The sequence below is a fragment of the Pseudophryne corroboree genome, chromosome 10 (assembly GCF_028390025.1).
Source record: "Pseudophryne corroboree isolate aPseCor3 chromosome 10, aPseCor3.hap2, whole genome shotgun sequence".
NCBI classification, from domain to species: Eukaryota; Metazoa; Chordata; class Amphibia; order Anura; family Myobatrachidae; genus Pseudophryne; species Pseudophryne corroboree.
Genome location: NC_086453.1, coordinates 49281791 through 49528448, shown reverse-complemented (window position 1 = coordinate 49528448; position 246658 = coordinate 49281791). Strand labels below are relative to the sequence as shown.

The following is a 246658-nucleotide window of genomic DNA, read 5'->3' as shown; positions in this document are numbered from 1 at the left end:
CGAGTCAGATTTCCTGGCTCCAGCCGTCCTGGAAACATATATTTTCAGGCCCTGACAACGTCTAGCAACTTGGAGTCCTCCAAGTCCCTAGTAGCCGCAGGCACCACAATAGGTTGGTTCAGGTGAAAACGCTGAAACCACCTTAGGGAGAAACTGAGGACGAGTCCTCAATTCCGCCCTGTCCGAATGGAAAATCAGATAAGGGCTTTTACAGGATAAAGCCGCCAATTCTGACACGCGCCTGGCCCAGGCCAGGGCCAACAGCATGACCACTTTCCATGTGAGATATTTTAACTCCACAGATTTAAGTGGTTCAAACCAATGTGACTTTTGGAACCCAAAAACTACATTGAGATCCCAAAGTGCCACTGGAGGCACAAAAGGAGGCTGTATATGCAGTACCCCTTTTACAAACGTCTGAACTTCAGGGACTGAAGCTAGTTCTTTTTGGAAGAAAATTGACAGAGCCGAAATTTGAACCTTAATGGACCCCAATTTCAGGCCCATAGACACTCCTGTTTGCAGGAAATGTAGGAATCGACCCAGTTGAATTTCCTCCGTCGGGCCTTACTGGCCTCGCACCACGCAACATATTTTCGCCAAATGCGGTGATAATGTTTTGCGGTTACATCCTTCCTGGCTTTGATCAGGATAGGGATGACTTCATCCGGAATGCCTTTTTTCCTTCAGGATCCGGCGTTCAACCGCCATGCCGTCAAACGCAGCCGCGGTAAGTCTTGGAACAGACAGGGTCCTTGCTGGAGCAGGTCCCTTCTTAGAGGTAGAGGCCACGGATCCTCCGTGAGCATCTCTTGAAGTTCCGGTTACCAAGTCCTTCTTGGCCAATCCGGAGCCACGAATATAGTGCTTACTCCTCTCCATCTTATCAATCTCAGTACCTTGGGTATGAGAGGCAGAGGAGGGAACACATACACTGACTGGTACACCCACGGTGTTACCAGAGCATCTACAGCTATTGCCTGAGGGTCCCTTGACCTGGCGCAATACCTGTCGAGTTTTTCCCAACGGTTTATAATCATGTGGAAGACTTCTGGGTGAAGTCCCCACTCTCCCGGGTGGAGGTCGTGCTGAGGAAGTCTGCTTCCCAGTTGTCCACTCCCGGAATGAATACTGCTGACAGTGCTATCACATGATTTTCCGCCCAGCGAAAAATCCTTGCAGCTTCTGCCATTGCCCTCCTGCTTCTTGTGCCACCCTGTCTGTTTACGTGGGTGACTGCCGTGATGTTGTCCGACTGGATCAACACCGGCTGACCTTGAAGCAGAGGTCTTGCTAAGCTTAGAGCATTGTAAATGGCCCTTAGCTTCAGGATATTTATGTGAAGTGATGTCTCCAGGCTTGACCATAAGCCCTGGATATTCCTTCCCTGTGTGACTGCTCCCCAGCCTCGCAGGCTGGCGTCCGTGGTCACCAGGACCCAGTCCTGAATGCCGAATCTGCGGCCCTCTAGAAGATGAGCACTCTGCAACCACCACAGGAGGGATACCCTTGTCCTTGGTGACAGGGTTATCCGCTGATGCATCTGAAGATGCGACCCGGACCATTTGTCCAGCAGGTCCCACTGGAAAGTTCTTGCGTGGAATCTGCAGAATGGGATTGCTTCGTAGGAAGCCACCATTTTACCCAGAACCCTTGTGCATTGATGCACTGAGACTTGGCTCGGTTTTAGGAGGTTCCTGACTAGCTCGGATAACTCCCTGGCTTTCTCCTCCGGGAGAAACACCTTTTTCTGGACTGTGTCCAGGATCATCCCTAGGAACAGAAGACAAGTCGTCGGAACCAGCTGCGATTTTGGAATATTGAGAATCCAATCGTGCTGCCGCAACACTACCTGAGATAGTGCTACACCGACCTCCAAATGTTCCCTGGATCTTACCCTTATCAGGGAATCGTCCAAGTAAGGTAACTAAAATTCCCTTCCTTCGAAGGAATATCATAATTTCGGTCATTACCTTGGTAAAGACCCGGGGTGCCGTGGACCATCCATACGGCAGCGTCTGAACTGATAGTGACAGTTCTGTACCATAAACCTGAGGTACCCTTGGTGAGAAGGGTAAATTTTGACATGAAGGTAAGCATCCTTGATGTCCCGAGACATCATGTAGTCCCCTTCTTCCAGGTTCGCAATCACTGCTCTGAGTGACTCAATCTTGAATTTGAACCTCTGTATGTAAGTGTTCAAAGATTTTAGATTTAGAATCGGTCTCACCGAGCCGTCTGGCTTCGGTACCACAACAGTGTGGAATAATACCCCGTTCCCTGTTGCAGGAGGGGTACCTTGATTATCACCTGCTGGGAATACAGCTTGTGAATGGCTTCCAAAACTGTCTCCGTGTCAGAAGGAGACATCGGTAAAGCCGACTTTAGGAAACGGCGAGGGGGAGACGTCTCGAATTCTAATTTGTACCCCTGAGATATCACCTGAAGGATCCAGGGGTCTACTTGCGAGTGAGCCCACTGCGTGCTGAAATTCATTGAGACGGGCCCCCCACCGTGCATGATTCTGCTTGTAAAGCCCCAGCGTCATACTGAGGGCTTGGCAGAGGCGGGAGAGGGTTTCTGTTCCTGGGAACTGGCTGATTTCTGCAGCCTTTTTCCTCTCCCTCTGTCACGGGGCAGAAATGAGGAACCTTTTGCCCCTTGTCCACGAAAAGACTGCGCCTGATAATACGGCGTCTTCTCATGTTGAGAGGCGACCTGGGGTACAAACGTGGATTTCCCAGCTTTTGCCGTGGCCACCAGGTCTGAAAGACCGACCCCAAATAACTCCTCCCCTTAATAAGGCAATACTTCCAAATGCCGTTTGGAATACGCATCACCTGACCACTGACGTGTCCATAACCCTCTACTGGTAGAAATGGACAACGCACTTAGACTTTATGCCAGTCGGCAAATATTCCGCTGTGCATCACGAATATATAGAAATGCATCTTTTAAATGCTCTATAGGCAAATTATCAGTTGTTATCGGGGGAAAACCACGCATCATCACACACCTCATTTAATTTCTCAGATTCAGGAAAACTACAGGTAGTTTTTCCTCACCGAACATAATACCCCTTTTTGGTGGTACTCGTATTATCAGAAATGTGTAAAACATTTTTCATTGCCTCAATCATGTAACGTGTGGCCCTACTGGAAGTCACATTTGTCTCTTCACCGTCGACACTGGAGTCAGTATCCATGTCGGCGTCTATATCTGCCATCTGAGGTAACGGGCGCTTTAGAGCCCCTGACGGCCTATGAGACGTCTGGACAGGCACAAGCTGAGTAGCCGGCTGTCCAACAGTTCATCCACTCAGGTGTCGACCCCCTAGGGGGTGACATCACTATTACAGGCAATCTGCTCCGTCTCCACATCATTTTTCTCCTCATACATGTCGACACAAACGTACCGACATACAGCACACACACAGGGAATGCTCTGATAGAGGACAGGACCCCACTAGCCCTTTGGGGAGACAGAGGGAGAGTTTGCCAGCACACACCAGAGCGCTATATATATATACAGGGATAACCTTACATAAGTGTTTTTCCCCTTATAGCTGCTGTATCTTTAATACTGCGCGTAATTTAGTGCCCCCCCCCCTCTCTTTTTTAACCCTTTCTGTAGTGTAGTGACTGCAGGGGAAAGACAGGGAGCTTCCCTCCAACGGAGCTGTGAGGGAAAATGGCGCCAGTGTGCTGAGGAGATAGGCTCCGCCCCCTTATCGGCGGCCTTATCTCCCGTTTTTCTATGTATTCTGGCAGGGGTTAAATGCATCCATATAGCCCAGGAGCTATATGTGATGCATTTTTTGCCATCCAAGGTGTTTTTTTATTGCGTCTCAGGGCGCCCCCCCCCCCCCCCCCAGCGCCCTGCACCCTCAGTGACCGAAGTGTGAAGTGTGCTGAGAGCAATGGCGCACAGCTGCAGTGCTGTGCGCTACCTTGTTGAAGACAGACGTCTTCTGCCGCCGATTTTCCGGACCTCTTCTGCCTTCTGGCTCTGTAAGGGGGCCGGCGGCGCGGCTCTGGGACCCATCCAGGCTGGGCCTGTGATCGTCCCTCTGGAGCTAATGTCCAGTAGCCTAAGAAGCCCAATCCACTCTGCACGCAGGTGAGTTCGCTTCTTCTCCCCTTAGTCCCTCGATGCAGTGAGCCTGTTGCCAGCAGGTCTCACTGAAAATAAAAAACCTAAACTAAAACTTTCACTAAGAAGCTCAGGAGAGCCCCTAGTGTGCACCCTTCTCGTTCGGGCACAGAGATCTAACTGAGGCTTGGAGGAGGGTCATAGGGGGAGGAGCCAGTGCACACCAGATAGTCCTAAAGCTTTCTTTAGATGTGCCCAGTCTCCTGCGGAGCCGCTATTCCCCATGGTCCTTACGGAGTCCCCAGCATCCACTTAGGACGTTAGAGAAATATGAGAGATATGATAAATGAGATAGCGATATAGATAGATAGATAGATAGATAGATAGATAGATAGATAGATATTAGATAGAAAGATATGAGAGATTATATAAATGAGATAGAGATAGATAGATAGATAGATAGATAGATAGATAGATAGATAGATAGATAGATAGATAGATATTAGATAGATAGACATTAGATAGAAATATATGAGAGATATGATAAATGAGATAGCGATCGATAGATAGATAGATAGATAGATAGATAGATAGATAGATAGATAGATAGATAGATAATGAGAGATTAGATAAATGAGAGATAGATAGATAGATAGATAGATAGATAGATAGATAGATAGATAGATAGATAGATATGAGTTAGACATTAGAGAACATTAGAGAAATATACACACTGACATAGCCTATAGTATATACCTCTCTGCTTCTCCAAGTGGTAACATTGTAAAAACTCTACAAATCACATATGCTGGAAGTCATTAATGCTATTATATTGGATAAAATAAAAAAGCAATAATGGGTTTATGGGCTTGGGGGCAAAAGTGGAATTCAGTAGTAAGGTATGATATAAAATACACACTATATATATATATATATATATATATATATATATATATATATATATATTTCACACACACACACACACACACACACACACACACACACACACACACACACTATACTACTACTCAAGCACCCACAGCCATAGGTTACAGTGTCTTTATAGCCCACACCCCTAACCACATTGTTCTACAGTTGTACGGATGAAGCCACATTCTCTGCACCATCACATACAGATTACATGTGTGTACTGTCGGAGAGCTCCGTCCCCGGGACACCGGTCCTAAATGCCCCCAGCAGCCATAGGACAGGGACTCGGCGCAAGCAGCCAGACGCACAAGGACGCATTATGCAGAGAGCGCCGCCGCTTAATATGCAGAGTTATTCTGGGAGGGGGAGGAGGACATTACCGGTTCCTTCCATCGGTGGGCGCATCTCATTCCCAGCTCAGTAGCCGCTGTGGTGAATGCAGGGCGGGGGCGCTGCACACACAGACCCTCACTCCCATGCTCTGCACACACGCTGCATGCTGTGTCATATGTCATTATTAGCAGGATATCATACTGTTATTCTGTACCACTGTGACTAGCCCCATGGAGGAGGGAGTCTCCGTGTCCTGCTGACAAGGTGTGCTGGGACTTGTAGTCTAAACTGAATAGCCTCCCACACCCCAAACCATACTTGTAGGTTAATTGGCTTTTAGCAAAAAATGAACAGCTATGTACAGTATATGTGTGTATGTGATAGGGAATATAGAGTGTAAGCTCCAGGAATACTGTACCTGTAAAGCGCTACGGAATACGTGTGCACTATACACATGACTGTTGACAACTAGCCGTTCTTTAAATGAATAAATAATTATGTTTTATACTTAGTCCAGATAACTATACACACCTTCCCCTCACTAATTGCCTCACCGGAGACATGGTGTAAAAGACTTACCTCACAGGTATCCTCTGTCACATTCTTGCTGAGAATAATGGCCAGCTGCTGAAAAACTTGTATCTATGGTGCAATCCTGTGCCTAGCGGCTCATTGCCACTCCACTACTGTACTTTGGGCACGACCCTCACAAATACACTGGCAGACTGCCGGCTTAATATATACTGATGGTGAACAACATCTGGCCTGTGAGCCATAGTTAGGCCTCCCAGCACACTTACTAAGGGTTTAAATCAGGGGTGGGGAACCCTTTTTCTACAAAGGGCCATTTGGATATTTATAAAATCCTTCGGGGGCCCTACAAAAATTATCAACTTAAAAATGAGCCTGCCCCGGTAGATATGCCCCCAGTAGATATGCCCCCAGTCAGTACTTATGCCCCCAGTAGATATACCCCCAGTCAGTTGTTATGTCCCAGTAGATATACCCCCAGTAAGTATGCCCCCAGTCACTTGTTATGCCCCATTAGATATGTCCCGTCACTTATTATGCCCCATTAGATATACCACCAGTTAGTTGTTATGCCCCATTAGATATACCACCAGTTAGTTGTTATGCCCCATTAGATATGCCCCCTAGTATCGACGCTTACACACACACATTAAAAGAAAAAAAAAACTACAATACTCACCAGCCCCGCTCCTGCTTCCAGACCGTTGCCCTCCGCCTGGCCGCTTGCTCCTCAGAACTATGGGAGAGAAGTCATGACATTTCTCCCCTAACACCGCTCAGCAGCACACTGCCAGAGCCGGAAGCTGGAGCTCAGGAGTGAGCTCCTGCCTCCGGCTGCTACTGAGGGTAAGAAGCCAGGCGCCCACTAGTAACAAAATCTCAGCGGGCGCCCGGCTAGGTGAGCCGGGCCGGATCAAGTGGCTCTGCGGGCCTTATACGGCTTTTCGGGCCTGAGGTTCCCCACCCCTGGTTTAAATACATGGGTCCTTTGACATGTTCCTATTTTCCTTATCACCTTGAGTTGCCTAAATGGTAGTTTGAATGGCTGATAAAATAGGGTTCATTTAACCCTTTGTAAAAGAGCACTCCCCATGTGGCGCACACTTGAGTGACGGGTCAGTTGTCTGACCAATTTTGGTAAGCATACACACTTAACAATCGGCAGCACCACAGGTCTGGCCAGAAGAATCAGCTGTGGTGTCATTGTCGCTGGTTCCTGTTCCCCACATATGGGTTGGTCGTGTAAACACAAGTAGATGTGAACGATTTATCTTTGGCGATACACGATCGGATGCACTGAACGATATATTGTCCAGTGAGTACCCAGCATTGCACCGTGACAATGTTCTTGTAAACACTTGACTGGCCATGACTGAATCTTGTTTCAGTGGATCTCAACCGGACGTGACCAATAGCAGATGTGAGGCTTCTTCTGGTCTCTCACCAGATAAACAGGGCTGTTTATAGACAATTTGGCTCCCATTGCGAGCATTACAAAAATCAGACCCCCCCCCCCCCCCCCCCCCCCCCCAGACATGAAAAAATTATTTTGTGCGAGCTCCCAGTGTGGGGGCCTGTCCTCACTAAAATGGGCATGGCCTCACAGGAAGAGACTACCTTACACCCCAGTTATTGACCCTGCAACAACAGACCTCAGCCACCACAGGAAAAAAAACAAAAACATTCCATCACATTAAGCCCCACACAGTAATGCCCCTTGCACCATACTAAGCCCCCTACACCATATTATGCTATACGCCGCAATGCTTCGAATTACTTTTAAATTAGCTGCTCGTTGCCAGTGGTTTCATGCGCTGGGTGTCATGCTCATTGCCAGGAGTTTCATGTGCTAGGTGTCATGCTCGTTGCCAGGGGTTTCATGCGCTGGGTGTCATGCTCGTTGCCAGGGGTTTCATGCGCTGGGTGTCATGCTCATTGCCAGGAGTTTCATGTGCTAGGTGTCATGCTCGTTGCCAGGGGTTTCATGCGCTGGGTGTCATGCTCTCTGCCAGGTGTTTCATGTGCTAGGTGTCATGCTCGTTGCCAGGGGTTTCATGCGCTGGGTGTCATGCTCATTGCCAGGAGTTTCATGTGCTAGGTGTCATGCTCATTGCCAGGAATCGGGACCCATGCACCGGCCACTTAACCGTTTCTCCCCTGTCCAGGTACAAACAAATCCTGACAGTAGTTCTAGGCTGGGGGCAGGGGCAGTTATAAGCTGGTGATAGTGGCAGTTTCACCTGGTAAGAGGATCAGATATAGACTGGTGACAGGTGCAGTAATGGGCTGGTGACATGGCTGGTAGTTAAGGGCTGGTGAAATCATGACTCAAGACAACATTTTATTTGTTTTTATATATCCTTATTTTTGAACGGCTTATGTTTATATTGCAATAAGTTCCTTATTAGAAAAAGTGCTACATTACATAGAGTACTGATATGAACAATCAGGCAATTGTGATAAAGACGTATGTGCACATCTCAGATACATTTAAATGTTCCGTTGGTTGCGAGCAGGTGTAAATACATACTGATGATCGGGACAGTTACAAGCAATACCTCACTGCTTCTGATTTGCTAATAGTAAACTCGGTGGTTTGTTCAGGATTTATGAGATGAGTTCTTCTTTGATGATGGAAGGGAATATGCCAGTGAAAAAACCCAAGGTGAAGAGGTCTTCTAATAGTTGGCAAATACTGTGGGGAAGGGGGGGATCTGGTCTGGGAAGGGGGGGGGGGGGGGTATCTTGAAGTAGATGGGATGGAACAGGACCAGCAGCACAGTTTAAGTGAAGAAATATTTAGGAATGTGAAATCCTCACCTTCAGTAACAGTAGATAAAGAATGGAGGGTGGGTACATGAGTGGTAAAAATGGTTGTGGGGTGATGGAGCAAGTGAGTGGTGATTTCCTTGAAGGGTGGTGTTGATTTGCCTTTGACGTAGTAGCAAAGTCAGAAAGCGAGTTGCTTGTGACTAAAATACAATGCAGGTTGGCCAAGTGCATAGATATTAGTGATCTAAAGTAAAAATGCAGGGTGGGAGTGAGGGCAGTGTAGTAAAAAGGAGGATGTCTGCATTGGAACAAGATGGTCTCCACTGGTGCCCATTCTACAAGCGGTGGGTCTTTTTGAGGCCAGATTTGGTCTTTGGATCATCTGAGGCAGTGTGTGGCGTTATATTCCTGATTTTATAATCCTAATTTCAGCTTGAATTCCACCTCTGTTCAGTGTCCAGTAAACCTGTGATGAAATCCACCAAACCCAACATGAATTCTACTAGAGCTGCCACAGTTTATTCAGTGTTTGCAGTCACAGCTGTTGAAAACACGGGCTCAACCTGTACATTTTTCATCCCAGATTTACAGCTGACATCTTTGATAATCCTCATAGATAAGACACATCTGAGCAGTCCCTTTTCCATCCTGGGCCAGGATCAGCAATCAGCGATAGAGGTCACTGTTCAATTTCATCAATGCATACACAACATGGAATGGAACAGTGCTGCCTGACAATATCTGTTTCCAAAAGAGCTAAGTGACAAAGATGTGCTGGCTTGTATGGATGCTCCAAAGAATTAGGAATTATTTTGTTCATAGCCTACGCTACAACAATTGATCCTCATCTAATGCAGCAGAGACTACCGGGAAACTACCAATGCTGCTATAATTCCCCAGAAGGCCTATTCGCAGAGGACTCAGAAACTACACAAATAGGGAGTGTCCAGGGTCAGGTAACAGCTCAGTAATATATTCAGAGGACTAACCACATGTGCATCACCTATGCCAGTACTTTTGTAGGAGGTCCCTTTAAAGGATGGGACAAGAAAACCAGCGTTTATTGGTGGACGTTATGATTGCTAATGTGCTTACCAAGTGAACATTCCTATAATCCCTGAGATGGTTTTAATTCCATCACACTACTAACTGTTTCCAGGCCTATTGCTACTGAAACCTGCCCATAACTCGGCCACTAGAAGTTAGTATAACCAACTTACTGTATTAACTGGTGTTGTGTAGTACCCATATTTTCCAGTTGTACTGGGACTCCTATTGTTGGCCCAACATAAACATTGGGTTGAGCAGCATATTGTGTTATTTTCTTTTTACTGATCCACTGAATGTCTGGTGACTCAAAGTTCTGCTGTTATTGGTTTGCAGTAACGCCTTCAAAACCTCTCAGGTGTCCAAGTCTCCTGACCTTGGCCCTCATTCCGAGTTGTTCGCTCGCAAGCTGCTTTTAGCAGCATTGCACACGCTAAGCCGCCACCTACTGGGAGTGAATCTTAGCTTAGCAAAATTGCGAACGAAAGATTCTCAAAATTGCGAATAGAAATTTCTAGGCAGTTTCTGAGTAGCTCGACACTTACTCTGCCACTGCGATCAGTTCAGTCAGTTTCATTCCTGGTTTGACGTCACAAACACACCCAGCGTTCGCCCAGACACTCCCCCGTTTCTCCAGCCACTCCCGCGTTTTTCCCAGAAACCGCAGCGTTTTTTCACACACTCCCATAAAACGGCCAGTTTCCGCCCAGAAACACCCACTTCCTGTCAATCACACAACGATCACCAGAACGAAGAAAAAACTTTGTAATGCCGTGAGTAAAATACCAAACTTCTTAAAAAATTTACTTGGCGCAGTCGCAGTGCGAACATTGCGCATGCGCAATTAGCAGAAAATCGCTGCGATGCGAAGAAAATTACCGAGCGAACAACTCGGAATGAGGGCCCATGGCCCTCATTCCGAGTTGTTCGCTCGTTAGTTTTTTTCGCAAGGAGCGATTTGTCGCAAACTGCGCATGCGCAATGTTCGCAGTGCGTCTGCGCCAAGTAAATTTGCTAAAAAGTTTGGTATTTTACTCACGGCTTAACGAAGAAATTTCTTCGTTCTGGTGATCGGAGTGTGATTGACAGGAAGTGGGTGTTTCTGGGCGGAAACTCGCCGTTTTCTGGGAGTGTGCGAAAAAACTCTGGCGTTTCTGGGAAAAACGCGGGATTGTCTGAAGAAATGGGGGAGTGTCTGGGCGAACGCTGGGTGTGTTTGTGACGTCAAACCAGGAAGGAAACTGACTGAATTGATCGCAATGGCTGAGTAAGTCTGGAGCTACTCAGAAACTGCTAAGAAATTTCTATTCGCAATTCTGCGAATCTTTCGTTCGCAATTCTGCTATGCTAAGATACACTCCCAGAGGGCGGCGGCTTAGCGTGTGCAATGCTGCTAAAAGCAGCTAGCGAGCGAACAACTCGGAATGAGGGCCAATAAACAGACATGAATACTACCACCACACAGGCCCTACAAATGTCCATATTATTTCAAACCAAAGGCTCTACATTTCATTTGATTGAATTTACTTTCAAAACGGTAGTTAAAACACCTTAAGGAATGACTGAAATCCAAACTGTTGCCTTATAAACAACTAAATTAACCTGCCACATGATTTATTTAAAATGAGTTAGATAAGACAAAATTTAACTGCTTAATGCATATTAAAAAAAGAAGTTATATTGCAAAACAGTTCTTAAAGCAAGCAGAAATAAAATAAAAACCCATAAACTCACATACTTTCATGTGGCTGTATCAGGGAAAGCTGAACCATGAGCAGATCTTCAATAACAGATTAACCCCCAAGAAATGACAATCCGACTAGCACATTGTACAATTATAATAATATATTAAATCGACAGCAGTTTCTGCTGCACAAATACATATGATACATCATTATGAAATATAAATTCCTTAGGAAGATACGTTATTCCTGTGTGCTCTCCCTGATGCTGGCAGTTACGGAATACATATTTCATGTGGTTCGGGATCCGGATTATGAATATTCGGAAGTCCTCTCAGATATGGTTTAGAAAAGGAAGTGCTTGGATGTATCTTTCCTGCAAGAAATATTATCTCACATTGTCCATTATAGACATAGTATCTGGAGAGTGCCATAAAACCTCATTTGACTTTGCTGCTCTTCTGTCAAGTTCCTGGAGCTGGTTCCTAGGCCTCAATAAATCTAAATGACCCTGCAATGGAGAGATTGATTAGACCAAGTCCATAGCTCTGAATCTGACAGCGCCTGCTCCTATGATTGGTCTACAACATGCATTCATTTTTGCCTGGCATCCCACCCATCCTAAGTACCTGGGTTATGATCTCAGGGACCCCTTCACACCCCGTCCAACTAAATTTTGCTGCAATCCTGAAGTCTCCATGCACAGACTAAAGACCAAAAAGCTATCTTGGATTGGGAGGATAAATGTGGTGCAAACAAACACGCCCCCAAAAGTTTTATATATATATATATATATATATATATATATATATATATATATATATATATATATTTCTAGAATAAGAATGAGAAAGGGCGCCTCATAGTGCATCAACCAGTTTCAAGCAAGATTTATTTCCATTTCTTTACACACAATTGGTTTAAAAGTGACGTACCAAATGCGGCGGTCTCAACCACCGTAGGTATAATCATAAAGTAACAAATATTTAGTGGATATACCACAAGCAGTAACGATCAGCAGGCTCACCACCGCCGTCTGCTCCTTCACGCCAGGCCAACGTGACGAAACGCGTAGGGATGTGGCCTGGCGTGAAGGAGCAGACGGCGGTGGTGAGCCTGCTGATCGTTACTGCTTGTGGTATATCCACTAAATATTTGTTACTTTATGATTATACCTACGGTGGTTGAGACCGCCGCATTTGGTACGTCACTTTTAAACCGATTGTGTGTAAAGAAATGGATATAAATCTTGCTTGAAACTGGTTGATGCACTATGAGGCGCCCTTTCTCATTCTTATTCTAGAAATCACTTTCTGCTGGTAGTGGATACTGGTTTAAAGGAGACGCCGATCTCAAGGATTAAAAGTGCTATGTAGACCTTATTTATACCATAGAACACACCTGGTTGGTCTTGGAATTGTATCTCTGAAGCTGGGACTTGTGGTTCCACGGACTGGAAAATAGACTTGCGCACTGACTTTTTTGTACCTCATATAGATAGATAGATAGATAGATAGATAGATAGATAGATAGATAGATAGATAGATAGATAGATAGAATTCCATGCCTAACAATTGAAATTTCACCCATATGCTTCTAAGCAATCCAAGGAATCGTTAATAACTTTGCTTGGGGGGGAAAGTGCCCCAGTTCCAACAAGACGTCTTGCTACACTGGAAACTTCAGCTCCCTCATATTGCTAGCTATTTCCAAACCATACACTTATATCCTAGAAAATCCTAGAGTGGACTCAGGTAAAACATAGCAAACATTGCGCTTTAATAGAGGAACAATGGAAACGCCTCCCCACTTTATCTCTCTAGGACCACCCGATCATAAGAAGTTGGATTATTGTGGACTCAATTAAACATCTCCTCCCCACTGTCTTCTTTCTATATAGTGGGGACTCCACCACCCCCACACCTCCCCCTGGACGGCAACCATTCACATTCACTAACTGTCTCGCTCATTGGGGGTCTGTCCCATCTCAGACCTCCACCTACACTGGGACCTACCACACTCAGTATTCTGGAAATCTTACAAGTGCGCCATTATTTGAATGCCTTTGTAAATCTTAGTGGCAAGTGTACAGACCTTATGTTTGAGTACCTGTGTGTAGCCCTTCCAAACAGACACACCATTTCAGTACTATATACCTTAACCATAGAAAATCTTTTTCATTCAACTCATCACTTTATGACTGCTTTGGTGAGAGCTCGGGGGGAAGGACTTCTCAGCAGCAGACTGGAAGAAAATATTCTAACTCATGTGGCTATAGTGGAGACTGTATAAAAGTCTTATCCTGAGGGCACAGACACCAAAGTCTCTTGCATGGAATGCTTCCTGAGTCTCTGGAACCTGTTGGAAGTGTGATGCAGCTAGGGCAGTTTCCTGCATATTTTGTGGGATTGCACCAAAGTTCTTCCCTTTTGGACTCAATTATACAATGCTGTAAAACTATGTTGGGAGATGATGTTGTAGAAGGCCTGGAAGACTACGGCTTCTGGCTGCTCAGCCTAACCAAATCTCCCACCAGGGTGTGGTATTGAAAGTCGACCACACTTAAGTCGACCACTATTGGTTGACAGTAACTAGGTCGACATGGTCTAGGTCGACAGGTCAAAAGGTCGACGTGAGTTTTGTTTATCTTTTTTGGTGTCGTTTTCGACGAACAGTGACCGGGAACCCCAATTAGTGCACCATGTCCCCTTGCATGGCTCGCGAGGCAGGTTACCATTCCCAATCGTAGTCTACGTGGATTGTAAAGTATGAAAAAGTTCAAAAAAAGAAAAACAATGTGAAAAACTCATGTCGACCTTTTTACCTGTTGACCTAGAACATGTCAACCTAGAGACCTTGTCGACCTAGAAACCCTGTCAACCTAGTTACTGTCGACCAATAGTGGTCAACCTAGACACTGTCGACTTAAGTCTTGTCGACCTAGAGACCGGATACCCTCCCACCAGTGGCTATACAAATAATCACAACTTTTTAATTTAAAAAATGCTACAAAGGCAGTGAAGTTTCATTGGAGGTTCTCTTTTTTCCATATCTTGAAGACTTGGGGGTAATTCCAAGTTGATCGCAGCAGGAATTTGGTTAGCAGTTGGGCAAAACCATGTGCACTGCAGGGGAGGCAGATATAACATGTGCAGAGAGAGTTAGATTTGGGTGTGGTGTGTTCAATCTGCAATCTAATTTGCAGTGTAAAAATAAAGCAGCCAGTATATACCCTGCACAGAAACAAAATAACCCACCCAAATTTAACTCTCTCTGCACATGTTATATCTGCCTCCCCTGCAGTGCACATGGTTTTGCCCAACTGCTAAAAAAATTCCTGCTGCGATCAACTTGGAATTACCCCCTTGGTTCTCAAAATTAGACTTCTGAATGGACATGGATGATTTAATAAAAAGTCAGCCAAGGATAAATAGACAGACGTCTGTTCCACCTAGTTGTGTGGTTAGAATTAAAGGAGTCTAACACTTATGTCACTCACCTCTCTGCATAGTTAGCCATACAATCCTCTCTGTCACAGACATCCCTCAGAGACTCCTCTCTGGTTTAAAAGCTGTGCAGTGCTTTTGTCAACTATTACATTTAATTTGTCAATAACTTTTGGAACGTCATTGCCATGGGTGTAGCTACCATAGGTGCAGGGGATGCGGCTGCTATGGGGCCCGAGTTGTCTCTGGGGCCCGAGCCTTCCCCTGCACCTTGTTGCTGAGCCCCGGCGGCGACGCTGGCAGCTTTTACCTTCAGTAGGTGTGGCTGCTACATTGCAGCCACAACTGCTCACTCGGCCGGCTCCGCCTCTCCTGAACTAACTGTGCTAACTAATGCTGGGAGGAGGCGTGGCTGAATCTGCAGGGACATCTCTGGACAATGGCCACGCCTCCTCCCAGCGTCTGTGAGGAGACACAAGACGGAGTCAGGCCGGCCGGGATAGATGCGGGAAGTTCACTGGGGAAGGGGAATTTTGAGTAATTCATGGGGGTGAGGGTAGGGTGGGGCGGGGTGGAGGGGGGGGCATTCAAGGCGGCGGCCGGGAGCATAATTTTATGCTATGGGGCCCCGACTGACATAGCTGCGCCCCTGGTCATTGCCCAACTATGGTCTGACATACGACGATGTTACATCTTTGTAGGTCTTCAAGAGCACAATTGACATTAAACTCCTTAAAGACCATGTTTTCCATGATCCCTGTTCTCTCTCACCACACCTTTATCACCCTTTTCATGTGGAAGCAGACACTTCAAACTCAACTAGAGGGACATTGTTATCCCAGGAGTGGGAGAAAAGATGTTCGTGAATCCCTGGGCCCTCTTTTTCAAAATAACTTCTGTCTCACATATGAGCAAAACTATTTTATCAGGAATTAGGAACTGTTAGCAATTCATTCAAGGAATGGAGACACCCAATCAAGGAGGTCCAGGTCCTAATCCGTTTTTTGTTTTTTTTAATCATTGTAACCTACAGTGTCTATAAAGAGATCACAGGTTGAGCTCCAAGATTTTATTTTTGTTGAATTTAATTTTGTATTCAAAGTCCTTGAAATATTAAAGCAATGCTAAAACAGATGCTGTATCCCGGCTGCGTGGAACTCCAGAGGCCTGTTCCTTAGAACCAGAACTGATTTTACCTCCAGGCCAAGTCATAGCTTTCATTAATCACCCTCTGATCCAGAGAGGCTTTGATTATCAAATAGATAAACTGTGTTCCCAAGCTCCAGAAGCAAGATCCAGATCTAATCCTACAGAATGTTGGAAGCCTCCTCTTATGATGCTCTTATCTATTCATTCAAACAAAAAATATAGAAAGTGAGGTTATCTGTCTTCATCCCAACACAATAATTCCAGGGGATGGAGGTGTTCAAAAGACTATAGACCTAAGCAATAAAGAGATCATTAGTTGTGTGGTATCACACATTTTATCAAGCATTGAATATTTGCCTACAACATCTTGTCACTGTTCAGCAGGCTTCCTTAACCAGTCTGACTTTATCACTGAGCTTCCTTTGTCCAAAGGCCATGGAAAGTAGATTGGTATGCTAATACCACTTTCATGAAGAGGCAAGGACTCAGGAAAGACCCAGGTCATGTGTTGTGAACGGTTCAACCCGTGTTATGTGACCCTGGTCATGACCAGGGTTTTTCAGCCTGATGAGTAGCTATAAGGAAAGGTGCTCCCTGATTACTCTACCCAGATTTTGATTAAAAAAACATCATTAGTGGATCGGAAGCTCTTAGTGATGTAGCTTCTTGATTAGCCTGTTCTGCAGGATAGATCCCGGCTTGAAGTGTGAAGGCGATGACCCTGGATTTACCTGGGACTAAAATTTGATGTGAATAGATGCAACATGGGTTGAACCCGTGTTCATTATCCCATCTCAGACCCATGATTTGTGTGTGAAAGGTATATAAGATGACCATTTTATACTATTAATACATCTATCATCTGCCTTTGCAAGGCTGTCCAAGGGAAATAACCTTTGGTTGCGATTCCCAACTCAAGGCTCTGAAAGTAATTTTATAATATGCTTTAAGTCAAACTCTACCGTTCTACAGCTCATTATCCACAGACCAGTCTGAATGGATGAAACAAATTTTTGCACAACACATAACGTTGGTTAATTTAAATGAAACACAAAATAAACATTAATATATTGTGTTTAAAAGTTACTAAAATGTCACTCTCTAAAAACGAATATTTGGTGGAATTCAAAGTCTATATAAGGTTTCAGTGTAAATCAAGTGGAGATACTTTGACATATTTTATATATATATATATATATATACACACACACCGCAATTTTAGCGTCGGCAATGCTAATAGTAACTACAACCATTCTATTGCACATTTATGCTAATATTATGTTAGCATTGATGATCCGAAGATTGAAAATGCACCCAAGGCATTATATTGAGGAGTGTCAAAGAACCACCACTATGCAATATATAACACCCCTGCTGGAGCCGAAACACTGTATTGATTAAGTCTAGATTTATTTTACATTGAACTGGAACGTGTATGTAAATATGCATTTTATGACTCTAAGCCTAGTGGGATTTTTGGGTCTGTTTAGGTATGCATAGGGATTTGGAGTCTGGAATAACATTAGAAAGGTGAAGTCGTAAGTCTGGTTCAGCATTAAGTCTATTCTGATATTTAGCTTTTAAAAGAAAAAGTCTGAAACCGCTTTCACATAAATATTTTTTTTTAAACAGGTAGAACACACATAACAGATTATGGAGAAAGCAGACGATATTCATCTTTGAATTCAGATGTAAAAATTTGATAACGGATCATTCTTGAAAGATTTTTTAAGTTCAAAATGAGCAGCACTTTCAAATAATCACTTTTGGATCACCTCAATTAATTGTGATTCTGATAAAGATGTTTGTCTCATTAACAAGCTGACCAGTTCAATTATTATCTTTAGACATGACTAAAGGGATTTCCTGAATGTGTGACAAAGTTTTTGGAGATAAATTTCACCTCTTTGTTAAGTGGTAGTTAGTTTTCCATCACAAAATTGTGAAGATTGTTGAAGAGTTCAAATTATTATTATATTTAAATGTTGCACCCAAACTGTAATTTTTGAGGAATTTTGTTTACATAAAATGAAGGTTTTTTTTGTAAATTAACAACTGTTGTAATAGGACTGTCAAAGAACAAATCAAATTAGTTAATTAAAAATATCTGCTAAATAGACTTTGGAAATATATAGGAGGGAATTCAAATGTTTGAAAATTCAGTTGGGTGTCTGTTTTTTTCCTGTGTATTAGATAGGAAAAAACAGACACCCAACTGACTTTTCAAACATTTGAATATCCCGCATAGAATCTTCCATTAAGCCTAGAAGTAAGAGCTGTGATTTAATAAAAAGTTTAGTGCCTCAGATAAAGTCAAACAGACACCCAAGGGCATTGTCTCATGAGAGCCTCTTTATTTCAGTATGTAGCCGCAGACTGGGAACATTGTGAGGGTCTGAGTTTGAAAAATACGGGATTTTTTAAAATGTATTTATTAACAGTTTCTTATATAACGCAGTATATGGTGTTGCACTTTACAATTGGAGCAACAGTAAAAGAACAAAACTGGGAAATAACAGACATAGAGGTAGGAAGGCCCTGCTTGCAAGCTTACAATCTATAAGGAAATAGGCAATGATACACAAGGATAGGTGCTATCTATTGAATAATGGTCCAGCCAGATTGAAGAACTTCTTGGTGGGCTGTATGATATAATCACACAGTAATGTTGACCAGAGGATAAGAGGACGTCAAATTAAAGAAAAAGAAAATACTGTATGTGGGGATGTGTGGACTGTACAGAGGGGATGTAATTAGGAATGGATATTTATGGTTGTGTGGGCAGTTCTGGAATTTTAGAAGATTGCCTGAAGAGGTGAGTTTTCATGGAATGCTTGAAGGTTTGGAGACTAGAGGAGAGTCTTATTGTGCATGAGAGGACATTCCATAAAGTAGGTACAGCCCGAGGGAAGTCCTGCAATCGTGAATGGGAGTGAGTAATGCATGTGGATGAGAGACGCAGTTCTTGTGCAGAGCGGAGAGGTCAACCTGGGATATATTTTGAGATAAGCGAACAGATGTATGTTGGTGTAGTTTGGTTAATAGCATTTTATACTAGGTGCTTCATCGCAGCCTACGGGCGCTCTTCAAACCGTCGCAAGGGGCTATGCCCCCTTAACCCTTGCACGCCTTTCTGGGGTTCAATATTTGTATTATATGGAGTATTACCTGCATTCCTTTGTTAGTGGTTAAAATATTGCACAATGAAAGGGCGTGCAATGGTGAAGAAGGCGCAGCCCCTTGCGATAGCGTGAACAGCGCCTGCAGGGCACGATGTACAGAATGTAGCGGGTGCGTGGGGGACTGCGGATGGGGGAGGGTGTCTGTAGATGCTGCGGGTGGAGGGGGGGGGCGGATGCAGGGGTGGGGCCCCGGATGGAGAAGGGTCGGGAGGTGCTGTGGGTGGGGGAGGGGCAGAGGAGTGGGGGCTACAGATGGGGGAGGGGTCCGGAGGCACTGCAGGAGGGGGAGGGGCAGGTGCGGGGATGTGCAGATGTTGTGGATGGGTGAAGGGTACCGGAGGTGCTGTGGGATGGGAAGGGGCAGGGGTGCCGGGGGTGGGGTAGGGGATGTACAGAATGTAGCGGGTGCGGGGGGGACTGCGGATGGGGGAGGGTGTCTGTAGATGCTGCGGGTGGGGGGGAGGGGTGGATGCAGGGGGGGGGGCCCGGATGGGGAAGGGTCGGGAGGTGCTGTGGGTGGGGTAGGGGGTCCGGAGGCGCGGCAGGTGCGGGTGGTGCGGCGGATGCGGAAGGGGGTCCGGAGGTGCTGCAGGTGGTGGAGGGGCTGGTGCGGGGGTGCCGTGGGTGGGGGGGGGGGACACGGCGGATGGGGGAGGGTGTTTGCAGATGCTGCGGGTGGAGGGGGGGCAGGTGTGGGGGGAGATATATATGGGGGGTAGATGGTGGAGGGGGTCTGGAGGTGCTGTGGGTGGTGGAGGGGCGGGGGAGTGGGAGCCACGGGTAGGGGGTCTGGAGGCACAGCGTGTGGGGGAGGGGTGGGGTGCCACATGTGGTGGAGGGGAAGGTGCGGTGCATTGGGGAAGGGTCTGGAGGCGCTGCGGGTACTGTACCTGTCAAAAAGGTAGTTGGAGGGTATGCAGTAACAGGGTCAGAAAAGGGGTGAAAGGGCCAGGACAGGGGTGACGGGTCCAGGACAGGGGTGACGGGGCAAGGACAGGGGTGACGGGGCAAGGACAGGGGCGACGGGGCCAAGATAGGGGCGACGGGGCCAGGACAGAAATTACAGGGACAGGATAGGGGTGACAGGGCAAGCAGAGGGGTGACAGGGCCAGGATAGGGTGACAGGGCCAGGATAAGGGTGACAGGGCAAGGCCAGGGGTGGCAGGGCAAAGCCAGGGGTGACAGGGACATGACAGAACACAGGGCACGGGAGAGATTGGTATTAGGGACAAAACAGTGGTGACAGACAGATGTGTCTTACCGGAGTCACTGCTGCTGGCTGCTGCTGTTCCACTCCAACCTGTTGGGATCTGCTGCTGCTGGAGACTTAGCATGGCTGACTCTCTCAGGCTGGAGTCTTGCTTCCTCTGCCCGCCCGCATCCTTCCCCCCACTCCTCAGTCAAACACCGCGGACCTCGCGCTGCTGCAGGGCACTGTGGTAAAGGGAGACTGGGAGCGACTGGTTAGCCCCCAGGAGACGCTGTGGCTGGAGGGAGGAGGGGGTCATAGCATGCACGGTGCGCGGGCCTCGCGGCTGCCGGGCACTGTGGAAAGGGGAGACTGGGAGTGACTGGTTAGCCCCCAGGAGACGCTGCGGCTGGAGGGAGGAGGGGGTCGGAGCCTGCAAGCAGTGCGGACTTCTGCAGTGCTGCCATCCAGCTTAAGTGTGAGACGGAGCTGGGCGCACCTCACTGCGGGCGGCAGCGCTGCAGCTAGCGGTGGGGTTGCTGGGGCTGGAGATAACAGAGGCAGAACGGAACCTGCACAGCGGCAGGTGCCCCACAAAACTGCAGCTAAGAAGCGTGGAGTGTGCTAGAAAGTGATGCTCCTCCGCGCTAGAGAGCTCCTGCTGAGTATGCTGATGTGGGGAGGGGGGAGGTCAAGCACACAGTGTGCCGATGCCCGTCTGTCTGTACGGCATACCCCCTCACACACGTTTTTTTGGGTCTGTCCCGCTGTCCCACCCTCAGGCCGCAGTGTCCTGCGGTGGGGAAGGGGGGGGGGGGCAGGTGGGAAGCTCCTGTACTCGCTGATCTGCTAATCATCTATTTAGTGGAGACAGGAGGATAGGGGGCATGCCAGCAGCTCACAGAGCGCTGGTCATGCCCCCTCAGTGACGAAAATGGGGGCGTGGTTCGTGATTGCGGGTCCTCCGCAAAGCCATGCCCCCTTTTCGTTGGGCACACCCCCTTTACGCTGTGCGTGTGTCCTGAAGAAAGCTGTGCCTGACGAAAGTTGGGAGGTATGCACCCCTGCCTGTTCAATGCCCATACCATCTGCTTCTGCTCCTAGTCTCCTATAGATTTGCCCAGATCTGTGACTCATTTGACTAACTCCACCCAGCACTGTGACTCCACCCAGCATTAGAAAATGAGGCACAAAGTCACAGATCTGGGCTAATATATAGGAGATTGAATATGGTAGAATACAGGCAGCCAATGGAAGGACTAAAAGTGCAGATCAGAGGATGCTGAAAGTCTAGATCAGAGGATGATGAAAGTCTAGCGAAGATTAGCCTCACAGCTGCATTCAGAATGGATTGTAGTGGTGAGACCCGTTTTTTGGTAAGACCAGTAAGGAGACTACTGCAATAATCAATGCGGGAGATAATGAGAGCATGGATTAGAGTTTTTGCAGTATCTTGTGTATGCTAAGGTCTTATTTTGGATATGTTTTTAAGATGTATGTAACATGATTTAGAAACATTGAATGTGGGGAGTAAAGGACAGTTCAGAGTCAAAGGTGATACCTAGGCAGCGAGCTTGTGGAGTAAAGTTGATTGTCAAGTTATCAACAGTGATAGGGATATCAGGTTGGTAACTACTGCTAAAATCATGCGAGTTTCAACTCATTGGGGTAAATTTACTAAGATTCGTATTTTCCCGTTTGAGGTCAAAGTTCAATCACGAATGACATCGAAAGTGTAAATATTAGGGATGTGCACTTGAAATTTTTCGGGTTTTGTGTTTTGGGTTCGGTTCCGCGGCCGTGTTTTGGGTTCGACCGCGTTTTGGCAAAACCTCACCGAATTTTTTTTGTCGGATTCGGGTGTGTTTTGGATTCGGGTATTTTTTTCAAAAAACCCTAAAAAACAGCTTAAATCATAGAATTTGGGGGTCATTTTGATCCCAAAGTATTATTAACCTCAAAAACCATAATTTCCACTCATTTTCAGTCTATTCTGAATACCTCACAATATTATTTTTAGTCCTAAAATTTGCACCGAGGTCGCTGGATGACTAAGCTAAGCGACCCTAGTGGCCGACACAAACACCTGGCCCATCTAGGAGTGGCACTGCAGTGTCACGCAGGATGGCCCTTCCAAAAAACACTCCCCAAACAGCACATGACGCAAAGAAGAAAAAAAGAGGCGCAATGAGGTAGCTGTGTGAGTAAGCTAAGCGACCCTAGTGGCCGACACAAACACCTGGCCCATCTAGGAGTGGCACTGCAGTGTCACGCAGGATGGCCCTTCCAAAAAACACTCCCCAAACAGCACATGACGCAAAGAAGAAAAAAAGAGGCGCAATGAGGTAGCTGTGTGAGTAAGCTAAGCGACCCTAGTGGCCGACACAAACACCTGGCCCATCTAGGAGTGGCACTGCAGTGTCACGCAGGATGGCCCTTCCAAAAAACACTCCCCAAACAGCACATGACGCAAAGAAGAAAAAAAGAGGCGCAATGAGGTAGCTGTGTGAGTAAGCTAAGCAACCCTAGTGGCCGACACAAACACCTGGCCCATCTAGGAGTGGCACTGCAGTGTCACGCAGGATGGCCCTTCCAAAAAACACTCCCCAAACAGCACATGACGCAAAGAAGAAAAAAAGAGGCGCAATGAGGTAGCTGTGTGAGTAAGATAAGCGACCCTAGTGGCCGACACAAACACCTGGCCCATCTAGGAGTGGCACTGCAGTGTCACGCAGGATGGCCCTTCCAAAAAACACTCCCCAAACAGCACATGACGAAAAGAAGAAAAAAAGAGGCGCAATGAGGTAGCTGTGTGAGTAAGATAAGCGACCCTAGTGGCCGACACAAACACCTGGCCCATCTAGGAGTGGCACTGCAGTGTCACGCAGGATGGCCCTTCCAAAAAACACTCCCCAAACAGCACATGACGCAAAGAAGAAAAAAAGAGGCGCAATGAGGTAGCTGTGTGAGTAAGCTAAGCGACCCTAGTGGCCGACACAAACACCTGGCCCATCTAGGAGTGGCACTGCAGTGTCACGCAGGATGGCCCTTCCAAAAAACACTCCCCAAACAGCACATGACGCAAAGAAGAAAAAAAGAGGCGCAATGAGGTAGCTGTGTGAGTAAGCTAAGCGACCCTAGTGGCCGACACAAACACCTGGCCCATCTAGGAGTGGCACTGCAGTGTCACGCAGGATGGCCCTTCCAAAAAACACTCCCCAAACAGCACATGACGCAAAGAAGAAAAAAAGAGGCGCAATGAGGTAGCTGTGTGAGTAAGATAAGCGACCCTAGTGGCCGACACAAACACCTGGCCCATCTAGGAGTGGCACTGCAGTGTCACGCAAGATGGCCCTTCCAAAAAACACTCCCCAAACAGCACATGACGCAAAGAAAAATGAAAGAAAAAAGAGGTGCAAGATGGAATTGTCCTTGGGCCCTCCCACCCACCCTTATGTTGTATAAACAGGACATGCACACTTTAACCAACCCATCATTTCAGTGACAGGGTCTGCCACACGACTGTGACTGAAATGACGGGTTGGTTTGGACCCCCACCGAAAAAGAAGCAATTAATCTCTCCTTGCACAAACTGGCTCTACAGAGGCAAGATGTCCACCTCATCATCATCCTCCAATATATCACCGTGTACATCCCGCTCCTCACAGATTATCAATTCGTCCCCACTGGAATCCACCATCTCAGCTCCCTGTGTACTTTGTGGAGGCAATTGCTGCTGGTCAATGTCTCCACGGAGGAATTGATTATAATTCATTTTAATGAACATCATCTTCTCCACATTTTCTGGAAGTAACCTCGTACGCAGATTGCTGACAAGGTGAGCGGCGGCACTAAACACTCTTTCGGAGTACACACTTGTGGGAGGGCAACTTAGGTAGAATAAAGCCAGTTTGTGCAAGGGCCTCCAAATTGCCTCTTTTTCCTGCCAGTATAAGTACGGACTGTCTGACGTGCCTACTTGGATGCGGTCACTCATATAATCCTCCACCATTCTTTCAATGGTGAGAGAATCATATGCAGTGACAGTAGACGACATGTCCGTAATCGTTGTCAGGTCCTTCAGTCCGGACCAGATGTCAGCATCAGCAGTCACTCCAGACTGCCCTGCATCACCGCCAGCGGGTGGGCTCGGAATTCTGAGCCTTTTCCTCGCACCCCCAGTTGCGGGAGAATGTGAAGGAGGAGATGTTGACAGGTCGCGTTCCGCTTGACTTGACAATTTTGTCACCAGCAGGTCTTTGAACCTTAGCAGACTTGTGTCTGCCGGAAAGAGAGATCCAAGGTAGGTTTTAAATCTAGGATCGAGCACGGTGGCCAAAATGTAGTGCTCTGATTTCAACAGATTGACCACCCGTGAATCCTTGTTAAGCGAATTAAGGGCTCCATCCACAAGTCCCACATGCCTAGCGGAATCGCTCCCTTTTAGCTCCTCCTTTAATGCCTCCAGCTTCTTCTGCAAAAGCCTGATGAGGGGAATGACCTGACTCAGGCTGGCAGTGTCTGAACTGACTTCACGTGTGGCAAGTTCAAAAGGTTGCAGAACCTTGCACAACGTTGAAATCATTCTCCACTGCGCTTGAGACAGGTACATTCCACCTCCTATATCGTGCTCGATTGTATAGGCTTGAATGGCCTTTTGCTGCTCCTCCAACCTCTGAAGCATATAGAGGGTTGAATTCCACCTCGTTACCACTTCTTGCTTCAGATGATGGCAGGGCAGGTTCAGGCGTTTTTGGTGGTGCTCCAGTCTTCTGTACGTGGTGCCTGTACGCCGAAAGTGTCCCGCAATTCTTCTGGCCACCGACAGCATCTCTTGCACGCCCCTGTCGTTTTTTAAAAAATTCTGCACCACCAAATTCAAGGTATGTGCAAAACATGGGACGTGCTGGAATTTGCCCATATTTAATGCACACACAATATTGCTGGCATTGTCCGATGCCACAAATCCACAGGAGAGTCCAATTGGGGTAAGCCATTCCGCGATGATCTTCCTCAGTTGCCGTAAGAGGTTTTCAGCTGTGTGCGTATTCTGGAAACCGGTGATACAAAGCGTAGCCTGCCTAGGAAAGAGTTGGAGTTTGCGAGATGCTGCTACTGGTGCCGCCGCTGCTGTTCTTGCGGCGGGAGTCCATACATCTACCCAGTGGGCTGTCACAGTCATATAGTCCTGACCCTGCCCTGATCCACTTGTCCACATGTCCGTGGTTAAGTGGACATTGGGTACAACTGCATTTTTTAGGACACTGGTGAGTCTTTTTCTGACATCCGTGTACATTCTCGGTATCGCCTGCCTAGAGAAGTGGAACCTAGATGGTATTTGGTAACGGGGGCACACTACCTCAAGAAATTGTCTAGTTCCCTGTGAACTAACGGCGGATACCGGACGCACGTCTAACACCAACATAGTTGTCAAGGCCTCAGTTATCCGCTTTGCAACAGGATGACTGCTGTGATATTTCATCTTCCTCGCAAAGGACTGTTGGACAGTCAATTGCTTGGTGGAAGTAGTAAAAGTGGGCTTACGACTTCCCCTCTGGGATGACCATCGACTCCCAGCAGCAACAACAGCAGCGCCAGCAGCAGTAGGCGTTACACGCAAGGATGCATCGGAGGAATCCCAGGCAGGAGAGGACTCGTCAGAATTGCCAGTGACATGGCCTGCAGGACTATTGGCATTCCTGGGGAAGGAGGAAATTGACACTGAGGGAGTTGGTGGGGTGGTTTGCGTGAGCTTGGTTATAAGAGGAAGGGATTTACTGGTCAGTGGACTGCTTCCGCTGTCGCCCAAAGTTTTTGAACTTGTCACTGACTTATTATGAATGCGCTGCAGGTGACGTATAAGGGAGGATGTTCCGAGGTGGTTTTAGTCCTTACCCCTACTTATTACAGCTTGACAAAGGCAACACACGGCTTGACAAATGTTGTCCGCATTTCTGGTGAAATACTTCCACACCGAAGAGCTGATTTTTTTGGTATTTTCACCAGGCATGTCAACGGCCCTATTCCTCCCACGGACAACAGGTGTCTCCCCGGGTGCCTGACTTAAACAAACCACCTCACCATCAGAATCCTCCTTGTCAATTTCCTCCCCAGCGCCAGCAACACCCATATCCTCCTCATCCTGGTGTACTTCAACACTGACATCTTCAATCTGACTATCAGGAACTGGACTGCGGGTGCTCCTTCCAGCACTTGCAGGGGGCGTGCAAATGGTGGAAGGCGCATGCTCTTCACGTCCAGTGTTGGGAAGGTCAGGTATCGCAACCGACACAATAGGACTCTCCTTGTGGATTTGGGATTTCGAAGAACGCACAGTTCTTTGCGGTGCTTTTGCCAGCTTGAGTCTTTTCAGTTTTCTAGCGAGAGGCTGAGTGCTTCCATCCTCATGTGAAGCTGAACCACTAGCCATGAACATAGGCCAGGGCCTCAGCCGTTCCTTGCCACTCCGTGTGGTAAATGGCATATTGGCAAGTTTACGCTTCTCCTCCGACAATTTTATTTTAGATTTTGGAGTCCTTTTTTTACTGATATTTGGTGTTTTGGATTTTACATGCTCTGTACTATGTGTCACGATCCGGGTATCTGGACGCCATTTCTTACCCATCAGATGCCTCCTAAGGCTGGCTCAGCGCTCCAGGACCGGATCCCATCTGTTATCCTGATGTGTACATTCCTGTATCCTCTCCTGTCACTCTGGGACGCTGTCACAGTAAACGCCATATTACACCTGGCATGGCGTCTCCCGCGGCCTCCGCCGCCATCCCTGAACTTCTGCATGCAGAGTGTCTGAGTGGCGATTACGTCAGCCGCGGCCTCCGCTGTGTCCGCGTGGTTGGATGTGCATCTGTCAGTCTGGCGCCTCCTGTCTCCGGTGGCCGGCGCCGCCATTACTGTTTTCATTACCACATGGATTACAAACCAAACTTCCCTCCAAGTGTCTGCATGGGCGCAGCCATCTTGGATTCTGTCAGCTGATCATTTCCACCAATCTGTTCTCAGTATTGATAATCTGCATAATTGCCTAGCCAATCCCTTCCTTGCTGCAGGTATAAATACACTGTGCCTGAGCAAGGAAGGCGTCAGTGCTTTGGTTGTCAAACCTAGTTCCTGTTTGTCTCTCTCCTGTGATTGTCTTCCAGGTTCCAGCTCCTGTCTCAAGACTTCCACCATAGAGACCCGCACCAGCATTCCACCTGCGGTGTAGCCTGACTCTCCAATCCATTGTGGATTCATCTGTTTCCAGCTACAACTTTACCTGCTTCCAGCTCAGCTTCCAGCAGAGTACAGCTTCTCTTAAAGGGCCGGTGTCCTTTCTACACTTTACCACTCTCCACCGGTATTATTATTTCTCCGCTCTCAAGTTCTACATTTCAGTTCATATTTCATCGCTCCCAAGTTCATTTATTATTTAACTGGTTCCAGCCAGTATCCACTCCGTGCTAACAACAGTCTGGTTCCAGCCAGTATCCACAGCAGCCGTTTTATCTTCAGCAACCCAGCTTTTCCTGGAACACCAGCTGGCACAATCCTGGGTTATCTCCATTGCTACAGTCGGGCCTGGTAAGGACTTTCCATCTAGAAGATTATAAGAACTATCTCACACTACCAGTGCCCTGTGGCTCCTGCCATCCTGTAGTACCCAGGAACTGTATTTATTCTTTGCTGACTTTTACGTTTTCTTTTACTGCTGCTGTGTTGCGGAGTTGTCATAATAAACATCATTGACTTTTATCCAAGTTGTCGTGGTCACGCCTTCGGGCAGTTATTATTCATGTTATTTACATGTCCAGGGGTCTGATACAACCTCCCAGGTTCCGGTACATCTCAGCCCCTACAACTGAGGCTGCCTCCCGTCAGCTCAGGCCCTCAGTTGTGACAGTAAGCACTGAACTAATGAATCCAGCCGGAGACCAGAATCAAGCGGCCAGGCCGATGCAAGAACTGGCAGCCCGACTAGAACATCAGGAGGCTGCACAGGGCCACATCATCCGCTGTCTCCAGGATCTCTCTACTCGGCTGGATGGGATTCAGACAACTCTCCGTGGATCAGGCGCGTCTGGTGCGTCAACCACAGTGACTCCAGCTATAACCCCACCCACCTTACCCATTTCTGCTCCACGTCTTCATCTTCCAACGCCAGCAAAATTTGACGGATCTCCAAGATTCTGCAGGGGATTTCTCAACCAGTGTGAGATTCAGTTTGAGCTACAACCTGGCAATTTTCCCAGTGACCGTACAAAAATTGCCTACATTATTTCTCTTCTCAGTGGCTCAGCCCTTGATTGGGCATCACCGTTATGGGAGAGGTCCGACACCCTGCTATCTTCCTACACTGCCTTCGTGTCAACATTCAGGCGCATCTTCGACGAGCCAGGCCGGGTAACCTCAGCTTCATCCGAGATTCTCCGTTTACGCCAGGGGTCACGTACTGTAGGACAATATCTGATACAGTTCCAGATCCTGGCATCCGAACTGGCATGGAACGACGAGGCCCTGTATGCTGCATTCTGGCATGGCTTATCTGAGCGTATTAAAGATGAGTTAGCTACCAGAGACTTACCTTCTAAGTTAGATGAGCTAATCTCACTCTGCACGAAAGTTGATTTACGTTTCAGAGAGAGAGCAACTGAGTGTGGAAGATCATCTGCTCCAAAATCTTCTGCTCCTCCTCCTCCTCGTCAACTGTCACCATCTAAAGATAAGCCCATGCAACTTGGCCGTTCCCGTTTAACTCCTGCTGAGCGCCGAAGACGTCTCTCCGAGTCTCTCTGTCTCTATTGTGCAGCTCCGTCTCACACCATTAATGCCTGTCCCAAACGTCCGGGAAACTCCAAATCCTAGCTCGCCAAGGAGAGGGCCGGCTAGGAGTAATGATCTCCTCTCCATCTCCTCAAGATTGTAATCTCCCAGTCTCGCTTCAAGTTGCTCAACGTTATCGGAACGTCATTGCCCTCCTTGATTCCGGAGCAGCTGGGAACTTTATTACCGAAGCCTATGTTAAACGGTGGTCCCTACCCACCGAGAGACTTCCTTCGTCCATTTCTTTAACTGCCGTGGATGGCAGCAAAATTTTTGATGCAGTTATTTCTTTAAGGACTCTACCAGTTCGTCTGAGAGTGGGAGTTCTTCATTCCGAACTTATTTCTTTTTTAGTGATTCCAAGAGCCACACATCCTGTGGTCCTGGGCCTTCCATGGCTCCGTCTTCACAATCCTACAATTGATTGGACGACTACGCAAATCCTGGCATGGGGTTCCTCCTGTGCTGAGACATGTTTGTTTAAAGTATTGCCTGTCTGTTCTTCCTCCCCCAGGTCGTCTGATGTTCCACCTCCTCCATATCAAGATTTCACGGATGTGTTCAGTAAAGCTTCTGCTGATATCCTTCCTCCTCATAGAGAATGGGACTGCCCGATTGATCTCGTTCCAGGGAAGGTTCCACCTCGAGGCCGAACTTATCCGTTGTCTCTGCCTGAGACGCATTCTATGGAGGAATATATTAAAGAGAACCTAGCAAAGGGGTTCATTCGACCTTCTTCTTCTCCAGCCGGCGCAGGCTTCTTTTTTGTAAAAAAGAAAGATGGTGGTCTGCGGCCGTGCATCGACTACAGAGGTTTGAACGACATTACCATCAAGAACCGTTATCCTTTACCCCTGATTACTGAGCTCTTTGACAGAGTTAGCGGAGCTACCATCTTTACAAAGCTGGACTTGAGAGGTGCATACAATCTCATCCGGATCCGTGAGGGTGACGAGTGGAAGACCGCCTTTAACACCCGTGACGGACATTATGAGTACCTCGTCATGCCCTTCGGATTGAGCAATGCTCCAGCTGTCTTCCAGCATTTTGTCAATGAGATCTTCAGAGACATTCTATACCGTCATGTCGTGGTCTATCTAGACGATATCCTCATTTTTGCCAACGATTTAGAGGAACATCGTTTTTGGGTTAAAGAGGTTCTGTCCTGTCTCCGTGTCAATCATCTCTATTGCAAATTAGAAAAATGCGTCTTTGAAGTCAAGTCCATTCCGTTTCTAGGGTACATTGTGTCCGGTTCCGGACTAGAGATGGATCCTGAGAAACTACAAGCAATCCAAAATTGGCCGGTACCCTTAACCCTCAAAGGGGTCCAGAGGTTCTTAGGGTTCGCCAACTATTACCGAAAGTTTATACGAGACTTTTCCACCATTGTGGCGCCTATTACTGCTTTCACTAAGAAGGGTGCTAACCCGTCCAAGTGGTCTGAAGAAACCATGCAAGCATTTCATCTTTTAAAACAAAGGTTCATCTCTGCGCCTGTTCTGAAACAGCCTGACATCGACTCTCCTTTCATCTTAGAGGTGGATGCCTCCTCCGTTGGAGTAGGAGCGGTGTTATCTCAGAGGGCTAAAGATGGCCATTTACACCCTTGCAGTTTCTTCTCCCGGAAGTTCTCCCCAGCTGAGCGCAACTATGCCATTGGCGACCAGGAGTTGCTAGCCATCAAGCTCGCTCTAGAAGAGTGGAGGTATCTGTTGGAGGGAGCTTCTCATTCAATCACCATACTTACAGACCACAAGAACCTTTTATATCTGAAAGGCGCACAATGTCTCAACCCTCGTCAGGCCAGATGGGCACTTTTCTTTTCCAGGTTCGACTTTAAACTCCAGTTCTGTCCGGGCTCTCAGAATCGCAAGGCCGATGCCCTTTCCCGCTCATGGGAGCAAGAAAATGAGTCAGAGTCTTCAGACAAGCATCCTATTATAAATCCGTTGGCATTCTCCACGGTAGGGATGGACTCTACGCCCCCATCAGGGAAAAGTGTTGTGAAACCGATGCTAAGGAAGAAGCTCATGCATTGGGCCCATGCTTCCCGTTTTGCCGGACATACAGGTATCCAAAAAACCCTGGAGTTTATCTCTAGGTCCTATTGGTGGCCAACTCTGAAAAAGGACGTCTTGGAGTTTATTGCATCTTGCCCAAAGTGTGCTCAACATAAGGTATCCCGCCAGTCGCCTGCGGGGCAACTGGTTCCACTATCTGTTCCCCGTCGACCTTGGACCCATTTGTCGATGGATTTTATTACAGATTTACCCATGTGCAACAAGTTCAATACCATCTGGGTGGTAGTTGACCGGTTCACCAAGATGGCACACTTCATTCCTCTCACCGGTCTTCCGTCAGCTTCCAAGTTGGCTCAAGTATTCATACAAGAGATCTTCCGACTCCACGGTCTTCCTGGAGAAATTATCTCAGATCGAGGAGTTCAATTCACAGCCAAATTCTGGCGAAGTTTATGTCAAGTCCTCCAAGTCAAGCTAAAGTTTTCCACGGCTTACCATCCTCAGACCAATGGTCAAACCGAGAGGGTGAATCAGGACTTGGAGGCCTTCCTCCGCATCTATGTGTCCTCCTCTCAAGATGACTGGGTTCAATTACTTCCCTGGGCCGAGTTCTGTCATAACAACCAGTATCATTCTTCATCTGCTTCAACACCATTCTTCACTAACTTTGGATTCCACCCTAAAGTCCCTGAGTTCCAACCGCTTCCAGCAACTTCTGTTCCCGCAGTGGATATCACCTTGCATCAGTTTGCCAATATCTGGAAGAGCGTACGATCAGCTCTGCTCAAGGCATCGTTCAGGTACAAGAAGTTTGCGGATAAGAAGCGTCGAGCAGTTCCTGCTCTCAAGGTGGGTGATCGGGTATGGTTATCCACGAAGAATTTGAGGTTAAGAGTTCCCAGTATGAAGTTTGCACCTCGTTATATCGGTCCTTTCAAGATTGAACAAGTCATCAATCCTGTTGCTTACAGACTCCAGTTGCCTCCCTTCTTAAAAATACCCAGGACATTCCATGTTTCCCTGTTGAAACCGCTGATCTTGAATCGGTTTCATTCCTCACTTCCTCCAACTCCGAAAGTCCAAACTCAACGAGGCGTTGAGTATGAAGTGGCCAAGATCCAGGACTCACGTCACCGTTACGGTCAACTACAATATCTTATTGACTGGAAGGGTTATGGTCCTGAGGAACGTTCATGGACCAATGCTTCTGATGTCCATGCTCCTGCCTTGGTCCGGAGATTCCATTCCAAGTTTCCTCAAAAGCCAAAGAAGTGTCCTGGGGCCACTCCTAAAGGGGGGGGGTGCTGTCACGATCCGGGTATCTGGACGCCATTTCTTACCCATCAGATGCCTCCTAAGGCTGGCTCAGCGCTCCAGGACCGGATCCCATCTGTTATCCTGATGTGTACATTCCTGTATCCTCTCCTGTCACTCTGGGACGCTGTCACAGTAAACGCCATATTACACCTGGCATGGCGTCTCCCGCGGCCTCCGCCGCCGTCCCTGAACTTCTGCATGCAGAGTGTCTGAGTGGCGATTACGTCAGCCGCGGCCTCCGCTGTGTCCGCGTGGTTGGATGTGCATCTGTCAGTCTGGCGCCTCCTGTCTCCGGTGGCCGGCGCCGCCATTACTGTTTTCATTACCACATGGATTACAAACCAAACTTCCCTCCAAGTGTCTGCATGGGCGCAGCCATCTTGGATTCTGTCAGCTGATCATTTCCACCAATCTGTTCTCAGTATTGATAATCTGCATAATTGCCTAGCCAATCCCTTCCTTGCTGCAGGTATAAATACACTGTGCCTGAGCAAGGAAGGCGTCAGTGCTTTGGTTGTCAAACCTAGTTCCTGTTTGTCTCTCTCCTGTGATTGTCTTCCAGGTTCCAGCTCCTGTCTCAAGACTTCCACCATAGAGACCCGCACCAGCATTCCACCTGCGGTGTAGCCTGACTCTCCAATCCATTGTGGATTCATCTGTTTCCAGCTACAACTTTACCTGCTTCCAGCTCAGCTTCCAGCAGAGTACAGCTTCTCTTAAAGGGCCGGTGTCCTTTCTACACTTTACCACTCTCCACCGGTATTATTATTTCTCCGCTCTCAAGTTCTACATTTCAGTTCATATTTCATCGCTCCCAAGTTCATTTATTATTTAACTGGTTCCAGCCAGTATCCACTCCGTGCTAACAACAGTCTGGTTCCAGCCAGTATCCACAGCAGCCGTTTTATCTTCAGCAACCCAGCTTTTCCTGGAACACCAGCTGGCACAATCCTGGGTTATCTCCATTGCTACAGTCGGGCCTGGTAAGGACTTTCCATCTAGAAGATTATAAGAACTATCTCACACTACCAGTGCCCTGTGGCTCCTGCCATCCTGTAGTACCCAGGAACTGTATTTATTCTTTGCTGACTTTTACGTTTTCTTTTACTGCTGCTGTGTTGCGGAGTTGTCATAATAAACATCATTGACTTTTATCCAAGTTGTCGTGGTCACGCCTTCGGGCAGTTATTATTCATGTTACTTACATGTCCAGGGGTCTGATACAACCTCCCAGGTTCCGGTACATCTCAGCCCCTACAACTGAGGCTGCCTCCCGTCAGCTCAGGCCCTCAGTTGTGACACTATGACATTGGGCATCGGCCTTGGCAGACGACGTTGCTGGCATTTCATCGTCTCGGCCATGACTAGTGGCAGCAGCTTCAGCACGAGGTGGAAGTGGATCTTTCCCTAATTTTGGAACCTCAACATTTTTGTTCTCCATATTTTAATAGGCACAACTAAAAGACACAGAGGTAGCTACAGCCGTGGACTACCGTACTGTGTCTGCTGCTAATATAGACTGGATGATAATGAGATGAAATCAATATATATTATATCACACTAGTACTGCAGCCGGACAGGTAGATATATTTATTATGTAATGACTGATGACGGACCTGCTGGACACTGTCAGCTCAGCAGCACCGCAGACTGCTACAGTAAGCTACTATAGTAGTATGTATAAAGAAGAAAGAAAAAAAAAACCACGGGTAGGTGGTATACAATTATGGATGGACGAGCGACTGCCGACACAGAGGTAGCTACAGCCGTGGACTACCGTACTGTGTCTGCTGCTAATATAGACTGGATGATAATGAGATGAAATCAATATATATTATATCACACTAGTACTGCAGCCGGACAGGTAGATATATTTATTATGTAATGACTGATGACGGACCTGCTGGACACTGTCAGCTCAGCAGCACCGCAGACTGCTACAGTAAGCTACTATAGTAGTATGTATAAAGAAGAAAGAAAGAAAAAAAACCACGGGTAGGTGGTATACAATTATGGATGGACGAGCGACTGCCGACACAGAGGTAGCTACAGCCGTGGACTACCGTACTGTGTCTGCTGCTAATATAGACCTGATGATAATGAGATGAAATCAATATATATTATATCACACTAGTACTGCAGCCGGACAGGTAGATATATTTATTATGTAATGACTGATGACGGACCTGCTGGACACTGTCAGCTCAGCAGCACCGCAGACTGCTACAGTAAGCTACTATAGTAGTATGTATAAAGAAGAAAAAAAAAACCCACGGGTAGGTGGTATACAATTATGGATGGACGAGCGACTGCCGACACAGAGGTAGCTACAGCCGTGGACTACCGTACTGTGTCTGCTGCTAATATAGACTGGATGATAATGAGATGAAATCAATATATATATATATATATATAATATCACTAGTACTGCAGCCGGACAGGTATATATATTTATTATGTAATGACTGATGACGGACCTGCTGGACACTGTCAGCTCAGCAGCACCGCAGACTGCTACAGTAAGCTACTATAGTAGTATGTATAAAGAAGAAAGAAAAAAAAAACCACGGGTAGGTGGTATACAATATTATATATATATTATATACAATTATATATATATATATATATATATATATATATATATATATATATATATATATATATACAGAAGAAAGTCCTGTACTCGCATCCAATTTTTCAGGGTGGGTGCTATCCCAACAGAACGAAGTCCGCTGAATATATTGGTGTCCACACAAGTGGCGGGTGCACTCTCACAAACGTACTCAAATTCTGTAGTAGATATCAGTTGTTCTTTATTGTAGCCTCATACATCGACGTTTCGACCCTTCCACAAGGTCTTTTTCAAGAAAGGCAGTACGATATCTTTATTATTTCATGATGTACAAAGTATAAACAATGCACATAGTCTTAAAAACGGGATCGCAATGTCCAGAACCTGTAGATTGCCAACATTGCATGTGGTCCTATGGCAGCTATAGCAATAGCTATGAAGATATGAAGCATCCTGGGGTCATATTTTTCACTGCGGCAACTCAGACAAACCGTGTACTGGAGCCTGCCATGTGTTCCCAGGACGCTTGCTAGGACCTGTCTGACCACGGAGGTACCTCCGTGGTCAGACAGGTCCTAGCAAGCGTCCTGGGAACACATGGCAGGCTCCAGTACACGGTTTGTCTGAGTTGCCGCAGTGAAAAATATGACCCCAGGATGCTTCATATCTTCATAGCTATTGCTATAGCTGCCATAGGACCACATGCAATGTTGGCAATCTACAGGTTCTGGACATTGCGATCCCGTTTTTAAGACTATGTGCATTGTTTATACTTTGTACATCATGAAATAATAAAGATATCGTACTGCCTTTCTTGAAAAAGACCTTGTGGAAGGGTCGAAACGTCGATGTATGAGGCTACAATAAAGAACAACTGATATCTACTACAGAATTTGAGTACGTTTGTGAGAGTGCACCCGCCACTTGTGTGGACACCAATATATATATATATATATATATATATATATATATATTAAACTCACTGGTGGTGATTATTAAACTGGTGGTCAGGTCACTGGTCACACTATCAGCAACTTGCAAGTAGTACTCCTAAGCAGACAATCACAATATATATTATACTGGTGGTCAGTGTGGTCACAATGGCAGTGTGGCACTCTGGCAGCAAAAGTGTGCACTGTACGTTATATGTACTCCTGAGTCCTGCTCTCAGACTCTAACTGCTCCCCACTGTCAGTGTCTCCCCCACAAGTCAGATAATACAGTCACACTATCTATCACTTCAGCAAGTAACTACTAGTACTCCTCCTAATGCTCCCCAAAATTACTACTGTGTCTCTCTCTACTGTCTCACTCTCTTCTCTATAAAACGGAGAGGACGCCAGCCACGTCCTCTCCCTATGAATCTCAATGCACGTGTGAAAATGGCGGCGATGCGCGGCTCCTTATATAGAATCCGAGTCTCGCGATAGAATCCGAGCCTCGCAAGAATCCGACAGCGGGATGATGACGTTCGGGCGCGCTCGGGTTAACCGAGCAAGGCGGGAAGATCCGAGTCGCTCGGCCCCGTGTAAAAAAAACTGAAGTTCGGGCGGGTTCGGATTCCGAGGAACCGAACCCGCTCATCCCTAGTAAATATGCAACTTTTTGAATTGATTACGACTAATTTACTAAGCTGCTGTATTCTGCATTTTCGGGTTTTCCGATGTCGATGTCATTCGTTTTTTTTGGCAGTGTTTTACGTGAGTGACTTGTAAAACACTGCCGACTTTAATACAATGAATCTCGGCCGGATCTGAGAGATCCGTGCTGGGCTTCATTGTGCAGCTTGTAAAAAAAAATAAAAAATGTTTAAATGTAAAAAAAAAATTGCGTGGGGTCCCCCCTCCTAAGGCAAACCAGCCTCGGGCTCTTTGAGCCGATCCTGGTTGCAGAAATATGGGGAAAAAATGGACAGGGGATCCCCCATATTTAAGCAACCAGCATCGGGCTCTGCGCCTGGTCCTGGTTCCAAAAATACGGGGAACAAAAAGAGTAGGGGTCCCCCGTATTTTTGAAACCAGCACCGGGCTCCACTAGCTGGACAGATAATGCCACAGCCGGGGGTCACTTTTATACAGTGCCTTGCAGCCGTGGCATCAAATATCCAACTAGTCACCCCTGGCCGCGGTACCCTGGGGGAGTGGGGACCCCTTCAATCAAGGGGTCCCCCCCCCCAGCCACCCAAGGGCCAGGGGTGAAGCCCGAGGCTGTCCCCCCCATCCAATGGGCTGCGGATGGGGGGCTGATAGCCTTTGTGAAAAGTGATTGATATTGTTTTTAGTAGCAGTACTACAAGGCCCAGCAAGCCTCCCCCGCAAGCTGGTACTTGGAGAACCACAAGTACCAGCATGCGGCGGAAAAACGGGCCCGCTGGTACCTGTAGTACTACTACTAAAAAAATACCCCAATAAAGACAACACACACACACCTTGAAAGTATAACTTTAATACATCCATCCACACCTCCATATACACATACTTACCTTATGTTCACACGCAGGTCGGTCCTTTTCTCCAGTAGAATCCATGGTGTACCTGTAGAAATAATTATACTCACATAATCCAGTGTTTTCGGCTCCTCGGTAAATCCTTTTGTAATCCACGTACTTGAAAAAATAAAAAAACGGATACCCGACCACGAACTGAAAGGGGACCCATGTTTTCACATGGGCCCCCTTTCCCCGAATGCCAGAAACCCACTCTGACTGATGTCTAAGTGGGTTTCTTCAGCCAATCAGGGAGCGCCACGTTGTGGCACCCTCCTGATCGGCTGTGTGCTCCTCTACTGTATGACAGGCGGCACACGGCAGTGTTACAATGTAGCACCTATGCGCTCCATTGTAACCAATGGTGGGAACTTTCAGGTCAGCGGTTGACCGAAAGTGACCTCACCGCTGATCTGAAAGTTCCCACCATTGGTTACAATGGAGCGCATAGGCGCTACATTGTAACCGCCGTGTGCTGCCTGACAGACACTACAGGAGCACACAGCCAATCAGGAGGGTGCCACGACGTGGCGCTCCCTGATTGGCTGAAGGAACCCTCTTAGACAGAAGTCAGGGGGGGTTCCTGGCAGTCAGGGAAAGGGGTCCCATGTGAAAACATTGGGCCCCTTTCAGTGCGTGGTCGGGTGTCCGTTTTTTTATTTTGCAAAGTACGTGGATTACAAAAAGAACAGAAGAGGACCGATCTACACTGGATTATGAGAGTATAATTTTTCCCACAGGTACCCCATGGATTCTACATGGAGAAGAGGACCGACCCTCGTGTGAACATAGGTAAGTATGTATGTTTGGAGGTGTGGATGTATGTAATAGAGATGAGCGGGTTCGGTTTCTCTGAATCCGAACCCGCCAGAACTTCATGTTTTTTTTCACGGGTCCGAGCGACTCGGATCTTCCCGCCTTGCTCGGTTAACCCGAGCGCGCCCGAACGTCATCATGACGCTGTCGGATTCTCGCGAGGCTCGGATTCTATCGCGAGACTCGGATTCTATATAAGGAGCCGCGCGTCGCCGCCATTTTCACACGTGCATTGAGATTGATAGGGAGAGGACGTGGCTGGCGTCCTCTCCGTTTAGAATAGATTAGAGAGACACTTGATTTACTAATTTTGGGGAGCATTAGGAGTACTCAGTACAGTGCAGAGTTTTGCTGATAGTGACCAGTGACCACCAGTTTTATTTATAATCCGTTCTCTGCCTGAAAAAAGCGATACACAGCACACAGTGACTCAGTCACATACCATATCTGTGTGCACTGCTCAGGCTCAGGCCAGTGTGCTGCATCATCTATTATCTATATATAAATAATATTATATATATCTGTCTGACTGCTCAGCTCACACAGCTTATAATTGTGGGGGAGACTGGGGAGCACTACTGCAGTGCCAGTTATAGGTTATAGCAGGAGCCAGGAGTACATAATATATTATATAGTGAGTGACCACCAGACACACAGTGCAGTTTATTTAATATATCCGTTCTCTGCCTGAAAAAAGCGATACACACAGTGACTCAGTCAGTCACATACCATATCTGTGTGCACTGCTCAGGCTCAGGCCAGTGTGCTGCATCATCTATATATATTATATATCTGTCTGACTGCTCAGCTCACACAGCTTATAATTGTGGGGGAGACTGGGGAGCACTACTGCAGTGCCAGTTATAGGTTATAGCAGGAGCCAGGAGTACATAATATTATATTAAAATTAAACAGTGCACACTTTTGCTGCAGGAGTGCCACTGCCAGTGTGACTAGTGACCAGTGACCTGACCACCAGTATATATAATATTAGTAGTATACTATCTCTTTATCAACCAGTCTATATTAGCAGCAGACACAGTACAGTGCGGTAGTTCACGGCTGTGGCTACCTCTGTGTCGGCACTCGGCAGCCCGTCCATAATTGTATATACCACCTAACCGTGGTTTTTTTTTCTTTCTTTATACATACATACTAGTTACGAGTATACTATCTCTTTATCAACCAGTCTATATATTAGCAGCAGACACAGTACAGTGCGGTAGTTCACGGCTGTGGCTACCTCTGTGTCGGCACTCGGCAGCCCGTCCATAATTTTATATACCACCTAACCGTGGTTTTTTTTTCTTTCTTTATACATACATACATACTAGTTACGAGTATACTATCTCTTTATCAACCAGTCTATATATTAGCAGCAGACACAGTACAGTGCGGTAGTTCACGGCTGTGGCTACCTCTGTGTCGGCACTCGGCAGCCCGTCCATAATTGTATATACCACCTAACCGTGGTTTTTTTTTCTTTCTTTATACATACATACTAGTTACGAGTATACTATCTCTTTATCAACCAGTCTATATATTAGCAGCAGACACAGTACAGTGCGGTAGTTCACGGCTGTGGCTACCTCTGTGTCGGCACTCGGCAGCCCGTCCATAATTGTATATACCACCTAACCGTGGTTTTTTTTTCTTTCTTTATACATACATACTAGTTACGAGTATACTATCTCTTTATCAACCAGTCTATATATTAGCAGCAGACACAGTACAGTGCGGTAGTTCACGGCTGTGGCTACCTCTGTGTCGGCACTCGGCAGCCCGTCCATAATTGTATATACCACCTAACCGTGGTTTTTTTTTCTTTCTTTATACATACATACTAGTTACGAGTATACTATCTCTTTATCAACCAGTCTATATATTAGCAGCAGACACAATACAGTGCGGTAGTTCACGGCTGTGGCTACCTCTGTGTCGGCACTCGGCAGCCCGTCCATAATTGTATATACCACCTAACCGTGGTTTTTTTTTCTTTCTTTATACATACATACTAGTTACGAGTATACTATCTCTTTATCAACCAGTCTATATATTAGCAGCAGACACAGTACAGTGCGGTAGTTCACGGCTGTGGCTACCTCTGTGTCGGCACTCGGCAGCCCGTCCATAATTGTATATACCACCTAACCGTGGTTTTTTTTTCTTTCTTTATACATACATACTAGTTACGAGTATACTATCTCTTTATCAACCAGTCTATATATTAGCAGCAGACACAGTACAGTGCGGTAGTTCACGGCTGTGGCTACCTCTGTGTCGGCACTCGGCAGCCCGTCCATAATTGTATACTAGTATCCAATCCATCCATCTCCATTGTTTACCTGAGGTGCCTTTTAGTTGTGCCTATTAAAATATGGAGAACAAAAATGTTGAGGTTCCAAAATTAGGGAAAGATCAAGATCCACTTCCACCTCGTGCTGAAGCTGCTGCCACTAGTCATGGCCGAGACGATGAAATGCCAGCAACGTCGTCTGCCAAGGCCGATGCCCAATGTCATAGTACAGAGCATGTCAAATCCAAAACACCAAATATCAGTAAAAAAAGGACTCCAAAACCTAAAATAAAATTGTCGGAGGAGAAGCGTAAACTTGCCAATATGCCATTTACCACACGGAGTGGCAAGGAACGGCTGAGGCCCTGGCCTATGTTCATGGCTAGTGGTTCAGCTTCACATGAGGATGGAAGCACTCAGCCTCTCGCTAGAAAAATGAAAAGACTCAAGCTGGCAAAAGCAGCACAGCAAAGAACTGTGCATTCTTCGAAATCCCAAATCCACAAGGAGAGTCCAATTGTGTCGGTTGCGATGCCTGACCTTCCCAACACTGGACGTGAAGAGCATGCGCCTTCCACCATTTGCACGCCCCCTGCAAGTGCTGGAAGGAGCACCCGCAGTCCAGTTCCTGATAGTCAGATTGAAGATGTCAGTGTTGAAGTACACCAGGATGAGGAGGATATGGGTGTTGCTGGCGCTGGGGAGGAAATTGACCAGGAGGATTCTGATGGTGAGGTGGTTTGTTTAAGTCAGGCACCCGGGGAGACACCTGTTGTCCGTGGGAGGAATATGGCCGTTGACATGCCAGGTGAAAATACCAAAAAAATCAGCTCTTCGGTGTGGAGGTATTTCACCAGAAATGCGGACAACAGGTGTCAAGCCGCGTGTTCCCTTTGTCAAGCTGTAATAAGTAGGGGTAAGGACGTTAACCACCTCGGAACATCCTCCCTTATACGTCACCTGCAGCGCATTCATAATAAGTCAGTGACAAGTTCAAAAACTTTGGGTGACAGCGGAAGCAGTCCACTGACCAGTAAATCCCTTCCTCTTGTAACCAAGCTCACGCAAACCACCCCACCAACTCCCTCAGTGTCAATTTCCTCCTTCCCCAGGAATGCCAATAGTCCTGCAGGCCATGTCACTGGCAATTCTGACGAGTCCTCTCCTGCCTGGGATTCCTCCGATGCATCCTTGCGTGTAACGCCTACTGCTGCTGGCGCTGCTGTTGTTGCCGCTGGGAGTCGATGGTCATCCCAGAGGGGAAGTCGTAAGACCACTTTTACTACTTCCACCAAGCAATTGACTGTCCAACAGTCCTTTGCGAGGAAGATGAAATATCACAGCAGTCATCCTACTGCAAAGCGGATAACTGAGGCCTTGGCATCCTGGGTGGTGAGAAACGTGGTTCCGGTATCCATCATTACTGCAGAGCCAACTAGAGACTTGTTGGAGGTACTGTGTCCCCGGTACCAAATACCATCTAGGTTCCATTTCTCTAGGCAGGCGATACCGAAAATGTACACAGACCTCAGAAAAAGAGTCACCAGTGTCCTAAAAAATGCAGCTGTACCCAATGTCCACTTAACCACGGACATGTGGACAAGTGGAGCAGGGCAGGGTCAGGACTATATGACTGTGACAGCCCACTGGGTAGATGTATGGACTCCCGCCGCAAGAACAGCAGCGGCGGCACCAGTAGCAGCATCTCGCAAACGCCAACTCTTTCCTAGGCAGGCTACGCTTTGTATCACCGGTTTCCAGAATACGCACACAGCTGAAAACCTCTTACGGCAACTGAGGAAGATCATCGCGGAATGGCTTACCCCAATTGGACTCTCCTGTGGATTTGTGGCATCGGACAACGCCAGCAATATTGTGTGTGCATTAAATATGGGCAAATTCCAGCACGTCCCATGTTTTGCACATACCTTGAATTTGGTGGTGCAGAATTTTTTAAAAAACGACAGGGGCGTGCAAGAGATGCTGTCGGTGGCCAGAAAAATTGCGGGACACTTTCGGCGTACAGGCACCACGTACAGAAGACTGGAGCACCACCAAAAACTACTGAACCTGCCCTGCCATCATCTGAAGCAAGAAGTGGTAACGAGGTGGAATTCAACCCTCTATATGCTTCAGAGGTTGGAGGAGCAGCAAAAGGCCATTCAAGCCTATACAATTGAGCACGATATAGTAGGTGGAATGCACCTGTCTCAAGTGCAGTGGAGAATGATTTCAACGTTGTGCAAGGTTCTGATGCCCTTTGAACTTGCCACACGTGAAGTCAGTTCAGACACTGCCAGCCTGAGTCAGGTCATTCCCCTCATCAGGCTTTTGCAGAAGAAGCTGGAGGCATTGAAGAAGGAGCTAAAAGGGAGCGATTCCGCTAGGCATGTGGGACTTGTGGATGCAGCCCTTAATTCGCTTAACAAGGATTCACGGGTGGTCAATCTGTTGAAATCAGAGCACTACATTTTGGCCACCGTGCTCGATCCTAGATTTAAAGCCTACCTTGGATCTCTCTTTCCGGCAGACACAGGTCTGCTGGGGTTGAAAGACCTGCTGGTGACAAAATTGTCAAGTCAAGCGGAACGCGACCTGTCAACATCTCCTCCTTCACATTCTCCCGCAACTGGGGGTGCGAGGAAAAGGCTCAGAATTCCGAGCCCACCCGCTGGCGGTGATGCAGGGCAGTCTGGAGCGACTGCTGATGCTGACATCTGGTCCGGACTGAAGGACCTGACAACGATTACGGACATGTCGTCTACTGTCACTGCATATGATTCTCTCAACATTGATAGAATGGTGGAGGATTATATGAGTGACCGCATCCAAGTAGGCACGTCACACAGTCCGTACTTATACTGGCAGGAAAAAGAGGCAATTTGGAGGCCCTTGCACAAACTGGCTTTATTCTACCTAAGTTGCCCTCCCACAAGTGTGTACTCCGAAAGAGTGTTTAGTGCCGCCGCTCACCTTGTCAGCAATCGGCGTACGAGGTTACATCCAGAAAATGTGGAGAAGATGATGTTCATTAAAATGAATTATAATCAATTCCTCCGCGGAGACATTGACCAGCAGCAATTGCCTCCACAAAGTACACAGGGAGCTGAGATGGTGGATTCCAGTGGGGACGAATTAATAATCTGTGAGGAGGGGGATGTACACGGTGATATATCGGAGGGTGAAGATGAGGTGGACATCTTGCCTCTGTAGAGCCAGTTTGTGCAAGGAGAGATTAATTGCTTCTTTTTTGGGGGGGGTCCAAACCAACCCGTCATATCAGTCACAGTCGTGTGGCAGACCCTGTCACTGAAATGATGGGTTGGTTAAAGTGTGCATGTCCTGTTTTGTTTATACAACATAAGGGTGGGTGGGAGGGCCCAAGGACAATTCCATCTTGCACCTCTTTTTTCTTTTCTTTTTCTTTGCATCATGTGCTGATTGGGGAGGGTTTTTTGGAAGGGACATCCTGCGTGACACTGCAGTGCCACTCCTAGATGGGCCCGGTGTTTGTGTCGGCCACTAGGGTCGCTAATCTTACTCACACAGTCAGCTACCTCATTGCGCCTCTTTTTTTCTTTGCGTCATGTGCTGTTTGGGGAGGGTTTTTTGGAAGGGACATCCTGCGTGACACTGCAGTGCCACTCCTAGATGGGCCCGGTGTTTGTGTCGGCCACTAGGGTCGCTAATCTTACTCACACAGCTACCTCATTGCGCCTCTTTTTTTCTTTGCGTCATGTGCTGTTTGGGGAGGGTTTTTTGGAAGGGACATCCTGCGTGACACTGCAGTGCCACTCCTAGATGGGCCCGGTGTTTGTGTCGGCCACTAGGGTCGCTAATCTTACTCACACAGCTACCTCATTGCGCCTCTTTTTTTCTTTGCGTCATGTGCTGTTTGGGGAGGGTTTTTTGGAAGGGCCATCCTGCGTGACACTGCAGTGCCACTCCTAGATGGGCCCGGTGTTTGTGTCGGCCACTAGGGTCGCTAATCTTACTCACACAGCTACCTCATTGCGCCTCTTTTTTTCTTTGCGTCATGTGCTGTTTGGGGAGGGTTTTTTGGAAGGGACATCCTGCGTGACACTGCAGTGCCACTCCTAGATGGGCCCGGTGTTTGTGTCGGCCACTAGGGTCGCTTATCTTACTCACACAGCGACCTCGGTGCAAATTTTAGGACTAAAAATAATATTGTGAGGTGTGAGGTATTCAGAATAGACTGAAAATGAGTGTAAATTATGGTTTTTGAGGTTAATAATACTTTGGGATCAAAATGACCCCCAAATTCTATGATTTAAGCTGTTTTTTAGTGTTTTTTGAAAAAAACACCCGAATCCAAAACACACCCGAATCCGACAAAAAAAATTCGGTGAGGTTTTGCCAAAACGCGTTCGAACCCAAAACACGGCCGCGGAACCGAACCCAAAACCAAAACACAAAACCCGAAAAATTTCAGGCGCTCATCTCTAGTATGTAATAAACTTTTACTTTCAAGGTGTGTGTCTCCTGTTTTTATTGGGGTATTTTTTTAGTAGTAGTACTACAGGTACCAGCGGGCCCGGTTTTCCTCCGCATGCTGGTACTTGTGGTTCTCCAAGTACCAGCTTGCGGGGTAGGCTTGCTGGGACTTGTAGTACTGCTACTAAAAACAATATTCACATTTTGACAAAAAGGCTATCAGCCCCCCATCCGCCGCCCTTGGATGGGGGGGGGGGGGGGGAGACAGCCTCGGGCTTCACCCCTGGCCCTTGGGTGGCTGGAGGGGGGGACCCCTTGATTTAAGGGGTTCCCACTCCTCCAGGGTACCCCGGACAGGGGTGGCTAGTTGGGTATGTAATGCCAGGGCCGCAGGGACCAATATAAAAAAGTGTCCCCCGGCTGTGGCATTATGTACCTGGCTAGTGGAGCCCGGTGCTGGTTTAAAAAAAAAAAGGGGGACCCCTACGCTTTTTGTCTCCCGTATTTTTGGAACCAGGACCAGGCACAGAGCCCGGTGCTGGTTGATTAAATATGGGGGAACCACTGTCATTTTCCCCCCCATATTTTTTCAACCAGGACCGGCTCAAAGAGCCCGAGGCTGGTTTTGCTTAGGAGGGGGGACCCTACGCATTTTTTTTCAACAAATTTAACACTTTCCCACCCCTTCCCACTGATAAACATGCACGTATCTCATGGATCCGTGCATGCCTATCAGAACACGGTAAAAAAAAAAGCAGGTCTGTTTTATTTTAGCACTTTTTTACGATTTGTATTTTTTCACGGCAGTGTTTGGCTGTTGCCGGCAGTGTTTGTGAATTACACTTTTTAGTAAATTACCGAGTTCTACCAAATTACAGGCGTATTTGACCGATGGTGTATTCATTCGTAATTTTTTTCTATGAGTTCCAAAAAAATACGAATGCCCTCATCACTGCCGTGATTTGAGTTTAGTAAATTCCCGAGATGACACTTTTAAGAAAAAACACCATCTCGGTCAAAATCGGGAGCTTAGTAAATTTCCCTAAGTGTCTCTTATTCACGTTATGCCACACAGTAGTACACCTATAAGAAACACTGTCTATAGATATGGGGAATGCGAATAGATAATGGAAATGTGGACCAGTGCTAGTAAATATATTTCTATTTTTATAAAGGGAATGCGGTCAAACCGCATTCAGAGATGCGACTGCAATATCCCGGTTTTCAGCACCCCGCCCTGCGCATGTGCGACCGCCGTATGTGATTGGATCACATACTGATCTGATTGACAGGCAGAGGCATCCTCGGGGTGGGCAGGGGGTGGTGGTCACTGTTGCAGGGGCGGCGTGGGGAAAATGGGGTTGGCTTGTCTGCATTTTCAGGGCAGCTGAGTGACATCAGTAGTGTAGTTGATGTTGAATCTGATAACAAGTGAGGTGCGGGGCGCTGCTGCCTGACACTGTCACCGGCAATATCACACATTCACCAAGTCTGACAGTACTACTGGATTCTACCCCCTGGCCATGGATGGCACTGCCAGACGGCGTCCCCTCCTTCCCTGGCACCCCTGGCAAGTGCCATCCTGGCCAATGGGTAGATACGCCCCTGAGTGGGCACTCAGCTTTAAAGATGCTCTGGGCAGTCTTACAGGCAGCAGGAGGCCTTCCCTGGTGCATGTCAAATGGCGGCGCCATGAGGCAGCAGCGGAGCCGCTTCCTAGGTCGTTGGCAGCAGCTCATCTCTACATCCCTGTTACTGTGCTCCTGTATTCCCCACCTGCATTTTTCAAAGCTGGCCATTTACTGTGTCATGACATTGCTTTTTTAGTAATTTTATTAATGGTTCTTTGGATTCAGTATGATTTTCTGATGGACGGGATGCCGGCGGTCAGAATACAGACAGCGGCATCCCATCCATCAGAATCCCGACAGGCTCCCAGTAAGCCCCCTAACTCTCACCTCTTCCCAACCCTAACCATCCCTTCCCCGCTGCCTAAACCTAACCTTCACTGCTTGGTGCCTAACCCTAACCTCCCCTGCTAAGTGCTTTACCTTCCCTCCCCCGGTATCTAACCCTAACCTCCCCTGCTAAGTGCCTTACCTTCCCTCACCCGGTGTCTAACCCTAACCTCCCCTGCTAAGTGCTTTACCTTCCCTCCCCCGGTACCTAACCCTAACCTCCCCTGCTAAGTGCCGTACCTTCTCTCCCCCGGTATCTAACCCTAACCTCCCCTGCTAAGAGCTTTACCTTCCCTCCCCTGGTACCTAACCCTAACCTCCCCTCCTAAGTGCTTTACCTTCCCTCCCCTGGTACCTAACCCTAACCTCCCCTGCTAAGTGCTTTACCTTCCCTCCCCCGGTACCTAACCTCCCCTGCTAAGTGCCTTACCTTCCCTCCTCTGGTATCTAACCGTAACCTCCCCTGCTAAGTGCCTTACCTTCCCTCCCCCGGTACCTAACCCTAACCTCCCCTCCTAAGTGCTTTACCTTCCCTCCCCCGGTACCTAACCCTCCCCTCCCCTGCTAAGTGCTTTACCTTCCCTCCCCCCGGTACCTAACCCTAACCTCCCCTGCTAAGTGCCTTCCCTTCCCTCCCCCGGTATCTAACCGTAACCTCCCCTGCTAAGTGCCTTACCTTCCCTCCCCCGGTACCTAACCCTAACCTCCCCTGCTAAGTGCTTTACCTTCCCTCCCCCGGTACCGAACCCTAACCTCCCCTGCTAAGTGCTTTACCTTCCCTCCCCCGGTACCTAACCCTCACCTCCCCTGCTAAGTGCTTTACCTTCCCCTCCCCCGGTACCTAAACCTCATCTCCCCTGCTAAGTGCTTAACCTTCCCTCCCCCGGTACCTAACCCTAACCTCCCCTGCTAAGTGCTTTACCTTCCCTCCCCCGGTATCTAACCCTAACCTCCCCTGCTAAGTGCTTTACCTTCCCTCCCCCGGTACCTAACCGTAACCTCCCCTGCTATGTGCCTTACCTTCCCGCCCCCAGTACCTAACCCTAACCTCCCCTGCTAAGTGCTTTACCTTCACTCCCCCGTTACCTAACCATAACCTCCCCTGCTAAGTGCTTTACCTTCCCTCCCCCGGTACCTAACCCGAACCTCCCCTGCTAAGTGCCTTACCTTCCCTCCCCCGGTACCTAACCGTAACCTCCCCTGCTAAGTGCCTTACCTTCCCTCCCCCGGTACCTAACCGTAACCTCCCCTGCTAAGTGCTTTACCTTCCCTCCCCCGGTACCTAACCCTAACCTCCCCTGCTAAGTGCTTTACCTTCCCTCCCCCGGTACCTAACCGTAACCTCCCCTGCTAAGTGCTTTACCTTCCCTCCCCCGGTACCTAGCCCTAACCTCCCCTGCTAAGTGCCTTACCTTCCCTCCCCCGGTACCTAACCGTAACCTCCCCTGCTAAGTGCTTTACCTTCCCTCCCCCGTTACCTAACCGTAACCTCCCCTGCTAAGTGCTTTACCTTCCCTCCCCCGGTACCTAACCCTAACCTCCCCTGCTAAGTGCTTTATCTTCCCTCCCCCGGTACCTAACCGTAACCTCCCCTGCTAAGTGCTTTACCTTCCCTCCCCCGGTATCTAACCCTAACCTCCCCTGCTAAGTGCTTTACCTTCCCTCCCCCGGTACCTAACCCTCATCTCCCCTGCTAAGTGCTTTACCTTCCCTCCTCCGGTACCTAACCCTAACCTCCCCTGCTAAGTGCTTTACCTTCCCTCCCCCGGTATCTAACCCTAACCTCCCCTGCTAAGTGCTTTACCTTCCCTCCCCCGATACCTAACCGTAACCTCCCCTGCTAAGTGCTTTACCTTCCCTCCCCCGGTATCTAACCCTAACCTCCCCTGCTAAGTGCTTTACCTTCCCTCCCCCGGTACCTAACCCTCACCTCCCCTGCTAAGTGCTTTACCTTCCCTCCCCCGGTACCTAACCCTCATCTCCCCTGCTAAGTGCTTTACCTTCCCTCCCCCGGTACCTAACCCTAACCTCCCCTGCTAAGTGCTTTACCTTCCCTCCCCCGGTATCTAACCCTAACCTCCCCTGCTAAGTGCTTTACCTTCCCTCCCCCGGTACCTAACCGTAACCTCCCCTGCTAAGTGCTTTACCTTCCCTCCCCCGGTATCTAACCCTAACCTCCCCTGCTAAGTGCTTTACCTTCCCTCCCCCGGTACCTAACCCTCACCTCCCCTGCTAAGTGCTTTACCTTCCCTCCCCCGGTACCTAACCCTAACCTCCCCTGCTAAGTGCTTTACCTTCCCTCCCCCGGTATCTAACCCTAACCTCCCCTGCTAAGTGCTTTACCTTCCCTCCCCCGGTACCTAACCCTAACCTCCCCTGCTAAGTGCTTTACCTTCCCTCCCCCGGTACCTAACCGTAACCTCCCCTGCTAAGTGCTTTACCTTCCCTCCCCCGGTACCTAACCCTAACCTCCCCTGCTAAGTGCTTTACCTTCCCTCCCCCGGTACCTAACCGTAACCTCCCCTGCTAAGTGCTTTACCTTCCCTCCTCCGGTACCTAACCCTAACCTCCCCTGCTAAGTGCCTTACCTTCCCTCCCCCGGTACCTAACCCTAACCTCCCCTCCTAAGTGCTTTACCTTCCCTCCCCCAGTACCTAACCGTAACCTCCCCTGCTAAGTGCTTTACCTTCCCTCCCCCGGTACCTAACCGTAACCTCCCCTGCTAAGTGCCTTACCTTCCCTCCCTCGGTACCTAACCCTAACCTTCCCATCCCTGAACCCTAACCCCCTTCTAATGGCTAAACCTAACCCCCCCCCCCCCCCCCAGCCTGACGCGAGCACGTCCCGCTGAAAGAAGAATTGGGATTCCGTCCGTCGGTATTTAGATGCCAGGATCCCGAGTCCTGTCGGGAAACTGACTGCTTCTCGGTTCTTTATATGTAGTGCACACCTATTCCGCAGCACTTTACAGAGACTGTTTCAGTCATTCGCAAGTCTATTTTCATATCGTATGTACACACACACATACACACTAGGGTTAATTTATAAATTCCACAGAGTTAAGGCCTGCTTGGGAAAGACATCAGTGCTGTGAGGTGGCAATGCTAGCCACTACACCAGTTGTGCTGCTCCTTCCGATTGGCCCTTTGATCATATATTCCTGATACAGACTGTGGCCTGATTCCCGATTTATGAACCTAAACCTCAGTCTTCATATCTCTGCCTTTATAGTATACTAGAATCAGAAGTCCTCTGCTAGGGCCCAGTGTCCTGACTAAAACTCCTGAGACTGCAGCTCGGTAGCCAGCCCTGCTGGTCTTGAAGTGGGTGAGTGCTGTCATTGGTTACTAGTGAAGTAGGCTATAGTATCATGACTGCGTAGGTGGCTGCAGAAGTGTATAAATAGCGTGGTGTAATACTGGTAAATAAAACAAAGGCATGTTCTGTATACAGTGTTATAGCTAAGTGGGAAAGCACTGAGAGAGGTCCAACAAAAAACAGTGTGCGTGACGCTGTGGTTTCCTGCAGGGTGAGACTACTAAGATTAGTAGCACAATGCATCAAGGTCCACATTTTCCAGCCCTTGTACATGTCAGTACACAGGGGACCAGTGGTCACTGCTTTCAAAATGACAGTACATCTAAACAGAAGGTAGGTAGAATGTGACGGCAGATAAGAACCACTTTGCCCATCTAGTCTGCCCCTTATATCCACGGCATGATTTACCAGGCTGTTTATGTAGAGTGGAAACTATATGGAAATCAGCGTATTAATAATATCAGTTACCAGATCTGTCTCTTGCATTATTTACATCACATTTATCTGGAATAGTAGAAGGGTCCGCAGCAGACTGCTGTAACGTGCTGTTATTCCATATTGTGTCTGATTATCCCAGAAACATATTCCACACAGGCAATTCCGTGTCCCACATATTACACTCTTGTTCCAACATTACTGGTGCTGCTGTTATTTATTCTAGTTATCTCACTATATAGCCCATAATCCCCCTGTTGGTTTGAATCAGTGTGTTTTGTCATTTTGTGTAATTTTACCTGTTCTCTCTACACACTGATCCTCCTTTATTTCTTTCAAATTCAGACAATCCCCCGGGAGATGAAAGAACTCTTCCAGGTTTGTGTTTTATTGACTGCTGTTTACAGACTATATATTGTGTACGTGATCCTGTCCAGAGGTGTAGCTAGGTGCCATGGTGCCCGGAGCAAGGGTATGTTTCGGCGCCCACTCTCCTGTACTGACTTGGGTGCATGTTACATTTGGAAAAGAAAAAATATTTGAAAAATCCTAAAATCGATGACAGGGCCGGTTCTAGACCTTGTAGATCACAGGGTGAAGGTTTCCTTTGGGCGCCCCCAATGTATAAAATAGGGGCGCGCAGCAAAAATATAGGGGCATGGCTTCATGGGGAAGAGGCGTGGTCACAGCATAGTACCAATTCAGATGACACCTTACTGTATTGTCCGCTATTCACATTACACCGCACAGTATTGTCCGTTATTCACATTACACCACAGTAGTGTCCGTTATTAACACTACACCAATCAGTGGTACCCCTTATACACTTTACGGCACGCAGTGGAGCCCCGTATACAAATTACACAACACAGTAGAGCCACTTACACATGTTATGCAGCAGTACAGCCGCTTATACATGTTACTCTGCAGCTTATAATGCAGAGAGAGGTGCTGCAGCAGCTGGGACAGAGAGAGGTGCTGCAGCAGCTGGGTCAGAGAGAGGTGCTGCAGCAGCAACTGGGACAGAGAGAGGTGCTGCAGCAGCAACTGGGACAGAGAGAGGTGCTACTGCAGCAGCCGGGGCAGAGAGAGGTGCTGCTGCAGCAGCTGGGACAGAGAGAGGTGCTGCAGCAGCTGGGACAGAGAGAGGTGCTGCAGCAGCTGGGACAGAGAGAGGTGCTGCAGCAGCAACTGGGACAGAGAGAGGTGCTGCTGCAGCAGCAGCTGGGACAGAGAGAGGTGCTGCTGCAGCAGCTGGGACAGAGAGAGGTGCTGCTGCAGCAGCTGGGACAGAGAGAGGTGCTGCTGCAGCAGCTGGGACAGAGAGAGGTGCTGCAGCAGCAACTGGGACAGAAAGAGTTGCTGCTGCAGCAGCTGGGACAGAGAGAGGTGCTGCAGCAGCAACTGGGACAGAGAGAGGTGCTGCAGCAGCTGGGACAGAGAGAGGTGCTGCTGCAGCAGCTGGGACAGAGAGAGGTGCTGCTGCAGCAGCTGGGACAGAGAGAGGTGCTGCTGCAGCAGCAGCTGGGGCAGAAAGAGGTGCTGCTGCAGCAGCTGGGACAGAGAGAGGTGCTGCTGCAGCAGCTGGGACAGAGAGAGGTGCTGCTGCAGCAGCTGGGACAGAGAGGTGCTGCTGCAGCAACTGGGACAGAGAGAGGTGCTGCAGCAGCAACTGGGACAGAGAGAGGTGCTGCTGCAGCAGCTGGGACAGAGAGGTGCTGCTGCAGCAACTGGGACAGAGAGAGGTGCTGCAGCAGCAACTGGGACAGAGAGAGGTGCTGCAGCAGCAACTGGGACAGAGAGGTGCTGCAGCAGCAACTGGGACAGAGAGGTGCTGCAGCAGCAACTGGGACAGAGAGAGGTGCTGCAGCAGCAACTGGGACAGAGAGAGGTGCTGCTGCAGCAGCTGGGACAGAGAGAGGTGCTGCTGCAGCAGCTGGGACAGAGGTGCTGCTGCAGCAGCTGGGACAGAGAGAGGTGCTGCTGCAGCAGCTGGGACAGAGAGAGGTGCTGCAGCAGCAACTGGGACAGAGAGAGGTGCTGCTGCAGCAGCTGGGACAGAGAGAGGTGCTGCTGCAGCAGCTGGGACAGAGAGAGGTGCTGCTGCAGCAGCTGGGACAGAGAGAGGTGCTGCAGCAGCAACTGGGACAGAGAGAGGTGCTGCTGCAGCAGCTGGGACAGAGAGAGGTGCTGCTGCAGCAGCTGGGACAGAGAGGTGCTGCTGCAGCAGCTGGGACAGAGAGAGTTGCTGCTGCAGCAGCTGGGACAGAGAGAGGTGCTGCAGCAGCAACTGGGACAGAAAGAGTTGCTGCTGCAGCAGCTGGGACAGAGAGAGGTGCTGCAGCAGCAACTGGGACAGAGAGAGGTGCTGCTGCAGCAGCTGGAACAGAGAGAGGTGCTGCTGCAGCAGCTGGAACAGAGAGAGGTGCTGCTGCAGCAGCTGGAACAGAGAGAGGTGCTGCTGCAGCAGCTGGGACAGGGAGAGGTGCTGCTGCAGCAGCTGGGACAGAGAGAGGTGCTGCAGCAGCAGCTGGGACAGAGAGAGGTGCTGCTGCAGCAGCTGGAACAGAGAGAGGTGCTGCAGCAGCAACTGGGACAGAGAGAGGTGCTGCAGCAGCAGCTGGGACAGAGAGAGGTGCTGCTGCAGCAGCTGGAACAGAGAGAGGTGCTGCAGCAGCAACTGGGACAGAAAGAGTTGCTGCTGCAGCAGCTGGAACAGAGAGAGGTGCTGCTGCAGCAGCTGGAACAGAGAGAGGTGCTGCTGCAGCAGCTGGAACAGAGAGAGGTGCTGCTGCAGCAGCTGGGACAGAGAGAGGTTCTGCAGCAGCAACTGGGACAGAGAGAGTTGCTGCTGCAGCAGCTGGGACAGAGAGAGGTGCTGCTGCAGCAGCCGGGGCAGAAAGAGGTGCTGCTGCAGCAGCTGGAACAGAGAGAGTTGCTGCTGCAGCAGCTGGGACAGAGAGAGGCGCTGCAGCAGCCGGGGCAGAAAGAGGTGCTGCAGCCGAGGGGACAGAGAGTGATGTAGCAGGATAGTAGTAACCCTGCTGCACAGCTACAAGCAGACAGTGAGACATATAAAGAGGGTGGGCAGAGCTCCGGCGTGTGCCGGCTGTCAGTGTCACCTGCTGTCGCCTCTGGCCTGTCCTGTTCCCTACCTAGTGTCAGAGTCTGAGTCAGTGTGTGCCCCCCTGCTTTTCCTCCTCCTGCTATGCGGCTGCCTCTACAGCGGTCTGCGGTATATTGGGCAGAGAGAGGGGAGGCAGGTGGTGGCGCGCCCGGAGCTCGAGCTCCACTGGAGCCACCCTCGCTACACCCCTGATCCTGTCGCCATATGTACATTGTACATGGGATACAGCTGATATTGTTCCTCTAGATAGGTGTTTCTCAATCATTTTCCTCCTAGGCAACACCTAGGGTTACCTCCTCATCCATTTATTTCTGGACACATTAATTACACAGGTTCCGTGGCTGATTAAAACCAGGTGAAATGGAGTCTTGAAGTCAGTCAGCCACAGAACCTGTGTAATTAATATGTGTCCAGAATTAAAGAGAGGAGGTGGTAACCCTAGTACCACCTGGTAGTCTATTTGCAACCACACAATCTGCTGTGCAATACCTTTGTAATTAATATAATTACTATTAGATAAAATGTTTGTCCACGTTACAGTTTCTGGAAAAATATATATAAAATTGACAATAAAACTATAGTCCACATCTTTCTTTTACAGGGATAGACTTTTCCATTTTGTTATCAGGGTCCTACTGTGATGTATAAGGGGATGTAGTTGTGTGACTTGTGGTCACAATACAGACGCTGGGGTCCCACCCCATAACAATCCCGATAGCTGGCTAACAGGGACTATTCCCACGACACCCACAGAGTGGGAATAGAACCTGCCACGGAGCCCGCAAGGGGCTTCGCTGCACTCACACACCTCCCCCCTCCCTCCACCGGACATCTCGGCATTCTCCTGACTGCCGTTCACATATACTCAACCCGTATAGGGCTAGAGCTCCCTGAGACACTTTGCTATGTATCCAGCTATCCCCTGGATTTACTGCCCCAGTATTACAGAATTTTTTAAATGTACCTCTCTATATATACCCCTGGTTGAGAACAAGGTTTCAGAACTTTATTTAAATATTTTTTGTTACACAACTGCTGCTACTAACGGTTACTGTGTAATTCATTGAACTTGTACGGTAGTTTGAAGTACAAAGGGCAAAAGGTAAAATTTATCTGTTTGATTTGGACTGCTGGTCTAATGCAACACATTATATATATATATCTTAACCAAAATGCCATTATCTTGTGCTGTTCGGAGATGGCAGCTGCACCTCTAAAAGGACCCTCTGTTATAGGCCCTAAACACTCGGCGATGTGCCGCCGAGCTGCCCGACCGCCGATACGGGCGACGGGCGACCCGGCGGCGGGGGGGGCAGTGACGGGGGGAGTGAAGTTTCTTCACTCCCCCCGTCACCCGGCTCCGTAGACTTGCAGGCAAATATGGACGATCTCGTCCATATTGGCCTGCATGCACAGCCGACATGGCCCCAGCGATGAACGAGCGCGGGGCCGCGCATCGTTCATCGCTGGAGCCTCCACACTGCACGATATGAACGTTATCTCGTTCATTAATGAACGAGATCGTTCATATCGTGCAGTGATATCGGCATGTGTGTAGGGCACATTAGAGTCCAAACACCTAACACTACAAAAACAGATTTAGAGGAAACTAGATTAAAGTGATAGTATATGTGATACTCTACAAAAGTAGTGGTAGCAATATGGGAATATCATTAACACAAAAGGTCATCCAGAAATAACCGTATCCTTAATACATAAGAGCATTCAATACAATTCCCTTAAAATCTTTGATTTATTTTTCCTAAAATAATGAATATCTTAGAGAGGTACAACATTTGTACATATTCAGTATACATGTCCACAATAAACGCTGGAGTAAAAGTTGTTGCTCAGATCAATCTTTTTGAAGACCGATATTGTAGATGATCAATAAATCCAGCTGAATGCGTAAACAATGTAATTCACTCTCCACACTTATGCACCAATCGCAGCCTGGAGGAAATGGAGAAAACGCTACAGCAACCCTAATAATCTCATTCACATCTCTCCCACATACTCATATCCTGTGCCTGAAATGCTAGATCTGTTTGTAACCAACTGGTCCCCACTCATGACCTTTTCATCTCCAACTCCCTGCATCTACTAGCCATTACAGAAACCTGGATTAATCCTTCTGACACTACTTCTCCTGCCACTCTCTCTGCTGGGGCCTCACATTCACACACACCCAGGCCTGGGGATCGCCATGGTGGTAGCATTGGGGTCCTTTTACCCTCTAGTTGCTCCTACCAACTCATACCCCCAGAACTGTCCCTTACATTCTCTACATTTGAGGACCATGCTATACGCCTCTTACAAAGTGTCCATCTTAGAGTAGCTGTCATTTACCGCCCCTCTGGCATTGCCTCCAAATTCCTCAACAAATTTGCTTCCTGGCTTTCTCACTTCCTCTCATCTGACATTCCCTCCATTATCCTAGGCAATTTCAGCATCCCTATCAATATCCCCTGCTTCTATACTCCTTAACCTCACATCTTCACTTGGTCTCTACCAGTAGACCTCCTCACTCTCCCATGTGAATGGGAGCTCAATGGATCTGTTCTTCACTCACCGTTGTGATATTTCTGATTTACCACCACCTGCTCTCCTTTAACTTATTACTCTCTGCTTCCCCATCTCTACCTCCTAAGGCTACCATCACTAAGCTTAACATTGAGGCTATTGACACCACATCCCTATCCTCCCTGTTTGACTCACTTCTCTCTCCTATTCTCTCTCTCTCTCATGCTCTGAACAAGTCACTTCCCTATACAATGCATCCCTTACTTCTGCTCTTGACTCTGCAAAAATGCTCATGTACTGCTGAGCGACACTGGAGGAAATCACGCTAAGGCAGATTTCCTCCATTTCAAACTTATTTTCTCATCCTTCAGTGCTGCTCTTTGGCTCGCTAAAAAGTCATACCTCAAGAACCTCATCTCCTCCCAGTCTTCAAACCCCCGGCGCCTCTTTGCCACACTCAACTCACTCCTCTGCCCACCTCCACCTCACCACACTCTCTGCTTTTGACTTTGTCACTTACTTCACATCCAAAATTTACTCCATATGTCAGAACATCACATCACACTAGACCATCAACAACCAGCCACCTCCTATCCCTTACCACCCCCTCACCATCCATCTCACCAACTCTGACATCCTTCTACCATGTTTCTGGTGAGGAAGTCATGGCCCTCATCTGTTCCTCCCCCTCCACCACCTCCCCACTTGACCCTAACCCCTCACGCCTCCTTTGCTACCTCTCTCCTTCTGCCTGTTCCCATCTTGTCCACCATCTCAAGGTCTCCCTCTCATCAGGCACTGTCCACTCTGCCTTCAAACATGCACTCGTCTCTCCTATTCTTAAGAACCTACCCTTGATCCAAACACTCTCTCCAACTACCAACCCATCTCTCTCCTCCCTTTTGCCTTCAAACTCCTTGAGCATACTGTTTACAACCGCCTTACTTTTTTACCTCACACTCACTGCTTGACCCAATCCAGTCTGGTTTCCGTCCTTTCCACTCCACCGAAACTGCCCTCATAAAAGTCTGCAGTGACCTCCAGGGTGCCAAATCTAAAGGACACTACTCTCTGCTTATTGTTCTTGACCTCTCTGCTGCTTTTGACACTGTGGACTACCCTCTCCTGCAAATCCTTCACTCCATTGGTCTGTGTGATACTGCCCTCTCTAGGCTGTCTTCCTACCTCTATGACCGTTCCTTCTCTGTCTCCTCTCGTGCCTCCACCCCCCCTTCCCACACTAACTGTAGGTGTCCCCCAAGGTTTTCTTCTTGGTCCTCTCCTTTTCTCTCTCTCTATATGTTCTCTTTAGGTGAACTAGTTCTTTTGATGTCCAATATCATCTCTATGCTGATGATACTCAAATCTACCTTTCCTCCCCGAAACTCTCACCAGTTCTCCTCATTCGTATCTCCAACTGTCTCTCTATCTCTTCCTAGATGTCCCAGTGCTTTCTTAAACTTAACAAGTCCAAGACTAAGCTGATCATCTTCCCACCCTCCCGCCCAACCTCACCTCCCATAGTTTCATTATCTATTGATAGCACAACTATCTCCTCTAGCCCCCAAATACGCTGTCTTGGAGTAATCCTTGACTACTCCCTCTCCTTCAAACCACACATTCAGCAGCTCTCACCAACCTGCCGTTTTCATATAAAAAATATTTCCAGGATCAGACCCTTTATGATTTAGGATGCTACTAAGACCCTTATCCACTAACTGGTTATCTCCAGACTAGACTACTGTAATATCCTCCTGACTGGAATCCCTGACACATTCCTCTCTCCACTCCAATTTATCTTTAATGCTGCAGCTCGCCTCATCTTCCTCACCAAATGCACCACGTCCACCTCCCCTCTCCTACAAGCCCGTCACTGGCTTCCTTTCCCTTTCAGAATCCAATTCAAGCTACTCACACTCACTTACAAAGCACTCACCCACTCCTCTCCCATTTACATCTCTGACCTGATCTCCCTTTACACTCCCACTACGAGGGACTAAGGGGAGAGAAGCAAACCTACCTGCTTGCAGCTAGCTTGTGCTTCTAAGGCTACTGGACACCATTAGCTCCAGAGGGATCGAACACAGGGCCCGACCTCGATCGTCCGTTCCCAGAGCCGTGCCGCCGTCCCCCTTGCAGAGCCAGAAGACGGAAGAACTCGGAGAAAATCGGCGGCTGAAGACTCCGGTCTTCAATAAGGTAGCGCACAGCACCATTTTCTCTTCACAGCTCCGCTGGAAGGACGCTCCCCAGGCTCTCCCCTGCAGTATACACTACGAGAAGGGTAAAAAAGAGAGGGGGGGCACATAAATTTAGGCGCAAAAGGTGATATAAGCTGTATAGCTATTGGGGGAAAATTCACTTTCTGTTAGTGTAAATCCCTCTGTTATATAGCGCTCTGGTGTGTGCTGGCATACTCTCTCTCTGTCTCCCCAAAGGACTTTGTGGGGTCCTGTCCTCAGTCAGAGCATTCCCTGTGTGTGTGTGCGGTGTGTCGGTACGGCTGTGTCGACATGTTTGAGGAGGACGCTTACGTGGAGGCGGAGCAGGTGCCGATAAGTGTGATGTCGCCCCCTGCGGGGCCGACACCAGAGTGGATGGATATGTGGAAGGTATTAACCGACAGTGTCAACTCCTTGCATAAAAGGTTCGATGACGCAGCTTTGGGACAGCCGGCATCTCAGCCCGCGCCTACCCAGGCATCTCAGAGACCATCAGGGGCTCAAAAACGCCCGCTACCTCAGATAGCAGACACAGATGTCGACACGGAGTCTGACTCCAGTGTAGACGAGGATGAGACAAATGTACAGTCCACAAGGGCCATCCGATGCATGATTACGGCAATGAAAAATGTGTTGCACATTTCTGACATTAACCCAGTTATCACAAAAAAGGGTATTATGTTTGGGGAGAAAAAGCAGCCAGTGACTTTTCCCCCATCTGATGAGTTAAATGAATTGTGTGAAGAAGCGTGGTGCTCCCCAGATAAGAAATTAGTGATTTCAAAGAGGTTACTGATGGCGTATCCTTTCCCGCCAACGGACAGGCTACGTTGGGAAACATCCCCTAGGGTGGACAAGGCGCTCACACGCTTATCAAAAAAGGTGGCACTGCCGTCTCAGGATACGGCCGCCTTAAAGGAGCCTGCAGATAGAAAGCAGGAGGCTATCCTGAAGTCTGTATATACACACTCAGGTACTATACTGCGACCTGCAATTGCTTCGGCATGGATGTGTAGTGCTGCAGCTGCTTGGTCTGATTCCCTGTCAGATAACATTGATTCCCTTGACAGGGATACTATTTTGCTAACCATAGAGCATATTAAAGACGTCGTCTTATATATGAGGGATGCACAGAGGGACATTTGCCGGCTGGCATCTAGAATTAATGCAATGTCCATTTCTGCCAGGAGAGTATTATGGACTCGGCAGTGGACAGGTGATGCTGATTCTAAAAGGCACATGGAGATTTTGCCTTATAAGGGTGAGGAATTGTTTGGGGACGGTCTCTCGGACCTTGTATCCACAGCAACAGCTGGGAAGTCGACTTTTTTACCTCAGGTTCCCTCACAGCCTAAGAAAGCACCGTATTATCAAGTACAGTCCTTTCGGCCTCAGAAAGGCAAGCGGGTCAGAGGCGCGTCCTTTCTGCCCAGAGGCAGGGGTAGAGGGAAAAAGCTGCACCAGACAGCCAGTTCCCAGGAACAAAAATCCTCCCCTGCTTCCTCTAAGTCCACCGCATGACGCTGGGGCTCCACAGGTGGAGCCAGGTGCGGTGGGGGCGCGTCTCCGAAACTTCAGCGACCAGTGGGTTCGCTCACAGGTGGATCTCTGGGTTCTACAAGTGGTATCTCAGGGATACAAGCTGGAGTTCGAGGCGTCTCCCCCTCGCCGTTACCTCAAATCAGCCTTGCCAGCTGCTCCAAAGGAAAGGGAGGTAGTACTGGCGGCAATTCACAAGCTGTACCTTCAGCAGGTGATAATCAAAGTTCCCCTCCTTCAACAGGGACGGGGTTACTATTCCACAATGTTTGTGGTACCGAAACCAGACGGTTCGGTGAGACCCATTCTAAATTTGAAATCCTTGAACACTTATATAAGGAAGTTCAAGTTCAAAATGGAATTGCTCAGGGCGGTTATTGCAAGCCTGGAAGAGGGGGATTTTATGGTGTCACTGGACATCAAGGATGCTTACCTGCATGTCCCCATTTACCCCCCTCACCAGGAGTACCTCAGGTTTGTGGTACAGGACTGTCATTACCAATTCCAGACGTTGCCGTTGGGTCTATCTACGGTACCGAGGGTATTTACCAAGGTAATGGCCGAAATGATGATACTCCTTCGAAAGAAGGGAGTTATCATTATCCCATACTTGGACGATCTCCTTATAAAGGCGAGGTCCAAGGAGCAGTTGTTAGTCGGAGTAGCACTATCTCAGGAAGTGCTACAACAGCACGGCTGGATTCTGAATATCCTAAAGTCGCAGCTGATTCCTACGACGCGTCTGCTGTTCTTGGGCATGATTCTGGACACAGAACAGAAGAAGGTGTTTCTCCCGGAGGAGAAGGCCCAGGAATTGTCATCTCTGGTCAGGGACCTCCTGAAACCAAAACAGGTGTCGGTGCATCACTGCACGCGAGTCCTGGGAAAGATGGTAGCTTCTTACGAAGCAATTCCCTTCGGCAGGTTCCATGCAAGGATCTTTCAGTGGGATCTGTTAGACAAGTGATCCGGATCGCATCTTCAGATGCATCGGTTGATCAGCCTGTCCCCGAGGGCCAGGGTGTCTCTGCTGTGGTGGCTGCAGAGTGCTCATCTTCTCGAGGGCCGCAGATTCGGCATTTAGGACTGGGTCCTGGTGACCACGGATGCAAGCCTCCGAGGTTGGGGGGCAGTCACTCAGGGAAGAAACTTCCAAGGACAGTGGTCGAGTCAGGAGACTTCCCTACACATAAATATTCTGGAACTAAGGGCCATTTACAATGCCCTGAGTCAAGCAGTAACCCTGCTTCAAAACCAGCCGGTGCTGATTCAGTCAGACAACATCACGGCGGTCGCCCATGTAAACCGACAGGGCGGCACAAGAAGCTGGATGGCGATGGCAGAAGCGACAAGGATTCTTCGATGGGCGGAGAATCACGTGCTAGCACTGTCAGCAGTGTTCATTCCGGGAGTGGACAACTGGGAAGCAGACTTCCTCAGCAGGCACGACCTCCACCCAGGAGAGTGGGGACTTCATCCAGAAGTCTTCAAGCTGATTGTAAATCGTTGGGAAAGGACACAGGTGGACATGATGGCGTCCCGCCTCAACAAAAAGCTAAAAAGATATTGCGCCAGGTCAAGGGACCCTCAGGCGATAGCTGTGGACGCTCTAGTGACACCGTGGGTGTAACAGTCGGTTTATGTGTTCCCTCCTCTTCCTCTCATACCAAAGGTACTGAGGATAATAAGAAAGAGAGGAGTAAGAACTATACTCATCGTTCCGGATTGGCCAAGAAGAACTTGGTACCCGGAACTACAAGAAATGATCTCAGAGGACCCTTGGCCTCTGCCGCTCCGACAGGACCTGCTACAGCAGGGGCCCTGTCTGTTCCAAGACTTACCGCGGCTGCGTTTGACGGCATGGCGGTTGAACGCCGGATCCGAATGGAAAAGGGCATTCCAGATGAAGTCATTCCTACGCTGATTAAAGCTAGGAAGGATGTGACAGCAAAACATTATCACCGCATATGGCGAAAATATGTTGCTTGGTGTTAGGCCAGGAAGGCCCCAACAGAGGAATTTCAGCTGGGTCGATTTCTGCACTTCCTACAGTCAGGAGTGACTATGGGCCTAAAATTGGGATCCATTAAAGTCCAGATTTCGGCCCTGTCTATTTTCTTTCAAAAAGAACTGGCTTCACTGCCTGAAGTTCAGACGTTTGTTAAGGGAGTGCTGCATATTCAGCCCCCTTTTGTGCCTCCAGTGGCACCGTGGGATCTTAACGTTGTGTTGGATTTCCTGAAATCCCACTGGTTTGAGCCACTTAAGACCGTGGAGCTAAAGTATCTCACGTGGAAAGTGGTCATGTTATTGGCCTTAGCTTCGGCTAGGCGTGTGTCAGAATTGGCGGCTTTGTCCTGTAAAAGCCCATATCTGATTTTCCATATGGACAGGGCAGAATTGAGGACTCGTCCCCAATTTCTCCCTAAGGTGGTATCAGCGTTTCATGTGAACCAACCTATTGTGGTGCCTGCGGCTACTCGGGACTTGGAGGATTCCAAGTTGCTGGACGTAGTCCGGGCCCTGAAAATCTATGTTTCCAGGACGGCTAGAGTCAGGAAAACCGACTCGCTGTTTATCCTGCATGCACCCAACAAGCTGGGTGCTCCTGCTTCTAAGCAGACTATTGCTCGCTGGATCTGTAGCACGATTCAGCAGGCTCATTCTGCGGCTGGACAGCCGCATCCTAAATCTGTAAAGGCCCATTCCACGAGGAAGGTGGGCTCTTCTTGGGCGGCTGCCCGAGGGGTCTCGGCTTTACAACTTTGCCGAGCTGCTACTTGGTCGGGATCAAACACTTTCGCAAAATTCTACAAGTTTGATACCCTGGCTGAGGAGGACCTTGAGTTTGCTCATTCGGTGCTGCAGAGTCATCCGCACTCTCCCGCCCGTTTGGGAGCTTTGGTATAATCCCCATGGTCCTTACGGAGTACCCAGCATCCACTAGGACGTCAGAGAAAATAAGAATTTACTCACCGGTAATTCTATTTCTCGTAGTCCGTAGTGGATGCTGGGAGCCCGTCCCAAGTGCGCACTTTCTGCAATACATGTATATAGTTATTGCTTAACTATAGGGTTTTGTTATGAGCCATCTGTTCAATGAGGCTCAGTTGTTGTTCATACTGTTAACTGGGTATAGTTATCACAAGTTGTACAGTGCGATTGGTGTGGCTGGTATGAGTCTTACCCTGGATTCCAAATCCTTTCCTTGTAGTGTCAGCTCTTCCGGGCACAGTTTCCCTAACTGAGGTCTGGAGGAGGGGCATAGAGGGAGGAGCCAGTGCACACCAGATGTAGTACCTAATCTTTCTTTTAAGAGTGCCCAGTCTCCTGCGGAGCCCGTATATTCCCCATGGTCCTTACGGATTACTCAGCATCCACTACGGACTACGAGAAATAGAATTACCGGTGAGTAAATTCTTATTTTTTCACATGCTGCTCCCTCTCCCTGGAATTCTCTACCTCTCCCCCTTAGACTCTCCACCCACTGGCTTATATATAGGCTTATATATAATGGGTGCAGTGTGTGTGGTGCACACGGGCCCCTGAGTCCAGAGGGGGCCCACACCGCACACATTTCTTCTATACTTACCTTTCCGGCGTCCATCGATGACTGTGTGTGGGCCCCCTCCTCTCCCATAGCTGTCACCGCCGCTGCTAGTGCACTGAGCGCTAGAGACTCTGGCACAGTGCCAGAGTCTACGGCGCATGCGCAGGACTCCAGAAATATCGCGTGGCGGCCATTTTTCGGAGTCCTGCGCTGTAGACTCTGGCACTGTGCCAGAGTCTCAGCGCTGACAGCGGCGGTGGCGGTTACAGAAGAGGAGGGGGCCCACACATGGAGTCTGCACACGGGTCTCCTCCTCTCTAGAAACGCTGCTGTCTCCACCACTCTACAAAACTTCAAATGGGCTCTCAAGACACATTTCTTCACCAAACCCGCCAAATCTCAGCCTAACCCTCTGTTCCACGCTCTCTGTCTACCCGATTTGTGCCACCCCTGTCTGTCTGCCCCTCCCCTGTAGAATGTAAGCTCTGATGAGCAGGGCCCTCTTCCCTCAAGTTCTTATGATTTTCTTACGTTAATAATCTTCAACTGCACCAACTACTGCGGTTTTCTGCCACCTGATACTTATTCCAGTGTCATCTGCTGATGTAGCTATGTTTATTAACCCTGTACTTGTCCTATATGGTCTTCAACTGTAAATCGCTGTTTTCCTGTTTTGATTATTTATGTACTCTGTAATTGGGCGCTGCGGAACCTTTGTGGGGCCATATAAATAAATAATAATAATAATAATAATAAATATTATTATTATCATTATAATAAAGTGAGGTCAAACCCCAGGGAGGTAAAAATAGAGAGAAAGGGCAGACCCAATCCACTTGCTGCATTGGAGAAATCACTGGTGGACGCAGGCTCCATACACATATTGTTGTAAGTATTGAAGCAGTTTATGACCACTCCTGCACCTCTTGTTTAGTTTTGTATAATTGTATATTAGCTGCATTGTTATTTCTAGTTGATGCAGGCTCCATATACATATTATCTAAATGCAGTTTATAAACATTTCTGCATCCTTATCTAACTCTGTATAGGGGGGTACACACGGAGAGATCCGTACTTAAAATCTAAGCAATCTTGCTAGATTGCTTAGATTTTAAGCACGGATCTGCCGTGTGTATGCCCTCCAGCGATAGCGATGCGCGGCCCCGCGCATCGCTATCGCCGATGCTAGATTGAGCTGCATGCAGGCTCAATTTAGCGGGTCGCTCACTTCACCGTTGTGTGAAGTGAGCGGCCCCCCCGTCGGCTTTCCCCCTCGCTCAGCACATCGCGCTGTGCTGAGCGGGATGAGAGATGTGTGCTGAGCGGTCTGTGTTAAGATCGCTCAGCACACATCTCTCCCGTGAGTACCCCCCTTATGGCTAGTTGCACAGAAAAAACATGTTTAGCTTCAACTAGGATTTTTTACTACAGAAACTGTTGGCAGTTTGTGAACTGCTTAAATGGCAATATAACAAATTAGTATGAGCGCGCGAATGCAATTGACATAAAATCTTTAATTACCATTAAGAAGCAATTAAAAATATAACATATACAAATTAGACAATGATATAATTAGGTAGGTTGCATATCACACCCTCGTTGGAGGCTATACCTCAGTTTGTTAATAATACATACATGACCTTATTCAGAGATATATGCAGCCAGACCTGTCTTCATCTCCTCGCATGCTGGGGGCCACCCAAGACAGGTGAGGCCACCTCCTGATGTATACGCAATTAGATTTCGGACACATCGGAAATAAGGTTGACCCCCGGCAGTGCAGTCTGGCTGAATGTGAACAAATGCTGTACCTCTTTTTAAGATGTACTTCATTTTATAACAGATAAATCCAAAATTTTAAGGGAATTTTATTGGATGCTCTTACGTATTATGGATCCGATTATTTCTAGATGACCTTATGTGTTAATGATATTCCTATATGGCTACCACTGCTTTGGTAGAGTATCACATACATACTTTGGGGGATATCCAACTAGCCCCGGTTTTTTTACCGGGGCTAATTGTCCCGCCGGGGGCTATCTAATTAGCCCCGATAAGCCGCGGCACGCGCCGGCTTATCGGGGATTTTGTTTTCGGGAGAAATTTTTTTTTTTTTTACACATGATTTAACAGGATAGCCTGTAAAAAAAAAAACGGTGAAACATCGGAAAAAAAGGCCGATAAACGCCCATTTTTCGGACCAGGTGTTTTAACGGGGATAATTGGATATCCCACTTTAAGTCACAAATACCACTGGCACCGAACATGTATGAGTGCTGTGGGTTCTAGCCTATTGTTTATATAAAATGTTTGTGGTCACACTGCTTCTTGCACCCCTATTGTCCATATGTAAATTAAATGTTAAGAAATTCCCCAGGTGTTTATTAATTGATATGCTTGGGTGTGGTTCCTGTCTCTTTAAAAGAGTGAGACAGGGCCAAAACCCATGATAGAGGCATATTGTGTATTTAAAATCCAAAAGATGCCTTAGAGCAATGCTCAGATTTTTGTAAATCAGTGTAGGGACTGACCAAATGGGAATGGCCATGAAGTGGCCTTTCAGCTTAACAAACTATTGCAATACTTTAAAACTAACATTCCCTGAATTCAGATGAATTACAGTTTGAAGTGTTAATATTAGGTGAGTGCTGAATTTGTATGATTATTTTATTTAAATGGTGTGGTCACAATACAACTGGCACCGCGGATGTATGAGTGCTGTGGGTTCTAGCCTATTTTATATATATATATATATTATGAATTTCAGATACCTGGCACTCCAATGTACTGTATATCGGTGGGGTATACTTGCCCGGGTGCCCCATTAGGTAATAGCCTCCAATATATGAGATGTGATGGCGGCAGTCTGAGGCTATGTAGCCTTAAATAGTATGCTTTATTTCAAAGTTTCGGGAATGTACCCATTCTCGGAACCGTGACAAGAGGTACATTCCCAAAACGTTGAAGCAAAGCATATTCTTTAAGGCTACATAGTCTCAGAGTGCTGCCATCATGTCACATATAATAGGATTTTAATTACCTACCGGTAAATCCTTTTCTCGTAGTCCGTAGAGGATGCTGGGGTTCCATTTAGTACCATGGGGTACAGACGGGTCCCTTGGGAGCCATGGGTACTTTAAGAGCTTAACAGTGTGGGCTGGCTCCTCCCTCTATGCCCGTCCTACCAGACTCAGTCTAGAAACTGTGCCCAAGGAGATGGACATACTTTGAGAGAAGGAAATACACAGATAGTGGTGAGATTCACACCAGCTCACACCGAATTGAAAAACCATGCTGACCAGTATGCAACATGGAGAAACCATGCCAACCAGCATGCAACATGGAGAAACCATGTTAACCAGCATGAAACATGAAGAAAACATGCTAACCAGCATGCAACTAACCCGCAGGAACTAGAAGAAACCCTGCTAACCAGCATAAAATAGGAACAGCAACAGCTGAACCAATACTTTACCAAGCAACAATGCAGGAAAACGAAGCACTGGGCGGGTGCCCAGCATCCTCTACGGACGAGAAAAGGATTTACTGGTAGGTAATTAAAATCCTATTTTCTCTTACGTCCTGGAGATTTAGTACCATGGGGATGTACCAAAGCTCCCAGTACGGGAGAGAAAGTGCTGAGGCAACTGCAGAACAGATTAACCAAACTTTCCTCAGAGGCCAAAGTGTCGAACTTGTAGAACTTAGCAAACGTGTTCGACCCTGACAAAGTAGCTGCTCGGCAAAGCTGTAAAGCCGAGATACCCCGAGCAGCCGCCCAGGAAGAACCCACTTTACGAGTAGAGTGGGCCTTAACAGACTTTAGACACGGCAAGCCTGCCGTAGAATAAGCATGCTGGATAGAAAACCCGATCCAGCGAGAAATTGTCTGCTCAGAAGCAGGACACCTAACCTTGTTGGGATCATAAAGGACAAACAGAGCGTCCGACTTTCTGTGACGAGAAGTTCTATTCACATATGTTTTCAAAGCCCTCACAACATCCAAGGACTTTGAGTAATCGAGGTGTCAGTAGCCACTGACACCACAATAGGTTGATATGAAAAGCCGACACAACCTTTGGAAGAAATCGCTGACGCATTCTGTGCTCCGCTCTATCCTCATGGAGAATCAAGTAGGGGCTCTTGTGCGACAATGTCCCCAATCCTGACACACGTCTCGCAGATGCCAATGCCAACAGTGTGACAGCCATCCAAGTAAGAAACTTTCCGTCCACCTCCTGCAAAGGTTCGAACCAATCTGATTTCAGGGACTGCAACACCACATTAAGATCCCAAGGTGCCGTAGGTGGCACAAAGGGTGGTTGGACGTGCAGAACTCCTATCAAGAATGTCTGAACCTCAGGGAGGGCAGCCAATTGTTTCTGCAAGAAAATGGACAAGGCCAAAATCTTTTGACGTTACTTCCTTCCTAGCCTGTAGGAATGACCTTTTTCGGAATGCCTTTTCGAACTAAGATCTGGCGTTCAATCTCCATGCTGTCAAACGTAGCCGCGGTAAGTCTTGATAAGCGAACGGCCCCTGTTGAGGAAGGTCCTCGCGAAGAGGAAGAGGCCTCGGATCCTCCAAGAGTAATCCCAGAAGATCCGCGTACCAAGTCCTTCTAGGCCAGTCTGGAGCAAAGAGGATCGCCTGAACTCTTGTTCTTTTTATTAGTTTGAGAATCCTTGGGATGAGTGGAAGTGGAGGGAACACATACACTGACTGGGACACCCACGGACTTACCAGGGTGTCCACCGCCACTGCCTGTGGGTCTCTTGACCTGGAACAGTACCTCCGAAGCTTCTTGTTGAGACGAGAGGCCATCATGTCTATCTGAGGTACAACCCCTTCGGCTTGTTACCTCTGCGAATACCTCCGGATAGAGGCCCCATTCTCGTGGATAGAGATTGCGTCTGCTGAGGAAGTCTGCTTCCCAGTTGTCCACTCCCGGAATAAAGATTGCTGACAGCGCCAGCACGTGTTTTTCTGCCCAGAGGAGGATTCTCGTCACCTCTGACATTGCAGCTCTGCTCTTCGTTCCGCCTTGCCTGTTTATGTAAGGCACCGCCCTGACATTGCCTGACTGAACTTGAATGGCTTGATCTTTCAGAAGATGTGCCGCTTGTAGAAGGCTGTTGTATATGGCCCTTAGTTTCAGAATGTTTACCGGAAGGAGAGCTTCCTGACTTGACCAGTCTTCCCCTTGGGTGACTGCTCCCCAACCTCTGAGACTTGCATCCGTGGTTAGAAGAATCCAATTCTGAATCTCAAAAACTGCAGCCCACGTGTAGGTGAGAAGTTTGCTGCCACCATAGGAGTGAATTTCTGGCTTTTGGCGACAGGCGTATCCGCTGGTGCATGTGAAGATGTGATCCCGACCATTTGTCCAGGAGAGCCATTTAGAAGAACCGTGCATGGAATCTTCCATACTGTAAAGCCTCGTAGGAGGCTACGATCTTCCCCAGAAGGCGAATGCACTGACGAACCGATACCCGGGCTGGCGTTAGGACATCCCGGACCATTGATTGGATCACCAACGCTTTCTGTTGGCTCCAAATGTGACTTTGGAAGGTTCAGAATCCACCCAAGATCCTGGAGTAGGCGAGTTGAGAGAGCAAAACTCTGTAACAGCCTCTCCCTGGAAGATGCTTTTAGCAGCAGATCGTCCAGATATGGAACTATGTTCACTCCCTGTCTGCCGAGGAGTAGCATCATCTCTGCCATGACCTAGGAGAACACCTCAGTGCTGTGGAGAGGCCAAATGGCAGTGTCTGGAACTGATAGTGACAGCCCAGCAGCTCAAATCTGAGATAAGACTGGTGAGGCGGCCAGATCGAAATGTGAAGGTACGCATCCTTGATATCCAGGGATACTAGGAATTCCCCCTCCACCAGACCTGAGATCACCGATCTCAGAAACTCCATCTTGAATTTGAATTCCCTCAAGTAGGGTTCAATGTTTTTAGGTCTTAGATTGGCCTTACCGAACCGTCCGGTTTCGGTACCACAAACAGGTTTGAGTAATAACCCTTGTGTTGTAGGGGAGGTGGAACTGGAACAATGACATTTGTTTGGCAAATGTTTGCATAGCTTCTAGCAGTAGTGTACTTCTTGTCCGAGAAGCTAGTAATATAATCTGTGAGGCGGGAGTACAAGAAACTCCAGTTTGCACCCCTGAGCAACCTAACCATTTCCAGAGGTCTAGGCAGGATATCGCCCAGATGTTTAACTGAAATCTCTTTAGTCTCCCTCCCACCTGTCTGATCCCCAGGCAGTGAGGTCCACCGACAAACCAAAGGGTTTGAGAAGGCAGAATCTGAAATCCGTCCCTGGGAACCTGGCAGTGCAGGTTTTATGGATTTTCCCCAACATCCTCTAAAGGAAGTGGAGGAACCCTTGGACTCATGCTTAAACCTTGCGGTTCGAATAGATTGCAGTGTAGGTGTAGGATATAATTTCCTGACCTGTGCAGCTGCGGAAGGAAGATATGTTGACTTATCCGCAGCTGGCATGGACATTCACGTATCCAGTGCGTCCCAACAGGGCCTCACCTGTGAAGGGCGGACCCGCCATACCTCTCTTGGATTCTGTATCTGCAGTCCATTGGTGTAGCCACCGTCCCCTGCTTGTCTAAACTGCCAGAGTAGTGGCCCCTGCGTGACGCAGGCCAATCTCCTTCATGGCCTCCAGCCGTGAAGCTTGTAGAATCGGGTAAGTGACATAGAAACAAGCAAATGTCACTCCTATACATACAATCTAAAACATCAAGTAAGGAGCCTGACCACGTAACTATAGCCCCAGAGAACTCCGCAAGCGAGAGTCTCTGAAGCACACCTGTAGCAGTGCACAGTATTAGAGTGTAGTCTCAATCTGCGATCAGTCTAATCCTTTATGGAGGTTGTACCAGGGACAGGTAACACAACCTTCTTTGACAATTTAGACAGTCTTTAGGGATGTGGATTATATCTCTGGGTGTACTCAGGTTTTCACAAATAGGGAGTTTAACGCTCTAAATAGTGTGAAGGCAATATATATATATATATATATATATATATATATATTTCAAAGTGTTCAGGTGTTGCGCAACAGGAACTGTTGTGAATCAGAGTTTATGATATCACAAAGAGTGCAGCTTCAGATCCCCTCCAAGCCACTGGAGTAAAGGTAAAGACTGTCGAAAAATGGAGAGCGCACTCTTGATTATATAAGAAGTAACAACTTTTACTTTGTAGCATTTGATTACATACATTAAAGGTTAAAATTCATCAGCATGGTGTTTCCACCGCAACTTAGCCGGTATATCTCCCGAACCACAGCTCGTCTAATCTCCGGCTCTGAATCCGGAGGATGACGTCACGGCGTCTACGTCACTTAGCCACGCCCAACGCGTTTCGTACGTCAGGTACTTCATCAGGGGGTGTGGTTCATTAACAACTTGATCTCCTTATATACCCGTTCTAGGTATTGTTCTCAATGAATTAATTACAACATGATTTCACTTAAAAATACAAATAGACAATTCATACAGCTTATGAACCATTGGCATTTTACAACTACTTCACAAAAGATAATCTCAAATTATCCATATTTTCAATATCGATTATCAAAGACTAATAATAACCTTACACGGTTTCACATCAATAAATCTATTAATTAACATTACAGCTGGAGTCCATCTCATACATAAATGAACAGCAAATTAGTTCGTATGATCCATTCACGCAAAGGTCTGCATCCTATCCTATGTGTCATACTTTCATACCCTATTTCTCTTCTAGAAAATGCCAGTGGAGATTACTGAAAATCGTTCTGATTTTTAAAGAGTTAATGTGCTTATTCTCTTCAGTCATCCGCCGCATATATGCCATTCGAGAACACCAGTCGGGACGTAGCCCTCAACCAAGAATCCCTATTTTTTATAGTTTACCTAAAGTGCATAAAAGGCTACAGAAACCCCCGGGTCGCCCTATCATTTCAGGGATAGGTTCAGTAAGTTCAAAGATCTCTGAATTTGTTGATGCACATATTAAAGAATATGTTACTTCATTGAAATCCTATACAAAGGATTCAACACATATTCTAAATGAGCTAGATCATTTTCAATGGGATAATACGTTCTCATGGGTTACTATCGACATAGAAGCACTCTATACAAGTATACCCCATGTGGGAGGTCTTGCAGCGGTGAAATCATTCTTGGATATAGATGAGAGTGTTACTGATAATAGGAAATCATTCATCTTGGAATGTATTAAATATATCTTAGAGAATAATTATTTTAAATTTCAGGAAACATTTTTCAATCAAGAGTGCGGGGTAGCAATGGGTACGCCGTACGCACCAAGTCTAGCGAATCTATACTTGGGTAAATGGGAGGAACAAGTAATAGAAAATAACAACCCCTTCATGTCATCTATATGTTTTTATAAAAGATTTATAGATGACATTGTGATGGTGTGGTCTGGTAGTGAGATAATGTTTGATGAATTCATGACTTTTCTAAATAAGAATACATTTAATTTACGGTTTACTTCCAATTTTCAAAGAACCAAGATAGAATTTTTAGATCTGGTATTGGACAGTACGGATTGTGTGGATGGTGGAAAGGTTAAGATGTACACACATATTAAGAAAACAGACCGTAACAGTTACATACATTATCATAGCTGCCACTATAAGAAATGGGTAGACAATATACCTTATTCACCGTTTATTAGACTCCGTCGGAATTGTTCCGATTTATCTAAGTTTGAAGAGCAGGCTGATATATATAAAAAACGGTTTAGAAATAAAAAATACCCTGAACACGTTATTGAGGGTGCCTTTAATAGGGCGAAAGAAAGAAACAGATCTGAACTAGTAACGTACAAACAAAGAGAGCATGACCAGGAGAGATTCTCCATTCCATTTATAACTAAGTACAATACTAAAGGGAATGTTATCAAAAGGATCTTACAGAAACATTGGGATGTTTTACATCTAGATCCGATACTACAGAAAGTGATTCCAACACACCCACAGGTAGTGTTTAGAAGATCCTGTTCCCTTAAGAGTAAATTAGCCCCTAGCAATTTGAAGAATGTTACTGTACCACGAGTGGATAGATTGGAGGGATTCTATGCATGTACTAAATGTAAGGTATGCAAATATGTTAATAAGGATCATAAACAATTTTTTAATTCCAATAATACCAAATCATGGAAAATTAAGGGAAAATTAAGCTGTCTTAGTTCATATGTGATTTATCTTTTAGAGTGTAAGTGTGGGAAACGCTATGTAGGCAAAACTAAGCGAGTGCTTAAATTGAGGATTTTGGAGCACACACGTAATATCATTCACAAAGTTGAAAACCATAGTGTGCCACGACATTTTACAAATTGTTGTGATTCACAATTACAAGGTTTTTCATTTAAAGCTATTGAGCGGGTAGAGTTGGATGAGAGGAAAGGTAACATCCTCAATTTGCTTTCAAAGCGAGAAACCTTTTGGATCTCTACACTAAACACACTGGCTCCAGATGGTCTGAATGAAGGCTGTGATATTGTGCCGTTCTTGGAAGGCTGACTCTGTGTGCATGTATGTTAGAGTATACCAGTGGCAGCGGCTACGTCCCGACTGGTGTTCTCGAATGGCATATACGCGGCGGATGACTGAAGAGAATAAGCACATTAACTCTTTAAAAATCAGAACGATTTTCAGTAATCTCCACTGGCATTTTCTAGTAGAGAAATAGTGTATGAAAGTATGACACATAGGATAGGATGCAGACCTTTGCGTGAATGGATCATACGAACTAATTTGCTGTTCATTTATGTATGAGATGGACTCCAGCTGTAATGTTAATTAATAGATTTATTGATGTGAAACCGTGTAAGGTTATTATTAGTCTTTGATAATCGATATTGAAAATATGGATAATTTGAGCTTATCTTTTGTGAAGTAGTTGTAAAATGCCAATGGTTCATAAGCTGTATGAATTGTCTATTTGTATTTTTAAGTGAAATCATGTTGTAATTAATTCATTGAGAACAATACCTAGAACGGGTATATAAGGAGATCAAGTTGTTAATGAACCACACCCCCTGACGAAGTACCTGACGTACGAAACGCGTTGGGCGTGGCTAAGTGACGTAGACGCCGTGACGTCATCCTCCGGATTCAGAGCCGGAGATTAGACGAGCTGTGGTTCGGGAGATATACCGGCTAAGTTGCGGTGGAATTGCTGATGAATTTTAACCTTTAATGTATGTAATCAAATGCTACAAAGTAAAAGTTGTTACTTCTTATATAATCAAGAGTGCGCTCTCCATTTTTCGACAATATATATATATATATATATATGTATAAAATATTGCTCATCCCTACTAGCCTCAAACTATATGTTGCACCCCTCATATGTCAGTTGCATTATATGGCAAGTGTACGCTTTTCAGGGTACGTAGTTGGGGTGAGAGGCGTGGGATTTGATTCCCCAGACATCTCAAAACTGTGGCTTCTTCCCAGCATGGGACATATTTGAATATATGTGAAAGTACACTTTATGGAGGCCACCCCAGGGGGATCTGCCACCGGAGCCTGAGAATTTGTACAGTTTTGAGCATGGTATAGACTCCCCAGGAGAAGATATATATTCTGCATTACAGGATAAAGTCCCCCAAATATGGTACAGTGGGTTACACACACACATACACACACACACACACACACACACACACACACACAGGAAAATGTCAGTACAATTTCCCCCCTAGAATACCTTCAGAGAGTCACAGAGTACAAGGAGCGAGCCACACCGCGCCCTTATAGGCTTTTATTATAATAAAAAAAAAACCTCTGACTAGCTGAACCTTAACAGGGTAGTTAGTATCGAATGACACTCCCCCCATATCTATAACACAGTGTTACTTATGTGGAGGGCAGCGCTTCCTGCCAGCGTCTCTGCTGATGAACTGCAGGGAGAAAATGGCGCTGGTGAGAGCTGGATCCGCTCTGAGGAGAAGTCCCGCCCCCTGTAATGGCGCGCCTTCCCACACTTTTTATATTATACTGGCCTGAGGTATTTTTTTAGCTAACAGCGGGATTACCGCTGACCCAGGACGCCCCTCACAGCACCGTACACAGTGTGCCTCTGAGCCTTCTGGAGCGCAGCCTGTCAGGGCTGTGCTCCCACTCTTGTGCCGCCATTCCCACCGGTGACCAGCTCTCTGGGCCGCCGGCGCTGTACTCACCACTCTTCTTTCTTTTGGCTTTGTTAAGGGGTGGCGGCCGTGCTGCGATAGTGATCAGTCGCCTTGTGGGCTTGTGATCAGCATCCTCAGGAGCTCAGTGTCCTGTCAGCGGAGATAGAGAATCATTAACTTCTACAGTTGGTTCCTACTCCTCCCCTAAGTCCACGAAGCAGGGAGGCTGTTGCCAGCAGCCTGCCTGAACCTAACTAAACTCAGAAAATAATAAAACTAGAAAAACTCCTAAGAGCTCCCCTAGCTGTGACCGGCTCCTCCGGGCACATTTTCTAAACCGAGTCTGGTAGGAGGGGCATAGAGGGAGGTGCCAGCCCACACTGTTAAGCTCTTAAAGTTCCCATGGCTCCCAAGGGACCTGTCTATACCCCATGGTACTAAATGGAACCCCAGCATCCTCTAGGTGATAAGAGAAATATAATTATTATTTATTACCAGCTATTCATATAGCGCACACATATTCCGCAGCAAGAATATTTGGCCATTCACATCACTCCCTGTCCCAGTGGAGCTTACAATCCATATTCCCTACCACATGTACAAACACACACACATACACACTAAGGACAATATTTTTGTTGTAGGACAATTAACCTAATAGTATATTTTTGGATTGTGGGAGGAAACCGGAGCACCCAGAGCACTGCCACGCAAGCAGGGGGAGAATGTACAAACTCCACGCAGTCAAGACCGTGGTGGGAGTCGAATCCACAACCTTAGTGCTGTGAGGCAGTAATGCTAAAGGTATGCAATTACAATAGCAGCTGTCGGGATCACAGCATTCAGGAGACTGGCGCCGGAATCCCGACAGCCAGTAAAATACAGACGCCCAGAATCCCAAACACCTTCTCGTATTCCCATTCGGTTGGTGGGTCCATGCAACCAACGGAGTGAAAATATAACCTGTGGCGAGCGCAACGAGCCCACTTGGGGACTCGCTCCCGCAATTCCGGTATACTGACAGCCGGCATCCCTTCTGCCGGGATATCATATGTATTCCATGCTAACAACCTATGATACTGTATATACACAGGTTCTGTGGCTGATAAAATCCTGATAAAATGCAGGCTTGAATTGTAGCCAGCCATGGAAACGATAAATCATAAGTGTCCTGGATTAAAGAGCTAGTATGGCAAGTATCTGTATGTATATATATATTTGTTATAGTAAGAATATAATTGGTTCAATGCTTTTCGGCCTCCCAGCATGCAACAGGCCCGTCCATATATCCCCGCCTTTTGGCTCAGGAAAATCAGTTATATTCCAAAGCTCAAGGCAGGAGCATCATAGATAGCCCTAATAAGGCGAGAAGAACACACATATACACCCTTCCATACAAGAAGGAAGAGGTTAGTGAGTAAAGGGATCTTCAAACCAGGTGCTTCACGCTGCCTTACATATCTGTTCTGCTGAAGCACCACGTTGTGTTGCCCATGATGGACCTACCTTACGAGTAGAGTGAGATCAGCTTGAGAATATGCTTCTGAAATAGTCATCTGAAGCCACCTTGCCAGTGTCTGCTTATCAGCAGGCCATCCTTCTTGTGAAATCCATAAAGAGTGTAGAGAGAATCTGTCTTTCTGATGGCACTGGTATGATCCACGTAGATCCTTAAGGCACGGACCACGTCCAGCGATGCATCTCCCACAGAAAGGCCCGGTACATGGAAAGCTGGGACTACAATTTCTTCGTTAAGGTGGAATTTTGACACCACCTTGGGAAGATACCCAGATCTAGTTCTGAGAACTGCTTTATCTTTATCTGGATAAAAAAAAATCAGAAATCGGGAACGACATGACAATGCCCCTAAATCTGACACTCTTCTAGCTGACACCATGGCCAGTAGAAAGAGAACTTTAGCTGTCAACCATTTAAGATCCACTTTATTAAGTGGTTCAAATGGGGCAACTTGAAGGGCCTTTAGGACTAAATTTAAGTCCCAAGGCACTGTAGGAGGAACAAAAGGAGGTTGAATGCGCAGCATTCCCTGGAAAAAAGTACGCACATCCTGTAAATTGGCAATTTTCTTTTGGAATCATACAGTCAATGCTGATACATGCACTCTCAAGGAAGCCACCTTCAAACCTTTATCTATTCCTGCATGAAGGAATGCTAAGACCCTGGAAACTCTGAAGGACTTAGGGTCCATTTTCCGTTCACTGCACCAGTGAATATAGGTTTGCCATATTCTGTGATAAATACGAGCTGAGGAAGGTTTCCTTGCTCTGATCATTGTTTGAATTACCTGTTGTGAGAATCCTCTTGACTTCAGTATAGAGGTTTCATGAGCCCTGCCGTCAGACAGTCGATCCAGATGTCTGTGATAACAAGGACCCTGCATCAGTAGATCTGGACGTTGAGGGAGCAGAAATGGAGCATCCATCGACATTCTCTGCAGATCTGTGTACCAATGCCTTCTGGGCCAAGCCGGAGCTATTAGTATCACGGCACCCTTTCCTTGTTTTATCTTTGTCACCACCCTGGGTAATAGGGTGATTGGAGGAAACACATAAGCCAGATGAAAGTTCCATCTCACTGACAGGGCATCTACAAAGCTCGCTCTGGGATTCGTTGTTCTTGACCCGTATGCGAGAACTTTGTTGTTCTGATGGGATGCCATGACATCCATCTCTGGCAACCCCCACTTGTCTACTAGGATCTGGAAGACCTCTGGGTGTAGAGCCCATTAACATGCCTGAATGGCGTGTCGACTGAGAAAATCCGCTTCACAGTTTAGGACTCCCGGAATGAACACTGCGGACAAGGCTGGATGATGAAGTTCTGCCCACCTTAGTATGTGACTTACCTCCCTCATCGCTTTTTTCGGCTATTAGTTCCTCCCTGATGGTTGAGGTACTCTACTGCCGTGGCATTGTCCGAGTGGATCTGAACTGGTTTTTCCCGAAGAATGTCCTTTGCCTGAATCAGTCCGAAGTTCCAATATATTTATTGGCAAGCAACCTTCCTTGGTCCACTTCCCCTGGAAACACAACCTTCCTGACACTGCTACACAGCCCTGGAGACTGGCATCTGTTGTCAGAATTACCCAGTCAGATATCCAAAAGGGTCTCTCCTTGTCCAGATGGGATGTATGTAGCCACGAGGCTAATGACCTTCTTACTTCTATCGTAAGAACCATATTCTGCGTTTTTATCATCTGATGCAACCCATTCCATTTGGCAAGGATCAGATGCTGCAGAGGCCTCGAGTGGAACTGTGCATACTCCACCATGTTGAATGTTGACACCATTGCATTGCTGCATGAATGGATACCTTTTGACTGTGTAGTAAGTCCTGAATCCTTGACTGAACCTTGGATATCTTGCTCAGAGGTAAAATTACTCTCTGAAGACTTGAATCCAGTACAGCCCCCAAGTGAGTCATCCGCTGTGACGAAACCCGAGACGATTTTGACCAATTTATGAGCCACCCATGCCTTTGCAGACACCCATGCCACCCATGCCTTTGCACCCATGCCTTTGTCTGTTGCAGATGACATAGGAGCAATTCCTGTGACTGTGCCAGGATTAAAAGATCGTCGAGATATGGAAAAATTCTTATCCCCTGCTGGCGGAGATAAGCTGCCATTACCACCATAATCTTGGTAAATACTCTGGGAGCTGTGGCTAACCCAAAAGGTAGGGCCTGGAAATTAAAATGCTGTTGGAGGATAGCGAACCTGAGAAAGCACTGATGTGACAGTGCTATAGGAACATGTAAGTAAGCATCCTGTATGTCCAGGGATACCATATAATACCCTGGCTCCATAGCCAGAATGATGGAACATAAAGTTTCCATATGAAACCAAGGTACCCAAATGTACTTGTTCAGCACTTGAGATTGAGAATGGGCCAAAATGACCCATTTGGTTTCTGAACTAGAAACAAGTTGGAGTTAAAACCCTGTCCTCCTTGTGTAGGAGGAATGAGAATGACTACTCCTGACTGAAGCAATTTCTGAACTGCCTCTTGCAAAGCCCTGGCCTTAGTCTATACCCGAGACGGGCTGGTACAAAAAACCTTCGATGAGGGTGCGTCTTGAAGGTAAAAGCATAACCTAGAGATACCGCTTTCTGCACCCAGGCATCTGTTGTAGACTGCTGCCAGATCTGTGCAAACTAAAGAAGTTAGCCCCCCACCCTGGGATCCCCCAGGTGGAGGCCCACACCACCATCTGGCTGATGGCTTATTATTTGTTTTACCATCCGGTCCTCTGGTTGCCCAATGCTGTTTAGTTTTACCAGACTTGTTGTATTGGGACTGCCTGCCATCACTTTTTCCTTTAGCTTTTCCTTGAGACCGAAAAGGACGAAAAGCTGGAACTTTAGGTTTGAAATTGTATGTGGAAGGAAACTTTACCTTCTTGGAGTCTGCTTCTGACTCTAAAATATCTGTCAATTCTTTACCAAAAAGAATATCTCCAGAAAAAGGCAAAGATTCTAAAACCTTCTTAGAGTCTGAATCAGCTTTCCACGTACGTAGCCAAACTGCTCTACGAGCAGCTATTGTTGGAGCTGATGCCCTGGAGGCAAGCTGAAGCCATGGCTGGCCTTATGACTGCCCCAGACAGGGAAAAACGGTTTTTAAAAAACCATCCACTCTCCTATCCGTGACATCATTTAATGATGTTGAAGGCAAAGGTAATGTAGATTTTCGCACTAATTGAATCACATGCGTATCTACTTTAGGAGCCACCTCCCTTTTTAAACAAACCCCAGCTGGAAGAGGATCATTGGAATTCCATTTCTTAGGAACTCTAAACTCTTATTGGGCGTAGCCCAAGCCTCTTCCGTGATTTCCGTCAGCTGATCTGACCCTGGAAACTCAGTCTTAACTGTTTTGGGACGTTTAAACACAGGTGCCTTGGTTTTTAATACAGGCTTTGCATAATTCTCTAAGGAAAGAATGGCTTTCATTGCTTTAATTAACACAGCTATATCCACTGAGCTGAGACCTTCCTCCTCCTCATCGTATGCCGAAGCAGAGTTTATTGAGCTTTCATCCTTCAATAAATCCTCATCTGAAACATGTGTAGCCTGTGAGGATGAAGATTTACTTACCACTGGCTTATCAGCCTGTTTCTTTTGAGAGGCTGCTGCTGGAAGTGATAAACTGCAGGTGGGAAGCTGCATATAAGGGTTAATCGTGTAACCTATCCAGTACAGGAGTTGGAGGAATTATCCGTTCAGCTATACTAGATAATGTCTGCGCAAACATAGCCCAAGGTGGATCAACCTGCACTTGAATCTGCCTTGTATTTTTCAAGAGACCCTGGTGAAAGCTAAAACAATTTGCACACAAACCATCCAGAACCTTATCCTGAGAGGTTAACACAGCTTTGCAAGACAAACATGATATGAGTGTTGGTGTTGCTGTGAGTGTATCTTCCTCACCTTTGCCACTATTAGACATGATAAGTAATCAACACTTCCACAGTGTACTACACAATTTGTGACTAATCACTTTAAGCTTTTTAAAGTGACCTACAATCCAACCCTACCCATGCACCAGCATTGAGGATCGGAATAGAAAAAAACTGACAGAATATATAGTAAAGTCAGCAATCACACTAGCAGTCAGTCACATGTTATGCATTAGTATAATAAGCAATATGAGCACATCATCAACTACAACTACATTTCAAGTATGTAGGAGAACATATTACTGAATCATGTTTAAACAGATCTATCGTATTCATACGCATAGCGAACGCATAGTCGCCGCCCACTGGGGAGTGTATTATAGCTTTGCAAGTTTGCGAACGCCTGTGCAGCCGAGCAGTACAAAAACAGTTTGTGTTGTTTCTGAGTAGGTCTGAACTTACTCAGCCGCTGCGATCACTTCAGTGTCCGGTCCCGGAATTGACCTCAGACACCCGGCCCTGCAAACACTTGGACACGCCTGCATATTTCCAACCACTCCCTGAAAATGGTCAGTTGACACCCACATATGCCTTCTTACTGTCAATCTTTTTGCGATCAGCTGTGAGAATGGATTTTTCGTTAAATCCATCACCGAGCAATGATCTGCTTTGTACCTGTACAACGTGCCTGCGCATTGTGGTGCATACGCATGCACAGTAGTGACTTAATCACTGCGCTGCGGAAAATGGCAGCGTGCGATCAAGTCGGAATGACCCCCTTAGTGCTGTATTACCCGTACTCAGAGTGGGATACAGGGAGACTCACCTCGCTTCCAGGACCGATCAATACGTTAGCGAATGCTGAGTGGATTCAGACGCTACTAGTGTACACTGCCGCTCCATGAACCTATAGTGAACACAGACGCACCCGTCACACAGCCGCCTATGCTGCGACTGGGTCCCCTTCGTGTACAGCGTCTGAGATGGAAGCGGGAAACAGTTCATGGCTGGAGACTCAGAGGAAACTGGTCATGAACTGGGGGGAGGTTCGACCAGGAGAGCGTCTGACTCCCCACTGCTGACATCAACCCTAGGGATCGTGGCCTCATACTATTCCTGGAGCCTCTGATCCCTAAGGCCTAGCGCTAATGCACCCAAGGTGGCAGCCGCGTCAGTGACTGTTTTGTAGTTCCCTCTCAAAACAGTGCGGCTGTGTCCGTATTCCCCTTCTAAGTGGAACCGATGCCTTACCTTCTCCCCATGCTCCTGCCACAGCCTGGTAACGTCTGCTGGACCACTCAAGAAAAAATAGTAAAACTATAAAAATAACATAAGAAAGCTTAGGGCTGCTAAAAACCAGCAGCCCTCTGACCATGCTCCGGCTCCTGCCGCACCAAACAAAAAACTGATTTGCCTGAGCCAGTGGGCGGGGATATATGGGCGGCCCCGTTGCATGCTGGGAGCCTTAAAAGCTTTGACCGACTGGTGCAAATCTGCTGCAGCTTCATCATATCCCAATGTTATCCTGTGGATAACCTGTGGACCCTGCCATGGAAAAAGTTAATTTTGTGCCAAAATTCTAGCTTTATAAGCAGTGGTGGGTGGAGGTGAATGGGCATATCATATGGGGCACACAGTTGCACAGTTAGGGCATATTGTGACGGTCAAAATTAAAAAGACAACACTTTATAAGTGATTGTATAAGCATACCTCCCAATTGTCCTGCCTTTCTCATCGGCACTATTGTCCTGCAGATGGGGAGCCAAGTTCCATCACTGCTGCTCTGATGAACGCGTGTCGTCCACACACCTGCTGTGACCCCTTCTCTTGCGCATTTCTCCTGTCCCAGTCACTGTAAATGTTGAGAAGTATGGTAAGAGCCTAATCTATATGCTGCAGCTACAATACCCTACATGACTCACGATGAATTTACAGCTGCCAATTCAGCTTGTATAGTGGTCAAATTACCAGTTAATGAAATGTGTTGTGCTCTACATGATCAATTATAGAATACAGGGGGTAGATGTAAGACTAGTCGCTATGGGGAGAAGAGGTATCAGTGCGCTGATACTGTTTCTCCCCCATGTACGAAGGAGAAGGACGCAAGGTGACAGGAGCGCTATGCCCCTGTCATTATCTGCGCTGCTAACAGTGCCGGTTCTAGACCTTGTGGCGCCCAGGGCGAAAGTTTCCTTTGGTCCCCCCCCCCCTCCCTGACGGTGAAACAGGGTTAATGCGCGCCGCTGGCGTGTGTAAAAATAATGGGGGCGTGGCTTCATAGGGAAGGGGCGTGGTCAGTTTTGCTCCCTGTAGTTTTACCCCCGTAGAGTTGTGCACCCTGTAGAGCTGTGCCCACAGTAGCGGTTGTGCCCCCTCCAGCTGTTGTGCCCCCAGTAGCTGTTATGCCCCCTGCAACTGTGCCCCCAGTAGTTATGCCCCCTGCAGCTGTTGTGCCCCCTGCAGCTGTGCCCCCAGTAGCTGTTATGCCCCCTGCAGCTGTGCCCCCTTGAAGCTGTGACCCCAGTAGTTGTGCCCCCCTTAGTGTGCCCATCAGTAGCTTTACCACTAGTAAAAAAATACTTACCAGCCCCATTCCTGCTTCACGACCACTGCACTCCATCTCCGCCGCCGACTGCCACTCCTCTGATCTATGGGAGAGACGTCATGACGTCTCTCCCATAGCGCCGCACAGAAAGGGCCTCTCCGCGAAGTGAAACTAGATGCTGCCTCACTGCGCATCTAGATTCCCTTCGCGGAGAGGACCTTTTCCTAACCACCGCCATCCTAGTTAGTAGGGGCTCTTGCCACGGCGGCAGCGCCGCCCCGGGCAAAAGTCCTGCTTGCTCGTGGCAAGAGCCGCTACTGGCTGCTATCTGTAAAATAGCACTCCGATATGCAGGGCAATGTATGACACCTGCAGATATTGATTTAGACAGCTGCAGGTGTCATTCCCCATAATCACAGCAGGGATAGCGCTGTACCTGACTGGGGCAGCTGCCAGCTCCGGGCTGCATGTGAGATCTTGCGCATGCATAGAGGTGCCGGCCGGGGAAGAGAGACAGCGCATCGGCACTAAGCTGATGTGCTCTGTGCTCAGGTGGGGATTGCTGGAGGGGGAAGACTAATTGGCAGAAGAAAAATCCCTTCCCTATAATTACTGCCTGACTGATATATTTTATCAATGTAGCGAGGCCCTAGCTATGAGGCATGGTCATAGGGCACTGGAGGCAATCAGGTCTGCAGTGAGGTCAGCATAGAAACCAAGAGAGGAAGAGGAGTACTTAAAGGTGTCCAATACCCCCTTTTCTACCAAACTTATAACCCAGGTTATTGTCGGGGCAACCCAGGTCCAAGTTTGGTGGGAAAAGGGGTCAGAAAAATAACCCGGTTTGCGTTCCCAGGAATCTGACCATGGTAGCTACCAGTGTTGAACCCAGGTAATGGTGTGGTGTAGACGAGCAACCTGAGTTATCCAACCCATCTTCAAGCACCGGCAGGGGGTAGATCCGCCACCAACCTGAGCCCAGTCTGTAATGGGTATGGGGTTTCAAGCCGCTGTGACACAACTTGAACCCAGGTCGGACCAGGCAGGTTTTTTTGGGAGGGAGGAGGGGGGGTGGGGGGGGGGTGTTGGTGGAAAAGGGGTATAAATGTTCATGAGTTTACCAGAACGTCAGTGGAATAAAAAGACAAATGCACAGTAAATGCACGGAGCATGCTACATTATTGAAATCTTAAATCCAACATTTTATTTTTTTTATTGGAAAGGTGTGAAGTACAACGATGGAAGTAATCCGTTCTATTGCAAAGCACTTTTCAGCCATTAAAAGCACTTAGATGTGTAGGAGCACTGACTTTATAGAATGGACCTGGGGAAATCTATCTAATACGTACATATGCAGTATTTGCATTGGAGATTGAGTGCCCTCTTTTTAAACTAAACGTCTCAAATCAATTTGTGCAAATGTGATAAAATCTCTGGCTAAAATCCATGCATTGCCTCATGACTTTGTTTTATATTGTTGATAGCACTAGTATAATCCTAGCCTAAATTCATATTATCAGACTCGTGCACACATGACTACATAACAAGGATCCTGAATGAAACGCTTTGCCGTCCTCCACTATGCGGCACAATCAGATTATAGAATGACCAGCCAATCTCCAAGGAGTTGCTTATCAAGACTCATTTGAGACTTGAATCACACCTTCCCGATGTCTGCTGGAAAAGCATATGGCATGCGCCTGTATTTTGTGTTTTCCATCACTTTTCCAGTAAATAACATAAGATTTCAACTATGGTTCAAAAGGTAGGGTAGTAGGAAATACTACATGTTTTAAAAGCAATAAAGATTACGGTAACTTTTTCCCAGGGAACAAACTTCCCTTTAAGAGCGAGCCTCTCCTGCTGTGTCTTTCGGGGATGATAACCATCTCTAGTAGTCTTGTAGGGCAGTCTTATCACAGACTTTGCTGGTGAACTGCATGAGACCATGGTGCACCTTGCTACGGGGACAGGCTCAAACACCTCTCAGCCAAAACATTAATTAAAAAGCATTAATAAAGCGCAGAAAAGTCCCTAGTCTGTTCAATAAGCGGCCACCTGGTTATCCGGCCTAGCTGGCCGACTGGGAGACTCCCGCAGGGACACATCTCTGCCTTGCTGAAATGAAGAACGGCCTTATTAAACCCTGGGAGATTGCCTGCAAGCTTCACACATGTGGGACATCACATATTAACCCCTATGCCGTCAGACAATGCCGCATGCAACGGAGCTAGGCAAGGCGATCTCCCTCTTCATTTCACCTCCTACATGGGCAATGATTCACAAGTGACTATGGAAAAGCCATCAAAATAAGTTTACTCTAATTGAACATTGGAATTACTTTAAACAATAACAAAAAGGGCTAAATTCAAATTAAAAAAGCAACAACTTTTTGTAGTGTAAAATTGGACTTCAAAACTTACTGTTTACAGTTGGAGAAAGGGAAATACTTTTATATGGGTTTGTATTGCGCGACCGGCGGTGGGGCGAGCGCATCAAGCACCTTGCGGGCTCGGTGGCAACTTGCTGCCCCCATGGTTTCTATTCTTGTACTATGGGTGTCGTGGGAATAGTCCCTATTGGTCAGCATGCCGACCGTCGGGATTGTGAGGGTGCGGGATGTATGAGGAGGTAATGTGACAGGCGGTCTCCTGACTAATTGGGAAGGGGGTGGAATTCAGTTGGTTTTCCCTGCAGCTGCCACCAGCTGGCGCCCAATGGAGCAATTCAATTGTTGCTCCGTTTGGGTGTGAATAGCCATAGGCACACATGTGTTAGTGCAGAGCCTCCTGAGGTGGCGAGCTGAATGTGAGAAAAAGGCACTCACGCAGCACTTTTTTGCGTTGCGCCCATCCCTTTAGATGGGTTCAGCTGCTTTATGCGGCTAGAACTGGTCTATTTGGGCACGGTGTGCACCCAAAAAATTAGGGGAAAAATGTAATTTCCTCCTTAATGCTCAATGGGGTAACATTTTCAGAAATCATTTTGAAAAAAAAACACTTTTTTTGTTTAATGTGAAATTTATGCTATTTACAACCATGTTTGTGCATTTTATTCATTGTAAATTTTTATTTTATTTTAAATCAATAGTTATACTAAGCTTTAACAACAAGGTGTACAGGATTAAGAAAATTAAGGGTGGGGGGGCAAGGTAAGTAGTAAGTATTCAGAATGCAAACAGGGTGGCCACACTGCGTGCTCAGAAATAATTCAGATCTTCCAGCGTTTATACAGCCACAGCACCCCATCCACCCACTAAATCTGGTTCATGACAACCATCCAAAACCAGCAGGATCACAGTGTACACAAAACTTTGCTTTATCAGCAATTTGGGCTGCATGCTCACTACACAGCCTCAGAATGTTTAGCCTTCACGCAAGCACCCAGATATACCTGCAAGTGGAGGTGCAACCAAGATGAGTATGGGCTCTGAATCACTCATCGTTGCATACACTCAGCTCAGATGTATGCACAGTGTGCAAAAAAATAATAATCACAAGATCAATCTGCTAAACTTGCATGCAACAGCCTCTAAACACTCTCCGAAGGTCACTCTGCATGCTGATGGCTGTCAAGCTATTATTTTCTCTTGTATCTCATTCATTCTTTGTCCCCTATAATAATAATCGGCTATTGGTACCCTCAAATTGACTGCTGACAGTAGGAAAGTGTATCAAGCATACAATATATTAACTGTTCTCCTGCAGGCGCAATGAGATGCAAAGAGCAGCTATGGGGGAGCTATAAGCAGACATCCCTTCAAATGGGATGCGTACACTGGTCATCTTAAACCTAAGACAGACAAGATATAGGGCTATCAGACTATGAATGTAGGGTGATGCCAATGGGTGCCTAATCTCTGCAACCTTATTTTCAGTATGACCAGATGTTAAAGTGAGCCAGAACGGAGAAGACTGAACACAGTTTCGCCTTCTTCGGCCCACCGAACCCAATGTCAGTCCAGCGCGGCAGGGAGATGCCGGGCGCCCACTGAGATATTGTTACCAGCGGGCGCCGGGTCCTTCCCCTCAGCAGCAGTCGGAGGCAGAAGCTCACTCCTGAGCTCAGGCTTCCGGCAGTGTGCGGGCGGCTGTGCGGCGCTATGAGAGAGACATTATGATGTCTCTCCCATAGTTCTGAAGAGCAGGCAGCCAGGCGGAGGGCAGCGGTCTGGAAGCAGGAGTGGAGCTGGTGAGGATTGTGGGTTTGTGTGTGTGTGTAAGCGGCGCTACTAGAGGGGGGCATAACTACTGGGGGCAAACCAACTGGGGGCATATCTACTGGGGGCAAACCAACTGGGGACATAACTACAGCAGGCAAATCTACTGGGGGCATAACCACAGGGGGCATATCTACTGGGGACATAACTACATGGGGCATTACTACTGCGGGCACTGCATAGGGGCACTTAATAAGGGGTATCGCTCCTGGGGACATAAGGGGCACTGTATAAGGGGCACCAATACTATTGGCTCTACATAAGGGGCACTACCACTACAGTGGGCATTGTATAAGGGGCACTACTGCTGTGGGCATTATGTGTATTTGGGATGCTACTACTGTAGGCTTTGTGAATAAGGGACACTACTATGTGGTGTAATGTGAATAAGATTGTGCTACTGCGCGGCATAATTTGAATTGAAGATACTATTGGGTGAACACGCTCCTTTCTCTTTTGAGACCACGCCCCCTTTTTGCGGCACGTGCAATCCCTTTATTACACAAGCTTGGGGGTTGGTGGGGTGAGTTCTACCACCTCTCTAGGACCACTTTAAGCACTGAGTATGAGTATTTGGCATCAATGGTCAGACATCCAACTATCTCTGCTTAGATTTGGATTTCAAACAAAACAATATGGAAGATATGGGGGCTAATTCAATAGTGTACGCTGCAGTTAATTTTTGCTTACTGTGAGGTGGTGTTAAGCACCTTCTTCCCAAGATCCCCATGGACAGATTTCCATTAGATTGTGGACAACAGGCCCTGAGCACTAGGCCAGCAACTGTTCAAAGATACACTAGCAAATCTACTGTCAAAGGAAAGTTTAGGTCTATGTTGTGAAATTATCCTGGTGAGCTCCAACCAAGGCAAGTCTGCTAGTACTCAAGACCTAGCTTCCTGAGAAAGAATAGAGGTGATCAACATAACATCAGACATAGGACATCATCCTAACACAACAGATTGTCAGCCACTACACCACAAACACTGCTGATAAGAGATCAGCTGGTTACAATAAATTGGGCCTCAGACCAACTCAAAGGATTGATAAAGTCACCTACAGCGGACTAGGGTTAAACCTTACTTTTTTGGTTTTAACTTCAAACAGGTTTAATATAATTTCATCTGGCGAGTTGTTCCCGATTGTATGTTCAAAGTTTCCATTTCCTGACCTGAAGAAGCCAAGAAAACAGATCAGATTTATTGTAAACATAAGGACATATCATAAATCCTTTCCTCCAACATACGGTTATATAACTGGATAATATGAAAACGTATAATGGTTATCTTCCAGAGGTATTGTCGGTGATATAAAAATGTTATTCGTCCGAATGTTATGAAACAGAATAGCAGTTATAAGCGGAATCTAAAGCTCTTTGGGGGTCATTCTGACCCGATCACACGCTGCAGATTATCGCAGCAGTGCGATCGGGTTAGTACTGCGCATGCGCCGGTGCCGCAGTGCGCCGGCGCATGCCAGACGGCTGAAGGCAGTCATTGCCTAGCGATCGCCTCTGCCTGGGCGGGAGGGGGCTGGATGGCAGTGTTAAGCCGTCATTTAGGGGACGCGGTCCGCCCAACGCAGACTGTTGGGGGGCGGGCCACGGCAGCTGCGTGACGTCACACGCAGCCGCTGTGACCCAGGTAGCGAAGAGGTTCTCCTGGCCAGCCGCAGGAGCTGCGCTGGCCGGGAGGTACTCCCGAAATGCAAAAGCATCACCGCTGTGCGGTGCTTTTGCACTTCTGTGGGGGGGGGGAGGGGCAGCACTGACATGCAGGGCCGACTAGCCCTGTGCTGGGCCTGATCGTAGCTGTGTGCCCTATCGTAGCTGTGCTAAATGTAGCACAGCTACGATCAACTCGGAATGACCCCCTTTGTCAGGAGGCACGAGGTATGGATTTTATGGTGTGCCTCACATACAATAGCTCCAAGTACACATTTCAAGTTTGAAGTTTATAATAATCATTAGTATTATTATACTTTATTTATATGGCACCATAAGGGTTCCGCAGCGCCCAATTACAGAGTACATATGCACATAATCAAAACAGGAAAACAGTGACTTACAGTTGAAGACAATATAGGACAAGTAAAGGGGAACTAAGCATAACTACATCAGTAGACGACACTGAGATAAGTATCAAGGTGGCGGCGGAACCGCGGACCTACTGACCCTGCGATCACAGCTGGCGGTACTTGACAGGACGGCGCAGTGGGGGAGAGACGTGGAGATCTGCACTGGCGGTGGGATGGGAGCAACGTCGGCTGGAGCCACTGCACGCCGCGGCTCACTAATTACTCACTGGCTGGTCTTCCCGGGGTGGTCTGTGGCGTGGTCTGTGGCGTGCCCTGAATCCCCTACTCATGGACTGCTCTTCAGGTTATCGGTGGACAGGAGAAGAGGCACTACTGCCTTGGAAACAGTCCTAGCTGATAGCGGAGGGACTAATATCTCTGATCCTACCAGCAGCAGTGCTCCCACCCTCAACCCTCACTTAACTGGGACGTCTCCATCTCGGTTGTGTGACTGGTACACAGCCTGACTATCTGCTCCCTGGTTTGCCACCCCCTTCATCGCAGACAAGTACCTTTACACTACCGTGGATTCCCGTGTGCCAGTTTGGTCCTGTGGCTAGAAATGTACGAGAGGTGACCACTGATGGTGACACTGGGACCCCACGGGTCCATTAGCATTGGATCATCTCTCCCCACTAGGTACTAATATTGTCTGTTTTCCCCCTCTATTCTTTTAACTAATATTTCCACCCCTTACATCAACCTACCCGACTCTATTTACCTTCCCTTCTTGTGTGTCACCCATACCCTCCTTACCCCTCCTTCCCTACCGCATATCTCATTTTTACCACTGCTGCCTTCCCTGCTCCTTCATCCTAAAGTGATCATACCTGGACAGTCAGAGACCTAACTTAGGAGCTGCATGTCACTCTTGAAATTACTGCATTTTTTTTTCCTCAGGAAGGAGAAGAGGTGTCTTCCCTTATGGTGAACTTTTCTTCGCTCAGCTCTGAGGGAATTTTGTATGTTATACCAACTGCAGCTTCCTCCCTTTACTGAACGCAGTTAATTCTTCATTATACTGTTTTTCTGTGGTACAGGATAAATTATTTGTGACATTCAAGGTTCACCCTAATTCCCATCTCCCTTCCTGCTATAATTTAGAGTTATAGCTGATGGAGCAGCACCCTCCAGTGGCTCCCTAACTGATTGTTCATGTGACGTTTGTTATTTTTCTTCTATTGGAGGTGACTAGTCCCTTCTATGGACTTTCACGGGTCCCTATCCCCCATTGTTCTGCGATGGGGATATACTGAAGCTTCTTTTAAACTGTGTTGCCGTGGCCCCTGTTAAGGTGCCTACCACACCATACAGCGCTGCATAGCACCGGCCGGTGCTACATTGGGACGTCCAACCTCAGAGGAGGACTCTGTATAACTCTTGCAGGACTACCGAGTTTGAACTTTGCTTGCTGTACAAGCAATATTATTATACCTGGGAGTTAAGTTTGGGGTTGTACAGATTGCATGGCGCAACAGTTGAGGAATTGGTGCCACCTAGAGGCTCTTGGTTAAGAAACTCACAAAGTGATTGCATATTCACTCCGCGTCTCCTTGATCATTCTAGTTATATTTTCAGCTTTGCTGGCTCCTGACGCAGCCTATATGTACGGTTTGTTATTTTACTATCAAATGTGATATTTTCTGTCTTTTCCTCTTCTGGGAATATTTTGTGACGTTTGCTATTTTTCACACTCTCAGGGTTTCATGTGATATATTTCTATTCCTCCCCTGCTGAGTATTCTTTGTGATGTTTGTTATTTTGAAGATTAATGTACTCTAGTATGTTCTGAATAATTTGGTTGGTTTCGCACTTCCGCTCGAGCTCCAAACACAATTAATTTAGCTTAAATATCATTGCCTGTACCTGCGGGACCACTGCCCACAGGAGACGCTGATTATTCCATATCTCATTCCCTGGGGTATGGATAAATACCTCAACAAAGCCATGCCCCCGAAACAATCTGCCAATTCTTGTAAAGCGGGGAAGGGGAAGGACGCTCCCCCTAAGTAGGGACCACCCTCCCCAGCTGAACATAGGTCAGAATCCTTTAGTTCACCTAGTGATAAATCCTCTCCCCTGACAGCTAAAGAAATTTCCGATTTTCTCATGCCCTTGCTTGATAAACGATTTGACGACTTACAAGCCCGTTTGGACGCGGGCTTAGCTCGCATAGATTCCCATGCAACGCGCATAACCGCATTGGAGATGAGGTTGAGTGACACTGAAGACTTGGCTCAGTCTTGTCGGGAGGGGGTATCAGCCCAGGACAAATATATTCAACAATTGCAGGATAAGGTTGAGGACCTGGAAAATAGATCTCGTAGAAATAACCTCAGATTTATTGGGATTCCAGAGTCCTTGACGGGCTCAGCTCTTTCCTCCTATCTTAATGTAGACCTCCCGACCTCATTGGGAATCGTAGATGATATTGAAGTCCCATATATCGAAAGAGCACATAGGCTGGGAGCGATGCAGGACGGGGCGCGAAAGCGTTCTCGACCAGTCATCGCCCGTTACTTAGACTACAGGGCCAAGGAACAAATCCTCGCAGCTTACCGTAAAACAGAGAATTGTTGGTCAAGGGCCATAAGATCCTGATATTCCAAGATTTCTCAGCAGCTGTGGCTCAGAAAAGAAAGGAATTTTCTGAAGTCTGCTCCCACTTGCACAGTAAAAATATCCGGTTCGCCCTGCTCTACCCAGCTAAATTGCGGGTCTTAGAGAACGGAAATCAGATGTTTTATACCTACCCAGAGGTAGCGCAAGCTCACTTCCTGACTCACGGATCCCCGACAAGGTCATCTATTAGCTAGGAAAGCAGTCAGCAGGGCGCAAATTGAACGGTTCGGATACCACCGCCTCGGGCGGATATGTGTTAACCTGCCTTAAAAATTTTATTTTATTTTCTCTTTCTTATTTTAGTTGATTCTGTATTAACCTGAAAGTATATATTCTTACTAATTCAGTGATTATTTTTGATAGTGTTCAGTGTGCGCACCACTAGGCCTAGTTGGTGCCACCATGGTTTTGGTTGTTAGGAAAAGGTTAGAAAATAGAGGTACGAGATATTATGATACACAATTTAATTATCAAATGCTGGGACTGTGCATTGCATGTCATGTTATACTGATGTTACTGCTGTCGAAATATTTACTACCCTGGAGATCTTGGGTTAAGAGGGCAGCCGTCAATATATGCTAACTTATGTTGTTTATCCATCAGATAATACACTGCCCTGAGGGGATTGGGTAGCCATGCCGCCGACAGATTCTTCCTCATCTGAGGTAATACCCCCGAAGCCACTACAATTCATCTCTTGGAATGTGGGAGGACTTAATTCCCCAGTCAAGCGACGACGTGTGATCACGCACCTTAAACGCTCTCACCCGGATGTGATTTTCTTACAAGAAACACACTGGCTGACGGGTGAGAATGTATTGAAAGCCCCATGGCTTGGTTCTTGTATTGCTGCTCCTTTCCGTACGAAAACCAGAGGGGTTGCCATACTTTTTTGAAAAAATCTCCCCGTCACTGTTTTGACAGAAATCATTGACCCCGAAGGCAGATATATCATAATGGACATAGAGCTCTTTCATTCCAAATTTACCCTTGTCAATCTATACGGCCCGAATGTTAATACACACATATTCCTTCAAGACATCACTCACATTCTTCTAGGCAGAACTAATTATTCTTTAATAGTGAGTGGAGACTATAACATGGTAGATGACCCTACAGTTGACAGATCACCGACTATGCCAAGAACCACTGACTCCCAGAGCAGACATTTATTGACATTTAGAGATTCCCTGGACATCTCTGATCCATGGAGATTGCTACACCCAACCGACAAAACGCACACCCATTTGTCACTGGCACATGGAACGTTGTCCCGTATTGACAGGTTCTTAATTGGCGATAACTTAATGTCTCAGGTTGCCGGGGTGGACATACTTGACATTTTGATTTCTGATCATGCCCCTGTCACGTTGGCATTAACCTATCCCCATATGCACTCGACAGATCGTATCTGGAGATTCCCACAATACTTAGCAGACTCAGAGGATTTTAAATTGTATCTTACGTATCATTGGACCAATTATGTGTATGAAAATATAGATTACTGGGATAGACCTGACATTTTTTGGAACGCCTCCAAGGCAGTGATGAGGGGTCACATTATTAGTTATGTCACACGGAAAAAAAGGGAATCCAAACTGGAATACAGTGCGTTAAAAGCTGCAATGTCCACAGCCTTCCAAACATACACCTCTACTCCAACAGAGCTCACCCTTACTGAGTACAAGCAGGCTAGGCGCCTGCTTGAAACTTATTTAGCCACCCAGGCGAAACACTCCTTAGACTTTACCAAAAATAAATTTTATAGATGGGGCAATAAGGCTGGTCGGTTACTGGTGGCCATTTCCCGGCCTCCCAAAAAACGACACATTATAACTACTATACACCACCCCAGGTCTGGTCGTATTATCACCAACTCTCAAGAAATAGTGGAACAATTTGAATCCTATTGTCAATCCTTGTTTAGCTCGGCACACATAGATACTGATATACAATCACAACTGCTCACAGACGAGGTATTGCCAGCTCTGACTCGAGACCAGAGAGAAGCCCTTGTAGGGAAAATAACGACGGAGGAAATTAACACTGTTATTTCCAAATTACCTCATGGCAAGTCTTCGGGTCCAGATGGCCTGTCGGGAGATTACTACCGCATGTTACAGGCCCACATTGTCCCCACCCTATTGGAATTGTTTCAAGCTATACATGAAAAGAGCTCTCCATCTCCTTTCTTTAATGAGGCATTTATTACACTTATCCCCAAACCTGGTAGGGACGCCAACTTTCTCTCCCCATACAGACCAATTAGTCTACTAAATGTTGACTACAAACTATTGGCCAAGATAATGGCGATGCGGCTTCAATCTATTCTCCCTGATATACTTACTACAACACAAATGGGTTTTGTAACTGGTCGACATGCGGTTAAAGCAATCCGCATGGCGCTAGCGGCATCTCAGTCTCCGTGTATAGATTCGAATATGCTTCTCAGCCTCGATGCCAATAAGGCATTTGACATGGTCTTGTGGCCACATCTGTTTACTGTGTTGGAGAGAAGAGGCTTTGATACAGGCTTTATTAATTATGTCCGATACATCTACGACAATCCATCTGCCTCTTTATTAATAAATGGGATCAGGGGGCAACGATTCCTTTTGGAAAGGGGTACCCGTCAGGAATGCCCTCTGTCACCGCTGCTATTTAACCTGGCCCTCGACCTGTTGCTTAGGACACTGCAGGATTGGTCGGTTTTTCGGGGCATAAAAGTGGGTGGACAGGAAATCAAACTGTCCGCTTTCGCTGACGATATCCTTCTGTATATATCTGACCCTGAGCATACCCTTAATTTGATCCTAGACAAAATCCAATTATTTGGCCGCATTTCAGGTCTTAGTATCAATATGGATAAATCTAAAGCGCTACTGTTGTATGGTAATGTGACATGTCTGAGCTGGACCTCACACTTTCCCCTTCATTGGGTGTCCACTTATATTATCTATTTGGGGGTTATGGTGCCACGCTATATGTCTGAACTATACAAAATCAACGTAAGCAAGGCCATACTCACTCTAACTGATGATATTAAGAGATGGGAACGTCTTCCACTGTCATATCTAGGCAGGGCTAACCTGCTAAAAATGGTGGCTATACCGCGCATATTATATCCATTGCAAACACTTCCCATACTACTGACTAAACAGGACGTCCAAACGATCAACAAACTAATCAGAACCTTTATATGGAAGGGAGGCCGGGCACGTATTGCTATGCGTAAACTTGCCCAACCTAAGTTCAATGGAGGTATCAACTTTCCAGATGTAGTAGTTTAAACCCACGCTGCACTTCTGAGACACTTGAGAGATTGGCTACAAAATAGCTCTGTATATACGAATACATCCCTCGAACAGAATTTTTTAGCACATGTGGGTCTGACATGTTTTCAGGTCTAACCCACTTCTGTGGTCTACTAGAAAAATGTGGCACATACTGCGCCACAATGCGAAATTGAATCAATACTACTCCCTGCACTTGCCCTTAATTAAAAACCCAGAGTTTTTGGATGGCATGGCTGCCCATCCCTTCACGACATGGAGGGAGGCTGGTATAACATCAATTAGGTCATTAGTATCTGTGGAGGACCACCGTTTGCTTACCCTCTCAGAGGTTTCAACGAGACATGCTGTAGTCGTTTCGTCCCCCCTTCCATTCTTGCAAACGCAATTTTACGTTAGGCATATTCTTACACATTTTGCGGAGGGGGATTGGACTAATCCACTAGATAGCCTCTTACTGCACCCAGTACCGAGACACAAGGCCATATTCATACACTACACTTTGAGGACAAAATTAGACCATGCCACTGTGACAGGTGGCATGTCCAAATGGTTGGCTCACTTCCCTGGACTGACCATACCAACAATGGAAAAAGCACTACTATACTCTTGAAAGGTCCTCCCAGCAAGCATGTACACTGAATTATTTCTTAATGTGTATAATAACACTTATTTATCCCCGTTACGACGCTACCATATGGGATCGTCGGAAACACACTCTTGCCCAAGATGCCACCAGAGTGAGGCTGACACATATCATTGTTTGTGGGCATGCCCAATTGTACAGTATTTTTGGCATCTCATTAGGAGATATGCGGAGGCTAACTTAATAACTTATGTGCCCTTTACCCCCGAATGGGCAATCCTGGGTATTATTGATCCCACTCTTCGCATGCCATCGGAATGTAAAAAACTACTGATAGCCCTTACTGCGGCCGGGAAAAAAAATATTCTACAAGGGTTGATAGATGGCGCGCCACCACAGATACCATTATTTTTGAGTAAATTGCACCATATATTCAGGATGGACTGGGTGGAGGCTATTGTTGATAGAGGTAAACAAGTAGACAGGTTTTTCAATCTCTGGGAATCTTATATATCCACTTTGTCCCTCACTACACGGCTACACATTCATAACAGCCTCAAGAACACTACATGGTACTTAACTAGGCTAGCTGCACAGGACCAGCCTCTATCTTTGGTTTAAGAATGGACAATTATGACGGCTCCCCTTATAGATACGTCTATGATGTATAACACCATCAGTGTATCGACAGTTTACTCAATTATCATGCAAAAGTTTATATGGTTTGACATATGTGAATGCGTTGTACGACCCCTGGTTATAATCCTTGTATGTTACTATATCCTACATTATTTGTACATCTGTACTTTGTAATACAGTGTCAATGATGTCTCAATAAAAAGTTTATTTAAAAAAAAAAAAAAAAAGTATCAAGGTGGCCGAAAACTGCAGGTTTTGTGTGGAGGCGTGTTGGCCTCCATGGAGCTACACAGTTCACACAAGATTTGTCTTTTTGTGAAGTTTAGTTCCTAATTCTATTTTGTATTCTCTATTAATATTTTGTACATTGCATTGTATTTTTCTTAGTATAGTGCCCTATCTTCTTGAGTTTTCCTTACCATGCAGAATGACTATCAGAGCCCACACGCTTTTCTTTTCTTAGTGCAAACTTCAATATCAGAACCCTTAAGGAGACTTACATTTATTGTGGGCAAACTCAGACATAGCTCTTTAACAATAGCTTCAATATATAGTCTTAATGTAGGAAGATGCAGAATAAGGTTTCGCACAAGGCCAATTTTTGGAGGTAACATCATAGATACCCTCATCTGAATTGGTATCAATCCTCCCCTGCAAGCCAAAGATCGGATATGCTTAAGAATCTAACCTAAACCGCTTTATTGAGGTGCTTGTGATCTAGACCTAAGGAGGGTTCTACAACACTTCTCTCCACCATAAATTTTATACAAGAATAGAGGGGTTGAGGTATACAGCAGTGAAAAAGGAGATTTATGGTAGACTTAACATTGTTAAATCTCTTTCTGCGAGGTACACTGGATTCCACAGGGAATAACATCGGGTTGTAGAGTTGGATCTTGATCCGAAGCACCAACAGGCTAAAGCTTTGACTGTTCCCAGGATGCACTGCACCGCCTCTCTATAGCCCCGCCTCCAGGCACTGGAGCTTAGTTTCGTTAACCAGTCCAATGCAGTAGCAGGTAAGAGAGACGGTAGATGTTGGTAATAGACCCACATTCTCATGACAGGAGAAGGGACTAGTGGCTAATGCCATACAAACCCAAAGAAGCTAAGTGCGTCAGGGTGGGCGCCCTGTGGAATCCAGTGTACCTCGCAGAAAGATTTAACAATGGTAAGTCTACCATAAATCTCCTTTTCTGCAGCAGGGTACACTGGTATTCCACAGGGAATAACATCGGGGATGTCCTAAAGCTGTTCCTCATGGGAGGGGATGCACTGTAGCGGGCACAAGAACCCGGCTTCCAAAGGAAGCATCCTGGGAGGCGGAAGTATCCAAGGCATAGAACCTGATGAATGTGTTCACAATTGTTCTGCTGACGCGCCACGGCGGGCCGCACAAGCAGGTCCAACAGACCGAGTAGAATGGGCTTTGATAGCAGCAGGAGCTGGGAGCCCAGCCTGCGCATAGGCTTGTGCAATCACCATTCTAATTCATCTGTCCAAGGTCTGCTTATTTGCAGGCCAGCCACGTTTTTGAAAACCAAAAAGTACAAAAAGGGAATCTCACCTCCTGATAGAGGCAGTACTTTCCACATAAACACGGAGACTTTCTTTGGAGGACAAACCAGAAGAGCCAGAACCACAATCTCCTGGTTAAGGTGAAAAGATGATACCACCTTAGGCAAATAACCTGGGCGTGTTCGAAGAACTGCCCAGTCATGGTGAAAAATCAGAAAGGGTGGACGACAGGACAAAGCACCTAAGTCCGATACCCTCCTAGCAGAGGCAATAGCCAATAAAACTACAACCTTAAGCGTAAAGCATTTAAGGTCCACAGACTCAAGAGGTTCAAATTGAGACTCTTGTAGGGCATTCAGAACAACAGACAGATCCCATGGAGCCACAAGAGGGACATAGGGAGGTTGACTCCATAGAACACCCTGAGTGAAAGTGTGAACGTCAGGAAGAGACACAATTTTTCTCTGAAACCACACAGACAAGGCAGATATATGGACCTTGAGGGAGGCCAGACGAAGGCCCAAGTCTAGGCCTTGATGTAGAAAAGCCAGTAGCCTGAAAGTTCTGAAAGTATATGCATCATAATTCTTAGCAGCACACCAGGTGAAGTAAGAATTCCAGACCCTGTAATAAATCCGAGCCGAAGATGGTTTACGGACCTTCAACATAGTTTGAATGACCGCCTCAGTGAATCTTTTTGCTCTCAGGAGTGAATCTTCAAGAGCCACGCCGTTAAAGCCAGTCTGGCCAGGAACGGGCAGACACAAGGGCCCTGAGTGCGGAGGTCTGGGCGTTGAGGAAGTTGAAGAGGACGCCCTATTAAGAGACCCTGCAGGTCCGAGAACCAGTGCCGTCTGGGCCACCCTTGAGCGACTAGAAGTAGTATTCCTCCTTCTTGCTTGAACTTTCGTTCAAGCAAGAAGGAGGAATACTCGTTCGCAGGAGTGACACTGGAGGGAACACGTATGGCAGTCGAAAGTTCCATGGAATTGCCAGTGCGTCCACAAATGCTGCTTGAGGATCCCTTGTCCTTGTTACGAAGACCAGCACCTTGTGATTGTGTCGAGACGCCATCAGGTCTACATATGGTAGACCCCACTTGTCCACTAGGTGTTGAAAGAATTCTGGATGAAGACTCCACTCTCCGGCGTGCACGTCCTGATGACTGAGGAAGTCCGCTTCCCAGTTGAGGACTCCCGTAATAAACACTGGCTGGCAGATGGCGTTCCGCCCATTGGAGGATTTTTGACACGTCCATCATTGCCATGCGGCTTCGAGTGCCGCCTTGATGATTTATGTACGCCACCGTGGTGGCATTGTCTGATTGTACTTGAACAGGCCTGTTTTGTACCAGAGGCAGAGCCAGTGTCAACGCATTGAACACTGCCACATTACAGAATGTTTATCGGGAGGAGAGATTCCTCCCTGGTCCACCAACACTGAAGAGAGTGTTGCTCCAACACTGCGCCCCAACCTCGCAAACTGGTGTCCGTTGTCAGGAGGACCCAGTTGAAGATCCAGAAGGGACGGCCCCTGCTCAACTGTTGGTCCTGTAGCCACCAGCTCAGTAACAGACGAACCTCCAGAGTCAAGGAGATCATGCGAGACCTGAACCAATGAAGCAGGCCGTCCCACTTGGAAAGGATTAACCTCTGCAGAGGGCGGGAATGAAATTGATCGTACTCTACCATGTCGAAAGCCGACACCATGAGGCCTAGTACTTGCATCGCTGAGTGTAACGACACTCTTTGGTGAGAGAGGAAGTATCTGATCCTGTCCTGAAGATTCAGGACCTTCTCTTGAGACAGAAACAGTCTTTGGCTGTGTGTGTGTGTGTGTGTGTGTGTGTGTGTGTGTGTGTGTGTGTGTGTGTGTGTGTGTGTGTGTGTGTGTGTGTGTGTGTGTGTGTGTGTGTGTGTCCAGCAGCGCTCCCAGGTGCACCATGCTCCGAGCAGGGACAGCAAGAACTTTTTCCATTTGATGAGCCACCCGTGGGCTTGTAGGAATTGGACCGCCAGTTCCAGACGACTGAGGAGAACATCTTGGGAGTTCGCAAGGATCAGCAAGTCGTCCAGATACGGCAGGATCCTGATTCTCTGATGACAGAGATGGGCCGTTATCACAGCCATTACCTTGGTGAAGATCCGAGGGGCCGTGGTCAATCCAAATGGCAGGGCCTGGAATTAATAATGGAGGTTGCCAGTAGCAAAACGCAGATATTGCTGATGCGACATGGCAATAGGAATATGCAGGTAAGCATTCTGTATGTCCAGGGATACCATATAGTCCTTGGGTTCCATGGCCAGTACAATAGAGCACAGAGTTTGCATACGGAATTTGGACACTCTCACAAACATGTTCAATGATTTGAGGTTGAGGATAGGCCGGAAAAACCCATTTGGTTTCAATGACTAGAAACAGGGTTGAAAAGTTACCCCTGCCTCTCTGAGACAGGGGTACCGGCACTATCACTCCCGTTTCCAGGAGGGATTGTACAACCAGGTGAAGAGCTTGCGCTTTCAATGGATCCAAAGGGATAACTGTTGAACAGAACTGGCGAGGGGGACGACTCATGAAAGAGATTGCGTACCGTGAGAGTCAAATTCCCGCACCCAGGCGTCTGAAGTGGTCTTTAACCAGGCCTGGGTGAACTGCAGAAGTCGACCTCCCACCCTAGGTTCCACAGGGGAGGCCCGCCCCGTCTTGCAGCAGGCTCGTCTTGTTTGGCAGAAGGCTGACAGGTAGCCCAGGATTGTTTAGATTTAGGCTTAGTGGTTTTGGAAGCACGAGCCTGTCACAGATATGCTTGACCCTTTGTTTCCCTGGAGCTTGAAAGGAATGAAAGTTGGTGATTTTAGCCTTCGGAGCAGAAGGATTAGTATTTGGGAGACACGCAGTCTTGGCCATAGCCAAGTCAGTTGTGATCTTGTTCAGATCCTCCCCAATTAGGATGTCTCCCTTAAAAGGGAGCAACTCCAAGGTCTTTTTGGAGTCCAGGTCCACCTTCCAGGACCTCAACCACATAATTCGACGAGCCAGGATAGACATAGTAGAAGCCTTGGCCGCCATTACTCCTGGGTCAGAGGTCGCCTCTTGATTATAATGGGAGGCTGTGGTAATATAAGACAGATATTGTCTGGCAGTGACAGAAAAATCCTGAGGCAGCTCATTCTCAATTGCCTGAACCCAAGCTTCAGTTCCTTTTGCAGCCCAAGAGGCTGCCATAGTGGGTCTATGCACAGCACCGGTAAGAGTGTAAATAGACTACAGGCAACCCTCCACACGATTATCCATTGGTTCCTTCAGCGAGGTGACGGTGGTGACAGGCAGAGTCGAGGACACCACAAGACGGGTGACATGAGAGTCCTACCGGCGGTGGAGTCTCCCATTTGTTTCTCAACTCCGCAGGGATAGGGTAACGAGCTAGCATCTTCTTGGAAAGGGAAAACTTCTTTCCCGGAGACGCCCAGGATTCCTGACGTATGTTAATTAAATGGTAAGAGTGTGGTAAAAATAAGATTTTAAACCTACCGGTAAATCTATTTCTCCTAGTCCGTAGAGGATGCTGGGGACTCCGTAAGGACCATGGGGTATAGACGGGCTCCGCAGGAGATAGGGCACCTAAAAAGAACTTTGACTATGGGTGTGCACTGGCTCCTCCCTCTATGCCCCTCCTCCAGACCTCAATTAGAGAACTGTGCCCAGAGGAGATGGACAATACAAGGCAGGATTTAGAAATCCAAGGGCAAGATTCATACCAGCCCACACCAATCATACCATGTAACCTGGATCATACATAACCAGTTAACCGTATGAACAACAACAGTAACGGTCCAAGACCGATTTCAACTGTAACATAACCCTTATGTAAGCAACAACTATATACAAGTCTTGCAGAGTTTCTGCACTGGGACGGGCGCCCAGCATCCTCTACGGACTAGGAGAAATAGATTTACCGGTAGGTTTAAAATCTTATTTTCTCTTACGTCCTAGAGGATGCTGGGGACTCCGTAAAGGACCATGGGGTTTATACCAAAGCATCCAATCGGGCGGGAGAATGCGTATGACTCTGCAGCACCGACTGAGCAAACGCTAGGTCCTCATCAGCCAGGGTATCAAACTTGTAGAATTTAGCAAAAGTATTTGACCCCGACCAAGTCGCCGCTCGGCAAAGTTGTAATGCCGAGACGCCTCGGGCAGCCGCCCAAGAAGAGCCCACCTTCCTAGTGGAATGGGCCTTAACCGAATTTGGTACCGGCAATCCAGCCGTAGAGTGAGCCTGCTGAATCGTATTACAGATCCAGCGAGCAATAGTCTGCTTCAAAGCAGGTGCGCCAATCTTATTGGCCGCATACAGGACAAACAGAGCCTCTGTTTTCCTAATTCTAGCCGTCCTGGCTACATAAATCTTTAAGGCCCTGACTACGTCCAGGGATCTGGAATCCTCCAGGTCCCTTGTAGCCACAGGCACTACAATAGGTTGATTCACATGGAATGAAGAAACCACCTTAGCCAAAAATTGCGGACGTGTCCTCAATTCAGCTCGATCCACATGAAAAATCAAGTAGGGGCTTTTGTGTGACAAAGCCTCCAATTCTGATACTCGCCTTGCTGATGCCAAGGCCAACAACATGACCACCTTCCAAGTAAGAAATTTCAACTCAACCTTGTTAAGGGGTTCAAACCAGTGTGATTTTAGGAACTGCAACACCACGTTGAGGTCCCACGGTGCCACTGGAGGAACAAAAGGAGGCTGGATGTGTAGCACTCCCTTTACAAACGTCTGGACTTCTGGAAGAGAAGCCAATTCCTTCTGAAAAAAAAATCGAGAGGGCCGAAATCTGAACCTTAACAGAGCCTAATTTCAGGCCCATATCCACTCCTGTCTGTAGGAAGTGGAGAAAACGACCCAGATGAAAATCTTCCGTAGGTGCATTCTTAGTTTCACACCAAGACACATACTTTCACCAGATACGGTGATAATGCTTAACCGTCACCTCCTTCCTAGCCTTTATTAACGTAGGGATGACCTCTTCCGGAATCCCCTTTTTCGCTAGGATTCGGCGTTCAACCGCCATGCCGTCAAACGTAACCGTGGTAAGTCCTGAAATACACAGGGCCCCTGTTGCAACAGGTCTTCCCTCAGAGGAAGAGGCCAGGGATCTCCTGTGAGCATCTCTTGTAGATCTGAGTACCAGGCCCTTCGAGGCCAGTCTGGGACAACGAGTATCGTCTGTACTCTTCTTTGCCTTATGATCCTCAACACCTTTGTGATGAGAGGAAGAGGAGGAAAACACGTAGACCGATTTGAACACCCACAGTGTTATTAGAGCATCTACTGCCACTGCCTGAGGGTCCCGAGACCTGGCACAATACCTCCGAAGCTTTTTGTTGAGGCGTGACGCCGACGCCATCATGTCTATTTGAGGAGTTCCCCAAAGACGTGTTATGTCTGCAAAGACTTCTTGATGAAGTCCCCACTCTCCTGGATGGAGATCGTGTCTGCTGAGGAAGTCTGCTTCCCAGTTGTCCACTCCCGGAATGAAGACAGCCGACAGAGCGCTTACATGATTTTCCGCCCAGCGAAGAATCCTGGTGGCTTCCGCCATCGCGACTCTGCTTCTTGTCCCGCCTTGGCGGATCACATGAGCCACTGCTGTGACATTGTCTGATTGAATCAGAACCGGTAGGTTTCGAAGACTCTCCGCTTGTCGAAGGCCGTTGTAAATGGCCCTGAGTTCCAACACATTGATGTGTAGACAGGACTCCTGGTCTGACCATAGTCTCTGAAAATTTCTTCCTTGGGTGACTGCTCCCCATCCTCGGAGGCTCGCGTCCGTGGTTACCAGGATCCAGTCCTGAATACCGAACCGGCGACCCTCCAGCAGGTGAGCACTTTGCAACCACCACAGGAGAGACACTCTGGCCCCTGGGGACAGAGTTATTTTCCGATGTAAGTGCAGATGGGACCCGGACCACTTGTCCAGAAGGTCTCATTGAAAAGTCCTTGCATGGAACCTTCCGAAGGGAATGGCCTCGTAGGCCGCCACCATTTTTCCCAGAACTCGAGTGCATTGGTGAACTGACACCCTTTTCGGTTTTAGCAGGTCTCTGACCATGTTCTGGATGTCCTGGGCTTTCTCTATTGGGAGGAAGACCTTCATTTGTTCCGTATCCAGTATCATACCTAGGAACGGTAGTCGAGTTGTCGGAATCAACTGCGACTTCGGTAGATTTAAAATCCAACCGTGTTGCTGGAGCACTCTCAGAGAGAGCGCCACACTGCTCAGCAATTTCTCCCATGATCTAGCTTTTATCAGGAGATCGTCCAAGTATGGGATAATTGTGACTCCATGCTTGCGCAGGGCCACCATCATTTCCGCCATTATCTTGGTGAAAATCCTCGGGGCCGTGGAAAGTCCAAACGGCAACATGTGAAATTGGTAATGACAATCCTGTACAGCGAATCTCAGGTATTCCTGATGGGGGGCATATATGGGGACATGCAGGTACGCATCCTTTATGTCCAGAGACACCATAAACTCCCCCTCCTCCATGTTGGCTATTATCGCTCTGAGTGATTCCATTTTGAATTTGAATCTTTTTATGTACAGGTTCAGGGATTTCAGATTCAAAATAGGTCTGACCGAACCGTCCGGTTTCGGGACCACAAATAGGGTTGAGTAGTAACCTCTTCCCTGCTGGTGCAGGGGAACCTTGATTATCACTTAATGTATAGACAGCGTTTGAATTGCAGCTAACACTACATCCCTATCCGATGTGGAAGCTGGTAGGGCCGATTTGAAAAATCGGCGCGGGGGCACCTCCTCGAATTCCAGTTTGTACCCCTGGGAAACTATTTCCAACACCCAGGGATTCAGGTCTGATCTGACCCAGGTCTGACTGAAAAGTTGAAGACGTGCCCCCACCGGTGCGGACTCCCTCAGGGGAGCCCCAGCGTCATGCTGTGGGTTTTGGAGCAGCCGGGGAGGACTTTTGGTCCTGGGCACCTGCCGAAGCAGGTGCTCTTTGCCTCTGCCCTTACCTCTGGCGAGGAAAGAGGATCCCCGACCTCTTCTGGACTTGTGCGACCGAAAGGACTGCATCTGATAGGGTGTTACTTTCTTTTGCTGTTGGGGAATATATGGTAAAAAATTTGATTTACCTGCTGTAGCTGTGGAAACCAGGTCCGTCAGCCCATCCCCAAACAGTACCTCACCCTTATAGGGTAGTACTTCCATATGTTTTTTGGAATCCGCATCACCCGTCCATTGGCGAGTCCATAAGGATCTTCTCGCCGAGATAGACATGGCATTGGCCCTAGAAGCTAGCAGTCCAATGTCCCTTTGAGCATCCCTCATAAATAAGACTGCGTCTTTAATATGAGCTAGAGTTAAGAATATAGTATCCTTATCCATATTATCAAATTGATCTGTCAGCTCATCTGTCCAAGCTGCAATTGCGCTACACACCCATGCCGACGCAATTGTCGGTCTTAGCACATCTGCGGTCTCTTTTCCGGAGTCTCCCAAGCTTTTCCAAAGAAATCATTTAATTCATGAGATGTGGGAAAATTAATAATCTGTTTCTTTTCCTTAAACATGTGTACCCTTGTGTCGGGGACCGAGGGTTCATCCTCAATATGCAACACATCCCTTATTGCCACAATCATACACTGAATGGTTTTAGTCACCCTAGGGTGCAATTTTACTTCGTCATAGTCGACACTGGAATCAGAATCCGTGTCGGTAGTAGTGTCTTGTGTTAAGGGACGCTTTTGAGACCCCGACGGGCCCTGTGAGTCGGTCCAATCCGAGGATTGACCCCCTGATGTCCCCCCTAAGTCAGCCTTATCAAGCCTTTTATGTAAAGATGCCACACTTGCATTCAACATATGCCACATGTCCATCCATTCCGGAGTCAGCACAACCGACGGGAACACACCACTCATTTGCTCCACCTCCTCCCTGGAGAAGCCTTCCGCTTCAGACATGTCGACACCACGTACCGACACCCCACACACACAGGGATTAACCTCAAGGGGACAAAACCCCAACCAGGCCCTTAGGAGAGACAGAGAGAGAGTATGCCAGCACACACCCAGCGCTTAATAACACTGTGGAAAAATATGACCAGATAGCGCTTTTTTATATAATAATATTCCAATATTGGGCAGCCCTGATGCGTCCCTCTACCTAACGTAAAAGCAGACGAGTTTAGTCCATTTATAGTTAAATGTGCCTGGGGTGATTAAATCGCTTTTAAAAATATTTTGTGGCTCATAGTAGTATCTGTGTAGACTTGAGTAATGTCACAGTTTATATACTAGTGTACCAGCTGTTCCATCAACTGCTAAAATGAACATTATGTTGCATTGGATCCTTGCATAAGATTGTTCCACCTTCCCTTTCTCTCCCCACCAGTGTCAGTCCCGCATAGCGCATCCTGCTCCTCTGTGCCCCATCTTATCACAGGCAGCCGCTCTGCAGTACTCATGGAGGAGTCATAGAGGCACACATACTCTGGTCATGCTGCCCAGCGCTTTTGTCTTGTCTGGGGTCATTTGACACAGGCTGCATCATTTTACATCCTACAGTGCTGCTGCAAGGGCGTATCTATAATGGGTTCAGTGCAGCGTAGTGCACTGCACATGCGCCCCTGGATCCAGAGTGGCCCACACCCTGTACCCATGCATTATACTACCCTCACCACTGTCCAGCACCAGGAAGATGACAAGGTAGCCATTTTTTAGAAAGATTTGCACATGCTTAGTAGAGAAATCGTCAGGAACATGGCACAGGCACCATGTTTCCAGTGACCTGCACATGGCAAAGTACCAGAGTCTACTCTCCAACTGTGCCCCCTTCCAATCTTAAACCGCCCCAGTACTGCTGGGGGTCGTCCAGAGGGGAGATTGAGAAATCTTAGAATATAAACTCTGCAGATACTGTATAATCCTAGAAGCATCTTCAAAATTTTACGACAAAGTTCTAGTTATACCCCTGCATTTTTCCTTTTGTTCAAATACTCTCACATTGCACTATTAATATATTCCATGTGCAGACCACACATTCACAACACTGTTCACACCTCCCAAATCACTAGTCACATCCCCATGGTGCTGGTTACACCCCTTGCGGCAGCACACAATAGGCCTTTCACAATTGTCAGCTCCAGGCCCACGTTGACCTTTATCTGGCACTGGTCAGCGGTGTGTGCCTGAAGTCCGGTGTGCCTCCGCTGCAAGTACCCGGGAACCAGGCCGCGGGAGTATGCAGCGCTGCTGGGGGAGGTGATGGAACCGCAGCACAGTATGTCAAAATGACATATGAAGTGCTGCGGCCCTTGATGTCTTCTAAAAAAAGCTCTTTTCAGGGCTGCCTAGCGCAGCCCCACCTGTTAGCTGCCTGCACTGCAGGCACCAACTTACAAACTGAGCTCCAGTGCCTGGAGGCGGGGCTATAGAGGAGGTGGTGCAGTGCATCCTCAGAACAGTCAAAGCTTTAGCCTGTTGGTGCCTCAGATCAAGATTCAACTCTACAACCCGGTTTTTTTTACCCTGTGAAATCACAGTGTACCCCACTGCAGAAACAGCAGAGAAGTGGAACAGTGGAGATGTTGCCCATAGTAATCAAATCAGATTTGAGGTAGCATTTATCAGCTTATTAAAGAAGCTTATTGATTGCTATGGGCAACTTCACTTCTCTACTCTTTCACTACTTGATATATGTGTCACATTGCAGCACAGAAACAATTTGGAATCTGTGTTTTCCCAGTGTCCTGGTACAATGTGACAGTCCTCCTGGAGCTCAATGCCCTAATTATTTATTACCAGTTATTTATATAGCGCACACATATTCCGCAGCGCTTTTACAGAGAGTATTTGGCCATTCACATCAGTCCCTGCCCAAGTGGAGCTTACAATCTATATTCCCTACCACACGTACACATTCACGCTAAGATTAATTTGTAGGGAGCCAATTAACCTACCAGTATATTTTTGGATCTAATCTACCTCCACGGACTCAGTGGTGGCTTATTAAGCCACTACTATTTAAACCGGAAATAACAGAATAAAGCTTTGGTTGACTATTTTACTATGAACATCTGGTCTTATATTCCTACTTCAACAGTATAGGAAACCCATTAAGTCGGAATTAAAGTAGCTCCGATAAGCATAGTTTTGAAAAAAAAAAAAAAAACCATCTCAAAAATGTTCTTTTCAAAACTGACACTCAAATTCCAACTTAGTCCAAGCACTCCAAATATAATAAACCCTTCCTCTTAAGGGCCTACTAAACCCTTTGCACTCCTCAAAAATGCAGCTACATCTGTTGCTGCCAGCAGAAATTCTAAGAGTGGGATGACAAAGCAAATACTTTGTTAGCAAGTAACCTCAGGGAGAATCGTGCATGTAAAATGCAAACCATTAATGATCCATGTATAATTGCAAATCATTTCTGTGAATTCTATGCTTCCAGAGACTGACAAACTGAAGTCTAAAATTGAACATCATCTTCTTTCCCTCTACCCTTGATCTCAGGATCTAAAGGACTCATCATTAACAAGCACATGATGGCAGAGGAAATCTAAAGGAGTCGTCTGCAATGGGTCCGGATTATGGAACTCTATTCTAAAATAAAAATATGTAAGGAGGCACCCCTTTGTTAGTTGATAGACCACTTACACTGTACTGTATTCTACAAGAGGCTGAATTTGGTTTCGCCATCATACCAGTGGTTGGAGATGGTTATCCCTGATCGCGGTGTAGGTATCCTAAAATAGGATTTGAATTACCTACCGAAAATCCTTTTCTCTTAGTCCATAAGGAATATTGGGGAATTAGTACGATGGGTTATAAACAGGGTCCGAAGGATCTGGTGCACTTTAAATTTTTTCAACTGGGTGTGCTGGCTCCTCCCCTCTATGCCCCCTCCCACGGGCAGTTATAGGTAAAATAGTGCCCGAAGAAGAAAGGACACTCTTGAGAGAAGGAACATAACAATGATTGGGGAGATTCACACATCAACAACATAAAAACGACCAGCAACTGCTGGGAACAAAACAGCAACAGCTGAACCATATAAGAGACAACCTGCAGAAAAGTCAATGCACTGAGGCGGGCACCAAATATCCCTTATGGACTACAAGAAAAGGATTTACCGGTAGGTAATTAAAATTCTATTTTCTCTAGCATCTATGAGGGATATTGGGGAATTAGTATGATGGGGACGTCCCAATACTTCCAGAACCGGTGGGAATGTGCGGAGACGCCTGCAGCACCGCCTGCGCAAACTGGGTATCCTCTTTGGCCAGGGTACTAAACCTGTAGAACTTCACAAAGGTGTTCTTCCCCGACCAGGAAGCAGCTCGGCATAGTTGCAAGGCCGAGACTCCACGGGCAGCCGTCCAGGAAGACCCCAACAATCTTGTGGAGTGGGCCTTCAGAGACTACGGAACAGGTAAGGCTGCCGACACATAGGCCTGTTGGATAGTAAGCCTAAGCCAATGAGCAATGGACTGCTTTGAAGCAGGACAACCCTTTTTCTGCGCATCATATAGCGTGAACAAGGAATCCGTCTTTCTGATCCGAGCCGTTCTCTTGACATAGGTCTTCAAGGCTCGCACAGCATCCAATGCCTCCGGAGGAGCAGAAGTGCCAGGACTTGACGTCACCACAATAGGTTGATTCAAGTGGAACGCAGAGATGACCATCGGCTAGGAACTGCTGCCTAGTCCTGAGCTCCACTCTGTCCTCGTAAAAGACCAAGTAGGGACTTTTATACGATAAGGACCCCAATTCTGACACACGCCTAGCAGAAGCCATGGCCAATAACACCACCGTCTTCCACGTAAGATACTTGTCTTCTACCATCATCAAAGGTTCAGCCAGGAGGACTGTAGAAATCTCAACACTACATTCAAATCCCAGGGTGCCGTGGGCGGCACAAAAGGAGGTTGTATGTGAAGTACCCCTTGAAAGAAGGTCTGAACTTCTGGCAACACTGACAATTTCTTCTGGAAGAAAATTGAGAGAGATGAAATCTGGACCTTAATGGAACCAGATGTAAGCCCTTATCCACACTAGCCTGCAGGAAACGTCCCTAGTGGAACTCCACAGGCAGATACGTGCGATACTCGCACCAAGAGACATATCTTCTCCAGATATGATGATAATGGTTGACATCACAGGTTTCCTGGCCTGAACCGTGGTAGGAATAACCTATTTGGAAAGGCCCTTGTGAGCTAGGATGTTCCGCTCAACCTCCATTCCGTCAAACGAAGTCGCCGTAAATCCGTGTAGACGAACAGTCCTTATTGAAGAAGATCTCTTCTTAGTGGCAGAGGCCAAGGTGCTTCGACGGACATGACCGGAAGATCCGCGTACCACGCCCTCCGAGGCCAATTCGGGCAATCAGAATTGCCTGGACTCCTTGATTCCTGATTCGCATTAGCACCCTTGGGAGCAATGGAATCGGAGTAAACAGGTAGACCAGCCGGTAAGGCCAAGGCGACGTCAGTGCATCTATTGCCCTCGCCTGAGGGTCCCTGGTTCATGAGCAATACCAATGAAGCTTTTGTTGAGTCGAGAAGCCATCATGTCTATTTGTGAGCAGCCCCACCGGTCGAGGATCTACTAAAACACCTGACGGTGGAGCCCCCACTCTCCCAGGTGGAGATCGTGACGACTCAGGAAATCCACTTCCCAGCTGTCTACTCCCGGAATGAAGATTGCGGACATTGCTCTTACCTTTCTTTCTGTCCAGAGAAGTATCTTTGACACTTCTCGCATGCAGGCCCTGCTTTTTGTCCCTCCTTGCCGATTGATGTACACCACAGCCATGGTGTTGTCCAACTGAACTTGGATTGTGTGATCCCTGAGTAGAGGAAAGGCCTGAATCAGAGCATTGTAGATTGCCCAAAGTTCCAGAATGTTGATCGGAAGTAGGGCTTCGTGGGCTGACCACCTGCCCTGTAACTGAGCCCCCTGGGTGACAGATCCCCATCCTCTCAGACTCGCATCCGTCGTGAGGAGGATCCAATCCTGAATCCCGAAACTTCGACCTTCCAGTAGGTTGGTGGACTGCAGCCACCACATGAGGGAAATCCTGGCCTGAGGTGACAGCCGTATTATCCAGTGCATCTGAAGATGTGACCCGGACCACTTGCTCAGGCGTTCCAATTGAAATGTTCTGGCATACTCTCCATACTGGATCTCTTCGTATGAGGCTACCATTTCCCTTAACAATCTTATGCAATGATGGATGGATATTCGAGTAGGCCAGAGAACCATTTGGACAATCTCCTGAAATGTATCCAGCAACATTCCCAGGAACAGGAGCCGCTGAGTTGGCTGAGGATCCAACCATGGTGTGACAGAAGTTGGATAGTGCGGTCTATATGGAGCAATAAAAGCTCCCTGGATCTCGCTTTTATCAAGAGATCGTCCAGATAAGGGACAATATTGACCCCCTGAACCCGGAGTTGGAACATCATCTCCGCCATCACCTTCGTGAACACCCTCGGAGCTGTGGACAGGCTGAAGGGTAGTGCCTGGAACTCGTAGTGATCGTTCAGCAGGGCAAACCTCAGGTAAGCCTGGTGAGGTGGCCAAGTCGGGATATGGAGATAGGCATCCTTTATATCCAGGGAGACCATGAACTCCTGTTCTTCCAGGCCCGCAATCACTGCTTGCAAGGATTCCATCTTGAACTTGAAAACCTTTAGGTAAGGGTTCAAGGTTTTAGATTCAAAATGGGCCTTACCGAACCGTCTGGTTTCGGTACCACGAACAGGTTGGAGTAGTAACCCTTTCCCTGTTGTTGCAGTGGCACTGAAACAATGACTTGGGACTGGACCAACTTTAGGATGGCCTGTTGCAGCGTAACATGCGTATCCTCCAAAGCTGGTAAGCTTGATTTGAAAAATCGTTGGGGAGGAGCGCCGTCGAAATCCAGCTTGTAGCCCTGATAAATTAGATCCTTTACCCAGGTATCCTGGCAGGAGCTTTCCCAGATGCGGATGAAATGATGCAACCGAGCTCCCACCTCGAGATCCCCTTGGGGTGGGCACCGTCATGCTGAGGCCTTAGTGGAAGCTGAAATGGTGCTCTCCTGAGAACCTGCGATTGCTGGTTTTCTAGTTTTACCTCTGGTGCCTCTAGTTGCATTGGAGGCACCTCTGGTCCTAGATCTAGATCTGTTAGACCGAAAGGACCGGGTAGACATCCCTGGGAAGGAATGTCTAGCCTTCGGGGCCCCAGAGGGGAGAAACGTGGATTTTCCCGCAGTAACTTTAGAAATACACATATCCAATCCCACCCCGAAGAACCAATCCCCTGAAAAAGGGAGAGACTCTACACTGCACTTGGACTCTGCGTCCGCAATCCACTGACGCAACCACAAAGCCCTGTGCGACGACACTGCCATAGCAGTGGTCTTAGCATTAATATTGCCTATCTCCTTGAGAGAGTCACACAGGACACTTGCAGTGTCCTGAATGTGTTTTAGGAGTCTCACTGTACTGACCAAGGACATGCTAGGTCTGCAACAGCCTGCTGCCATTGTTGAGTTTTTTTTTAGTATTAGCAGTGAGCTGAGATGACATATCCGACATCATGGATTTTATGGCACCTAGCCAGGAAGGCTATTGACCCTCCCCCCGAGCCCCCTAACTGAGTTGTGAGGGCTTGCTGCATTGTTCACATGATATGGAACCAGATGTAGAGGGAGAGAATCTGGTGGGACATAAACTGCATAATTGGTGTTTTACCATGTTCACAGTAAACAACACTTATATACACATACACGCAGACAAGTAATACAATAGTAAGCCTGCACTTACTGTATGTGAGAGGGAGACTGAGAGAAGGGAACAGCACACCCAAGCTAAACAGGCCCAGTGAGACTGCAAGCTGTTATATCACGGTGTAGCACCGGAGTTTTTGCCCTTTTCAGGACACAGATTGTGTACAATAGCGGCTCTCCCCCTTTGCTACACCCCTGTACCAGTTTTCCTGCATATCCTGAGGGTCTGGAGGAGCTGTGTGTGCCTGATGCTGCAGCTGTAAGCAGAGGAAGGTGCCAAAACGCTGCTGGTCCCGCTCTGAGGAAGCTCCGTCCCCTGTAATGGCACCGGAGCTTCAGTGATATTTATACTGGCAAAGTCTCCATATAATTGTAAAACATCACAGCAAGTGTTAGTTTTCACTACCGCTGCCAGTGTACACAGGAGGGCTATAGCGGGTCCCCCCCCAGGTGGGTCCCATATGCTGCCCCTGCATCTTTGCCGCACCAAGAACCAGGGGACCCCCCTAGCGGGGCCCCCAGTTTGTACTCACCACTGTCGTCACCGTCAATGTTAGGGGTGTGCGGCGTGCTGGGATTGTGACCGCTAAGGTGCAGTGCCCCGCTGTACAACCTCCTCTCAGGACAGTGGTCCTGCAGTGGGGAAGCGGCTCTGACACCTTAGAGGCCAGTGACCGCGCCCCCTCCTCCCTAACTCCCACGGTGCAGGTATGCTGTTGCCCAAACAGCATACATAAAATAATAAAAGAAACTGAAAAAAACTCTCTGGAGCTCCAGAGTGTGCATCCTCTCCTGAGGGCACTTTTTCCTAAACTGCCTGTGAAAGTGTGCACAGAGGGGAGGAGCCAGCACACCCAGTTGAAGAAAATAAGATTTTACTTACCGGTAAATCTATTTCTCGTAGTCCGTAGTGGATGCTGGGGACTCCGTAAGGACCATGGGGAATAGACGGGCTCCGCAGGAGACAGGGCACTTTAAGAAAGAATTTGGATACTAGTGTGCTCTGGCTCCTCCCTCTATGTCCCTCCTCCAGACCTCAGTTAGAGAAACTGTGCCCGGAAGAGCTGACAGTACAAGGAAATGATTTTGGAATCCAGGGCAAGACTCATACCAGTCACACCAATCACACCGCGTTACTTGTGATAAACTTACCCAGTTAACAGTATGAACAACAATGGAGCATCAGATAAACCCTGATGCAACCAAACATAACCCTTATTTAAGCAATAACTATATACAAGTATTGCAGAAGAAGTCCGCACTTGGGACTGGCGCCCAGCATCCACTACGGACTATGAGAAATAGATTTACCGGTAAGTAAAATCTTATTTTCTCTAACGTCCTAGTGGATGCTGGGGACTCCGTAAGGACCATGGGGATTATACCAAAGCTCCCAAACGGGACCGAATGAGAAAACACAAGGTCCTCCTCAGCCAGGGTATCAAACTTATAAAACTTTGCAAAAGTGTTTGAACATGACCAAGTAGCCGCTCGGCAAAGCTGTAATGCCGAGACCCCTCGGGCAGCCGCCAAAGAAGAGCCCACCTTCCTTGTGGAGTGGGCTTTTACTGATTTGGAAGCGGCAATCCAGCCGCAGAATGAGCCTGCTGAATCGTGTTACAGATCCAGCGAGCAATAGTTTGCTTTGAAGCAGGAGCACCCAGCTTGTTGGGTGCATACAGGATAAACAACGACTCAGTTTTCCTGACTCTAGCCGTTCTGGCTACATAAACCTTCAAAGCCCTGACCACATATAGTAACTCGGAATCCTCCAAGTCACGAGTAGCCACAGGCACAATAGTTTGGTTCATATGAAAGGATGACACCACTTTTGGCAGAAATTGTGGACGAGTCCGCAATTCTTCCCTGTCCATATGGAAAACCAGAAAGGGGCTTTTATGTGACAAAGCCACTAATTCTGACACATGCCTAGCTGAAGCCAAGGCCAATAGCATGACCACCTTCCACGTGAGAAATTTTAACTCCACGGTTTTGAGTGGCTCAAACCAGTGTGACTTCAGGAAACTCAACACCACGTTAAGATCCCAAGGTGCCACAGGAGGCACAAAAGGAGGCTGAATATGCAGCACTCCCTTTCCAAACGTCTGGACTTCCGGAAGAGAAGCCAGTTCTTTTTGAAAGAAAATGGATAGGGCCGAAATCTGGACCTTAATGGAACCCAATTTTAGGCCCAAAGTCACTCCCGACTGTAGGAAGTGAAGGAAACGGCCCAGCTGGAATTCCTCCGTAGGAGCATTCCGGGCCTCACACCAAGCAACATATTTTCGCCATATACGGTGATAATGTTTAGCCGTCACGTCCTTCCTAGCCTTTATCAGCGTAGGAATAACCTCATCCGGAATGCCTTTTTCTGCTGGTATCCGGCGTTCAACCGCCATGCCGTCAAACGCAGCCGCGGTAAGTCTTGGAACAGACAGGGCCCCTGTTGCAACAGGTCCTGTCTTAGAGGCAGAGGCCATGGGTCCTCTGTGAGCATTTCTTGCAGCTCTGGATACCAAGTCCTTCTTGGCCAATCCGGAACAATGAGTATTGTTCTCACTCCTCTTTTTCTTATGATTCTCAGCACCTTGGGTATGAGAGGAAGAGGAGGAAATACATAAACCGACTGGAACACCCACGGTGTCATTAGTGCGTCTACAGCTATCGCCTGAGGGTCTCTTGACCTGGCGCAATACCTCTGTAGCTTTTTGTTGAGGCGGGATGCCATCATGTCCACCTGTGGCAGTTCCCACCGACTTGCAATCCAATCTGTGCGAAGACTTCTTGATGAAGTCCCCACTCTCCCGGGTGGAAGTCGTGCCTGCTGAGGAAGTCTGCTTCCTAGTTGTCCACTCCCGGAATGAACACTGCTGACAGTGCTCTTACGTGATTCTCTGCCCAGCGAAGAATTCTGGTGGCTTCCGCCATCGCCACCCTGCTCCTTGTGCCGCCTTGGCGGTTTACATGAACCACTGCGGTGATGTTGTCTGACTGAATCAGCACCGATTTGTCGCGAAGCAGGGTCTCCACTTGACTTAGGGCGTTGTATATGGCCCTTAGTTCGAGGATGTTGATGTGAAGGCAAGTCTCCTGACTTGACCACAGACCTTGGAAATTTCTTCCCTGTGTGACTGCCCCCCACCCTCGGAGGCTTGCATCCGTGGTCACCAGGACCCAGTCCTGAATGCCGAATCTGCAGCCCTCGAGAAGGTGAGCACTCTGCAGCCACCACAGAAGAGACACCCTGGCCCTGGGGGATAGGGTGATCAGCCGATGCATCTGTAGATGTGATCCGGACCACTTGTCCAACAGATCCAATTGAAAGGTCCTCGCATGGAACCTGCCGAAAGGAATGGCCTCGTATGATGCCACCATCTTTCCCAGGACTCGCGTGCAGTGATGCACCGACACCTGTTTTGGTTTTAATAGGTCTCTGACCAGTGTCATGAGCTCCTGAGCCTTCTCCATCGGGAGATAAACCCTCTTCTGGTCTGTGTCCAGAATCATGCCCAGGAAGGGCAGACGAGTCGTAGGAATCAACTGCGACTTTGGAATATTTAGAATCCAGCCGTGCTGTTGTAACACTTCCCGAGAGCGTGCTACGCTGATCAGCAACTGCTCTCTGAACCTCGCCTTTATGAGGAGATCGTCCAAGTATGGGATAATTGTGACTCCTTGCTTTCGCAGGAGCACCATCATTTCCGCCATTACCTTGGTAAATATTCTCTGTGCCGTGGACAGACCAAACGGCAACGTCTGGAATTGGTAATGACAATCCTGTACCACAAATCTGAGGTACGCCTGATGAGGTGGATAAATGGGGACATGAAGGTATGCATCCTTTATGTCCAGAGACACCATAAAATCCCCCCCTTCCAGGCTTGCGATGACCGCTCTGAGCGATTCCATCTTGAACTTGAACCTTTTCAGGTATATGTTCAGGGATTTTAAATTCAATATGGGTCTGACCGAACCGTCCGGTTTCGGTACCACAAACATGGTCGAATAATAACCCTTTCCTTGTTGAAGGAGGGGAACCTTGACCACCACCTGCTGAAGAAACAATTTGTGAATTGCAGCTAATACTATTTCCCTCTCTAAGGGGGAAGCTGGCAGGGCCGATTTGAGGTATCGGTGAGGGGGCATCTCTTCGAATTCCAGCTTGTATCCCTGAGACACAATCTCTATCGCCCAGGGATCCACCTGGAAGTGAACCCACTTGTAGCTGAAATTTCAAAGACGCGCCCCCACCGGGCCTAGCTCCGCCTGAGGAGCCCCAGCGTCATGCGGTGGATTTAGTGGAAGCCGGAGAGGACTTCTGTTCCTGGGAACTAGCTGTGTTATGCAGCCTCTTTCCTTTGCCCCTGCCTCTGGCAAGAAAGGACGCACCTCGGACTTTCTTGCTCTTTTGTGATCGAAAGGACTGCATTTGGTAATACGGTGCTTTCTTAGGTTGTGAGGGAACATACGGCAAAAAATTTGACTTTCCAGCAGCAGCTGTGGAGACCAGGTCCGAGACACCGTCCCCAAACAACTCCTCACCCTTGTAAGGTAAAACCTCCATGTGCCTCTTTGAGTCGGCATCGCCTGTCCATTGCCGAGTCCACAGGACCCTTCTGGCAGAAATAGACATTGCATTTATTCTAGAGCCCAGAAGGCTAATGTCTCTTTGAGCATCTCTCATATATAGGACAGCGTCTTTTATATGCCCCAGGGTCATTACTATAGTATCCTTGTCTAAGGTATCAAGTTCCTCTGATAAGGTATCCATCCATGCTGCTACAGCACTACACACCAAGGCCGACGCAATTGCCGGCCTTAGTAAGGTACCTGAATGTATAAATGGACTTCAGGGTACTCTCCTGCTTTCTATCCGCAGCATCTTTAAGGGTGGCCGTATCCTGCGACGGCAGGGCTACCCTCTTGGATAAGCGTGCCAGAGCTTTGTCCACCCTAGGGGAGGATTCCCAGCGTAACCTGTCCGATGGCGGGAAGGGATACGCCATAAGCATCCTCTTGGAAATCTGCAGTTTTTTATCTGGAGATTCCCAAGCCTTTTCACATAACTCATTTAGCTCATGTGAAGGGGGAAAGTTCACCTCCTGCCTTTTCTCCCCATACATATGAACCCTCTTGTCAGGGACTGGGGTTTCCTCTGTGATGTGCAACACATCCTTTATTGCTATAATCATATAACGGATGGCTTTAGCCAATTTAGGCTGTAACTTTGCATCATCGCCATCGACACTGGAGTCAGAATCCGTGTCGATATCTGTGTCAACAATTTGGGATAGTGGGCGCTTCTGAGACCCTGACGGCCTCTGCGACATAGGATCAGGCATGGGCTGAGACCCCGACTGTCCTAAGGTTTCAGCTTTATCCAACCTTTTATGCAAGGAATTAACATTATCATTTAAAACCTTCCACATATCCATCCAATCAGGTGTCGGCACCGTCGGCGGCGACCCCACATTCATTTGCTCCCGCTCTGCTTCCACATAGCCTTCCTCGTCAAACATGTCGACACAAGCGTACCGACACACCACACACACAGGGGATGCTCTTTTTGAAGACAGTTCCCCCGCAAGGCCCTTTGGAGAGACAGAGAGAGAGTATGCCAGCACACACCCCAGCGCTATATGTCCCAGGAATCACACAGTAATTTAGTGTTAACCCAGTAGCTGCTGTATATAAAGCTTTTGCGCCTAATTTATGTGCCCCCCCTCTCTTTTTACCCTATTCTACCGTGTTTCTGCAGGGGAGAGCCTGGGGAGCTTCCTCTCAACGGAGCTGTGGAGAGAAAATGGCGCTGGTGAGTGCTGAGGAAGAAGCGGCGGGCTTCTGTCCCGCGTTTCTGTGTAAAATAATGGCGGGGGCTCATGCATATATACAGTGCCCAACTGTATATATGCTCACTTTTTGCCAAGAGGTTCCTAATTGCTGCCCAGGGCGCCCCCCCCCCCCACCCCCTGCACCCTACAGTGACCGGAGTATGTGGGTGTAATGTGGGAACAATCTAGGCTTTGTAAATGTCTTTGCCCATGGTACAGCATGTATGCCATGAAAAAGCGATCCGCCAGGATTACATGGTGCAAACTGCGATGTAGGAGGGCGGGCACAAACAGAAAATAGGTTTTTGGTTACCTACCGGTAAATCCTTTCCTCGTAGCCCGTAGAGGATGCTGGGGTCCACATTAGTACCATGGGGTATAGACTGGTCCACTAGGAGCCATTGGCACTTTAAGGGTTTGAGAGTGTGGGCTGGCTCCTCCCTCTATGCCCCTCCTACCAGACTCAGTCTAGAAACTGTGCCTGAGGAGACGGAAATCTTCGAGAGAAGGATTAAACACACATAGTTGCAAGATTCACACCAGCTCACACATAAAAGGCAAAACAAGCTAACCAGCCTGAAACTCAGCAACCGCTGAAACATTACTTACCAAGTAACAATGCAGTACTCAACTAAAACGAAGTTGTACTGAACCAAATAATAAAAGCAGGAAGAATGAAGCACTGGGCGGGCGCCCAGCATCCTCTACGGACTATGAGAAAAGGATTTACCGGTAGGTAACCAAAATACTATTTTCTATTACGTCCTACAGGATGCTGGGGTTCACATTAGTGCCATGGGTATGTACCAAAGCTCCCAGAACTGGAGGGAAAGCGCGGAGGCTCCTGCAGAACTGATTGACTGAACTTCAGATCATCAGAGGCCAGAGTATCGAACTTGTAGAACTTTGCAAACGTGTTCGACCCAGACCAAGTTGCAGCTCGGCAAAGTTGTAACGCCGAGACACCCCGGGAAGCCGCCCAGGAAGACCCCACCTTACGAGTAAAGTGGGCCTTGACAGATGTAGGACACGGCAAGGCTGCCATAGAATACGCATGCTGGATAGTGAACCTGATCCAGCGAGAGATCGTCTGCTTAGAAGCAGGATACCCAATTTTCTTGGGATCATACAGGACAGAGAGTCCAATTTTCTGTGACGATCAGTCCTCCTCACATAGATTTTCAGAGCCCTTACAACATCCAAGGACTTCGATGAAATTGAGGAGTCAGTAGCCACTGGCACCACAATAGGTTGGTTGATATGTCTAACAGAAGCTAAGGCCAACAAAGTGACAGCCTTCCACGTAAGAAATTTGACCTCAACCTCCTGCAGAGTCTCGAACCAGTCCGATTGGAGGAACTGCAACACCATGTTAAGATCCCAAGACGCCGTAGGCAGTACAAAGGGAGGTTAGATGTGCAGAACTCCCTTCAAAAAGGTTTGAACCTCAGCGAGGGCAGCCAACTGTTTCTGGAAGAAAATGGATAGGGCTGGAATCTGGACCTTTACGGATCCTAATCTCAGGCCCATATCCACACCTGCTTGCAGGAAGAGGAGAAACCGTCCCAGTTGAAACTCCACCACAGGAAATTTCTTGGACTCACACCAAGATACATATTTTTTCCAAATTCGATGGTAATGTTTAGACGTTACTCCTTTCCTAGCCTGTATCAGGGTAGGAATAACCTTGTTCGGAATTTCCTTTCAAGCTAGTATCAGGCGTTCAACCTCCATGCCGTCAAACGTAGCCGCGGTAAGTCTTGATAGGCGAACGGCCCCTGCTGAAGCAGGTCATCCCGAAGAGGAAGAGGCCTCGGCTCTTCTTGCAGTAGATCCAGAAGATCTGCGTACCAAGCCCTTCTTTGCCAGTGTGAAGAAATGAGAATCACTTGAACCCTTGTTCTCCTTATGAGTTTTAGAACTCTTAGGATGAGTGGAAGTGGAGGAAACATGTACACCGACTGAAACACCCACGGAGTCATTAGTGCATCCACCGCCACTGCCTGCGGGTCCCTCGACCTGGAACAATACCGCTGAAGCTTCTTGTTGAGATGGGAGGCCATCATGTCGATCTGGGGTACGCCCCAAAGATCTGTTACCTCCTTGAACACCTCTGGGTGGAGACCCTACTCACCTGGATGGAGATCGCGTCTGCTGAGGAAGTCCGCTTCCCAGTTGTCTACTCCCGGAATGAAGATTGCGGACAGCGCCAACGCGTGCTTTTCTGCCCAGAGGATGATTCTTGTTACCTCTGCCATTGCAGCTCTGCTCTTAGTTCCGCCCTGTCGGTTTATGTAAGCCACTGCTGTTCCATTGTCCGACTGCACTTGAATGGCCTGATTTCTCAGAAGATGGGCTGCTTGGAGAAGACCGTTGTAGACGGCTCTTAGTTCCAGAATGTTTATCGGCAGGCCGGCTTCCAGACTGGACCACCTTCCTTGGAAGGTTACCCCTTGAGTGACTGTGCCCCAGCCCTGGAGACTTGCATCCGTGGTTAGAAGGATCTAGTCCTGAATCCCGAACCTGCGGCCCTCCAGAAGGTGAGGTAATTGCAGCCACCAGAGGAGTGAAATCCGGGCCTTTGGCGACAGACATTATCTAGTGCATGTGTAAATGGGATCCTGACCACTTGTCCAGGAGATCCAGTTGGAAGGGACCACCATCTTCCCCAGAAGGCGAATGCACTGATGAACTGACACCCGGGCTGGCTTCAGGACATCCCGGAACATCGTTTGAATCACCAACGCCTTTTCCTCTGGGAGAAACACCCTCTGCACCTCCGTGTCGAGGATCATTCCCAGAAAGGACTACCTCCTGGTTGGTTCCAAATGTGATTTTGGAAGATTCAGGATCAAACCATGTTCCCTGAGAAGCTGGGTCATGATTGCTATGGACCGTAACAGCTTCTCCTTGGACGATGCCTTTATCAACAGATCGTCCATATACGGAATGATGTTCAACCCCTGTCTGTGGAGGAGAATCATCATTTCCACCATCACCTTGGTGAATACTCTCGGTGCTGTGGAGAGGCCGAATGGGAGGGCCTGGAACTGAAAGTGACAGTACAACAGTGCGAATCAAAGATAAGCTTGATGCGGCAGCTAAATCGGAATGTGGAAGTACGCATCCTTGAGATCCAGGGATCCTAGGAATTCCCCCTCCTCCAGAACTGATATCACTGCCCTTAGAGACTCCATTTTGAACTTGAACTCTCGTAGAAAGGGGTTTAGTGATTTTAAGTTCAGAATGGGCCTGATCGAACCATCCGGTTTCACGAAAAGGTTTGAATAGTAACCCTTTTTTTGCATATGAGACGGTACTGGCACAATGACCTGTGCCTCCACCAACTTCTGGACGGCTTCTTGCAGGACAGTCCTGTCTGCCAGCAGAGCTGGCAAGCCTGATCTGAAAAATCGGTGAGGAGTGAGATTTTGAAATTCCAGCCTGTACCCCTGGGACACAATATCTTGCACCCAGGGATCCAGGCCGGAGGACACCCAGACATGACTGAAATGTCCGAGTCTCGCTCCCACCGGCCCCACCTCCGGGGCGTGCAGTCCACCGGCATGCGGAGGACTTTGGTGTACATGAACCAGGTTTCTGTTCCTGGGAACCTGCAGCCGCAGGTTTCATGAACTTGGGCCGACTTCCCAGATAGATGATGTTGGGACAGCTTGGCCTTTCTGGGCTTGGTAGAACGAAAGGGCTGTGATGTAACTGAAGAAAAGGGTTTCTTCGGAGCAGGTGTAACTGAGGGAAGAAAAGGTGACTTACTAGCCGCAGAGATCCACGCATCTAACGCTTCCCCAAAAGTGAGCCTGACCTGTGTAGGGTAGAGTCTCCACACTTCTCCTGGATTCCGCGTCGGCAGACCACTGGTGCAACTCCAGTCCTCGACGAGCTGATACTGACATGGAAGAAATTCCCGCAGCCATGGAACCCAGGTCTTTCATGGATTCTACCAGAAATCCTGCCGAATCCTGAATGTTACGTAAAAACAATTCAACATCACATTTTTCCATAGTATCCAAGTCCTCAAGTAACATGCCTGACCACTTTATTATAGCTTTGGCAATCCAAGCACTGGCAATAGTGGTACGTAGTATTGCCCCTGAAGCAGAGTACATGGATTTGAGCGTATTATCAATTTTTTTTCATCATCCGGCTTTTTCAAGGTGGTAGATCCTTTTTTGAGCGTCTGGATACTGACGCGTCACCAATAGGCGGGTTTTCCCATTTTTTCCTATCCTCTACCGGGAAAGGAAACGCGACCAGAACCCTTTTAGGTATCTGGAATTTTTTATCCGGGTTTTCCCAAGCCTTTTCAAAAAATAAGATTTTACTTACCGGTAAATCTATTTCTCGTAGTCCGTAGTGGATGCTGGGGACTCCGTAAGGACCATGGGGAATAGACGGGCTCCGCAGGAGACAGGGCACTTTAAGAAAGAATTTGGATACTGGTGTGCTCTGGCTCCTCCCTCTAAGTCCCTCCTCCAGACCTCAGTTAAAGAAACTGTGCCCGGAAGAGCTGACAGGGAAAGGATTTTGGAATCCAGGGCAAGACTCATACCAGTCACACCAATCACACTGTATAACTTGTGATAAACTTACCCAGTTAACAGTATGAACAACAACGGAGCATCAGATCAACCCTGATGCAACCAACATAACCCTTTTTTAAGCAATAACTATATACAAGCATTGCAGAAAAAAGTCCGCACTTGGGACGGGCGCCCAGCATCCACTACGGACTACGAGAAATAGATTTACTGGTAAGTAAAATCTTATTTTCTCTAACGTCCTAGTGGATGCTGGGGACTCCGTAAGGACCATGGGGATTATACCAAAGCTCCCAAACGGGCGGGAGAGTGCGGATGACTCTGCAGCACCGAATGAGCAAACACAAGGTCCTCCTCAGCCAGGGTATCAAACATGTAGAACTTTGCAAAAGTGTTTGAACCCGACCAAGTAGCTGCTCGGCAAAGCTGTAATGCCGAGACCCCTCGGGCAGCCGCCCAAGAAGAGCCCACCTTCCTTGTGGAATGGGCTTTTAATGATATCGGCAGCGGCAATCCCGCCGCAGAATGAGCCTGCTGAATCATGTTACAGATCCAGCGAGCAATAGTTTGCTTTGAAGCAGGAGCACCCAGCTTGTTGGGTGCATACAGGATAAACAACGACTCAGTTTTCCTGACTCTAGCCGTTCTGGCTACATAAACCTTCACAGCCCTGACCACATCTAGTAACTCGGAATCCTCCAAGTCACGAGTAGCCACAGGCACCACAATAGGTTGGTTCATATGAAAAGATGACACCACTTTGGCAGAAATTGCGGACGGGTCCGCAATTCCGCCCTGTCCATATGGAAAACCAGATAGGGGCTTTTATGTGACAAAGCCGCTAATTCTGACACACGCCTAGCCGAAGCCAAGGCTAATAGCATGACCACCTTCCACGTGAGAAATTTTAACTCCACGGTTTTAAGTGGCTCAAACCAGTGTGACTTCAGGAAACTCAACACCACGTTAAGATCCCAAGGTGCCACTGGAGGCACAAAAGGGGGATGAATATGCAGCACTCCCTTCACAAACGTCTGAACTTCCGGAAGAGAAGCCAGTTCTTTTTGAAAGAAAATGGATAGGGCCGAAATCTGGACCTTAATGGAACCCAATTTTAGGCCCAAAGTCACTCCCGACTGTAGGAAGTGAAGGAAACGGCCCAGCTGGAATTCCTCCGTAGGGGCATTCCTGGCCTCACACCAAGCAACATATTTTCGCCATATACGGTGATAATGTTTAGCCGTCACGTCCTTCCTAGCCTTTATCAGCGTAGGAATAACCTCCTCCGGAATGCCTTTTTCTGCTAGGATCCGGTGTTCAACCGCCATGCCGTCAAACGCAGCCGCGGTAAGTCTTGGAACAGACAGGGCCCCTGTTGCAACAAGTCCTGTCTTAGAGGCAGAGGCCATGGGTCCTCTGTGAGCATTTCTTGCAGCTCTGGATACCAAGTCCTTCTTGGCCAATCCGGAACAATGAGTATTGTTCTCACTCCTCTTCTTCTTATGATTCTCAGCACCTTGGGTATGAGAGGAAGAGGAGGAAATACATAGACCGACTGGAACACCCACGGTGTCACTAGAGCGTCTACAGCTATCGCCTGAGGGTCTCTTGACCTGGCGCAATACCTCTGTAGCTTTTTGTTGAGGCGGGATGCCATCATGTCTGCTTGTGGCAGTTCCCACCGACTTGCAATCTGCGTGAAGACTTCTTGATGAAGTCCCCACTCTCCCGGGTGGAGGTCGTGCCTGCTGAGGAAGTCTGCTTCCCAGTTGTCCACTCCCGGAATGAACACTGCTGACAGTGCTCTTACGTGATTCTCCGCCCAGCGAAGAATTCTGGTGGCTTCCGCCATCGCCACCCTGCTCCTTGTGCCGCCTTGGCGGTTTACATGAGCCACTGCGGTGATGTTGTCTGACTGAATCAGCACCGGTCGGTCGCGAAGCAGGGTCTCCGCTTGTCGTAGGGCGTTGTATATTGCCCTCAGTTCCAGGATGCTTATGTGAAGACAAGTCTCCTGACTTGACCACAGACCTTGGAAATTTCTTCCCTGTGTGACTGCTCCCCACCCTCGGAGGCTTGCGTTCGTGGTCACCAGGACCCAGTCCTGAATGCCGAATCTGCGGCCCTCGAGAAGGTGAGCACTCTGCAGCCACCACAGGAGAGACACCCTGGCCCTGGGGGACAGGGTGATCAGCCGATGCATCAGTAGATGTGATACGGACCACTTGTCCAACAGATCCCACTGAAAGGTCCTCGCATGGAACCTGCCGAAGGGAATGGCCTCGTATGATGCCACCATCTTTCCCAGGACTCGCGTGCAGTGATGCACCGACACCTGTTTTGGTTTTAATAGGTCTCTGACCAGTGTCATGAGCTCCTGAGCCTTCTCCATCGGGAGATAAACCCTCTTCTGGTCTGTGTCCAGAATCATGCCCAGCAATGGCAGACGAGTCGTAGGAATCAACTGCGACTTTGGAATATTTAGAATCCAGCCGTGCTGCTGTAACACTTCCCGAGAGCGTGCTACGCTGATCAGCAACTGCTCTCTGGACCTCGCCTTTATGAGGAGATCGTCCAAGTATGGGATAATTGTGACCCCTTGCTTCCACAGGAGCACCATCTCCGCCATTACCTTGGTAAATATTCTCGGTGCCGTGGAGAGACCAAACGGCAACGTCTGAAATTGGTAATGACAATCCTGTACCACAAATCTGAGGTACGCCTGATGAGGTGGATAAATGGGGACATGAAGGTAAGCATCCTTTATGTCCAGAGACACCATAAAATCCCCCCTTTCAGGCTTGCGATGACCGCTCTGAGCGATTCCATCTTGAACTTGAACCTTTTCAGGTATATGTTCAGGGATTTTAAATTTAATATGGGTCTGACCGAACCGTCCGGTTTCGGTACCACAAACATGGTTGAATAGTAACCCCTTCCCTGTTGAAGGAGGGGAACCTTTACCACCACCTGCTGAAGATACAATTTGTGAATTGCAGCTAACACTATTTCCCTCTCTAAGGGGGAAGCTGGCAGGGCCGATTTGAGGTAACGGTGAGGGGGCATCTCTTCGAATTCCAGCTTGTATCCCTGAGACACAATCTCTATAGCCCAGGGATCCACCTGGGAGTGAACCCACTTGTGGCTGAAAATTTGGAGACGCGCCCCCACCGGGCCTAGCTCCGCCTGTGGAGCCCCAGCGTCATGCGGTGGATTTAGTGGAAGCCGGGGAGGACTTCTGTTCCTGGGAACTAGCTGTATTGTGCAGCTTCTTTCCTCTACCCCTGCCTCTGGCAAGAAAGGACGCACCTCGTACTTTCTTGCCTCTTTGTGATCGAAAGGACTGCATTTGGTAATACGGTGCTTTCTTAGGTTGTGAGGGAACATATGGCAAAAAATTTGACTTTTCAGCCGTAGCTGTGGAGACCAGGTCTGAGAGACCGTCCCCAAACAATTCCTCACCCTTGTAAGGTAAAACCTCCATTTGCCTTTTTGAGTCGGCATCGCCTGTCCATTGCCGAGTCCACAGGACCCTTCTGGCAGAAATCGACATTGCATTTATTCTAGAGCCCAGTAGGCTAATGTCTCTTTGGGCATCTCTCATATATAGGACAGCGTCTTTTATATGCCCCAGGGTCAGTACTATAGTATCCTTGTCCAAGGTATCAAGTTCCTCAGATAAGGTATCTGTCCATGCTGCTACCGCACTACACATCCAGGCCGACGCAATCGCCGGCCTTAGTAGGGTACCTGAATGTGTATAAATAGACTTCAGGATACCCTCCTGCTTTCTATCCGCAGCATCTTTTAGGGTGGCCGTATCCTGTGACGGCAGGGCTACCCTCTTGGATAAGCGTGTTAAAGCTTTGTCTACCCTAGGGGAGGATTCCCAGCGTAACCTGTCCGTTGGCGGGAAAGGATACGCCATAAGCATCCGTTTGGAAATCTGCAGTTTTCTATCTGGAGATTCCCAAGCCTTTTCACATAACTCATGTGAAGGGGGGAAGGTCACCTCTTGCCTTTTTTCCCCATACATATAAACCCTCTTGTCAGGGACTGGGGTTTCCTCTGTGATGTGCAACACATCCTTCATTGCTATAATCATGTAACGGATGGCTTTAGCCATTTTAGGCTGTAACTTTGCATCATCGCCATCGACACTGCAGTCAGAATCCGTGTCGACATCTGTGTCAACAATTTGGGATAGTGGGCGCTTCTGAGACCATGACGGCCTCTACGACCTAGGATCAGGCATGGGCTGAGACCCCGGCTGTCCCAAGGCTTCTGCTTTATCCAACCTTTTATGCAAGGAAGTAACATTATCATTTAAAACCTTCCACATATCCATCCAATCGGGTGTCGGCGCCGACCCCACATTCATTTGCTCCCGCTCTGCTTCCACATAGCCTTCCTTGTCAAACATGCCGACACAAGCGTACCGACACACCACACACACAGGGGATGCTCTTTTTGAAGACAGTTCCCCCACAAGGCCCTTTGGAGAGACAGAGAGAGCGTATGCCAGCACACACCCCAGCGCTATATGTCCCAGGAGTCACACAGTAACTTAGTGTTAACCCAGTAGCTGCTGTATATATTGTTTTTGCGCCAAATTGATGTGCCCCCCCCTCTCTTTTTACCCTCTTCTACCGTGATTCTGCAGGGGAGAGCCTGGGGAGCTTCCTCTCAGCGGAGCTGTGGAGAGAAAATGGCGCTGGTGAGTGCTGAGGAAGAAGCCCCGCCCCCTCAGCGGCGGGCTTCTGTCCCGCGTTTATGTGGCGGGGGCCCATGCATATATACAGTGCCCAACTGTATATATGCTGCTTTTTTGCCAAGAGGTTCTTAATTGCTGCCCAAGGCCCCCCCCCTTCCCCGCGCCCTGCACCCTACAGTGACCGAAGTGTGTGGGTTAGTGTGGGAGCAATGGCGCACAGCTGCAGTGCTGTGCGCTACCTCATATGAAGACTGGAGTCTTCTGCCGCCGATTTTGACGTCTTCTTGCTTCAGACACCGGCTTCTGACTTCTGGCTCTGCGAGGGGGACGGCGGTGCGGCTCCGGGATCGGACGACCAAGGGTGCGATCCTGTGTACGATCCCTCTAGAGCTAATGGTGTCCAGTAGCCTAAGAAGCAGGACCTATCTTCTGTGAGTAGGGCTGCTTCTCTCCCCTCAGTCCCACGTAGCAGAGTCTGTTGCTAGCAGATCTCTCTGAAAATAAGAAAACCTAACAAAATACTTTATTTCTAGCAAGCTCAGGAGAGCTCACTAAGTAGCACCCAGCTCGTCCGGGCACAGATTCAAACTAAGGTCTGGAGGAGGGACATAGAGGGAGGAGCCAGAGCACACCAGTATCCAAATTCTTTCTTAAAGTGCCCCGTCTCCTGCGGAGCCCGTCTATTCCCCATGGTCCTTACGGAGTCCCCAGCATCCACTAGTACGTTAGAGAAATAGCATTTAATTCCTTTGACGCAGGGAAGGTTAGCGAGGCTTTCTTATTTTCAGTGAAGTAAGCCTCCTCAACCTGCTCGGGTGTTGTATCAGCAATATTCAACACATCCCTAATAGCCTCTATCAACTGCATCCCTTTTGCAAGAGATGCTGCCCCCCGCAACACATCCCCATCACCGTCTGTAGTATCAGAATCGGTATCATCCTGCATGATCTGTGCAAGAGCACGTGTGAATATACAGCGGGGAGCCCTGATGAACCAGAACTGGGCCAGACTGCCATAGAGTTCTGTAGAGCCTGAGTTGCAGATTCATTTTGTGCAACCCTATTTGAAATCTGAGAAATCATAGATTTGATAGAGAATAACCACTCAGGCTCCCTTGTTGGAATCTGTGCTAAACCAGTGCAATCGTGAGTACATGGAATAGGATCATCCTGAGAGGACATACCCTCTGCAGCATATGACACAGAGTCCCTGGACATTGCTTAATGGAGACCACAGACACTACACACACACACAGGTGAGGACAGATAGAGCTTCACCCCCAAGAATGGCAAGAGAGACACAGAGATTGGAGCCAACCCACACACACCGCTTTTAATATAAAAGGTAGATACCCTATCAGCGCGGACTGTGCACCTTAATAGGTAACACAGTCGTTTTGCAGCCCTCCCCCTTCTGCAACCCCCTGGTACCGTGAGAGATAGCTGGAGTTGCTTTGGAGGGACTTGCTCTTCCTATACAGCGCTGTGCAGGCAGGAAAATGGCGCTGAACGCTGCTGGGTCCGCTCTGAGAAGCTCCGCCCCCAAAATGCCGCTGTCATCCCGCTCTTCCTAGAATTATACTGGCCTGAGGATTTATGTGGCTGAAATCCCAGGACCCCGACAGGCTGTGTGACCAGTGTAGGCGCTGGCTCAGGGCGCCCCTCACTATGTACCGCTTAGCCTCCAGAGCACAGTTAATACTGCACTCCTACCCTGATGCCGCCATCTTCACACCGGCCCCCCGCTTGCTAGGGGGGTCGGTGACAAACTCGCCACTGATCTTCAGCTCTGTAAGGGGGTGGCGGCATGCTGCTGGGGTGAGCGATCCCCTGTGGCGGGGGAATGATCTATACCCTCAGGAGCTCAGTGTCCTGTCAGCGGAGATAGTGGCTCAGACCCCACAGGGTGGACACTACTCCCCCCCTTAGTCCCACGAAGCAGGGAGGCTGTTGCCAACAGCCTCCCTGTAAAATAATAAACTCTAAAATAAACTTTATACTAGAGAAACTCTGGAGAGCTCCCTTAACTGTGACCGGCTCTTCTGGGCACATTTTCTAAGCGGAGTCTGGTAGGAGGGGCATAGAGGGAGGAGCCAGCCCACACTCTCAAACTCTCCAATGGCTCCCGGTGAACCCGTCTGTACCCCATGGTACTAATGTAGACCCCAGCATCCTCTAGGACGTAAGAGAAACAATAAAGTATCTAGGGGTGGGAGGACTGGGGAGACCTAACCTACATTTATATGTTGAAGTCACTCATTTGTCACAATGTGCATTACAGCATTCCTCCCCAGACAACAGTGTGGGTTGGATTGGACTCTGGTTGATTGTCACAGTTTGCACTGTTCTTTAGCTGCTCCCACAACACAGACTACAGAGTGCAAAACATATCCCTACAGTAGCATTCTTTCTTTTCAGATAGGGATCATGCATGAAGTCTATCAAATATACCTCAAACGAATGACTTGCTTGCCTCTTGAGATCCTCGTATTCCTCTGAGAACATTACGATGAGGATATGTTGGAGTGTTTATTTGCTATACACTCAGAGGCACACCTTTCTGGAAGCACTTAGCTTAAATACACTAGGGCAGGGATGGACAAAGTGTTGATTGCGATCAACCACAGTGGACGTCCAGCAAGCGTCATTAGCCAATAAGAAACAGCTGATTCTTATTGGTTAGATGCATCAGTCACTGCTGGCTGAAACCATGGCTGTCATAGCTACAATGGCAGTCATGTGAATCAGCACACAATTTATGTAAAAATAAGAAACAAAAAAAAAACCCCACAAGCTAGACAATCACTCAGAGGATCTCTGCTCTATTATATAGTCGCACTCCCCCGCCCTCTTTTTTAGGTCACTCCTTGGTAGATCACAAAACATTTTCAGCCATTAAGAGTAAATAACCAAGCCTAAAAGTTTGGCCTCCCCTCTACTAATTCGCCCATCAATTACTCTGTATTTACTCTTTATTGCCAAATTGCCTGTAGATAAATCCTATAAAAAATGAGATTTATGGGAAGAACTTACCGTTGTTAAATCTCTTTCTGCGAGGTACACTGGGCTCCACAGAGAATGGCATTGGGGGTGTAGAGTAGGATCTTGATCCGAGGCATCAACAGGCTCAAAGATTTGACCTTCTTCCCAGAATGCCTAGCACAGTCTCCTCTATAACCCCACCTCCGTGCACAGGAGCTCAGATTTTGTTAACCAGTCCAATGCAGCAGGGCCGTAACTAGGTGTGGGCGGATGGTGCTTGGCACACAGCGCACTTGTGCTGTGGGCACACCATTCGCATACACCCCGATTGGCTGCCGCCCGCCAGCACCGTAGCGCTGCACCCGGCTCCCTCTCTGACAGACGCTAGCTGGCAGCAGTGTCAGTCTCCCCCATGTGCTCCGCCCAGAGCCCCTCTCCCCACCTGCACCTACACTCACCATTCAGACAGGAGGTGCTGTGGCGGAGCTGAGCTGGACGGGTTGTGGAGCCGGAGTGATCTGAGACGGCAAGTGAGCGGCTGCGGGCGGGCGGTGACGGGGCCTGGCTGGGGAGCACAGCTGAGCTGAGGCGCAGGCTCGCGGAGGGGGAGCGGTATCAGAGCAGCCGGCATGCTAGCTCAGGTGAGGGAGGGTGACGGCGTCATGTCTTGTAGGCCATGACCGGGCTGCATGGTGACCTGTCCTAGCCGGAATGTGGCCGGTCACAGCGCCCCCCTGCCTGTGTATGCAGAGTCCAGGCTGCATGGTGACTGACTTGTCCCAGCCTGAACATGCCAGCACATTGCCGGTCACAGTGCCCCTGCCCGTGTAGCCACCTGATCCTTTCTTATTCCCTCTCTTGCTCCAGCCCCCCACCCGCGGCAACCCCCTGCCTCCCTTCCCCGCACAGGCTCCCCTCTCATTTCCTCACTGCGCCAGCATCCCCCTCACCCCCATTTGCAGCACCCCCCGTCCCCCCCTCCCCCGCACAGGCTCCTCTCTTGTTCCCTCACTGCTCCAGCATCCCCGTCACCCCAATTTGCGGCACCTCCCAGCCCCCCCCCCCCCCCCCCACAGGCTTTCTCGTTCCCTCACTGCTCTAGCATCCCCCTCACCCCCATTCACGGCCCACTTTCCCCCGCACAGGCTCCTCTCTCGTTTCCTCACTGCTCCAGCATCCCCCTCACCCCTATTCACGGCAACCCCGGCCACCCCTCCCCTGCACAGGCTCCTCTCACTTTTCCCCACTGCTCCAGCATTCCCCTCACCCCCATTCATGGCACCCCTGACCTCCCTCCCCCAGACAGACTCCTCTCTCATTTCCTCACTGCTCCAGCATCCAATCACCCCCATCCGTGGCCCCCCTTCCCTGCACAGATTCCTCTCTTGTTCCCTCACTGCTCCAGCATCCCCCTCACCCCCATCAGAGGCAATCCACAGCCCACCCTACCCGGCACAGGCTCCTCTCTTGTTCCCTTACTGCTCCAGCCACCCCCATGCGTGCCCCCCCCCCCCCCCCTTCCCTGCATCGGCTACTCTCTCCCGTTATTCCCTCACTGCTCCAGCCACCCCACCCCTGCAGTCCTCTCTGTTCCCTCACTGATAAAGCACCCACCACCCCATCCGCGGGGGGGCACCAGACAGAATATTGCCTAGGCCCCTAGGGCATCAAAGTAGTCAGGGTCGGCTCTGGCTCCGCCCCACTCCACCTCTCTGCTCCTCCATTCGTGCAGGAGCCCAGTGTCATTCCAACATACGGGCTGGTCCGGGGATGTGCCTCCTCTCAGTGAGGAGCTGTCCAGGGGATTCCAGGAGGACGAGTTTGAACAGGGACATCCCCCACCGCAGACACCGCCATGGCCGCCCGCAGGAAAAGGAACCTCCGCCACTGCCGGTTGAGTGCACTGCCTGCTACCATTACATAGGTACCTGTGGCTTTCCCCCATGTGCTCAGGCTAGGCTCTGGGTACTGGAGCCTAGCTGTTGCTTCCTCCTGCCGCTCATCTCTATCCCTCTCCCACCTCTCTCCCCCTTCCACCCCTCTGTCTCCTTCCCACCACACACTCTCTCTACCTGCCACCTTTCTTTCTCTTTGTCTCCCTCCCTCGTGTCTCCTCCTGCCATACTGTGTAAAAGGGGGCTGTACCTGCTGTACTGTGTGAAAGGGAACTACGTACCGTAATGTTTAAAAGGGGGCTCTACACTGTAATGTGTAAAATTGGGCTCTACCTGGAGTAATATGGCACAGGGGCTCTGCCTGGCGTAATATGGCACAGGGGCTCTGCCTGGCGTAATATGGCACAGGGGCTCTGCCTGGCGTAATATGGCACAGGGGCTCTGCCTGGCGTAATATGGCACAGGGGCTCTGCCTGGCGTAATATGGCACAGGGGCTCTGCCTGGCGTAATTGACGCCACTGTGCAGTGTAATTTGAATAATGGAGACTACTGTGCAGCGTAATATGAATTGGTAATATTTTGTGGCCCCGCCCCTTCCCCATGAAGGGCGCAGATACTGTTTCTTGCACACAGCACTAAAATGTCTAGTTACGGCACTGCAATGCAGTAGTAGGCAAAAGAGACGACAACTGTTAGTAAGGTTGTGTCTATATTGCCTTCGTGCAAAAGACCTGGCCGTGACAAAACGAGTGGGCAGGAGAGAACTTCCACCCTTACAGCTCCTAAATGTTTTCTTCGTTCTCCGATCATTTGGGGTATTTTTTTCTATGCAGCATTGGAAGCTCGCCACGCATCGGGCTCGGTGTCTCGCTCCGCTCGCCACACTTTTCTATTCCAAATAGATTGTAACATGGACGCAGGGGGTTATGGGAAAGGTCCTCCCTGGGCACAGTTCCTAACTGGAGTCTGGAGGAGGGGCATAGAGGGAGAAGCCAGTTCACACCCCTTCAAAGTCTAAAAGTGCCCATCTCTCCTGCAGATCCCGTCTATACCCTATGGTTCTTGAAGTGTCCCCAGCATCCTCTAGGACGTATGAGAAAAAGATTTAACAAAGGTTTAAGTTCTTAACATAAATCTCGTTTTCTGCTGCGGGGTACACTGGGCTCCACAGGGAATGACATTGGGGATGTCCTAAAGCAGTTCCTTATGGGAGGGGGCGCACTGTAGCGGGCACAAGAACCCTGCGCCCAAAGGAAGCATCCTGGGAGGCGCAAGTATCGAAAGCATAAAACCTTATGAACGTGTTCACTGAGGACCACGTAGCCGCCTTGCACAATTGCTCAAGGGTCGCACCACGGCGGGCCGCCCAAGAAGGTCCAACGGACCAAGTAGAATTGGCCTTTATAGTAGCAGGAGCTGGAAGGCCAGCTTGTACATAAGCATGTGCAATCACCATTCTAATCCATCTGGCTAGGGTCTTCTTGTGAGCAGGCCAGCCACGTTTGTGAAAATCAAACATAAAGAGAGTATCCGACTTCCTAATGGAGGCAGTTCTCTTCACGTATATACGGAGAGCACATACCACATCCAAAGACCGCTCTTTGGAAGACAATTCAGGTGCGGCAAAGGCTGGAACCACAATCTCCTGATTAAGGTGGAAAGAAGACACCACCTTAGGGTAATACCCGGAACGTGTTCTAAGAACCGCCCGATCATGGCGAAAAATCAGATATGTTGACCTACAAGATAAGGCATCCAAAGCAGACACCCGTCTAGCAGAGGCAATAGCCGGCAGAAACAAAACCTTAAGAGAAAGCCACTTAAGGTCTGTCAATTCAAGGGGCTCAAACGGAGACTCCTGCAACGCCTCTAAAACCACGACAAGTCCCAAGGAGCCACAGGCGGGACATAAGGAGGTTGAATCCGCAACACTCCCTGAGTGAACATATGAACATCAGGTAAAGTTGCAATTTTTTTCTAAAACCAAACAGACAAGGCAGAAATATGAATCTTGATGGAGGCCAGACGAAGGCCCAAGTACAGGCCCTGTTGTAGAAAGGCCAAAAGTTTGGCCGTACTAAACTTGTAAGCGTCATGATTGTTAGATGCGCACCAAGCAAAGTAAGATTTCCAGACCCTATGGTAAATCCGAGAAGCCGGTTTCCGGGCCTTCAACATAGTTTGAATGACCGCCTCAGAAAATCCTTTGGCCCTCAAGACAGAAGCTTCAAGAGCCACGCCATCAAAGCCAACCGGGCTAAATCCTAATATACACAGGGGCCCTGAACGAGGAGATCTGGGCGCTGTGGAGGTAGAAGGGGATGCTCTAACGAGAGACCCTGAAGGTCTGAGAACCAATGCCATCTGGGCCACGCGGGAGCGATCAGAAGTAGGATTCCTCATTCTTGCTTGACCATCCTTATTACTCTGGGCAGGAGTGACACCGGATGGAACACGTATGGCAGCTGAAAGTTCCATGGAATTGCCAGTGTGTCCACGAAGACCCCTTGTCCTTGCTCCGTAGACCGGAACCTTGTGATTGTGTCAAGACGTCACCTGTCCACGAGGAGTTGAAACTTCTGGATGGAGGCTACACTCTCCCGTGTGTACGTTCTGACGACTGAGAAAGTCCGCTTCCCAGTTTAGGACCCCCGAAATGAATACTGCCGATATGGCTGTCAGAGGGCGTTCCGCCCACTGAAGAATCCTTGTTACTTCCCTCATTGCCATGCGGCTTAGAGTGCCGCCTTGATGATTGACGTACGCCACCGTGGTGGCGTTTTCCAACTGTACTTGAACAGGTCTGTTCTGTATTAAATGCTGGGCCAAGTTCAGAGCATTGAACACCGCCCGCAGTTCCAGAATGTTTATCGGGAGGAGAGACTCTTCCTTGGTCCACCGACCCTGAAGGGAGTGTTGCTCCAACACCACGCCCCAACCTCTCAGACTGGCATCCGTCGTCAGAAGGACCCAGAAGGGACGACCCTTGCTCAATCGTTGGTCCTGAAGCCACCAGCTCAGTGACAGACGGACCTCTGGAGACAAGGAGATCATTTAAGACCTGATCCGGTAAGGCAGGCCATACCACTTAGCAAGAATCAGCTTCTGCAGAGGGCGGGAATGGAATTGAGCGTACTCCACCACGTCGAAAGCTGACACCATGAGACCTAGCATTTGCATTGCCGAATGTATCGACACTTGCGGACATAAGATAGGAAGCATCGAATCCTGTCTTGAAGCTTCAGGACTTTCTCCCGAGACAAAAACAACCGCTGGCTGTGAGTGTCCAACAACGCCCCCAGGTGCACCATGCTCTGAGCAGGGACCAGGGAAGATTTCTTCCAGTTTATGAGCCACTCGTGGCCTTTCAGAAACTGGATAGTCAGATCCAGATGGCGTAGGAGAATGTCTGGGGAATTTACCAGGATCAACAAGTTGTCCAGGTACGGTAGGATCCTGACCCCTTGACGGCGGAGTACAGCCGTCATTACCGCCATGACCTTGGTGAAGACTCGCAGAGCAGTGGTCAAACCAAAAGGAATGCCCGAAATTGGTAATGGAGGTTGCCAACCGCAAACCTCAGGTACTGCTGATGCAACATTGCAATGGGAATATGCAGGTAAGCATCCTGTATGTCCAGGGAAACCATATAAACCCCAGGTTCCAAGGCCAGAACAATAGAGCGAAGAGTTTCCATACAAAACTTGGAGACCCTCACAAATTTGTTCAAGGACTTGAGGTTGAGAATGGGCCGGAGGACCCATTCGGTTTCGGGACTAGGAACAGCGGTGAATAGTACTCCTTGCCTCTCTGAACCAGAGGCACCTGTACTACCACTCCTGTGTCCAGGAGGGACTGTACCACCAAATAAAGAGTTTTTGCCTTCACCTGATCCAAAGGGACGTCTGTCAGGCAAAATCGATGAGGGGGACGATTCTTGAAGGATACGGCGTGACGACTTCCCGTACCCAGGCATCAGAAGTGGTCCTCAACCATTCCTGGGTATACTCTAGAAGTCGGCCCCCCCCACCCAGGGATCCACCAGAGGGAGGCCCGCCCCGTCATGCGGCAGGCTTTTCAGCTTTTGAAGCAGGCTGACGGGCAGCCCAGGCCCTTTTGGGTTTGGGCTTATTGGGTTTGGAAGTGCAAACCGGTTTCGGGTATGCCTGACCTTTTGCTTTGCCTGAAGGACGAAAAGAGCGAAATGGAGTACTTTTAGCCTTCGACACCGAAGGAGCAGTACTAGGTAGACAAAGAGGCTAAGTCAGCCACTATCTTAAAAAACTGGAGAGAAAGAAAACTCTTGTGTGGGCGCACTCTTGAAAGAAGAAGTGAGAAGAAAAAATTCTTCAGATATAAGTTGAAAAGATATTTAAAACCTATTTATTGAGTAATTAAAAAATTAATAATATCCCACTGTGATCAACAAGAACAAGGTTTTTTAATTTTATATTTTTTTAGAAAAGATATGTGAAAAAAAGAAAAAGAAATGTTCTGGTCTGAGTAATCACACGAGACGGATTGGAAAGGTTACAGACACCTGATAGTCTGGCAACCGTTTCACCTGACCAGCACAGAAATTCTGTGTTAATGAAACCAAACAGAGAGATCCAATTCTATGTCTTTGAAAGACCACTGAGGGGTCAATACTGGACAAATTACTGGTCACCTGTTGTACATATATCACAAATTTAGTAACATATCTTACACATTCCTGAAAGCTTTTGATGGTTGACGTGAGATGGGAGAGAAAAGAAGGGAGAAATAATTGGGGGGGGAAATAAAAAAAAATTTGGGTATAGGGATGGGGAAAGAAAGAAGGGGGGGGGGAGAAGGGGAAAGGGAGTGAAAAGTGGTGATACTGCTGTTGGTGTCCACCCTTCAAATGAAGGGGAATAGTATCCTTCTCTACAACACCCGGTATTCCCAGGAAGTCTCCTCTCAGGTACTAACCTGGCCCAATGCTGCTTAGCTTCCAAGATCGAACGAGATTGGGCATTACCAGCGTGGTATGATAGTAGAGAGGCTATCTACCAATGAGAGTGCACCTATATAAGAAGGTGAAAAAAGAATTGATAGAAGGAATCTGAATAGTATGTGGATCTGCTTTCCACGTTAGGCAAGGTAATTTACCACATGGTTAGTGATTCATCCACGATCCAGGGTGTGAGTCCACTGAAAAGGGATGGGCCAGTGAAGAAAGCAAGGGGAGAAGAAAAGGGAAAAAGAAGGAGAAGAAAGGAAAGGATGTGAAGTACCAGAGAAATATGTTGGTCTAAATATATTGATAGACACAAGATGGTTATCCCAAAAAGAGAAAACAGATATCTCAATATGCGGCAAAGATTGAATCACATCTGAAAAACCGTCAGGTAAATTTGTGAATTAGATATGATGATACTAGATAAGTTGTGTGCATAGGCACCTATGAGTCCAGTGATGCAAATTCACTGTGTGCATCAGAATTGCATGACATCTGGAAAAACGTCAGGTAAATTTGTAAATTAAATATGATACCAGATATATTGTATGCATAGGCACCTAACGGTTAACAGATATCTCAATATGTGGCAAAGATTAAATCACATCTGAAAAATGTCAGGTAAATTTGTGAATTAGATATGATGATACTAGATAAGTTGTGTGCATAGGCACCTATGAGTCCAGTGATGCAAATTCACTGTGTGCATCAGAATTGCATGACATCTGGAAAAACGTCAGGTAAATTTGTAAATTAAATATGATGATACCAGATATATTGTATGCATAGGCACCTATGAGTACTGTGATGCAAATTTACTGTTGATATAAGAACAGTGCAATGTACACCTAGCTACTAGATTTCTCCCGAATAACCTGATAGGTTAATTGCCCTATATATATGTGAGAATTGATGAATTGTAATATAGGTGGCAAATCCCACAGATTAAGATCACTAGTATCTCTTATGCATAGTTACACATGTCACCATACAGATTAGGATAATAAACTTGATACTCAGTGTGATGGTGACAGATTGCGGGAGACTATGGTAGCCAGTGGTCCTTCATGGAAGAATCTCCTGCTGGGATCCGTAGAAAACGCGTTTCGCCCGTTGGGCTTGTTCACTTCCGGGATCTCACATTTCCTGTCTTAGTGTGAGGTTTAAAAACCTTGTTAATTGAAGTGGCAGCCAATAAGAATTTTTTTTTTTTTTTTTTTTAATAGAGGGCGGGGGTGACACGTATATCTAAGCCAGCTGGGGAGGCGTATTGCCAGTACTTCCCAGCTGACGTCAGCGGCACGTGATCGGACTACTGAGCTGACGTCGGCGGCACGTGATCGGACCAAGGTAACACGGGGAAAGGGCGCTGGTAAGCATGCGCAGTAGGAGAAAACCCTGTCGCCATGGTAACCCGATGAAGTGAAGGAGCGTCATGTTGTAAGAGGGTATACCAATAGTTTATGTAGGAGTCTCCCTGTCGCCATGGTAACCATGGTGCGGAGGCGGTGTCCTGTTAGGAGATGGTGTCAAAAAATTATAGTGCATAATAAGTTTGGTATGTGTTACATAACATGGGGAATCGGATATGAACACTCTCTGTAGTGTCAAGCCGAGGTTGTGCATGGGTATTACAGCTATTATGGCAGAGACTGTGAGAGGGAGAAATAGAACTGTATATTGTTATGTTAAGAGAACAAATCAGGACTCTCAGATGTCTCTTAACATAACAATATACAGTTCTATTTCTCCCTCTCACAGTCTCTGCCATAATAGCTGTAATACCCATGCACAACCTCGGCTTGACACTACAGAGAGTGTTCATATCCGATTCCCCATGTTATGTAACACATACCAAACTTATTATGCACTATAATTTTTTGACACCATCTCCTAACAGGACACCGCCTCCGCACCATGGTGACAGGGAGACTCCTACATAAACTATTGGTATACCCTCTTACAACATGGCGCTCCTTCACTTCATCGGGTTACCATGGCGACAGGGTTTTCTCCTACTGCGCATGCTTACCAGCGCCCTTTCCCCGTGTTACCTTGGTCCGATCACGTGCCGCCGACGTCAGCTCAGTAGTCCGATCATGTGCCGCTGACGTCAGCTGGGAAGTACTGGCAATACGCCTCCCCAGCTGGCTTAGATATACGTGTCACCCCCGCCCTCTATTAAAAAAAAAAAAAAAAAAAATTCTTATTGGCTGCCACTTCAATTAACAAGGTTTTTAAACCTCACACTAAGACAGGAAATGTGAGATCCCGGAAGTGAACAAGCCCAACGGGCGAAACGCGTTTTCTACGGATCCCAGCAGGAGATTCTTCCATGAAGGACCACTGGCTACCATAGTCTCCTGCAATCTGACACCATCACACTATGAGTATCAAGTTTATTATCCTAATCTGTATGGTGACATGTGTAACTATGCATAAGAGATACTAGTGATCTTAATCTGTGGGATTTGCCACCTATATTACAATTCATCAATTCTCACATATATATAGGGCAATTAACCTATCAGGTTATTCGGGAGAAATCTAGTAGCTAGGTGTACATTGCACTGTTCTTATATCAACAGTAAATTTGCATCACTGTACTCATAGGTGCCTATGCATACAATATATCTGGTATCATCATATTTAATTTACAAATTTACCTGACGTTTTTCCAGATGTCATGCAATTCTGATGCACACAGTGAATTTGCATCACTGGACTCATAGGTGCCTATGCACACAACTTATCTAGTATCATCATATCTAATTCACAAATTTACCTGACGTTTTTTCAGATGTGATTTAATCTTTGCCACATATTGAGATATCTGTTAACCGTTAGGTGCCTATGCATACAATATATCTGGTATCATATTTAATTTACAAATTTACCTGACGTTTTTCCAGATGTTATGCAATTTTGATGCACACAGTAAATTTGCATCACTGGACTCATAGGTGCCTATGCACACAACATATCTAGTATCATCATATCTAATTCACAAATTTACCTGACGTTTTTGCAGATGTGATTCAATCTTTGCCGCATATTGAGATATCCGTTTTCTCTTTTTGGGATAACCATCTTGTGTCTATCAATATATTTAGACCAACATATTTCTCTGGTACTTCACATCCTTTCCTTTCTTCCCCTTCTTTTTCCCTTTTCTTCTCCCCTTGCTTTCTTCACTGGCCCATCCCTTTTCAGTGGACTCTCATCCACGATCCAGGGTGTATCACTAACCATGTGGTAAATTACCTTGCCTAACGTGGAAAGCAGATCCACATACTATTCAGATTCCTTCTATCAATTCTTTTTTCACCTTCTTATATAGGTGCACTCTCATTGGTAGATAGCCTCTCTACTATCATACCACGCTGGTAATGCCCGATCTCGTTCGATCTTGGAAGCTAAGCAGCATTGGGCCAGGTTAGTACCTGAGAGGAGACTTCCTGGGAATACCGGGTGTTGTAGAGAAGGATACTATTCCCCTTCATTTGAAGGGTGGACACCAACAGCAGTATCACCACTTTTCACTCCCTTTCCCCTTCCCCCCCCCCTTCTTTCTTTCCCCATCCCTATACCCAAATTTTTTTTTTTATCCCCCCCCCCCCCCCCAATTATTTCTCCCTTCTTTTCTCTCCCATCTCACGTCAACCATCAAAAGCTTTCAGGAATGTGTAAGATATGTTACTAAATTTGTGATATATGTACAACAGGTGACCAGTAATTTGTCCAGTATTGACCCCTCAGTGGTCTTTCAAAAGACATAGAATTGGATCTCTCTGTTTGGTTTCATGAACACAGAATTTCTGTGCTGGTCAGGTGAAACGGTTGCCAGACTATCAGGTGTCTGTAACCTTTCCAATCCGTCTCGTGTGATTACTCAGACCAGAACATTTCTTTTTCTTTTTTTCACATATCTTTTCTAAAAAAATATAAAATTAAAAAACCTTGTTCTTGTTGATCACAGTGGGATATTATTTTTTTTTTAATTACTCAATAAATATGTTTTAAATATCTTTTCAACTTATATCTGAAGAATTTTTTCTTCTCACTTCTTCTTTCAAGAGTGCGCCCACACAAGAGTTTTCTTTCTCTCCAGTTTTTTAAGTACATATACTTTCTAGCTATGGGCGCACCGCCAATAGGGACTACAATTGAAAGGTTTTCTCTTTCCAATATCTGTCCATTTTGGTTTCCTTTACTAATTATCATAATTCATACCGGTGCCAGGTCATCCTTTCTTGTACTCAGCCACTATCTTGTTGAGGTCTCCTCCGAAAAGAATGTCTCCCTTAAAAGGGAGTACCTCCAGGGTTTTCTTACAGTCCAGATCCACAAACCAGGACCGTAACCAGAGAATCCGGCGAGCCAAAATGGACGTAGTAGAAGCCTTGGCTGCCAGAATACCAGCATCAGAAGCTGCCTCCTTAATGTAATGAGAAGCTGTGACAATATAAGACAGACATTGTCTAGCATGATCAGAAGCGTTGGAAGGCAACTCCGCCTCCTGAGCCCACGCTTCAACAGCCTCTGCAGCCCATGTCACTGCAATGGTGGGCCTATGCGCAGCACCAATTAGGGTGTAAATTGCCTTTAAACAACCCTCCACACGCTTATCCATCAGTTCTTTCGGAGACGTGATAGTAGTTACTGGCAGATCTGAAGATACCACCAGCCGCGCCACCTGCGAATCCACTGGCGGGGGTGTTTCACAATTTTTACTTAGCTCTGCAGCGAGGGGGTAGCGAGCCAGCATCTTCTTGTGAGGCGTGAACTTCTTTCCTGGATTTTCCCAGGTCTCCTGACAATTGTCAACTAAATGGTGAGAGTGAGGTAAAACTTGTTTAACCACTTTCTGACGTTTAAACTTGTCCGGTTTCTTATGGGCAGTATCAAGCTCTGGGTCATCAGTAATTTGAAGAACGGTCCTGATAGCCTCCAACAAGTCAGGAACATACACCTGTGAAAGATTCCCCATCAGAAACGTCGGGATCAGAATCTGTGGGATCAGTATAAACACCATCCTCATCAGACGAGGAGTCTAGGACGTTGGTGGATTGTGAGGAAGTAATGGCCCGCTTAGAGGACCCCTTGGTCTTAGGCGGCGAGGGTTAGACTTCTGAGTAGTCAGTGATTGGTTCAATTGCTGTAACTGAGCAGACAGTTAATCTGCCCATAGCGGGTTAACCGCGGGGACCCTAAGCGGTTGTACCGGCACAGGAGGTCCCATAGGGGGCATTAGTCTAGTTACCAGCATATTCAATAGCGTGGAGAAGGTAGCCCAAGGTGGGTCATTTTGAACCCCCGTTGCTACGATCTCACTTGGGGGTAAGGATCCCCCAGAACCTGAACCCTTAGCTGCTATGTTTTCCTCAAATGTGTCTGCAGCGTCACCACCACGCAAAGTGGGATCAGCTCCAGCACCATTGCCCTTTGTAGCGGACATATCCGAAAGCTCAATGCAAGACAACACAGTACAATATCAGCAGCACAATACCCGACAAGAACCCCCTGTGCAGTGTATCAGCACAAACAGGGAATTCAAGAGGTATATGGTGACTAAAAATCACAGAGAAAAATACACACTGAGTATATCCTGTGAACTACCTATATTAAATGATAAACCTGACGCACTTAGCCCCCTCAGGTTATAGAATATAGGGATAGCAATCCGAGTTAGATACACGAAATGGAGGTCACACAGCAGCTATACACACACACACACACACACACACACACACACACACACACACACACACACAGAGTGACACTGTACAATGCAGAAATTATAACATGCAATAAAACTGCACTGGACTAGCAATACAGAGTAGTACTATGTATAGCTATACACTCAATAGATATAACAATGCACAGTAAAGACTGGATATATATCACAGGGTACTTGTACTATATAACCCTGACTAAATGCACTGTTTCTTAACTAACACTGTCAGCAGACATGTAGAATACTTAAGTGTCCTGTAAAATGCACAGCGCTGACATGCAGGCGGTGAGAGATGCAGCTCCAGGGCGGGAACATTTACTCTAAATGGCGCCCTGGGGCGGGGGGAGGGGCTACAGGTGAAAGCCTTATTTCCCTGCTGGACTTCACCACCGGGTACTGTGGGCATATATAAAAGGTTTATGAGAGAAAACCGACCTGTGCCCTTGCCCTGTTGGTCTAGTGGGGTCCCTGTGCTACCACAGTGTCCACACTAGCGCACACGGCCCGCCTCCCGTCGGCCGCACAAGATCGCGATTTACAGCCACTTACCTCCTCCCTAGTGCGGCCACGCAATCCAGGAGAACAGCGGTCGTGTGTGTGACTAACTGGAAGAAAACCAAAGCCTCCGCTGTAGGTACCCGGCAACTAGGGCGCGGGAGTGTACAGCACCGCTGGGGGAGGTGATGGAGCTGCTGGGAGGATTATGCAACAAGAGTCCTAGAACCACACACAATTGATACTTTACTAGTTGCAAATATGAAAACCATAGCAGTCAAAAATTAATAGTACTTCTTTATTATTTACAATTAGACATTTACAAATTATTTTTGTATTACCAAAACCATTTACAAAAGCTTTCCCTGAAAGCTTCATATTTACACAATAAAAAAAAAAAATCCCTTTAGTTGGGATCCAGTATAAAGAGCAAGGATTAATAAAAAGGTCAAAAGATATGGGAATTTGCTCAACAAAACAAGGATTGGGTTTAGTACATCCCACTCCTTAACAAATATGTACAGACCATCTGTGTGTTAGTCCACTGACACTTCTGCTAGCCAGCAGCACACAGGTCTAGTGAGGAATCATTTAGTGTACCCGTCATTACCACATAACGTCAATCTGTGGGCAATAGTCACAAGTACAGCTTATCCATTAGTCATAAACTACCCAAATAATGGAAAGGGGCTTAATGTCTTCAGAACACAAAATGCAGTTTCCGTTGTGTGTAGACAAGTTTACTTATAATAAATTCCTCCTAGAGCATATAAGGTCTGTTGTTCCCATCACCATGTGTGGCTAGATCCACAAGTGGACACTGGGATAAAGCCACGAGGTAGAATCTTGCACACAAAGATTCAGAACTTACCAAGCTGTCAGAGGGAACATAGTGGAATAAATACCGTCTCTACCCTGCTCCTTGCCATGGTTTTATTCCTACATATCTCCATTATTTTTACACCTTAGCTGAATTTTCTGAAATAGTCATTACAGTAAATCCAGACCTCTGGGAAGAAAAAAAAGAAAAGAAAAATTTCCAGAGAGGAGATAAAGAAAATCAAAGCTTTAAAGTCTTAAATTATTTGTCTTTTCAGGACTTTCAAATAATCTTAAAAGTATCCAACACTTGCTTACATTTGTACATTAAATGGGATATCGCAAGGACTGAGTGCACCTTGAGACAAGGAACAAAAAACAAACAAACACTGATATCCAGTGCCATAGAATGTGAAGAGGCAACAAACTTTCGCACTACATCTGGTACTCTCGAACTTCCCTTAGGATGACCTCTCAGGAATTCACGTTATTCCTTACCTTAAAACATCATGTCAGTCCTGCATCAGCCTAGCAGCATTACTTCATAGCTTTTCAGAGCTGACATAACAAAAGCTTTTTCCTATTCACATCCCCTTGTAAATGCCCTCACTCATTCATATATGTACTAATCTACTCATCAGAAAGATAAGTACAATTGTGGAAGAGGAATAAGCAGAGACCCAGTTTACACTCTTTAAATAATCTGTATTCCCGATGACCAGCAGGCAGAGTCCCACACTTCTGCACTCCACAGCACAACAGTCTCAAGTATTCAGAGAAGTTCAACCTGATGGCTGAGAAACATTCTCTAGTAGCAGTCTCCGACCTTCTTCATAATCATCTTCATCTACATTAACAAGTAGTTGTATGGTCTCCTGTCCTACAGCTTCTTTCAGAGAGTCTGTGATGAAAACACCTTTCAGAGCCTCCAACAGAGAGCCATTCATGTAGTCTGTCCAGAAGGCGTCCAGGTAAGACAGCTCAGAGAACTTTATATCACAGATGATCGAGCCCAGGTCTCTGGATTTTAGCACAGTGTTAGACTGGCTAAACAGATCAAACTGCTTCTCCAGTGGATCTTGCTTCACAGACAGCACGTTGTGGCTCAGGATTGAGTCGGCCTGGCAGTATTCAGCCCGGACACGCAATCTGACTCCTGGAAAGTAGATCGGTAAAAGGTGGGAAATAAAGACAAAGAGAAAAAAAAAAAAAACAGGATCCATTAATATAAACACACCCATGCAATAGTCATGCAACAAGAACACTTAAAATGTACAAGTTACCCTTCAAGATACGAAGGACCAGCAAAGCTATAAAAGAGGCTCTAAAGCATTGAAGGAGCACATTGGGGTAACCAGATTGTAGCCAATATCATCATTTTTAAATATACAATAAAGAACATTTAGCCCTTTTCCACGACCGACAACAAAAGGATCATGATACACATCCCACTTTTGATCTATCACAGCAACTGTGGGGTTTAGCAAATATGGTTGCAACATGGAATGGCTTTTGTTAAGATAGGAACCAAATAGCTTTTACTGGATTTTTAATGACATTTTAAAACTACAAATGTAATCAAAGTTTGGAGGGCTGACCAAAATCCATACAACGTAAAGGATAATTCCATCTTTAAATGGTTTCTGTAGTAAAGGTAAACCTTTTCGAAGAAATGGCTTTGTTAATTTAAACAATCAGTGACCCCACAAATACAATATGTAGGAGCTTCTGTGTATACCGGTAGCAGCTTTCTAGCTGGGTATCTTCAAAAGAGCATTTCTAGTGTGAGAAGAGTAGCTTGCAATGATACTACTGTACTTGGAGCAATGATTGTGGAGCAAGCTACAATTCACTGCAAGCATACCTACAGAAACAGATGTGAATGCCATCCGTCTCTGCCCTGTGACATCACCAAGCTGCGTGCAGCACAGTTCTGTCAGCTAATGAACGAGTCGTGCACAGATCTAACACCTGCCGACAAGGTAACACAACGCATTATGAAGTGGGAGAAAGTGAGCCATACTGTCCCAAAGCTGCGTATCATTGATACCAAGAGGAACCAAACTAAATACTATTGGAAACCAGGAATCATTGGATCGTCTATCTAAACGAAGGCTCACAGGTATAACGTGTAGGTCTGGACAGAATGTGTTTCATGGAAGTCATTGCTTGAAAGTAGAATTATCCTTTAAATGGGTGAACATGTAGGTTGTTACATACGCTTACAAGTGATTTTATTCCTCTTTATTTTTTCTCTTTTCTTGTTGAAGGTCAACCTGCAGAAGTATTTAACCAAGAGTGCAAAATAGAACATTTTGGTTGTCTCCACACAAAAAAAAAAATGACATCTCCCCAAAGTTTAAAACCATGAAGGGCAGTATGAACCCATAATTTGGATAAACCAGTTTGTATGATGTTAGAGGGTCTGACAATCAACCAATACAGCAAACCCTTTACAGAGTTAAGAGCTTTCATACTGACCAGAGGTTTTTAACTCCAGTTCTCAAGTATCCCCAACAGGTCATGTTTTCAGGAGTGGAAACAGGTAGATTAACTAGCCTGTGCGTGATTAAGAAATCCTGAAATGTTACCTGTTGGGAGTACCTGAGGATTGGGGTTGAAAAACCACCAATATAAAAGTGTTACATACAGTAAGAACTCACTTGATTGGGTAACGGTTAAGTATTAAATTAACAAGGCGGGTTATCAAAAGGGGCACAAATGCCGCAAATGTTGTGCATGACCACTACAATGCTTATACAGAATACATCCTGAAAACCATTTGTAGGTGTGTAATATTATAGGAGGTCCAACCAATCAGCACTGTGCTATGTAACCTGCGGTAGCTGTAGAAGTTGCAGGAGATACAACCAGTAAGTGCTGGCAAGTTGATGAATGAGGTGTAGGTTTTTGAACTTGTTACATAAATGATAGATCAGATTATGATCTGGAATAACAAAAAAAATAAAATACATAATCTAAGCAACAGTCTTAGGAGTATATTCAATTAAAGTCGGATCCATTCCGACATGCATTTGTCGGAATGGTTTTCAATGAATAGCCAAATCAGACAAGATTGAGATGAGGGAGCTGAGGAGGAGACGAGGGAAAAAGCAGGAACCCAGAGGTTGCAGCAGCGTAGCAGGAGGATGGGGCATCACCGCCAGACCTCGCGGCAGCATCCACCCGAGGTCCCGCTTTCTGGAGCTGGGTGGACGCTGCCGTGAGCGGCGGTGGTGCCCCATCCTCCTGCTACGCTGCTGCAGCCGCTGGGATCCTGCTCTCCCCTGACTCCTCCTCTCACCTCCCAACAGCTGCAGGGCCAAACTCAACAGGTTTGGATCGGTCACGACAGTGTCAAGCCGTTTTTAAAAGTCGGATTGAGATTGTCAGAAACGGGGCCAAAACCTGTTGGATTTGGCCCCGTTTCCGAGAGAAGCAAACGGATCGGCGGCTATTCCGCCGATCCAAGTGCTTTCCGTCTATTGAATAGGTCTGAACAGCTTCCGACCTAAAAAAAAGTTGAAAACTGCAGTCTTTCCGACAGACGGCAGCTTTCGACTGCAATTGAATATACCCCTTAAGCTTACACTCAGATCTGTAATATTAAACATTTACGTATATACTGGGTTTGAGTTTGAAGTAGAACTTTCTACGTATTTCTATTGCGACTGAAGAGGTCTTGCATATGCATTTAGTGGTCAGTTCATGTTCGATGCTTTGCTCAATGTCAATAAAGTTGAATTATACAAGAACTATAAAAATGATCTAGGTCATATTAAATGCAAAATATTTCACTGTACTCAGGTATACTTTTAATATTTAAATATATTTAGATATACATATTGTGGATTTAGACCGATCTCATCGGTGTCACCCGTATGAAACTCGCGCTTTAATAGAGAGCACCACATTTGTAAGATTTGGTAGGATGTCAGTTATGCAAATTCAGGAAAATAAGAATTTACTTACCGATAATTCTATTTCTCGTAGTCCGTAGTGGATGCTGGGAACTCCGTAAGGACCATGGGGAATAGCGGCTCCGCAGGAGACAGGGCATATCTAAAGAAAGCTTTAGGATCACCTGGTGTGCACTGGCTCCTCCCCCTATGACCCTCCTCCAAGCCTCAGTTAGGATACTGTGCCCGGACGAGCGTACACAATAAGGAAGGATTTTGAATCCCGGGTAAGACTCATACCAGCCACACCAATCACACTGTACAACTTGTGATCTGAACCCAGTTAACAGCATGATAATAGAGAAGCCTCTATAAAAGATGGCTCACTACAACAATAACCCGAATTTTTTTGGTAACAATAATTATGTACCAGTATTGCAGACAATCCGCACTTGGGATGGGCGCCCAGCATCCACTACGGACTACGAGAAATAGAATTATCGGTAAGTAAATTCTTATTTTCTCTGACGTCCTAGTGGATGCTGGGAACTCCGTAAGGACCATGGGGATTATACCAAAGCTCCCAAACGGGCGGGAGAGTGCGGATGACTCTGCAGCACCGAATGAGAGAACTCCAGGTCCTCCTCAGCCAGGGTATCAAATTTGTAGAATTTTACAAACGTATTTGCTCCTGACCAAGTAACTGCTCGGCAAAGTTGTAAAGCCGAGACCCCTCGGGCAGCTGCCCAAGATGAGCCCACCTTCCTTGTGGAGTGGGCATTTTAAGATTTTTGGCTGTGGCAGGCCTGCCACAGAATGTGCAAGCTGAATTGTACTACAAATCCAACGAGCAATCGTCTGCTTAGAAGCAGGAGCACCCAGTTTGTTGGGTGCATACAGGATAAACAGCGAGTCAGATTGTCTGACTCCAGCCGTCCTGGAAACATATATTTACAGGGCCCTGACCACGTCAAGCAACTTGGAATCCTCCAAGTCCTTAGTAGCCGCAGGTACCACAATAGGTTGCTTCATGTGAAATGCAGAAACCACCTTAGGTAGAAATTGAGGACAAGTCCTCAATTCTGCCCTGTCAGAATGAAATATTAAATAAGGGCTTTTAGATGATAAAGCCGCCAATTCTGACACACGCCTGGCTGAAGCCAGGGCTAACAGCATCGTCACCTTCCATGTGAGATATTTTAAGTCCACAGTGGTGAGTGGTTCAAACCAATGTGACTTTAGGAAAATCAACACAACATTGAGATCCCAAGGTGCCACTGGAGGCACAAAAGGAGGCTGTATATGCAGTACCCCTTTTACAAATGTCTGAACTTCAGGCACTGAAGCCAGTTCCTTTTGGAAGAAAATCGACAGGGCCGAAAATTGAACCTTAATGGACCCTAATTTTAGGCCCATAGACAGTCCTGTTTGCAGGAAATGGAGGAAACGACCCAGTTGAAATTCCTCTGTAGGGGCCTTCTTGGCCTCCCACCACGCAACATATTTTCGCCAAATGCGGTGATAATGTTTTGCGGTTACGTCCTTCCTGGCCTTGACCAGGGTAGGGATGACTTCATCTGGAATGCCTTTTTCCTTCAGGATCCGGCGTTCAACCACCAAGCCGTCAAACGCAGCCGCGGTAAGTCTTGGAACAAACAAGGCCCCTGCTGGAGCAGGTCCTTTCTTAGAGGTAGAGGCCACGGTTCGTCCGTGAGCATCTCTTGAAGTTCCGGATACCAAGTTCTTCTTGGCCAATCCGGAGCCACGAGTATCGTTCTTACTCCCCCTTTGCCGTATAATTCTCAGTACTTTTGGTATGAGAGGCAGAGGAGGGAACACATACACTGACTGGAACACCCACGGTGTTACCAGAGCGTCCACAGCTATTGCCTGAGGGTCTCTTGACCTGGCGCAATACCTGTCCAGTTTTTGGTTGAGGCGGGACGCCATCATATCCACCTTTGGTTTTTCCCAACGGTTCACAATCATGTGGAAGACTTCTGGATGAAGTCCCCACTCTCCCGGGTGTAGATCGTGTCTGCTGAGGAAGTCTGCTTCCCAGTTGTCCACTCCCGGAATGAACACTGCTGACAGTGCTATCACATGATCTTCCGCCCAGCGAAGAATCCTTGCAGCTTCTGCCATTGCCCCCCTGCTTCCCGTGCCGCCCTGTCTGTTTACGTGGGCGACTGACGTGATGTTGTCCGATTGGATCAATACCGCCTGACCCTGAAGCAGGGGTTTCGCTTGACTTAGGGCATTGTAAATGGCCCTTAGTTCCAGAATGTTTATGTGAAGTGATGTCTCCAGGCTTGACCATAAGCCCTGGAAATTCCTTCCCTGTGTGACTGCTCCCCAGCCTCGCAGGCTGGCATCCGTGGCCACCAGGACCCAGTCCCGAATGCCGAATCTGCGGCCCTCTAGAAGATGAGCACTCTGCAACCACCACAGGAGGGATACCCTTGTCCCCGGTGACAGGGTTATCCGCTGAAGCATCTGAAGATGCGACCCGGACCATTTGTCCAGTAGGTTCCACTGGAAAGTCTTGCGTGGAATCTGCCGAATGGGATTGCTTCGTAGGAAGCCACCATTTTTACCCAGAACCCTTGTGCATTGATGCACTGAGACTTGGTTCGGTTTTAGGAGGTTCCTGACTAGCTCGGATAACTCCCTGGCTTTCTCCTCCGGGAGAAACACCTTCTTTCTGGACTGTGTCCAGGATCATCCCTAGGAACAGAAGACAAGTCGTCGGAACCAGCTGCGATTTTGGAATATTAAGAGTCCAATCGTGCTGCCGCAACACTACCTGAGATAGTGCTACACCGACTTCCAAGTGTTCCCTGGATCTTACCCTTATCAGGGAATCGTCCAAGTAAGGGATAACTAAAATTTCCTTCCTTCGAAGGGATATCATTTCGGCCATTACCTTGGTAAAGACCCGGGGTGCCGTGGACCATCCCTACGGCAGCGTCCGAACTGATAGTGACAGTTCTGTACCATAACCTGAAATACCCTTGGTGAGAAGGGTAAATTTTGACATGAAGGTAAGCATCCTTGATGTCCCGAGACATCATGTAGTCCCCTTCTTCCAGGTTTGCAATCACTGCTCTGAGTGACTCAATTTTGAATTTGAACCTCTGTATGCAAGTGTTCAAAGATTTTAGATTTTAAAATCGGTCTCACCGAGCCGTCTGGCTTCGGTACCACAATAGTGTGGAATAATACCCCGTTCCCTGTTGCAGGAGGGGTATCTTGATTATCACCTGCTGGGAATACAGCTTGTGAATGGTTTCCAAAACTGCCTCCCTGTCAGCGGGAGACGTCGGTAAAACAGACCTTTGGAAACGGCGAGGGGGATACGTCTCGAATTCCAATTTGTACCCCTGAAATATTACCTGAAGGATCCAGGGGTCTACTTGCGAGTGAGCCCACTGCGCACTGAAATTCATTGAGAACGGGACCCCACCGTGCCTGAACTTGTAAAGCCCTAGCGTCATACTGAGGGCTTGGCAGAGGCGGAAAAGAGTTTCTGTTCCTTAGAACTGGCTGATCTCTGCAGCCATTTTCCTCTCCCTCTGTCACGAGCAGAAAAGAGGAACCCTTTTGTCCGCTTGCCAACCAGGACTGCGCCTGATAATACGGCGTCTTATTTTGAGAGGCGACCTGTGGTACATCCCCTTTTTTGTTAAGGCAATACATCCAAATGCCGTTTGGAATCCGCATCACCTGACCACTTTACTGGTATAATTGGACAACGCACTTATACTTGATGCCAGTCGGCAAATATTCCGCTGTGCATCATGCATATATAGAAATGCATCTTTTAATTGCTCTATAGGCAATAATATATTGTCCTTATCTAGGATATCAAATTTCCAGTCAGGGAATCCGACCACGCCAACCCAGCACTGCACATCCAGGCTGAGGCGATTGCTGGTCGCAGTATAACACCAGTATGTGTGTAAATACATTTTAGGATACCCTCCTGCTTTCTATCAGCAGGATCCCTAAGGGCGGCCATCTCCAGAGAGGGTAGAGCCCTTGTTCTTACAAGCGTGTGAGCGCCTTATCCCCCCTAGGGGGTGTTTCCCAACGCACCCTAACCTCTGGCGGGAAAAGGTATACTGCCAATAACTTTTTAGAAATTATCAATTGTTATCGGGGGGAAACCCACGCATCATCACACACCTCATTTTATTTCTCAGATTCAGGAAAACTACAGGAAGTTTTTCCTCACCAAACATAATACCCCTTTTTTTTGGTGGTATTTATATTATCAGAAGAGTGTAAACTTTTTCCATTGCCTCAATCATGCAATGTGTGGCTCTATTGGAAATCACTGTTGTCTCTTCACCGTCGACACAGGAGTCAGTATCCGTGTCGGCGTCTGTATCTGAGGTAACGGGCGCTTTAGAGCCCCTGTATGAGACGTCTGGACATGCACAAGCTGAGTAGCCGGCTGTCTCATGTCAACCACTGTCTTTTATACAAAGCTGACACTGTCACGCAATTTCAACAGTACATCCACTCAGGTGTCGACCCCCCAGGGGGTGACAACACTATTACAGACACTCTACTCCGTCTCCTCATCATTTTTCTCCTCATACATGTCGACACAAACGTACCGACACACAGCACACACACAGGGAATGCTCTGATAGAGGACAGGACCCCACTAGCCCTTTGGGGAGACAGAGGGAGAGTTTGCCAGCACACACCAGAGCGCTATATATATACAGGGATAACCTTATATAAGTGTTTTTCCCTTTATAGCTGCTGTATTGTTTATACTGCGCCTAATTTGTGCCCCCCTCTCTTTTTTAACCCCTTTCTGTAGTGTAGTGACTGCAGGGGAGAGCCAGGGAGCTTCCCTCCAACTGAGCTGTGAGGGAAAATGGCGCCAGTGTGCCGAGGAGATAGGCTCCGCCCCTTTCTCGGCGTCCTTATCATCCGTTTTCTTGTATGTTTTGGCAGGGGTTAAATGCATCCATATAGCCCAGGAGTTATATGTGATGCATTTATTTTAGCCATAAAAGGTTTTCTATCGATTTATTGCGTCTCAGGGCGCTGCCCCCCCAGCGCCCTGCACCCTCAGTGACCGGAGTGTGAAGTGTGCTGAGAGCAATGGCGCACAGCTGCGGTGCTGTGCGCCTACCTTTATCTGAAGACAGGAAAGTCTTCTGCCGCCGATTTTTCCGGACCTCTTCGCTCTTCTGGCTCTGTAAGGGGGCCGGCGGCGCGGCTCCGGTGACCCATCCAGGCTGAACCTGTGATCGTCCCTCTGGAGCTAATGTCCAGTAGCCTAAGAAGCCCAATCCACTCTGCACGCAGGTGAGTTCGCTTCTTCTCCCCTTAGTCCCTCGATGCAGTGAGCCTGTTGCCAGCAGGTCTCGCTGAAAATAATAAACCTAAACTAAAACTTTCACAAAGAGCTCAGGAGAGCCCCTAGTGTGCACCCTTCTCGTCGGGCACAGAAAATCTAACTGAGGCTTGGAGGAGGGTCATAGGGGGAGGAGCCAGTGCACACCAGGTGATCCTAAAGCTTTCTTTAGATGTGCCCTGTCTCCTGCGGAGCCGCTATTCCCCATGGTCCTTACGGAGTTCCCAGCATCCACTAGGACGTCAGAGAAACCTCAGATAATGGGGCCAACTCTGATCTAGGTTTGTTGGTGGAGAGTGGGGGCAATGTGTTGCTAAACAGTCACAGGATGCCGCCTTTAAGACACTTCCTCCATCGTGAACATTAGCATTTTAACACTTATGCCCTATTTCTGAGCAGGATGTGAAGGGATTGGTTTTGCATTAAACAATGATTCCATCCCACAGACCAAGATTCTAGAGCAGGGCTGGCCAAAGCAGTCCTCGAGATCTACCAACAGTTCATGTTTTCCAGGCCTCCTGGAGATCTGTAGAATTGTCAGTTAGGAATGAATGCAGCACATCTTAATTAGTAATGACTACACCTGTGCACCAGCTAGGTGGTCTGGAAAATGTGAACTGTTGGTAGATCTCGAGGACTGGTTTGGCCAGCCCTGTTCTAGAGTATATGTTTACCATGTTGTTGTGTTTTGCTCAGATCAGATACATCACAGACAGACCTGCCTTTTCAGGGTATATCCACCAATATAAAACTTTATGCTTTTACAGTCCATGCAACTGAAAGACTACATGTATAGAGCCATTACTGGCTGCAATCCACACATTCAAAACACTGGAATGTGGAATCTGGTCTAAAACTAGGTAAACACTATACAATTAGTGGGCAGATTGGATGATTGGCCTGTTTTATTATGTAGTGTATAGATATGAGCATTTTGGTCAAACGCTGATAAAAAGGTCCAAGAAAAGGCAGAAATGTTCTGCTTTGATTATACAATTGGTCTGTCTTGACAGAAGATATTGGCCAAAAGGTCCCAATATCATGAAATGTGTGTCTGCCCAAATTTCCTGCAGTTATCTTGATTACTGTATCCACTATTAGGCGGATGTATGCAAATTCAGTGTGGTGGAAAAAACGGTAAAAATAAAATAAAAATCCTAGTGTGAATACTGCCATCATCATGCCCTTCCACTTGCCGAAAAATGGCCGGGACAACAAATAAACAAAAACTGAATACTGCGTACCTAGCTTTACTGGCTGCATTAACCATGACCGTGGGTCCTTACGCAGTGATTCAAATGGAATGCAACATATTACGAAATTTATGGATGAAGCACTGAGAAGTCTAGCCTGTCTGTGAAGACTGAAACAAATGTTCTCCACGTACATTCAACAATAAAAAAAAATTTTACACGCTTAATTTAAACTTAAGATTGTTTCAGTTTTTCATTCATTAATTACCTTCCCATGTCTAGTAGTTAATAGCAAAGAAACAAATGGCTTACCACTTCTTACAAAGAACTATATAAACCATTGCGTTATAGTTTCTGTGAAAGAAAATGAAGGACTAATAGTTTCCTTGATTCCGTAAGCATTCAAATTGGTGACCCACTGCAGTAGCGATTTATGACAGGAGGGGGGGGGGGGGGGGGGGGGAGACTTTCATGAATTAAAGCATCCCTTTCATGTAGTCACAATGTCTCTTTTGTTGACTAAACCAGTGTTATCTGGAACCATTACTAGCCTGTATTAGAGTAACAAACACGAATGCCACCACAAAATGCCTGTGATGTCATTAGCTTGCACTGAACAAACAGGCTGAATTTTGGAAAGGATAGATATTGGCAGGTGAACCAATAAACAAACTGCATGTTTAGACCATGTAGGTGGGCTTCTAGTTTCAGCTAAAGTTTATTGCCAGCAAGTCACCAGTCTGAGCCTTGCAGAAGCACCAGCATAGAACAGTCCCTTACCCTCTTGCAGCCAAGCAACATCCTTGCACAATATTGTATCTGTGAAATTCTGTTTAGCAACGTGGTATATATGTATTACTCTTTATTTATACAACACCACAAATAAAAGAACAGGCAAAAACAGTTGATTTTAGGACTTCTTAAGACAATGAGTGTCCATGGTGAGATAATTATCTGATGAGTGGAGCAGCTTGTATAATACAGCGCAGACTGAAGCAGAAACAAAACAAGCTTGTATTTTTGCTCCCATGTTTACCATTGAGTTGCAGTGCCAGGCTGTCAGAGCAGCTTTATAATGCTTTTTCCATTGGCGGTCTTAACTGTGAACCGAGAGAGACAGATTGAGCTTTTGACAAAAACACAGAACATTTCTTTTCTAAAGCAGCAAGTTACTTACGACAAAGGTTTTTCAATTTACTTCCCCCCCGCCCCCCCACACAAGTTATCATTTAAAAAAAAAAATTTTTAAAAATAAAATCCCCACTACAGTAGAAAAATACTTTTTGCAGCAGTAGATATCAGATGATAAATTAAGAATTTACTCACCGGTAATTCTATTTCTCGTAGTCTGTAGTGGATGCTGGGTACTCCGTAAGGACCATGGGGAATAGACGGGCTCCGCAGGAGACTGGGCACTCTAAAAGAAAGATTAGGTACTATCTGATGTGCACTGGCTCCTCCCTCTATGCCCCTCCTCCAGACCTCAGTTAGGGAAACTGTGCCCGGAAGAGCTGACACTACAAGGAAAGGATTTGGAATCCAGGGTAAGACTCATAAAAGCCACACCAATCACACCGTACAACTTGTGATAACTATACCCAGTTAACAGTATGAACAACAACTGAGCCTCACTGAACAGATGGCTCATAACAATAACCCTTTAGTTAAGCAATAACTATATACAAGTTTTGCAGAAAATCCGCACTTGGGACGGGCTCCCAGCATCCACTACGGACTACGAGAAATAGAATTACCGGTGAGTAAATTCTTATTTTCTCTGACGTCCTAGTGGATGCTGGGTACTCCGTAAGGACCATGGGGATTATACCAAAGCTCCCAAACGGGCGGGAGAGTGCGGATGACTCTGCAGCACCGCATGAGCAAACTCAAAGTCTTCCTCAGCCAGGGTATCAAACTTGTAGAATATTGCAAACGTGTTTGACCCCGACCAGGTAACAGCTCGGCAAAGTTGTAATGCCGAGACCCCTTGGGCAGCCGCCCAAGAAGAGCCCCCTTCCTCGTGGAATGGGCTTTTACTGATTTAGGATGCGGCAGTCCAGCCGCAGAATGTGCAAGTTGAATCGTGCTACAGATCCAGCGAGCAATAGTCTGCTTAGAAGCAGGAGCACCCAGCTTGTTGGGTGCATGCAGGATAAACAGCGAGTCAGTATTTCTGACTCTAGCCGTCCTGGAACATAGATTTTCAGGGCCCGGACTACATCCAGCAACTTGGAATCCTCCAAGTCCCGAGTAGCCGCAGGCACCACAATAGGTTGGTTCAAATGAAACGCTGATACCACCTTAGGGAGAAATTGTGGACGAATCCTCAATTCTGCCCTGTCCCTATGGAAGATCAGATAAGGGCTTTCTCATGACAAAGCCGCCAATTCTGACACACGCCTAGCCGAAGCCAAGGCCAAATATATATATATGACCACTTTCCACGTGAGATACTTCAACTCCACGTTCTGAAGTGGCTCAAAACAATGTGATTTTAGGAAATCCAACACTACGTTGAGATCCCAAGGTGCCACTGGAGGCACAAAAGGGGGCTGAATATGCAGCACTCCCTTAACAACGCCTGAACTTCAGGCAGCGTCTTTCCTAGCCTTTAACAGCGTAGGAATTACTTCATCTGGAACGCCCTTTTCCGTTAGGATCCGGCGTTCAACCGCCAAGCCTTCAAACTCAGCCGCGGTAAGTCTTGGAACAGACAGGGCCCCTGCAGTAACAGGTCCTGTCTGAGAGACAGAGGCCATGGGTCCTCCGAGATCATTTCTTGTAGTTCTGGGTACCAAGTTCTTCTTGGCCAATCCGGAACTACGAGTATAGTTCTTACTCCTCTCTTACTTACTATCCTCAGTACCTTGGGTATGAGAGGAAGAGGAGGGAACACATAAACCGACTGGTACACCCACAGTGTCACTAGTGCGTCCACAGCTATCGCCTGAGGGTCTCGTGACCTGGCGCAATACTTTTTTGGCTCTTTGTTGAGGCAGGACGCCATCATGTCCACCTGTGGCCGTTCCCAACGGTTCACAATCTGCGTGAAGACTTCTGGATGAAGTCCCCACTCTCCCGGGTGGAGGTCGTGCCTGCTGAGGAAGTCTGCTTCCTAGTTTTCCACACCCGGAATGAACACTGCTGACAGTGTTAGCACGTGATACTCCGCCCATCGGAGAATCCTTGTGGCTTCTGCCAACGCCATCCTGCTTCTCGTGCCGCCTTGTCGGTTTACATGGGCGACAGCCGTGATGTTGTCTGACTGAATCAGCACCGGCTGGTTTTGAAGCAGGGGTTCTGCTTGCCTTAGGGCATTGTAAATGGCCCTTAGGTCCAGAATATTTATGTGTAGGGAAGTCTCCTGACTCGACCATTGTCCTTGGAAGTTTCTTCCCTGAGTGACTGCTCCCCAACCTCGGAGGCTTGCATCCGTGGTCACCAGGACCCAGTCCTGAATGCCGAATCTGCGGCCCTCGAGAAGATGAGCACACTGCAGCCACCACAGCAGAGACACCCTGGCCCTCGGGGACAGGGGGATCAGCCGATGCATCTGAAGATGCGATCCTCACTTGTCTAACAGGTCCCACTGAAAGTTCCTTGCATGGAACCTGCCGAAGGGAATTGCTTCGTAAGAAGCTACCATCTTTTCCAGGACTCGCGTGCAATGATGCACCGACACCTGTTTTGGTTTCAGGAGGTCTCTGACCAGAGATGACAACTCCTTGGCCTTCTCCTCCGGGAGAAACACCTTCTTCTGCTCTGTGTCCAGAAACATGCCCAATATCAGCAGACGCGTCGTAGGAACCAGCTGCGACTTTGGGATATTCAGAATTCAGCCGTGCTGTTGTAGCACTTCCTGAGATAGTACTACTCCGATCAACGACTGCTCCTTGGATCTCACCTTTATAAGGAGATCGTCCAAGTACGGGATAATTATAACTCCCTTCTTTCGAAGGAGTATCATCATTTTGGCCATTACCTTGGAACACACCCTCGGTGCCGTGGACAGACCAAACGGCAACGTCTGGAATTGGTAATGGCAGTTCTGTACCACAAAACGGAGGTACACCTGGTGAGGTGGGTAAATGGGGACATGTAGGTAAGCATCCTTGATGTCCAGTGATACCATGTAATCCCCCTCTTCCAGGCTTGCAATAACCGCCCTGAGCGATTCCATTTTGAACTTGAACTTCCTTATATAAGTGTTCAAGGATTTCAAATTTAGAATGGGTCTCACCGAACCGTCTGGTTTCGGTACCACAAACATTGTGGAATAGTAACCCCGTCCCTGTTGAAGGAGGGGAACTTTTATTATCACCTGCTGGAGGTACAGCTTGTGAATTGCCGCCAGTACTACCTCCCTGTCCTGGGGAGTAGCTGGCAAGGCTGATTTGAGGTAACGGCGAGGGGGAGACGTCTCGAATTCCAGCTTGTATCCCTGAGATACCACTTGTAGAACCCAGAGATCCACCTGTGAGCGAACCCACTGGTCGCTGAAGTCCCGGAGACGGGCCCCCACCGCACCTGGCTCCACGTGTGTAGCCCCAGCGTCATGCGGTGGACTTAGTGGAAGCAGGGGAGGATTTTTGTTCTTGGGAACTGGCTGTATGGTGCAGCGTTTTCCCTCTACCCCTGCCTCTGGGCAGAAAGGACGCGCCTCTAACCCACTTGCCTTTCTGAGGCCGAAAGGACTGTACTTGATAATACGGTGCTTTCTTAGGCTGTGAGGGAACCTGAGGTAAAAAAGTCGACTTCCCAGCTGTTGCTGTGGATACGAGGTCCGAAAGACCGTCCCCAAACAATTCCTCACCCTTATAAGGCAAAATTTCCATGTGCCTTTTAGAATTAACATCACCCGTCCACTGCCGAGTCCATAATACTCTCCTGGCAGAAATGGACATCGCATTAATTCTAGATGCCAGCCGGCAAATGTCCCTCTGTGCATCTCTCATATATAAGACTACGTCTTTAATATGCTCTATGGTTAGCAATATAGTGTCCCTGTCAAGGGAATCAATGTTATCAGACAGGGAATCAGACCACGCTGCTGCAGCACTGCACATCCATGCTGAAGCAATAGCAGGTCTCAGTATAGTACCTGAGTGTGTATACACAGACTTCAGGATAGCCTCCTGCTTTCTATCTGCAGGCTCCTTTAAGGCGGCCGTATCCTGAGACGGCAGTGCCACCTTTTTTGATAAGCGTGTGAGCGCTTTGTCCACCTTAGGGGATGTCTCCCAGCGTAACCTATCCGTTGGCGGGAAAGGGTACGCCATTAGTAACCGCTTAGAAATTACTAGTTTCTTATCTGGGGAACCCCACGCTTCTTCACACAATTCATTTAATTCATCAGATGGGGGAAAAGTCACTGGCTGCTTTTTCTCCCCAAACATAATACCCTTTTTTGTGGTAACCGGGTTAATGTCAGAAATGTGCAACACATTTTTAATTGCCGTAACCATACATCGGATGGCCCTAGTGGATTGTATATTTGTCTCATCCTCGTCGACACTGGAGTCAGACTCCGTGTCGACATCTGTGTCAGCCATCTGAGGTAGCAGGCGTTTTTGAGCCCCTGACGGCCTCCGAGATGCCTGGGCAGGCGCGGGCTGAGATGCCGGCTGTCCCAAAGCTGCATCATCGAACCTTTTATGTAAGGAGTTGACACTGTCGGTTAATACCTTCCACATATCCATCCACTCAGGTGTCGGCCCCGCAGGGGGCGACATCACACTTATCGGCACCTGCTCCGCCTCCACGTAAGCGTCCTCATCAAACATGTCGACACAGCCGTACCGACACACCGCACACACACACAGGGAATGCTCTGACTGAGGACAGGACCCCACAAAGTCCTTTGGGGAGACAGAGAGAGAGAGTATGCCAGCACACACCACAGCGCTATATAAACAGGGATTTACACTAACAAAAGTGATTTTTCCCTATAGCTGCTTAATATACTCAGTTTGCGCCTAAATTTAGTGCCCCCCCCTCTCTTTTTTACCCTTTGAGCCTGGAAACTGCAGGGGAGAGCCTGGGGAGCTGTCTTCCAGCGGAGCTGTGAAGAGAAAATGGCGCCGGTGTGCTGAGGGAGATAGCCTCGCCCCCTTCTCGGCGGACTTCTCCCGCTTTTTTATATACTTTTATGGCGGGGGATTATGCACATATACAGTTTATTAGACTGTATTATGTGCTTTTTGCCATGTAAGGTACTCTAATTGCTGCCCAGGGCGCCCACCCCCCAGCGCCCTGCACCCATCAGTGACCGGAGTGTGTGATGTGCATAGGGAGCAATGGCGCACAGCTGCAGTGCTGTGCGCTACCTTAATGAAGACCGAAGTCTTCAGCCGCCGATTTCCTCCGGTTTCTTCCGTCTTCTGGCTCTGCACGGGGGACGGCGGCGCGGCTCCGGGAACGGACGATCGAGGTCGGGCCCTGTGTTCGATCCCTCTGGAGCTAATGGTGTCCAGTAGCCTAGAAGCACAAGCTAGCTGCAAGCAGGTAGGTTTGCTTCTCTCCCCTAAGTCCCACGTAGCTGTGAGTCTGTTGCCAGCAGATCTCACTGAAAATAAAAAACCTAACAAATACTTTCTTTTCTAGAAGCTCAGGAGAGCCCCTAGTGTGCAACCAGCTCGGGCCGGGCACAGATTCTAACTGAGGTCTGGAGGAGGGGCATAGAGGGAGGAGCCAATGCACACCAGATAGTACCTAATCTTTCTTTTAGAGTGCCCAGTCTCCTGCGGAGCCCGTCTATTCCCCATGGTCCTTACGGAGTACCCAGCATCCACTAGGACGTCAGAGAAAAGATCTGCCTGCGGAGAGCTCATCAGACAGAATGAAGTGTAAGATACCTAACAATGTCGCTGTTGGGAATTCTGCAGTGTAAATTTACCAAAGGTTTCTCCGATAAGGAAGCACTGTGGGCCTTATTCAGATGCGGTTGCAACTTTGAAGGTGTCGCAAGTAAGTGATTATCGGCAGACTGCGCATCATGCATCGCGGCCGCAGTGCGCACATGCTGGAGTACATCTGCGATGACGCAGTAAGGAACCGTCACAGAGTGAATTACAGGAAGAGGACATGTGGAGGGGTGTCTGCAAAAACAAAGGGGAATCATGCGACTGCGTTCTTGTACACATTTAACATGGCGACAGTGTCTTAAAGTCCTGCGGGCATTCTGCGCGGCTGTGAAGGCACTCAGGGATTCGATGTTCCTCACATCTAGTTGCGATAGCTTCGGGAGGCATTTCTTCACTTGTGGGCGGCTACTAACCTAGTAATGCATCGCAGTTTCATCACTGAAAACGGATCGCTGCTATGTCAGCATAGCGACCTCATCTGAATCAGGCCCCTGTATCACAGCCATTACTTCCATCTTTGTCGAGAATACTTAAGCAGCTTTGATAGGTGTAAATAGTTAAGTAAAAAAAAAAAAAAAACAACCCTGGCTATAGCTGGTAATATAAAATAAAAAAATAAATGGTAACCAGATTGTAATAAACTGAAGTTCTAAGGACAGATTCAACAGGACCTTTTATTTCTGGTATCTGCAGCAAAGGGAGACTAACAAGGATTCTGCGTGTCTCATCGGTTTTGCACAGTTCTAGTATACGCAGCTGAATGCAACAAATTTTAGGTAAAATAGGCGAGTGTGGCAGTTGGAAAAAAGGGAACATTTAATATCAGCTGTTGCCAATTAGGTGAACATTGAGTAGGGACAGGGAGTAGACCTATAAACGCCACTCTCCCAACTCAAATGTTTAACAGATCAAAGTATGCGGCTCCTGTATCTGCATGCTGAGAGGAAGACCGTGGCGGTCACGTTGTACTGACGTCTATGGAATTCTATCTGACGCAACCGGCTCTCACGTATAGAAGTCTTACATTTACCTTATTTATATCGTACGCTTGTAACTTTTGAAGGGTTGAGACCATGATCATTTCCTTAACAGAGAGACTTTCTCTCTTAAGCATCAACCTTTGCTCAGTAAACCTGGAATTTAAATTTTAGAGAAAGTCGACTGTAGAGAATAAACAAACACCATGACATTTCAGAGGATACGTTAGGAGGAGCACTGGAAGGTGAAAAAACAAAAGAAAAACCACCATACAGGAACGCCTTAAAAGTGATCAAGTTCATTTATATTTTGCCCACTTTTAAACAGCTCCTGTCATGGGTGAAATCATAAAAAATAAAAAAAAAAGTCTGCATACATATTATCTAACAAAGCATACATAAGAATTGATGCTTTAATATTAAAAATAATGAAGTAGGATTAGAAGTCTTCATAAGGTATCAATGTATAAACTAGCGCTCACTTAATGTAAAACTGGTTCTGAATGAGAGACAGACTGGTACATTACGACGTTTTATGGTGTAGAATGACTTTTTACTCCTACTGTGGAACCTAACTTTCAAATAAGGTCATACTTCAAAAAACAAAACAAAAAAAAAACAGGACAGCAACAGCGCAATGATCAGGACATAATGAAGCCTCCAGATGCACCATATAGGTGTTATACAATGGTGCAAAACATTTATATACACGCCATTCTAAATACATTTTACTGATCCCAACAACCCCTCTGAAGGCAGTTTTTTTTGTTTTTGTTTTTTTTACATATAAAATGTAGTCTTAGAAGACTGGCACAAGACACCCTGTGCTCTTTTTTTATTGCTTCTGCACCAAAGAACGTTTTGCAAGTACTGAATTAAAGAATACAATACAGTGCACTTAAACACTTGATCTTTAGAGGTGTGTCTATACGGAGGCAACATGGTTTTTCATCTATACTGAAGAGGTTATAGTAGCAGACAACATGCAATCTCCCCAGCAATGGAAAATCCTACACTCGCCATTCCCCTCACTGTCACAGGGGTCTGCAAAAACTGCGTTGTCACACAGCCCTTCTGCCAGTGAGAGATGGGTTAGAGAAAGGAAAAACACGACACGGAAGAGGTGAAAGGTCTTACTGTTTCATCCACGTAGCACAGGTATGAAGATTTGTTTTATGTATTTACTAGTTTAATTAGTAAATGTCTTCTTAAGCACTCATTTCCTGTAACTGTCAAAATGTGAGAGACGTTGGAGCAGAGACAAGTTAGACAAGACACATTAGACTGGCACCTTGTTGCAGAGAAAACAATGAATGGGTGTGCTATCAGACTGACACGGTGTAATGATCAATAAGGCCGATTTTAATGGCTGAATTAGTACTAGGGTGCACTAGGTAACAGCAACACAGCAGCAAGTTTTTTCTCAGCCTTTTTAAATGTAGAAAACGTCGTGGTGACTGCAATTGGCACGTGTGTACTGAACACATGGGCTGGGTGGGTTCTAGGACACACTAAAGACAAAACTTAAAGCATGTGCATTTCATTTTAAGCTGCCCTCCACAAGCGTGTTATTTGAAAGTGTTCTAGGTCTTTTGTGGAAGGACTGAAACAAACCTATAAAACTGCCAGAAGGCTGCAACGTTCTTTTTGGAGTGGTGTAGCTAGTGCATAGGGTCTCAAACTCTGTCCTTTGACCCCAAACAGGTCACGTTTTCCAGGTCACCCACCAGGTGACCAAGTGTAACCATTACTCTCAGACAGATTTTTAAAGATCCTCAGGTGACCCTTTTCACTTGTGATTCTGTGAGGGAAACCTGGAAAACATGCATTGTTTGGATCCCGAGGACAGAGATTGGGAACCTATGAATTAGTGGAGTGATTAATGGGCAATTCCACACAGTTTTGGAAAGGTTACTTACATTGTGTCCTGCCCCCGCCCCATCCCCTGCAAACCAGAATCCAGCAATATCTGCTGCAATCTACTCCCATTTGCCACTAAAAGTCTATTTTCATTCAAGCATACACTAAGGAGCGAGTGAATAGGCAGGCGCAAGGCTCGGAAAAGCCAGTCTTTCGGAACAGTGTTTTTTGTAGGATATCCCACGTACTGTATAAGTAAAATTCTGTTTTTGGCGGAATGAAGCTTTAATTACAAACAGCACACCATTGGTTGAGCAAGTTTCTAACAGAATAGAATAGAAAGGCACCTAATAATTTGTATAGGAGGACTATTACTCCACTATACTGGCATCGCCATATGGTAAACTGCTTGATACTGTGTTTTTTGCTCCAGTGTAAGATTACAGCAGGTGATGTAGTATACTTCGCTAGGCAGGAAATGACAGATCAGCATGTGATCAGTGCGGTACAGAAAGTGCAGATTGCAGTCCAGACATACCATCCGGTTAGCGTAATCGGAAATTAGCAGCTTTGGTAAACATGAGGGAGAGGTATTTTGGTCCCCTGGATGGTGCTACAGCACTTATTATGTACTACGACTCTTATCCATGCAGAGTCAATTAACACAAGAAGTCATTTAGTTTTGGGGTCAGTTAGAGTTACTACCAGAGAAGCTAGTATTACTTTGCAGTAGGCGAGGAAACCATTAGTGGGCAGACAATAGGGCATTCCACTTTACAAAGAGTATGAGACACTGAGAACTGAACTAAGCAGCGCTTTACATAGACTCTTGGTTGGCTGTGGCACATAGGGCGAGTACACATGTAAAAGGTTCCCCATCGGGTCACAGATGAGGAGTTCTGGAGGCTGATGGACACATACATGGGAGATATGACTATACTTACCACATGTGACTTTGGTCTGAGCAGTCTCTGCCTGTGGAGGAACATTGCTCACTTTGTTCTTTTTTGGTCTTGGGCAGCGCCCCTTTACATTTCCTACTCGCTTCCTTTTGTTGCCATTAGAACCTGTGAAGATGATCGGTTTTAGATCCAATGTTCCAACCATTTTATAGAACAAGATCAGGCATAGAAAACCCCACAGATCCCCCCTCTTAATGGATTTAGACTGTGGAGATCAGCAGTGTCAAGATAATGTAGTGTTACTAATGCCAATCCCCGCTGGCATACAATCAGGTATTTTACCTGTTTCCCAGATTTCTTCAGTGGCTTGTGAAGGTGTCGTGTTTAAACATCCGTCCATCTGTTTTCCGGAGTCTACAACGGAAGGACCATATGTATACCTCTCGGGGGATACTGTAAACAGGAGAAGAAACATCTTTGGCACAAAGTTACTGTACACTTTACAGAACACAGTATAAGTCTAAGTCACACACCTCTAGTTTAGGGTCTTCATTTACCAAATCAAAAGCAAGTTTTTTTCCTCTTGTAGTTACAAATGTTTCCTTGGAGTGGATACTGTTTGTGTAAAACAAGCCCTCATCCTTCAATGGGTGGAATTCAAATGTTTGAAAAGTCGGTTGGGTGTCTGTTTTTTCCTATCTAATAGACAGGAATAAACAGACACCAAACCGACTTTTCAAACATTTGAATCTCCCCCAATGTGTTCAATTGATCAAACTGACCTACAACTGCACCATGTGTGGACATTCATATGATAGAAGATTTAACAACCACATCACCCGTTTTTTAATATACCTGGAAACTTTGCTTCACATATGACTACAGTGTGTTTCTCACAATTTCCCTGGTTTCCCCGTTGCTGAACACACTCCTCAAACACAAAATAATACTCAAGAACTCTTCAAATGGTTAGCATACAAAGAGCAGCAGGGTAATTCACACACCCAATGATCATCATAACAAGATAACCATGAACATATGCGTAACATTTTAATGGAGGGAAGTGGGAAAATAAAGGGGTCGATTCAATACTCCGAGAGTTGAATAGCGCCGGGAATTAGGTCCCGTCGCTATTCATTTCAGCTCAAGCTAAGTCAGCGAATGCCCGTCCTCCCGGACTTAACAGGTTGATTTGTCGGGAGAACGGGCATTTTCCGACTTAACTCCCTGCCGCGATGCTGATTCCCAACAGAATCAGCCTCGCGGCAGCACTTTTGTTGGATTTCCTCTCGCATCCCCCGGGGGTGAGAGAAGAATTCCCGACAATAGAGTGTCACTTGGCGTTGTATTGAATAGCACCGGAAGCTAATTCCTGGCGCTATTCAACTGTCAGAGAATTGAATCGACCGCAAAGTAAATACTGGGCCCTGCTTAAACTAATTTATTTCTATGATGTAACAGAGTAACTCAGGGATGGACTGGGGCTCTAAAACTCTGCGTGCAGTAGAGGGTGTGGTCACATCTCACGGGGGCGTGCCATGAGTCACAGGGGTCTGGCTTCGCAGAACGCCCTTATCTCTCTGTATGCCGAGCTGCCAATCAGAGCACCAGGAGGCGGAGCTGCTCAGCCAGCCCATCTGTTTGTGTGCAGCCGAGCAGGGGTGGTCTTCTGTATACCGGCGGTCGGGCTCCCGGCGCTCAGTATACCGACGCCGGGAGCCCGACAGCCGGCATACCGACACTTATTTTCCCTCGTGGGGGTCCACGACCCCCATAGAGGGAGAATAAAATAGTGTGGCGCGCGTAGCGCGCCACCGTGCCCGTAGCGTGGCGAGCGCAGCGAGCCCGCAAGGGGCTCATTTGCGCTCGCCTCACTGTCGGTAAGCCGGCGGTCGGGCTCCCGGCGCCGGTATGCTGGTCGCCGGGAGCCCGACCGCCGGCCAGCCGTAGTGAACCCCCGAGCAGAGCTGTTTGATTGCACACTAGTAGACGCTAGCCTGGTAAAGACTGCAACTTCTAGGTGCCAGACTTTCTTAAAGAGTATTTAGTACAGTTTCAGCTGGGGAAGTTCTGCACAGATCTGATACAGCTTTAGAGCTTTACTAAGAAAAAATAAGATTTTACTCACCGGTAAATCTATTTCTCGTAGTCCGTAGTGGATGCTGGGAACTCCGAAAGGACCATGAGGAATAGCGGCTCCGCAGGAGACTGGGCACAACTAAAGAAAGCTTTTAGGTCACCTGGTGTGCACTGGCTCCTCCCACTATGACCCTCCTCCAAGCCTCAGTTAGGACACTGTGCCCGGACGAGCTGACATAATAAGGAAGGATTTTGAATCCCGGGTAAGACTCCTACCAGCCACACCGTATAACTCGTGATACTATACCCAGTTTAACAGTATGAAAACAACTGAGCCTCTCAACAGATGGCTCAACAATAACCCTTTAGTTAGGCAATAACTATGTACAAGTATTGCAGACAATCCACACTTGGGATGGGCGCCCAGCATCCACTACGGACTACGAGAAATAGATTTACCGGTGAGTAAAATCTTATTTTCTCTGACGTCCTAGTGGATGCTGGGAACTCCGAAAGGACCATGGGGATTATACCAAAGCTCCCAAACGGGCGGGAGAGTGCGGATGACTCTGCAGCACCGAATGAGAGAACTCAAGGTCCTCCTCAGCCAGGGTATCAAATTTGTAGAATTTTGCAAACGTGTTTGCCCCTGACCAAGTAGAAGCTCGGCAAAGTTGTAAAGCCGAGACCCCTCGGGCAGCCGCCCAAGATGAGCCCACCTTCCTTGTGGAATGGGCTTTTACTGATTTAGGATGCAGCAGTCCAGCAGCAGAATGCGCCAGCTGAATTGTGCTACAAATCCAGCGAGCAATAGTCTGCTTAGAAGCAGGAGCACCCAGTTTGTTGGGTGCATACAGGATAAATAGCGAGTCAGTTTTCCTGACTCTAGCCGTCCTGGAAACATAAATTTTCAAGGCCCTGACTACATCCAGTGACTTGGAATCCTCCAAGTCCCTAGTAGCCGCAGGCACCACAATAGGTTGGTTCAAGTGAAAAGCCGATACCACCTTAGGGAGAAACTGGGGACGAGTCCTCAATTCCGCCCTATCCATATGGAAAATCAGATAAGGGCTTTTACATGACAAAGCTGCCAATTCTGACACACGCCTGGCTGAAGCCAAGGCCAATAACATGACCGCTTTCCACGTGAGATATTTTAGATCCACGGTTTTAAGTGGCTCAAACCAATGTGATTTTAAGAAACTCAACACCACGTTGAGATCCCAAGGTGCCACTGGAGGCACAAACGGGGACTGAATATGCAGCACTCCTTTCACAAATGTCTGAACTTCAGGTAGTGAAGCTAGTTCTTTCTGGAAGAAAATCGACAGAGCCGAGATCTGTACCTCAATGGAGCCTAATTTCAGGCCCATAGTCACTCCTGCTTGTAGGAAATGCAGAAAACGACCTAGTTGAAATTCCTCTGTTGGGGCCTTTTTGGCCTCACACCAAGCAACATATTTCCGCCATATGCGGTGATAATGCTTTGCAGTTACATCTTTCTTGGCTTTAATCAGCGTAGGAATGACTTCCTCCGGAATGCCCTTTTCCTTCAGGATCCGGCGTTCAACCGCCATGCCGTCAAACGCAGCCGCGGTAAGTCTTGGAACAGACAGGGCCCCTGCTGCAGCAGGTCCTGTCTGAGCGGCAGAGGCCATGGGTCCTCTGAGATCATCTCTTGAAGTTCCGGGTACCACGCTCGTCTTGGCCAATCCGGAACCACGAGTATTGTTCTTACTCCTCGTTTTCTTATTATTCTCAGTACCCTTGGTATGAGAGGCAGGGGAGGGAACACATAAACTGACTGGTACACCCACGGTGTCACTAGAGCGTCCACAGCTATCGCCTGAGGGTCCCTTGACCTGGCGCAATATCTCTCTAGTTTTTTGTTTAGGCGGGACGCCATCATGTCCACCTGTGGCCGTTCCCATCGATTTACAATCAGCGTGAAGACTTCTGGATGAAGTCCCCACTCTCCCGGGTGGAGGTCGTGCCTGCTGAGAAAGTCTGCTTCCCAGTTGTCCACTCCCAGAATGAACACTGCTGACAGTGCTAGTACGTGATTTTCCGCCCATCGGAGAATCCTTGTGGCTTCTGCCATTGCCATCCTGCTTCTTGTGCCGCCCTGTCGATTTACATGGGCGACTGCCGTGATGTTGTCTGACTGGATCAGTACCGGCTGGTGTAGAAGCAGAGATTTTGCCCGACTTAGGGCATTGTAAATGGCCCTTAGTTCCAGAATATTTATGTGTAGGGAAGTCTCCTGACTCGACCATAGTCCTTGGAAGTTTCTTCCCTGTGTGACTGCCCCCCAGCCTCGAAGGCTGGCATCCGTGGTCACCAGGACCCAGTCCTGTATGCCGAATCTGCGGCCCTCTAGAAGATGAGCACTCTGCAGCCACCACAACAGAGACACCCTGGTTCTTGGAGACAGGGTTATTAGGCGATGCATCTGAAGATGCGATCCGGACCATTGGTCCAACAGGTCCCACTGAAAGATTCTGGCATGGAACCTGCCGAAAGGAATTGCTTCGTAAGAAGCCACCATCTTTCCCAGGACCCGCGTGCAGTGATGCACCGATACCTGTTTTGGTTTCAGGAGGTCTCTGACTACAGATGACAGCTCCTTGGCTTTCTCCTCCGGGAGAAACACTTTTTTTTCTGGACTGTATCCAGAATCATACCCAGGAACAGTAGACGTGTCGTCGGAACCAGCTGTGATTTTGGAATATTCAGAATCCAACCGTGCTGGTGTAGCACCTCCTGAGATAGTGCTACTCCCACCAACAACTGCTCCTTGGACCTCGCCTTTATTAGGAGATCGTCCAAGTACGGGATAATTAAAACTCCCTTTCTTCGAAGGAGTATCATCATTTCCGCCATTACCTTGGTAAACACCCTCGGTGCCGTGGAGAGTCCAAACGGCAGCGTCTGGAATTGGTAATGGCAATCCTGTACCACAAATCTGAGGTACTCCTGGTGAGGATGGTAAATGGGGACATGCAGGTAAGCATCCTTGATGTCCAGGGATACCATGTAATCCCCCTCGTCCAGGCTTGCAATAACCGCCCTGAGCGATTCCATCTTGAACTTGAATTTTTTTATGTATGTGTTCAAGGATTTCAAATTTAAAATGGGTCTCACCGAACCGTCCGGTTTCGGTACCACAAACAGTGTGGAATAGTAACCCCGTCCTTGTTGAAGTAGGGGCACCTTGATTATCACCTGCTGGGAATACAGCTTGTGAATTGCCGCTAGCACAGCCTCCCTGTCTGAAGGAGTAATCGGCAAGGCAGATTTTAGGAACCGGTGGGGTGGAGACGCCTCGAATTCCAGTTTGTACCCTTGAGATACTATTTGCAGGATCCAGGGATCCACCTGTGAGCGAGCCCACTGATCGCTGAAATTTTTGAGGCGGCCCCCCACCGTACCTGGCTCCGCCTGTGGAGCCCCACCGTCATGCGGCGGACTTGGAAGAAGCGGGGGGAGGACTTTTGCTCCTGGGAACCTGCTGTTTGTTGCAGCCTTTTTCCCCTACCTCTGCCTCTGGACAGAAAGGACCCGCCTTTTCCACGCCTGTTTTTCTGAGTCCGAAAGGACTGTACCTGATAAAACGGCGCCTTTTTAGGCTGTGAGGGAACATGGGGTAAAAAATAAGAATTTACTTACCGATAATTCTATTTCTCGGAGTCCGTAGTGGATGCTGGGGTTCCTGAAAGGACCATGGGGAATAGCGGCTCCGCAGGAGACAGGGCACAAAAGTAAAGCTTTCCGATCAGGTGGTGTGCACTGGCTCCTCCCCCTATGACCCTCCTCCAAGCCAGTTAGGTACTGTGCCCGGACGAGCGTACACAATAAGGGAGGAATTTTGAATCCCGGGTAAGACTCATACCAGCCACACCAATCACACCGTACAACTTGTGATCTAAACCCAGTTAACAGTATGATAACAGCGGAGCCTCTGAAAAGATGGCTCACAACAATAATAACCCGATTTTTGTAACTATGTACAAGTATTGCAGATAATCCGCACTTGGGATGGGCGCCCAGCATCCACTACGGACTCCGAGAAATAGAATTATCGGTAAGTAAATTCTTATTTTCTCTATCGTCCTAGTGGATGCTGGGGTTCCTGAAAGGACCATGGGGATTATACCAAAGCTCCCAAACGGGCGGGAGAGTGCGGATGACTCTGCAGCACCGAATGAGAGAACTCCAGGTCCTCCTTAGCCAGGGTATCAAATTTGTAGAATTTAGCAAACGTGTTTGCCCCTGACCAAGTAGCTGCTCGGCAAGGTTGTAAAGCCGAGACCCATCGGGCAGCCGCCCAAGATGAGCCCACCTTCCTTGTGGAATGGGCATTTACATATTTTGGCTGTGGCAGGCCTGCCACAGAATGTGCAAGCTGAATTGTATTACACATCCAACTAGCAATAGTCTGCTTAGAAGCAAGAGCACCCAGTTTGTTGGGTGCATACAGGATAACAGCAAGTCAGTTTTCCTGACTCCAGCCGTCCTGGAACATATTTTCAGGGCCCTTACAACATCTAGCAACTTGGAGTCCTCCAAGTCCCTAGTAGGTGCAAGGCACCACAATAAGCTGGTTCAGGTGAAACACTGACACCACCTTAGGGAGAGAACTGGGGACGAGTCCGCAGCTCTGCCCTGTCCGAATGGACAAACAGATATGGGCTTTTTTGAGAAAAAACCACCAATTTGACACTCGCCTGGTCCAGGCCAGGGCCAAGAGCATGGTCACTTTTCATGTGAGATGCTTCAAATCCACAGATTTGACTGGTTTTAAACCAATGTGATTTGAGGAATCCCAGAACTACGTTGAGATCCCACAGTGCCACTGGAGGCACAAAAGGGGGTTGTATATGCAATACTCCTTTGACAAACTTCTGGACTTCAGGAACTGAAGCCAATTCTTTCTGGAAGAAAATCGACAGGGCCGAAATTTGAACCTTAATGGACCTCAATTTGAGGCCCATAGACACTCCTGTTTGCAGGAAATGCAGGAAACGACCGAGTTGAAATTTCTTTGTGGGGCCTTCCTGGCCTCACACCACGCAACATATTTTCGCCACATGTGGTGATAATGTTGTGCGGTCACCTCCTTTCTGGCTTTGACCAGGGTAGGAATGACCTCTTCCGGAATGCCTTTTTCCCTTAGGATCCGGCTTTCCACCGCCATGCCGACAAACGCAGCTGCGGTAAGTCTTGGAACAGACATGGTACTTGCTGAAGCAAGTCCCTTCTTAGCGGCAGAGGCCATAAGACCTCTGTAAGCATCTCTTGAAGTTCCGGGTACCAAGTCCTTCTTGGCCAATCCGGAGCCATGAGTATAGTTCTTACTCCTCTACGTCTTATAATTCTCAGCACCTTAGGTATGAGAAGCAGAGGAGGGAACACATACACCGACTGGTACACCCACGGTGTTACCAGAACGTCCACAGCTATTGCCCGAGGGTCTCTTGACCTGGCGCAATACCTGTCCCGTTTTTTGTTCAGACGGGACGCCATCATGTCCACCTTTGGTATTTCCCAACGGTTTACAATCATGTGGAAAAAACTTCCCGATGAAGTTTCCACTCTCCCGGGTGGAGGTCGTGCCTGCTGAGGAAGTCTGCTTCCCAGTTTCCATTCCCGGGATGAAACACTGCTGACAGTGCTATCACATGATTTTCCGCCCAGCGAAAAGTCCTTGCAGTTTTTGCCATTGCCCTCCTGCTTCTTGTGTCGCCCTGTCTGTTTACGTGGGCGACTGCCGTGATGTTTTTCCCACTGGATCAATACCGGCTGACCTTGAAGCAGAGGTCTTGCTAAGCTTAGAGCATTATAAATTTACCCTTAGCTCCAGTATATTTATGTGGAGAAAAGTCTCCAGACTTGATCACACTCCCTGGAAATTTTTTCCTTGTGTGACTGCTCCCCAGCCTCTCGGGCTGGGCTCCGTGGTCACCAGCATCCAATCCTGAATGCCGAATCTGCGGCCCTCTAGAAGATGAGCACTCTATAACCACCACAGGAGAGACACCCTTGTCCTTGGATATAGGGTTATCCGCTGATGCATCTGAAGATGCGATCCGGACCATTTGTCCAGCAGATCCCACTGAAAAGTTCTTGCGTGAAATCTGCCGAATGGAATTGCTTCGTAGGAAGCCACCATTTTTACCAGGACCCTTGTGCAATGATGCACTGTTTTTAGGAGGTTCCTGACTAGCTCGGATAACTCCCTGGCTTTCTCTTCCGGGAGAAACACCTTTTTCTGGACTGTGTCCAGAATCATCCCTAGGCACAGCAGACGTGTCGTCGGGATCAGCTGCGATTTTGGAATATTTAGAATCCACCCGTGCTGTTGTAGCAGTATCCGAGATAGTGCTACTCCGACCTCCAACTGTTCCCTGGACTATGCCCCTATCAGGAGATCGTCCAAGTAAGGGATAATTAAGACGCCTTTTCTTCGAAGAAGAGTCATCATTTCGGCCATTACCTTGGTAAAGACCCGGGGTGCCGTGGACAATCCAAACGGCAGCGTCTGAAACTGATAGTGACAGTTCTGCACCACGAACCTGAGGTACCCTTAGTGAGAAGGGCAAATTTGGGACATAGAGGTAAGCATCCCTGATGTCCCGGGACACTATATAGTCCCCTTCTTCCTGGTTCGTTATCACTGCTCTGAGTGACTCCATCTTGATTTGAACCTTTGTAAGTGTTCAAAAAAAATTTTTTTTTTTTTTTTTTTTTCTCACCTAGCCTTCTGGCTTCAGTACCACAATATAGTGTGGAATAATACCCCTTTTCTTGTAGTAGGAGGGGTAATTTAATTATCACCTGCTGGGAATACAGCTTGTGAATCTTTTCCCATACTGCCTCCTTGTCGGAGGGAGACCTTGGTAAAGCAGACTTCAGGAGCCTGCGAAGGGGAAACGTCTCGACATTCCAATCTGTACCCCTGGGATACTACTTGTAGGATCCAGGGGTCCTGTACGGTCTCAGCGCCATGCTGAGAACTTGTCAGAAGCGGTGGAACGCTTCTGTTCCTGGGAATGGGCTGCCTGCTGCAGTCTTCTTCCCTTTCCTCTATCCCTGGGCAGATATGATCTTATAGGGACGAAAGGACTGAGGCTGAAAAGACGGTGTCTTTTTCTGCAGAGATGTGACTTAGGGTAAAAACGGCGGATTTTCCAGCAGTTGCCGTGGCCACCAGGTCCGATGGACCGACCCCAAATAACTCCTCTTCCTTTATACGGCAATACACCTTTGTGCCGTTTGGAATCTGCATCACCTGACCACTGTCGTGTCCATAACATCTTCTGGCAGATATGGACATCGCATTTACTCTTGATGCCAGAGTGCAAATATCCCTCTGTGCATCTCGCATATATAGAAATGCATCCTTTAAATGCTCTATAGTCAATAAAATACTGTCCCTGTCAAGGGTATCAATATTTTTAGTCAGGGAATCCGACCAAGCCACCCCAGCTCTGCACATCCAGGCTGAGGCGATCGCTGGTCGCAGTATAACACCAGTATGTGTGTATATACTTTTTATGATATTTTCCAGCCTCCTGTCAGCTGGTCCTTGAGGACGGCCCTATCTATAGACGGTACCGCCACTTGTTTTGATAAGCGTGTGAGCGCCTTATCCACCCTAAGGGGTGTTTCCCAACGCGCCCTAACTTCTGGCGGGAAAGGGTATACCGCCCATAATTTTCTATCGGGGGGAACCCACGCATCATCACACACTTTATTTAATTTATCTGATTCAGGAAAAACTACGGTAGTTTTTTCACATCCCACATAATACCCTCTTTTGTGGTACTTGTAGTATCAGAAATATGTAACACCTCCTTCATTGCCTTTAACGTGTGGCCCTAATAAGGAATACGTTTGTTTATTCACCGTCGACACTGGATTCAGTGTCCCTGTCTGTGTCTACCGACTAAAGTAAACGGGCGTTTTAAAACCCCTGACGGTGTTTTTTGAGACGTCTGGACCGGTACTAATTGTTTGTCGGCCGTCTCATGTCGTCAACCGACCTTGCAGCGTGTTGACATTATCACGTAATTCCCTAAATAAGCCATCCATTCCGGTGTCGACTCCCTAGAGAGTGACATCACCATTACAGGCAATTGCTCCGCCTCCTCACCAACATCGTCCTCATACATGTCGACACACACGTACCGACACACAGCACACACACAGGGAATGCTCTGATAGAGGACAGGACCCACTAGCCCTTTGGAGAGACAGAGGGAGAGTTTACCAGCACACACCAAAAACGCTATAATTATATAGGGACAACCTTATATAAGTGTTTTCCCTTATAGCATCTTTTTTATATATTTCTAACGCCAAATTAGTGCCCCCCCTCTCTGTTTTAACCCTGTTTCTGTAGTGCAGTGCAGGGGAGAGCCTGGGAGCCTTCCCTCCAGCCTTTCTGTGAGGGAAAATGGCGCTGTGTGCTGAGGAGATAGGCCCCGCCCCTTTTTCGGCGGCCTCGTCTCCCGCTCTTAACGGATTCTGGCAGGGGTTAAATATCTCCATATAGCCTCCGGAGGCTATATGTGAGGTATTTTTAGCCAAAATAGGTATTCATTTGCCTCCCAGGGCGCCCCCCTCCCAGCGCCCTGCACCCTCAGTGACTGCCGTGTGAAGTGTGCTGAGAGGAAAATGGCGCACAGCTGCAGTGCTGTGCGCTACCTTTAGAAGACTGAGGAGTCTTCTGCCGCCGATTCTGGACCTCTTCTTACTTCAGCATCTGCAAGGGGGCCGGCGGCAAGGCTCCGGTGACCATCCAGGCTGTACCTGTGATCGTCCCTCTGGAGCTGATGTCCAGTAGCCAAGAAGCCAATCCATCCTGCACGCAGGTGAGTTCACTTCTTCTCCCCTAAGTCCCTCGTTGCAGTGATCCTGTTGCCAGCAGGACTCACTGTAAAATAAAAAACCTAAGCTAAACTTTTCTAAGCAGCTCTTTAGGAGAGCCACCTAGATTGCACCCTTCTCGGCCGGGCACAAAAATCTAACTGGCTTGGAGGAGGGTCATAGGGGGAGGAGCCAGTGCACACCACCTGATCGGAAAGCTTTACTTTTGTGCCCTGTCTCCTGCGGAGCCGCTATTCCCCATGGTCCTTTCAGGAACCCCAGCATCCACTAGGACGATAGAGAAATGCTGACTTCCCAGCAGTTGCTGTGGAAACTAGGTCCGAGAGACCATCCCCGAATAACTCCTCACCCTTATAAGGCAAAACTTCCATGTGCCTTTTTGAATCTGCATCCCCTGTCCACTGGCGAGTCCATAAGCCTCTCCTAGCAGAAATGGACAATGCACTTATTTTAGATGCCAGCCGGCAGATCTCCCTCTGTGCATCTCTCATGTATAAGACTGAGTCTTTTATATGCTCTATGGTTAGCAGAATAGTGTCCCTGTCTAGGGTGTCAATATTTTCTGACAGGGAATCTGACCACGCCGCGGCAGCACTGCACATCCATGCTGACGCAATAGCTGGTCTAAGTATAATGCCTGAGTGTGTATATACAGACTTCAGGATCGCCTCCTGCTTTCTATAAGCAGGTTCCTTGAGGGCGGCCGTATCCGGAGACGGTAGTGCCACCTTTTTAGACAAACGTGTGAGCGCTTTATCCACCCTAGGGGGTGTCTCCCAACGTGACCTATCCTCTGGCGGGAAAGGGAACGCCATTAGTAACTTCTTAGAGATTACCAATCTTTTATCAGGGAAAGCCCACGCTTCTTCACACACTTCATTTAATTCTTCTGATGAGGGAAAAACTACGGGTAGTTTCTCCCCAAACATAATACCCTTTTTAGTGGTACCTGGGTTTATATCAGAAATTTGTAACACCTCTTTCATTGCTTCAATCATGCAACGAATGGCCTTAGTGGACATTAGACTAGACTCATCGTCGTCGACACTGGTGTCAGTATCCGTGTCGACATCCGCGTCTGCCATCTGAGGTAGCGGGCGTTTTAGAGCCCCCGATGGCCTTTGAGACGCCTGGACAGGCACGAGCTGAGAAGCCGGCTGTCCCGCATTTGGCATGTCGTCAAATTTTTTGTGTAAGGAGTCGACACGTGCACGCAATTCCTTCCATAAGTCCATCCACTCAGGTGTCTGCCCCGCAGGGGGTGACATCCCTTCTATAGGCATCTGCTCCGCCTCCACATCATTATCCTCATCAAACATGTCGACACAGCCGTACCGACACACCGCACACACACAGGGAATGCTCTAACAGAGGACAGGACCCACAAAAGCCCTTTGGGGAGACAGAGTGAGAGTATGCCAGCACACACCAGAGCGCTATATAATGCAGGGACTAACTGAATTATGTCCCCTATAGCTGCTGTTATATATACTGCGCCTAAATTTAGTGCCCCCCCTCTCTTTTTTACCCTTTTCTGTAGTGTAGACTGCAGGGGAGAGCCAGGGAGTTTCCTTCCAGCGGAGCTGTGAGGGAGAAATGGCGCCAGTGTGCTGAAGGAGATAGCTCCGCCCCTTTTTCGCGGACTTTTCTCCCGCTTTTTTATGGATTCTGGCAGGGGTAATTATCACATATATAGCCTCTGGGGCTATATATTGTGGTATTTTTGCCAGCCAAGGTGTTTTTATTGCTGCTCAGGGCGCCCCCCCCTAGTGGCCTGCACCCTCAGTGACCGGAGTGTGAAGAGTGTATGAGGAGCAATGGCGCACAGCTGCAGTGCTGTGCGCTACCTTGGTGAAGACTGATGTCTTCTGCCGCCGATTTTCCGGACCTCTTCTTGCTTCTGGCTCTGTAAGGGGGACGGCGGCGCGGCTCCGGGACCGAACACCAAGGCCAGTTCCATGCGGTTGATCCCTCTGGAGCTAATGGTGTCCAGTAGCCTAAGAAGCCCAAGCTAGCTGCAAGCAGGTAGGTTCGCTTCTTCTCCCCTTAGTCCCTCACTGCAGTGAGCCTGTTGCCAGCAGGTCTCACTGTAAAATAAAAAACCTAATTATATACTTTCTTTTTAGAAGCTCAGGAGAGCCCCTAGTGTGCATCCAACCTCGGCCGGGCACAAAATCTAACTGAGGCTTGGAGGAGGGTCATAGTGGGAGGAGCCAGTGCACACCAGGTGACCTAAAAGCTTTCTTTAGCTGTGCCCAGTCTCCTGCGGAGCCGCTATTCCCCATGGTCCTTTCGGAGTTCCCAGCATCCACTAGGACGTCAGAGAAAAACAACTGGTGATTTTGGGGGTGAGATGTATCAAACCTTCAAGAGAAAGTGGAGAAGTTGCCCATAGCAATCAAATTCTAGCCTTCATTTACCTTGAACATTCTATGAAATGAGAGATGATTAGTTGCTATGGACAACCTCTCCACTTTAGCTCTCGCGGTTATTTGATACATCTCCCCCCTCTGAAGTGCGCAGAAATACATCCTCACCTGTACGGGGTCTTTTCTGGGAGACATACGGGAGAAGGTCATGCCGAGTTAATACCCGAAGTAATTGGAGGAGGTGTGTGAAGTTGGTCTCATCGCATTTCCCCCACCGCTCCAGTTCCAATAGTAGCTCAGTGCCATTTTTAGGTCTTGATAAATCAGGAGTGTCTAAGTCACTACTGGTTCTAGTGCCACGGTTCCACCTCTGCCACGCAGCCAGCAAGGAACTATTAGGCACTTCATCCGCTTCCTCCACTGTCCAGATACGAGGGTCCAGGGGGTGTGTAGAAGAATACGATTCGTTCAACAGGAAAGACAGGGCATCAATATCACTCTCTGTTAACTGAGAGCCAATGACATCAAACATGCGGTGCAGGGAGCGCATGCCATAGTACTCCAGGCACTCCTCCTCCTCCCAAGGCTGACAGAACACGGCCTTCCTCATTCCAGCCATATCCATCAATAAGACTGACCAACAATTCAATGCAATACAGTTGCTGGCAGATACAGGACAACAATCTAGAAGGGAAGTAGAGCAAAGCGATTAGTGAAGAGGGACAATAATGTATGTATGTATGTATGTATGTATGTATGTATGTATGTATGTATGTATGTATATGTATACACACATATACACCTGTGAGGAATAACAGGCTTTATAAAGAAGTAAAGTCGGACGCAGCTACATTACTGGAGACTTGGTAAAAAATGTACAGTACAGATTTCCAAAAGAGGAACAAATAACATATACCCGTAGCTGCGGTCCTCTTTAGCTCACAAACTAAACAGAACAGTCTGTTACATGATGTTCCTCCAATGCAATATGAATTGCTCTCTGCCACATAAGAATCCATTATTTTACAGTCTGGTAGCATCTGTGCTGTTAACTGCTGCTGTACCCCCCCCCCCCCCCCCCCCCCCCGCTATCTGTCACATGGATGACATCATCTAACCCAAACCCCCTCATTTAGTCACTGCCCTAATTAACCAGCCTTCTCCTCCCCTCCAGTCATTGCAGACATGTACATGCATTCCTGCTTCCTCCTCTTAGCCAATCTTTCTCTTGTTCTCTACTTGTACGGTCCTCTGTCACAACATACACTGTGGCAATAGCTCCATTGTCCCAAAGACACCTCAGTAAAACAACCCCTTTAGGCCAGTGAGGGAGTATAGCAGATCTAACCAAGCAAGGAACACACATTCTTTTAACCATCTTCCATATTCGAACCACAGTTCCTACAGAAGCAGGGTAAGCACTCCTTTGATGCTCCTTGCAAAGATACACTGAGATTTAATAAGAGGTTCTCTCAGCAAATGCTGCATGGGGCCCTCTTTTTCGAAAGCAACAGCGAGCTGTAAGGATTTACTAGCACTGCACTGTGAATGGAATGCTTAATGATCAATAAACCAGGAGTAATCCCATCCATAAGCCACTCATTAATCACTACTGACTTCATTATCCCACAGGCGAATCATATATATTCACCATCCTGACAAAAGTGTCTTAATAAGGACACAGAAAATATAGGTCATTTCTGTCTATCTATAAATATACAAGAGGTGTTAATTCAGCACTGCTCTGATCAATGATGTCTATACAACTGTTAATATTAATCCAATACCCTTGTGTGTCTTCTTCACACAGCTAAAGCACACACCGCTTCACCCGTAGGCTCACTTGTAAGATGATTCTAACCTATTTGCTGTCACAGGCCTTGCCACACACACACACCCCCGACTGCCTGGATTAATCGAGCCTACACTGGCACAAACCAGTGGTACAGGAAAAAGGGTCATGCAAAACTAGGAGGCCACGATGACATCACACGAAAATTGTAATATGTAGCCTCGTGTTGAGAATATAGATACCAATTGTTTCATGTTTTAGGCATGGAAGTGTCTGGATAACCAGGGTACAGTCTAGGAAATACAATGTACCGAAGTTAACTTTACTTGTGCGATCCTGAAGGGCATATTAATGAAGATGTTGAATTCCCCTGTGAACTATGCCTTGCATTCTCGCTCATTGAACATAGTATAAATAGCTTGTTCATTACAGACTGTGTGCAAGATTTGAATATACAGTCACACCTCTTGCTCTTTTGGATCAGTCTTACCATCGACGGCTCTGCCAACAATGGTCGATTTTCCACCATCTGTAAGAGCCCACCATTGATCATTTGCCTATACGCAGATGTTGCCTTCGTACGTGGATAGTGAGGCCAGCGATATTTACCACTGGTGACCTCATCGATGGTGAAACTTCCCACCATCAATGGTCGATGTACTACTTTGAGATGGTTGAAGCAAACAAATAGGACAAGACAACAGAAACCTTCAGCGTGCATAACTATACACCCCCCTAAAGTCAGTACTTTGTAGAGCCCCCTTTTGCGGCAATTACAGCTGCAAGTAGCTTTGGATAAGTCTCTATGAGCTTGCCACATCTTGCCACTGGGATTTTTGCCCATTCATCAAGGCAGAACTGCTCCAGCTTCTTCATGTTGGATGGTTTCCGCTTGCGAACAGCAATCTTCAAGTCTGACCACAGATTCTCAGTTGGATTGAGATCTGGGCTTTGACTAGGCCATTTCAACACATATAAATGTTTCCACTTAAACTACTCGAGTGTTGCTTTAGCAGTATGCTTCGGGTCATTGTCCTGCTGGAAGGTGAGCCGCCTCCGTCCCAGTCTCAAATCACAGGCAGACTGAAATAGGTTTTGCTCAAGAATATCCCTGTATTTAGCACCATCCATCTTTCCCTCCACTCGAATCAGTTTCCCAGTCCATGCTGCTGAAAAACATCCCCACAGCATGATGCTGCCACCACAATGTTTCACTGTGGGGGATGGTGTTCTTGGGGTGATGGGATGTGTTGGGTTTGCGCCAGACATAGCGTTTGCCTTGGTGGCCGAAAAGATCAATTTTAGTCTCATCTGACCAGAGCACCTTCCTCCATACATTTGGGGAGTCACCTACATGCCTTTGGCAAACTCAAAACGTGCCTTCTTATTTTTAATACTAAGTAATGGCTTTTTTCTGGCCACTCTTCCATAAAGCCCAGCTCTATGGAGTGTACGGCTTATTATGGTCACATGCGCAGATACATAAGTCTCTGCTGTGGAACTCTGCAGCTCCTTCAGGGTTACCTTTGGTCTATATGCTGCCTCTCTGATTAATACCCACCTTGCCCGGTCTGTGAGTTTTGGTGGGCAGCCCTCTCTTGGCAGGTTTGTTGTGGTACCATGTTCTTTCCATCTGAAGATGATGGATTTGATGGTGCTCCAGGGTATCATCAAAGATTTGTATAACCCAACCCTGACTTGTACTTCTCAACAACTTTGTCCCTGACTTGTTTGGAGAGCTCTATGGTCTTCATGGTGTGGTGCCTCTTACTTAGTGGTGTTGCAGCCTCTGGGGCCTTTCAGAAAAGGTGTGTTTATACGGACAGATCATGCGACACTAAATGGGGGTACTGACGGGAGAGATGTGTGCTGAGCAATCTTAACACACACGGACGGAAGGCCGCTCACTTCACACAGCGGAAGGCCGCTCACTTCACACAGCGGTGAAGTGAGCGACCTGCTACATTGAGCCTGCATGCAGGCTCAATCTAGCACCGGCGATAGCGATGCGCGGCCCTATCGCTGGAGGGCATACACACGGCAGATCCCTGCTTAAAATCTAAGCAATCTAGTCAGATTGCTTAGATTTGAAACACGGATCTCTCCGTGTGTACCCCCCTTTAGATTGTACACAGGTGGACTTCATTTCACTAATTATGTGACTTCTGAAGGTAATTGGTTGCACTAGAACTTTTAAAGGGCCTCATAGCAAAGGGGGTGAATACATATGCACATGCCAATTTTCAGATTTTTTAAAATTCTTTTTTCATATATATTTTTCTCATTTCACTTCACCAACATAGACTATTTTGTCCAGATCCATCACATAAAATTCAGAATAAAAACATTTAAATTACAGGTTGTAATGTAACAAAATAGGTAAAAAGCCAAGGGGGGTGAATACTTTTGCAAGGCACTGTACCTATTACAACGGCACTGAGGGACAAAGAAAAAGAAAAAAGGGGGTGGGGGGACACGACGACGATTCAATTGTTTTTGCCATCTAAAAATCCCATCTAAACAGGACTTTTTAGACGGCCAAACAACTGTCACAATTTAATTGTGTTTGGGCACCCATGCACATTACGCATGTCGCGCCCAAACAGACCGGGTTTTGCCGCCTAAGGAGGACATTTACTAAGCAGTGATAAGAGCGGAGAAGTGATCCAGCGGAGAAGTGCCCATGGCAACCAATCAGCACTGAAGTAAGATCTATAATTTGCATACTGTAAAATTATACAGAGCTGCTGATTGGTTGATGGTGCAACTTCTCCGCTCTTATCACTGCTTAATAAATGTCCCCCTAAAACAGCTAAACCCGTTTAAACTCCCTGCTTTGGGCGGCCAAACGGCCAAAGCGCTGAGTTTCCACATAGTTCATCTCACACATCAGGAAACTGCGAGAAAAAATGTCAGCCCCGCGGCTACTGGGCGTCAAAGCGGAGCAACAATTAAATTGCTCCATTTTGAGCCCCCCTGGTGGTGGCCACAGTGAAAAACAATTGAATCGGCCCCAAAGACTCGCATAAGTGGGACGCAAACAAGCTGTTAAAGTACAATTCAGGCAGAGCAATTGATAGTTGAAGTCTACCCCATAAAAATATGCAGCACAGGAAAAGCCATGAACCCCCCTATGAAAAACACAAGGGCTGTCGGAATGTAAGCTCTCACAGGCAGTGCTGTCTCCCACCCTGTGGGGCAGATTCAAATGCACAAAAGCTACCACAGCATATTTTGCTGCCCATTACGGTAGGCAGTTTCTGCTTGCACCTCCATATGCTGTTGTAGTTACCGCGCAGAGCCATTCTGACAACCTCCTCTAAATAACTGAATCCGCACATGTCTCTCCACACTCCGTCTACAGGTGTATACCCAATGGGGTCGATTCAATTCGGCAACAGATGAATTGCGCCGGGAATTAGCTCCCGACGCTATTCAATTCAGCTAAAGTTAAGTCGGCGAATGCCCGTTCTCGCCGACTTAACAGGTAGTTTTGTCGGAATAACGGGCATTCTCCGACTTAACTACCTGGGGAGATGCTGATTCCCGACAGAATCAGCCTCGCGCCGGCCGCACTTTTGTCGGTTTTCTTCTCTCACCCCCCGGGGGTGAGAGAAGAATTCCCGACAATTGCAGGTAACTAGTAGCTGAATTGAATAGCGTCGGGAGCTAATTCCCGGCGCTATTCATCTGTTGCCGAATTTAAATCGACCCCATTGTGTCTCATGCTAATTTTATGCTATTAATTTACTAACAACTATGGAATCCAAACCTATTAAGGAATCATGTGCTACTACAATTAGTTGTATTTTTGTAACTTCTGCTTGCTTAAAATATTCATGCACATCATCACAATGATTGTCTGGGGTTACAGAATCTGTGGAATGCTATGAATAATAACGAGGTCATCTAAAGCTACAAGCCAATGAGAAAAAAATAAAACAGAATGCACGTAGGTGTGAGTGAGCAGGCAAAGGCCTAAAAAAAAAAAAAAAAAAAAAAAAACACCAACAGAATGCAGATGCCTGCAGAGCCCTCTAACCAGGAGATTTACAGACATCCCGGCCCCTGGGAACTTCTCGTTTACTATGACAGCATCATTGTAGTAGAGGCTGTGGGAGGCTGGGGGGACAGGCACTCTTCACCCCATATCATAGCACACACTGACATGGCCAACAGCAGCTATTACCCATGGCATCCTGGAGAAAGATAATAACAGAGAATATCCTCAGACACAGAGGATAGAACTCTGACAATCATCATTAACCCCTCAGGCACCGCACCTGTCATTACCCCTAATACCCTGCCATCATTACTCACTGAGGGCAGTTGGCAGCCGGTACGGTAATTCGGGCAGGGGGTGGAGTTACGCCACCAGGACAGCCAGAGGTCTGTATCAAGACACCCCACTAATGTGCAATGGGGTCTGTATCAGTGAGGTAGTGGTCCCAAAAGAAAGGCTTGGGGGTCTGTGCAAGTGCGGTTTACCCAACCAGGGCAGCCATGGGCCAGTGTCACGGCCAAGCTACCCCATCAGGGCAGTTACCCAACCAGGGTGGCCAGGGGTCAGCATCAGGGTGGTGTTACTCCACCAGGGAGGCCATGGGTCAGCCAAGGGTATCGGGGCAATGTGACCCCAGCAGGGCAGCTAGGGCCTGCTGTCTGTGCAAGGGTCGGTTTATCCCAAAAGAGCAGCCATTGGCCAGTGTCAGGGCCAAGTTACCCCATTAGGGTAGTGTTACCCCACCAGGAAGGTCAGTGTCAGGGCGGCGTTACCGCACCAGGGTGGCCAGGGGTTCTGCGTCAGGGCAGCGTTACCCCACCAGGTTGGCCAGGGGTCTGCATCAGGGCGTTACCCCAGCAGGGTGGCCAGGGGTTCTGCGTCAGGGCCAAGTTACCCAACCAGGGTGGCCAGGGGTTCTGCGTCAAGGCCAAGTTACCCCACCAGGTTGGCCAGGGGTCTGCATCAGGGCGTTACCCCACCAGGGTGGCCAGGGGTTCTGCGTCAGGGCCAAGTTACCCCACCAGGGTGGCCAGGGGTTCTGCGTCAGGGCCAAGTTACCCCACCAGGGTGGCCAAGGGTTCTGCGTCAGGGCAGCGTTACCCCACCCGGGTGGCCAAGGGTTCTGCGTCAGGGCAGCGTTACCCCACCCGGGTGGCCAAGGGTTCTGCGTCAGGGCAGCGTTACCCCACCCGGGTGGCCAGGGGTTCTGCATCACGGCAGCGTTACCCCACCCGGGTGGCCAGGGGGTCTGCATCAGGGCAGCGTTACCCCACCCGGGTGGCCAGGGGGTCTGCATCAGGGCAGCGTTACCCCACCCGGGTGGCCAGGGGGTCTGCATCAGGGCAGCGTTACCCCACCCGGGTGGCCAGGGGGTCTGCGTCAGGGCAGCGTTACCCCACCCGGGTGGCCAGGGGGGGTCTGCTTCAGGGCGGCGTTACCCCACCCGGGTGGCCAGGGATTCTGCGTCAGGGCGGCGTTACCCCACCCGGGTGGCCAGGGGTTCTGCGTCAGGGCGGCGTTACCCCACCCAGGTGGCCAGCGTCAGGGCAGCGTTACCCCACCCAGGTGGCAAGGGGGTCTGCGTCAGGGCGGCGTTACCCCACCCGGGTGGCCAGGGGTTCTGCGTCAGGGCGGCGTTACCCCACCCAGGTGGCCAGGGGTTCTGCGTCAGGGCAGCGTTACCCCACCCGGGTGGCCAGGGGGTCTGCGTCAGGGCAGCGTTATCCCACCCGGGTGGCCAGGGATTCTGCGTCAGGGCGGCGTTACCCCACCCGGGTGGCCAGGGGGTCTGCGTCAGGGCAGCGTTACCCCACCCGGGTGGCCAGGGGGTCTGCGTCAGGGCGGCGTTACCCCACCCGGGTGGCCAGGGGGTCTGCGTCAGGGCGGCGTTACCCCACCCAGGTGGCCAGGGGGTCTGCATCAGGGCGGCGTTACCCCACCCAGGTGGCCAGGGGGTCTGCATCAGGGCGGCGTTACCCCACCCAGGTGGCCAGGGGGTCTGCGTCAGGGCAGCGTTACCCCACCCGGGTGGCCAGGGGGTCTGCGTCAGGGCAGCATTACCCCACGCGGGTGGCCGGGGGTCTGCGTCAGGGCGGCGTTACCCCACCCGGGTGGCCAGGGGTTCTGCGTCAGGGCGGCGTTACCCCAACCAGGTGGCCAGGGGTTCTGCGTCAGGGCGGCGTTACCCCACCCAGGTGGCCAGCATCAGGGCGCGTTACCCTACCCGGGTGGCCAGGGGATCTGCATCAGGGTGGTGTTACCCCACCAGGAACACCCAGGGGTCAGTATAAAGCTGGTGTTACCCCACAAGGGATGCCCATGAGTCTGTATAAAGCTGGGGTTACCCCACAAGGGATGCCCGGGGGTCAGTATAAAGCTGGGTTACCCCACAAAGGATGCCCGGGGGTCAGTATAAAGCTGGGTTACCCCACAAGGGATGCCCGGGGGTCAGTATAAAGCTGGGGTTACCCCACAAGGGAGGGTAAGGGTCTGTATCAGGGCGGCGTTACCCCAGCAGGGAGGCCAGTTGTCAGTATCAGGTTGGCGTTACCCCACCAGGGAGGCCTGGGGTCAATATCAGGCTGGGTTACCCCGCAGGTACAAGTCTGGGGGCTATTGCCTCAGAGCACACAATCCCCCCTCCCTCCGCGCACGAGTCGCCATTTTCTCTATCAATATAAACCGTCAACTCATCAAGCCTTCCCTGACATACTCTACCGAATATCGTGACAGAAATCCTGCTTACCGCACACGCTGTCAAGACACTATCGGGGCAACAGGTACCACAGTCCGCCGGTTACCGCAGCGTTTCCTATCCCAGCGTCTGGTTATTTTCCACTAAGCAGGGCGCAGGCGCAGGAACACATACGCGTCACGGGAGCGGCCGGGCCACGCCCCTAGCCGCCATCTCGCGACCCGCGCAGGCGCAGTGCTGGGCTCGGAGAGAGGGAGACTTGTTGTCACGCTGCAAGACTCGGGTATTCCACGTGACTCACAGGGGACCTGGCGGCCAATGAGCGCTGGCATGGCCTGTTCCTCTGTTTACTAAAGTGCTATTCACAGAGACCAGATACGCAGTTTATATAGAATGTACGTCACTAAAGGGTTCTGTCTGTGGCTGTGCTGACTGCTCAGGGCCTCAGGCCCTGACTGCTAAGCTTGCTACTAGTGTGTGAGGCAGGTCAGACTTTCACCTCTATAGCTGGCTTTACCTTCCCCTTGTTGTCTGTAGGATTTCCATAGCAGGGACTGACAGAAATGAAGCAAATATAATTAAGAAGTGAAATAGCAAAAACAAACATTTAGCATACCTCCCAACTTTTAGTCAGATTGGGACCCTCATGTGCAGTACTAGGCACGTATGCAACCCAAAAAGGGGGTGCAGCCAAAGGTGGTGGGGCATGGTCTCGCGGTACTGACCTGTTTTCTGCATTTTGGGGGTGTGCTCAGAGCTCCCGGAGCAGCCCCCGACTCAACTCCCTGCAGTGTTTAGATGCCCCCGCCTGGGAGACACTGCGGTCCGCAGGTGGGACTGCAGGACAGTGTCCGAATAGCGGGACTGTCCCGCTGGAATCGGGTCTGTTGGGAGGGGTGTGGTTCGTTTTATCGACAGTGTCTAGGTCGACAATGTTTAGGTCGACCACTATAGGTCGACAGTCACTAGGTCGACATGGATGGAAGGTCGACAGGGTTTCTAGGTCGACATGTGCTAGGTCGACAGGTCTAAAGGTCGACATGAGGAATTTTTTTTTTTTGGGTGTCGTTTTCTTCGTAGAGTGACCGGGATCCCAAATTAGTGCACCGCGTCCCCTCGCATGGCTCGCTTCGCTCGCCATGCTTCGGGCATGGTGCCTTCGCTGCCTTCGCTTTGCTACCGCTTCGCTCGGCACACTTTACCGTTCCAATCGTAGTCCACGTGGATCGTTAAGTATGAAAAAATCCCCCCCCCCCAAAAAAATGTGAAAAACTCATGTCGACCTTTAGACCTGTCGACCTAGCACATGTCGACCTAGAAACCCTGTCGACCTTCCATCCATGTCGACCTAGTGACTGTCGACCTATAGTGGTCGACCTAAACATTGTCGACCTAGACACTGTCGATCTTCAGACCGGATCCCGTTGGGAGGCATGATTTTGTACTGGGGAGTGAATGGAGGCTGTATACCCCGAAACTGGTGCATGTGGCGGAGCCGCAGCACAAGGGTGGCACTAGGCATACTCTCCATTGCGGGCACGGTAGTGCCCTGGCACAACCTAGTGCAACCATACCCGCTTGTGGTGTTACCACGTCCCACTGCAAGGTGGCCGCTCTCCAATTCCAAAAATAGGGTCTGTTGAGTAATTTCCTATATCTGTTTCCTTGTATAGCAGAGCACAAGCCTCCACATTCGGTATGGCCAGCGACAATAGACATTGATTGTAATAGCCTTACGTTCACGGAAAGTAAACTGACAACCGCAAAGGTCATGGGGGAGAGGTATCAAGTTTTGGAGAGAGATAAAGTGGAGTAGTTGCCCAAAGCAACCAATCAGCTTATAAGGGGTCAATTCCATTAGGAAAGCAGCCCGTCGGCTCAGCGGGGGGGGGGGCCTGAGGTGACGTGACAGGGGGCGGGCCAGAGGCGGAACGGGGGCGGGCCAGAGGCAGAACGGGGTGTGGCTTCTGGGCACCCTCATTTAACCCACGCCCCCCACTGTGTAATGCCGCGATTACCGGCATTATACAGCAGGGGGCGTGGTTACGATGACGCGATTCAACAAGAATCGCGTCATCACCTGCCCGGACCGCCCACTTTACTCGTTAAGTGGGCGGCGGGCAGGGGGTGACCCCCGTAAATTGGGAGACTTGCCTGCTCTTCCGGGGGGCCAGGAGGGTCACCCGTTTTTCGGGAGCCTCCCGGCCATTCCGGGAGGGTAGGCAAGTATGCATTGGGCCAGTGTGTATGGGCAATCAGGGATTGTACGTGGCAAAGTGAAATTACCCCAACCATTGTCCCGATTGCCCGTCGCCCTAATATATCCCCACCCTAAGTCGTTCCTAATTGTATTGACCCCTAACTGTCATTTCAAAGACTGTGATAGGAAAATGAAAGAAGCTTATTGGTTGCCTTAAGCTAGTTACCCATTACATATCAGAGCTACAAAGCAGCTGACCATGCGGCCGATTAGGCAAGCTACACACACCAATCAGCCACTTGATATTTCGGTCCAGACATCACAACTGGGCAGGCTGTGACATCATCGTCGGCGGATTCTGCAAGATATATTGGCATCAGCTGTGCTACAGGGCCGACCTGATATGCTGCCAAAACTCTACAGATATATCGATTGTTGCAAGACTTATAGGCCCTACACACTGGCCGATCCGCCGCCAAGCTGCCCGACAGCGGATACGGCCGACGGGCGACCCGGCGGCGGGGGGGGGGGCAGTGACGGGGGAAGTGAAGTTTCTTCACTCCCCCCGTCACCTGGCTGCATTGAAGTGCAGGCAAATATGGACGAGATCGTCCATATTGGCCTGCATGTACAGCCGACGGGGCACCGGCGATGAACGAGCGCGGGGCCGTGCATCGTTCATCGCTGGAGCCTCCACACTGCACGATATGAACGTTATCTCGTTCATTAATGAACGAGTTCGTTCATATCGTGCAGTCATGTTGGCCAGTGTGTAGGGCCCTTTAGTCTGTTCATAAATCACTGAAAAATGTGGAGAAGTGGCGAAGTTGTCGACGGCAACCAATCAGCATTGAAGTAACATTTATAACTTGCATACCATACAATTGTACGGAGCAGCTGATTGGTTGCCATGGGCAACTTCTACACAGGCTCACTTCACTCTTTTCACTGCTTCATGAATAGACCCTAATGTCAGAGAGTTCGAGCTGTCTGAGCATGTGCAATTGGGAGTTAAAATGTAATGACATTGATGGCCATCCTTACTCCACATAACACAACCTAGACAGTTGTGATAGACTGCTGTTGTGTGGAGGGAGTGATAACATAGGGGGTAATTCAGAGCTGATCGCTGCTGTGCGTTTTCGCACAGCAGGCGATCAGATCTGAACTGCTCATGCGTATGCACCACAATGCGCAGCGACAGACCGCAGCACCGGGCATCGGTGCCTAGCGACGGGATTGTGCGAAAAAAAACGATCGCAAGGTGATTGACAGGAAGTGGCCATTTGTGGGTGGCAACTGACCATTTTACAGGAGTTTTCGGAAAAACGCAGACGGGACAAGTCGTTTTCAGGGAGGGTGTCTGACGTCAGCTCCGGCCCTGAACAGCAGCAAACAATCGAAGCGTGTGAGTAAGTCCTGGGCTGTGCAGATACTGTGCAGCTCAGCTACAAAAGCGATCGCACACCTGCACAGCACTTTACCCCTCCCCCTGTAGGCGGCGACTATCTGATCGCAGGGCTGCAAAAAACGCACACCAGCAATCAGGTCTGAATTACCCCCATAGGTAGTTGTGGTCATGTGATCCTGTCCAGTCTGGACATACACTTATTTTTTAATACATTTATTAACCAATAGACAGAACAGTGCCGCTGTGCAGGCAATGACAGATTTCTAATCTCAGGCTTAGAATAATCAGTAGCTCTATTAAAGTCTATATTACGCAGAATATTGAGACCACTGGCTAGTCAATCATAGTGTCATGTAGATATAATGCTGAGTACACACTGGCAGATATATCGGTCAGTCGGTTGACAGCCCGATATATCTCAGGCGCGTCGGCGGGTGTGTACCAGCGATATGTCTGTGAACGTCGTCATTCACAGGCATATCGCATCGGCCCTGCAGCACAGCTGATGGCCGATATATCTGCAGATACATCGGTGCATCGTGCTGTGTGTATGTACACTTGCTGCAAAGGCCAACAGTGACTGACATCATAACTAGGCGAGCAGATGTAAATGCCCAACACATCGGGCCGATTATTGGTAAGTGCGTATGCACATAACATTCGTCAAATCGGTCGGCATATCAGCCGGACGGCCAATCCATCTGTACCCAGCATTAGTGTGCTCCACACTTATCTACTTACGGCACCAAAGGCCCCCACTTCACGCCTTTCACATACGCAATAGCCAACACATGCATATTGGAGCCCTGACCAAATACGTCCCTCCTGTGCATGTTACAGTCTGTTTTGCCCTCAGATTTAGCCAAGGGGACAGGTGATTACTGTTGGCAGAACCTGTAGATGTCAGCAGTATGTGATAAAGGTCAGCCCACATGATGAATAGCTTAACCAGGGATTGGTTTGTTTACCAGACAGAACCCTGAATGCTAGTTTAATCAGTCCAGGGCTAGTGGAGCAGGTCCACAATGCAGGAATATGGTGTAACAGGTTCAGCCAGGAACGGGTTAACATAGGTGTTGTGCAGTGCTGCAAGTATGGTGGTACGGGGCGGTGCGGCGTACCTGTAAGAAAATCACAGCAGGTACGCCGTACCGCCACCTTGCAGACACCGGGCGTTGGAGAGAGGAGAGCGCAGCATGCACCTCTCCTGCCTGTCCGAGTTCCCTGTGTCTGGCAGGAGCGGCGGCGTGCACTGAGCTGGTTCGTGAGCCAATCAGAGCTCGTGGACCGGCAGCCAATCAGGAGCCGCTGCTGCCGGACCGCGAGCCCTGATTGGCTCGCGGACCGGCGCCAGTTCTAATATACAGGAGACCGGACTCAGGGCAGTAGAGGGGCAGGAGGAGCGCGTGCTGCGCTCTCCTCTCCCCAGCACCAGAATTATAGTGCCAGCCCCAGGCAGCAGCAAAAATGGTGAGTTGCACTGTTGGGGCATATCTGGCACTCTGGGGGCATGTGTATCTGGCACTGTGGGGGCATGTATATCTGGCACTGTGGGGGCATGTATATCTGGCACTGTGGGGGCATGTATATCTGGCACTGTGGGAGCATGTATATCTGGCACTGTGGGGGCATGTATATCTGGCACTGCGGGGTGCGCGCGCACACAGTAACTATAAGACATTTTTTCTACTTGCACCGCTGGTGTTGTGTGGTATCTGGAGCGCATATCTGCACATACATTCAGGCTCTGTAGTGTGTCTGAATGAGGCACTCGGGCATGCCCTTGTCTTATGGAGGAGGAGGACGCGCGGACAAGCCGCGAATGCGCAGTAGCACTTTCGGGTCAGAGATCGCTGTGACATCAGAGCACCTCCATCGATATGGGACGGAGTCCCGAGAACCCTGCAGCAGAGGAGACAGCACAGTGCGCTCTCACCAACAATTACCAGTTACACCTCAGAGACTTTCAAATAATACCTTGTTTGTATTCGCTTCACTCAGCTATACAGTTATAATAGCATACACCCTGTAGTTACTGGAAATAATTATAGTAAGCTTTAATTATAATTTGTATGTGCAAGTTTGGCGAGGGGTGTTCATGTGTTTGGGACATTTTCCTAACAACTCTTAAGTGTTCCTCTTTGTACATTATTGGGAAGTAAAGACATAGCACTAAGTATCAGGTGTTGAGTGTGGTATAAGTTGTCGACATTGATCATGTCTACCTGGATGATATGTGGACATGAACGGTCAGCAAACCATCCCTGGTGGTCTAGTAGCCTCTTACCTTCTCCCGGCAGCAGTTGCAGCATCTTCTTCACAGTCTATCAGAGTGGATATCCAATGCTGTAGTGTTCTACTGAGTAGTTCTCCCCTATCCCTAATCCTTACCCTCACCCTAACCCTCCCCTTAGTACCTAAACCTAACCTTCTCCCACAGCCTAACCCTATCCCTCCCAGTGGCGCCTAACCCTGACTCACCCCCTCAGTACATAACCATAACCGCCCTCCTGCAGCCTAACCCTAACTCACCCCCTCAGTACATAACCATAACCGCCCTCCTATAGCCTAACCCTATCCCTCCCAGTGGCGCCTAACCCTAACTCACCCCCTCAGTACATAACCATAACCGCCCTCCTACAGCCTACCCCTAACCCTCCCAGTGGCGCCTAACCCTAACTCACCCCCTCAGTATGTAACCATAACCGCCCTCCTGCAGCCTAACCCTAACTCACCCCCTCAGTACATAACCATAACCGCCCTCCTACAGCCTAACCCTAACCCTCCCAGTGGCGCCTAACCCTAACTCACCCCCTCAGTACCTAACCATAACCGCCCTCCTACAGCCTAACCCTAACCCTCCCAGCGGCGCCTAACCCTTACCCCCCCCCCCCCCCCCGTAGCCTAACTCTCCCTGCGGCACCTCACCATTAGCAACCTGAAGCGTGAAACGTCGGCATTGTGAACCTGTTTTAGGCTGTCAGTCTGGTGCCTGTCGACAGTCTGAACCATGTCAACGTTCTAATGTCAACATTGTGGTGTCGACCTCACAAACGTCGACATGGTTACTTTCCGGATGCCTTGGTGTTTGAGTGTTGACTAGATTTGAAAAATGCAAAAAATGGTACAGCTGAAATGTGCTGGAAATTGTCATATCACATTATCTCCTGTGAGTGTAATGTTAGACTGAAGGGGACCTTACTATCATTGCTGTAGTAAAGGCTGGGGATTAACTATCAAAGCTCAATAAGAAACACAAGGCCACATTTGTGATGAGCAAAACAGATAAGGTATGGCGCACAATCCGCTATTGGTGGTGCTCTGCACCGTGATTCGCACAAATGCCTCTTGATCATATGATGGTGGCGAGCTGCCCGATACTGTACCCTACATTTAAGTATCTTGCAATTGAGAGGCAGACATTGGGTCCTGACAATCCACTCTGAGTGTTGGTTGAATTGGCATCTATGGGCCTGATTCAGAGTCAGGCATATTGGCAAGTGCCTTCAAGTTGGAAGGCACGTAGCAGACGTGAGCAAGGAGGTTGGTCCAGACGCTGACTCCAAACCAGAGTAGATTTTATTAATTATAACAGGATACAGGTTTTAAAAGATAAACAGCAGTAAGTAGGATAAGATATCAATTTCTCATGGGCAGCCGTATAGCACTGTGATACTCCAATAACACAGTGACAGGCCTGGGCATGTGCACTTCTATTGAGCCAAGTAAACCACATGCATCTGCAGTTTAATCAGCCTGACTTGTAAGTCTTAAGTCTCAGACATGTGATGTTATTGTGGCTGATGAGTTATGCACAATAACAGTTAAAAGACAGCCTGTAGTGTTTAATCATTGAATTACATGTCAACAAGACAGCTCCAGGTGTGTATAATTCTCGCAATAATCAGCAGATTGCGCACATGCCGCATCATGAATGACACCTTGATGGAGGATACAAGAACAACCAGTTCGTTCATTGGTGGCCGGTTTGCACCATGCGTTGCTGGATCCCTCTGTCAGATGAGTGTTTCTGGGCAGCACATTACTAATGCACAGAAAAGGTGCGCATTGTGGAAGTGTAGGGGGCATGTGGGCAGACTTCCATGCCAGTTTGAGGCATATGTACAGAGAAGGGATCTCTGGTGGAAGTGCCCATAGTAATGATGGTGGTAGCAGCTGCGAGTGGAAAAACAGTGTTTGGTGCAACTGAAGCCAAGCGGATCCTGGCATTAGCTTAAGGTGGTAAATCTGGCTTTCACGGATGTTCGCAGTTAGTATGTTGGCAAAACCAGGCTATTACATTTAGCCCTATGTGTCTAGATTTGCATAATCATTATTGGTTTTACATGTCTAAATCAGTGGTTCTCAAACTCGGTCCTCAGTCTGATGAGCTGTGGGCTGTTACAGGGATCAACAGCGGGGAGCTTGTACTACCCCACTCCGGCAACCGAGATGTTCTTACATCTCGGCGCTAGTGCTTCCTTGTTCGGGTTCGGTATGAATTACCGATAACCGGGATGCCGGCCGTCAGTATACCGACAGCGGCATCCCAGCCACCAGTATGCCGACAGCAGGACGAGCGCTAGTAGACCCCTTGCGGGCTCACTGCGCTCACCACGCTGCAGGCACGGTGGCTTGCTGCGCTCGCCACAGGTTATGCTCTGTCTATGGGTGTCGTGGACACCCAGAGAGAGAATCACCTACCTCGCCGGTATTCCGGTGCCGGCATTGTACCACTGTGCGGGATTCTGGCGTCGACATTGTGATCGCCGGGATCCCATGCGGTGGTATCTTTACCACTTACCCCTGCTTCACCTCGGTAAATACATACGTTCCAACTGTCCCGATATTTGCAGGACAGTCCCATTTTGAGTGTCGGGGGGGGGGGGAGGGGACAGTTGGGAGACTCCGGTCACTGCTGCTCTGTTTAGCAGAGCGGCGGTGAATAGACGCTGTGCACATGTGCGCAGCGTCTATTCACAGGTGACAGAGGGCATGCCAGCAGCTCATGTACCCTCAGTGACAGTAAAAGGGGGCGTGACTTGCGAACACGGCTCTGTTGTGAGACCACGCCCCCTTCACCTAGGTCACCCCCCCTTCAATATAGACCACACCTCCTTTTTGGATGCGTGCCAAGGTCCCGCTTTTCACTTTTACAAAGTTGGGATGTATGTAAAGAGGTAAGCAGGAAGAGAAATACCAGCACGATCCATGCAAGGATAATATTTCTCCCCCCAAATCTCAGAACCTGTTGTCTACAATAACGTGGTTTTTAGAAAAAAAAACAAAAAACCCAGTCCTTTACATGCTACTAGGGATGCATTAGGTCCATAATGAATTGCATTCAGTACATGTTATGAGGCTGATTCTGAGTCGGACTTAAATCGCAATGCAGGTGTATTGAGTGGCTAGAGCTTATGGCGCATGCAACAGAGGAATAACTCTGCCCATGAGCCAAATCAATCTTAAGATCACAAACACAGGGGCAGATGTATTAATCCTGGAGAAGGGATAAAGAAGTGATAAAGCAGTGATAAGTGCAAGGTGATAACGCACCAGCCAGTCAGCTCCTAACTGTCATTTTTCAAATCTGTAATGATTGGCTGGTGCATAGGGGTCTATTCATGTAAGAATGCGATGTTTAGGTTTAACTTTTCACTAAACATTGCATTCTTATTTCAGGTGTTTTTTCATATGTTTAACGCAATTCACTAATACTTACCTGTTCCCTGATGCGATGCGGTATCCGGCTGACCCGCGACCCCGGCTTCTCCATTCTCCACTCTTCATATCGCGGCTGGGGGGGTTTCTGCGCATGCGTGGTGTGTCCCTGGCCGCCAGATGTCTTCTGCGCATGCGCCAGGGAAACCAGCCCTACAGCTGGGCAAGGGCAGTAAGGAGGATGTGACCCATCATATGTATATGTCAGGTCACATTTTAGCAGCGGCGGGGGAGAGCAGTGACAACGAAGTCATCGGGGCAGCGGGGGCGGACAGTCAGGAGACCCAGCATAGGCATAATTGCATATGCCTTGGGCTCCTCTGATTGGTCGGCATCCAAGAAAGGGGCGGGGAGACAGCAGTCTCCGCTGCCCTTCTCCATTCTACTGCCAGTCTACGCCATCCTGAAATGGCGATTACAATGTCAGGGGCGAAGCGGAAAGCACAGCTTTCCGTGCCTACATGAATTGCAATGGTGTTGCGATTCAACTGCCAGGACAGGAGCACAGTAGAGTAAACAGCTGCCAGAGGGGCGGTAAGATGCTGCGTGAATTAGAGGGAGCAGAGAGAAGCCCTGTTTAGCGCATAACAAGGCTTTTCACTGCTCTATGAATAGACCCCATAATCACCTTGCACTTATCACTTCTTTATCCCTTCTCCAGGCTTAATACATCTGCCACAGAGTTCGCTAGAGCGTATGGATGGATTGATCCATCTGTCGGTGGGCCACACTATGGGGGAGATGTACGAAGTCTTAGAGAGAGATAAAGTGGATGGAGATAAAGTACCAGCCAATCAGCTCCTAACTGCTACGTCACAGATGCCGCAGTGCACCGAGTACAGCCCATAGAAGCTGGATTGGGCTATGTGAAAGGCAGGGAGTGGCTTCCTACAGGAAGCCAGCTTACTGCCTATGGCAGCCTGGTCTGGTAGTCCCGGAGGGAGGAAACACCTCTCAATGGGACTGCGTGTAGTGTCTGCGACTGACAGGTAGGACTTCCAATAGGAAGTCACTGCCAGTCACAGTGAAACCAGTGCAGTGCATCTGGCTCACTGAAACTGATCGAGGTGGCAGATTTGATCTGGAGGGGCTGCAGTAAAATCCACCACTAATGATGACGTAAGGACAGTGGGCAGGCTTGCACATGCAGTCGCATGGATTTATAGCATACATGGGCCAGTGAAGTGTGGTGAGGTCAGTGGCTGAGGAGACACTGGCTGATAAATACTCTCCCCCTTCCCCCTCTATATATATATATATATATATATATATATATATAAAATAAAAAAAAATTAAAAAAAAAAGCGTAGGGTCCCCCTAATTTAACTGCAACCAGCACCAGGCTGAACCAGCCAGGAGGGGTAATGCCATAGCAGGGGGAACACTCAGTGTGGGGTCCCCCTGCCAGCACATTAACCACTCCCAAATCAGTCAGCCCAGGGATGGAATTCCTCGGAAAGTGGGGACCCCAAAAAAATAAAAAATGGGGTCCCCCCTCCCGAGCAACAATCAGCACTGGGCTCCCTGCACCTCTGGTGACGGTGGGTGCGGAGTTCATGCTATGAAAATATTGTTCTTTACAGGTGGACTACAGGTCCCAGCAAGCCTGCCCCAGCTTGGAGAACCACAAGTGCCTGCATGCCCGGACATTAAGACCCGCTGGCACCTGTAGTCCTCCTGTAAAGAAAAATATTAAAATAAAAACAAGACCCTTTAAAAAAAAAAGACGTTTTTTCTGCAGCGGGATACACTGGTATTCCACAGGGAATAACATTGGGGTGTAGAGTTGGAACATGATCCGAGGCACCAACAGGCTAAAGCTTTGACTGTTCCCAGGATGCACTGCACCACCTCCTCTATAGCCCCGCCTCCAGGCACTGGAGCTCAGTTTGTAAGTTGGTGCCTGCAGAGCAGGTCACTAACAGGTGGGGCTGCGCTAGGCAGCCCTGAAAAGAGCTTTTTTAGAAAACTTTAAGGGCCGCAGCACTATTTATGTCAGTCTGACATTCTGTGCTGCGGCTCCATCACCTCCCCAGCAGCGCTGCATACTCCCGCGGCCTGGTTCCCGGGTACTTGCAGTGGAGGAGCACCGGACTTCAGGCACACACCGCTGACACTCTCCTGGATCGCGTGGCTGCACATCAGGGAGGAGGTAAGAGGGTCCCCCAGGTGGGACCCGCCGGTAAATCGCGGTCCGGTCGCGGACCCAGGAGATGGACCGCGCCGCTGCCGTGGACACTGTACTGCACAGGGACCCCACTACAGGGTTGGACTGGCCCACAGGGGTACCAGGGAAACCACCGCTAGGCCCCACTACCTGAGGGCCCACTCCTACCTCTAGGGATCAGGTTCAAGACTGTGCACTTGTATTATACATGGTAGATATGTTGCATTACACTGCACTAAACTATTGTGTATTTCAATCCTCTGTGGAGGCTGGCCACACCCGTAAGTATAAGCCCCTATCACTGCATTCCCCGGTGGGCCCATCATGCCCCAGTCCGACACTGCCCCACTATATCCGCCAGGGCAGGGAGCACAGGTCGGATTTCCTCAAATCCGTTTACAATAGGCTCCATAGTATCCGGTGGTGAAGTCCAGCAGAGGGGATAAGGCGCTGACCTGTAGCCCCTCCCCCAGCACCGGGCGCCATCTACTGCTGGTGTTCCCACCCTGGAGCTACATCTCTCCCTCACTCCCTTACAGAGATTTTGGCGCCATCTGCACTACTAGCTGGGCTGGTCTCCTCTGTAAAGCCGTCTGTCTCATCAGCGCTGTGCTTTTACAGGCACTTAAGTATTCTACATGTCAGTTTAGACAGTGAAATTTAAGAACAAGTGTACTGCTATCTGAATATTTGGTACAAGTATTCTGTGATATACATCCAGTATCTACTGTGCATTGTTATATCTGTACTCATACATAGTTATATGTAAATTACTAGTCCAGTGCAGTTTTATTGTTTATATGTAATAACTTCTGCATTGTACATAAGGGGGTACTCACCGAGCGATATTCTTAGCAATCTGACTAGATTGCTCAGAATTTGAGCATTATGCTCCGTGTGTACCCCCTACAGCGATAGCGATGCGCAGCCCCGCGCATCGCTGTCGCTGCTAGATTGCCCTGCATGCAGGCCAATCTAGCGGGTCGCTCACTTCACCCGCTGGGTGAAGTAAGCGCCCCCCCCCCCATCTCCCCCCGCACGCTCAGCACAGATCGCACTGTGCTGAGTGGCGGCGGGAGAGATGTGTGCTGAGCGGTTCGCTCAGCACACATCTCTCTTGCATCGGCCCGTCTATATGGGCCTTAAGTGTTCCTGTAGCTGTTGTGTGGGATTCCATTCTCCTGTATCACATATTGCTATCACTATATTCTGTACCCCGCTAGGTGCGTCAAAGTCCCATATATATATATATATATATATATATATATATATTGCTGCACAGAATATACTATTTGGTATTTTTCCTGTGTGTTTATATCACTTAAATCCTCTGTTTTGTGTCCTGTGTTTACTGTCACATAACATAGGTTTTTTTTGCAGATATTGTGTTTGTCTGGCTATATTGTACCGTTAAGCCCTACGGCTACATTCCCTATAATGTCTGCTACACAGGGCGGGAAATCCGTGGACGCGTCTGCATCCTGCAGTACTGGTGCCACGGAGTTACCTGAGGGGGAAGTTTTAGCTGCTGGTTCAGGCGCATTACACCCAGTCTATCTGCGGTACCTGTGGCAAATCAAGACCCACCTTGGGCAGCGTTCTCAAGTATGCTAAATACACTTGTGACACGTCTTGCGACCCCTGTGGGACCTCCTGTGCCATTGCAGCCACATATTGTCCCTGTAGTTAATCCGCCCTGGGCGGATACTCTGTCTACCCAGTTACAACAATTAAATCAATCCTTGGTTAGACAAAAGTCTACCTCACGCCCCTCTGGGGTCAAGGGGTCATCTAAAACGGCCATTTCTTCTTCACGATCCACTAATATTTCGGATAATTCTTCTGATGAAGATGGGGAATATACTGATCCATCAGACACTGATACAGTTGCTTCTGATGAGGAATCTACAACCCAGGTTGATGTTCCTGACCTGGTGGAGCTATTAAGTTAATTCTTCAAATAAATGATGACATTGAGCCTACTACTGCGTTTAAGAAACCTGATAAGTTCAAATATCAGAAGGTTGCTAAGGTAGCCTTACCACATTCTGACCACTTAATTGACATACGTCAGGAATCCTGGTCGTCGCCAGGAAAGAAATGTTCCCCGTCTAAAAAGATGCTAGCTCGTGATCCTATCCCTGTGGAGTTAAGTAACAAGTGGGAAACTCCACCGTCGGTGGACTCTCATGTCGTCCGTCTTGTGGTGTTATCTACTCTGCCTGTCACCACTGTCACCTCACTGAAGGAACTGACAGATAAGCATGTAGAGGGATGCCTGAAGTCTATTTACTCCCTCACTGGCGCTGTACATAGACCCACTATAGCAGCCTTCTGGGCTGCCGTATCTGGACGACTTGCTGATCCTGGCGAACTCCCAAGAGGTTCTCCTCAGTCATCTGGAACTGATGGTCCAATTCCTACAAGCCCACGGGTGGCTCATCAACTGGAAAAAGTCCTTGCTGGTCCCTGCTCGGAGCATGGTGCACCTGGGGGCACTACGGGACACACATAACCAACGATTGTTTTTGTCTCCAAAGAAAGTCCTGAAACTTCAGGACAGGATCAGATATTTATTCTCTCACCCAAGAGTGTCGATACACTCAGCGATGCAAGTACTAGGCCTCATGGTGTCGGCTTTCGACATGGTAGAGTACACTCAATTTCATTCCTGCCCTGTGCAGTGGTTAATCCTTTCCAAGTGGGACGGTCTGCCTCATCGGATCAGGTCTCAAATGACTAATGGCTAAGACAGTAGAGCAATTTAAACATGCATGGGATAGACATAAGGATATCCTTACAAAGAAATAAGGATCAATTAAGGTTAGAGATAAAAAAAAAAAGGGGGCAGACTAGATGGGCCAAGTGGTTCTTATCTGCCGACAAATTCTATGTTTCTATGATCTCCTTGACTCCGGAGGTTCGTCTGTAACTGAGCTGGTGGCTACAGGACCAACAGTTGAGCAGGGGCAGTCCCTTCTGGGTCCTCCTGACAACAAATGCCAGTCTGCGGGGTTGGGACGCGGTGTTGGAGCAACACTCTCTCCAAGGTCGGTGGACCAGGGAGGAATCTCTCCTCCCGATAAACATTCTGGAATTGCGGGCAGTGTTCAATGCGTTGACACATAAATCATTAAGGCGGCACTCAAAGCTACATGGCAATGCTGGAAGTATCAAAGATCCTCCGTTGGGCAGAACGCCATCTGCCAGCAACGGAGTCCTCAACTGGGAAGCGGATTTCCTCAGTCGTCAGGACGTTCACGCAGGAGAGTGGAGTCTTCATCCGGAAGTCTTTCAACTCCTAGTGGACAAGTGGGGCTTACCAGATGTTGACCTGATGGCGTCTCGACACAATCACAAGGTACCGGTCTTCGGATCAAGGACAAGGTATCCTCAATCAGCGTTCGTGGATGCACTGGCAATTCCATGGAACTTTTGGCTGCCATACGTGTTCCCTCCAGTGTCACTCCTGCCCAGGGTACTGCGGAAGTTCAAGCAAGAAAGAGGAATACTACTTCTAGTCGCTCCAGCGTGGCCCAGACGGCATTGTTTCTCAGATCTGCAGGGTCTCTCGACAGAGCATCCTCTTCTACTTCCTCAATGCCCCAGACCTCCTCATCAGGGCCCTTGTGTCTACCCGGACCTGGCCAGACTGGCTTTGACGGCGTGGCTCTTAAAGCTTCACTCCTGAGGGCCAAGGGATTCTCTGAGGCGGTCATTCAAACTATGTTGAAAGCCCGTAAACCGGCTTCTGCACGGATTTATCATAGGGTCAGGAATTCTTACTTCACCTGGTGTGCTGGTAAGAATTATGATGCGTATACTTTCAAATTTCCAGACTTTTGGCTTTTCTGCAACAGGGCCTGGACTTAGGCCTTCGTCTGGCCTCCCTCAAGGTTCATATATCTGCCTTGTCGGTATGGTTTCAGAGGAAAACTACATCTATTCCTGATGTTCATGCTTTCACTCAGGGTGTTTTAAGGATTCAGCGTCCCTATGTCCCTCCTGTGGCTCCATGGGATCTGTCTGTTGTCTTAAATGCCCTGCAAGAGTCTCCATTCAAACCTCTTGAGTCTGTGGATCTTAAATGTCTTACACTTAAGGTCGTGTTTTTATTGGCTATTGCCTCTGCTAGGAGGGTGTCGACTTAAGCGATTTGTCCTGTCGTCCACCCTTTCTGATTTTTCACTGTGACCGGGCAGGTCTTAGAACTCGCCCTGGTTATCTACCTAAGGTGGTATCATCTTTTCATATTAACCAAGAGATTGTGGTTCCGGCCTTTATCTCTTCTGGTTTGTCCTCCAAAGAGCGGTCTTTGAATGTGGTAAGGGCTCTCCGTATTTACGAAGAGAGGACTGCCTCCCTCAGGAGGTCAGATACCCTTTTTGTACTTTTTGGTTTTCACAAACGTGGCTGGCCTGCGAATAAGCAGACCTTGGCCAGATGGATTAGAATGGTGATTGCACAAGCCTATGCGCAGGCTGGTCTCCCAGCTCCTGCTGCTATCAAAGCCCATTCTACTCGGTCTGTTGGACCTTCTTGGGCAGCCCGCCGTGGTGCGTCCGCTGAACAATTGTGCAAGGCAGCTACATGGTCCTCAGTGAACACGTTCATCAGGTTCTATGCCTTTGATACTTTCGCCTCCCAGGATGCTTCCTTTGGACGCCGGGTTCTTGTGCCCGCTACAGTGCGTCCCCTCCCATGAGGATCTGCTTTAGGATATCCCTGATGTTATTCCCTGTGGAATACAGTGTACCCCACTGCAGAAAAGGAGATTTATGGTAGGCTTACCATAGCTAAATATCTTGCTGCAAGGTACACTGGATTCCACAGGGCGCCCACCCTGACGCACTTAGCTTCTTTGGGTTTGTATGGAATTAGCCGCTAGTCCCTTCTCCTGTCATGAGAATGTGGTTCTATGTGACAAACATCTACCATCTCTTTTACCTGCTACTGCATTGGACTGGTTAACGAAACTGAGCTCCAGTGCCTGGAGGCGGGGTTATAGAGGAGGCGGTGCATTGCATCCTGGGAACAGTCAAAGCTTTAGCCTGTTGGTGCCTCGGATCAAGATCCAACTCTACACCCCCCGATGTTATTCCCTGTGGAATCCAGTGTACCTCGCAGAAAGAGATTTAACTATGGTAAGTCTACCATAAATCTCCTTATTGTACAGAGTCTTCATCTGGGGGCGGCGGCCTTTCAGTTCTTTTTCATGGCCGCCGCCTTCCCAGGGCTTCCACGGCATCTTCCACCAGCGTTTTCACCTGGGGGGCAATGGCCTTTCAGCTCTTTTTCATGGCCTCTTTTTCTTCAGTCTTCAGGAGGTTTTCTCTGCTCCTCCTCCGCAGTCGGACTGACAACCGCTGCCTCGCGCTGACTTATAAGTCAGCCAGAGGGGGCGGTGCGATGCGCGGCAAACTGTGATTGGCACGCTGCGGCCATCTTGAATTTAAAAATTTACGCTGAGGCGCCATTTTTTAAATTGGCACCAATGCCAAACACAAAATTCTGAATGGCAGGCAGGGACTGGATCCTCTTGGATCCATACCTGCTGCTAACGCCCACACCTCCACACATCTCCGCCGCCTCCAACACCCGCACTGCCACCCATATGCCCGCACCGCCGCCACGTATGCCCGCACCGACCCAGTGATGACAGCGGATCCAGTGTTGGATCCACTGGCCAATCACATCCTCCTCACTGACATGGGTGAAAGAATGTCCCTTTGTCACAGAAGTACTTTTGTATGTGCCGCTTCTTCATTTATTTTCAATGGGCTTTTACAGCCCGCGGCATGGCCTAGCCCCCCTGTCCCATTGACAATGGGAGGCACCACTATCGGTGCCTCCCAAAGCCAATTTAAATGTTAAAATGATTGAAATAATATGAAGCAGATACTTATGACACAGAATGTGTCATAAGTATCTTCTTTATATTATTGTAATCATTAATGGCAGGGGAGGCACTGCCTCCCGGGATACGGTCATTAGGTCGACCACTATTGGTCGACATGCATTAGGTCGACATGAGTTTTTCAAAATTTTTTAACTTTTTCATACCTTACGATCCACGTGGACTACGATTGGGAATAGTAACCTGTGCCAAGCGCAGCGGTAGCGGAGCGAGGCACTTTGCCTGAAGCCGCGAGCCATGCGAGGGGACACGGTGCACTAATTGGGGTTCCCCGTCACTTTACGAAGAAAATGACACTAAAAAAAAACTCACGTCGACCTTTTTCCAAGTCAACCTTGTTCATGTCGACATAATTATCATGTCGACCTAGTGACCATGTCGACATAATGCATGTCGACAAATAGTGATCGACATAATGACTGTCGACCTAAGTGTGGTCGACCTGATGACCCATACCCCTGCCTCCCCTGACTGCACGTCCCTCACATTACCACAATGTAGTAAGCAGGCCGCCGCGGCCGCACATGCATCTGGTTCAGAATAAGCCCCATTATGTGCACTGTCCTAGGTCAGTAGATGTTCTGTACTGTTGGCCTGAATCAGAGATGGACACAATGGGGGTAATTTTCAGTTGATCGCAGCAGGAACTTTGTTAGCAGTTGGGCAAAACCATGTGCACTGCAGGGGAGGCAGATATAACGGGTGTAGTACTGGTGACCGGCGGTCTCCTGACCGCCGGTCACCTTACCGACGCCGGGATCCCGGCAGCATACCGGCGGGGAGGGGCGAGTGCAGCGCTGCGGGCTCGGTGGCGACCTGCGGTCGCCACGGGTTCTATTCCCACTCTATGGGAGTGGAAATAGTCCCTGTTGGTCGGCATGCCGACCATCGGGATAGTGAGCAGTCGGGCTCACGGAGGAGGTCATGTGACTGTCGGTCAGCTGACCGGCGGTCACATGAAAACCACCCGATATAACATGTGCAGAGAGAGACAGATTTGGGTGTGGTGTGTTCAATCTGCAATCTAAATTGCAGTGTAAAAATAAAGCAGCCAGTATTTACCCTGCACAGAAACAAAATAACCCACCCATATCTAACTCTCTCTGCATATGTTATATCTGCCCCCCCTGCAGTGCACATGGTTTTGCCCAACTGCTAAAAAATGTCCTGCTGCGATCAACTTGGAATTACCCCCAATGTGAATGTTGTATGCAGTGGAGCGGCTTTTGCCACTATCTCGTCCTGTGTGATGGTCTTGCGGCAGTGGTCGCAGTTAGAAATCATTTGCAGAGTGAGTTACAGCCAGAGAGTGTATGTGGGAGGTAACGGGGGAGTGGTGACCAAACACAGGCATTTCGTGCCCATTTCGGGGTGTGACACAGCATATCACTGCGATCCTGTATGCAGTTACTTTGGCCCTGCATCTTACTTCTAAGGGCCATGCTGTGTTTCCATAGGTTTACTCAGAAGGCCGATGATCGATGCGCATCTAATGTGTTCATCTTCATAGACAAGAGGCGGATCTCAGTCACCTCCGGTGGGCATCTCAGTACAATCGCGGCGGCTGTGCCATTTGCATACTGTTGCACAGCTGCTGCGTACTGAATTCCATTCGACTTCATTTGTAAGCCTGCCTGACAACGGGGCTTCAGCACCCGGTCACCTTTAGCTTGTTAGTTATTGATTTCTTCCCTGCAATATGTGTCCACTACTATAGCAAAACAACTTTATGGCTATACGCGGGTTCCCTTTATCTGACCCACTTGTCCCTAATTGTCTCCCTGTTGTGCTCATCTTAGTCCCTGCTGAACTACCTAGATGAGATAAATGAATTCCTGCTGCAATTTGTCATTTGATTTCAGTCATGTCTGCTTTCTGGTCGATATGCATCTCATTATGCCCTATAGGAAATGTGGGTGTGCTAGATTTTTTTTTTTTTACTATAGAAAAATAATCTATATACATATACTAAAACTGTAAGGGTTGCGTCTGTACATAGTGATTTGTTTTGAGAAATATATTCTTCTAGGGACTGTTTATGAACTATGGAGACGGCAAAAAAAAATTTGGGAATTTTTGTCTGTTTGTTCCGGCATCACATAAAAATTACTGGATGAATTTGAATTGCGTTCTCACTGTTGTATAGATTAGTTACCTAGAAAGAAACCGAGATATTAATGATCTCAAAGTGACATTAGGGAGAGGTGCAATAAAGGTAATACAGACTCTTGACACTCTGTGCGGAGAGAAGTAATAAAGGAGAAAACAGACTCCTGAAACTCCAACCAAGTGTAGGTTCCTCAAGTCCAAAATTATCGAAAAGTTGGTGTTCTGATCGTGCTTCTGCAAAACTTGACTCTGCCCAAGTCATGCAACGGAACCCGGCTTAAAGTGACTGCTCTGCAGAGGAACCTAATTGAGGCAGAGATTCTAACGGGAAGTGGGGAGAGATAAGACTGTGTTTACACCATGTATACTCCTTATCCCCAACAATTTTCCTTTACAATTTAAGCACCTGCAGTTTCCTTTAAGCTTCTGCTTCACTATGACAATCAATAAGTTGCAGGGCAAACGCTCAAGGCTGCAGGGGTAGATCTCAGGACCAGCTGCTTCTCCCATGGGTATCTTTACGCGGCTTGCTCACGAGTTAGTAGCCCCAAGCCCTGAAGGAAAAACTTCTAATATTGGTTAAAGAAATTTTGTGATCAATGGAGGTCATTTCGACCCGATCGCTCGCTGCAGTTTCTCGCAGCGCAGTGATCGGGTCGGAACTGCGCATGCGCCGTTGCCGCAGTGCGCCGACGCCGCAGTGCGCCGACGCATGGCAGCCGTTGTTGCCTAGCGATCGCCTCTGAGGTAGAGGCGGTCGCTGGGCGGGAGGGGGCTGGATGGCCAAGGGCGTGTTCCGGCCAACGCAGGTGTGGCTGGACCGTTGTAGGGGCGGGCCGCGGCGGCTGTGTGACGTAACACGCAGCCGCTGTTGGCCGGAGAGCGATGAGTAGCTCCCGGGCAGCACGCTAAAGCTGCGCTGGTCGAGAGCTACTCCTGAAGTGCAAAGGCATCGCCGCTGTGCGATACCTTTGCACTTCTGCAGGGGGGGGGGGGCGGCACTGTCATGCGGGGCGGACTAGCCCTGTGCTGGCAACAGTCTCCCTGCTTCGTGGGACTTAGGGGAGAGAAGTATGACCCACATCCAGTGAGTTCAAGGGCTCTGCTTCTGGCTACAGGACACCATTAGCTCCTGAGGGTTTGATCGCTGGGTACGCTCAGATGCCCGCTCCCACAGCCTGCCGTCACCCCCCTTTCAGAGACAGAAGTCAGAAGACAGTTGAGTAACCGAAGAAAAGAAGACTTCTCTTCAGTGACGGCATTTGCAGAAGTACCGCGCAGCGGGCAGACGCTGTGCGCCAAGCTCCCACTCACACAGCACTGCAGAGCGCGGGAAGGGGGGCGCCCTGGGCAGCTGAAAACAATCCTCATAAACACACTGGAAAGAGGGGACATTAGTGCTGCGACACTGTCCCAACCCCCGCCAGTATAAATATTGAAAAAAGCGGGACAGAAGCGCGCCATTACGGGGGCGGAGCTTCTTCCTCACAGCTCCCGGCGCCATTTCCTCTCCACAAGCTGCAGAAAGTACCAGGGGTGCAAAACTGAGGGGGGAGGCATATAATTGGTGCTATATATATATATATATATATATATATATACACTGCTCAAAAAAATAAAGGGAACACTAAAATAATACATCCTAGATCTGAATGAATGAAATATTCTTATTAAATACTTTGTTCTTTACATAGTTGAATGTGCTGACAACAAAATCACACAAAAATGATCAATGGAAATCAAATTCATTAACCCTGGATTTGGAGTCACCCTCAAAATTAAAGTGGAAAAACACACTACAGGCTGATCCAACTTTGATGTAATGTCCTTAAAACAAGTCAAAATGAGGTTCAGTAGTGTGTGTGTGGCCTCCACGTGCCTGTATGACCTCCCTACAACGCCTGGGCATGCTCCTGATGAGGTGGCGGATGGTCTCCTGAGGGATCTCCTCCCAGACCTGGACTAAAGCATCTCCTGGACAGTCTGTGGTGCAACGTGGCGTTGGTGGATGGAGCAAGACATGATGTCCCAGATGTGCTCAATTGAATTCAGGTCTGGGGAACGGGCGGGCCAGTCCATAGCATCAATGCCTTCATCTTGCAGGAACTGCTGACACACTCCAGCCACATGAGGTCTAGCATTGTCTTGCATTAGGAGGAACCCAGGGCCAACCACACCAGCATATGGTCTCACAAGGGGTCTGAGGATCTCATCTCGGTACCTAATGGCAGTCAGGGTACCTCTGGCGAGCACATGGAGGGCTGTGCGGCCCCCCAAAGAAATGCCACTCCACACCATTACTGACCCACTGCCAAACGGTCATGCTGGAGGATGTTGCAAGCAGCAGAACGTTCTCCTTGGCGTCTCCAGACTCTGTCACGTCTGTCACATGTGCTCAGTGAGAACCTGCTTTCATCTGTGAAGAGCACAGGGCGCCAGTGGCGAATTTGCCAATCTTGGTGTTCTCTGTCAAATGCCAAACGTCCTGCACGGTGTTGTGCTGTAAGCACAACCCCCACCTGAGGGTGACTCCAAATCCAGACCTCCATGGGTTAATAAATTTGATTTCCATTGATCATTTTTGTGTGATTTTGTTGTCAGCGCATTCAACGATGTAAAGAACAAAGTATTTAATAAGAATATTTCATTTATTCAGATCTAGAATGTGTTATTTTAGTGTTCCCTTTGTTTTTTTGAGCAGTGTATATATGTGTGATAAAAGCGCTATAGGTCTGAGGCATTGTCTTAGCAATTTCAGACCCGTTTTTTTTTTTTCAGCGCAGGGTTGTGAGCTGGCAAATCCCCTCTGTGTGTCTCTTACAGACTTTACTGTGGGTCTGTCCCCTATATGCCCAGTGTGTCTGGGGGTGTTTGGTGCACGAGTGTTGACATGTCTGAGGCTGAAGGCTCTTCCCAGGAGGAGGTTGTATTAGGGACGCAGACAGCTGCGGGGGTGACCCTATCGGCACCGCCGACACCTGATTGGATAAATGTGTTGAACGCCTTGAATGCTAATGTGGCTCTTATTGGTAAGAGGTTAGACAAGTCTGAGTCGCAGACCCAGGCATGGAAGAAATCTGTGGAAGATATGTTATTCCAAAGTCAGGTCCCCTCAGGGTCACAAAAACGTACGTTGGCCCAATTGGCAGACACTGATACCGACACGGACACTGATTCCAGTGTCGACTATAGCGATTCCAGGTTAGACCCAAAATTGGCAAAGAGCATTCAGTACATGATTGTGGCGGTTAAAGATGTGTTACATATCACTGAGGACCCAGCTATCCCTGATAAAAGGGTCTGTATGTATAAAGAAAGGAAACCTGAGATAACGTTTCCTCCCTCTCATGAACTGAACACGCTATTTGAAAAAGTTTGGGAAGGTCCTGACAGAAAGTTTCAGATTCCCAAAAGAATTATGGCAGCTTATCCGTTTCCCTCGACGGATAGGGAAAAGTGGGAGTCACCCCCCACTGTGGACAAGGCCTTGTCTCGGTTGTCTAAGAAGGTGGCTCTCCCGTCACCTGACACGGCGGCCCTTAAGGATCCTGCGGATCGTAAACAAGAAACTACGTTGAAGTCCATTTATGTGACCACGGGTACACTTCTCCGACCTGTCATTGCGTCTGCGTGGGTAAGTAGTGCTATCGAAAAGTGGGCAGATAACTTGTCATCTGATATAGATACCCTAGATAGGGATAGCATCCACTTGACGCTGGGTTATATCAAGGACGCTGCAGCATACCTTAAGGAAGCTGCGAGAGATATTGGTCTTTTGGGATCAAAGGCCAATGCCATGGCTGTCAGCTAGGCGTGCGTTGTGGATTCACCAATGGAATGCTGATGCTGACTCCAAGAAAAGTATGGAATCTCTACCATATAAAGGTAAGGCCTTATTTGGAGACGGCCTTGATGATTTGGTGTCTACAGCTACCGCGGGTAAGTCATCCTTTTTACCTTATGTTCCTCCACAACAAAAGAAAACGCACCATTATCAGATGCAGTCCTTTCGGCCCAATAAATTCAGAAAGGGCCGGGGTTCGTCCTTCCTTGCTACTAGAGGAAGGAGAAGAGGTAAACGATCTCCAGCCTTGTCAGGATCCCAGGAGCAGAAGTCCTCCCAGGCTTCTACCAATTCCACCGCATGACGTTGGGGCTCCTATGCGGGAGTCCGCACCGGTGGGGGCCCGTCTAAAACTATTCAGTCAGTTTTGGGTTCGTTCGAACCTAGACCCTTGGATTTTACAAATAGTATCCCAAGGGTACAAGCTGGAGTTTCAAGACATTCCCCCTCGCCGTTTTTTCAAATCAGCCTTACCAGGTTCTCTTCCCAACAGGGAGGTAGTTTGCGACGCAATACAAAAATTGTGGACGGCTCAGTCAGACCAATCCTAAACCTGAAATCCCTGAATTTCTACCTAAAGAGATTCAAATTCAAGATGGAGTCTCTCCGAGCAGTGATCTCCAGTCTGGAGGAAGGGGATTTTATGGTGTTGGTGGACATAAAAGATACCTACTTACATGTTCCCATTTATCCTCCGCATCAGGCTTACCTGAGATTTGCAATTCAGGATTGTCATTACCAATTTCAAACTTTGCCGTTCGGTCTATCCACGGCTCCGAGGATTTTCACCAAAGTAATGGCGGAGATGATGGTTCTCCTTCGCAAGCAAGGAGTCACAATAATCCCATACTTTGATGATCTCCTGATAAAGGCGAGATCCAGGGACCAGTTGGTCCAAAACGATGCACTCTCCATGACAGTTCTTCAACAACATGGTTGGCTCCTAAACTTGCCAAAATCACAGTTGATTCCGACGACGCGGTTGCCGTTTTTAGGAATGATATTGGACACAGAACTACTGTGGAAAAAGCTCTGGAACTTCAGCGTCTGGTCAAACAAATTCTGAAACCAGCAAGAGTGTCAATCCATCAATGCATTCGGTTGCTGGGAAAGATGGTTGCGGCCTACGAGGCCATTCAGTTTGGCAGGTTCCATGCCAGAGTGTTCCAGTGGGACCTGTTGGACAAGTGGTCCGGGTCCCATCTACACATGCACCAGAGGATAATCCTGTCTTCCAAGACCAGGGTATCACTCCTATGGTGGCTGCACAGCTCTCACCTCCTAGAGGGGTGCAGGTTCGGGATATAGGACTGGATCCTAATGACCACGGATGCAAGCCTCCGAGGCTGGGGGGCAGTCACAATGGGAGAAAACTTCCAAGGAAAATGGTCAAGTCAGGAAACTTGTCTCCACATAAATGTTCTGGAGCTAAGGGCCATTAGCTTACTACAAGCGGGGCATCTACTTCGAGATCTGCCTGTACTGATCCAGTCGGACAATGTAACAGCGGTAGCGTACATAAACCGTCAGGGCGGAACGAAAAGCAGAGCGGCGATGGCAGAAGCCACAAGGATTTTCCGCTGGGCGGAAAAGTATACAAGCGCTCTGTCAGCAATCTTCATTCCAGGAGTGGACAACTGGGAAGCAGACTTCCTCAGCAGACACGATCTCCATCCAGGAGAATGGGGCCTCCACCAAGAAGTCTTCGCAGAGGTGACAGGTCGTTGGGGAATTCCTCAAGCAGACATGATGGCTTCTCGTCTCAACAATAAGCTTCAGAGATATTGTTCCAGGTCAAGGGACCCTCAAGCGATTGCAGTGGATGCTCTCGTGACACCGTGGGTGTTTCAGTCGGTGTATGTATTCCCTCCACTTCCTCTCATTCCAAAAGTTCTAAAGATCATAAGAAGAACAAAGATCAGAGCGATCCTCGTTGTTCCAGACTGGCCAAGGAGGGCTTGGTACCCAGATCTTCAGGAATTACTCATAGAAGATCCCTGGCCTCTTCCTCTGCGCGAGGACCTGTTACAACAGGGGCCGTGCGTGTATCAGGACTTACCGTGGCTACGTTTGACGGCGTGGCAGTTGAACGCAAAATCCTAGCCCGTAAAGGTATTCCCAGTGAAGTCATTACCACACTTATTCAGGCTAGAAAAGAGGTAACGTCTATACATTACCACCGTATTTGGAGAAAATATGTGTCTTGGTGTGAATCCAAGAAGGCTCCTACGGAAGAGTTTCACCTAGGACGGTTTCCCCATTTTCTACAAGCAGGTGTGGATGCGGGCCTAAAATTGGGCTCAATCAAGGTTCAGATTTCAGCCTTATCGATTTTCTTTCAGAAACAATTAGCCTCCCTTCCAGAAGTTCAGACTTTCGTGAAAGGCGTGTTGCACATCCTCCATTTGTGCCTCCAGTGGCACCATGGGATCTTAATGTGGTGTTGCAATTCCTTCAATCACATTGGTTTGAACCTTTACGGAAGGTGGAGTTGAAATTCCTCACTTGGAAAGTGGTCATTCTATTGGCCTTGGCATCTGCAAGGCGGGTGTCTGAGTTGGCGGCCTTGTCTCACAAGATCCCTTATTTGATCTTCCATGAAGATAGAGCTGAATTGAGGACACGTCAGCAATTTTTGCCGAAGGTGGTTTCCTCTTTCCACATAAACCAACCTATCGTGGTACCTGTGGCTACTGACGCCTTTGTTGAGTCAAAATCTCTGGATGTGGTCAGAGCTTTGAAGATTTATGTCGCCAGAACGGCTCAGATTAGGAAAACAGAAGCTCTGTTTGTCCTGTATGCTCCCAACAAGGTTGAGTGTCCTGCTTCTAAGCAGACCATTGCGCATTGGATCTGTAACACGATTCAGCAGGCCCATTCCACGGCTGGATTGCCATTACCGGAATCAATGAAGGCCCATTCCACTAGGAAGGTGGGCTCATCCTGGGCGGCTGCCCGGGGGATCTCGGCATTGCAACTTTGCCGAGCAGCTACTTGGTCGGGGTCAAACACTTTTGCAAAGTTCTACAAGTTTGACACCTTGACCGATGAAGACCTTAAGTTCGGTCAATCGGTGCTGCAGAGTCGTCCGCACTCTCCCGCCCGTTCTAGAGCTTTGGTATAACCCCATGGTTCTAATGGTGTCCCCAGCATCCTCTAGGATGTATGAGAAAAATAAGAATTTACTTACCGATAATTCTATTTCTCGTAGTCCGTAGTGGATGCTGGGGACTCCGTCAGGACCATGGGGGTTTAGCGGCTCCGCAGGAGACAGGGCACAATAATAAAAGCTTTAGGATCAGGTGGTGTGCACTGGCTCCTCCCCCTATGACCCTCCTCCAAGCCTCAGTTAGGATACTGTGCCCGGACAAGCGTGCATAATAAGGAAGGATATTGAATCCCGGGTAAGACTCATACCAGCCACACCAATCACACCGTACAACCTGTGATCTGAACCCAGTTAACAGTATGATAACAACGAAGGAGCCTCTGAAAAGATGGCTCACAACAAGAATAACCCGATTTTTGTAACAATAACTATGTACAAGTATTGCAGACAATCCGCACTTGGGATGGGCGCCCAGCATCCACTACGGACTACGAGAAATAGAATTATCGGTAAGTAAATTCTTATTTTCTCTAACGTCCTAAGTGGATGCTGGGGACTCCGTCAGGACCATGGGGATTATACCAAAGCTCCCAAACGGGCGGGAGAGTGCGGATGACTCTGCAGCACCGAATGAGAGAACTCCAGGTCCTCCTCAGTCAGGGTGTGCCCCTGACCAAGTAGCAGCTCGGCAAAGTTGTAAAGCCGAGACCCCTCGGGCAGCCGCCCAAGATGAGCCCACTTCCTTGTGGAATGGGCTTTTACTGATTTTGGCTGTGGCAAGCCTGCCACAGAATGTGCAAGCTGAATTGTACTACAAATCCAGCGAGCAATCGTCTGCTTAGAAGCAGGAACACCCATCTTGTTGGGTGCATACAGGCTAAACAGCGAGTCAGATTTTCTGACTCCAGTCGTCCTGGAAACATATATTTTCAGGGCCCTGACAACGTCAAGTAACTTGGAGTCCTCCAAGTCCCTAGTAGCCGCAGGTACCACAATAGGTTGGTTCATGTGAAAAACAGAAAACACCTTAAGGAGAAATTGAGGACGAGTCCTCAATTCTGCCCTGTCAGAATGAAAAATTAAGTAAGGGCTTTTATATGATAAAGCCGCCCATTCTGACACACGCCTGGCTGAAGCCAGGGCTAATAGAATCTTCACCTTCCATGTGAAATATTTTAATTCCACAGTGGTGAGTGGATCAAACCAATGTGACTTTAGGAAACTCAAAACAACATTGAGATCCCAAGGTGCCACTGGGGGCACAAAAGGAGGCTGTATATGCAGTAACCCTTTTACAAACGTCTGAACTTCAGGCACTGAAGCCAGTTCTTTCTGGTAGAAATTTGACAGGGTCGAAATTTGAACCTTAATGGACCCTAATTTTAGGCCCATAGACAGTCCTGTTTTCAGGAAATGTAGGAAACGACCCAGTTGGAATTCCTCTGTAGGGACCTTCTTGGCCTCACACCACGCAACATATTTTCGCCAAATGCGGTGAAAATGTTTTGCGGTTACATCCTTCCTGGCTTCGACCAGGGTAGGGATGACTTCATCTGGAATGCCCTTTCAGGATCCGGCGTTCAACTGCCATGCCGTCAACGCAGCCGCGGTAAGTCTTGGAACAGACAAGGCCCCTGCTGGAGCAGGTCCTCTCTTAAAGGTAGAGGCCACGGTTCTTCCGTGAGCATCTCTTGAAGTTCCGGGTACCAAGTCCTTCTTGACCCATCCGGAACCACGAGTATCGTTCTTACTCATCTCCTTCTTATGATTCTCAGTACTTTTGGTATGAGATGCATAGGAGGGAACACATACCCTGACTGGTACACCCACAGTGTTACCAGAGCGTCCACCGCTATTGCCTGAGGGTCCCTTGACCTGGCGCAATATCTGTCTAGTCTTTTGTTCAGGCGGGACGCCATCATGTCCACCTTTGGTTTTTCCCAACGGTTTACAATCATGTGGAAGACTTCCCGCTGAAGTCCCCACTCTCCCGGGTGGAGGTTATGCCTGCTGAGGAAGTCTGCTTCCCAGTTTTCCACTCCCGGAATTAACACTGCTGAGAGTGTTATCACATGATTTTTCGCCCAGCGAAGAATCCTTGCAGTTTCTGCCATTTCCCTCCTGCTTCATGTGCCGCCCTGTCTGTTTACGTGGGCGACTGCCGTGATGTTGTCCCACTGGATCAATACCGGCTGACCTTGAAGCAGAGGTCTTGCTAAGCTTAGAGCCTTGTAAATTGCACTTAGCTCCAGTATATTTATGTGGAGAGAAGTCTCCAGACTTGATCACACTCCCTGGAAATTTTTTCCTTGTGTGACTGCTCCCCAGCCACTCAGGCTGGCATCCGTGGTCACCAGGACCCAGTCCTGAATGTCGAATCTGCGGCCCTTTCATAGATGAGCACTCTGCAGCCACCGCAGAAGAAAACACCCTTGTCCTTGGAGACAGGGTTATCCGCTGATGCATCTGAAGATGCAATCCGGACCATTTTCCCAGCAGATTCCACTGAAAGGTTCTTGCGTGAAATCTACCGAATGGGATCGCTTTGTAAGAAACCACCATTTTTCACAGGACCCTTGTGCAATGATGCACTGATACTTTTCCTGGTTTTAGGAGGTTCCTGACTAGCTCGGATAACTCCCTGGCCTTCTTCTCCGGGAGAAAACATCCTTTTCTGGACTGTGTCCAGAATCATTCCTAGGAACATTAGACGTGTCGTCGGAAAAAGCTGCGATTTTGGAATATTTAGAATCCACTCGTGCTGTCGTAGAACTACTTGAGATAGTGCTACTCCGACCGCCAACTGTTCTCTGGACCTTGCCCTTATCAGGAAAGCGTCCATATTTCTTTTTGGAAGAATCATCATTTCGGCCATTACCATGGTAAAGACCCGGGGTGCCGTGGACAATCCAAACGGCAGCGTCTGAACTGATAGTGACAGTTCTGTACCACGAACCTGAGATACCCTTGGTGAGAAGGGCAAAATTTGGACATGTAGGTAAGCGTCCCTGATATCCAGTGACACCATATCGTCCTGGTTCGCTATCACTGCTCTGAGTGACTCCATCTTGATTTGAACCCTTGTATGTAATTGTTCAAATCTTTTAGATCTCACCGAGCCGTTTGGCTTCAGTACCACAATATAGTGTGGAATAATACCCCTTCCCTTGTTGTAGGAGGGGTACTTTGATTATCACCTGCTGGGAATACAGCCTGTGAATTTTTTCCCAATACTGCCTCCCTGTCGGAGGGAGACGTTGGTAAAGCAGACTTCAGGAACTTGTGAGGGGAAGACGTCTCGAATTTCCAATGTACACCTGGGATACTACGTGTAGGATCCAGGAGTCCACTTGCGAGTGAGCCCACTGCGTGCTGAAACTCTTGAGATGACCCCCCACCGCACCTGAGTCCGCTTGTATGGCCCCAGCGTCATGCTGCGGACTTGGCAGAAGCTGTGGAGACTTCTGTTCCTGGGAATGGGCTGCCTGCTGCAGTCTTCTTCCCTTTCCTCTAACCCTGGGCAGATATGACTGGCCTTTTGCCCGCCTGCCTTTATGGGTACGAAAGGACTGAGACTGAAAAGACTGTGTCCTTTTCTGCTGAGATGTGACTTGGGGTAACAAAAGTGGATTTTCCAGCTGTTGCCATGGCCACCAGGTCCGATGGACCGCCCCTTTATACGGCAATACTTCCATGTGCCGTCTGGAATCTGCATCACCTGACCACTGTCGTGTCTATAAACATCGTCTGGCAGATATGGACATCACATCTACTCTTGATGCCAGAATGCAAATATCCCTCTGCGCATCTCGCATATATAGAAATGCATCCTTAAAATGCTCTATAGTCAATAAAATATTGTTCCTGTCAAGGGTATCAATATTTTCAGTCAGGAAATCCGACCAAGCCCCCCCAGCGCTGCACATCCAGGCTGAGGCGATTGCTGGTCGTAGTATAACACCAGTATGTGTGTATATACTTTTTAGGATATTTTTCAGCTTCCTATCAGCTGGCTCCTTGAGGGCGGCCGTATCTGGAGACGGTAACGCCACTTGTTTTTATAAGCGTGTGAGCGCCTTATCCACCCTAAGGTGTGTTTCCCAACTCGCCCTCACTTCTGGCGGGAAAGGGTATACCTCCAATAATTTTCTATCGGAGGAAACCCACGTATCATCACACACTTTAATTTATCTGATTCAGGAAAAACTACAAGTAGATTATTCCCACCCTACATAATACCCTTATTTGTGGTACTTGTAGTATCAGAAATATGTAACACCTCCTTCATTGCCCTTAACATGTAACGTGTGGCCCTAAAGGAAAATACGTTTGTTTCTTCACCGTCGACACTGAAGTCAGTGTCCGTGTCTGTGTCGACCAACTGAGGTAAATGGGCGTTTTTACAAGCCCCTGACGGTGTCTGAGACGCCTGGACAGGTACTAATTTGTTTGCCGGCCGTCTCATGTCGTCAACCGACCTTGCATCGTGTTGACATTATCACGTGATTCCTAAATAAGCCATCCATTCCGGTGTCGACTCCCTAGAGAGTGACATCACCAATACAGGCAATTTGCTCCGCCTCCTCACCAACATCGTCCTCCTACATGTCGACACACACGTACCGACACACAGCACACACACAGGGAATGCTCTGATAGAGGACAGGACCCCACTAGCCCTTTGGGGAGACAGAGGGAGAGTTTGCCAGCACACACCAAAAACGCTATAATTATACAGGGACAACCCCTTATACAAGTGTTTTCCCTTATAGCATTTTCACATATGTAATCATATCGCCAAATAAGTGCCCCCCCCTCTCTGTTTTAACCCTGTTTCTGTAGTGCAGTGCAGGGGAGAGCCTGGGAGCCTTCCTCACAGCAGAGCTGAGCAGGAAAATGGCGCCGTGTGCTGAGGAGAATAGGCCCCGCCCCCTAAAACGGCGGGCTCTTCTCCTGGAGTTTGTGAGATCTGGCAGGGGTTAAATACATCCATATAGCCTCAAGGGCTATATGTGATGTATTTTAGCCATAAAAAAGGTATAATACATTGCTGCCCAGGGCGCCCCCCCCAGCGCCCTGCACCCTCAGTGACCGCTGGTATGAAGTGTGCTGACAACAATGGCGCACAGCTGCAGTGCTGTGCGCTACCTTATGAAGACTGAAAGTCTTCTGCCGCCTGTTTCTGGACCTCTGGACCTCTTCAACTTCGGCATCTGCAAGGGGGGTCGGCGGCACGGCTCCGGGACGAACCCCAGGGTGAGACCTGTGTTCCGACTCCCTCTGGAGCTAATGGTGTCCAGTAGCCTAAGAAGCAAATCCATCCTGCACGCAGGTGAGTTTACTTCTCTCCCCTAAGACCCTCGTAGCAGTGAGCCTGTTGCCAGCAGGACTCACTGAAAATAAAAAACCTAACTTAAACTTTTATTCTAAGCAGCTCAGGAGAGCCACCTAGATTGCACCCTTCTCGGCCGGGCACAAAAATCTAACTGAGGCTTGGAGGAGGGTCATAGGGGGAGGAGCCAGTGCACACCACCTGATCCTAAAGCTTTTATTATTGTGCCCTGTCTCCTGCGGAGCCGCTAAACCCCCATGGTCCTGACGGAGTCCCCAGCATCCACTTAGGACGTTAGAGAAATAGGATTTTAATACCTACCGTTAAATCCTTTTCTCTTAGTCTGTAGAGGATGCTGGGCACCCGTCCCGGTGCGTACTGTATCTGCAGTTAATAGTTATGGTTACACATATGTTGTGTTACGTTTATTGTCAGCCTGTTGCTGCAATTGTTCATGCCGTTGGCCTGTGTTCTGTTGAATGCCATGTTCTGCGGCATGCTTGAGGTGTGAGCTGGTATGAATCTCTCCTTAGTTTAACAATAAATCCTTTCCTCAAAATGTCCATCTCCCTGGGCACAGTTCCTATAACTGGAGTCTGGAGGAGGGGCATAGAGGGAGGAGCCAGTTCACACCCCTTTCAAAGTCTTAAAGTGCCCATGTCTCCTGAGGATCCCGTCTATACTCCATGGTTCTAATGGTGTCCCCAGCATCCTCTACGGACTAAGAGAAAAGGATTTACTGGTAGGTATTAAAATCCTATTATTTGTGATTTACTTGTTAATTCACCTGTGCCTATCCTCTGTCTCATCCACACTTCCCCCTTCCTTCTTCACTTTCCCCCTTCTCCCCATCGCCCTTATATATTCTGTTTGTTGTTTTATTTCTTGTTCCTCAATTGTCCGTGTCCACTGCAAAAAAAGGTACTCAGTCACCATGTTGGCATTTAAAATATCGACATTCCTTATGTCAACAGATATGATGCCCACATTATTGAAATGATGACATCTGCATATGAAATGTCGACATGTGGAAAGCCAACACCAGGGTTAGGTTGCGGGGTTAGGCTGCAGGGGAAGGTTAGTGATAGTCAAAAGGGAAGACTGGCGGTTAGGGTAAGGCAGTGGGTGAGGGTTAGTCTGCGGGGTTAGGAATATGAGTTAGTGCATTCACTGCTGGATCTGATGACTCTGCCGGAACTCCCCATCAGTTGGCACCTCCAGACCAGAAGAAACCACTGCACTGCCGAAGCTGAGTCAACGCCGCACCACCAGGACCCACTTTTTGTTGACATTTCTAATTGTGCTAACATGACGAATGTCACCATGTCAATGGCGACATGCTAAACATGTCGACATTATGCATGTCAACATTAGGCCCATGTCGACAAAACATACTGAACCCCAATAAAACAAACAGATTTTTTTCCCTCCTAAAAATTCTTATGGCTTATATTCCTATTCCTCTGCCTTAGTAAATTGCCATTGTGTCATCAGTGCTGTTTCCTGGCAACCAGACCTTGGATTTTTTTTAATGTTGGCCTCTTAGTCTGGAGTCTGAATCTGTATCAACAGACATTTCCATCTAAGGGGGTAGGAGATGTCACATACAATGCAATGACTGCTCTTCATCCCCATCCAATCAGATGACAGTGGAATAGGCTTAAATTCTACCAGACAGTGAGCAGTGGTCTATGTCAGTGGTATCTCCAAGGGTTCTTGGCATGGAACACCTATAATTCTTCTATTGGAAGTGTGTTTATTCCAAATTAAAAACAAGAGGTTTTTTTTTTTAACAAATGAGCATTGGACAAAAGGTTTTGTTGTGCATCGCCCCCTATTGACCATGAGTGGTAGTACAGTAGCCATCATCCTTTTAACTCGTGTTCTGAAGCAATATTGTCTTTTTCCTAACGTAAATTTCAAACACCAGCAATTGCCACTAAAATGGACCTTTAGTGTCCGGATCCCCCAGTTTATGCTTAATAGTCCTTAGAGATGTCAATATATATATATATATATATATATATATACATACACACAAACAGATATAGAAAAACCACAGCACTCGCCACCCCAGAAGCGGGGTGCAGTGTCTGCACTCACCACTCATAGGGTGGGGTGCATGCAGCCCATGGCCACCTACCCAAATACATACAAATAGAAAATTCAGCACTCACCATAGCAAGCTCACTTATCCTCACGACATCAATAAATAAATGATGGGGGTTTAGTTAGTGAATTGGCCAATGCACAGAAGCCTGCAAACCGCTCGCCAAGGTATCCCACCTTCATGCAGGTCCTACACTATCACAGAGTCTCAAAAATTAAAACCTGGCAACTGTATCTCACATAATATAACTGCAAATATATCCACTAGGTTTAATGTATGCCTGCCACTAATCTTATGGCTTTTAAAGGTACACTAGTCACCTGACACTGGCTGATAAATTACCAAGGAGCAGCTGACACAGGTTTAGAACAATTGAGATTACACAGGGGTGCATGAAAAGGCCTGTGACCACGGTTAATAAGAGTGTATATATATATATATATATATATATTCACATTTGGATAAGGATTTGGGAAGATTGCATCTTTTGACTTCTTGCAAATGTCACCATTGTGACCTTTGCACTTTAGTCTCAGCTCTTGGTGAACATTTAAAGTGAATGTCTAATATTCCATAGTCTGGGCTTCCCCAATTGAGACTACATTTGAGAATCCATCAGTTGTCCTTTCAGAAGAATGACAAACTAGGCTTTTTCTCCGACCTCAATGCCCCTGAGAACTGAGCTATGGAAGAACCAGACCTTTCCTCATAAAATTTCTTCTACACTAAACAGAATGTTCCTCTGTCATACTAAATGTAAGAAGTTGACCTCATCCTAAATGAACTAAGGTTTAAATTTAACACGTTACCCAAATGTAGCACTGCTTATCACTTTCCATAGCCAATGCAACTTAATTGCTAGTGGATAGCTACTTGAATAAATGGTTGCAATAAGATCTGTTGACTGGAAATGGCACTTCATTAAGTTGAATTCACAGTCAACGTCCGGGAGACATTCTAGGACTTAGCCTTGTGACACAGAGCATTATCTTTCGGAAAATACCTGCCAACCAATCGGTATACTGCTTCAGTGAAAAAAGTAATTGCAAGCATGTTCATTGACATGTGGCTCTACTGGTATCAATGAGCATCATGAGTCATGGACTTACCACCATCCTACATTTGTGACACCTGGCAGGAAGAATGCATGGATTCTAGCTTGTCTCCACTGTCCTACATTCAGCAGGAATCACGATTCACAATCTCTTAGCTGACCGACAGCGTCCTGTTACTCTGCATAAGCCATGTCACCCTCCTTCAGACCCTGCTATCAGCAATCTGTTTCCATGAACAGAACCTCCATTGATTGTATGTTGATAGACAACTGTGACACTGCCATGCAGGAAACCGCAGTGATAGTCATGTTGGAATGACTGCTACCCGCTCCCATGCTACGTTTTACAATCACTTAAATCTTATGCTTCTTGCGCTGAACTGAACACGTACTGCCCTTTGGTACTTGCTTTAATGAGCATTGTCTGCGAATATGATGCTGTGACGAATTGAACAGTCAGTTTCATGGGTAGGGCAGGTGTAACTAATAAACTGCCCCCCTGGGAGTATATATATATATATATATGTGAAAACAAGTTTTATTTGTACATATGTTCTGCATGTCTGTATTACTACTAAGGCTTGACTTTCCCAGTGGAAAATGCAGGATTTCTAGAGGGGGGTTTCCAAATGCAATATGCAATCTCCCACTCTGCGGAACATTGGAGCAAGTGCGTGAGTCTGGGGGAGCGGTAGAAGAACCCAGTAACGACCCTCAACAATAAATGTAAATAATGGGCTTTTTATACACTGGATACTGTATAGAATACAGTATTAATATTTAACACTATAGATGGTCTATAGGATGGGCTGTATCAAACATATTCAAATAATATAAATGGTCAGGAAAAGGTTCAAAATGCCATAATAAATAAAAAAATAACAGAACTAGTACTGCGCTTTCTAATCACACATTCTCCCACCACATGGTAAGGTTCCTGTTTCTTCTTCCTGGCAGCTACTCTCTGGTCCAGTGCACTGAATGAGGACTCGGATCCACACACACAGCTAACTTGGTAGAAGAAGCTGCCACCACTGGGCATGTGCAGTAGCTCTGCTCTGTCCCTTACACTGCATGATGATGTAGTGGCAGCTCTAGTAATCGTATTCTAAACCATTGCTATTGTCATAATTTGAGCCATTTACCAAGAGGAAGGTGGTTTCCGGGCAACCAGAACCCCCCCCCCCCCCCCCCGTGTTTGCCTAGGGGGAGTGTAAATTCGCCGTGCCTAGTGTGCGATCCTATGTGTTCGCCGAGCTGCAAAAATCCACTGTGCGCAGCCCAGGACTTACTCCTACAGTGTGATAAGGCTGATCGGAGTCGGAGCTAACGTCAGACAACCTCCCTGAAAACGCTTGGACATGCCTGTGTTTTTCCGGAAACTCCCTGTAAACGTTCAGTTGCCACCCACAAACGGCTTCCTCCTGACAATCACCTTGCGAACACCCGTGCGATCAGATTTTTCGCACCATCCCGTCACTGAATGGCGGTGCCCTTTGTTGTAGTCTAACGCACGTGCGCATTGTGGTGCATACGCATGCACAGTTAGGACCTGATCGCCCGCTGTGCGAAAACACACAGAAGTGATCAAGTCTGACTCACCCCCAGAGTCTACAAGCACACACTAAAATGCTGCCGGCTAGGGAGGACAGAGACTGCACACAGGTCCCCTTCTCTATTAATGCACCCCTGACCAGTCTAATTCACTTAGGTGCCAAGTTCCAGTTTAGTGATCGTCCATGTTTCTGTATTTGAAAGCTGTGCAGACGAAGACACAGATGTTTTTATGACCCCCAAAATCATTGGCATACCAAAAATGGTCAAATTGAAATTGGTCAGATCATCTCCGACTATGGCCGACAATCCGCTCAGCAGATAATATTGACTTGTGTATGCAGTCATCTGCCAATCAACTGCAAGCTACAGAGCGACTCGGCAGCTCAGGCCGTGGCCACCAGTATGTGTGAAAACTGGAAAGGGATAATTATGCCTGGTGCATGAGCCAAGGGTCAGGATCAGCTCGAATGTCCGTCAACAGCGTTAGCTAACCTCAATGGCAGTGATAGAAATAGAGGAACCACAATGCATTGCACCATCTGTCCTTAATTTCAAGGACAGTGCTAGGATTTAAAGGTTTGTCATTGGAAATTTTTGTCCCTGGGAATGTCCCTATTTTTCAGTTATGACTTACTGCACAGTTCCGATCCTCACTGCAATTATAAATTTTATGGCTTTTGTACATTAAAAAAAAATAAAAAATAATAATAATAATAATAATTACAGTTCGGGCACCCCTAGACTGTACAGCTGAGATGTGTGTTGATGAACCTGTTCATGGAATTTACTGTTACACCTTCACAGCGACAGAGGCAATTCCTGATGAGCAGGAAGAAGCCTGTTTTTTATTCAGTGCCAAAAACTGTAAAGGCAAAAAATAATAATAATAATAATAATAATAATAATAATCAAATAACAACCCTGGTCCTTTCACCCCTTAATGTATGTACTGTATGTAATTCCCCATGAGCCTGTGTTTAGGTGTGTGCCAAATGCATATGTGTACACTGTGTATACTTTGCATGCTCCTGCGGTTGGTGGATAATTACAACATACTGTACATCTCTGTTGTGTACGGTTCATGTACTATGTACTCTGCCTGTGTATTTATATGTTCACCACCCTTCCTTATATCTCCGTGTATACAGCCAACATATTCTACATGTGCAATGATTTATAGTCACATCTATATTATATAATAGACCTGGCTGGGACTTTATACTAATGTTATTAACGAGGTAGAAACAAAACAAAGACAGGAAGGGTGGTGATTCTTTTTAACAAAGGTGGCAAATATTGTATATACAACATATGTGTGCGTATATGTGCGTGTGTGTGTATGTGTTTTATATATATATATATATATATATATATATATATAAAATATTATATATTTTGGCACACACATATTGTGTATGTGTCTCTAACCATGATCACTCAGGATGCTTTCCCCCCACCCCTCCCTCTAGCTGCCATTTCCTCGGTGTCTTTACGGCTGCCCGGACTCCGCTCTCTGCCAGAACCGATCGATAAGGGGAAAAAAAAAAACAATTATTTTGTAATAATGAAATGTCCTGGGTATTCGGTTGCCGTGACAACAGCACTCTCTACCTCTCTCGCTCCGTCAGTCAGCCAGTGACAACGCTGGCTGGGCTGACCCCTGACCTCCCTCAGCCAGAAGTACCCCCGCACACTAGGGGGGGAGGAAGGCTAGCAAATGCCACAGACCTATATGCACAATGTCTTCTTAAAGGGACTATACTTTCCCTTAACCCCCTTGTTTCTAGCAGTCGCGGAATCACTGCGAAGATCTGTATTCTGAAAGACCGTAAGGATAAAATCAGGTTAACAATTGCTGCAACTGCTCCGATTGTAAGAGCCCGGTGGTCAGCTTTGGAACACGGCGCAGTCACCCGTGTTTAACCCTTTCTCCTTCAGCACTTATTTGAAGAGCCACTAAGAAAGAGGGGTTAATTGCCAGGGGCTTTCAGTGACAGCAAAAGACGGGACACAGCGAATTAACAGGACAAAAGGGGTTCATCAAGGAAACAGGCAAGATTGCAAAGAGACCGCTGTTGTCCCTGCACGGCCTGAGCTATATTGTGAATTTAATTTTCACACTTTACGAGCTGACATTACAGAGCTCCTATCATAACCTCAACTCATATATCAGCAAAAAGGAATAGGGGAAAGAAAAAAAGGGTGGAGGCTGGGGATTGCTTTCGATAAAGAGGATCCCACAGTTGTCCCTCTATAGTCACCAGAGAAGCTTTTATGTGGGGAAAGCGAAAACCCCAGCAAAATAAATAAATGAAACACACACAAAAAAAAAAAAGACAAAAAAAGTATAATAAAACAAAATGCATAAACGAACTGAAGAAGAAAAAAATTCTGATATTGTAGTAGCGCCCCACCAAAGAACTTGCTTGACGGCAAAATGGGAGGGGGTTTCATAAGAGAGAGAGAGTTGGTATATGTAAATAGCTCGTTGGCATGTCAACAAGAAGTAACAGGAATCTGCTATATGTAGTCATGATACTTTTTATATCTGCGTTGTGTTGTTTCGTGTTTGTCGTCGTCCCCCTAGAATCCTCTCCACACACACTGATGTGGCCCGGTATTTGCTTTATGGCTTCAGAATAAAGTCAGTGTGCTGGGATAACACTTCGCATTCAGAGCTGTACTCACATATTGCTTTAATGGATTTTGAGTTTTTATGTGATACAGCATACAATCTAATGGTGTGTGCCTGAGGCATTAGATGATGGCGTGACCTTGGTGAGGGCAACAGACATGCCAGACACCCTTGTATACAGGGCCGGATATGGACTAATAAAACAGACCTGACATACAAAAGCACGCCCCAAAAAAGTGCAAAACAAAGTTTTGCCCGGCCTAATGTTGTCATAAAGGGCTCTATCATTTACTAAGAGTCTCACTAATGCGTCTGAGCTCACCCAGTAGACCAGTTGGTGCTGAGTTCAGAGTGACTGTCTAGTAGCTGCAGTCTGTGATTGCTTTATTAAAAGTAAGTCTAGGGGGATGACTGAGGCTGAGCAGCCATTTAAAAAATAAATAAATTAAAAAACATTTGGGAACCCAGACCAGCCTAGTGTTTCTCCTGGACACATCAGGCCTTCTAGTAGATGCCAGAATTGTCAGGTAGTGGGGCCAGATCTACTTGCTTTAGAAACATTACCACATCCGGTGGCATTGATAAAATATGATGGTTTATGCTATGGCTATAGCCAGCCTAGTCTTGGTGGCTTCCTCTTCCATAATTACCATCAAGAAGCATTTCACCCGGTACACCATTAACCGGAGCCTGTTGCCACACAGTCTAAGCAGCCATTTTATTGGCAACACCAATGTTTAGGCTTAGTGACAGCTTTGAGGCAGGAGCCAAAGGTGGCACAAGATGGCTGCTTCCACCGTTTCACCTGGCACACCATTAACCTGAGCCTGCTGCCACACAGTCTAAGCAGCCATTTTGTTGGCAACTGCAATGTTTAGTCTACGTGGCAGCTTTGAGGCAGTAGCCAAAGGTGGCACAAAATGGCTGCTTCCACAGTGGCTATGCTTAAAAATAAATTCTGCACAGGTTAGTGCAATTGGAAAACATGTGAAGTGGCTTGTATACCAGGTGGTAGATTTATGTCTAATAATAGGGCAGGAGACATTATTTCTCTTTGTACAGACAAATGCCAGAAGCGTATTCACTCTGACAACAGAACACCTTCTCTTATCAGAAGCCATAATGAGAATAACTATGTACATGTTCAAAAGACAGCTAAATATTTGCAGAAAATGCTAACTAATTAATTAAATGAAAACTAAAAAAATTATTATAATAATTAGAATGTGGATCCTTGCAACCATTAGCAGAATCACCATAATTATTATCTATATGTCATGTGTAGGGTTAATCTGCGGATGTCACTTGCAGTAAGACCTGACATAGCTCAGTTTTTCCCTATTATCATCTCTCAACTGGGACAAGTAATATTCAGCAGCTCTGCAATACTGCCATCTGCTGGATCAGCATGGCACTGCAGTTTTTCCCATTTTATTAATTGAAGCTGCACTTATGTATTTCTTTACTAGTCATGTTTCTACTTGTATTCATAGCTGGATTGTACGATACACAGTATGGCAAACATAAATACTTAGGGGCATATTCAATTAGCTACAGTAATTACCCTGTCCGGGCCGATTCAATCAGCAGGGAATTAACCCACATATTAATCCCTGCGGGTTTACTTTTCCTCACAGCTTCAGGAGTTGCAAGGAAAAGCCAGCAAGAAAAAAACAAAATGAAAATAATAATAATAATTATATATATATATATATATATATATAGAGAGAGAGAGAGAGAGAGAGAGAGAGAGAGAGAGAGAGAGAGATAGCGCTCTTTCTTCAACAGGACTCAAGGCACCATTGGGGTTTAGCACACAGGTAAAACCTATTTAGTCCGCAGTTTCTGCAGAATCAGTGAGTTTTCATGATTTTTGACACAGGGAAAAGGCTATTTCATTTAATAATATTTCCCTGCGTAGCATGGTAATTAGCGATTGGGTAAACTCTTAGGATCTCATTTTCAAAAACACATTATTTTTGCAGCAAATCACGAGACTACCGCAAATCTAGTGGGGCCCACACATCAGGGGAGTATGGCTGTCATTCCCTGTTCTCCAGATGGCTGGGTCAAGAGATCTAAGAAATCCAACATGCTGGAAATCCTTGATTTGCCAAATTCACCCAAAAAATGATAGGGATCGGCCAGTCAGGGATTTTTAACATAAAGTTTTTGGTCGATTCCAATGGAACGCCGGTCATCCATGTCTGCCGATCAATGTTTTTGATTGCAGATCGGTAGATTAGATCAGCGATATCAGAATGGAGAATCGACCCGTATATGTATGGTCCTCATAATGCACCTCCTCTCCAAACGGAATGTTGGAAATTCAAATGCATCTGAGCAAGTGAAACAACACTAAAGAGGATTTTCTGCTGTGTTGCGGGTCACTTCGTCAATGATTTCCTTAGTGTTTCGGAATTGTGTCTGATGCAGACCCACACAGAGACGAAGATGCATCTGTCAGTAGCCGTATCACTTGTGGGTGCGGGATGCGGTCAGAATCCCGACAGCAGGTTCTTAATGGTCAGAATCCTAGGGTGAGTGTTACGCTCTGGGGCTGGGGGGGAGGTTAGGGTTGGGCTGTGGGGAGGGTAGGGGGGGGGGTGCAGAGCCGGCCCTAACCAATATGATGCCCTAGGCAAGATTTTGGATGGTGCCCCCTAGCACCGCCGCTAATTCTGCAAAAGATGCCTGGCATGAGTCAACTGGCAGCTCTGCTAATGTCGGAAGCCTTTTGTTTATTAAAATGCATCTTATTTGCTTTACTATGTGGCTAGGATGCACAAACAGCTTCTGCTGATTAAAATGATATGCAGCATGCCTATATACTGTGTGAAAATGCGGCTGTATCTGTGTACGAAATGCTACATTACAGTGATTTCCAGGAATACACACAGAATATAGGCATGCTGCATATCATTTTAATCAGCAGAAGCTGCTGGTGCCCCTAGGCATACCAAATGCCCTAGGCAATTGCCTAGTTTGCCTATGCCTAAGGCCGGCTCTGGGGGGGTGGATAGGGTTAGGATGCAGGACAAGACAGGGTTAGGCTGTGGTAGGGGTGGGTAAGCGGTAGCGATAGGGTTAAAATACTTAACGGGACCTGTCAGGATTTTGACTGTTGGAATGCTGTTGATGTTAGATAACTTTTCTTAACTTATGAATGTGTACGCCTGACAAAAGCTTGGGGCAAATATATTAACCTGGAGAAGGCATAAGGAAGTGATAAACCAGTGATATGTGCAAGGTGATAAAGGCACCAGCCAATCAGCTCCTGTTAATTTACATATTGGCGCTGATTGGCTGGTGCCTTTATCACCTTGCACATATCACTGGTTTATCACTTCCTCATGCCTTCTCCAGGTTAATACATCTACCCCTTGTTTCTTATGCCACCATTACAGAGGGGATGCAACTTCCGGTGCCTCTGATTCTGCACAGGGGGGGGGGCTGACTATAATTATTTTTTGTGCACTTCAGTTGAGCTTTTTTCTTTTAAAACATATGCGCGTCTATCTCAGCATCAGCCCCCCATGGCCTGAATCTGCAATGCCATCTGCGCACGGACCTTCCGGTTTGCTGCAAATTGTGCATGCATCAGAGCCCACGCACCTTAGAGCTGATTCAGAGTCGTACTCTCTCAGTCGGATCTCCACTTGTGGTTGATTGTTACTGAGCAGCAAGGTGCCATTGGCATGTAGGATAAGCGTGTCCTGGGCGGACGGACTTGTGGGCTATTCACAGGTGACTTCAGGCAGATCTCCAGCACCAAGGGGTGGCGCGGTCACATAGTCTCATAGATGTGGCTGACTCTGAATTCAGGCAGAGAGCCACATTTATTTCCACTGATTCAGAGGCTGATTCGGAGTTGGGACCAAAGTGATGAAAACACAAAGGAGCAACTGTGCACCTGGAGAAACTATGCTGCAATGCAAAGGTTGCAAATACATTTTATTTATTTACTGCATGCAGGACAGGGGCATTTTAAGGATGGAGGGGGCTTGTGACCAGCTGTCTGTGGGCCCTCCCTCCTGGAAAAAAAAATTGCAGCCGCGCAAGCACAGACTATTGGAAATACTCTGGTACAGTGCACCCATTCCCTGCATTGTCTTTGGAAATATGGCGCCTGTGCGATATTAATGATGATTTACTACAGAAATATAGTGCGGGTGGCATTGTTCCTCAGATAATGGCAAAAACAAGATGCGGAGAAGGGGCAAAAGATAAGTAAAGCACTGGGTGCAGGGTATGCAGTGTGGGCCCCCTGGACCCGGGGGTCCTTGTGCAGAGCACACCCTGCACCCATTATATATATGTCATGTCATAGATGCAGGATAGGTACTGGCTGCTTTTGCACGTAGCCCACAAATCTGGACGGTGCGGTCTCATCGAAGGGGGCATAGCTTTGCTGAGAATGCCACGCCCCCATTTTCTTCACACTTGGGGCATGCCCAGTTCCCCGGGAGCTGCTGGCCACGCCCTCTGTCCCTCTCTCCTGTGAATAGAAGCTGCTCGGAGTCACACAGCATCTATTCACCGTGGCCTTCCAACACCCCCCTTAAAATTGTGAAACGGCGGTACAGTGCCCAAAAAGCAGGACTGTCCCACCAGAATCGGGATTGATGGGAAGTATGGGTTTTGGGTAGCGATAAGCGGGTTCGGTTCTCCGAGATCCGACCCCCCCCGAACTTCACCCATTTGACACGGGTCCAAGGCAGCCTCGGATCTTCCCGCCTTGCTCAGTTAACCCGAACGCGGCCGAACGTCATCATCCCGCTGTCGGATTCTCACGAGATTCGTATTCTATATAAAGAGCCGCGTGTCGCCGCTATTTTCACTTGTGCATTGGAGATTGAACGGAGAGGACGTGGCTGCATTCTCTCCCTGAAAAGCTCCGTAATCTGTGATCAGTGTGCTGCAAATATCTGTGCTCAGTGTGCTGAAAATATCTACGTTCTCTGCCTGAAAACGCTCCATATCTGTGCTCAGTGTGCTGCAAATATCTGTGCTCAGTGTGCTGCATTGTGGGGACTGGGGACCACCAGTATATAATTATAGTAGTACAGTACAGTAGGCCATTGCTGTATCTTGCAGCTCTGTGTCAAGTATACTATCTCTGTGCTGCATTATTGTGAGCAGTATAGTAGGACAGTGCAGCATTTTGGTGACCAGCAGTATACATATAGTACAGTACAGTAGGCCATTGCTGTATCTTGCAGCTCTGTGTCACTTCTAGTATCCTGATCAGTGCTTAATATCTGTGCTCAGTGTCAGTGCTGCATTGTGGTGACCAGTATACTACAGTACAATAGTCCAGTGCTGTTCTCGCTGCTCAGTGTCAGTTCTCCGTAGTATCATCAGTGCTCAGTAAAATCAGTGATCAGTATAATCAGTTCTCAGTATAATCAGTGCGCTGTTAGACATGCGCCCATTTTCCGCCATTAATGCATTGGGATTTAGACAATTGATGAAGTTATTGTGTCCCCGGTACAAAATCCCATCTAGATTCCACTTCACTAGGCAGGCGATAGCGAGATTTTCCCAATTAATATCAGTGATTTATAATTAATTATTAATTACAGTGATCTTGCCAAATGATTACAGTGATTTTGTCATTTTCTTCCAGTGATGATTTGGACCAATAATACCATTGATTAGAACGAATAATTCCTGTGATTTTGTCATTTTCTTCCAGTGATTTTGACCAATAATACCATTGATTAGAACGAATAATTCCTGTGATATTGAGGAGTTTGTGTCGCTTAGCTTAGCCGTCCAGCGACCACAGTGCACCTCTTTTTCTCTTTTCTTTGCATCATGTGCTGTTTGGGGCCAATTTTTTTAAGTGCCATCCTGTCTGACACTGCAGTGCCACTCCTAGATGTGCCAGGTGTTTGTGCCGCCCTCTTGGGTCGCTTAGCTTAGTCATCCAGCGACCTCGGTGAAAATTTTAGGACTAAAAATAATATTGTGAGGTGTGAGGTGTTCAGAATAGACTGGAAATTAGAGATGAGCGGGTTCGGTTTCTCTGAATCCGAACCCGCCAGAACTTCATGTTTTTTTTCACGGGTCCGAGCGACTCGGATCTTCCCGCCTTGCTCGGTTAACCCGAGCGCGCCCGAACGTCATCATGACGCTGTCGGATTCTCGCGAGGCTCGGATTCTATCGCGAGACTCGGATTCTATATAAGGAGCCGCGCGTCGCCGCCATTTTCACACGTGCATTGAGATTGATAGGGAGAGGACGTGGCTGGCGTCCTCTCCGTTTAGAATAGATTAGAGAGACACTTGATTTACTAATTTTGGGGAGCATTAGGAGTACTCAGTACAGTGCAGAGTTTTGCTGATAGTGACCACCAGTTTTATTTATAATCCGTTCTCTGCCTGAAAAAAGCGATACACAGCACACAGTGGGGTATATTTACTAAGCTCCCGATTTTGACCGAGATGCCGTTTTTTCATCAAAGTGTCATCTCGGTCAATCTCGGTCATTTACTAAACACTAATCACGGCAGTGATGAGGGCATTCGTAATTTTTTTCTAGTTCAGGTAAAAAATTACGAATGAATACACCATCGGTCAAATTACGCCTGTTTAAGTATGAATCTCGGTCATTTACTAAGAAGTGCAAAGCAAAAAAACCCAAAACACTGCCGTGAAAAATTACAATTCGTAAAAAAGTCCTAAAAAAAAACAGACCTGCTTTTTTTATTCGTGATTTGAGATGCATGCAGGGATCCATGAGATCCGTGCATGTATATCAGTGGGAAGGGGTTGGAAAGTGCTTTTTTTTGCCAAAAAAAATTGCGTGGGGTCCCCCCTCCTAAGCATAACCAGCCTCGGGCTCTTTGAGCCGATCCTGGTTGCAGAAATATGGGAAAAAAAATGACAGGGGTTCCCCCATATTTAAGCAACCAGCATCGGGCTCTGCGCCTGGTCCTGGTCCCAAAAATACGGGGGACAAAAAGAGTAGGGGTCCACCGTATTTTTAAAACCAGCACCGGGCTCCACTAGCTGGACAGATAATGCCACAGCCGGGGGTCACTTTTATACAGCGCCCTGCGGCCGTGGCATCAAAAATCCAACTAGTCACCCCTGGCCGGGGTACCCTGGGGGAGTGGGGACCCCTTCAATCAAGGGGTCCCCCCCCCCAGCCACCCAAGGGCCAGGGGTGAAGCCCGAGGCTGTCCCCCCCCATCCAATGGGCTGCGGATGGGAGGGCTGATAGCCTTTGTTGTAAAATAAAAGATATTGTTTTTAGTAGCAGTACTACAAGTCCCAGCAAGCCTCCCCCGCATGCTTGTACTTGGAGAACCACAAGTACCAGCATGCGGCGGAAAAACGGGCCCGCTGGTACCTGTAGTACTACCACTAAAAAAATACCCAAAAAAAACAAGACACACACACCGTGAAAGTATAATTTTATTACATACATACACACATACATACATACATACATACATACTTACCTTATGTTCCCACGCAGGTCGGTCCTCTTCTCCAGTAGAATCCAAGGGGTACCTGTTGAAGAAATTATACTCACCAGATCCAGTGGTCCAGGCTCCTCGGCAAATCCAGGGATAATCCACGTACTTGAATAAAACAAAAAAACGGTTGCCCGACCACGAACTGAAAGGGGACCCATGTTTGCACATGGGTCACCTTTCCACGAATGCCAGAAACCCACTTTGCCTTCTGGCTAAGTGGGTTTCTTCAGCCAATCAGGGAGCGCCACGTTGTAGCACCCTCCTGATCAGCTGTGTGCTCCTGTCCTCACTGACAGGCGGCACACGGCAGTGTTACAATGTAGCGCCTATGCGCTACATTGTAACCAATGCTGGGAACTTTCTGCCCTGCGGTTGACCTAAAGTGACGTCACCGCTGAGCAGAAAGTTCCCATCATTGGTTACAATGTAGCGCATAGGCGCTACATTGTAACACTGCCGTGTGCCGCCTGTCAGTGAGGACAGGAGCACACAGCTGATCAGGAGGGTGCTACAACGTGGCGCTCCCTGATTGGCTGAAGAAACCCACTTAGCCAGAAGGCAAAGTGGGTTTCTGGCATTCGTGGAAAGGTGACCCATGTGCAAACATGGGTCACCTTTCAGTTCGTGGTCGGGCAACCGTTTTTTTGTTTTATTCAAGTACGTGGATTATCCCTGGATTTGCCGAGGAGCCTGGACCACTGGATCTGGTGAGTAGAATTTCTTCAACAGGTACCCCTTGGATTCTACTGGAGAAGAGGACCGACCTGCGTGGGAACATAAGGTAAGTATGTATGTATGTATGTGTGTATGTATGTAATAAAATTATACTTTCACGGTGTGTGTGTCTTGTGTTTTTTTGGGTATTTTTTTAGTGGTAGTACTACAGGTACCAGCGGGCCCGTTTTTCCGCCGCATGCTGGTACTTGTGGTTCTCCAAGTACAAGCATGCGGGGGAGGCTTGCTGGGACTTGTAGTACTGCTACTAAAAACAATATCTTTTATTTTACAACAAAGGCTATCAGCCCTCCCATCCGCAGCCCATTGGATGGGGGGGGACAGCCTCGGGCTTCACCCCTGGCCCTTGGGTGGCTGGGGGGGGGGACCCCTTGATTGAAGGGGTCCCCACTCCCCCAGGGTACCCCGGCCAGGGGTGACTAGTTGGATTTTTGATGCCACGGCCGCAGGGCGCTGTATAAAAGTGACCCCCGGCTGTGGCATTATCTGTCCAGCTAGTGGAGCCCGGTGCTGGTTTTAAAAATACGGGGGACCCCTACTCTTTTTGTCCCCCGTATTTTTGGGACCAGGACCAGGCGCAGAGCCCGATGCTGGTTGCTTAAATATGGGGGAACCCCTGTCATTTTTTTCCCCATATTTCTGCATCCAGGATCGGCTCAAAGAGCCCGAGGCTGGTTATGCTTAGGAGGGGGGACCCCACGCAATTTTTTTTAGGATTTTACTTTGTTTAATTTAAAAAAAAAAAAAAAATACGAACCCCAGCACGGATCACACAGATCCGGCCGAGATTGATTGTAAAAAAAAACGGCAGTGTTTTGCTAATCACTGCCGTCAAATTAGGTAAAAAAACACGAATGACATCGACATCGGAAGCAAAGAAAAATACGAATACGACAGCTTAGTAAATTAGTCGTAATCAATTCAAAAAGTTGCAGTTTTACACTGCCGATGTCATTCGTGATTGAACTTTGACCTATTTTCGGAAATTACGAATCTTAGTAAATATACCCCAGTGACTCAGTCACATACCATATCTGTGTGCACTGCTCAGGCTCAGGCCAGTGTGCTGCATCATCTATTATCTATATATAATATTATATATATCTGTCTGACTGCTCAGCTCACACAGCTTATAATTGTGGGGGAGACTGGGGAGCACTACTGCAGTGCCAGTTATAGGTTATAGCAGGAGCCAGGAGTACATAATATATTATATCGTGAGTGACCACCAGACACACAGTGCAGTTTATTTAATATATCCGTTCTCTGCCTGAAAAAAGCGATACACACAGTGACTCAGTCAGTCACATACCATATCTGTGTGCACTGCTCAGGCTCAGGCCAGTGTGCTGCATCATCTATATATATTATATATCTGTCTGACTGCTCAGCTCACACAGCTTATAATTGTGGGGGAGACTGGGGAGCACTACTGCAGTGCCAGTTATAGGTTATAGCAGGAGCCAGGAGTACATAATATTATATTAAAATTAAACAGTGCACACTTTTGCTGCAGGAGTGCCACTGCCAGTGTGACTAGTGACCAGTGACCTGACCACCAGTATATATAATATTAGTAGTATACTATCTCTTTATCAACCAGTCTATATTAGCAGCAGACACAGTACAGTGCGGTAGTTCACGGCTGTGGCTACCTCTGTGTCGGCACTCGGCAGCCCGTCCATAATTGTATATACCACCTAACCGTGTTTTTTTTTTCTTTCTTTATACATACATACTAGTAGTTACGAGTATACTATCTCTTTATCAACCAGTCTATATTAGCAGCAGACACAGTACAGTGCGGTAGTTCACGGCTGTGGCTACCTCTGTGTCGGCACTCGGCAGCCCGTCCATAATTGTATATACCACCTAACCGTGGTTTTTTTTTCTTTCTTTATACATACATACTAGTTACGAGTATACTATCTCTTTATCAACCAGTCTATATATTAGCAGCAGACACAGTACAGTGCGGTAGTTCACGGCTGTGGCTACCTCTGTGTCGGCACTCGGCAGCCCGTCCATAATTGTATATACCACCTAACCGTGGTTTTTTTTTCTTTCTTTATACATACATACTAGTTACGAGTATACTATCTCTTTATCAACCAGTCTATATATTAGCAGCAGACACAGTACAGTGCGGTAGTTCACGGCTGTGGCTACCTCTGTGTCGGCACTCGGCAGCCCGTCCATAATTGTATATACCACCTAACCGTGGTTTTTTTTTCTTTCTTTATACATACATACTAGTTACGAGTATACTATCTCTTTATCAACCAGTCTATATATTAGCAGCAGACACAGTACAGTGCGGTAGTTCACGGCTGTGGCTACCTCTGTGTCGGCACTCGGCAGCCCGTCCATAATTGTATATACCACCTAACCGTGGTTTTTTTTTCTTTCTTTATACATACATACTAGTTACGAGTATACTATCTCTTTATCAACCAGTCTATATTAGCAGCAGACACAGTACAGTGCGGTAGTTCACGGCTGTGGCTACCTCTGTGTCGGCACTCGGCAGCCCGTCCATAATTGTATATACCACCTAACCGTGGTTTTTTTTTCTTTCTTTATACATACATACTAGTTACGAGTATACTATCTCTTTATCAACCAGTCTATATATTAGCAGCACACACAGTACAGTGCGGTAGTTCACGGCTGTGGCTACCTCTGTGTCGGCACTCGGCAGCCCGTCCATAATTGTATATACCACCTAACCGTGTTTTTTTTTTCTTTCTTTATACATACATACTAGTTACGAGTATACTATCTCTTTATCAACCAGTCTATATATTAGCAGCAGACACAGTACAGTGCGGTAGTTCACGGCTGTGGCTACCTCTGTGTCGGCACTCGGCAGCCCGTCCATAATTGTATATACCACCTAACCGTGGTTTTTTTTTCTTTCTTTATACATACATACTAGTTACGAGTATACTATCTCTTTATCAACCAGTCTATATATTAGCAGCAGACACAGTACAGTGCGGTAGTTCACGGCTGTGGCTACCTCTGTGTCGGCACTCGGCAGCCCGTCCATAATTGTATATACCACCTAACCGTGGTTTTTTTTTCTTTCTTTATACATACATACTAGTTACGAGTATACTATCTCTTTATCAACCAGTCTATATTAGCAGCAGACACAGTACAGTGCGGTAGTTCACGGCTGTGGCTACCTCTGTGTCGGCACTCGGCAGCCCGTCCATAATTGTATATACCACCTAACCGTGGTTTTTTTTTCTTTCTTTATACATACATACTAGTTACGAGTATACTATCTCTTTATCAACCAGTCTATATATTAGCAGCAGACACAGTACAGTGCGGTAGTTCACGGCTGTGGCTACCTCTGTGTCGGCACTCGGCAGCCCGTCCATAATTGTATATACCACCTAACCGTGGTTTTTTTTTCTTTCTTTATACATACATACTAGTTACGAGTATACTATCTCTTTATCAACCAGTCTATATATTAGCAGCAGACACAGTACAGTGCGGTAGTTCACGGCTGTGGCTACCTCTGTGTCGGCACTCGGCAGCCCGTCCATAATTGTATATACCACCTAACCGTGTTTTTTTTTTTTTTCTTTATACATACATACTAGTTACGAGTATACTATCTCTTTATCAACCAGTCTATATATTAGCAGCAGACACAGTACAGTGCGGTAGTTCACGGCTGTGGCTACCTCTGTGTCGGCACTCGGCAGCCCGTCCATAATTGTATACTAGTATCCAATCCATCCATCTCCATTGTTTACCTGAGGTGCCTTTTAGTTGTGCCTATTAAAATATGGAGAACAAAAATGTTGAGGTTCCAAAATTAGGGAAAGATCAAGATCCACTTCCACCTCGTGCTGAAGCTGCTGCCACTAGTCATGGCCGAGACGATGAAATGCCAGCAACGTCGTCTGCCAAGGCCGATGCCCAATGTCATAGTACAGAGCATGTCAAATCCAAAACACCAAATATCAGTAAAAAAAGGACTCCAAAACCTAAAATAAAATTGTCGGAGGAGAAGCGTAAACTTGCCAATATGCCATTTACCACACGGAGTGGCAAGGAACGGCTGAGGCCCTGGCCTATGTTCATGGCTAGTGGTTCAGCTTCACATGAGGATGGAAGCACTCAGCCTCTCGCTAGAAAAATGAAAAGACTCAAGCTGGCAAAAGCAGCACAGCAAAGAACTGTGCATTCTTCGAAATCCCAAATCCACAAGGAGAGTCCAATTGTGTCGGTTGCGATGCCTGACCTTCCCAACACTGGACGTGAAGAGCATGCGCCTTCCACCATTTGCACGCCCCCTGCAAGTGCTGGAAGGAGCACCCGCAGTCCAGTTCCTGATAGTCAGATTGAAGATGTCAGTGTTGAAGTACACCAGGATGAGGAGGATATGGGTGTTGCTGGCGCTGGGGAGGAAATTGACCAGGAGGATTCTGATGGTGAGGTGGTTTGTTTAAGTCAGGCACCCGGGGAGACACCTGTTGTCCGTGGGAGGAATATGGCCGTTGACATGCCAGGTGAAAATACCAAAAAAATCAGCTCTTCGGTGTGGAGGTATTTCACCAGAAATGCGGACAACAGGTGTCAAGCCGTGTGTTCCCTTTGTCAAGCTGTAATAAGTAGGGGTAAGGACGTTAACCACCTCGGAACATCCTCCCTTATACGTCACCTGCAGCGCATTCATAATAAGTCAGTGACAAGTTCAAAAACTTTGGGTGACAGCGGAAGCAGTCCACTGACCAGTAAATCCCTTCCTCTTGTAACCAAGCTCACGCAAACCACCCCACCAACTCCCTCAGTGTCAATTTCCTCCTTCCCCAGGAATGCCAATAGTCCTGCAGGCCATGTCACTGGCAATTCTGACGAGTCCTCTCCTGCCTGGGATTCCTCCGATGCATCCTTGCGTGTAACGCCTACTGCTGCTGGCGCTGCTGTTGTTGCCGCTGGGAGTCGATGGTCATCCCAGAGGGGAAGTCGTAAGCCCACTTGTACTACTTCCAGTAAGCAATTGACTGTTCAACAGTCCTTTGCGAGGAAGATGAAATATCACAGCAGTCATCCTACTGCAAAGCGGATAACTGAGTCCTTGACAACTATGTTGGTGTTAGACGTGCGTCCGGTATCCGCCGTTAGTTCACAGGGAACTAGACAATTTATTGAGGCAGTGTGCCCCCGTTACCAAATACCATCTAGGTTCCACTTCTCTAGGCAGGCGATACCGAGAATGTACACGGACGTCAGAAAAAGACTCACCAGTGTCCTAAAAAATGCAGTTGTACCCAATGTCCACTTAACCACGGACATGTGGACAAGTGGAGCAGGGCAGGGTCAGGACTATATGACTGTGACAGCCCACTGGGTAGATGTATGGACTCCCGCCGCAAGAACAGCAGCGGCGGCACCAGTAGCAGCATCTCGCAAACGCCAACTCTTTCCTAGGCAGGCTACGCTTTGTATCACCGCTTTCCAGAATACGCACACAGCTGAAAACCTCTTACGGCAACTGAGGAAGATCATCGCGGAATGGCTTACCCCAATTGGACTCTCCTGTGGATTTGTGGCATCGGACAACGCCAGCAATATTGTGTGTGCATTAAATATGGGCAAATTCCAGCACGTCCCATGTTTTGCACATACCTTGAATTTGGTGGTGCAGAATTTTTTAAAAAACGACAGGGGCGTGCAAGAGATGCTGTCGGTGGCCAGAAAAATTGCGGGACACTTTCGGCGTACAGGCACCACGTACAGAAGACTGGAGCACCACCAAAAACTACTGAACCTGCCCTGCCATCATCTGAAGCAAGAAGTGGTAACGAGGTGGAATTCAACCCTCTATATGCTTCAGAGGTTGGAGGAGCAGCAAAAGGCCATTCAAGCCTATACAATTGAGCACGATATAGTAGGTGGAATGCACCTGTCTCAAGTGCAGTGGAGAATGATTTCAACGTTGTGCAAGGTTCTGATGCCCTTTGAACTTGCCACACGTGAAGTCAGTTCAGACACTGCCAGCCTGAGTCAGGTCATTCCCCTCATCAGGCTTTTGCAGAAGAAGCTGGAGGCATTGAAGAAGGAGCTAAAAGGGAGCGATTCCGCTAGGCATGTGGGACTTGTGGATGCAGCCCTTAATTCGCTTAACAAGGATTCACGGGTGGTCAATCTGTTGAAATCAGAGCACTACATTTTGGCCACCGTGCTCGATCCTAGATTTAAAGCCTACCTTGGATCTCTCTTTCCGGCAGACACAGGTCTGCTGGGGTTGAAAGACCTGCTGGTGACAAAATTGTCAAGTCAAGCGGAACGCGACCTGTCAACATCTCCTCCTTCACATTCTCCCGCAACTGGGGGTGCGAGGAAAAGGCTCAGAATTCCGAGCCCACCCGCTGGCGGTGATGCAGGGCAGTCTGGAGCGACTGCTGATGCTGACATCTGGTCCGGACTGAAGGACCTGACAACGATTACGGACATGTCGTCTACTGTCACTGCATATGATTCTCTCAACATTGATAGAATGGTGGAGGATTATATGAGTGACCGCATCCAAGTAGGCACGTCACACAGTCCGTACTTATACTGGCAGGAAAAAGAGGCAATTTGGAGGCCCTTGCACAAACTGGCTTTATTCTACCTAAGTTGCCCTCCCACAAGTGTGTACTCCGAAAGAGTGTTTAGTGCCGCCGCTCACCTTGTCAGCAATCGGCGTACGAGGTTACATCCAGAAAATGTGGAGAAGATGATGTTCATTAAAATGAATTATAATCAATTCCTCCGCGGAGACATTGACCAGCAGCAATTGCCTCCACAAAGTACACAGGGAGCTGAGATGGTGGATTCCAGTGGGGACGAATTGATAATCTGTGAGGAGGGGGATGTACACGGTGATATATCGGAGGGTGAAGATGAGGTGGACATCTTGCCTCTGTAGAGCCAGTTTGTGCAAGGAGAGATTAATTGCTTCTTTTTTGGGGGGGGTCCAAACCAACCCGTCATATCAGTCACAGTCGTGTGGCAGACCCTGTCACTGAAATGATGGGTTGGTTAAAGTGTGCATGTCCTGTTTTGTTTATACAACATAAGGGTGGGTGGGAGGGCCCAAGGACAATTCCATCTTGCACCTCTTTTTTCTTTTCTTTTTCTTTGCATCATGTGCTGATTGGGGAGGGTTTTTTGGAAGGGACATCCTGCGTGACACTGCAGTGCCACTCCTAGATGGGCCCGGTGTTTGTGTCGGCCACTAGGGTCGCTAATCTTACTCACACAGTCAGCTACCTCATTGCGCCTCTTTTTTTCTTTGCGTCATGTGCTGTTTGGGGAGGGTTTTTTGGAAGGGACATCCTGCGTGACACTGCAGTGCCACTCCTAGATGGGCCCGGTGTTTGTGTCGGCCACTAGGGTCGCTAATCTTACTCACACAGCTACCTCATTGCGCCTCTTTTTTTCTTTGCGTCATGTGCTGTTTGGGGAGGGTTTTTTGGAAGGGACATCCTGCGTGACACTGCAGTGCCACTCCTAGATGGGCCCGGTGTTTGTGTCGGCCACTAGGGTCGCTTATCTTACTCACACAGCGACCTCGGTGCAAATTTTAGGACTAAAAATAATATTGTGAGGTGTGAGGTATTCAGAATAGACTGAAAATGAGTGTAAATTATGGTTTTTGAGGTTAATAATACTTTGGGATCAAAATGACCCCCAAATTCTATGATTTAAGCTGTTTTTTAGTGTTTTTTGAAAAAAACACCCGAATCCAAAACACACCCGAATCCGACAAAAAAAATTCGGTGAGGTTTTGCCAAAACGCGTTCGAACCCAAAACACGGCCGCGGAACCGAACCCAAAACCAAAACACAAAACCCGAAAAATTTCAGGCGCTCATCTCTACTGGAAATGAGTGGAAATTATGGTTATTGAGGTTAATAATACTATGGGATCAAAATTACCCCCAAATGCTATGATTTAAGCTGTTTTTGAGGTTTTTTTAACAAAAAAAAACACCCGAATCCAAAACACACCCGAATCCGACGAAAAAAATTCAGGGAGGTTTTGCCAAAACGCGTCCAAATCCAAAACACGGCCGTGGAACCGAATCCAAAACCAAAACCCCAAAAATTTACGGTGCACATCTCTAGTTTTGGGCAATGAAAACTTTGCTTTCCACCGGTTGCACATATACCACAGTCCCTATAGCAGGCAATAGGGATGTGGAAACCTGTGAACATAGAGGGCCAATAGAGAAATCAGTGATCCCTCTTCTATATAATAGGAGGAAGCAGTGATATCTTTTTCTCCAGCACAAAAGTCAGAGAAAGGGGTTATCACTGCTTTGTAAATATTCCCCTAAAACTCTCCGCACATTTGAAATTTGCCCCACCTGCAGGGCCTCATGGTCAGTTTTTGGATATTTGTTTTGCTGGGCTCCCAACACTTATTATATTGCATTAATATAATATTGTATGGGTGTATTATAGAAAATGTCAAAACTATGCATAGAAGACATAACAGTGTCAAATCAGACTGGAAGCGCTAAGAGGTCTAGAACTGATGTGAAGAAACATTCTATGATTGTAGAGCCCCATATAAATACAACATAATACAATAATACAGTTTACTAAAACAGCCTCATACCTTCCACAATCAAACTTATGCCAACATAACACCACTATTCCCACCACAATAGGGCCATGCCCAAATGATGACCTTATGCCCACCACATACAGCCCCAGTTGAACCATTAAAGCTTCATGCCAGCCACATACAGCCCGGTGCCCAACATACATACGGACCCATTTTAGCATACAGCTGGGTGCCCAAACTACTTCAAGAATAGCGGTGTCATTGCCTCATGCCCACTTTCCACACTCGCTGTAGCCTATAATGAGGCAGCTTCCACCAGCGCACAATGGGCCCGATTCAGTCTTGCACAGAAGCCCGTTTTGCAGAGAGAGGTGACTGTTGTCAGCACTGTGCATGCTCCATATCAACCATGGGCCATTCAGAGAGGTGTGCGCACAGTGCACATAGGCCATGTAGAGCGAGGGCGGATTGTGGGCATGAAGGCAGAACTGCCACCCGTTCAGAGTTTGCATATGCAGAGATGTTTTTGTTTTCAGATTGGTATCCTTGTACTATCACAAGCAGATGCCTGAATGCAGGCAAAGAGATCCACACTCAGGGGGTAATTCAGATCTGATGGTAGATGTTAAAGGCGTGTACACACGGTGCCCCACCAATAAAGTCAGTGTTGGGCTTTTTCCTTGCGATGCTGATCCCGTGGGACCGTGCATCGGCACCGCATGGACTATACACATGGGGGGGGGGAATTCAGAGTTGAACGCAGCAGCACACCTTTACTATGACATACAGGGGGGATGCCCAGCAAAGGGCTATTCCAGCTCTGCATGTCAGGCCCAACCCCCCCCCCCCCCCCCCCGCACAGGTGCAAAAGCATTGCACACGCCAGCAATGCTTTTGCGCCTGGCAAGTATCTCCCTGCCTGTGCAGCTCCTGCAGCCGCCACGGACCCAAACCCCCCAACAGTCCGGACACCCCCTGCTTTGCCTGGACGGCGCCCCGCCAACGGCATTCTAACGCTGTTGGCACGCCCCCTCCCGCCCCACGACAGCCTCTGCCTGTCAATCAGAGGCGATCGCAGCCTAGAGATGCAGTTAGCATCTCACTGGGCTCCCGGTGTGCGCACTCCACATAAGTATTCGGACTGCGATTATTGCAGCGATTTAATTTGAATTAGTTCCTTATTTCCAGAGCACAACGTGGCTGCATCAGCAGATGGCTTGTGTGCAACACTGAATCGATACTATTGCATCCAGTGATCCAAATTAGGGATGGCCAATGACCATCGATGGTTCTAAACCATCGATGACCTATGGACAATGTTGAATACTTTTACCATTGTCAGTCAGCAGCACCTGGCTCTTAAATTCAGTGTTTTACTGCGCATGGGCAAAATCACAGATGGTAACACAAAAGATGGTACTATACAGAATAATTAATAGTTTATGCCACTATCGCCATCGATGGCATCCATCTATGGTGGAATGCCGATGGCCATCCCTAATCCATATTCCAACCCTGGCACTGTAAACAGACCTGCCCCCTCTTTACATCGCAGACTTCCTCCACTACAATTTTTTCCTGTCTTATTACTGTAGTGACCCTTTCTCTCACCAAGCAAATCTACTTTGATTCCCTAATATCTCCTGCCCAATACAGCCTCTCTGCCATACTTCACTTGCCTTTATACCCTGCGACACTCTCTTGGCTCACGGTTCATCACTTCACCACGTACTTCAAAGCCAAAACTAATAGCAGCCATCAAGAAATCACCTTTTGCCAGATCCAGCACCCCAAACTCATCTTCTCCTCCACTTCCCTACCCACCCCCTGTCTTTCCTCTTCCATTACTCCTATCTTCCTCTTCCCACACAACCTGTCCCCTCTCATCCCTCCCGCTTTCTTCTTCTCAATCCCACCTGCGTCTGGTTCATCCTTCTTCACGTCTTTCTTCAGACATTTCTCCTAGACTAAAAAAACAATCTATCCGCACAACCCCACTCTCCAGCTACCGTCCTATACTTCTCCTTGCTACCAAGCGGCAGGGTTCTAACAACAGTCTCTTTCCCACCACTTATAGACAAGCATAGGAGCCTCTTATAGTAGCCTCGTGGCCACCACACAAAGATGAGATGTATCAAACCTTCTAGAGATATAAAGTGGAGGTTTCCTATAGCAACCATTTTGTAGCTATCAATTATTTCTCTTACGTCCTAGAGGATGCTGGGCACTCTGTAAGGACCATGGGGAATAGACGGGCTCCGCAGGAGACATGGGCACTAAAAAGAACTTTAGATATGGGTGTGCACTGGCTCCTCCCTCTATGCCCCTCCTCCAGACCTCAGTTTGATACTGTGCCCAGAGGAGACTGGGTGCATTACAGGGAGCTCTCCTTAGTTTCCTGAAAGAAACCTCCCCGGCCTCTACAAAATCCACCGATTGACGCTGGGGCTCCGCTGAGGGAGTGCGCCCCAGTGGGGGCACGTCTTCGACTTTTCAGCCACGTCTGGATTCACTCACAGGTGGATCCCTGGGCAATAGAAATTGTTTCCCAGGGTTACAAGCTGGAATTCGAAGAGTTGCCTCCTCGCCGGTTTTTCAAATCGGCCCTACCGGCTTCTCCCCCAGAGAGGGAGATAGTTTTAAATGCAATTCAAAAGTTGTGTCTTCAACAAGTGGTGGTCAAGGTACCCCTGCTTCAGCAGGGGATGGGGTATTACTCAACCCTGTTTGTGGTCCCGAAACCGGACGGTTCGGTCAGACCCATTTTAAATTTAAAATCCTTAAACCTATACTTAAAAAGGTTCAAATTCAAGATGGAATCGCTCAGGGCGGTCATAGCCAGCCTGGAAGGGGGGGATTATATGGTGTCCCTGGACATAAAGGATGCATACCTTCATGCCCCCATATATCCGCCTCATCAGGCGTATGCTGTACAGGATTGTCATTACGAATTTCAGACGTTGCCGTTTGGGCTTTCCGAGGCCCCGAGGATTTTCCCCAAGGTAATGGCGGAAATGATAGTGCTCCTGCACAAGCAGGGTTTCACAAT

General features: G+C 47.8%; 1 protein-coding gene, 1 long non-coding RNA gene and 2 pseudogenes across 8 annotated transcripts; 1 reads left to right on the top strand and 3 right to left on the bottom strand.

Annotated features, from left to right (window-relative positions):
- Positions 1-11532: 11532 nt before the first annotated feature.
- Positions 11533-130356, bottom strand: LOC134967000 (uncharacterized). Its single transcript, XR_010188760.1, has 3 exons — positions 130270-130356; positions 82121-82262; positions 11533-11898 (listed from the first exon to the last, which is right to left on the bottom strand). It is a non-coding gene; the product is annotated as an uncharacterized LOC134967000 (long non-coding RNA).
- Positions 130357-137601: 7245 nt separating this feature from the next.
- LOC134968285 (5S ribosomal RNA) lies at positions 137602-137719 on the bottom strand (annotated as a pseudogene).
- A 3323-nt stretch (positions 137720-141042) lies between these two features.
- LOC134967067 (5S ribosomal RNA) lies at positions 141043-141160 on the top strand (annotated as a pseudogene).
- A 3033-nt stretch (positions 141161-144193) lies between these two features.
- Positions 144194-187852, bottom strand: DEDD2 (death effector domain containing 2). 7 transcript variants are annotated; one of them, XR_010188554.1, is made up of 7 exons: positions 187684-187852; positions 179311-179826; positions 166145-166255; positions 163094-165967; positions 162096-162297; positions 156237-156300; positions 145796-145884 (listed from the first exon to the last, which is right to left on the bottom strand). XR_010188554.1 is itself a non-coding variant. In XM_063942356.1 (5 exons), exons 2-5 carry the CDS (start codon positions 179765-179767, stop codon positions 145511-145513), a joined length of 1065 nt encoding a protein of 354 aa, XP_063798426.1. In that variant the 5' UTR covers positions 179768-179826; positions 187684-187848; the 3' UTR covers positions 144194-145510. The 7 variants fall into 7 exon arrangements, 1 of the variants encoding a protein (XP_063798426.1); XR_010188551.1 differs by having other exon boundaries at positions 162096-165967; XR_010188550.1 differs by lacking the exon at positions 162096-162297.
- Positions 187853-246658: the final 58806 nt, after the last annotated feature.

Coding starts and splice junctions, on each gene's coding strand:
- DEDD2 (XM_063942356.1), bottom strand. CDS start 179,767: ATGGATATGGCTGGAATGAGGAAGGCCGTGTTCTGTCAGCCTTGGGAG. Junction 165,968..166,144: donor TGAAGAAATCTGGGAAACAG/GTAAAATACCTG, acceptor TCATCTTCACAG/GTTCTAATGGCAACAAAAGG. Junction 145,885..165,844: donor TCAGACCAAAGTCACATGTG/GTAAGTATAGTC, acceptor TCTACTTTCCAG/GAGTCAGATTGCGTGTCCGG.